The following is a 223,252-nucleotide window of genomic DNA, read 5'->3' on the forward strand; positions in this document are numbered from 1 at the left end:
TTGGTGGCATCTTTAAATCCTCCCATCTTTATTAAGTTTTCTCTGAAAAACTCCACTCCAGAAACATCCCATGTCCCCCTGTGCCTGCCCTTAACCTGTTCTTTCACCTCCAAACACTGATTTTTTTTTTTTTGCTTATTTGGTTTTTTGGGAACTTCTCTCCTGGATTAAACGGGTTCACAACATTTCAGGAGCCCCCCTGAGTGATTCATCACCATCATTTTGGGGTGTGCATGCAGCAGAAGTCAAATAGCTTTCCTTTTGTCAGCTCGCTTTGAAAAACCCTTTTCTCTCCAGTTTTATGAAGATGGGTTTGATGCAGCTCCAGCTGCTTGGGCCTTGTGATGAGGGGGCGATTAATCCCTTCTTGGTGGCATTTTTAAATCCTGCCATCTTTATTAAGTTTAATCCCATTTCTCTGAAAAACTCCACTCCAGAACTGTCCATGCCCCCTTGTGCCTGCCCTTAACCTGTTCTTTCACCTCCAAACACTGATTTTTTTTTTTGCTTATTTGGTTTTTTGGGATTAAATGGGTTCAAAACATTTCAGGAGCCCCCCTGAGTGATTCATCACCATCATTTTGGGGCGTGCATGCAGCAGAAGTCAAATAGCCTCGATTGCAGCTTCTATTGAACTCATCTTTTCTGCTCTGCAATTTCTTTATTGTGCCATAATAAAGCTGCCCCTGTCACTGCTGAGCTCTGCCTCATCTGTCTCCCTCTGCGAGATGGGAGCTGAGGGAAAAGCTCAGGGCTTGGGCTCTCAGCAGATCCAAATCTCCCTGTTCAGGTGCTCATTCCCCTAGGACTGAGCCTAGCCTTTTTCCCCCTTTTTCTTCCTTTCCTTTCCTTTCCTTTCCTTTCCTTTCCTTTCCTTTCCTTTCCTTTCCTTTCCTTTCCTTTCCTTTCCTTTCCTTTCCTTCCCTTCCCTTCCCTTCCCTTCCCTTCCCTTCCCTTCCCTTCCCTTCCCTTCCCTCTCCTGGTTCCTTCCCTTCCCTTCCCTTTCCATTTTCCCTTTCCATTTTCATTTCCTTTCCCTCCATGGAATTATGAGAGCTGGAATTACAAGAGCTCCTCCAGGGGCTCCATGCTTGAAATTTCCTTACAAAATTTGGGATTTGGGCTCTGAGCAGATGCAAAAATCCCTGTTCAGCTGCTCCTTCCCCTAGGACTGAGTCTTCCCTTTGCTGCCTTCCTTTCCTCACTCTGCTTGGAATTATGAGAGCTGGAATTCTGACAAATTGAACTCTCCATGGAATTTTAAGAGCTGGAACTCCATGGAATTATGAGAGCTGGAATTTTCCATGGAATTAGGAGAACTGGAATTCTGAGAGCTGGAATTCTGAGAGCTGGAAAAAGCCATGCTGATGGCAAAAATTCTGCAGGGATTAAAGGTGCCTCCACCCCTCTGACCTCTGCCTGGAAAACAAAGCTTTTATAAACTGCTGGAGATTATAATTTGGGTGAATTTGCCCCAAAATCCCAGCCAGGCCTGGAATTCCCTGAACCAGTTGCAGAAATGAGAGGTCTCCTCTCGAGTCCCTGTCCTAACCTGCCCATGACTCATTTCAATCTGTTCCTCCCTTCTCTTAATCATTCCTCTCTTGAAAGTCTCTTCATCTTTTGTCTCTCATCTTTTGTTTTCCCCACATTTCAAAGAGAGGTTGGGTTTTGGTTGGATTTTTTTTTCCTGCCTCGCTTAAATGACTGCTTTCCTTTCTCTTTGGGGTGTGAATGGAAGGCACAGAGCAGAAAACATCCTTTGATGCAGTAATTATGAGGAGGAGACTTTTAAAAGAAGAGCGAAGGGAAAGTGTGCTGGCTGGAAATGATCAGTGCAATATTTATGATTGTCTGAGGGGATGTTCTGTGTGACCTCCCTGAGATCCTGTCACTGCTGCCTTCATCTGTTTCTCATCCTTAAAGTGCCAAAAAACCCCAAATTTAATTCAATATTGCACCTTTTTTATTCACTTTCCTCTCCCAGGGTTCTCTCACTGCGTTTGCAGCACCTGAGAGGGGCTGGGATCCATTTTTGGGAAGCTTTGGGCACTAAAATCCCCAATCCCATTCCTGGGATGAGGTGGCAGCTCCCAAATGGGGAATGAGGGTGTGGAGCAGCTGGGAGCAGCAATATCCTCCCAAACCCTGCATCAGGATCGGGAAATGATCAGTGCAATATTTATGATTGGCTGAGGGGATGTTCTGTGTGACCTCCCTGAGATCCTGTCACTGCTCCCACTCTTTGTTTCTCATCCTTAAAGTGCCCAAAAAACCCAAATTTAATTCAATATTGCACCTTTTTAATCACTTTGCTCTCCCAGGTTTCTCTCACTGCGTTTGCAGCACCTGAGAGGGGCTGGGATCCATTTTTGGGAAGCTTTGGGCACTAAAATCCCCAATTCCACGTGGATTCCTGGGATGAGGTGGCAGCTCCCACATGGGGAATGAGGGTGTGGAGCAGCTGGGAGCAGCAATATCCTCCCAAACCCTGCATCAGGATCTGGCAGATGCCACTCCTGGCTCCTTGAAATTCACCCACATTTTCCTTTTTGCATGGAAGACAAGGCAAACAAACTGTTCCACAGAATGTTCCTTATTTATCTAACTCATCCTACCAACTTCTTGGAGCTATCTAAATATATTTTTATAATTAGCTGGGCTTTTTTATATAACTACCACAGGCTACTTGCTCCTCTCACTGCTTCCTTCTGAGCAGCTCTTATCTACAAAATTATCTCATTTGGATGCCTTCTATTACCAATAAAAACTTGTTATGAACCTGGGTGAAAAAAAAATCCCACTCATAATAGATTTATTCTTTGTGTCTCCGTCAAATCTTGACTTTCAGTGCCTTTTATCCCCTGAAATCTCTCAGCTCTGCCTGAATTTGACTTTTTTTTTTTTTTTTTTTTTTTTTTTTTGCAGAGGGGCTGTTATTTACTGTTCTGCTGAAACACAGCCACCTATGAAGATAAATGTAGCAGGTTTTTTAAATGATTCACTGCTCACCTCCACGTCAGTCTGAGATCAGAGCCCCTCTCCGTGCAGCTGACAGGAAAAAGGGAATTTTAATTGCTTGGATAAATAACCTGCTAGGAGGGAAGCAGTGGGCACTGCTGGGGGGCTCTTTGTTCCACATGTCTGGAGCTGGAGGTGTGGGATTATTCCCCAAAAAAAGCTGAAATTTGGGGAATATTGGGGCAGATTCATCCATGAGCAGCACCACAGGATTTCCTACACCCTGCTGGGGAAGGGTTTGGGGCTGGATGGAGGCAACAAAAAGTGTTTGGGGCTGGATTGAGGCCCTGGGGCTGGATTGAGACCGCAAAGAGTGTTTGGGTCTGGATTAAGCTCCCAAATCATGTTTGGATCTGGACTGAGGCCTCAAAAGATGTTTATGACTGGATGGACACCCCATAAAGTGTTTGGGTCTGAATTGTGGGCCTAGGTCTGGATTGAGACCTCAAAAGGTGTTTGTGACTGAATGGAGACTCCAAAATGTGTTTGGGTCTGGATTGAGGCCCCAAAGTGCATTTGGGTCTGGATTGTGACCCCAAAGCAGGTTTGGGTCTGGATGGAGACCCCAAAAAGTGTTTGGGTCTGGATTGAGGCCTCAAACTGTGTTTGGATCTGTATTGTGAGCCTGGGTTTGATTGAGACCCTGAAGTGCATTTGGGTCTGGATTGTGACCCCAAATCATGTTTGACTCTGGATTGTGACCCTAAAACAGGTTTGTGTCTGGCTGGAGACCCCAAAAAGTTTTTGGGTCTGCATGGAGACCCCAAAATGCATCTGGATTGAGATCCCAAAGTGCATTTGGATCTAGATTGAGACCCTGGGTTGGGTTGAGACACTGAAGTGCATTTGGGTCTGGATTGTGACCCTAAAACAGGTCTGTGTCTGGATGGATGGATGGAGACCCCAAAAAGTTTTTGGGTCTGCACAGAGACCCCAAAAAGTGTTTGGGTCTGGATTGAGATCCCAAAGTGCATATGGGTCTGGATTGAGACCCTGGGTTGGATTGAAACCCTGAAGTGCATTTGGGTCTGGATTGTGACCCCAGAACAGGTTTGTGTTTGGATTGTGACCCCAGAACAGGTTTGTGTTTGGATTGAGACCCCAGAACAGGTTTGGGTTTGCCCTGCCCTGGCTCCAGGCCCTTGTGCTGCTCTCTGGTACAATAAACTCAAATTTCCCAGCCCTGCTGCCCTCCCCTGTGCCTGGCTGACCTCAGGGAATTCCTGTCAGGGATTCCCGGTCAGGATCACCCCGAGCCCTGCCCTGAGCACCCCCCGAGGGTTTTTGGGAGCCTCAGCAGCTCCTCCCCATCTCTGGGTGCCCTGGCTGTGAGTGGGATCCTCCCCCTCCGTAACACTTGGGATTTGCGGCCTCGCACCAACAGCAGCTCCTTCCCCAAACAGCATTTTCTGGGTCACCAAAGCCTCCAGCTTTGGCAGGGAACTGTGTCACATCACCTCATTCATAAAATGACCAAACTCTATTTTAAACCTCGCTGGGTGCCTCCCTCCCCCTCCTCTCCCCACGTAACACCTCCCAGCAGAAGGAACTGTGGAAATCTCTCTCCTGTGGTTGAATCCTGGATTTTTTCCCTCCCAAACCAAACCAGGTTTCTTTGCAGGCAGTTTCTGGAGCTGCCTCCTCTGGATTCCTCCTTTCAGCTCTCCCTGTTGGCTGCCAGGGTGCTTTAACTCAGGATTCTGGTCTGGTTTAGGCCATGCCATGGAAATTCTGGAGAAATTCTGGAGAAATTCTGGGTTTACAGGTCCAGTAATTGCAGGAAGGACTCAGGGCATGGCAGAGATGGATCTGAATCACACAAAAAATCTCTAAAATAGAGAATGGGGTGCTGGCACAGACATCTTTTTGTGAAAATCTTTTTCTTGAGATTTTTTCTTCTTGAGAAGTTGAGAAGCCTCAAGAACAAAATGCAAACATTGATTATCTGCTGCTGTGGAATGCAACAGGTGCATCTGTGATTGGTCTCATGTGGTTGTTTCTAATTAATGGCCAATCACAGTCAGCTGGCTCGGACAGAGAGTCTGAGGCAGCTGCTTTTGTTAGCATTCTTTTCTTTTCTATTTTTAGCTTAGCCAGCCTTCTGAGATGAAACTTTTTATTCTTTTAGTATAGTTTAATGTAATATATATCATAAAATAATAAATCAAGGCTTCTGAATATAGAGTCAACATTCTCGTCTCTTCTTTCACTTGAAAACCGCTGTGAGCACGGTCACAGGGTGCTGGCACAAGGCAGAGCCATGAGGAAGGTGCAGAACCCACCTGGATCAAGGTGGATGGGGGAGCCCTGCCTGGCCCAGGGGTGATGGTGTCCACAGGGGTCTGAGGGTGAGGGAAGAGATGAGGATCTGACTCCATTTATTTATGATATTATTAATTTATTTATTATATTTATTTATAACCTGACTTGATTTATTATTTTATTATATATATTACATTAAAACTATACTAAAAGAAGAGAAAAAAGGATTTCACCAGAAGGCTGGCTAAGAATAGAATAGGAAAGAATGATAACAAAGGTTTGTGGCTCGGCTCTCTGTCTGAGCCAGCTGACTGTGATTGGCCATTAATTAGAAACAACCACACGAGACCAATCCCAGATGCACCTGTTGCATTCCACAGCAGCAGATAACCATTGTTTGCATTTTGTTCCTGAGGCCTCCCAGCTTCTCAGGAGGAAGAATCCCAAGGAAAGGATTTTCCATGGAAGATGTCTGTGACACCCAGGTGTGCTCAGAGCTGAGGGGGAGGAGGGACCTGCCCAGCTGCCACTCCTGGATTTGGCACAGAGGCTGCTCTGGGTGTCCCAGCTCTGTCAGCCAAACCTCTGCTCGCCCAGGCAGGGCTGAGCCTGGACCTGCAGGGCCACGGTTGTTAATTAACAGCCCAGAAGAGGGAAATGCTCATCAATTCCAGGAATAATAAATGCTGGGAATGGCCTGCTGGGCAGGGACACGGGGACAAAGGATCTGCCACAAAGCTCCCTCAGGCTGTTGTCCTGAGGGAAATGATGTGTAAAGGGATGAGCTCAAACCCCCCATGCCTGTTACCTGTGTATCTCATGAGTAATTTGTCTCTGAGGCAGAGGCGTTTTATTTTTCTCCTCTGAAGCTGATTCTTTTCCTCCAGCTTATTTCTCCTCAGCAGGAGGGGAAGATGAATTCCTGTCAAATAATAGTTCATTGCTCTTAATGCAAGAGTCCAATTAAATGATGGTCTAGAAGCTTTGCTTTCCTCACCATCACAAACAAACAGAACCAGGACAGGGCTGCAGCACTGCAGGCAAGGCTGGAGCACCCCAGGGATCAGGATCTGCCTGGAGTTCCCAGCCTCACACCAGGGATTCTCTGTCCCCCTCCTGCTGTCCTCCCTTCTCCCAGCCTGGGCTGCTGCTCAGGGCACCAGGAGGAGGCTGAGCTTTACTATGAAGATTTCAGCAGCTGGGAGCAAAGTTATCTCACTTGTGTCCTTCTCAAGGAGGGGAGATGGAGGGAAACTGGGGCTGCTGGCAGGGAGTCCCAAAGCTGCTGAGGATTTGGGATGTGTGGGGAGCAAGCAGAGCTTTCCCAAACCCAGCTGTCCCAGTCAGAGGTGTTTAGTCTGGGCCTAAAGCTGCTCACTGTTGGCAGCAATAGTTCAGTGCCACGCTGGTCCTTGCCCTCCCTCCATCCCAGATTCTTGTGCTCCCTCCATCCTTGCAGTCACCAAACCACAGAACAGGCTGAGCTGGGAGAGACCCCCAGGATCATCCAGTGCAGCCCCTGGCCCTGCCCAGGCACCCCCAAATCCCACCCTGGGCATCCCTGGAGCTCTGTCCAACCCCTCCTGGAGCTCTGGCAGCCTCAGGGCTGTGCCAATTCCCTGGGTAGCCCTCTGGGTTCTGAGATCCACCCCTGTGCCAATTCCCTCTGGGTGCTGAGATCCACCCCTTTCCCTGAGCTCCATCCCAAACCTCCCCTGGCACAGCTCAGTGCCACATCCTCTCTGCATCCTACCTGCTCCTCCTTCATCCCTCCATCCTGCCTGCTCCTCCTTCCATCCTCAGTGTCCTGCTCTTCCTGCCCCTCTCCATCCTGCCCACTCCTCCGTTCATCCCTGGTCTGTTGCTCTCCCTGCATCCCTCCATCCTGCCTGTTCCTCTTTCCATCCTTAGCCCCCTGCTCTCCCTGCATCCCCTGATCTGTCCCACTTGCCTACTCTCCCTGCATCCCTTCATCTCGCCCTGCTCTCCTCTCATCCCTCCATCCATCCTGAATATTGTCCTCTCCCTGCATTCCTCCATCCCTATCCCTCGTTCTCCTCTCATCCCTTTCTCCATCCCGTTGCTCCTCCATCCTGCTCTCCTCTCATCCCTCAATCCCTCCTTGTCCTCCTCTCTCCTCTCATCCCCCTGATCCATCCCACTCCCCTGTCCCCCTCCCATCCCTCCATCCATCCCGGATCCCCTGTTCTTCTCTCATCCCTCCATCCTGTTGCCCTGCTCTCCTCTCATCCCTCCATCTCTCCCTGCTCTCCCTGCATCCCCTGATCCATCCCTGTCCCTGCTCTCTCTGCATCCCCCGCTCCATCCCTGTCCCCGCTCTCTCTCCCTGCCGTGCCGTGCCGTTCCGTGCCGTTCCGTGCGGTGCCGCGCGGTTCCGGGGGCCGGAGCGGTGCCGGTGCCCGGGCAGCGCCCCCCGCCCGCCCCCTGCAGTTCCCGGTGCCGCCGCCGGGGACCCGCGGCCGCCGCTGCCGAGCGGGGCCGGAGCGGCCGCGGGCAGAGCCCAGCCCAGGTACGAGCCGCGGGCAGCGCTGGGGGGATGCGGGGCGCGGGGGGGGCGGCGGCGGGGCCGGGGGGCGGGCTCGGCTCCCCCGGGACCCCCGAGCGATGCTCGGCGCGGCCGCTGCGGAGCCGCGGGGCCGGGAGCGCTCGGAGCCGCAGCCGCCGCCGCTCGCTGGCTGCCGGCGGTGCCCCTGGCTGGCACTCGGTGCCCCCTCCCCGGGCACATCCAGCCCTCCTCAGCCACATCCATCCCTCCCCGGTCACATCCATCCCTCCCCGGGCACATCCATCCCTCCCCGGGCACATCCATCCCCCCCGGGCACAGCCGGTGCCCCCCGGCCGCCTCCCGCACTCGCTGAAGGACTTTGGGAGCAGCCCTTTGCGGTGTTTTAGCGCACCAAGAGTTGAAAAACGCCACGCTCGGGCTCTGAGCAGAGCTGAAGTTCAAAGAGCGCGGGGAGGGGACGCTCGGTGTGGCTCCAACTCGTGCGGATCACCTGGGAGCGGCTCCCGGGTGCGGGAGCGTGCGGCGGGCACGGAGGAGGGGAGGGAGGGAGGGAGGGAGGGATGCTGCCCGGGGCTCGGAGGAGGCGAGGAAAACGCTCTCTAACTCGCATTCGCTCAGGCTCTGCATGGGGGAGGGCAGGGTCGCTCTTCTGGAAGGATTTGTGCGGAGTTGAGCCGGGGAACGATTCGCGCTGGGATCGCGGAGGTGCTCGCTGTGTGCGCAGCCGTGCGGGGCTGATGCTCGCAGGCTCCTCCGCTGGAGCGGCAGCGCCGAGCCCGGGCGGTGTGCGGGGAGAACTCCGCGCAGAAACCTCTCCCTAGGCCCAACTTTATTCCGGCTGATTGATGCCCAAACTCCGGCTCGGCTGCGGCTCGGGCTCTGCGTAGCTGCGGGATGCTGCAAGCGCCGCTCGGCTCTCGCCATCCGCCGGGCTGGATTCTTGCTCTGGCCAGCATTGAGACCGCGGGGTTGTGGCCCCGGGGGAGCTAACCGGACCCTCGTGGGGGTGGCTTTGTGGCCACACGCGTGTCCTTCGTGGGGAGGTGTCAGCCTGCCCGAGCATCCAGCGCCGTGCCCGCCTCCCCGGGGATGCTGAGGGACAGCTCCGCTCGCTCTGCCGCCGCATCCCGGCCGCTCTGACGGGGCTCCAGCAGCGCCCACCCCTCGGCAGATCCCCCCCAGGAGGAGCCAGCCCCCCTTTTGTCTCAGCTTTTCCCCCGGCAGCCACATCCCGGCGGGATGTGAGCGCTGCAGGCAGAGCCCTGCCCGCCTCCCTGGGCAGCGAGTTGGGGATCTACGGCATCGGAGCATCCCCAGGAGTGAGACAGAGCCTCTGCCGCCCGCCCAGCCCTGTGTGCTCGCAGGTAGGAGCGGGATGCGGCCGTGCTGGGGCTTCCCTGCCGCGCTTTACTCGAGTCTCGCATCCCAGAGGGGGAGAAGCGATGCGCAGTGAGGCTCCCACCGCGCCGAGGCGTGTTTGAAGTGTCTCCATGCGAGTCTGCCTCGCTATTGATGTGTCTGAGGCTCGGGGTTTGAAGGGAATCGGTGGGGAGAGGCAGAACCTGCCCCTCTCGGGTTCCATTTCAGGGCTGGGCCCCAGGAGCAGGGACAGAAGTTGGGAAAGTTGTGCTGTGGCTCTCTGTGGTTCGCAGGTGGTGCCTTCCCCTGCACCTGGCAGGGATGAATGCCCTGGGATGAGACAGCTGGAATTTTGGGGAAGAGGGAGCTGCTGGCAGGCTGTGCTGAGCAGAGAGTGGCAGCACAGGGAAGAAAAATGTTCTTTTTTAAAAATTTCCTTTAGACCCTTTGTGTTCTGGCTCCTGTGTGGTGGGCACAGGCTGCCTGGGGAAGGTGAACCCCAAAATGAAGTGTTTTATCCCAAAATCCTGGGATAAAGGCACGAACATCTCCTTGGAAAGACTGGTTCTTAGTGGCTGAGTTGGAGCAGCTGCTTGCAGCTTCTAGAGGCACATAAGGTGAACCCCAAAATGAAGGGTTTTATCCCAAAATCCTGGGATAAAGGCACGAACATCTCCTTGGAAAGACTGGTTCTTAGTGGCTGAGTTGGAGCAGCTGCTTGCAGCTTCTAGAGGCACAGAAGGTGAACCCCAAAATGAAGGGTTTTATCCCCAAAAATCTCGGGATAAAGACATGAACATCTCCTTGAAAAGATTGGTCCTCAATGGAGCAGCTGCTTGCAGCTTCCAGAGGCACAGAAGGTGAACCCCAAAATGAAGGGTTTTATCCCCAAAATCTCGGGATAAAGGCATGAACATCTCCTTGGAAAGATTGGTTCTCAGCGGAGCAGCTGCCTGCAGCTTCCAGAGGCACAGAGATGCTGCTGCAAGTTTCTTGCTGGAGGTTTCCTTTGCAAGCTGTGCAAGGAAAATCAGCCAAGGGCTGGCAGAGGTCTGCTCGGTGCCAAGGAGCACTCAGCAATCTGGGGGTGAGGGGAGCAGGATTTGGGGGACCTGGGCTCCTGAGAGCTCCTCAGCGCCCTGGAAGCTTTGGCATGCCAGGAAATCTCATCTGTGTGTGCTCACAGCGCTTGCAGGAAAAGCTGAGAGTGAATTTCAAACTCAGCCAGGAGCTGGGAGGGTGCTCAGCTCAATCCTGGCTGGCTGCAGGGGAGATTCTGCTGGGAAATCTCCTGGCTGTGGTGTGGGAGCTCTGTGTTCCACGTGGGGTCACATCCCTGCTCCTCCTGCTGGTTTTCCATGTGGAACAGGGCCAGGGGAAAGGCTTGGATGGAGGAGAAGCTGGGTGGGTGCAAGGGAAAGGCTTTGGGGGCAGCAGGGGAAGGAGGAAGAGCAAGGGAGAGGAGGAGGAAGGGCTGACATGAGAGATGAAGGAGCTGACACATCCCTAGGGTCAGACAGTTTCCCTCCTCCAAGAAACTTCATTTTTTTGAAGGCAATTTAAGCTTTATCCAGGTTCTGCTCAGCACTCAGCATGTGCAGACAGTCGATGTCTTGCCCTTTTTAAAGGCTTGCTGATGTTCCTGAGGTGTGGATATTGATTTTCACTGACTTTGGGGGGAGATCTTTGTGGGCAGCACTTGTTGGGGTCAGATTTTATTTACTTTTCATGCTTCTGGGCAGAAAGAAGGCGAGACAGAAGTTCTGCAAGGCTCCTCAGAAATGCTTTTTGTTCTGGGGCATGAGGTTTGTAAGGCAGCACATAAAAGGTGAGGAAGCTGTTAAAACAAGGCACCTCTTGCTGTGTGTGAACAGGAGGAGCAGCGAAATTGTGCTGAGCAGGATGAGAACAGCTTGGAGGGAGCAATCACTGAGGTATCAGCAGCTCCATGAGGAAAATTTTGTCCAGGAAGGAGATTTTGGGATTCTGGAGCTGTGCACAGGAGGATGCAAACTCCACTTTGTCACCTCAGGGCAGCCACTAATGCTGACAGGAAAAATGGGGGGCTTGGGGAGATAAAAGGAGATGTAAAACCTGTGAGGAGCAATTTTAAGGATTCCTGTTATAACTTCATTTGTGGCATGGAGCCCTCAGGGGAAGATTGTGGGATTTTTCTCTTTGTCCTGGCGCCTCTGGAAGATTTGGTTTGCTAATGGATGTGGGACTTGGTTGTGGTGAAGGAGGAGGAAAATGCAGCGAGGAGCAGACTGGGGAAGCCCAGGATGGTTTGGGTTGGAAGGGAACCTAAATCCCATCTCATTCCATGTTCAGGGACACCTTGCAGAGGATAAACCAGGGTTATTTCCATGCTGGTCACAGGGAGTGGCTGCTGGGCAGGACAGAGCTGGCAGTGCCCAGCTGAGGGCAATTAACACTGATTGGATTGCTCAGAGAGGGAGAAATGGGCCCAAGGTGTTCCAAATCAGTAGAATTGGAATAAATCAGGCATAAAATAGCAGCAGGTGTGAACATAAAGGGGAGGACACCTCTTTTTTCTTCTCCTCCTCCTCCCTGGCCATTTCCAGGGCAGAGGGAGCTGATGGATGCAGCAGGAATTTGTGCCTGTACAGAAACCAAACCTGAGGAGGAGCTGGGATATCAGGTAACTGACTTTTTTACTTCTGTGCCTGCTGGGAGGGCCTAATTATCCCTCAAAAACTTGGCTGGTCTATCCCTGGGGGTCAAATCACCACCGTTTGCATGCCCAGCAGGGAAGCCTTCCTTCCTAAAGGCTGAGGAAATAAGAGTTCAACATCTTCCAAAGGGCCTAATTTATTTGGATATTTCATTAAATCCACCCCAAAGAGACTATTTTTAGGAAATAAATAGCAGAATGTGGGCAATAAATAGCTGTGGGATAAGGGGCAGAGTTCAGTGCTGGCTGTCTTAGTTAAGCAGCAGAAAATAGAAGTGTAATGGCCGAGTGCTGATGGGAGCGTGGATATGTGATTATGTGAGGGTTCCTCACACTGAGGCTGGGCTTGTTTGTTATCTTTAATGATTTGGAGGTGGAAATGGATCAGAGCTGGGTTAGGGAGAGTGAACATGAAGGGGAAGGGGCTGCTTTTGCAAGAATTCAGAGGGAAAGCCGCTGGGTTGGAGCGTGCAGCGGTTCGGCTGCTGCAGCAGCACTTGGTGTAACTCAGATTTGAGCAGAAAAAGGGAAAACCTGAGTGATTCCTTCCCTGATAACAAATCCTGGGTGACTCTGTGGGGTTCCAGCAGGGACACGAGGAGTTGGTGTGGTCTGTGTGCAGCTGAGCAGGTCCTGAGGCTGTGTTGGGAGCCCCGGGAGATGCTGTGCTGGGCAAGAGGGGCTCTGCCCATCTCTGTGTGGCTCAGAGAGGGCTGTGCTGGGCAAAAGGGGCTCTGCCCATCTCTGTGTGGCTCAGAGAGGGCTGTGCTGGGCAAAAGGGGCTCTGCCCATCTCTGTGTGGCTCAGAGAGGGCTCTGCAGTGAAATCTGCTCTCCCCAAAGCCCCCCAGCTCGGGGATTTGCTGCTCTGGGTGCCTGGGCTGTGCCAGCATCCTGCTGGGTTTGCTGCTGTGGAATCCATCAGGGGAACTCTGCTGAGCCCTGAGCTCCTGGTGGGGCCGTCCCTGCGTTTCCCAAGGGGGTTGTTGATGGCTCAGGGATGTTCCCTGCATTTCCCAAGGGTTTGATGATGGCTCAGGGATGAAGGAGCTCAGATCAGCTGTCCTCCTCCAGGAGTGATTTCCCCCAGCTCCGTGGTGCCTCCATCCCAGTTCCTTGGGGATGTTCCCTGTTTGAAATTCAGTTTTTGAGAAGTCTGTGGTGTCTAGGTGCTGGGAGGGGGGTTGGAGAGCCCAGAGGGTTCTGCTGCTGCTGGATTGCAGCTCTCACCCCCATACCAACATTTATCCTTATCCCCATTGTACATGAGCATCTCTGTAACCAGAAACCCACCCAGTGCCTCACCTGCCTCATCCAGCACTGGGGTATTTTCATCTCTGGCTTCAAAGTCTGCAGAATTCATTTGCATCCTTCATGAGGGGGACAGCCAGGCACAGCATTTTGTATTATTATTTTTATTTTTTTTTTCTCCTCCTCCCCCTGCTTCCCCACTGGCTTTTCCAGTTTGTTTATTTGGTGAGCTCAGCATCAGCACAATGATGTGGAAATAAAGCAAAGGAGCTTCCTCTTGGCCTCCCTGCATATGCATAAATGGGAGACATAGATCATGCTGGCAATCCCCAGCCAGGCTCCAGTTAATGGAAATTCTCCTGTGACCTTACAAACCCCTCTTTGCCAGGGTTTATAATGAGTCTGCAGAAACCGGTGCAGGGCACAAACAAGTCATCCGAGGTCTCAGCCCCTGTGAGCAGAGAGCCACAATAAAACACTAATTTCCCACCCACTCACGCGTGTGCTCGGCTCCTTGAAGACTTCGCTATTTTTAAAAAGCGGTTTTTTTTCACCTTTTTGGGGGCTGTTAGGATGTGTTTGTTGAACAAGCCGTGTGGAGCAGCTCTCCCTGGGCTGTGTGATACCTGGAGCATCCCTGGCTCCTTGCTGGAGCAGTTTCAGGCCAGGAACTGAGCTGTGTGCTCACACCTCAGCTGCTCCAGCAGAAAATCAGCTTGCCTTGCCTCTGCCCCTCTCCCCAGAGCTGAGCCTGACCACAGACATCATCTGTGCCCCCTCAGGAGGGGATGGATTCCTGAAAAAAACCCCCTTGTTCAGCCTCGACCTTTGTGCAAACGTGCTGCTGAAACCACAGGGTTTCAGGTGACAGGAGCTGCTGGTTTTTGATGGTTTTTGTGGTGCTTTGATGCTGAGGGTTTGTTTGATGCTCTGTGTCCCTGCTCAGAGGCACAGGGACTGCAGGGCTCCTTGTCACTGCTGCTGGGACCCGCACAGGGCAGCTTGTCCTTTCTAAGCTGTGATCAAGCAGCAAATTGCTGCTGTGGCTGAGAGAATTGCTCTGAACCTGGCTTGGTTTGGGTGAAGTGACTGAGCCAGGGGCTGCAAACTCAGTTTATGGCGACCACTGCTGATCTGTGCACTCTTACATGAGCCAAAACTGCTTTATTCCACCCCAAAAAAGGGGTTAAGCAAAGAATCTGACCTTCTACCTGTGGTGTTTGCAGGGTGAGGTGAGAGATGAGTGAATCTGACTCCATGTTCTTGAAGGCTAATTTATTATTATATTATATATTATAGTCTGTTGTTTAGTTATATTTATATAATCAAAGTTATACCTAAAGTTATATTTATACAACTATATATTTAGTTATAATATAAACAACATATATAACATAAACTATATATATAGTTTATATTATATATATAATTTATATTATTATATAGTATTAATGATATACTAAAACTATACTACGGAATAGAGAAAGGATAAATACAGAAGGTTTTACAAGAATGATAATGAAAAACTTGTGACTCCTCAGAGTCTGACACAACTGATGGTGATTGGTCATTAAGTTAAAACAATTCACATGAAACCAATCAAACAATGACCAGCTGGTTAAAAACTGTCCAAATCACATCCCAAAGCAGCCAAACACAGGAGAAGCAAATCAGATAATTATTGTTTTCCTTCTTTTCTGAGGCTTCTCAGGAGAAGAAATCCTGGCTAAGGGATTTTTTCAGAAAATATGACAGTGACATCTGCCCACGCTGGTTGTTTGCCTTTGCTTCTTTCTGGTTTGCTCTCTGCTTATTTCCCGTTCCCTGCTCCACCTCCTGAGTGCTGTCCAGGGCTGTGTGTGCAGCTCTGGCCATCACATCTCATTTTTAGCCCCAGAATCGTTTGGGGCAGAGCCTGTGCTGGTGCTCCCCGAGCATCTGCTCCTCTCCAGGCCCCATTCATCACTGTCTCGCACGTTGCATTATTGTTCACACCGAGGGAAAGTGGGTGTGAAGCTGGAATAATAATGTTTCACACTTGCTTTGCAGTGGGTTTGACACCCAGCAGCGTTTGGACCCATCACAAAGGGAGGCACAGCTGACAAATAACAAGTTAATTACCTTCAGGGAGGAAATGACCACTGGGCTCTGTATTGCACCCACGATAAACTGAAAATCAAGATGGGGATTTTAAATTCTGGCTTAACAGGTTGGAAGGAATCTACAAGTGAGGGCAGAGCTCAGTGCAATGGTTCCCCCAACTTCAACCTTGTTCTTTCAAATGGAATTTCAGCAGGGATATTTTCCTGATTTTTTTCATAACACTGAAAATATCTCTCTAGTCCAACATCCCTTGCTCATTTCCAGAGGATTTTGGGGTTAAATGATGGACACTGATGCTGTTGTTTTAATGACACAAACGTGGAAAGAATGGAATGCTCTGTGGAATATCAAGGGTTTGGTGTTTGGGAATTGGGATCTCTTGGCAGCTGGACCTCCCTCCCAAGGGTCTCTCAGGAGATGTGGCTCTCTCAGAATTTAAAATAGGAATTTTAAATTCTGGCTTAACAGGTTGGAAGGAATCTGCAGGTGAGGGCAGAGCTCAGTGCAATGGTTCCCCCAACTTCAACCTTTCAAATGGGATTCCAGCAGGGATATTTTCCTGAATCTTCATAACACTCAAAATATCTCTTTAGTCCAACATCCCTTGCTCATGTCCAGAGGATTTTGGGGTTAAATGATGGACACTGATGCTTTAATGATATAAACATGGAAAGAATGAAATGCTCTTTGGAATATCAGGGGTTTGGTGTTTGGGAATTGGGGTCTCTTGGCAGCTGGACCTCCCAAGGGTCTCTCAGGAGATGTGGCTCTCAGTGATTTGGTCTGATGTGCCTTTTGTTGTGTTCCTGCTGGGTGTTAAATAAGATTTAAGTCTCAGTCACCATTTAGCTCTTGAAGAACATCGCAGCCACCACAAGTGCAAACAAAACTGTCAGGATGCTTGTTTATGCAACAGATCATCAGAAAGTCTGTAGGAAAAAAACTATTCTTGTCTGTTAGATAATTAATCTGCATTTTAAGAATTGTCTAAAGACATATTTGCAAGCCAGTCCATTGAGCTGCTGCTCATCTAGTCAATAATCCCATATTTAATAGTCCCTGAGAATGTATTTCCATAATGTGCTGTGAACAGTAGAGAAATCTGCATCTTTTTTTGTCTTAAGATGTCAGTGCTCGCACATTTTCTATGACAATTTTTTTTCCCTTCCCCTGACTGTGGGTGAGAAAATCCAGCCATATGAACTCCCAACTGCTGGGGCTGGGGGCAGGGAAGAGGGAGAGCAAACCCCTGGGTGAGGATCCTGGATGAGTTTTTGCAGTTTCCAGCTGGCAACAAAAGGCACCTTGGGGCTGGGGGAGTGGGGCCAGCTCCCAAAATCCCTTTAGGGTCAGGGAAGAGGGAGAATGGCTTGGGAAGGGAGTCTGGCATGAGCTGTGCTGTGTGTGGGAGATGTTCTGGTAGGAATGCTGTGGTCCTGGTGTGGTAGGGTTGGTCCTGGCAGGAGCAGGGATATCCTAGAAGTGCTGGGATGTCCTGGCAAGGCTGGGATTGGGGTGCTGGAGCTTGTTTAGCTCTCAGGATGCAGCAGGATGCTGTTTTGGGTTACAGCATGGCTTGGGAAGGAGGGTCTGTCATGAGCTGTGCTGTATGTAGGAGATGCTCTGGTGGGAGCACCGTGGTCCTGGTGTGGTAGGGTTGGACTTGGCAGGGCTGGGATTGGGTGCTGGAGCTTGTTTGCCTCCCAGGATGCAGTAGGATGCTGTTTTGGGTTACAGCATGGTTTGGGAAGAGGATCTGGCATGAGCTGTGCTGTATCATGAGGGATGCTCTAGCGGGAGCACCGTGGTCCTGGTGTGGTGGGGTTGGTCCTGGCAATGCTGGGATGTCCTGGCAGTGCTGGGATTGGGTGCTGGAGCTTGTTTGGCTCTCAGGATGCAGCAGGATGCTGTTTTGGGTTACAGCATGGCTTGGGAAGGAGGGTCTGGCATGAGCTGGGCTGTGTGTGGGAGATGCTCTGCTGGGAACTCCATGGTCCTGGCAGGAGCAGGGATGTCTGGGCAATGCTAGGATGTCCTGGCAATGCTGGATTGGGATGCTGGATCTTGTTTGGCTCCCAGGATGCAGCAGCACACAGGCACTGGGGTTATGGCTGTGCTTGGCAGTGACTCCCCTCCTCCAGCCTGGAGTTCTGGTAGCCACCATTGGATTTTGGGGTGTCTGCAGCACCTCTGAGCTGAGATTTCCATGTTCCCATAGTGATGGGTGTGGGGTTTAGGCAGTTCCCTGGGTTACAGAGGGCAAGGCTGAGTGCTCAGGTAGCCCCTGTGATAATTTACTAATCCACGCTAACGAGAGAGGGGAGTAAAACCCACACTTGGAGAGAGGAACCCCCGGGAGCTGCCACATCAAGGTGAGAAGCAGGAGCTTAATTTCATTATCTTATCAATAACTGGCTGGTCTTGTGCTGTGCTGTGAATCCTCAGGAGTGCTAATGCTATCTCAGGCTGTCTAAGCAGAGAAATAATGAATACAAGCAGGACGAGCATTGTGTGCAGCCTTGGTATCTATACCTTAAAAATGATGTTGGCAAACTGGAGGGAGATAAGGGGAGAGCCAGGGGGATGATGTGAGGGCTGTAAAACAGGCTGGAGAGAGACTGAAGCCCAATCTTCTCCTCCTCACAAAAAGGAGTGATTTGATTATTGTCCAGCAGTACTTAAGCAGGGGAAGAGAGTTCTGCTAGGCAAAGGTTGGGAGGCAGGCCATGGTTCTGTGGCTGGGTGCTCAAGCTGGATAAATCCAGACAAGAAAAAGCCATGTTTTATTTTTGTACAGCTTTATATTTAAGCACAGGAGCAAATTACCCAGGACTTGGTACATTTGCTGTTCTTTAAATTGAAATGATACATCTTGCCAGCGTTCTTTTAGGTCAACTGCAGGTTTGGAGTGGGAAAAGCTCAGCATGAGTCAATCACAACTCAAACAAGATTTTCAAAATGGTCATTATTGCCCTTCAAATCTTTCAGTTGTGTTATGAATTTTTAGGTGGGTTTTTTCTGGTGTGGGGGAGAGCAGGGATGTAAAATCCAGCAGGGCTGTGGTGTAGAAGGGATTGGGCTGCTGACAGCTGAGCCATGTGTAGGTCTTATCCAGTTAAAAAAAAAAACCAACACATTTTCTCAATGCTTTTAGGGCTGGAACAGGCCTGTTTGGATGTGTTCAGGGTGCATGAAGGGTTCTGCGTTCCTCCTGCTGTCCCATGAGGTTGACCAACATCCTGCACAGACCCGGAGGATGCTGCAGCCACAAATCCCCTGTGCCACCTCCCCGAGGAGCTCAGCAGACCCAGGCAGAGAGATTAAGAGGCATCATTACGTTCAGTGGGTGGCTGGCATGTTAATTAGGGCACGGGGCTCGGGAAGGTTACTGTCACCTCTTACCTCACCAACCTTAAAGCTGCAGAGAGAAAATGAAGCTGGAATCCAACCCAGCTTCAGCAGGATTGGGGATGGGGAGGTTTATCCAGTGCTGCCTCCTTTTTTCCACATGGAAAATAATTCCAGGTGGGAATCCCAGCCTTGCCCTGTATACATCCCCACTCTGACTCCTCTCTTTGCAGAACTGAAGGATATTCCCATTCAGAGGGTGGCTCCTCATTCTTTTTCTCTTCCATGCTCGATGCTGGCGCGCTGAAGAAAATTAAATTAGGGCTGTATCAGTACAAGGGAGAGATTACCATTTGCAAAAACATGTTTTGCTTAAGTTAGTAATATTGTAAGTGTTAATTGAGTGTTCATTGATTGCCTGTCACCACCCTGATGTAATTCTGCTCCTCCCGGGCGGGTGCCCTACCCCTGCTGAAACAGAGCTGCTCCTGCACCAGGAGCTGGCTTGGCTGTTCATTTCTTCCCCCCAGTGATTCCATTTTAGCAGCTGGATAATTAGCGTCATCTCCTCCTCTTTGGAGCCTGCTCAGCCCGCACACCATCCTTGTTCGCTCCCAAGTACCTTTAATGCTTTAATACTTCAGGGTTTTCAAGTGGCCCTAGACAAGAATTTAAGCAGGGGATGTGTTTGAACTCGGTCCAGGAGCTGTTGTCTGCCTGGATTTAGGGTCTGAGCTCCCTCTGAGCTCCCCCAGCAATTGCTCTGTTCATTAGAGGTCCTTTGTTGCTGCAGGTTCAATTATGGGAGTGAATGGTGTTTTATGGCAGTAGAGGTGGGGAAGGAGAAGCCAAAAGCTCTCTGCGCTAATGGTGTCTGTTATGTAAATGGCTCTGCAATCAGGTAATCGCACCGAGTCGTGCTGGTGACAGGACTTGTGTAATCCTTCCACTGGAGACCTTTCGCAGCCTTTTTGTGCTCTGGGGAAGCTGCTCCAGCTCCCTGCAGGGGCTGGGAGTGCTCAGGTGTGGGAGGTTCCTGTGCAGGACACACCAAGGTGAGCAGGAGCACAGGACTGGACACACCACGGCATCCACATGTCCTGGGGTCCTCCCAGTCCTATTTTAACCCAGCCAGATGCCGGCAGGACTCACCAAGGTGAGCTGCACACACCATGGCATCCACATGTCCTTAGGTCCTCCCAGACCTGCTGTAACCCAGCTGGTTGGACACAGCATGGCATCCACACCTCCTTGTGTTCTCCCAGCCCTGCTCCAACCCAGCCAAGAGCTGGAGCACAGAGCTGGACACACACCATGGCATCCACATGTCCTTGGGTCCTCCCAGTCCTCCCCAAACCCAGCCAGGAGGTGGCAGGACACACCAAGGTGAGCTGGATACACCATTGCATCCACACCTCCTTGTGTCCTCCCAGTCCTCCCCAAACTGAACCAGGTGCTGGCAGGACACCCCAAGGTGAGCTGGAGCAGGAGGGATGGACACAGCATGGCATCCACATGTCCTTGGGTCCTCCCAGTCCTCCCCAAACCCAGCCAGGAGGTGGCAGGACACACCAAGGTGAACTGGACACAGCATGGCATCCACACCTTTTTGTGTCCTCCCAGTCCTCCTTAACCCAGCCAGGTTCTGGCTGGACTCACCAAAGGAGCTGGAGCAGGGTGGACTGGACACAACAAGACATCCACACCTCCTTGTGTCCTCCCAGCCCTGTTTTAACCCAGCCAGGAGCTGGAAGGACTCATCAGGGTGACCTGGACACACCATGGCATCCACACCTCCTGGTGTCCTCCCAGTCCTCCGCAAACCCAGCCAGATGCTGGCGGGACACAGCAGGGTGACCTGGACACACCATGGCATCCACATGTCCTTGTGTCCTCCCAGCCAGGAGCTGGCAGCTCACCCCAGTGACCCCCAGCACCAAAGGATCTCCTCTCCCACACCCACCCCGTGATCTGGGATAATTTTTTCTGTTTTCCCTCCAAAGGATGAGGCTGGCTGTGCAGTTCTGCACATTGAATTATTCCTTCCCTTCCTGCCAGGTCATGCAGCAGAGCTCTGAGATTTGTGCTGGGGCTTTCCTGGTGGGAAGGATCTTCCTGGTGTGTGTTTGGTGGGCTGGAGCACCTTTGGAAAGATTAATTAACCCTAGGTGAGAAACTGATTTAACATTCATAACAGGGGGGAGGGAAATTAATATTCCTTCTGCCATGCAGAATCTGTTTAAACTCCTGCCTTCAGCTTGTCTGACTGGGAATCTCCTCTAACTTGTACAAATGAAAGAACAATTTGTTTTAGATGATGAGTTATGAGAATATTGCTCATAGACCCAGAACACGACACTTTCAATCACATCTTTATTGCATTGGTAAGGAAAAAAATGATTTTTAGGATCTTGACATGCTTATCCTTCAGAGACCAAGTCAATTATCATATTATATAAGAATTTACTCCATGGCTCTCTGGTTTCTGGGAATATCATCATGTCAAGAGGAGAATCCTGCAGAGTTGAAAGGATTGCCCAAGTTTCTACCCACAGTTGGCCTCCAGGAACAGGAAAGTGGCTTAAGAAATGTGTGGTGGTAAAAAATAGAAGTTAGAATAATTTTGTCCATTCAGTTTTTGGCAACGTGCAGCTTTTAACCTCGTCATGAGGGCCACAAGAACCAGAAACTCATTTTCCATCAGCCTGGGAAGGTGAGGGACTTTGAGCAACAGATCAGAAATCCTGAGTTGGATGAGCAAAGACTGAATAAATCCTTCTTCATAGCCCTTAGCTGAGGCCATGGGTGGAGTTGGTGTGGTTTTAGTTGTGTCTGCAGGGTCCATCCTGCTGGGGATTCCAGTGGTTGGAGTTGTTCTCCTCACTGGGCTGGGTCTTTTTGGTGAGGGATGTTTTATTTGTAGAGATCCCTGTGGCAGGGAGGAAGGAATGGTGAATCTGACTACATCTTCTCAGAAAGCTCATTTATTATTTTATGATACTTTATTATATTAAGGAATGCTATACTAAAGAATACAGAAAGGATACTTAAAGAAGGCTAGAAAAGACAATAATGAAAACTCGTGACTCTTTCCAGAGTCCTGACACAGCTTGGACCCAATTGGCTAAAGAGTCAGAACAATTCACACCAGAATCTAATGAAACAATCTCCAAACACATTCCAAAGCAGCAAAACACAGGAGAAGCAAATCAGATAATTATTGTTTTCCTTTCTCTCTGAGGCTTTCCAGCTTCCCAGGAGAAAAATCCTGGGCCAAGGGATTTTTCAGAAAATGTGAATGTCACAGAGGGACACTCTCACTCCTCATCCTGTAAAGCATGGACAAGCCTGTGCTGCTGGGATGTGGCAGATGAGCATGGGATGATGCTCCAGGAGCTGGAAATGCTGCTCTGAAGGCAGAACTCAGAGCACTTTTCTCCTTGAGCAGATTTCCAGTCACAAAAATACCCGAGTCCCATTTGCAGGCAGTGGTGTTAATGCAGTGCAGCTGCTCTGCTCCATTTGCTTGCATAAATGCAGCTTTTAGAGCTGTCACATATGCTTGATGGAGCCACTAGCCCTCACCTGCTCCTTCCTGGAGAGGCAATTCCTGGCAGGGATTGCCAAGACGAGGGAGATGATGCTTTAGTGCATATGCCAGGGCTGGGATCCCACCATTTCCAAGCTGCTCTGGATGGCTGCAAAGCCCCAAAAAGCATTTATGCAGATGGAATTTCTGGGCTGGATCACCTTGGCTCGAGCCCTCCCTGGTTCTGTAGCTTTGTTTACGTGGAGGTTTCAAGCTGAGGTTTGATCCTCCTATTATTGAGGTTATCTTTTTATGCTGTTGCGTAACTCATTAGTTCCTTTTACTCCTTTCAACTTTGCCATGACTAATGAAGAGTTTTGCTGCAGCTTCTTGTGGGGTGAACACCTAAAAAGGGATTTTTAGTGTTTGATTTTTCCTTTCCCATAGTTGGATACTGCAGGGTTGGTGTTTTCTGTGGGAAGCTGAGCCTCCTTTATTTCCCCAGCCCAGGGGGGAGGGATTTGGGAGCTTCAGGAGTTAAAGGAATGATTCAGAGTTTAAACCGGGGTTCTGTCTCCAGGATGGATGTGCTTGGGGTAGCCTGGGCTCATGGAATATGACCCAGCCCATGGGATGATCTTTAAATCCCTTCCATCTCAATTTTTTTGTTATTCAGTGATCTTTCTAATTAGTGCATCCCCCTGTTGTCTCCTTGGCTGAGCCAGAGCTGTGTTCTGTGGGACCACCAGGAATGTGCTGCCTTCAAGGAAGGTTTCGGCTCCTTTTATTGCCATTTCTGGGCACTTTGTGCCTCAATAGACAGCTCCAGTGTAGGGAAGAGATGATGGATTCTTCCTCAAAGGAAACTCTGAAGCCTTGAACCTGTCAAGGTCTGGGCTGGTGTCCCTGTCATTGTCCCCGTCTGGGATCATTTCTGTGCTCAGTTCTGCCCTGGGTGATTTCCCAAGGTCATGGGCAGGGCCCACACCTGTGCTGGGCTCCCTGGAGTTGTTTCTGCCTTGGCTTTTCTCTCTCTCTCTCATGCACAGAGCTTTGTGTTCCACACCAAGGAGCTCAGCAGCTGACCCAGGGTCTGTCGTGCCATCTGTTTGAGCTCATCCCTGTGCCCCCAACTCTGCCTGGGCTTATCCTTCCCTGGCACTGAGGGTTTCAGAAATCAGGCGAGCCTGGGAATGCTCCTGGAGTGGGCAACCAAAAAAAAACCAACAAAAAAAAAAAAAAAATAAAACCCAAAACCCGCCCCCCCAAAAAAACCAGGAGAGAAACTAAGAATATTTTAAATAAATAATTCTCCCTGGGTTCTGAAGCACAGCTGGGCAGCTTGCTGAGCTAAATTCAGCTTAAAAAATAATGAAATTCAGGTTTAGGATGGTGGCCCGGCTGGGCTCACTGGGACACCCTTTGGGTTGGGAAGAGCAGGTGGATGTTTGGCTTCACTTTCCTTCCACTCCCTCCTCCAGGAGCACTGGGTCTGTATATTCAGAAAGGATGGGTGAGAATTTGGGTTCCTGTGACCCTGTTTTGCCCCTCTAAACTGTGAATAATTGGAGCTGTGGACACAGGTAGCTTTGGATGAGCAGCTGTGAATTTTTCTATCAAAAATTTCAAATGTCCTTCCTAAAAAGAAGAAGAAAAAAAAGACTGTGTAAAACAGATTGAGATGAATCTTTTTTTAATTAAAGGAAGCTGTTGTCTTGTGTACTTGGGTGTTCCCACGGAGATGACGAGCTGCTGAATTTTAATTCACTGCACATTTTTTTTCTTGTTCACTTTCCTCCAGCTTCTCCCCATGAACTTTGCCCCGTGGGTGGAACCGGTGCTCCCCTTGTTAGAGCATCTAAAGCCTCTAATTATCAGGGAAATGGCTGAGAATTATCAAACCAGCTGCTGTGCATGTGCTGCCTTCTTGGTTCCTTTTTTTTTCTTCCTAGGTGTGGATGAAACTCCTTAATTTAAACAGCAGGGAGATGTGATTGGTGTGGTTCTGGTCTGGCAGAATGAGCTGTGCTGGGGTTTCAGTGTTTTCCTGTCATGTTTTTATTCCTGTCCAGGAGAATTGTTCTGTGTTTGGGGTAATGTTATTTTGCAACTGGAATCAAGTTACACAGATTTTTTATTTTTTTTTTAATGTGGAGCCGCTGGGAGCAGTTAGTCAGTGAATACAAAAAAGCACCAGCCCTTAATGATGACAGGGAAAAGTTCTTTATGGGATCTGGGAGCAAAAGGCAGGCAACAAATGGGTACAGCCTGCAGAGGCTCAGCATGGAATCCATCAGGGGAGCAGCACTTCCAAATAATTGCATCTGCTTTTGTTAATGTCTCAGGTGATGAGCTGGGAGCTGCTGGCCCATCCTTCCTGGGAACGGCGCCTGCAAGGAGGGGAAAAAGTAAAGAGAGATAAAGGAGCACACCAGGGGTGTCACAGCGTGATGGAGAGGTCTGGAGGGATGAAAAAGGACAGGGAGGTTGTGCTGGAGGCAGTCCCTGATCCCAGCTCCCTGCAGCACCTCTGGCACAGAGAGCAGGGAGGAAAATTCACTGTATTGCTCCTTTTCCCACCCTGTGGGAGGGTGATGAGCTCCTGAGGTCCTTGTGCTGCTCAATGTGGGACATGCAGGCTGGGCTGGCTGGTTTAGGAGCACTGGGGGTGTCCCTGTGCCCAGGGCTGGCCTGGGAGGCTGCAGGACAGGCTGGAATGCTGGGCAATGGTCAGAATTGGAGAATGCTGTAAGAGAAGTGCTGAGGGCAGCACCCAGAGCCGATCCAGGCTTGGCTGGGTGTGCTGGGGGTTTGTTCTTGTGCTGGGCTAGTCCTGGTGAGTTTTTTGGGCTCTGCATGAGCTGTGCTGGCTCCAGCCATGGCATGAGCTGTGTGGTGCCAGCTGGGCTGTCCCTGTGCCCCTGGGGTTGCGGGGGTGCTGGGACAGTCTCCAGGGACACCCCAAACATGGCAGGACACACAGCTGGCCCTGCAATTGGTGTTTGGGGCCAGCCAAGGCCAGGGCACAGCTGTGCCCAGTGTTGGAGCTCACAGTGACCTGGACTGGGGGATCAGGGCAAGGACCATCAGCAAAGCTCCATTTCCCCCTGGATGGGGCACAGACAGCTCCTTTCAGCACCTGCTTCATGTTCTGGGAGGCTGGAGAGGGAAATCTGTGTGTGAGGAGGGGCTGGAGCACAGATGTCCCTGCCCAGTTTGTGCCACTCACTGGTTGTGGTTACTGGGAGAGCTTTGCTCTTTTCCCTTTTGATCCCAGCATGTTCCCATTTTTTCCTCCTCTTGAACAACTCATTTATGTGGCCTTGGTGGTTTATAGGTCCCATCAGGGTTGTGACAGGGCACTGCTTCCCTCTCCTCTTCCTTCCCAAGGTCACAAGGCAAAATTTCCAAGGTGAGAACTCTCACCTGCACTTTGGGCATAAAAATCCCCTTTGAGCTGAAGGCAATGAACGTGCCTGAAACAGAAACTGCTGCTTTGGGTGCCTGGATCTGGGTGCTCTGTGTAAAGGAAAATCAGGGCTGTGGACATTTGTTTAATTTGTTTTATTTGTTCCCGTTTAATTTTGGTTGCCGGTTTGGGATTCTGACCCGCAGAGCTCCTGTTTGTGCAGGGCCATATGCAAAGGTCTGGCTGGCAATTCAGCAACAGCAAATTCCTGAGCTGGGCTTGCAGAGGGCAGCTCAGATAAGCTGGGCCATCAGTTCTGTGCTGTAATGTTTGATTTATTAATGCCTGCAAACCTGAACACAAGCCCCCAGGAATCAAAGAGAAACAATCTCCAAAGAAAGAGAGAGAATGAACTCTTCTCAACAGCAGAAATTGCAGCAAGAAAAATTGAGGCTGGACATGGGGAAACATTGTTGAACAGTAAAAATAGTGAAGAGCTAAAATAGATTGCTAAGGGAGTTTGCAGAGGATCTGTCACTGGAGATTTTAAAGAACAGATTAGACAAATGGCTTGGAAGGATTGAGCTTGTTGGATGGACGGGAGGACTAACAGAGCTCTTCATTTACTGCCTGCTTCCCAGGGCTCCTCCATCAGTGTCACAGCCTGCACTGCCCTGTGCCAGCCTCTGTCCCCACACAGGGAGCCCCAAACTCGGCCTCTGTCCCCACACAGAGAGAGCCCCAAACTCGGCCTCTGTCCCCACACAGGGAGCCCCAAACTCGGCCTCTGTCCCCTCACAGAGAGAGCCCCAAACTCGGCCTCTGTCCCCTCACAGAGAGAGAGAGCCCCAAACTCGGCCTCTGTCCCCACACAGAGAGAGCCCCAAACTCGGCCTCTGTCCCCTCACAGAGAGAGAGAGCCCCAAACTCGGCCTCTGTCCCCACACAGAGAGAGCCCCAAACTCGGCCTCTGTCCCCACAGAGAGAGAGAGCCCCAAACTCGGCCTCTGTCCCCACAGAGAGAGAGAGCCCCAAACTCGGCCTCTGTCCCCACAGAGAGAGAGAGCCCCAAACTCGGCCTCTGTCCCCACACAGAGAGAGCCCCAAACTCGGCCTCTGTCCCCACAGAGAGAGAGAGCCCCAAACTCGGCCTCTGTCCCCACACAGAGAGAGCCCCAAACTCGGCCTCTGTCCCCACACAGAGCCCCAAACTCTGCCTCTGTCCCCACACAGAGCCCCAAACGCGGCCTCCGCTGCCCCTGAGGCTGGCACAGCCCTGGGCACAGGAAATTTGGGGTTTTCTGCCTCTCTCGGTGCTTTGCTTTGGCCTTGTGGCCACTGAGCCAGTGTTGGCAATAATGCACAGATTTAGGTTTTATTAATTAATAATAACTCTGGCATCTGACCTCAGGGAAATCATCTGAACCTCTTGAGCACAGGCCAGGCTTCCAGCAACAAGTAGAGGCCTCCTTGTTAGGGACTGAGATGAGTTTTTTGGCCTGTTTCAGTCCATGGTTGATTAGAGATTGTGCTAATTATAGAACAACAATGGGTTGGAAAGACCTCAAAGCTCATCCTCTGCCATGGGCAGAGACACCTTCCACTACCCCAGGGTGCTCCAAACCCCATTCAGCCTGGCCTTGGGCATTGCCAGGGATGGGGCAGCCACAGCTGCTCTGGGAAATCCATCCAGGGCCTCCCCACCCTCACTGGGAAGGATTTTTGAATGTGGTTGTGCTCCCTGTGATGTGCAGTCCATCCTTCCCCAGCTGATTTATGTAAATTGAGATGGGTGTTATGTGAAAACGTCATCATCTCAAGGCTTTCAGGGCCCTGGAAGGCAAAAAAAAAAAAAAAAGGAGAAAAATTTTGGAGAATTAAATATTTCTCACTAGGGTATGCAAAATCTTTTTTCTGTTTAGGAAGGTGAGAAATTAAAATTGCAAAGCAGGCGGCGAGGGAGCGAGTCGCTGTGCGTGGCAGGGTTGGCTGGGTCTCCTCCTGACTTCACAGAGGCTGGGAGAGGGAATCAGCAGACAGACAGAGCTCCTTCATATGCAGAGAAGCCTCCAAACCCCGTGTGTGGCAGGGCTGTGGCTTCCTGTGCATGTGCAGGGTAAATTCAGCTCTCCCCACGCTGTGTGTCTGCAGCTCTGTGTTTTTCCCTGGCCTCTGTGGTGTGTGATAGGGGAGTGCTGAGAAGTCAGGGGGGAGCCCTGTGTTTGTATGTCCTTTCCCCGTCTGTTTTCATCTGCAAAAACAGCTCCAAAATGGACTGGGCAGCGAGCTGAGCAGGTTACAGATAAAAACCCCAATTTATAAATCCATCAGCATGGGGAGAGGGAAAGGAGGGACAGGCAGGGGTCGCCTGGTGGTCTGCAGAGCTCAGAGCTCAGCTGTTCTGGGCAAAGCTCAGCCCTGAAACAGGAAAATCAGGGGGTGTTTGATTTGATGTGCAGAGACTGCATTCTCTGTCTGACAGGGCTGCGTTAGCACTCTGGGTGCACAAAGCACAAATTATTCTCTCTCTCTCTCTGGAAGAAAACCACTTCTGTTCAGCCTCTGCTGGCTGCCCCAGGCCAGGCTTGGCAGGAGATGTGGCTGAGGCTGTGTCACCCCAACCAGAGGGTGACACAGGTTTGGCTGCTGTGGGCAGGACACAGGGCTGGGGCTGTGTCACTGCAACCAGAGGGTGACACAGGCACCTGGCAAACCTTGCTCTGCTCTTGTGTTGCACATCCAGGCCCTCAAAGGTGGGAAAAATCTCTAGTAAAACCTGGGGGGCAAGCTGAGTAGTGACTGCAGAGAGGCACAGGCTCAGAGATGGGTCCAAAGTGAAGAGCTAAAAGAGATTGGAGCAAGGTGGCCAAATGGGAATTGGAATCCCAATTTCACAGTGGCCGGCTCACAGTTGTTTGTGAAGGTGCCAGGAGTGATTTTACCTCTCCCTTTGCTAATGTGGGAGCTGTGCAGGCTGAGCTGGCCCTGTGAAGGACGTGGGGACCCTGTCCCTGTGTCCCCAGGGTGATGGCAGCGGGTGCCAGGAGCAGCCCCTGCCCTCCCCTGAAGCACGGCCCTGGCAGCTCCAGTGCCTCGGTTACTCTGGCAACAAACTGCAGGCAGGCAGCACCAAGCAGCTGAATTCAGTCCCTTGTTCCAGCAAAAAAATGCTCTCATTGAGGGGCAGCCCGAGCCAAACCCCCCTGCTGAAGGACCCAGTGCCCAGAGGGACACTGGGGAGTTGGGGTCTATCAGCAAAGGGGTATCAGGGACAGAAAAAGGTGATACAGACTCCATATCAGAAGGCATGAAAAGGCACTTTTTTATTAGAAATGCACAGTTCTTATAGAAACAATGGTAGACCTAAGACTTGATGGCCTTTAGGGATTTTCTCTCACCTATTGGTCAAGAAGGGACAGCTCCTTCTTGTAAACATCTTTGACAAACAGAGATTGTGATAATAATTGTTTTAATTCTTTCTCTGAGCTTTCTTAGAGATCTTCCTGGGAGAGCTCTGTCTCTCTCTATTCACAGGATGTGGGATTTCCACAGGGTGTGTGGGAGGAGTTGTCCCCCAGAGCTGTGTCCCCATCAGGGCCACCTTGTCCCTGGTGTTGGGAAGTGTCTGATGGGCAAGGATGTGGGGGAGAGAGGGAGATGTGGGGATGAGCAGGGATGTGGGGAAGAGAGGGAGAGTTGGGATGGGACAGGGATGGGCAGGGATGTGGGGAAAAGAAGAAGATTTGGGATGGGCAGGGATGTGGGGAAGAGAGGGAGATTTGGGGAGGGGACAGGGATGTGGGGAAGAGAGGAAGATTTGGGATGGACAGGGATGTGGGGAAGAGAGGGAAATTTGGGATGAGCAGGGATGTGGAGAAGAGAGGGAGATTTGGGATGAGCAGGGATGTGGAAAAGAGAGGGAGATTTGGGATGGGCAGGGATGTGGGGAAGAGAGGGAGATTTGGGAGGGGACAGGGATGGGTAGAGGGGAGCTGCTGGAAGGGGTGGCACAGGGAGAGCCAGCAGCAGTGTCACGGTGACAGAGCCCCGCGTCACCAGGAGCTGGGAATTCTGCCCTCATCCCAGCAGGAGCAGCAATCCTTGCAGGGCTCCCCTCCCTCTCTGCTTGTTTGTCAGCTCACAAGGGGAACAAAAGCATCCGTGGCACCGGGGATGTGCTGCTGCTGCCTCTCTGGGATCCAGCGAGCTGCCCAGAATGATAATTGGGTGCTTTTTCATTTTTTTTTGAGGAGCTAACAGGCTACTGCACAAAGTAATTAACTGGACAGATGGATCCAGCAGAATTTGTAAACGTCGACAGCAACAATAAGGTCTTTTTTTATTTTTTTTATTTTTTTAAAGGCCTTGTGTCAGCAGAAGGGCTCCAGGTTGGGGCTGGCTTTCAGGGAAGCAGCTGAAATAAATGAGACTTTAAAAAATTAATAATCTTCATGGCTGCAGATGATGCAGGTGTCTGGTGGTGGCAGTGAGGACAGCCAAGAGATGGGGGAGCAGAAAGGCCAGGATTTCTGTGTAGCTGCTTGTGTATATATATTCATTTTGTCCATGCAGAACATCTCCTCTCTGTGCATATAAAGGGGAATTTACTCACCAAGAGTGTGAGAGGACTGAAATAAAAATTAGGTTGTTGCAGCAGCAAATCCAATCCAAGTGGTTTTTAGATTGTTACCTGTATTCTGGGACTACCAGATTTATTTCACCTTGTCTGCAATGGGTGATTCAAATGCTCCTTTTGCTGCAGCCTGGCAGCTTTTGGTTCAAGATGTGTGGTTTGTTCCTCGCATTTTCTCACCTTTCAAATGTCAGGTCCTTGCTGTGTAACCCATGAACCTTTTGAGTGGTTCCTTTGCTGGTTTAATTGGGCAGGTTGTTGTTCCCTTTGTGTGCAGAAGTGCTGGTCACTCCAACCTGCTGGGCTTGGCCTTTCCATCAGGTGCCCAAGGCAGATCAAACGCAGAGCAGAGGGCAAGGCAAGCTGCTCACACACAGAATTATGGAATGGTTTGGTTTGGGGGGACCTTCCAATGATCCTGGCAGCGTTTGGTTCAAGATGTGTGGTTTGTTCCTCACATTTTCTCACCTTTCAAATGCCAGATCATTGCTGTGTGACCCAGGAGCCTTTTGAGTGGTTCCTTTACTAGTTTAATTGGGCAGGTTGTTGTTCCCTTTGTGTGAACCAGCAGGACGTGCTGGTCACTCCTGGCTGCAGTGACCTGCTGGGCTTGGCCTCTCCACCAGGTGCCAAAAGCAGATAAAACACAGAGCAGAGGGCAAGGCCAGCTGCTCACACACAGAATTATGGAGTGGTTTGGCTTGGAGGGACCTTAAAATGATCCTGTGCCACAGGGACATCCTCACTATCCCAGGCTTGGGGCACTCCCAGGGATGGGACAGCCATGTCTTCTCCGGGAAATCCATTCCAGGGCCTCCCCACCCTCACAGGGAACAGCTTTTTTAGTATTTCATCTAAACCTCCTGTCTGTCAGCTCCAAGCTGACATTTGTTCCCCTGTCCTGTCAGCAGGTGCCCTTGTGAGCAGTTTCTCTCAGGCAGACGTGCCTGGGCCCCTCTGGGCCGTGCTGTGTGCTGTAATTAGTCTGACTTCAGCAAGAGTGAAGTGCTGCTGTTGATTTATCTGCGTTTATTGGCTCGGGGCTGATATTGGTCTGCTCAGCAAGGCTTGGAGGATGTTGTCCTCCAGCATCAGCCTCCCAGGAGACATCTGTGAGCAGCCTGTTCTGCCTGTCAGCTCCGTGTAAATCACCCAAACACCCATCCCTCACATCCCTCACAGCTCACACGGCCAAGGACACTTGTTGCAAGAGTGTCCCTGGGAGTCCAACAGGTTTTTGGGGCTGCTGGCAGCTCCAGCCCTGTTCCTCTTGTGTTTGCTGTGTTCCTCAGATGAGGAAGGAATGATGTATTTGATTCCATGTTCTTAGAAGGCTAATTATTTATTAATTAATTTATTATTTATTTACTTTATTATAATAAAATGAAAAATAATATTTTTATTTATTTAATAATAAAATAAATAATAATATATTATTTTATGATACTATATTATTTAAAGAATGCTATACTAAACTATACTATAGAATACAGAAAGGATACAGACAGAAAGCTAGAAAGAATAATAATAATTTGTGACTCCTTCCAGAGCCTTGATCAGCTTGGCTGTGATTGGCCATTAAGTCAAAACAATTCACATGAAACCAATGAAACAATCTCCAAACACATTCCAAAGCAGCAAAACACAGGAGAAGTAAATGAGATAAGAATTGTTTTCCTTTTTCTCTGAGGCTTCTCAGCTTCCCAGGAGAAGAATCCTGGGCAAAGGGATTTTTTTTACATAAAATATGAGGGTGACATGTTCCTGCTCAGCTGGGGATGGTGCATCCCTGTGCCAGCCCCAGAGGAAATGGTTTGGTTTTCTGAGTGTTGTTTGCCTGCTTGTTTGTTTCCAGCAGCACAACCGTGGCCTCATTAGGGCTGGGATTTGTGTGGTTTGTGCCCCCAGGGCTCGGGAACATCACAGGGGCTGGGAAGGGTTTGAAGCTTCACCCAAGGAGAGCGTCCCTCTCATCCTCTCCAGGCTCTTCCTTTAATTAGCAGGCAGGAATTGGGATGAGTTGTGCCAAGTGCAGGAGTGGGGGCATGTGGGGAAGGGAACTACACAAGAATTGGTGCTGTGTGAGTGTGGCTGAGTTCATTAGGGAGAGGGGAAAGCAAGAGGAATCTCCAGAATCCCAAATGACCCTGCCTGGCTGGAGCAGCCTCCCCCTTGTCACAGACATCTTTTATGGAAAGTCTTTTCCTTAGGATTTTTCCTCCTGAAAAGCTGGGAAGCCTCAGGAACAAAATGCAAACAATGGTTATCTGCTGCTGTGGAATGCAACAGGTGCATCTGGGATTGGTCTCATGTGGTTGTTTCTAATTAATGGCCAATCACAGTCAGCTGGCTTGGACAGAGAGCCGAGCCACAAACCTTTGTTATCATTCTTTCTTTTTCTATTCTTAGCCAGCCTTGTGATGAAATCCTTTCTTCTATTCTTTTACTATAGTTTTAATGTAATATATATCATAAAATAACAAATCAAGCCTTCTGACACATGGAGTCAGATCCTCGTCTCTTCCCTCGTCCTCAGACCCCTGTGAACCCTGGCACAACCTCTGGCACATCCAGCCCTGTCAGGAAATCAGGGAGCAGCAGTGCCTAAATCATGCTTGGCTTAATCAAGGTAACTGTTTTATGGGATTGTGATTAGGGCTTTCAATACCTCGATGGCAGAGGCGCCTCCGTTGTGCTTTGTGCTCCTGGTTTCCCTCCCCTCCTCCTCGAGGCATTGCATTTCCCTTCCCCAAGAGTGAATTTTTATTTGTTCTTTTGGAGGTGTTGCAATGGAAAAGGTTTGGGGTTCAATATTTTTAATAGGAAGGAAAAAAAATCTTTAAGGGAACAAGAGCCGCCTCTTGATTTCCTTTGGATGCAGCAGTTTGAATTATTGGTGAAGTACTGGTTTTTTTCCTCTGCCTTGCTGTGGAACTGGAGAACCTTATTGTGCTCTGAAATTGTGCTGTCTGCACTGGTTTTGGGGAGGAATTGTGAGTTTTGCTTACTTTGCTCACTTTCCCTCTTCAGCTCGAGGTGCTGCTTGCAACGAGGGGTCCCTGGCTGATGTGGCAGGGATCGCATCCCTGCAGGAGTGCTGGGATTGCCCCTGGCCCTCCACAGGGCTTTGGCTGGGGTCTCCTGGATGGAGAGGGATCTGTGCTGGGATCTCCTGGATGGAGAGGGATCTGTGCTGGGGTCTCCTGGGCGAGGGGAATCTGTGGCGGGATCTCTTGGATGGAGGGATCTTGTACATGAGGTGGATCTGTGCTGGGATCTCCTGAACAAGGGGATCTCATTGATGAGGGGAGTCTCTTCTGGGATCTTCTGGAAGAGGGGAATCACTGCTGGGATCCCCTGGATTAGAGGAATCTCTGCTGAGATCTCCTGGATGGAGGAGAATCTGTGCTGGGATCTCCTGGCTGAGGGGATCCCATGGATGAGGGGAATTTCTACTGGGATCTGCTGAATGAGAGGAATCTCTGCTGGGATCTCCTGGATGAGGGGAATCTCTGCTGGGATCTTCTGGTGGATGAGGGGATCTGCTGGATGGATGGGAATCTCTGCTGGGATCTGGATGAAGGGGATCTCTTCTGGGATCTCCTGGATAGAGGGGATCTCTTGGATGAAGGGATCTCTGCTGGGATCTCCTGCATGAGGGGATTTCTGCTGGGATCTCCTCAGAGGGATCTGCTGTCCCTCTCCCCTGCAGCTGAGCCTCGGCGTGAGCTCTGAATTCATCTTTCCCCTCGTCATGCAGCCTCTGCCTGCTCCGAGATATCCTTGAGTTCAAAGTCATTCAGATTGGGCACTCTCAGGGACAATGGGAGAATCAGAAGCGAGAAGTGGCATTATTATGCAGTCAGGATATTTTACATTATTTTATCCTAGAGGACAGAAATGTTTCTGGTGCTAGAGATGGCAAAGGCATCATTCTCCTCCAAGACAAGTTAATCTGTTTTTTCCTTGCAACTCAGTCCAAATTTTTCAGTTTAGGACACCAGATCTCGGACAGGCGTGCCAGAATTTAATCTTGTGGAGCAATTATGGCCCACAAGATTTCACAGGAGCAGGAAAAGGGAAAAATCTTGAAATCTTTTGGTGGCTGTAAACCCAGCTTTAGGGCAGGCTGTGTGCTGTGGGTGAATTGCCTCTAATCAGACCAGCTGCTTGTTCTCCTTTATGGAAAAAGCCTCCAGGCAATTTTTGGGGTGTTTTGCTGGGAAAAAAGCAAAATGTTGTGAAGAGGTGAGGTGCTATTTATCCCTAGACAGAGGGATAAATAATTCCTAATAAATTTATTAGGAATAATAATAATAATTCCTAATACATTTATTAGGAATTATTTTAATTTTTTGAGTGTTTTTTCCTCCCAGATTTGTTGGATGAAGTACATAGTGAGGTTTTTCCTCCCAGATTTGTGGAATGAGGTATATTTTGAGGTCATTTCCCTCCTAGATTTTGGGAATTAGGTACATTTTGAGACCCTTTCCCCCCTGGATTAGTGGAATGAGGTACATTTTGAGACCCTTTCCCCCCTGGATTTGTGGGAATGAGGTACATTTTGAGGTCCTTTCCTCCCAGGTTTATGGAATGAGGTACATTTTGAGGTTTTTTCCTCCCAGGTTTATGGAATGAGGTACATTTTGAGTTTTTTTCCTCCCAGATTTATGGAATTAGGTACATTTTGATGTCCATTCCTCCTGGATTTGTGTGAATTTGCAGGGCCCTCATGGCTGGAAGGAGCTCGGGCACAAACCCCCAGCCTTGCATCCCCGGGATTTGCGAGCTCCGCGGCGGAATGTTCAGGTCACTGATTCTCGAGATAAAAGACTCCTGACTCGAGCAGAACAAGCTCTGCTACAAATTGCTTTAGTTCATTATGCTTGGGTAATTAATAGGCGCTCCTGGAGCTGCCAGGCAGGGAGCAGGGACAGGTTGGGAGCCTCGTTTGCTGCCCATGGGGACAATGCCAGCGCGGGAGCTGCGGGCACTGCCTTGCCCCTGGCACTGCCAGCCCGAGCTGGAGCTGCTCCTGCAGCTGCAGGAAAGGAACAGCAGCCTGGGCTCTGCTCCAGTGATGCCTTGAGTTTCAGCTCTCATGTTTTTCAGATCTTGTGCTGCTTTAGTGTGTAAATCTGAGCTTCATGTTAAGTGTTAGCGAGTTCTCCTCACAGCGTTGACTGAACAGTCCTTTGCCAGCTTGAGAACAAGGACAACTGATACAAGGTCCAGGCCCAGATAGTGTAAACAGCAGTGAATTGAGGGGAGAAAAACAAGGAGAATGGGACTTTATAACCTAAAGTTGTAATTGGACAATGAACTGCAAGATGCAAATGGAGCAGAACTGATCAAAGTGAGAGACCCCATGAGTGGTCGTGCATCTTGGGACCATTTTGGGTTCATTTTGTGACCATTTTGGGTTCATCCTGGTTCATTTTGTGACCATTTTGTTCCATCTTGGGTTCATTTTGGGAACATTTTGGTTCATCTTGGGTGCAGCCCTGGCTGGGCTTTTGTGCTGCCCAAGGTGGATCTATTGAGAATATCATTTTAATAAATCCGTGCTTTATTCTTTAGCTCTGCCCAGCCTCTGTTCTAGGGCAGCCAGAGCACTGGAGCAGGGAAAGAGTAACTGGAAGAGAATATTTGGGCAGGATAAGGGAAGCAGAGGTCACATCTCCCTTGCTGTAAGGACCAGGTTTTTCCTTGCTGTTCTGCTTGCTACAGATAACACAGGAATAGAAACACCCAAGGATGGCAGAGAAATCAGTGGAACACACCTCTCTCTGAGTGCACTGACTCCTTCTTTTGGGAGTAAACATGTCAGATGTGCAGCCCAGCAGCCAGGAAGGAGACTCAGGGCTGCCCTCATCACTCTCTGCAGCTCCTGAAAGGTGCCTGTGCTCAGCTGGGGCTGGGCTCTTTCTCCAGAGGACACAGCCTTGAGCTGCACCAAGGGAAATACAGGTTGGATATTGGGGAAAAAAAATTTTCAGAAAGGATGATAAAGTTCTGGAATGTTCTGCCCAGGGAGGTGGTGGAGTCACCATCCCTGGGTGTGTTTAACAAAGCCTGGATGTGGCACTGGGTGCCAGGGTTTGGGTGAGGTGCTGGGGCTGGGCTGGACTCAATGATCTTGAAGGTCTCTTCCAACCTGGTGATTCTGTGAATTCCCTGAATCCAGACACTTTTCTTGGAGGCCATGGGAGCCCCATCACTGTGAGAGGAGGCAAAGGCAGGGTGGGTTCCTGCTGTTCCTCCCTCCTCTGGGATCCTCACCCAGCCTGGCTCATCCCCTCTGCCTTGGGCTCTCTGCAGGCTTAAATAAACCTGTGGGAGTTGGAGGAAGCGCCAAAATAGCAAAAATACACACGTGGAAAAATAGTTGCAGTTTCAGAGGTGAAAAAGCAAAACTCTGATTATTCCTTCTCACGGTCTCCTTTCCCTTCTGCTCTTTTTTCACTTTTTTTTTTGCTTTTGGTAGGATCTGTTTTCTCCAATAACCCTTAATAAGGGAGACAAGAAATTGAATGTGTTACTTGAGCGGTTTGTGAGAAAAATTGGAAACTTCTTGGTGAGGGGGCTGAATTGCAAAAATTACCAATTTTTGGAAGAGGGCCATTCGTTTGACAAAAACTATTTGAGAATTTCTCCCCAGCTCTCGCTCTAATGTGTTTTGGCCACCATCCTGTGTAATCACAGTTCATTATTTCTGAAGCACGGATGCTGCCTCATCTGAAATATCCCTCAAGTGAGGGAATGATGATGCCTCAGGCAGCAGCACAGACCCTCCTGACCCTGCTGGCAAGGTGGTGGCTCCCCCCTGCTCTGGGCGTGCAGGGAATCTGGGGACAATCCCATGGATAGCACATGGATTTTCCTCCTGGAGGAGGGTGGTTGGCTTTGCAGGGTTCCAGGGCCTCAGGAATGGTTTCAAACCCCCTTGGCCATGTGTGGATTGTGGGCATGGTGTGGCCAGAGCAGCTGCTGTGCCCCAGTCCCAGCGTGGATTCCTTGACTTCCACCTCTGAGCAGGGCCAGAGCATGAGGAAAATGTAATTTCCTTGAAGTCTGGGTGCTGGGTTGATTCTGCAGCTTAAATCTCCTGTGACCGTGTTCACAGGGGTCTGAGAGTGAGGGAAGAGACAAGGATCTGACTCCATGTTTCAGAAGGCTGATTTATTATTTTATGATATATATTACATTAAAACTATAGTAAAAGAATAGAAGAAAGGATTTCATCACAAGGCTGGCTAAGAATAGAAAAAGAAAGAATAATAACAAAGGCTTGTGGCTCGGCTCTCTGTCCAAGCCAGCTGACTGTGCTTGGCCATTAATTAGAAACAACCACATGAGACCAATCCCAGATGCACTTGTTGCATTCCACAGCAGCAGATAACCATTGTTTGCATTTTGTTCCTGAGGCCTCCCAGCTTCTCAGGAGGAAAAATCCTAAGGAAAGGATTTTCCATAAAAGATGTCTGTGACAATCTCCTGCAGTTCCTTCTCCTTGGAGGGGACAGGAACGTTCTGCAGTGTTCTGAGGTCCCAGTGACAGCAGCAGTTTGGTTCTTTACCTCTCCTTCCTCCCCCCTCCCCTCAGCCTCCGCTCCTCCCTGAGCACCTGCCTTTTATCCAATTTAATTTTCACACCTCCTCCTGCCTCTGCTGTCCTTGCCAGTTATCTGTGCTGCTGCAGTGGGTGTCTTTTTTCCTTTATTGCACTGATTGTCTTGAAGGTTCCCATCCCAAAGTGGCTTCCATAATCCTGCTGGGCCTGGTCATAGCTGAGGGAAAACACCTCAGATTCCCAGCAGGACAGGGCTGAAGCTGTGAATTTGTGTTGGTTTGGATTTAAACCAGTGCCTTGGGTGTCTGTGTGATAGCAGCACCCAGCAGGGTGGGGACAGTGGAGTGTTCCTCCTCTGGGCTTTTCCTCAGGGCTTCACTCCAGGTCCTGTCCTCAGAGATTTCCCAAAGCTGAGTGCTGCCCCTGTTTTTATCCCTGCCTGTGGTAATCACATATCCTGTGCACAGAGAGAGACAGAGCTCTCCCAGGATTTTCCTGGGAAGCTGTGAGAAAGAATTAAACAATTACTATCTCAATCTCTGCACCTGGCAGGCTGTTTGTCAAAGATGTTTACAAGAAGGAGTTGTCCCTTCTTGGCCAATAGGTGAGAGAAGATTCCTAAAGGCCAATCAGGTCTTAGATCCACCATTGTTTCTGTAAGAACTGTGGATTTCCAATTAAAAAAGTGCTTTTTTATGCCTTCTGATGATGGAGTCTGTATGTCAGATACCTTTGCCTGTCCCTGATACCCCTTTGGTGGTAATTGGTGACCCCAATGCGATACCTGCCCACCTCAGGAAGGTTGGCAGTGACCAGGACTGTCCCCACCAGGTGTGGGATCTGTTCCCTTTCATTTTAGATGGGATCCAATAATTTTTACAGGGCTCTGCCTTGACTCCACAGAGGATTTTTCCAGCTCAGCTGGAGCTGGAGGTGTTGGCACTGAAATGCCAAGTGCAGGACCTCACAACCACTGACCTCGAGCTGCAGGTGTAGGACAGAGGAAGGCAAGACCCAAAATATGGGAATTATGGCCAGATATCATCATTTAAAGCCAATAACTGTGTCCCCCAGGTATTTATCTGATATTATTCCTGCTCTGTAGAAAACATTTAGCTTTGCATGGGATAATGAGATCTGGCCATGATCAGTAACACCAGGACAGGTCCCTGCTCATCCCCAGTCTGTGTGTGAGCGTGTCTGCAGCCCTGTGCTGATTTATTCAAATCTGAGATGATTATGAGGGACCTTCATCAAAAAGACAGAGATTATCCTAACTGGGAGGAAGGAACGGCACAGCTGGGCCTGCACTGGGAGCTGGCAATGCCCTTTCCAGCTGAGGAAGCTGGGAAAGGGGAAAATTGCCATCTTCTCCTTTTTTTTTTTTTTTTTGTTCTTTTATTTTTTTTGCTAGGATGAAAAGACAACAAAGTATGAATGGTCATAATTTAGCGGGCTCCTGGGTAAATTTGTATTTCATTCCGATTATTGAGTGCATTCCCTAATTGCAGCAATAAAAAGGAATAGTCCATCTTCTAAATGCAAGTGGTAGCACTGATTGTTATTTAATTACTTGATTCCAGTGGTCGAGGGGTGAGCCTGGAATTACAATTGCAGCTTGTATTATTTCACTGAGATTGCCGAATTAATTAGGAGAACAATGGGATTCTTCATTGTTGACATCTTAAGGACTTGTGACAATAACTTTAAAACCCAGTGAATAATAAAAAGCCACTGTGGGGTTTTCTCCTGAGAAAAAGAGAACTGGGGGAGCTGCAGTCCCCCCCCATCCCCTCTTTCCTCCTTCCCTGTTCTAGAATGTTTTAATTCAGGAAAAAAAAAGGTAATTTCCAGTCAAACTCCAGCTGCTGATACGTGGGTTAATTCCTGAGTATCATGGAAAACCAGCCCGCGGTGTTCATCCTCACCCCGTGTAATTGAAACTCAGAGCTGATATTTATGGGGCTTATCAGACTTTTTAGGGACTTGGGAGTGTAAGAGCATAAATGAACAGGAAGTTACAAGTTCTTGTGCTTTAGGATATGGCCTAAGCTCTGCTTAATGAGACTGAGCAGAGCCTTAACCCCAGGATAAGCTCTTTCTCCTCTGATTTTGTATTTCCCTCTCAAAATTCGGTGCTGGCTGAGCCCAAGGAGACCAATGGAAATCCAAGGGAGGTTTGGGACAGGTTGTGCTCACCCCAATAATCTGCTGGCCCTGCAAAGGAGGTGCTGCCTTTTCAGGCATCTCACTGGGATGGTTTTGTACAAAAAGCAGGATAGTTTTGTACAAAAATCAGGAAATGTCTGTGTTCTTTTCTCATTGCTGTGCTGGCTCAAGGTGGTTTGGATCCATTTGGGAATATTGGTGAAGGAAATGAGGTCTTGCCCTCTCCTGCCAGCATGCAGACACTGGGAATGCAGGATGTTGGAAAAGTCATGATAATGCCCCACAAAAATTGTTCCTGAGGGGGAGCAGTTGTTCCTGAGGTGCTGCCTTTCCAGGCGTCCCATTGGGATGGTTTTCTACAAAAATCAGGGAATTTCTGTGTTCTTTTCTCATTGCTGTGCTGGCTCAAGGTGATTTCATCCATTTGGGAATGCTGGTGAAGGAAATGAGGTCTTGCCCTCTCCTGCCACATTCCAAACCCTGGGAATGCAGGATTTTCTGTAGGGCTGATAAAACCCCCCCCAAAAAATTGTTCCTGAGGGGAACAACAGAAATATTTCAAAACTGAGGGAGTTGTGTGTGGGCAATGCTAAACAGAGGTGGAAAATGGTGTGAGAGGGGAAATATTCAGATATTCAGGGTGGACATTTGTCTTGATCTACTTAAAAACAAGCAGAAATCCATCTCAGCACCCCTGAAAGTGGCAGGCAAGAGGCACTGATTGAGGTTTTGCCCTGAAAATGTTGCCTTTATTGTTTTTTTCTCTCTCTTTTTTTAAAGTTTTATTGAAAATGTGTTTCATATAATGGCCTTTGTTGTGATGTGGCTTTTACTGTGGCTGACTGAGTGTTTGTGGGGTTATTACAGCCTTGGAGTGGAGGAAAACACAAAACAGCTCCTCTCAAAAGCCTTGGGGGGAGGCATGATTATGTTAAAATAATCATCTTCCCTGACCAAACTTGGCTTTCTCTTTCCTGGGTGCTCTGCAGAGAGTTGTTCCTTTTTTTGTCTGCGCCTTTGTATTGTCAGGATTAATTTTTCAGAGGGAGAAATCTCCATAAGCTGAGTGGTGCCCACTCCTTCCTTTTCAGGAGCAGGAGGTTGGATTTCTTTTTTTTTCCCCCCATTTTCTCTGCAGAAATTCTGTGGCTTGAATCCACTCCACTGCTCACTTTCTTCCCTTTCAACCTCTGATTTCCTCTCCATTTTTGTGTGAGTTTTCTGAGCTGATTGGAGGCACTTTGAGGTACCTTTTGAAGTCCTTTCCTCCTGGATTTGTGGGATGAGGAGCATTTTGAGTTTTTTTTTCTCACAGATTTATGGAACGAGGAACATTTTGAGGTCCTTTCACCCCTAGAATTTGGGAACAAGGTACATTTTGAGGTTTTCTCTTCCTGGATTTCTGGGAATGAGGTACGTTTTGAGGTTTACTTCCTCCCAGATTTATGGCATGAGGAACATTTTGAGGTTCTTTCCCCCTGAATTTTGGGGATGAGGTACGTTTTGAGGTCCTTTCCCCCTGGATTTTGGGAACAAGTTGCATTTTGATGGTTTTTCCTCTCAGGAGAAAAAAAAAATCTTAAGGAGAGGATTTTTCTGAAAATGTCATGGCTACAGGGATGGTGTTGGGGGGTAGAAATCCACGTGTGGGGTTTTTGGGAGAGGGCAGGGAAGGGCTAAGGTGAGACTGTAGCAGGGGTTAGATGGAGAGGAAATCACTGCACAGCCAGGGTGGGTTTGGGCAGACCTGGCCCTGTCAGATTTGGAGACTTTTGAGACTTTAGCAGGGTTAGATGGAGAGGAAATCACTGCAGAACCAGGGAGGGTTTGGGTAGGCCTGGCCCTGTCAGGTTTGGAGACTTTGAGGCTTTGGCAGGGTGAGATGGAGAGGAAATCACTGCAGAGCCAGGGTGGGTTTGGGTAGGCCTGGCCCTGTCAGGTTTGGATGTTCAGGCGCTCCCAGCTCTGTTTGCTGCAGCAGAAGGAAGGTGATTTTGGCATTGATTTCTTCTCCTCACCCCAGCTCAGCTGAGGTGCAGGCAGAGGGGTTTGCAGGCTCTGCTCTTTGCTGTCTCCCTCCTCCTCCTCCTCTCGTCCTTCACTTCTCAGCCCACTCCATTCCCTTTGCTTCTACCTGACAAGCAAATATCTGCTCTCCCTCTCTGCAAGAACCCTTTCTTCCTCCCCTGCCTGATTTTTCCCTTCTCCAGAACATCTCTAATCTCTCTCCCTGCACTGATAACTGAAATGAGTTCCACTCCCAGCCAGCAGCAGCCTTGGGCAGGGCTGAAGGGCAGGCTCTGATTGACGGGGGATCTCTGGGATTCTGTGGGCTCTGGTGATTTACTTCCCTCTTTATCCCCTTTCCCTTCCCATTGGGAATCTGCCACCTGCAGGAGAAAGGGCAGCCAAGCTTCATTGGCAGAGTGCAGAGGGTGAGGAAGAGGAGGAGATGGAGATGATGAGGGTGAGGGTGAGATCAGCCTGGCTGGGCTCTGCAGGGCAGGAATCCTTCAGCCAGGAGCTGAAAACCCCAGGGGACAGCCAAGAGGAGCAGAGAGGTGAAGGAAAGAGAGCAGCAAGGAGGAGAAGGAATAAAAAAGAAAAAAAAAAAAAAAATAAAGAATGGCACCCTGGAGATCTGGAAAAGAGCCAGAAAGAACAGGGTACAAAATACCAGGGATCTGACAGTTAATTTACAGTCTCCAGGGAGAGAAAGGGAAGAGAAGAGGGGGAAAATGTCTTTGTTGAGAAGAAGCAAATGGTGGAGAAGAGAGTGGATGGTGGTGTGGAAACCCTGCTGGCTCCTGGGGTTCCTCCTCTTCCTGAGGGTCCTGCTCAAGTAAAATCCCATTTTCCCCAGGATCTGAGGGAAATCCTTGTTCTGGGCTTTCCTGGCACCACGTGGAGGTTCTGAGTGAGACAAAGGAGAAATTCCAGAGCTGAGCGAGGGCTGTCCTCAGGGTGAGGTCTGGGGAATCTGCTTTTGGCACAGGTTGGATCTGGAGGGGTTGAATCCTCCAGGATTTGGATCAAATTTGGATTGTTGAGGTCCAAACATGTCCAGGTGGGGAGTGGTTTCCTGTTTCTGCTTTTGCCTCAGGAAGGACAGCACTTTGTCCTCTGCTGTGCCTTAAATTTTGTCCATTGGAATTCCTGGATTTGTTCCCTAAATTTTGTCCATTGGAATTCCTGGATTTGTTCCAGGATTTTTCTGAATTTTTCCAAATTTTGCCCTCCAGGCCCAGCTCCTCAAGGAAACACAGCTTGGATGTGCTTGATCTCCTCAGAGCTAAGCCTGGCTTTGTACCTGGGCATGGATGGAGGTCAGGTTTGGAGGGATGGAGTGGAGTTTTGTGTCCAGAAATGGAAAACCTCGTGTTCTTCCTGAAGGTGACACACATCCTGAGGAGCAAGAAGCTTAAAGAAGGGGAAGAGGAGAACAAACTATAGAAACTCCTGGGTTTTGCCCTTTGAGCTGAGGGTTCCCTCCAGCTCTCAGCTGGAGTGAGTGAAGTGTGAGGCAGATGGGGCTGAATGTTCCTCATTCCCACAAATCTGTGAGGAAAGGACCTCAAAATGTTCCTGATTCCCACAAATCCAGGAGGGAAAAACCTCAAAATGTTCCTCATTCCCACAAATCCAGGAGGAAAGGACCTCCAAATGTTCCTCATTCCCACAAATCTGTGAGGAAAGGACCATAAAATTCCCACAAATCCAGGAGGAAAAACCTCAATATGTTCCTCATTGCCTCAAATCTGTGAGGAAAGGACCCCAAATAGTTCCTCATTTCCACAAACCCAGGAGGAAAGGACTTCCAAATGTACCTTATTCCCAGAAATTTGTGAGGAAGGAGCTTCAATATGTTCCTCATTCCCACAAATCTGTGAGGAAAGGACCTCAAAATGTTCCTGATTCCCACAAATGCAGGAGGGAAAAACCTCAAAATGTTCCTCATTCTCACAAATCTGGGAGGAAAGGATCTCAAATGTTCCTCATCCCACAAATCTGGATGGAAGGGACCCCAAAATGTTCCTCACTCCCACAATCCAGCCCCCAGCTCTCTGGGAGCCCCCCTGCACCCACAGCCCCCCCAGGCCATTCTGTCCCCTTCCCTGTCATTGCCACCTGCTGAATAATTCAGTGTATTTTGGCTGAGGTGCAGAGTGCTTTCCTGGAAATAATCCTCATTTCCTTAATGGGAGGCTCTAAAGTGGCTGAGATCACAGTGCTGGGGTGCTCAGAGCTGGAATTTGGGGTTTGGGGAGCACAGGATGTGTCCAGAGTCTCCTCTGACAGCAACACAGATGCAAAGGTTCTTTTTCACTCTGTCTGGAGCAGCTTTGTAATAACAGCAGGAGTCACAGAGGCATTTTTATTGATTAAACAATCGAGGCTATTTGTCTTTACCAAAGCAAAAACATTGAGGTGTCTCTCTCTTCCTACATATACATTATAAACATTTATTATGTGCAGCAGGCTCTGTAATCAAGCTGATGTTTATGATGGGCTGGATTGAGATGCTGTAATGGGAGCTGAAGTGCACAGGAAAACCTGGTGTCGATATTCTGAATAACCGGGGCTGAGGGGAGGGAGGCCAGGGGCTGGATTTCTGCAGGAGGAGTGATGTGAACAAAGGGTTTCTTTGCAGTGTCTGCTGCTGTGCTCCCTCCCAGAGATTCCTGAGCATCCCTTTGATCAGGCTCCGTCCCAGCTATTGGGAAATTTGTAATTTGAAAATCTGCAGCTGCACCTGTGTGGCCTGTGCGCCCCTGAGGCTGGGCAGAGCCCTCTGTGGCGCTGACATCTCTGGGGCTTCTGGGGCTCTCTCTGCCCTGCCCTGTTGGGTTTTCTCACTTTCCAGAGCATTGATGGAGATCTCACCTCTTGATTTGTGTGTTTGTACCAGCAGTAACTGAGCGCTCAGGGATAATCTCTGATTTTACTCTTGCAGATTTCCTTTATTTTGTTTTTCTTCCCCCCTTTCTCCGCATGGAATAATTTACCAGCAGGGCCTTGGGGTGGTGTGGGCTTTACCAGCTGATAAATTTGGGAGCTCTCTCTGCCTTTGGGATGGCAAAAGGGGCTCATTTTTTTTTGGTTTTCCATGGGTTTCCCAGCTGCAGACTCCCAAAGCTGCCTTCCCAAGGGGGTTTATCCAGGTAAAAGTTGGGGGAAATGGATTGATAGAAAATCTGAATCCAACAAGAAGTGAAACACTTGAACCCGGCAGGATTATTTAGGGATTATTATGAAATTATTTGAATTGCAGCACTCAGCTCTGCGCTGTTTGTTCTGGTTTTTTTTTTTTTTTTTTCCCTTTCCCCCCTTCTCCACACGGAATAATTCACCAGAAGTGAGGAACATGTGTGTGATGGAGCCTGGGATCCAACAAACACTTCTTGTTGAATTAAGGATTTCTATAAATCCATCCTTCTTCAATATATATATTTTATATATAAATATATATATATTCATAGTATTACCTAAATAATCCTCCTTTCCTGTCCAGCCAGGAAAGGAGGGTTATATATTATATATTATATATTATATATTCACATATATATATATTATATGCTATATATGCTATATATGCTATATGATATATATACATATATATGTATTATATATATATTGAATTTCAGTGCTTAGCTCTGCACTGTTTGTTCTGATATATTTTAGGGGTTTTTTCCCCCTTTCTCCCCTTCTCCACGTGCAATAATTTACCAGCAGAGAGGAACACGTGTGTGATGGAGCCTGGGTGCCTTTGAGGGGTCAGATACTGTCAGGATTATTCAGGGATTATTTAGGGAATTATTATGAAATTATTTGAATTTCACTGCTCAGCTCTGCGCTGTTTGTTCTGGCTCCTGGGGAAGCTGTGCCAGGCTGGAGAGGGCCCAGCTGCGCCTCTGTAGGTGTGTTTGTTGATGCAATTTCTTAGGTGCACAATATGTCTGTGCCTTCTCCTGGAAGGAGGGGAGGGCTTGGCTGGAAGCGCTGCCTGTGGCACAGATGGACACGTTGCTCTGTTCTCCCCGTGTGATGTGTTGAAGGGATTTTGGATGTGAGCCTAGACAGGGACCTTGGGAGCCTCCCAGCCCCTGCAGTCGCAGGTACCTGCCTTGGGAAGGCTCCACCAGCACCCACCTCCACCCTGCTCTGGGGGTTTTTCCCTTTTATGGAATTTTTGGGAAGGCATTTCCAGCTCTAATGGCAGCCAAAATTAATTACAGAGCTTGCTTAGCCCCATTAACTTTTGTTAAATCATCATCATTGTTATTACTATAATATAAAACATTATATTTTGTGATGGTGTTCCCAGGGGTTTTCAGATTGGGGAAGAGACGAGGAACTGACTCCATGTTTCAGAAAGCTGATTTATTATTTTATGATATATATTACATTAAAACTATACTAAAAGAATAGAAGAAAGGATTTCATCATAAAGCTGGCTAAGAATAGAAAAAGAAGGAATGATAACAAAGGTTTGTGGCTGGGACTCTCTGTCCGAGCCAGCTGACTGTGATTGGCCATTAATTAGAAACAACCACATGAGACCAATCCCAGATGCACCTGTTGCATTCCACAGCAGCAGATAACCATTGTTTGCATTTTGTTCCTGAGGCTTCCCAGCTTCTCAGGAGGGAAAATCCTAAGGAAAAGACTTTCCATAAAAGATGCCTGTGACAATATTTATATATTTTTTTCTTGGGTATCAATAATCACAGAGAGGAATTAACCACTGGGTTTATCTCAGACTGGAATTGTGCATCCCAGCTGGATGGATGGTCCTCCATGGGTTGGGGGTTTGCTTAAAAGTCCCCTTCAGCACAAAATTAAAACGTGCCCTTGTCACTGCAGCACTGTAGGGGGTGATTTACATTTCCTCCTTCAGATGAACTTGTCAAACTTGGTGATAATGAAGAAAAAAAATAAAATTACAATGGGTAAGAAAGAGGTGCCTTGTGAAAAACCTTCCTTAATGGAAAATGTCTTTTTTGATGTGAAAATCTCGTGTGCGTGTGAGAAGTAGCACAGCTTTGATTTTCCTGTGATTTAAAACCAATCAGCTTTGTCATGTCCTAGAAGGGAGGAAAGGAAATGAAGCCAGCAGAAATAAAGTGGAATATTTGGATGGAAGTTGTCTGACCTCTCAGAGGGGCTAAAGACAGCCAGGAATGCACTTTTTTCTTTTTTTCCCTGTTTCTTGTCACCTGAGCTGGCCCTGGCACTGTTTTCCCACCTTTTGTGTGGATTGAGTGGAGCACAGGAAAATGAGGGTGGCTTAAGAGGCATCTGTGTTCATCTCAGGGTTCATCGAGTTGTCTCCATTCCTTGACTCCCTGCCTGCCTTAATTGGGTGCTGCAGCAGCTCTATATGTTAAAATAAATGAACTTTTCACTGCAAAAGAGGAAAAGAAGAGAGACAGATGATCCCTCAGCAGCAGCTGTTTGCAGAAAGAATCCCACAGAAGCCTCTTTCTTGGCTAATTAGAAATCTGCTTTCCTTTAGAAAGGATAACGTTTACGTTCCTCACTCCTGTTCCTGCTTCTAATTACTTTTTGGAGAAATGAATTAAGGCACTTTCACATGTTTTACTCAGAGTTGCTGAGGCAGAGAGTGCTGGGTGGGAAATGGCTCCTGGAGAAGAGGCAAGAGGAGGAAATCAAGGTGTCAGATTGAGGAAAGGGTGTTCATTCCAGCAGAGCACAAGGTTGGAGGCAGCAGACAAATTTAAGTGGGATGTGTTGGGGCAGGCTGTTTATCCCTGAAAATCCCAGCTTTTCCTGCTGTTTCTCTGCTTAATTTAATGGAAAAGAGAAGGAGTTGTGTCCAGCAGAAGACATGTCCAGCCAGGAAAGGAGGAAAAGTGAAGCTTATCTCCCCCAAATCCTTCCAGCCCCCAAAAAGCAGAGCACAGCCAACAACCATCCCCTCAGGATGCAAGGCCAGCTCACTCCTTACTGCAGAATTTACATTTTCTCTGGCTGGGGCACTCAGAGCCTGAAGGAAAGCCCAGCACAGGAAGGGACGGAGGAACAGCAACCAAAGCTCCACCCTGCCATGCTGGGAGGTGACTTTGGGTTCCCAGGGGTGACTTTGGGCTCCCAGAGATGGTTTTGGGCTCCCAGAGGTGATTTTGGGCTCCCAGGGATGGTTTTTGGTTCCCAGAAGTGGCATTGGGCTGCCTGAGGTGATTTTGGACTCCCAGAGGTGACTTTGGACTCCCTGGGATGGTTTTTGGTTCTCAGAGGTGGCTTTGGGCTCCCAGAGATGGTTTCGGGCTCCCAGGAGTGGCTATGGGTTCTCAGAGGTGATTTTGGCCTCCTAGAGATGGTTTTGGGTTCCCAGAGATGGCTTTGGGCTCCTAGAGGTGGTTTCTTGCTCTCAGGGGTGGCTTTGGGCTCTCAGGGATGGTTTTGGCCTCCCAGGGGTGGCTTTGGCCTCCTAGAGGTAGCTTTGGGCTCCCAGAGATGGTTTTTGGCACCCAAAGGTGACTTTGGGCGCCCTCGGATGTTTTTTAGTTCCCAGATGTGGTTTTGGGCTCCAAGAGGTGGCTTTGGGTTCCCAGAGATGGTTTTAGGCTCCCAGGGGTGGCTTTGGGTTGCCTGGGATGTTTTGGGGCTCCCAGAGATGGTTTTGGGTTCCCAGAGGTGTCCCTGGGCCCAGGGGCTGCAGGAGGAAGGTGAAGTCCCAAAGGCACCTCAGGCCCTGCTGGGAAGGGTTCCTTGTTCCTCCTCACCTCATCATCCTCCTGTGGAGCACAGGGGCTTTTCCAAGGAAGGGAAACGTGGAGACCAGCCCAGCCACTCCATCCCCCTTGGCAGTGGGAATTAAAACCACTTTGGGGTTCTGGATTAGTGATTACAGGACTGGGGGTATCCCTTGGAGCTGTTTGGTACCTGGAGAATGAAGCAGCTTTAAGTAAATTCATCACAAAAGAAATGCGCAGGAAAATGAAATGTTCAAGCTAAAATTCTGGAAAACGGCACGCGTGCTCGTTTGGCATCTGCTGAGAAACAAGCTTTGATTGTTTGCCATGAAGGGAGAATTTAGTTTTGAAATGTGCTTCATCTTTTTATTAAGGTTATAAATATTGAAACTGGAACAAAGCATTTTGCTCAGCCTGAAACAAAGAATTCTCTTTATTTTTTCCCCCCATTCCAGCAGCCCCCTGGGATTTCAGGTTGTCTCCTCCAGACTGGAAACTGCTCCTGGTTTTTTATTTTTTAGTTGTGCAAGGGGTGGTGATTTAAGCAAAACCTTTCTCTTCCTCTGCTGAACTTTTTTAAAGCCTTGAGCAGGTGTTAGTTTGCAATCCAGCAATTCAATTACTCTGGGCAATAAATTTCAAGGTAAATGTTGGAAGCTCCATCACTTGAAGTACCAATGTTTTTCTTTTTTTCCCTCCCAGTCTTCAGGGTAGTAGCATCAGCAGTGGAAGTAATGAAGCCTGGTTTCCTATGGATTGCTTTCTCATGCTTGGCTTCTTTGATAACTAAATAATTCCAGGCTTTGACTGAGTGCCCCAGCCACAGGAAAAGCTGGATTGGGTGTAAATTCTCTAATAAGGAGCGAGCTCTCCTTGCATCCTGCCTGTCCCTGAGGATGCTGAGAGCCTGGTTGTGGTCTGGCCTCTGTTTCTGTGGAGCTGGGAGGGTTTGGAGGATGGACAATGTGCTGCAGGTGGGATCGCTTGTGGGTGGCTTTGCTGTTTCCATAGGAAAGCAGGTTGGGAGGATAGGTGGGTAAAGGATATTTTTGGCAGGCGGACCTGGTGGAGTCAGTGCCACCATTTCTGGACTCTGAGAGGAGGGAGGAGGATGTTTTTTTCCGGGGAATGTGTGAATAAACACGTCCATTAACACGGTGACAAACAGGACTTGACATGCAGGGTGGTGCTTAAATTAAAACTGCTCGTTCGCCATGACCAGGGGATGGGATTGCAATGCTTGGTACCAAAGATGCATTTTTACCACAGGGTTACTTCCATTGCATGCAATATTTAAAAAAAAAAATTAAAAATCAATCCATTTCTTCACTAGAGATGCAATTTTCCTAAATTCCCTTTACCTTTTTTTTTTGGTTTTTTTTTTTGGTTTTTTTTTTTGTTTTTTTTTTGGTTTTTTGTTTTGGTTTTTGGTGGTTTTTTGGTGGTTTTTGTGGTTTTTTTTTTCCTGTTGTTTTTAGGAGAGTGATTAAACCAAATCAGTGGTGAAAAGTGTGAGTGGCTGGGCAATAAGGAGGGAAAGGAGTGAAATGTGTGTTTCATTTCTTACCTGGGAGCTCCACACACTGAATTCCCCCAGTTCCTGGTGGGATGGTGCTGCTGCTCTCCAGCATCCAATAAAAGAGTAAAAATCAGCAGGGGACAGTGACAAATCTTTCTATACAGATATTAAGTGAGAAGCTGATAAGTGGCAGCCCAGACAGGCAATTAATACAATGGGTTAATGAGAAAACTCCTCTGGGCTGAGTTTTCAGCCCTTTCTGGAGGGATGGACATCTCCAGGAATTAAAACAAATAAAAATAAATAAGCAGTGATTCAGGAGCAGAAAGGTGATTGAATCCTGAGATTGATAATGAGGTGATTAATGAGGTTTTGCAGCTGCTGATGGACAAACCAAACCACTCCTGGGAGTGATGCTCAGCTTTCCTCCCTGCTCAAACTTTTCCAGGAGCAATGAGAGGGAAGGAGAGGGGAGAGAAGGGAAGACCTGGCCCCCTCTCAGCTTGATTTATGATCCAGCCCTTTTGTAACAAGATTTCCAGTGTTGTAAAATATTAAATACATCCTTATATTCAATATCACATTTTGATACATTTCATGCCTCATTTGCTTCTGGAGTCAAGGACAACTTCACATTTTTCATGGCACCGGGCCCAGATTTGTCTATTTATTTATTTTTAATCACTGCATTTTTCTCTTTTTTATACCTGTATCGTTCTGGATTAGATCTTGGGAACCATAGCAACCTATTCCTCTGGGTGGATTCAGGTCTCCAGCACGTGGCAACTTTTTTGGCTTGGCTGATTCCCCCCCGTGCTGCTGCTGTGCAGGTGCCATCCACGGGGGAATTGTGGATTTTAGGAGAAGGGAGAGAGGTGGTTTTGTGCTGGGTTGGAGGCTGAGGCAGCAGCTCTGTCCCCGGTGGTGTCACTTTTAAACAAAAGCTGTTTTGTTGAGCAGCTCACGTGCTGGAGTGAGGGGGATTAAGTGGGATTTGCTGCCGCACTTCAAGGGGGATGCGCACGGCTCCCGTGAGCTGGGGAGGGGCTGGGATTTGTCATTGTGGGAGGTTTTTGTTTATTTTTTTCTCTCATTTTGGGGGAGAGCAGCTGCCTGCTGGTGCCTGGTGAGTGGAGTCAGCACAGAGGGACTCTGCTCCTGCTTTGTGTTGGATATTGTGACCAGAGCAAGGTGAGCTCTGTCCTATCTCAGCTCTGGGTGCATCCTTTAAATCCAACATCCAACCAAGTGCTGCTGTGGGGATGAGTTTTGGGTTTTTTGAGAGCCCAGATCCATCCCCCCTTACCTTCACATCTCTTTGAGTCAACAGAGAGCAATTGGCCTGTGTTCCCTCTGAGGTGACATCTCAGATGTGACTCATCCTCTGGGCTCAGCTTGTCTTCCCCTTTTTACGAAATCCTCTTTTTCCTTCCTACTGCCAAGGTGACTGCATTTTTTATTTTTTATTTTTTTATTTTTTTGGTCGAAGAAAGTGCAGCAAGAGCCACTTGTAAGGAGCAGGAGCTCCAGGAGCTCTGCCTTAGGAGCGAGACAGACGGTCCTGAGAAGTGAGAGTAATTAAAAACTGAAATATCTCCCCTAAGGCTTGCGGTCAATTATCCATGAATGGCAACTTCAGCTGGTGATTGGATGCTTGTCCTGAAGGATAAAGCTGGAGCTGGAATGAGCTCAAGAAGGCCCATGGCTGGTTGTTTTGGAAGGGGGCCTGGACAAGCACAGGAGTCCTGATGATCTGTCAGAGGGAGCTGCTTTAGCAGAAGGACCCAGCTTTATTTCCAGATTTCTTTTCTGACTCTTGAGCTGCTCCAGCTTTGCCACCGAAGCCAAATTCCTGAAATTGGTTTCAAAGCTGAAGTGGCCACAAAGCTTGGGAGAGTTTGGCTGGAGGGAAAAGTTTTCAGTCCATCCCTTGGTTGTGCTGCCCTTCCTGTTCTTAAGACCTTCCAGAAGTGCTCAGCGCCCAGAAATGAAATCATTCCAGTGATAACATCTTTGGATGGGCAGCACTGCACCCAGAAATGAAATATTCCAGTGAAAACATCTCGGGATGGGCAGCACCGGGCTGCTCTTGGGGAAGGGTCAGGTGTCCCGCAGGAGTGACTTTGAACCTTCTGTCCTCTGGCAAAGGAGCCTGTGAGGGATGAGAGCCTCACAATTGAGAAACAAACAGCTTTTCTCTGTAGGACAGCTGGTATCTGAGCAGGAAAACTTCTAAGACCTGAGATCAAAACCAATCTTCAAAGCCCTTTTTTTGTAAATGAAAGTATCAACAGGAGTCAGGGGGGTTTGGTTGAGGGGCTCTCACAAATCCCACGAGGCGCTTATCCGCCTCTTTTGGCGGCTGAGACCCTTTGAAAATCCGTCCCAAAACAATTCTGGAAATTTACACTTGTAAATTACCTGCCTGCCTGCAAGCCCTGCCTTCTCCTAATTGCCACATCAATTAAAATCATGCCCGTGCTGCAGCCAGCAGCCCCTGGTGGATGGTGGGCAGTGCTGGAGCTTCACCCCGGCTGCTCTTTATGGGCCCCACTCTTTGGGAAGGCAGCAGGATTTACTGAGGGAACCTGCCTTTGTTCCCTCCTTCCCATCCAGCAACCTAATTGAAAACAACATGAATGTTAATGATGCATTTCGCGTTTGGAAGTTAGAGGGGTGATTAATACGCTGTACATTGTATGTTAACACCCTCTCAGGGGCGTAATGAAGACAGAATGTATGCTCTGAGACGGGGCTGTTTATTTCTCCTTGTGTTCCCTGTGCTCCACCACCCCTTCCCACGGTGAAATACAAGCTTTCCAATCCAGGGGGTTTTGTTTCGAAGCATAATTTTAAATCAATCAATAAACTTTTACGTCTTAATCATTTTTTTTTTTTAATTTTCCCCCGTTTTAATCAGGTGGTTGGAACAAAAGGCACAAAGGGAATGGGATTTGAGGAGGGAAAGGCCAGAGATGTGCCAGGTTCCTGGAGCTGTCACCTTGTGGTGCTGGTGGAGGAAAGCTGGAAAAAGAATCCAGGGAAAGCTTTTTTCCCTCTCTTCTGCTCTTTGACTGATGGCTCCAGGATCCTTGTAATGCTGCTTTTTTCCCCTTTAATTATGGTGATAAATGGCTCCTGTGGCTGGAGCTTGGCTGGAGGCCGGGGCTCTGATGGATCTGTGAGGCTGCTGGAGGCTCTGAGTGCATCCCTGTGACGGGCACAGGTCCGACTCCTCTGATCTGTGCGTTTAATCCAATGAATCCAATGAATTGTTCATTTCCTCCTGGTTCTGACCACAACTGGCCAAACTGCGCCACCTCTGCCTCTTCCTGCTTGTGGATGCTCCTCAGCCTTCCAGGGATTGTCACCTCCTGGATTTGGGTGCTGCTGTGGTCCCAACCTTGCTGTTGGTTTTGTGGGATGATGATGATGATAATTATTATTGATTATCATTATTACTATTATTATTTCATAATAATAATAATTAATAGTAGTAGTAGTAGTAGTAGTGGGATTATGCCTTTTTCTGACCCAAAGATTGGGCAGCTGAGAGGTGTTTTAAAATATTTTATTCCATTTTCACAAAATTCACAGAATCCACAGAATGACCAGGTTGGAAGAGACCTCAAAGATCATTGAGTCCAACCCAACCCCTCAACTCAACCCTGGCACCCAGTGCCACATCCAGGCTTTGTTAAACACACCCAGGGATGGTGACTGCACCACCTTCCTGGGTAGAACATTCCAGAACTTTATCACCTTTTTGTAAAATAGTTTTTCCTAATATCCAACCTGTATTTCCCTATTTTCAGTCTCATGTGAAGGTGAGACCATGCAGATGTTATAATTTCTGCTATTACAATCAGAAGCCAGCAATTTCCTGATTACAATACATTATAAGTGTTTCTTGAGTTATTTGCCTCACACAGGGGCACCAATTTGTCAGTTTATGCCCTTTTACCCTTTTCCCAGTTTGTTTTCTATGCCATATTCCCAAATTTCTGCTTGCAGGAGGGATTTGAGCAGGGCAGGGATCAATCCAGGCGCAGCTTTGGGAGCAGTGAAATCCTAATCAATACCAAAAGGGTTAATTCTGCATCTTTGTACCCTAAAGAGTTCAGAAGTCACCCAAAAGTTGGTTTTGCTGCAGAAATTTGAACAGGCTCATTGTTTTCCATCAAACTCACAGCTCCTGCTGCCCTGCACCTTCTGCTGCCCCTTTGTTAACCAGGTTCAGTCTCTGGTTTGTTAAACAAACCTTGGGCACAGCAAACGTGGCCAGAACCAGGGGGAAATGAACAATTAATTGGATTAATAATTGAATTAATTCATTGGATAAATTTGATTAATTAATTGAATTGATTCTTTGGGTTAACAATTCCAGTTAATTCCAGCATGCAGTGACAGGAGAAGGTGGAATGATTTCAAACTGAGGGTAGGATTTCTTGGGATATTATTTAATTTTTTTTTTTTTTCCCTGTGAGGGCCTGGCACAGTTTTCCCAGAGGAATTGTGGCTGCCCCATCTCTGGAAGTGTCCAGGCCAGGTTGGAGCGTCCTGGGGTAGTGGGAGGTGTCCCTGCCCATGGAATTAATTATTTTTAAGGTCCATTCCAACCCAGGCCACTCAGTGATTCCCCACCATTGGTATTCACCTGTTCCTCTCTGTGTGTGCTGGAGATTTCTTATTTTTAGTGTGACTTTGTGTGGTGACATTGGAACTGTTCCCTCAGCTTGGGATTTTGGCCGGGCTTGTTTATGAGGGACAGCGTGTGATTTATTTTCCGAGTGTGTGTGTAATGGAGAATGTCTGGTTCAGTGCCTAAATGTGCGCGTGTTGCAAGTGTGGGATCTGCTGGAATCCTCACAAATCCCACAAATCATCAGGGACAGTGGAGCTGTAACCTGGAGAAGCCCTTCAGATGGCAAGGCAGGACTTTGATGCTCCAAACCTTCAGCATCAAGAGGAGGGAGCAGATCCACATGGATAAAACCACAGCACAGAACTGGAAATTTTTATTTTATTTTATTTTTTTCTGTGACAGAAACCTCTGAGCCCTTCTGGCCACCCCAGCCCCTCTCCACTTACAGCAAGGCTGATGAGCATCCTCATTTTTGCCTTTCTGAGTAGAAAACTCAAGGAAAATCGAGTTTTCTGAGTAGAAAACTGGTTGGGAATGTTGCTGTGGTGGGTGGGAGCTGGTTATGTAACTGCAGGAAGGGGAAGGCGGGCACGGGAGCTGTAACACCTCTATAATTAAGCACAACAAACAACCAGAAAACAACAAACACTTCCTAAACCCCCTTCTTGAATTATTATTTCCCTGCGTTGGCAAAGTTGTTAAGAGGGGGAAAGCAACAGCGGGAGAAGCATCTATGTGTTAATTCATTAAGTGCGTTTGAAACCTTTTTTTTTTTTTGGGGTGTGGGGGGGATGGTTTGTTTGTTTTTTTGGCATTTTTCATGAATGAAAATTAAATCTGAGAATGGGTAGAGAGCCCTGGTGAGAGCAGCAGAGCTCGCTGAGGCTGTAGGCAGCTCCTATTAATAGCACCTGGCACTGCTGCTCCCACCAGTTGGGTGAAAAAGGGCCCCAGCCTTGGAGTGTTTTTCCAAACCTGGAGTAATTCCTGCACTGCAAGCCCAGTGTTTATCCACTTTCTGAATGAATGGAAATGTGCTTTATTTATTAAAACGAGTAAAATGCCTTTTTCCCTTCAGGACCTGGCATATTTTTGCTGTCCTTGCTGCCTCCTCTCCGTTTTATCTGCCTTTAAGCCATGTATTTGCATTAAACCAGCACAAAGCTCTGTTTTATCTGGATGATGGTGGGCTCAAATTAAAACTCTTGGGTTTTTTGGCTGCATCCCTGCCCTCAGAGCAGAATCCTGTGGCTGTGGACATGATCCTACCCTGCTGCATCCCAACCTCCTTCCTTGCTTGGCGCTAATTAATCTCCTGTTAATAACCCAGCCCTAATGAGAGCGGACAGAGCCGGAATTTTGAGGGATGTTACCAGGGAATCTTCCAGGTTGGTGTGGCAGGGTTTTATCCTCCAGCTGTGCTGGGGGAGCCAGGATTTACTGCTGCTCTTGCCCTGCCCTCCTGCTCCACCAGGCATTCCAGCCTGGCCGTAAATCCGGGGCTGCTGCCTCTCCCAGCCTCGTGCTCACTGTTCCGTGTCTGTCTGTCTGTCTGCTGCCTCTCCTGGGCTCACATTCCGCTTTTTTGGGGCCGTGTCCTTGCTCATCTGCAGCTTGCCTGGTGCTGGAGGGAGGTGGGTGAGGAGGAGGGCTGTGCTCTCCCAGTTTGAGCAGCTTCTCTGCTGTGACACCTGAGCTAAACTCGCTGGGAATGGGAATTTGGGTGAGGAAGAACAGGCTGGAAAACCTGGAAAGCCACCTTCCAACCTGGAGAATTCCAGCAGCTGTCAAGGCTTGGGTGCCACCCATATTTTGGATTATTTACCATAAAGGAAACCCCAGCACACGCTCCCACCCACCACAACAACACTCCCAACCAGTTTTCTACTCAGAAAACTCAATTTTCCCAGAGTTTTCTACTCAGAAAACTCTATTTTCCCAGATTTCTCTGCTCAGAGAGGCAAAAATGAGGATGCTCATCAGCCTTGCTGCCTGTGGAGAGGGGCTGGGGTGGCCAGAAGGGCTGTAAGGAGATGTTGTAAGGTCCTTTTATTTTTGCTCATGGATAAGGATTTCCCGATCTTGTGTTTGTGGTCTGGAATTGTCAGGGTTGTGCCAAATAAAAGTCTGGAATGCTGCTGGCACCTGGAGGTCTGAAGGGATGATCCATCCCAGGGGTGCATCAGCAATTCCACTGTCCTGGAATGCTCAGGCAGGAGGCAGTGACTGCCCTCAGAACAATTCCCACGTGGAATTTCCTCTTTCCCACCCTGAGGCAGAGTAAATCCAAGCTGTCACCATCCATAAGTGTGGGCCCTGCTGTACAAGCCCTCAGCAGATTGCAGGAGAATAATTCAGGGGATAAGGAGTCCCCAGGCCCAGCTTAGGAATGGTTTGTAATCACTCCCAGGGAGCAATTCCAGCATCCATAATCCTGGAATTCCTGGGAGGAGCCACACCTGTGGTGCTGGGGGGGAGAAAAGAAAATTTGGGGCAGTTTGTGGGGTTTTGCCACGGAGCTGGAATGTGGGAAGCAGCACTGGGACGAGGAGGAGTAAAAGGGCTGGTTAAAAAGATAAGGCACAGACTTGAATGTCATTTTAGAAACCTTGATTAAAAAAAAAAAGAAATCCAAGTCAGAGGCTGTTAAGAGCAGACTGAAGGCTCAGATCAATAGGCTTTGAATGAATTCCTATAAAAAGGAAGAATTTGGGTTTGACTTTGTAGGCACACTGCAGGAGAATAGAATGCATTGTCCCCAAAGGAGCTGTTCCAGCCCTCCTCTCGTCGAGATACTCGGGGATTTTAAAACCTGCCAGCTTTTAGTGGTGTTGGGGAAGGGAAAAAAAGGTAGAGGAGAAGTGGAAATTAAACCACAAATGCTCACAATAAAATAGTGATAGAAATGGAGGTGGACAGGGAAGAAGAAGGAATCTGGACTCAGCGTCAGGGGAGCAGTAACTCACCTGGGTGTTTGGGCTGCTCTCAGGTATTGCTGCAAAGGCTGAAGCCAACCCAGAATTGGGGTTTTGGTGTATTTTGGTGTCAAAAATGTGATTCCCATACAGGAAATCACTTGAGTGCCCCCCACCTTTTGAAATAAGCCCAAAATCTGGGCACAGAAGTGTTTTCCAAGCACACACCTGAATGGGGTGGCTCAGCCCTCCTGCAGTGCCAGCTGTGGTTCTGCTGCAGCAGGGATCCTGCACAAGGGGGGAGTTTTCCTCTGCAGCTCCAGGGCTGCTGGAGATGGGCCTGGGCTCCCTCTGGCCGTGCAGGGCAGCAGAAAGCTGCTCCTCTGGCAATGCAGGGGGCAAAGGCTGCTGGGGTGTCCCAAAGCTCAGATTGGATCCAGGTAGGAATGCTTGAAATTTCAGGTTGTATCCAGGTAGGAATGTTTGAAATCTCAGATTGTATCCAGGTAGGAATGCTTGAAATCTCAGATTGTATCCAGGTAGGAATGCTTGAAATCTCAGGTTGTATCCAGGTAGGAATGTTTGAGATCTCAGATTGTATCCAGGTAGGAATGCTTGGCTCCTCCCCTGGGCGGAGCATCTCCCCATGGGGATGATGGAATTTGGTCAGCCATGCAGGGACACTCCAGAAGATAATTAATAATTAATGGCCCATGAACGGAAGATAATTAATAATTAATGGCCCATGAACAGAAGAGATCTCCTGGAGGGAGGGTTGGCTGTGGGAGAGATAAAGAAAACTGCCCAATGAACAGCAGAGAACTGCCCCAGCTCTGATAGATGGGAACAGAATCCACATTTATCTTACAGCCCAAGACATTCAGTGTCCTGCCAACCATGGGCACTGTGGGATTCTGGAAAACACCATTTGGGACTCTGGAAAACCCCATTTGGGATTCTGGAAAACCCCCACTGGGACTCAGGAAAACACCATTTGGGACTCAGGAAAACACCATTTGGGATTCTGGAAAACCCCTTTGGGATTCTAGAAAAGGGAGAGGAACTTTGGGTCTTGGTTTTTATGGAAAAATGCCGCCAAGGGCTCCTTGCGTGTGTCACCTTCTGGCACCAGCGTGGGGCTGATCTGGATTTTTGGAGAAGGCCACTCCAGCTCCTCTCCAAAGCCCATCAGGAGCGTGTGGGGCCAGCAGGCAGCTCCAGAGCCCCGCTGGCAGCTTTGATTCTCCCCTTGCCCATGACAGCGATGAATTGGCGGCACAGCGGATGACTAAACAGCTTCGTTACCGCGTCGTTAATTACCTTCATCCCCGCGCTGTGCTGGCCCACGCGCTGAGGCAGAGCGCTGACCTGATGCTACCAGAGCTGTGCTGCTTGTCCTGAGCTGTCAGGGGGAGAATTATGAGAGTCTCTTCATCTGGTGAATCACTGCTCTGGTTTGGGTTTGGGGGTGAGAGGAGTGATTTTTTGCGGTGATTTTTGCAGGGGGAATTCACCTCACGTAACCCACCCGGTTTGTGGCTGCAGGCGACTCTTGGAATCACTTTTCCCATGCCCTGTCCCACTGTGGGGATGGGAACGGCTGAGCTGCTGCACCACAGGGCAGAAATCCCTGTGGAAATGTTGTTGAAAGCTGTTATTTCCTAATTTTGCTCAATATTTAGGTTTTTCTGCCAGTGCTATGTGTAGACTCCAGGTGTGAAATGTTAATGGCAGCATCTTCTGGTTGTGTTTTGGGATTTTGAGGCACAGGGTGGAATTGTTGGGGTTGTGCTGTGCAGGGACTTAGATAATCCTTGTGAGTCCTTTCCAGCTGAGGAGATTCCGTGATTTTCTGTCTTTTTGTTTTGTTGTTTTTTCTCTTTTTTTTTGCTGTGCAGAGCAGGGCTTGATTTGACTGACAAGACACAATTTTGGGGACAAGGAGCCATGATGATTTCATTTAGGGCGCTTCTGTGGTGCAAATAAATAGCAAATAAATGGCAATAAAGCCCAGCTAGGCAGAAGGAGCTGGGAGGAGAGAAACACATTCCAAGTGCAGCTGGAAAAATGCTGCTCCAGGTTCCCAGAGCCTGGGTTATTCCTGGCCAGAGCTAATGATGATGTATGAGCCTTGCAGAACACTCTTCATCCTGACACCCCTGCTGGAGAGGTCTGTGACATTATTCTCGCTAGGTACAGGTGGGAAAATTAATGCATGAGCAGAGAAAGTTTGGCCAAGCAGCAGAGCTGGGGAGGAAATCTTGGTGTCCTGAAGCAGTGTCAGGCTTTGCCTTGAAATTCCCAGCAAATTAACAGCTCCTGGAGTTTGCTGCTGCTGTGATTACTAAATCAAGCCCTTTTGGAAGGTCAGCAAACTTTATTCCCCGTGTTCCTGCATATTTCTTTGTCTGGTGGGGTGGCACAGAGGGCTCTGAACTCCATGTCTCCGGTTCTGCCAGCAAGAAAATCAAACACCAGTTTATCATCATCATCATCATCATCATCATCATCATCTCGCTTCTGCAGTGCCATGTGCCAGTGCTTTAACTCCCCCAGACTGCTCTCAGAGGTTGTGGCAAAGTTTTTGAAGTTTTTTGGGGGATGTCAAAGCTGCTACGGGTCCCTAAAAAGCCTTGGGAAGGAGCGAGGCCCATGGCTGGTTTGGGATGTGGCCTGTGGATGGGGTGACACCTGTGTGTGCAGGGCTGCCCAGCCCAGGGACACTGGCACCCCTTTTCTTATCATGGTTTTGGGGCAGAACCCTCATTTTAGCATGGAAAAACTGAATTTAAGCTCTGAATTACACCAGTTTGGGGAGCAGATTCTCTTCATTTGTGTCAAAGCAAACAGGCCTTGAAGTGCCTGATTTGCTGTAGCAAGAGTGATGGGGAAAATCAAGGATTTTTTGGGGTTGTTGTTAGGTTTGGCACAGCCAGAGGTGGTGGCACACCAGGGGGACTCTGTGAATGGTCCCATAGCCCTGGTGACATCCTGAGCTGTGGCACAGACCTGCCCAGCACCCCCCAGCTGTCCCTGGAGCTGATGCTGGCTCTCTTTTGGGGAACTTTTGGTTCATTTAGGGGTTTATCACCTGGAGAAGTCACTGGGGTGGAAAGAGCCATTTCTGCCCGCTGGAAAATCCCTGCTATTTATTCCCTGAGCTAAAGGTCAGGCAGGCAATCTCCCCTAGTTAGATAAAATAAGAAACCCTCCCCAAACTGCTGCCTGGAGTGATTTTTGTTATCCCAGCACTCCTGTGGGAGGGAGCAATGGACTCGGGGAGATTCTGGTGCTGGTTCTTTGCTCGCTCAGAGGATTTCTCACGTCCCCACCCCACGCTCAGACGTTGCTGCTGCCCACCAGGAGCTGATTAAATGTTAAGGGGAGCTCGAGATTTTCCCACTGCAGCTGTGCAGGATGTGGCACAGCCCAAAATTCCAGCCAGGCTAAAATCAAATTAAAGTTTCCCAGTGTGGTGTTTTATGAGGAGGAGTAAGGAAAAAAAAATATATATAATAATAATAAAAAAAGAGATGGGAAAAAGGAAAAACTCCAAACAAAAAAAAGAGCCCCCTGCAGAGTTCATCTGGTGGATGGAGTTACATTAAGTGAATGGAAATTAAAGGCTTTTCATAGAGATCTTCAGTATAATTTGATGGAAGACTTTAATTATTTCAAAGTGCCTAAGAAAAGGAGCTTAGAATGATTTTGGGAAGATAGTGGTGAGCGGGGGGAGCCTTCATAAAAATATCTCTGTTCAGCAGCGTTTTGAGCTGTTGTTGGGCTGAAAGGCTGCTGTCAGCTCCAGGGGAGGGATTTGAAAATCCTGTGCCCCACATCCCTCCCCAGAGAGCAATTCCTGCCTGAGTGGCAGCAAGAGAGGGACAGGATGGGCGGAGGAGGAGCAGGGCTGCTCCTTCATCAGCCCTTCCCAAGGCACGGGGGTGGAGAGGGCTCCTGGCTGGGGGCGTGAGGGATTTGGGAGCTCCAGGCACTGCCAGCATCCTCTCCTGGGCACCCCGGGATGTGCTGCTGTTGTCACTCAGCCAATTCTGGCTTGGACAGCTCAGGAATTAATGGCTCCTTGTCTGCTCTCCAGGTTGACATAAATCCAGGGATCTGCAGGCTGTCCGTTCCTTCCCTGGGGTTTGGATGCTCTGCTCCTGCCTCCAGCCTGGCTCGGGTTTGGGCAGAAATGTGGCCTTGTCCTGCTCTGGATGCTCAGTGTTCTCAACTCCTCCTCTTCCCCAGACACTGAAATTCCACCTCCTGTGCCCCTTTCTGGGATGGGGAGGGCAGGAACTTGAAGCACTGGGGGCAGGACAGGACAGAATCAGGTTTAGAATCAATACTTAGGTTGGAAAAGACCTCCAAGACCATTGAGCCCAAGCTGTCCAAACCTCACCTTGCCCAGAGCACTGAGTGGTTCCTTGGACACCCTCAGGGATCTCCAAACCTCTCTGGGCAGCCCTGCCAATGTTTAACAACCCTTTCAGTGCAGGAAATCTTGCTGACCAGGATTCTGCCACCCATCCCTGGACCTTCTTCTCCTTCTTCTCCTTCTTCTCCTTCTTCTCCTTCTTCTCCTTCTTCTCCTTCTTCTCCTTCTTCTCCTTCTTCTCCTTCTTCTCCTTCTTCTCCTTCTTCTCCTTCTTCTCCTTCTTCTCCTTTCTCCTTCTCCTCTTTCTCCTCTCTTCTCCTGCAGAAGAGGGGAGAGAGATCCAGGGCTGGGAGGCAGAATCCTGCTCAGGAAGAATTCCTGCACTGAAAGGAGCCCAGAGTCCCTTCAATCCAGCAGGAGGGAGGGAGCAGCAGGATCTGAGGGGGCTCTGGGTGTTTGCAGCTCCTTGGAAGTTCTGCTCAGAGAGGTCCTGCAGGATGGAGAATCTGAGCCCGCTCAGGGGCCAGGGTTAATCCAGCACCTCACTAACAGCAAATTAAGCACTGTTTATTGCTGACAGTGTTGTTTTCTGGGTTGTTTTTTTCCCTTGATGTGTCAAAGGCTTTCTGCGCCATCGTTCTTTGCTGCATTCCCTGCCTGGAGCTGCTGCTGGAGGAGGAGGAGGCTTGGCCAGGCTCGGTGCCACTGCAGGGCTTTGGGCTGTGCTTTTCACCATTTTCACTTTTTCCTGTCAGCATCCAGCCCCATCTCTGTGCCATGGGGTGGAACTGGAGCCCCCAGGGATGGTGCCCGGACCAGTGACTGAAATCCAGGTGTGCAATGACCTTCCTGATGTTCCCAGCTGCTGTGGGAGTAGGGATGGGGTGGAATTGGGGTCCCCAAGGATGGTGCCCAGACCAGTAGCTGAAATCCAGGTGTGCAGTGACCTTCCTGATGTGTTCTCACCCCAGATGCCATGGTGGGGGCACAGAGCATCCTCTGAGCTCAGGGCAGGGATGCTCCCCCTCCAGGAACCATGCTGCTGGCTGGTTTTATTGCTGATTTAAGGCTCTGTTTGCCCACAACAGGCTGCCCTTGCTCTGTTAATAGCAGGTCACCATCTCCCCGAGCTTTCTGAGGTTTGTTGGGGTGGCAGAGAGAGGATGGCCCCCTGATGTTTGTGATTTAATTCAGGCTAGGGCAGGAAAAGCTGCTCTGATCAAGATCCTTGCTCCTTCTTCAGTGCTGTTCTCTCCCACCAGCAGTATGGGAGCCACTTTTGGGAAGGAGTAATGTGAATTTTAGCATTAACAGCTTTTTTTCTCGGGGCAGGGTGAGGCTCAGGGGCTGCCATTTGACAGCATCAGCAGCAATCAGCTGGGCCAGTGGCTGCTGGAATGGTTTGGGAGCCTGCTGGGCTCCAGACTGCTTCCAAATGAGCTGTGCTGAATCACAGCCACTCCAAACACTCCCTCTGCCTGGAGAGGGGCTGGGGTGAGGAGAATTCCAGCGGGTGGGGGAATAAAACCCAAGTGGTTCCCACGAGCTGGGGAGCTGAGGCAGCCTGGAGAGTTGTTTGTGCCTCGTGGCTGAGCTCAGCGAGCTCTAATTGACGATTTCCCCACGTTCAGGGCATGCATAACGTCCTTCCCTGGTGGATTCATTGGTGCCTGGTGGGAGCTGAGCCAGACGTGCAGCCCTTCCCTCTGAGAGGAAATCTTCCTCTCCTCCAGCTGAATGTGATTTCATGAGACTCAGAGAACCCAGGGGTTTTTTTATGAGCCTGCATCCCCACGAAATTTGGCTGGGAGCTGGGCATCCCATTCCAGATTGATTAAGGCTGGGCACAGAAGTGGGTGTTGAAAGCTCAGCTGTTTAATCCTCTTTTTCTCTGCTGTTGACACACAGGCAGAAATGGGAAAGAGCAGATTCAGGATGTCACATCCCTGAGTCCTCATCTGGCTGTGGCTGTGGCCTTGAGGTGACAGCTGCACTAGGATGTGGTGCTGGGGTCTGGGTGGATGATAGGTCAAGATATAAACATTAAAATTCGGCTCAGCCTGGTTAATGAGGGCAATTTATGCCAGAGCTGGAGGAGAGTGATGGGATGAGGCTTTCAGAGCGCTCAGCTTGGGCATAACTTTGTCCTTCCCTCATTGAGCTGGAATTGATGTCGAGCCAGTGATGAGAACAACTGCAAAGCCAGCTCTGGGAAGGGCAGCTCCTTGCTCAGTTTGGAAATTGGGCACCACTGATGAGGATGGGAGCTCTGGGAGCAGTTTTGGGAATGCTGCTGGGCCAGGAGCGCGGCCAGCCCGCTTACATCTAACCTGGCCACGCTGCCTTTGCTCAGGGAACAAATCTGGTTTTGATGCTGAGGCCATGTCTGGGCCTTTGTGGGGCTCTGTGTCACTCTGCTAACGAGGCCAAGTGATCTCTGCTCACTGGAGAAAGGCCACAAGTGTGGTGGCACTGCTCCTCCTGTGCCACACTGCAGGCAGAAGAGAGAGGAGCAAAACCTCCTCAAGTGTCAGTGAGATTTTTTATTTTTATTTTTATTTCTATTTTTATTTATTTATTTTTTATCTTTATTTTTATCTTTATTGTTACCTTTATTTTTATTTTTATTTATTTGTATTTTGACTTTATTTCTATTTTTAATTTAATTTTATTTTTTTTTTTATTTTTAATTTTATTTTTATTTATTTTTAATTTTTATTTTTATTTATTTTTTATTTATTATTTTTATTTAATTTGTAAAATTTTTTATTATTTATTATTAATTATTTATCCCATGCTTGGCTCAAGAAATGCTGGCTCTGTTTCAATCCCAGGTCACAAAATTGTTTGGGTTGGATGGGCCTTCAAAGCTCATCTCATTCCAGCCCCCTGCTGTCTCTTTGATTTTTTAAGATTTTTTAATCTTTCTGATGTTTACATTCTTGTAACAAACTTTCTCACACGCTTTATGTAAATAACTGGTTGTTTTGCATTCTTTTATGGAAGAAGAGAAATTTGATAGACTGTTGGTTTGTCCAGTGTCATTGGAGAGGTGGCACTGTCACCCTCCAATCCACTGTCACTTTTAGAAAACTATAAATGTTGGGGTCAGAAAATGAAATTCCCTTTTTTTCTTCACCTTGAGAGCAGCGGTGTGCACTTGTGTTCTTTCTATATAATAACATAATAACATTAATAATAATAATAATAATAAGAATAAGAATAATAATAACAACATTTCTCTATATAGTGTTCTTTCCTATAATAACTCCCTGCCATGGGCAGGGGCAGATTCTGCTGGGCCAGGTTGGCAGAATCGATGCTGGAGATTTTTGTGGCTGTGGGGTTTTCCTCGGGGTGGTTTTTATGGCATTATCCCCATTAACACTTTTGGGGATCTCCACTCACCTGTGGTGTGGAAAAGCTGGGATCTCCTGCAGGAGTGGCTCTGTCTGGGCAAGCTCCCCTTAGCAAAAATGGAGAAATGGTAAATAATTCAGGTAAATAAAGAACCACAGGGGAAAGTGGAGCTGCCCTGGAATTGTGTCTGTAAAATGGCCAGATATTGGAGAAACAAAGGACAAAGCAGGCAGAGAGGAGTTTATCTGCCGGCTTATGAAACTCGAGCGCTGCTTGGTTCCAAAGCATCTTCTTGCATCACCAGGCAAGCTGCTCTGAGCCCAAATCCCCTGTTATGCAAAAGGTTCCCCAAGCCTTAAATAAACCCACGAAAGGCCAGGAGACAGGCAGTGAGAAACTGAGAGGTGCCAGAGACAAGTCCTGTCTGGGAGGGAATTTTCAGTGCTGAGGGGAGAAGCTGAGCAGGCTCCTGCCAAGGACCAGTGTGAGGGTTTGTCTGGTCTCCTGCCCAGCAGTGACAGGCAGGAGAGGAAATTTCCTTTTGTCGGCCAACATTGCCTCTGTGCTGTCCTCTCCCCATCCCTGCTCCTCCTGCCGAGCCAGGGGATCTCTGCTGGATTAAAAGCAAATCCCATTTCCTCAGCCTCACATCTCCACCAGGGAGGAGGGAGGTCAGCAAATAATACCCCAAAAAAACTCTGAGGGCTCCACTTGTCTGGCTGGTATTTCCCCCTAGAGCCAGAATTCCCCTTTTTCATATGGGATTTGATGTGTGGCTACAACAAGCAGAGGAAAAGTGCCAGGGCTGCCCATTCTCCTCCATCCCGCTGGGTTTTGGGTGTTTCATCTCAGCAACACAGGAGCACTGCACCCCTAATTGCTGCATTTTGCTCTTAATTAATCAAACCCATGGTTTTCTGGCCTGAAATCTTGTTGAGTATTTTTTTCCCCTTCTTGTCAGTTTTGCTACAAGCAGGATTAAAAGCTTCTCTCATGCAAAATAATGCCTTTAATTGCAACTTCACATATGAGTTTGGGCTTTGATTCTGCCTTCCTGTGCAAGACTATTTATTGCTGCTTTATTCTTTTGCATCTGCTGGTTGTGTGCAGCTGTGCCATTGCACCAGCATCTCCCAGCTCCTGTGTTCTCCTTGTATCCCATTAATTTTGCAAGGTTTCCCTTGCCCCCAAGCCTATCACCCCTGTGCTTTCTTGTGCCTATTCTCAGCTTGGCATCTGTCCTGGTTCCCACCTCCTTCCCTGTGCATATGCTCCCTGTCATCCAAATGCACCCCCAGCAATCCTCACTCCATTAAAACACACAAATCCCATCTTCAGCCATTCACAAACTGCCTCTTTCTCTCCTCAAACCTCAGCCTTTTAGAGCTTGGATGGATCAAAATGTTCTGTGGGTGATGGATGGGAGATTAATCTATTTGTTTCACTTACAGTTTTGGCAGCAATAAAAAGAAGCAAACCCAGATTTTTGGCCATAAACCACTTCTTGAAGGTTGATTTGGTAGAGGCTGCTTTGTTTTCCTTTCTTCTCCCTCTTGAATCTGCCAGGGCCTCTAAGTTAAATAAATAGATTAATCTCCTTTCTGTGGCCCAGAGATCAGGTTGATGCATTTAAGAGCTTTCTCTCCCTCCAGACTCCTGAGATGTTCACAGATCCGATTCATATTTTAGAACTTCCTTCATGTGTAAAGAGCCTCGTTGGTGTAGCAGCAATTCTTCACTAACAGCAAATAAGGCTCTGTGCTCCTTGGGTTTCTTTTCTTCTGAGGGAGCTGAAAATTTTCCATCAAAGCCTTTTTTTTTTTTTTTTTGTTAAAAGGAGATTTTTTTTTTTTGTGGGAAAAGCAGCTTTTGGAGAGGTGGAGGAACTGCCTCAAACCTGAAGGTTTCCTTCAAAGGGGAAATCTGGTGTTTTGAGTGTTGAAGGCTGGATCACCGTGAGCCAAATGGCTGAGAGCAGGTTCCAAAAAGTGTCTCCACTTAGGAAAACCAAAGTGTGGCACAACTGGAAAAGTCCTGGCTTTAGAGGAGGGGAAAATGGGTTTTTGATCAGCTCTGTTTGCTGTGCTCAGAGGTGAGTGCAAGGAAAGCTCAAAAAGGGGTGTTTGAAGCAGTTCCTTCTGAATGCTGCCCTTGAAATGTAATGAAAGTGGGGCCCTGAGTGGGCTCTTCATCCACTCCCAACGTGGTTTTGTAAGAAACAGGAAAGAAGGTTGGGAGAATTAAAGGTTTGATGCCAGTGGGTGCTTGGGTCTTGCACTGTCCAGGGAAAGATGTTTTGCTAAAATTTCTAAAGCGATGGACATTTTCTACCATCCCAGGTTGCTCCAAGCCCTGTCCAGCCTGGCCTTGGACACTCCCAGGGATCCAGGTGCAACCCTGGAATATCCATTTGAAAAGTCCAGAGTGGTTTGTTCCCTATTGGAACAATACCCAGACTCCCAAACTCAATTTTTATCCATTTCTCGGTGCAAGACCTTTGCTGTTTTAAAGCCTTTTTCCTGGTTAAGCTTTTGATGAATCCAAGGCTCTGGCTGTGCTCATTTATTCAGGTTTCTTTGCAGGCAGACTTGTTGAACAGCTCAGATTCTGCTCACCTCAGTGTGTCCCCAGGCCACCTCAGCTGGAGAGATCAGTTTGCATTTCCCTGCCCAAAAATCCCCTCCTGTACTGCTGTCTGCAGTGCAAACTCCGCTCTGTGCCTCACCAGAGGTGCTTTAATGGAAGTGAAGGCCTGCAGAGTGGGCAGGAGTCTTCTGCTGAATTAATGTGGCATAAAATGTGTCAGGAGAGGCACTTTAAATCAGAAAAACCAGCTGTACACAGAGGGGTGTGTGCCTGCCGGGGTGGGGAGGCAAACAAAGCTTTTCTTCCTTTTTTAGAGACGATTTTTGACCTGCTCAGAATTTTTATCCAAGGTAAACAACGCTCAGCATTGTGTTTTGTGCTCAGGATGGTCAAGGATTGGGGTGCTGGTCAGGGGTGGAGGTGCTGGTCAAGGATGGAGGTGTGGTCAAAGATTTGGGGTGATGGTCAAGGATTTGGGTGATGGTCAAGGATTTGGGATGATGGTCAAAGATTGGGGAGCTGGTCAAGGATTGGGGTGATGGTCAAAGATTGGGGAGCTGGTCAAGGATTCGGGTGCTGGTCAAGGATGGATGTGCTGGTCAAGGACTGAGATTGTGGTCAAGGATTGGGGTGCTGGTTAAAGATAAGGGTGCTGGTCAAAGATAAGAGTGCTGGTCAAAGATTTGGTCTGGTCAAGAATTGGGGTGCTGGTCAAAGATGGAGGTGCTGGTCAAGGATTTGGTCTGGTCAAGGACTGAGGTTCTGGCCAAAGATTGGGGTGATTGTCAAAGATTGGGGTGCTGGCCAAGGATTGAGGTGCTGGTCAAGGGTTCAGGTGCTGGTCAAATGATTTGGTCTGGTCAAGGATGCAGGTGCTGGCCAAGGATTGGTGTTTTGGTCAAGGATCGAGATGGTTGTCAAAGATTGAGGTGCTGGTCAAGAATTGGGGGGGCTGATCAAGGGTTAAGGTTCTGGTCAAGGATCAAAGTGTGGTCAAGGATTGGGGTCTGGTCAAGGACTGAGATGCTGGCCAAGGATCGAGGTGCTGGCCAAGGATTCGGTCTGGTCAAAGACTGAGATTCTGGCCAAGGATCGAGATGCTCGTCAAGGGTCAAGGTATTGGCCAAGGATTGAGGTGCTGGCTGTGGGACCAGAGCTGCTGTGGCCACTTCTGGCCCCATTTAATGAAGCTCCCTGTCCTTCCCAGCTGGGAGAAACCCTTCCCTCCCTCCTCCCACCCGCAGCCTCTCCTCTTCCCCCAGCCTGGTGGAGATTTTGGTGATTTTTCCTCTCACATAACAGCTCCAAGCCAATTAAGAGTGTCTCACACAGTCCTCGCCGTGGGAGACCGCGGTGCTTTTAACTGCTATTGTTTGTTAATAAAAATAAATCGTGGGCACTAGAGGAAGGAGGGAGGGAGGGAATCCCACATGGGCTCAGATTTTCTCTTTTGCTGGTGGTTTCTTGAGTCAGTGGATGGTCACAGTCAGGGAGGCTTTGACAGATGCTGCGGGCAGGGATGTGCTGGGGTGTTTGGTGCCCTGTGCGAGGTGCAGATCATGGCTCAGCAGCTTCTGAGGCTCAGGCACAACTGGGGCTGTGCTGCTGCCAGGAGCAGGAGCTGCTGGCACAGGGATGGGGCAGCTGCAGCATCCTCAGGGGCTGGGCGAGCTCATCCAGCACAGCAGAGGGACCTGGAGAAAAACAGGGAGGAGTTGGGGTGGGAGAAGTTGGAAAGGCTGATGTGAGAAGGAGAGGATCATCTCAGGCATGAAAGCACAGCCCAGGCTGGAGGATGGAGAGCCTCACCCCTCCTGTGCTGTTGGTGGCACAGGTTTTGTACAAATGGCTCTCTCAGGGAGGGTCACCCCAAACAACCCCACAATTTCGTGAAAAACGGAATTCACAACACTTAAAATTACCAACAACATGCATAAGCCAAAACATAAATGCAAAAGCCAAAACATAAATGCAAAAGCCAAAACATGAATGCAAACCCCAACATTATCTGGTCATTCCTCACAATGTCAAGTATCGGGGTGTTTTACTCCCGCTGCTCAGTGCATCCATCGTGCTGGGGGTTGTCTCAGCAGGCACAGGATTTTCTTTGTGGAAGGGTTTGGAGGAGGGCAGGAAGGGCCCAGCTGCTGGATCTGTGCCCTGCCCAAATTCCCCAGCTCAAACCCACTCCCAGGATCAAGTGAGCTGCCCCAGCAAATGAGTTTTAATGCTGTAATGGGACTTTTGTGAGCCTGGCTGGGGGGGTTTCACACTCATAATTCACTCCTCTGAGCCAGCAGAGCTCTTCAAGTATTGACCCAGCCTGGGAGGGCTGATGGGCTGTGTGATAAAGCTGTGGAGGAGAGGAAAATTGAATAAAGATGTCCTGTGAGTGAAGTCTCCTTGTGTTCACAGGTCTGGGGTTGATAATGCTGGAGGAAATCTTGCTCTGAGATAGCCCAGCCTGTGTGAGGAATTAGGATGGGCACACGCTGCTTTTATCTCTAAGCTGTGATGGGAAATTTGATCAGGCTTTGCTAATTCTGGGCAGGATTGAGAAGGGTGAGATGAGAGGACTCGAGGCTGGGGAGAGAGAAAGTTAAAGAAAATAATCCACAGCAACCAGAAATGTCAGCAATGCATTCGTCCTTCTGCTTCACTGCCTCCAGAATTCTTTTCTCCTTGAAGTTTTCTTGCTTCTTTTTCTGGAAGTCACGAAGGGTGGAGGGGGGGAGAAAAAAAAGGAGATGAAAGAACACAGCTAGGGGAATGAAAATTTTTAAAAAATCCATTTTCTGTATTGCTTGAGCAGGTGTTTATCACTAATATCACCTTCCCTGGGCTGTCACCTGCCCTGGTGTCACCTGCAGGGGTGAGATGTGATGGGGAGCCCAGGGTTCCTTTCATCCCCTGGCACCTGGGGAAGGGAGATACCACAGCTCTGTCTCTCAGCCTGGTGAATCCATCCCTGGCCCTGGTGTGAGGACAAAGAGAGGGGCGGCTGCGAGCAAAGCAGGCTCTTTAATGCTGATGGAATCTAAAAAAACGAGACGTGGTTTTTATGGGAACATAGAAATTGCCAGACTGGAACCGAGCTCTGCTTCTTGTTGTTAAGTATCCTTTTTAAGCACTGGCTGCTTCCAGAGGCTGTGAGAGGAGCCTTGCCCCCAGGGCTGATTCTTCCAGCCCTCAAAAATAGAGAATTCACCACCTCCCTGCAGCGTGAAAGGTTTACACCCCATCCAAACATTAATTTGTATTTTTTTTCCCCCTCTTCAAATGTTGCATTGTAATTCCAGCCATTCATTCTCTTGATAGATGTCATCCTTCCCTCAGCCTCACAGAGGTTTTTTTGACTGTGACAATACCTCGTGGTAATGATTTACCCGTGCTAATTATGCATTTTTTGCCGAGCGAAACATATTGGTGGTGGCTTTGAATGGAGCAGTTTTTCAGTTTAATTGAACTTACATCTTTGTGGCCCCGGGGCAGGCTGTCAGAGCAGCTCTCCCCTCCCCTGAGACACTTTTTAGAGCTCAGAACAGCCACTTGTTGAGATGTTTTTCAGGTTCTTCCCTTCTTGCCTGTTCCATTTAAACCCCTGCACAAGAAGCTTGGCACAAGGCAAGAGCTCTCCTTGCCTGTCCAAGGAACGGAAAAGCCCCGTTAAGTTGTTTGTTGACATTCCCTGACAGCTTTTTCCCCCAATTCCTTGCTGCTCTGCAGCTGTTAAATTTGTTGTCTCAGCTGTGAGGATTACTCCAGCTTTGCTCGAGCTGCGTTTTCTCACCATTCATCAAACTTCTGGTGAGGCAGGGAGAGATCCATCAACACCAAAGCCCCCTCCAAGCTCCCTGCTTGGCTGAAAAAAAAAAACCAAAAAAGAAGAAAAAATGTGCTTGGAGAAGGTGGAATTTGCTGCCAGGTTTTTCCAGGGTGTTTGTGGTTTCTCAGCTTGCAGGAGAAGGCGTGCAGGGGGGGTTTGCAGAGTGGGGTTGCACGGGGATAAAAGCAGCACGTTGGGGTTTTGGGAAGCCTGGGCCTGGCGCTGCTGGAGATGCTCCTGCTGGGGACAGATGTGGCAGGAACAGGTTTATTGTAAAAAGATGATTTTTAGTTGGGGAATAACATGATTTTGGAAGGTTGAACAAGTGCTTTATTGAGCTATACTATATTACACTAATATTACACTGAAAAGATACTAAAGTTAAACTTGTGACCCTTCCTGGACAGTCATGACACAGCTTTGACCTAATTGGCCAATCAATCAATCAATCAATCAAAACAACTATTATTGATGCCCAATTACCAAATCCCTTTTTGGTGAACAATCTCCATAACACATTCCACGTGTGCCAAACCACAGGAGCAGTGGATAGACATAAGAATTGTTTTTTCCTCTTTCTCTGAGCTTTCTCACTGCCTTCCTCAGGAGAAATGCTGGCAGAGGCAATTATGTCTCTCTCTGTTTAGAAGATGTGAATGCCACACAGGTTCTGCAGGGAGGTGGGAGCAGAAATCTCCGCCCAGAGGAGTTGATGCCATCCCTGGAAGTGCCCAAAGCCAGGTTGGGCAGGCCTTGGAGAACCCTGGGATGGTGGGAGATGTCCCAGCCCATGGCAGGTGATCTGTAAGATCCCTTCCAACCCAAACCACTCCATAATCCCATGAAATAATGGCAAATTCCTTGTCAGGCTGTGCAGAGGGAACAGGCAGTGAGGTGCTGCTTTTCAGGGATGTCTTTATCTCTGTGGCAGCTCCAGCAGAGGGGTTTTTTGGTGGGGGTTTTCTTTTAACAGTTTAACATTTTGTTCTGCCTTTTGGCTTTTTTTTGCTCTACTGTCTAAGAATTTTTTTTCTGCAGAAATCTCCAAATAGCAGGAGGCTGTGGTGATAGCAGTGAAGAAGAGCACCAGCTCACACAGTCATTAAAAATGTATCAGCAGTTTCAGAAGCAACTTGCTCCCTCTCAGAGGCAAATCGTCCATAATTCTGCTTGGTATTTAGAGACTTTTTATCTCCAGAGAGAACACAAAACTCCCCAGTATAGCCCTGATTTATTTTATTCTCTTGACTTTTCCAGAGCTGGAAGATGAAAAAAAATAATAAAAAAAAAGGGGGCTTAGCAGGAAAATAATTCTGTATTTGTGCTGCACGCAGGGGTCAGCTCGTGATCCAGCAGCAGCTTCTCAGCACCTCCCACCCTGAAGGACCCAGGGAACTCTTTCCCATCCATCCCACTCTTTTATTTTTTTGGGAGCAGATTGGGAATGCTGCACAGACAGCTGTCCATCATCCCAGCCTGCTGTCAGAGCAGCAGAGAGGAGCCACTCGAGCTGTGAATGCACAGCTCCTGACATGTTCTCGCTGGAAACTTCAGCAGGGGGAAGTTGGTTGGATTTATTTTCAGCCAGCTGAGGATGAGTCTGGGATAAGTCATCTTCACACACAGGGGAATTAGTGAGGCAAGCTGCTAAAGAGCTTTGTCTCTCCGGAGTTTTCTTGGCTTTGTGAGGTTTTAATGAGGGGAAGTTGTGCTCCTCCCCTCTCTGAGTGGGATTTGGGGCTGCGCTGGAGTGGATGCCCCAGCTGTGGCCACAATTCACTGGTGGAGTTGTGGAATTCCACCTGGTGGAACTCCTGTTCCACAGCATCTCCTGGGGAAATGAGGGGCAGGCAGATGCACCTTGCAGCTGCAAGGCAGCCTGGCAGGATGACAAGCTCAGCAAGGCAAAATCAATGTACAGTGAGGGTGTTTGGACTGTGCTCACCACCCTTTAATGCCTGGATTTAGGGGGGGGGGGCAGCAGGTGGGGACTGGGGGGTGCAGAGGGACTGAAACACCTCTTTGTTCATTTGAGAGTAACTTTGATGCTGTTTTGTGACCGTGTTCACAAGACAGGGGTCTGAGGATGAGGGAAGAGACAAGGACTCCATGTTTCAGAAGGCTTGATTTATTATTTTATGATTATATATTACATTAAAACTATACTAAAAGAACAGAAGAAAGGATTTCATCAGAAGGCTGGCTAAGAATAGAAAGGAAAGAATGATAACAAAGGTTTGTGGCTCGGCTCTCTGTCTGAGCCAGCTGTCTGTGATTGGCCATTAATTAGAAACAACCACATGAGACCAATCCCAGATGCACCTGTTGCATTCCACAGCAGCAGATAACCATTGTTTGCATTTTGTTCCTGAGGCCTCCCAGCTTCTCAGGAGGAAAAATCCTAAGGAAAGGATTTTTCATGAAAAGATGTCTGCGACACTGGGCTAGGAGGAAAATCCTCTCTCTCCTTCCCTCCTGATCCCAAATCTGGGATCCCAGCATTGTGCATGTGGGGATGCATCCCTGTGCTCCCTCCCAGGTATTTTGCCATCACCTCCAGCCCCCAGCTGGGCACAGCTTGTAGGATCCTGTGTTTTCTGCTGTTTAGCAACCCCCAAGGTGCTTTTCTATTGCTGACAGCTGGCTCCAAACCCCAAGCCCTCCTGAGGGGTGAGGTGGAGCAGCCTCCCCCTGTGCTCCATGTCCCAGGTAATTACAGCCCTGCACTCCCAGAGTAGAGCTCAGCAGGTGCTCTGGATTTACTGCTCAGCCTGGCTGATAACTCCGAGCTGCTGATGCCTGGGAATCTCCTCCTCAGCCCCTCCAGCAGGCTGCAAACAGGAGGAGCAGCCTTGGGTCTGTCCCTTGGAGCAGGGAGGCACAGGAGCTTTTCCTTTTCCCCACAAGAGTGGTCGCTCCTTTTTATTTTGTCTCTGCAGAGTCTGAAATGAGAACCTATTTTTTTCACAGGAGCTTTTCCCTTTTCCCACAAGAGTGGTTGCTCCTGGTGCATTTTGTCTCTGCAGAGTCTGAAATGAGAACCCCTTTTTCTAACCTGGTGCTTCACAGGGTTATTTGTAGGGGGACACAGTATGGGTGATGTGGAATGTAATCTTATCCTCCAATGAGTTGCAGCTGGGCCCAATTACTAAAGATGAGGAGCAGGCCTGATGTTAACAGGCCACGCCTGTAGCCAATAAAAACTGGTGGTACAAAAGAGAGGAGTCAGAGGAGTCAGATGGCTGCTGCAAGGATCAGGAACAGTCAGTGCTTAGAGGAGCTGGCTGCGAGAAAACTTCGAGGAGGTATGAAACTCTGAGGCTAGGGAATCCTTGCACCATAATGATAATAGAGCTGTTGCAATATATAAGGCAACAGTTATTGGGGTTGGGAAAACCCTCCCAGACCATGGAGTCCAAGCTGTGCCTCATCCCCACCTTGTCCCCATCCCAGAGCTCTGAGTGCCACCTGCAGTGGTTCCTTGGGCACTCCAAACCTTTCTGGGCAGCCCCTGCCAATATTAACAACCCTTCCCATGGGGAAATTCCTGCTGGTGTCCACCCTGGCCCAGCCTGAGGCTGTTCCCTCTCCTCCTGTCCTTGGGATAAAATCCCAAATCTTCCCCTTCTGTCAGGAGTTGTGCAGAGCCACAAGGTCCCCCCTGAGCCTCCTTTTCTCCAGGCCTGAGCCCCTTTCCAGCTCCTTCAGCCCCTCTGGGTGTTCCAGACCCTTCCCAGCTCCTTTTCTTTCCCTGGTCCCTCCATGCCCTTTCTCCAGCCCCTCCATGTCCTTCCCTGAAGTGATTCCACAGAGCTTTGGCAGGGAATGGTGAGGATGCAAACTCCAGCAACCTCCTCAGATTTCAGGCAGGAATTTCCCTCCTGCCTGGCTGGAATTTATGGGGTTTTACCCCCTTTTCCCTGCCCTGCTCCTGGTCTGACATTCCCTACCAGATGTTTTAGTTGAGCTGTGGCTGTTCATCACCAGGGGTTGGTGATTTGGTTTTCTCAAAAATCTCAGATTTGGTTTCCCCAAAATCTTAAATTTGGTGTTCCCAAAATCTCAAATTTGGTTTTCTTGAAATCTCAAACTGGAAAACCAAAACCACCACACAAGGAAAGCACACTGGGTGTAGCAGTACAAGAAGTAGGACCTAAAATAACCTAAAAAATTAGGAAAGCAGGATTGTGAGTGTTGGGGAGAAGCTTTAGAGGCAGAACTGAGCACGAGGGAGCTCTTTGGGTGGCAAACTCAAGCTGTCCTGCTGTCTCCATGGGGGAGGGATGTCTGTTCCACCAGGCTGGGAGTGCATCTGACACGATGCTGCTGTTTTGTCAATAATCTTGGGAAGTTTGGAAATAGCTGCTTCAAAGTGCTCCAGTGATACATTGCTCTGCAATCTGTCCCTGCCGCTGCCAGCACTTCTGAGTAGCCAATTTCCCACGTGTTTAACCTTTTAGGGCTTCTCTTCCCCAGGAATTACTCTGCAACTCCCACTGAAAAGAAGGGGAAAAAATGGAGAAAATTGCTATTTGCCCTTCACAGAGGTGGTTCATTTTCCAGGTGGTTTTTTTGGGGTGTTTCTAGCTTTTAAAAATGAGTTGAAAGCACTGAAATTGGGATGTTCTTCCCATGTCTGACTGACAGCTGAGCATGAGATCCCTCAATTTTCTGGAATTGGGATGCAGGAGGTGTGGAAGCATCATCCAGGAAAGGATCAAATCCCTGGAGATGCCCCTGGATTTTTATTTCTGTGGCTCTGTCCCTGCATTTCCCCTCTGTGAAAAGGGGATGGTCCCTGTGGAGAGTGCTGAGATAAGCTGGAGGAAGCCTTAAATGTAATCTAAAAATAGATTAATTGGAAAATTGCAAGCAAAAGGCAGCGTCTTGCTCAGACAAAACTCCTGGTGACTTCAAAGGCAGATTAAAGACTTTGCCTGTGTCAGGACTTGGTATTTGGCCCAAGAAGGAGACAAATGGAAGAGGGTGAGAATGTTTGCCAGCAGAAGAGAGCGATAAGGTAACAGATGAAACACTCAAAGTCAGCATTTAAGGACATTGCTGCCTGTGGAGATAATTTTATCAACTCCAGAGGCAACAGGTTGTTTTTTTTTTTTTTTGGTTTTTTTTTTTTTTCTATGAGGTAAAATCTGCCCTTTATGAAGCTGTTTAAAATGGCATTTGTTGCAAATTTGATTAGCTGTGCTGCAGGAGCCTGCTGTGGGACAGCCAGTGCCAATATCTGTGCTGGTCATGAGTTTGTGGATTTTCCACCTCCTGCCCTTCATTTTGGTGCTGTTCTGACTTAGAAACTTGAATCTCTGTGTGGTTGGGTGGTGAGACAAAAATAGAGGACAAAAAAATGCGATGCTCTTGGTCTTGTGCTGAACCCTCCTGTTCCTGAAAGGGAGGGAAGGAGGTGACTGGAATTGTGGCAAGGAATTGGTTTCTGGTTTGGTGAGGCCCAAGTGACTTCTGCCTCCTCAACCCTTCCCTCAAATCACGTTTTGCTGTGAAAATGCTTTGTCCCACCCTAAAATCAGGAATCAGTGTTATATAATGAGCTGCTGGCTGCTCTGAGTGGAAAGAGAAAAGCGGGGGGTGGGTGAGACTAGAAGTCAGAGATGTGACTCAATATTGATTTCCACTTGTTTTTGTTGAAATGCTGAGAATGCCAAGATGAAATATTTGGACTTTTCCTCATGCTCCTTTCCTTTTTTTTTTAAATTTATTATTTTTTTCTTTTTTTTTTTCTTGCAAGGAGCTCTCTGCCCAGTTGGATTCCACACCCTGAATAATTCATAGTCTGTAAATATCTCCCTCCTCCTCGGGTAAATAGAGCTTTTGTCGAGCTGAGTGGTGCTGCTGGGGGGGAGCAGAGGTGCTCAGGGTGCTTTTTGTGTCTCCCTGCAGAGTTATGTCATGCCCAGACCACCGCAGGGCTCCATGAGGATTTATGGAAGATGCTCCGTGTCTTGGCGCCTCTGGTGCTCCTTCTGCTGTGGCTGATGAGGATCTGGGCCAGCCCCCATTCCCTGAGGATTGGTGAGTGCTCCCCTGGCTTCGGGTTCGTTATTCTTATTGTTATTGGGAGTTTTGCAAGAGTCAAATCTTTAACTGTCTTCTCAAAATCAGAATATTTGACTGCAGTAAGGTCGGCAAAGCATCAATATTTTTATACTTATACCTACACTTATGTTCACAGAAACAAGAACAAAACTAGATGCACAATTCACTGTATTTGTAATTAGGAGTTTGCAAGAGTCAAATATTAAAAGACTTTCTTAAAAGAAGAATATTTGACTGTAGTAAGGTTGGCAACACATAAATATTTTTATACCTACACCTATGTTCACACAAACAAACTGTATTTGTTATTGGGAGTTTGCAAGGATCAAATATTAAATTACCTTTTTAAAAGAAGAATATTTGATTGTACTAAGGTTGGCAACACAAATATTTTTATACTTATACCTACACCTGTATTCACACAAACAAGAACAAAAATAGATGTACAATTTACTGTGAAATATTGATATTAATAATAAAAAAATCTACAAAGGGTTTGGTAGATTTTAGCAGTCAGAGGCTGGAGGCTGTGGCAGTATCACCAAGTTCACAGAAACAGCACTTGTACCTCTAAAACTTGGTGTATTAGCAGAACTTGACCACTAGAAGATGACTTTGGTGTTCTTTAATTCATATTTACTGTCTCACCACCAACCCTTACAATTGTACTTCCTCTGATGAGAAGATCAGACGGAAAAAGACACAGAGAACTCTGAGATTTTACAGCTTAAAAAATAGTGGGGAAATGACTCAATAGAATGAAAATGTTTTCCCGGTGATGCTCTGGAAGGATTCCTGGAATCCTCCCTGCCTGGTGGGGCTGACACTGAGTGAAAGGTTCTCCTGCATGGTCAGTGGAGACACTGAGCTCCTCCCAGAATTTTGGGAATGTTCTGTCTCCCGTTTGTACATGAAATTAGTTTGTGGTGAGCTGCCACACTTGCTGAAGTTTCTCCATGTATTTTGGGAATGTTGTAAATGAAATGCAATTTATGGTGAGTTTACACATTGAGCTCCTCCTTGTGTTTTGGGAATGTTCTCCTTCCTTTTGTCAATGAAATTGAGATTATGGTGGGTGGAGATGCTGAGCTCCTCCCTGAATTTTGGGATTGTTCTTCAGTTTGTACATGAAATGCAGTTTGTGGTGAATCGATACACTTGCTGAAGCTCCTCCATGAATTTTGGGCATGTTGTTTCTTCCTCCTGTCAATGAAATTAGTTTATGGTGTGTTGACACAGTTGCTGAAGTTCCTCCATGCATTTTGGAAATGTTGTCTCCCTCCTTTTCTAAATGAAATGCAATTTATGGTGAGTTTACACATTGAGCTCCTCCCTGCATTTGGGCATGTTCTCTCCTTCCTCTTGTCAATGAAATTAGTTTATGGTGAGCTGACACAGTTGCTGAAGCTCTTCTTTGCATTTTGGAAATGTTCTCGCTTTCCTTTTGTAAATGAAATTAGTTTATGGTGAGCTGACAGTGTTGTTGAAATCCCTCCATGCATTTTGGGCATGTTGTCTCTCCCTTTTGTAAATGAAATTAGTTTATGGTGAGCTGACACTGTTGCTGAGCTCTTCCCTGTATTTTGGGAATGTTCTCTCCTTCCTTTTATCAATGAAATGGAGTTTATGGTGAGTGGGCACGCTGAGCTCCTCCCTGCATTTTGGGAATGTTCTGTTTCTAGTTTGTAAATGAAATTAGTTTATGGTGAGCTGACACACTTGCTGAAATCCCTCCATGCATTTTGGAAATGTTCTCACTTTCCTTTTGTAAATTAAATTAGTTTATGGTGAGCTGAGAGTGTTGCTGAAATCCCTCCATGCATTTTGGGCATGTTGTCTCTTCCTCTTGTCAATGAAATTAGTTTGTGGTGAGCTGACACACTTGCTGAAGCTCCTCCCTTCATTTTAGAGGTGTTGTCTCTTCCTGTTGTCAATGAAATGCAGTTTATGGCGAATTTCTGTATTTGTGTTGGTTCTCATGATGTTGGTGTTGCCCTTCCTATGTGAATTCCAAGCCACCCCTCGAAGAGCCACTGAGGAGCTAAAATCACCCCTGCCATGTCCTACCCTGCTCCTAAACCCACATAAAATGAAATATTTCTGTCACAAATACATTTGCCCCCATTGATGAGTAAGGGGGGGCAGAGCCCAGCCTGTCCCAGCTCAAGGGTGCCACAAGAGCTGTGCAAACCCCAAAATACCAAATTTACAGGGGAGCCCCATGAGTGCAGGTCCCTAAGGAGCTCTCAGGGAGAGGCACCATCATTTCCCGTGGCTGCCTGTGTGGATAAGGGACCATAAATGCACCCAGAAACCTCCTAATGGAGCTCACTCCCAGAGCTGACACTTGGCTCTGTGTTGTAGAAAGGAACCTGCTTCCCCTGCAGCCAGCAGTGCCTTCATTAACCATGTGTTGCAGATAAGCAGCCAATCCATCCCTGTCCCCATTTGCAACTTTCACAGGTGACACTCCTGAAGTAAAATTACCTCTCCCCTATGCTGGTGGTGGCAGCTCAGGAAATATGGGCAGGGAAGGTGTGAGCTGGCAGGAGCCTGGCAAGGCTGGCTGGGTGTTTTATGTCCCTGGGATCCCTGATTCATGTGGAGCGCTCCCAGCCCTGCATTTCACCTGGATGGGCACATCCTCCCCTCCAGCCAGCAGGCAGGGATGGGCATGGAGAGTGGATTAGCAGCATGCTGAAGGTGAAAATCCTTCTTTTTGCTTTGTGTCCCATCTTTTTGGGGAAGGTGTTTGAGACCTGGGACTGTGAATTTTCATCTTTTAAGGACTGTGAGGTTTTGGGGAGTGTGGAAAAAAGGGGAGTTCCTGTGACAGCACAGAGCTGCACACCTGGGGTCATTTTGTTTCCCATCTCCCCAGAGTAAAAAGTGAAGGTGTTTGAGATCCTGAAGGATTGAATTTCGTGTCCCATCTCTTTTGGGAGCACTGGCCAGGCTGGCTGGGTGTTTTATGTCCCTGGGATCCCTGATTGATGTGGAGCGCTCCCAGCCCTGCATTTCACCTGGATGGGCACATCCTCCACTCCAGCCAGCAGGCAGGGATGGGCATGGAGAGTGAGTTAGCAGCATGCTGAAGGTGAAAATCCTTCTTTTTGCTTTGTGTCCCATCTTTTTGGGGAGAACTATGAGGTTTTTGGGAGAGTGGAAAAAAGGGGAGCTCCTGTGACAGCACGGAGCTGCAAACCTGGGTTCAGTTTCTTTCCATCTCCCCTGAGTGAAAAGTGAAAGTCTTTGAGAGCCTGAATAATTGAATGAAGATCCTTCATTTTGCTTTGTGTTCCATCTTTTTGGGGAGAGCTATGAGGTTTTTGGGAGTGTGGGAAAAAGGGGAGCTCCTCTGACAGCACGGAGCTGCAAACCTGGGGTCAGTTTGTTTCCTGCTTCCCCATAGTTGAAAGGTGAAGGTGTTTGAGATCCTGAGGGTTTGAATGAAAATCCTTCATTTTGCTTTGTTTCCCATCTTTTTGGGATCACTGTGGGGTTTTGGGGAGCCTGGAAAAAACGAGAGCTCCTGTGACAGCACAGAACTACAAATCTGGGGTCACTTTATTTCCTACCTCCCCAGAGTAGGAGGTTAAGGTGTTTGAGATCCTGAAGGATTAAATGAAAATCATTAATTTTATTTGTGTCCCATTTTTTTGGGGAGCACTGTGGGGTTTTTGGGAGCCTGGAAAAAAAGGGGAGTTCCTGTGACAGCACAGAGCTGTAAACTTGGGATCAGTTTATTTCCCAGTTCTCCAGAGTGAAAGGTGAAGGTGTTTGAGATCTGGGACTGTGAATTTTCATCTTTTAAGGACTGGAAACTCGAATTATGCTGCAGCTTTCAGGTGGGAATGGAAGCTGCCTTCCAGCTTGCCATTCCCCAGAGTGAGAGGTGAAGGTGTTTGAGGTCTTGAAGGATTGAAGTAAAATCCTTCCTTTTGCTTTGTGTCCCATCTTTTTTGGGGAGCACTGTTGGGTTTTTGGGAGCCTGGAAAAAAAGAGGAGCTCTTGTGACAGCACAGTTTGTTTCCCGCTTCCCCATAGTGAAAAGTAAAGGCATTTGGGACCTGGGACTGTGAATTTTCATCTTTTAAAGACTGGAAACTCAAATTATGCTGCAGCTTTCAGGTGGGCATGGCAGCTGCCTTCCAGCTTGCTTTGGTTTGGGGGGTTTGATGAGTGTTGTTCCTTCGAGCCACAGTTTCATTTTTACGGCGCCTCCAACAAAAAAGTTAATAAAAATAAAGTGCAGAATAAAAAGAGGGAGAAAAATATGACCAGCAGCCCTGAAATCATTCCCAAATGCATGCTTTTGGCAAGGCAGGGAGATATGGTATCTAGCAACATAAATCAATGCTCTGCATACGGAAGGAAAACCAGGCCAGCAAGAACATTTAAATATTCAAAGAAAATGCGAGCAAAGCTTTAAAACAATGCTGAAAACCATCTGATAAGGGGCTGCTGAAATGCACAGGGAGGTGATCAGCAATGGGAGGTGAGCTGGGCAGTGTCAGGGTGGGTTCTTCAGCAGGAAAATGAGATTATTCCCTGCAGGGGAACACGGTGGTGCTGAGTCAGGGACTCTTGGCTTGGGAACCGAGCCTTGAGCTTCCCTGCTGCTGCTTTTTTGGGGTTTGGGGTGGATCTTGGCCCTGGCAGCCCTCAGAGGAGCGGAGAAGCAGCAGATTGCTCCATCTCTGGGCGAGTTTTTGCTGGCCTGGACAAGACCCACAGCCAGTGTTGCATTGCAGTGAGCTGGAGGAGCATCATCTGTGCAAGGGATTGAGCAGAATGTGGGCTACAGGGTCACCTTGCCCTGCCTTTGGCTGCAGAGCAGCAGCCTGGAGGCTCCTCAATGCTCCATTTCTCTCCTTGATACACAGGGAGGAGAAAAACCATCGGTGCAGGCTTGTTCCTTCAGCCTTGCATTGTTTGCTCCCTCCCGATGCAGCCCTGGAGAAGTTTTCCTTGTTCCTGTTTTTCTGGAGACCTTGGTGGGGAAATCCAGGTGTAAAAAAAGGTTTGTTTGAAATGGTGATGTATTGCTGAGAATGTCTTTTGTCAGTCAGTTCCCTGCTCTGTCTGGGTGAATTATTATCCCTGTGGGCCTCAAAACCTGAGTCTGATCAGGGATGGGAGTGTTCCCGTCAGCTTTAGGAGCTCTGAGAGGGAAGGAATTGCCTCCAGGCAGCCTGGAACCCTTGGAAGAACCAGTGCAAAATACCCTGGGAGCTCTTGCACAGCTTATGTTTCATCCAGCCACCCCAAAAAACAAAAATAATCAGCTCCCCCCTGCCCTCCAGGGTAACATCTCCCTGGCCCTGCTTCCCTGCAGCACACAGAGTGTGTGGGAGCAGCTCTGGGTTTGTTTTCTGCCTGTTCTCTCATGCTGAAGGAAGTGTCAGGAAATTTGCCTGAGTTGTTTACTGGGTTATTTACTCGGCCTCGCTGAGCAGAGCGTGGGGGCCCTAAATTGGCATTTTCTGCCTTGATTCATTGGGTGTGCTAAAGAAGCTCGTTTAAAATTCATAGCCCGGCCAAAATTGTAGTTTATCCATGGAAGTGCCCTCAGCAGGAGCAGGATAGGAGCTGTGACAGAGGATCTGCTGACAAACTCCTTGCAAGGCCTCCTGAGCCTTTCAGGGCTGTCTCTGCCTGTCAAAATCCCTTCCCTGCCTCTGTCTCCCAGCTCTGCAAACTTCACACAACAACTTCAGCATTTAAGGGTGTTTTTTGGGGTGGATCCTGATGTTTTCCTGCCCCATTCCCAGGGACTGTGCTGGGGCTCAGCTCTCATTGCTGTCCCAGTGCATCAATGTGGTTTTGCTTTGTGGTTCCACCTAGAGAAGCAATTTGTGCTCCAGGTCCTCATGAACCCCAGCCCTGATGCTGTGGTGTGACTGGAAGTGTCACCCTGGGCAGTTTGTCCTTGTTTCTAGGCCTGATTCCAAAATTCTGGAGTGCCTGAAGGGCTGTGAATCTCCTGTTTCTGCTTCTGGAACTGGATTCACAGGATCATGGAGGATTAGGATTAGAATCACAGGATTATGGAGTGGTTTAGGTTGGTTTAAAGATCCAATTCCACCTCCCTCCCTCTGTTCCAGGACCCAGCCTGGCCTTGGGCACTTCGATGGATCTAGGAGCAGCCCCAGCTTCTCTGGGCACCTGTGCCCACCCTCCCAGGGAAGGATTTCTCCCCAATATCCAACCTAAACCATCTCTTTTTGAGTTTTAATCCATCCCCCCCTCATCCTGTCACTCCAAGCCCTTGTGAAAAGTCCCTCTCCATCTTTCCTGCAGCTCCTTCAGGCACTGGAAGGCCGCAATGAGGTCACCCCAAAGCCTTTTCTTCTCCAGGCTGAACAATCCCAATTCTCTCAGTTTCAATCCCAAATTCTCTCAGTTTTTCACATCCAGAAAATGTTCTTGGGCACCCCCCAGAGCTGTGGGAGACCCCTGGCACTCAGCTGTGTGTGCTGAAGGGGCTGGGAAGAGGCAGAGTGGAGCTTTTCTGCATCTCTGTGGTTGTGGGGTGCCCCTGTATCCCCAGCCCATCTCTCTGTCAGGGCTGTGGGTAGCAGAGCATCGTTTGTACAACCCCAAATCCCTGTGCAATCACCCTCCTGAGGTGTTTGTGATACACTAAACCACTCTGGCAGTGAGTAAAGGCCCCAGAGCTGCCCTGCTGGTGCAGTTTGTCCAAAGGTGTGTCTGGGAAAAAGGAGCATTAAAGACTTGTGAGGTAAAAAATGAGCAATAACAGCAGTGGAGTTGGGGCTGGTTCAGTTCAGCTCCCTCAGGACACACAGAATTCTCCTGCAGGCACTGCAGGGAAGATCCCACAGGGCAGAATTAGCATTTTAAAGGGTGCTGGTGACTCTGATGATGAAGGTGCTGAGGAAGGAGGATCTGATGTCAGCAGGTACCAATTTCTTCCTCCCAGGTGTCAGGAGGAGCTGGTGGGGGGAGAAGCCCAGCTGTGCTTTTTTTTGTGGCTTTGTGGCAGATTTTGTGCCATCCCCAGCTCCCCACCTCCTGTCTGCAGCTGGCTCACACAGCTTGAAGCTCCCCTTCTCCCTCCTGCTGCAAACATTTAACACACACAAAGCACAAACTCCTTTCCTGGCGTAGCTCTGCCTGAGCCAAGCCCTTTGTGGATGCTCCTGATGGATCTGGGATAAATTGGCTGTGGATTTGCTGTTCCCCAGCAGAGGAATGGCCTTTCCCTGGCTTTGAAGGCAGCCAGGATCAGCTCAGAGCACAGGAGCAATCTGCTGGTGCTGGAAAACCTCCCCACTTGTCATTAGGATCAGTGTTTAAAATCCCAGCCTGGCTTGGGGAGTGGGGTGGGAGGAGGGTGTAGTTATTGGGATACAATTTTAATATTTCCTCCAATATTAAAAAGAGCCAGTTAAGTTCATGAAAGCAAAGTAGGTTTGTAGTTATTTATCATTTGCTGCTGGGGACTGCTGAGAGGTAGAGAAAAATAGGATATTCATCTGCTATCTGGTCTTTTAATTTTCTTCTGATTATTCTTCTTGGAGAAGGATGTCTTATTTATGGGTTTTGAGTTGTGTATATGTGCATAAATATTTCTTTTTAAAATCAGCTGTACAGATGCCAGGCCCTTCAGCAAAGCCTCTTTTAGACTTACAGTGAATCACAAATGGTTTGGGTTGGAAGGATCTTAAAGATTACCCAGTTCCAACACCCTGACATGGACAGGGACATCTTCCACTGGGTCTGGTTGCTCCAAGGCCTGTCCAACCTAGCCTTGGATGCTTCCAGCATCCAGGGGCAGCCACAGCTGCTCTGGGCACATTTTATCCTTGGATTCTCTGCAGTTCTGCCCAGGTATTCTTTTCCTGTGCTCCAGCACTGAGAGGAGTGGCTGCCACTGCCCCATCTCCTTCACCCTCTTTGAGCCATCTCCTTCAGGCCACTCATCCACAGAGACTGCTCAGGGATAAAATGAAATGTTTTTTTCAGGAAAAAGCAGCTGAAACTATTCAAAAAGGGGCTGGTGACTGGTGCAGTCATTTATCCACCCTGCTTTTCTCTGGAATGATCTGGTGAAAGGTGTTTTCTTGAAAGCTTTAATGCAGGACACCAGGGCAGGGTGCTGAGGCTCCGCCGAGGTCGGTGGTGGGCGCTGCATGGTCTCCAGGAGGTTTGCACGCAATTCCCACTAAACCTGTGGATGCAGATTCTCCTGGGGCTGTGCTCAGCACCCTGGCAGCCTGCAGAGGCAGCAGGAGGCTCGTTAGCACCACGGAGGTGTGAGGGAAAACTGCGGGAGGAGCGCGAGCGCTTCCGAGCGGGAACCGCGACCAGGTTCTGGAGGGATGTTCCAACCCCCAGGGATGCACCAACCCAACCCTGCACCCCTGGTTTGGTTTTCAGCTGTGAGAGAAACCTTTCTGACAGGTAGACACGATTGAGTATCAAGGAGAGAGGGATCAGTGGCTTTCTTCACCATACAGTTTTGTGTGCAAATTTTACGTGGTGAAGGTTGGATGGGTTTGGGTTAAAAATCAACTGAGCTTCATCCTGGAGGGAAACTCCGTGGAGAAAAGAGGGATTCGGTGCAGAGTAGGGAAAACTCCATGGGGGAAAAAAAGAGGAGCTTGGTGCAGACAGAAACTCCATGAAAAAAGAGAGATTTGGCGCAGAGCAGGGAAACTCCATGGGAGAAAGAGGGATCTGGTGAAGAGTAGGGAAAACCTTATGGGGAAAAAAGAAGGATTTGGTGCAGAGTAGGGGTAACTCCATGGGGAAAAAGAGATGTAGTGCAGAGTAAGGAAACTCTATGGAAAAAAAGAGGGATTTGGTGCAGAATAGAGAAACTCCGGGAAAAGAGAGGGATTTGATGCAGGGTAGGGAAACTCTATGGGAAAAAGAGGGATTTGGTGCAGAGTAAGGAAACTCCATTGGGGAAAAAAAAGGGATTTGATGAAAAGCAGGGAAATTCCATGGGAAAAAAGAGGAATTTGATGCAAAGAAACCCCATGGAAAAAAAAAAAAAAAGGGGTTTGGTGCAGAGTAAGGAAACCCCATGGGGTAAAGACATTTGGTGCAGAGTAGGGTAACTCCATGAAAAAGAGGCGCTTGGTGGAGACAGAAACTCCATGGGGGAAAAAGAGGGATTTGGTGCAGAGCAGAGCGAGCTGCCCTGCAAGGGGAAGGTGTCCAGGCTCCAGGCAGATCGTGCCCAGCCAAGCTGTGCCCTCTGCCTGGGGTGGGAGGGCTCTGCCTCTCTCCAGGCTGCAGCTTTGCCACATAAAACATAATGAGCTCCTCGTCTCCAGCGGAGGAATCCGGCGCTATAATAATATGAATAATAAATAATAAGCAGATTTATATTTTAGATCAGTGCCACAGGGCACGGAGTGAGGAGGCACGGGGAGGGAGGCAGCCAGACAGATCATCTCTTTCCATCTTTTGCACCTCTGTGGCAGAGTTATTTTTCCTGATCTGTTCCTATTCATTAATGTCCGAGAGGCAGGTTATATTACCCACCCCAGGAGGCCTTTAAGCTTTGTTTTGATTCATTATATATCCACATACATATTATATAGATATAGATCTCTCTGTGCAGAGCAGCTGGATGGGGAGAGAGGCTGGTAGTTATGGAAAAGAGCCACGTTACTTAAGCAGCAAATCAACGTTCTATTTCTTCACTCTCTTGTTTATTGAAAGCCATTTAGCCACCAGCACGGGGAAGCTCTGGTGCCCCTGGGCACAGCAGCAGCTGCTGCCCTGGCCTGTGTGGCTTTGTGGTTTTGGAAGGTGACTGGCTTGGAAGCAGGTGCAAATTCAGTAGGAAAAGGGAAATTTAAGGAGAGGAGCCAGGGGTTGGTCAGTGGAAAGGTGACATTTATCTCTTCAGGCACAGTCCTGAGCTGTGGCAGGGTGACAGAGGACAGGCATGCATAGGTGCATGTGCAGAATTTTGTATCAAAGGTCTGGTTTTTTACATTTGTTCCTGAATATTAAACATTCTCCCGGAGCCAGGGATCAAGATCTGAGAGTCATGTAACTTGTTTTATATCTAAATACTGTTCCTGCCCCTGGGCAGCACTTTGTGTATTTAGCTGCTGAGCCACTTTTAATACAGATCTTTCTGCTTCACACAGAGGAAGCTACTGATAGCAAGATCTACTCTGCAATTTCTTTCATTATTTTTTCATATATATATATGAATAAAAAAGTCAATTACATGAATGAAAGATCCTTGGTTGCCTGCCTAAACAGCTGCCAAAATGAATTCCAACTCGGAGCCAAATTCAGCAAAGCTGGAATTTCTGCAGAGAGCTCCAGCGTGGCGTGAGATGGGATTGTGCAGGAGGCTGCATTACAAATTTCTTCTGCTCAGCCCCTCGCCCCTGGCTATCTGTGTGGGCAGCCAGCAGGGATGGCTTGCACTTCTTTCAGGGATGGATTAAATCTCCTCCTCAGAGCCGTGCTGGGGTGAGAGCCACCACCAGCCTGCCAGGCAGCTGCCTTGGCACCCAGAGCACCTGGAGCTTGGGGCTCCAAATCCCTTCCTCCCCACAGACCAATTAATTTCCCTGTAAAGAATCAGCTGAAAAGTGAGCAGGAGAATTTGGGGGATGTGAGCAGGAGCTGTGTGGAATTCTGGATAAGCACAGAGGGGAGGCAAATCCTCCACAGAGGCAGGAGCAGTTCTGAGAATGACTCCTGAGGATGGGTGGCTGAAGAGCATTTTCCTTGTTTTTAGGGAAATATGCAGGTCTGTAGTGACCACAATGTGATCTCAAGGTCCTTTTTGGGCAGTCAGGAGGAGGACAGCCTTGCAGATTTTAGGTAGATGTCCAATTTCCTCAAGCTGAGTTGAGATAAAGCTGAATTTGTCACCTGGGAGCTGTTGGAATCTTTCTGGGAAGGGCAGGGAGAGGATGGCAGATGGGAGGAGGACGACAAAGAACCACTCCAGCTCCAGCCTGGTGGAGCAGAGCTGAGATCCCACCCTGGGAGTGCCAGGAGGGCTCTTTGTGCTCGGGGTTTGTTCCTCCTGCTCTGTTTCTCTTGGCACATCCCCTCGTCCTTGCTCTGTGCACGGGTGGGCTGCGAGCTCAGGAGCTCTCCAGGCTGAGCTCAGTGAGGTGTTTAAAGCCTCTTGTCGAGCTTTAGGCACTGCAGGGCTGCTGGGCAACCTTCCCAAAGAGCAGCTTTGACCTAGCAGGGCACTTCTCTCGAGTGCCCCTCTGCAGCTAATTGCTGCTGGCTCGGTGTCAGACAAACACAGCCCCCAGAGGCTGAAATCCCAAATTGTGCTGGCTGGCATTCAGCAGCTCCCACTCTCCCTCTCCAGGTGTTAGGGACACACAGCACTTGGAAAAGTCCCAATCCCAGAAGTGGAGAATGAGCTGCTGACAAAGCAGGGGGAATGGTGGGTCCTGCCCTTCCTTTGTGCTCCTCTTCTCCCTCGCTGTGAGAGAGCTCACTGTGAGCAGACCAAAGCTGAAAAAAATAAAACAGTGGGGGAAAGAGGAGGATGGAAATGAAAACCACTGGGGGAAAAGGGAAGGATGGAGAAGAAAATCATTGGGGGGAAAGGGGAAGGATAGAAAAGAAATCAACTGAGGGAAAAGGGAAGGATGGAGAAGAAATCAAATGGGGGAAAAGGGAAGGATGGAAAAGAAAACCACTGGGAGAAAAGGGAAGGATGGAAAAGAAAACCACTGGGGGAAAAGGGAAGGATGCAAAGACCTGAAATTTGTGTTTTTCTGTGGGATGTCAGCTGTGAAAAGCAGGAGAGAGAAGGACAACACCCAGGGCACAATCCATGGCAGAAAGGGCTGGGAGCAGGCAGGGAAAATGGAAAAATAATGGGGGCCTTTTGTTATTGGGGCACCCATCTCAGAGCAGTATGTGACATCAGGGTGGCATCAGAGCCCAGAGCCCTTCCTGGGGGCGAGGAGAAGGAGAAGAGAGTCTGGGAAGCAGCAGGTGAAAATCCAGGCTGGAGGAGAGCTCAGACAATGCAGATGTGACAGCTGGGGGGGATCTGAGAGCAGCAGGAGCAGCTCAGGCTGGCCTTGCCCTGGCTCCAGCCCTGCCAAATGAGGGCTGGGGATGTCAGGAGGCTGCAGGGAGGGATGGCTCCTTTCCTTTTCCATCACTAATGAATTCCTCTTGCACCTCCAGCCACCGGAGGGGCTTGGGGAGACAAAATGGAACTTTATGTGGAAGTGATGGCTGAATGTCAATGCTGCTGTTGAAGCTAATTTGGGAGCTGGGAAGTGCTAAAAGAATTAAGATTGCTAAATGGAAATAAGTCTACTTGGTTGAGATAAAATAGGGTTTAAATGAGTGAAATTATCAGTGGATTACCCTTGTTAGAGCACTGCCTTATTTAATAAACTGGGGTTTAATCTGCTGTGAGCATTCCTGAAGGGAAAGCTCAGCCTATGGAGGTGCAGGGATGTGATGGAGGGGAACCAGCAGCTGTGCCATCATCCTCTAGAATGGAGCCACAGGAGCAAGAATTTACCCAGGAGTGTTTTATACTCTGAGAGAATTTCATTTACTGCTGTACAAGTGTTGAGTTAGTTTGAGTTTCTCTGACTGGCAGAATTGGGGTGGGATCACCCAAAAGAGGGATCACCTTGGTACCCCTGTGTTGTGTCCCTTGGGAGCATTTTCAGGGCAAAGCCATCACTGCTGCATCATTTGGGGTGAATGGGTGCACTCAGAGCACCCCGAGCCCTGCAAGGGGTGATGCAGGGGGAGCAGCCTCTTGCTGCATTTAGGAGGGAGTGAAAATTCTGGAAACTTTTGAGTGCTGCAATTTTACCCAAAGAGAACGTGGTAATTATTGATGAGCACCAATTACCTGCTGCTGCAGGAGCAGAGCTGTCACAGAAGGGCAGCCAGGTGCTTTGGGCCAGCCTCACCTGGCACCTGGCTGGGTGCAGATGTCACCTGTCACCTCTCGTGTGCTCCTGACCCGTCTCTCTGTGGTGGCAGCTCCAGATGCTTCCAGAAGTGCCTGTGGAGGGAGGACCTGATTTGTCTCAGCACTTTTGGGACTTTGCTCTTGGCTCTGTCACCTCTGAGCCTGGAGGTGAAAGTCCCTGGCCTAGGGGGGAGCATCTGGAGCAAGGGACAAAAGCACAAGGAGGGATGAGGATTGATTTTCTCCTTGGTTGTGCAGCCCTGAGGTTTCAGAGCATCTCGTGTTCTTTACTTGGAGGATTGGTGAATTTTCTTTCTTTTTTACAGTCCGTTTTGAGAGAGAAATCAAGCCATGAGTGGGTTGGGAGGCTCAGGTGGGATGCAGGAATCCAGGATCAAATTCCAGCCTTGGGGTATCCAGGTTGTGGGTAACCCACCTGGATTATGCTCTTGTCTGTTCAAAGGAGGCTGCCCTCCATAAATATTCCATTCTTTGGTAGTTGCCAGCTGCCCCTGGAAGTGTCCCAGGCCATGTTGGAGCACTCTGGGCTGGTGGAAGGTGTCCATGCCCATGGCAGGGAGATGATTTTAAGTTCATTTCCAACCCAGCCCATCCTGGGGTTTGATGAATTTTGTGAATCTCCTGCTTGCTGCCCTTTGTGAATGACAAACCGTGGCTGTTTGCTGTCCCGGGGCTGTCAGATTTCATTGTGAGGAAATGAGAAGCATTTTCAGGCATTAGCTGGCAGCACGGAGAGTTTCAGAGTAGCAGTTCATGCCACTGAACATGCTTTTTGGAAGATGTGTCCTCATGCTTGGAGAATCAATTAACCTCGAAACCATTTGGTGCCTTGGTTTGAAGAACACTGGCTCTGAGAATTTCCTCTCCTGCTGCTAAAATCAGCCACATTCAGCGTGAAGCATGGATGGCTTCTAGCACTGAAAGGTGAAGTGAGAACAAAAATTAAAAAAAAAAGAGAATTAAATAACAGCACAATGCCAGAAGAAATGCAAAAATAATAGGAAAAAAAAAGAAAAAAGAGCATCTGTGTGACTAAAACCTTTCTGAAAAGCAGTCATTTGCTGAATATATTTTGTTTTAAATGTCCTGGCTCTGTTCTCTGCTCTTCCCCACCTTCCCCATCTGGAAAGCATCCAGGATTATCCGTGCTTGAAAAGGCAGCACTGGCTGTGAGCTCTGCCCGAGCCAGCACCTGCAGGGAGCTGCAACAGGTCCCTGGTGCCTGCTTGGTGATTTGGGGCATTTTTGGGGGAGGAAAAGCAGAGTGATGTGTGCACAGCAGTGGGGAAGGGCATCCTCACCTGCTCTGCATGCAGGGTCAGGACAAAAGCTCCCCTGCTCCTGGAATATCATCCCTGCCCTGCTGCTTTCATGGATTTCTCTGCCAGAGCTGAATTAAAGCAGCTTTGGGGAAGAAGTGTTGTAACCTCCTTGACCTAAAGTTCTCACCCCAGCAGCTTCATCCTCCCCCATTCCACAGTGGGCTCCAGGAGAGTGGATTTTGCTGTCAGCTACAAAAAGGGAAAAATACAGAGGGATTGAACACAGACATTGCTGCTTGCATCTCTCACCTCTTTCTCCCTTCTGGTTCTGGCAGCAGAGCTCAGCCCTGGATTTTCTGGCTTTTGAGGTGCTCTGGATTTAACATTTCCAGGAGAAGCACCAAATTCTGCCTTTCCCTTCTCAGAAAACCAATCCCTGGGTAATAACTCAGAGCAGATTCAGTTAAAAATCTGAGAATCCAGAAATGTCAAATATTAACACTGGGTTTAGGTGTTTTTTCAGGCAGGTTATCAACACCTGAGCAGGTGGATTTCTTGTTGCAGTGAGAGCTGAGAGCTGTGGTTGTTTTACAGGGTTCTGGACGGGTTTTCTTCTGCTTTTTGTAATCCTGGGCACGCCACACTCATGCTTTGGATTTCACTCTCAGCTTGCTAATCTGCTTTCTGACCTATTGAAGAAAATAACTGGTAATTATTTGTTTACTTTGTGCAATTCAACTGTGCAAGAGCCTCCTTAGAAGAGCCAGGCTGGGTGATTAGGAGGGGAGGTTTATTTTATTTTGGTTTGGTTTATTTTCCCTGGCACGTTGTCCTTTCATTTGGAAGGGATTAATTTCTTGGGGGTTTTTTGCCTTTTTTAGGAGGATTGAGCTCCGCGGTTGCATTACAGAGTGAGAAATGAAGCAGAGAGGGGTTGTTGGGGGGTGAAAAGTCGATTTTTATGTGCTGTGTTGTCAGGGTTTGGGAGATGGGGATGGCAGTGTCACCCTGATGGATTTGGATGCACTCTGAGGCACAGCCTGGGCTGATTTCCCCCCACATTATTCCTCAAATTCGCTCTGACCCCACGCTGCACTGCAGTTCTGTGAAAGCAGGAGGGTGCTGAGCATCTTGCAGACAACAAAACCTCTCTTCTGGGCTGGGATTATTCAACTAATCTGGTGATTATGGTGATAATCCCCTTTGCAGTGACGCCCCTCTCCAAGGAGCTTTTCCCTCGGGCCCTTCCAAGTCCCAAATCCCATTTTCTCCTAATGCTGAAGTGCTCTATATTAAATTAAGGCGCTCTCAGGGATCAGAGGTGTAAAAGTCCTGTGGTATTTAAAGCTTTGGAGTCTTTTGCCTGACTGGGGCTCGTGGTGGGCATGGAGGAGAGGGAGAAGAGTTGGGTTTTTACATTTCCCTGCTGTTGGGGAAGAGCTGGATTTTTACATTCCCTCCCCCTTGTTTCTGGAGCAGAACAAGCTGTGGGCAGTGCCAGTGATGCCCTGAGGGCCAGATGATTCCAGGTAGGATTTTCCAGCAGGGAAAGCAGCTCCTTTCCCTCTCCCTCTGCCAGGTGCTCGGCGGCAAATAAATATTTTGCTCACAACTCATTGGAGGTGGCATCTAACCAGATGTGCTCTCACTTGGTGCGGCAGGAGATTTATTTGGTTGTCCATTTATAGCTTATTATTTCCTGCTGTCTCCCCCCTCCCCAGCCTAATAGCAGTTTGCTATCCACCAGGGTATACATTTTCTTCTGATTAAGTGCCGCTTAGCCGTTGGCTGCTTGCTCATTTTACTTTTATAGACACATTTACGGAGGCACAAGAGCCCAGGAGCAAGGGTAAGGAGAATGGAGACTCACAACAGCTTGATTAGATTGGATTTTAATAAAGTTTCCAGCTAAGCTGCGGCACAACCATTCCTCACTGCGCTGATGATCTCCAGAGGTTCTTTCAACCCTGATTACCCCGTGGTGCTGGACAAGCTCCTCACCTGTGCAGTGGGAGAGGATTCCCATGGAATCCTTGACCAGCAGGGATCTCTGAGCTCTGAACACCTCCGAGCTCAGGAGAGATTTATTTTTTTTTTTTCCCCCATCTTTCCACAGCTGCTAATTAGTCGCAGATGATGAGATAATTTATAAAAATTAGGAGCGATTTTCCCTCATTGTGCTAATATAGCTTGGCAATAAAACTGCTCTTTTAAGGGGGTGACTTTTCCCTAATGCAGGGATCAAGGCTAAAAATACATCCCCGTGCATGTCAGCAGAGAGGGGGAGCGTGCTCCATCGCTGCGCGCAAGGAGCTCTTCCAGAAGTTCATCAGAACCACGAGAACGAGCTCAAATTGAAATGCAGAAATGCAAATCCCAGCTTGGCTGTTTGGGAGGGAGCTGTTTGGTGGTGTCACCTTGGTGGCAGGATGAGGGAACAAGCAGGAGCAGACAGAGTATGTGACGTGGGGCTGTGGCAGGGAGGCAGCACAGGGAAGGTCCTCAAGGAATTTGAGCTGGAGTCTGGACCAGCTGGACTCGTCTCCTTGCATCCCTTAAATCCTTCTGGGATGGCTGCAAGAATGTTATCAGTCATTTATCTACTTGTATGTGTCATATCTATTTATGTAGATATCTTTGCCCCTCCTGTGGCACAGTGCCACGTTCCCTGTTCCCTGCAGAGCTGGTGTTCAAGCTTTTCTGATGGGTTCCCCTGATGGGGAGACCCCTAAAAGTTCTGTGCTAGGGACTCTTGGTTTTTTGGTCTTCAGGTTATTGTTTATTTTCTCTTATTAGAAGTTCTGCACCTCCATACTAAAACCCCAAAACTCTAAGTTGTTCACCCTGTGATAAACTCCACCACTATGTATTTCACACACTCATAGATTCCAATTCATCCCAAAGCGTTGGCAGCTCTTTCCATGGATGAAGGTTAAAAGCAGTGTTCTCCTCGGGGTCAGGACATCTCAGCACAGGCAGAGGAATATTCCCTGGGTTCCAGCAGGCTGGGGCTGAGCAGTGATGCGGGGATTTGTTCCCAGTGCCCTTTCTGTGTTTGGGAGGTGCTCTTTGTCCCTTTAGCTGCTCCAGGATCGAGCCAGGAGTGTGTATGTGTGTGCTTGGTCTGGTGGGAACTGAGGAACAGCACAGGGTGCTGCTGTGGCAGTTGGTTGGAAAAAGCCATTCATTAGGCTGAGGAATGAATTTTCCATGAACTCAGAAGGCCTCCAGCATTCCCTCAGGCTCCTAATGATTTTGTCACGGTGTTAATCCCTCAGGTGAGCGGCGGCATTTTGATACCAGCAAACAAATTACGTTTTCTGCGCCGACAACCCAATCCAGAGTCAGGCGTGAGAGCAGAAAACAATTCCTCAGTGTCCAATTCCTCTGTGTCTAAATCCTCTGTGTCTGCCCCTATGGGTGAGGGCGTATCTGGAGTGCTGTGCCCAGCTCTGGGCTCTCAGTTTGGGAAGGACCTTGAGATCCTTGAATGTGTCCAGAGAGGGCAACAAGGCTGGAGAGGGGTTTGGAACACAAACCCTGTGAGGAACCCTGAGGGAGCTGGGGGTGCTCAGCCTGGAGAAAAGGAGACTCAGAAAAGGAGACTCGGGAGACTCGGCCTGGTTGAGCCTGCAGACACCCCTGGGTGAAGGGGGCTGTCCACAGGGCTGAGATGGATGGATGGGGGGCACCTGAGTGGTTCTCCATGTGTCAGGAGCAATATTTGTGTTTCCTGGGCCCCACTGAGCTCAGGGGTGAGGGCACACCTCAAATACTGTGCCCAGCTCTGGGCCCTCAGCTTGGGAGGGACCTTGGGACACTGAGCACATCCAGAGGGGCTGGGAACACAAACCCTGAGAGGAACCCCTGAGGGAGCTGGGGGTGCTCAGCCTGGAGAAAAGGAGACTCAGGGGTGCCCCCATCACTCTCACAGCTCCTGAAAGGTGCCTGTGCTCAGCTGGGGCTGGGCTCTGTCTGCAGCAGCACTGACACAACCAGAGCACACGGCCTCGAGCTGTGCCAAGGGAAATACAGGTTGGATATCAGGAAAAAGTGTTTTCCAGAAAGGGTGATGAAGTTCTGGAATGTTCTGCCCGGGGAGGTGGTGGAGTCCCCATCCCTGGCTGTGTTTAACAAAGCCTGGATGTGGCACTGGGTGCCAGGGTTTAGTTGGGGTGTTGGGGCTGGGTTGGACTCGATGGTCTTGGAAGTCTCTTCCAACCTGGTCATTCTGTGATGGCCCTGGATGCAGCTCCCTGTACCCCGTGGCATTCCAGGGAATGTGTGTCTGCACAGGACACCTGTACAAGCACACCCAGAGAACCTGGTTTGGGTTTTTTGTGATGCTCAGGATGCCCCTTCCTGCCTGGAATTATGTATTTTGAGTGGTTCAGGAGAGTTTCCTGGAAGGCAACTCCAGTAAAATGGAGGTGGGGAGGATCAGGTGGTTTTTTGCAACAACTGATTGATGTGTTGAGCTCTCAGAGCATGTGGTGGGTACAGAAAGTTTTCACAGATTTAAGGGGAAACTGTCTGAGCACAGGGGAGAGAAAAGCACTGAGGAGTTATTAAATATATAAACAACATCAGTTTCAGAAGTTTCCTAACCTGAGAGTAGCCCAGGGCTGGGAGGCTATTAGCAGGAATTATTGGATGGACTTTTGCTTTGACAGTAACATTTGTTCCTACAATCCAGATATGAGGCAGAGGCACAGAGAAAATGAAAGGAATTGCCTGTAGCAAGCTCTCAAATTAGCACCTCTATCTCCCAGCCCCAGCCTGGTGCAGTGTCCATCAAGGAAGGCCTGAGAAGTGTGGAAATCTGCCTGGGCTGTTAGCAGCAAGCAGAGGGAAATTATGGCAGCAGTGACAAGGAGTGAAACCAGCAGGATCAGGGCTGGAAAAGGGTTGGGAGCTGGAAAATTCAGCTTGGAATCATCCCCTGCTTTAGTGGGAGCAGAATTCATGTAAACCTGTTTGGGTTTTGTCACATGAGAGCAGCCCTCTCCCATTCCCACTGCTGAACGCTCATTTCTGCTTTTTAATGCCATCCTTAAATATCTCCTCCATCTCTAAATGATTCTGTCCTGTGCTTTATGGTGGGATTATCTTGCTCTCCCCATCTCTCCTACCTCAGCTTTAGTTTCTAGGAAGAGCAGCCTGTGTTCATTCAGCCTCTCTGGAGATGTTAATACTCAATTCTCTCCAGCATTTTATTGCTCTCCCTTCTTAATTTAAGCATTTTCACAGTTTTGGGTGCTTTGCGTTTTTTCTGTCAGACACAGAGCCTTGAGCACAATCTTGCTGGGGCTCCACCAGGAGCTTCCATATCCTGGGAGGATTTTATCTGTGACGTGCCTTTGAGTCTCCCCCTCTAGAGTCCTCTCTAGTTCAGCGTCTCAGACATTTTTTCTTCTGTTTTCTTCCTTTTTTCTTCTTGTTTTTCAAACTCAAAGCCTTCTGATGGTGCTGCCAAAAGCTGTGTGGCCTCAGGCTGTGCTCTTGTCCAGCATGAGTGAGGAAACTGGGACAGGGGCATGAAAATTCCCATGAAAATCAGGGAATTCAAGCTGGAATTTGGACCAGCTGGACTTGTCCCCTTGCATCCTTTAAATCCTTTCTTCTGGGATGGCTGCAAGAATCTTATCAGTCATTTATCTACTTGGGTATGTCATATCTATTTATCTAGATAGCACAATAAATAATCCTGATTTACATCCATCCAAGCATTGGCAAAGTTGTGCTAAAATCTGATCCTGTTATGTAGGTAACCCTCTACTTTTACTGTGCTGTCCTTGTGCCTTCATTCCTTATTCTCACATTCCTTATTCTCCTATTCCTTACTCTCATATTCCTTATGTTGCACGCAGAATAATTTGGTGTATTTTCTAGGATCCTTGTAAGCACAAATATTTGGTCATTACTGAGAATCCAATTACAACGTTAATTAAGTTTTTTGCGACTGGAAACAAATGTTAAATTGCAAAGAAAAAAAATTGTTTTCACTGTGTTTGAATTCCTGTGATTATCAGTGGAATTGGGATGGAATAAAATGGAATGGAATGGAGATTAGGACGGGATGGAATGGAGAATAGGATGGGTGGGAGGATGGGATGGAATAAGATGGGATGGAAGGGAGAATAGGATGGGATGGTATAAGATGAAATGGAATAGGATGGGATGAAAAGATGGGATGGAATGGGATGAAATGCAATAGAATGGGATGGAATAGAATGGAATAAAATGGATTTCCAGCTGGTCCAGAGGCTGCAGGAGGGTTATGAAACCTGCTGTGGATCTGGGAGTGTGTGCCTGGTGTTGTGATGGCAGTGTGGGATGGGAGAGTATGAGGAGGGCATCACTCTCCTCTCATTAGCAAGTGATGGTTGCTCTCTCAAAGGGAAAATCCAAAGCTCCTCATCCCCCTGGCCCTGCAGGTCAATAAAATGAGCACTCACTAATGCCTGAATCAGAGACTCAACAACTTCATTACACTTGTAAAATCAATGGCCATTACCCAGCTCAGTTCTGATCTGAGCTGCAGGATGTCAGCACGGCCTGGGAGCTGGCAGGGGTTTGTGAGGATGTCTGGAGCCCATGAAGACACTTTTCCTGATGGGCCAGGCTGTCACATTCACATTCCCTGGAAAAATCCCTTTGCCCAGGATTCTTCCCCTGGGAAGCTGAGAAGCCTCAGAGAAAAGGAAAACAAATCTTACCTGATTTGCTTCTCCTGTGCTGCTTTGGAATGTGTTTGGAGATTGTTTACCCACAGGTGATTGTTTCATTGGATTTCTGGTGTGAGTTATTTTGACTCATTGGCCAATCAGAGCCAAGCTGTGATGGGACTCTGGAGAGAGTCACAAGTTTTCATTATTATCTTTTTAGGATTAAGTATCCTTTTTGCATTCTTTAGTATAGTATAATTTAGTTATATATATTATATAGTATCTTAAAATAATAAATTAGCTGGTGATTGTTTCATTGGTTTCTGGTGTGACTTGTTTTGACTCATTGGCCAATCAGTGCGAAGCTATGTCAGACTCTGGAGAGAGTAACGAGTTTTCATTATTATCTTTTTACCCTTCTGTAAGTATCCTTTCTGTACTCTTTAGTATAGTTTAATATAGCATTCTTTAATATAATATAGTATCATAAAATAACAAATTAGCCTTCTGAGAAGATGGAGTCAGGCTCATCATTCCTTCCTTTGTTTGAGGGCACACAAATACAATCTCAGACCTTCCTGTGACCCTCCAGAGCCAGGGGAGCTGCTGGCAGAGATGCCCTGCAGCAGACAGGGCAGCTCATGATGTGAAAGCCCACGCTCCTGAAGGGTTGCTGAGGCAAATTTGTAGCTTCTGGACTGCTGCTGGGAGGCCTGGATGTAAATGACAACGCAGCTAATAAGGTCTAATTGGCTATTAAAGGAGGAAGCAGCCCTGGAGATGCTGAGGGCCAATTAACCCTGGGAGCCTGACACTGCTGCTGTGCAGTGATGTGTGAGAGGCCTTGATGAGCACACAGAGCACAGGGGCACTGCAGGCCCTCACCCAGAGCCTCTGCAAAGTGCTGGGGTATGTGACGGTGCTCACAGGGGTTCTTGGGATGAGGGAAGAGACGAGAATGTTGACTCCGTGTTTCAGAAGGCTTGATTTATTATTTTATTATATATATTATATTAAAACTATACTAAAAGAATAGAAGAAAAGGTTTCCTCAGAAGGCTGGCTAAGAATAGTAGGAAAGAATGATAACAAAGGTTTCATCTCGGACAGAGTGTCTGAGCCAGCTGACTGTGATTGGCCATTAATTAGAAACAACCACATGAGACCAATCACAGATGCACCTGTTGCATTCCACAGCAGTAGATAACCATTGTTTACATTTTGTTTCTGAGGCCTCCCAGCTTCTCAGGAGGAAAAATCCTAAGGAAAGGATTTTCCATCAAAGATGTCTGCGACAGGGGTATTTCAGTGTTCCCTTGTCTTTCTAGTCAGGGTGGATTTGATGGCTGAGCAGTGCAGGCACCCCATGGGCATCAAAGCAGCCCTGGCTGGTGGAGCTCCTCAGCAGGCTGATTCCTTAAACTCTGCTCAGCTCTGAGGGGGCTAAAATCCCAGTCAGATGAGGTGGATGCATAGGGAAGACAAATTCCTGCATCAGGCTGGGATGGAGACACACAGGGAAACCAGGGCTAGGGACCAGGGGAGGCAGGAACTGCCCTTGGAATGCTGAACAAACCAACCCAGGGGCTGTGGGATGCTCAGTCAATTTTGGCTCATCCTGCCCCAAACACTGTCTGAGATCAGGGCTGTGGGGAGCCCGGGGTTGTGACACAGGCTTGTTGCTAATTTGAATAAACAAATTGTGTCTGAAGGCTTTGTCTCCTAATTGATGCCAGTGCCTTCCTGATAAGGGAAAGCAGAGATATTCAGTGCTGCAAAGAGAGCTACCTGTTTTCATATTTGTTCTTCTGCTAGGAGTGGGCAGGCAGAAAATGGGATTGGGTGGATTTGAGGAGGAATTGGGACTTGGGAGTCCCAGTAGAATATGGACCATGTCTGAGACTTTGGAGAGTATTGCATCCTAATGACATGAGGGTGGCTTTTTATGCTGCTGTTGTGATGATGATCTTTTCTCTTGTTCCTCTTCCTCAAATTGATTTTAATCTAATTTTTGCTTTAAAAAAATTATTTCTAATTTCTGCATTTTGGCAGCTCTGAACTTGGACCTTTCTGGAATCCCAGGATTTCAATCGAGCAGGAGATGAGTTCACAGGTGAGGCTTAGCTCCTGGATTTGGAGCAGCTGCTGAGGATCTGCTGAGCCCTTGCCAGGACCCTTTGGGCTGTGGGGAGCAGCAGAGGGGCCTCAGAGGTTCCTTTTTCCCCTGACTCAGCTCCAAAAGAGACAAAAGCTCCTTCCAGCCACACAGTCGGGAGCGCTCTGCTGAAATAATTTCTGTTACCTTTTATCTGCCTCCAAGGAACACTTAAAAAAAAAAAATCATCCTGCCCATAGCAGGTAACCTGATGAGCCTAATTTGGTGGTATGAAAACACAACCATTTGGAGGTTTCCAATTCATGTTCTGGCTAATTAGATCCACTTCCCCTGCTAGCTGCTGCTTGCTGTGCAGTGTGGCGTGTGCTCAAGCACCCCAGTGCAAGCAGGAGTGTGGTGCACCTTGGTTAATGTGCATTTTGGCTGCTGGGTTTGGCAGGTAGCATTGATTTTCTTTGCTGGCAAACCAAAAAAAAAAGGCTGCAGCAGCTCCAGCTGTAAAGCAACCCCTGGTTCCCCAGGCTTGGGGGAGCCTGCTGCTCCCTTTGGGCTCGTGGGGTTGTTGGTTTTGGTAAGCTGGGCTTGCAGGCAGCTCTGGAGAGGTCTGGGGGAGAAGGACAAGTGTTGGGGGAGATGAAACAGGAAAGCCTTATCAATATGATTGCCTGGCAAAAGATTTTGAGAATATGGAAACTATAAGTGAGATTGAAAGGAAAGCAAGCTTTGAGATACCTCAGTTACTGAACAACTGGAAAACAATGGTGTGGCCAGCTGAAGGTAATCCCCTTTTGATGGAACAATACCCTCTGCTTGCAGACAGGCCCAAGGGTCAGAGCAGACCCTACAGCTTGGCAGAAGGCGCCCAAAGAGGAGTTTTTAGGGTTTAAAATGTAACACAGGATGGTAATGCAGTGATTCTTATAGGCTGCGTGTAAATGCTGTAGGATTTGTATCTTGTACTGGTTTGGTTAGTGAGAATTGGAATATTCAGCACAGAAGAAGATTTATGGTGTTGTAAAGGGAACCTCGCTCTCTCATTTTCTCTTTACCACACTCCTGCCTTCTTTCTCTTTACCCCTCTCTTTACTTCTCTCGGGCCTGCTCTGAGCTGTGGCTGGCAGCTCCCAGCAGGGCCCTGCACTTGGCCCTTTGCAATACCCCACAAGTTCCAAGACCAGAAGAAGATTTATTGTATTGTAATGGGAACCTCGTCCTCTGATCCTCTCTTTTACTCTCTCATCCTCTCTTTACCATGTTCTTGCCTTCTTTCTCTTTAAAACTCTTTTACTTCTCTCTCCCTCTTTGGGGCCTGCTCTGAGCTGTGGCTGGCAGCTCCCAGCAGGGCCCTGCACCCAGGCCCTTTGCAATAAACCCCAAATTCCACGATCTGGCTTCCGAGCTCTCTCATCTCTGTCCATCCTGACCATCCTGCCCCTGTCACTCATACAGACAAGGTTCTCCAAGGGGGCTGTGCTGTCAGGGTGGGAATGGCAGCACTCCCACAGGGAACACTCATCAGTTCCTGCCACTTCCCATCATCACGAGGGTGATGGCATCCCATCCTCTGGCCCTGCAATGGTGTCCAAGGCTGTGCAGCCATTGCTTCTAACTCTTAAATTGCAGCTGCTGGGCTGGACTGCAAGTGCCATCCACAGAGGTGGAACACACTGAACAATTTGTGTGTCTGGGCTGAGCGAGAGCTGGCTGTGGACCAGCTGCAGCTCACAGGTCTGGGCATCTGAGTAACACTTCTGTGCCCAGGGCTGGCACTTTGATGCCTTTTGCATAAAAATTGGCTTTATTTGTAGAGAAAGGTGGGCCAGTTTATCTTAGCAGCTGACAGAAGTGCAGTTTTCCTTCCAGCATGGAAAATACTCCCTGTGCTTCATTGCTAGAGGAGCTCAGAGCACTGGGGGAACTTTCCTGATTGTTTTGTGTCCGCTTAGGGATGCCAGCACTGCGTGTCCTGTCTGCTCACCCCTCCCAACACCAACAGCACCACTGGGGAAACGGCACAGAAATCCAGCAGGGTCTGGCCGAGGTCTCCACCCAGGCAGAAAATAAATTGGCTGCTGCTGTTCTCTTTTTTAAAGTGGCTGTGCCTGGAATGGAGCCAGCTCTTTCCCCTTCTGTGGGAGACACCCGTTGCTTCTCCAGGGAAATCTGTGAGGGGACCTGAGGAGCAGGATTGGATTGTGGGTTTAGCAAACAGCGGGATGCCGCTGAGGTTAATTGCATCCGGCTGACGCGCTGCCCAAACCGTGAATTTTGGGATAAAAAAAACAGCTGCAAACCCAAATCCCTGGTGTAGCAATCTGCCCTGTGCTCACCTCCCCCTGTGCGTGTCGGGGTGAGGCGTCTGGGCAGCAGATAACAGCAGCCTCATCCACATTCATCCCCGGCTCTCTGCAGATGAGCATCCCCGCACTGATATCCCCAGAACATGATCACCCGGGCCTCTAATGGACCAGCACGCGCTGCAAATCCTGCCCTAAACGGGCTCAGAAGCTGCACAAGTCTCTTAAAGAAAATGAGATCTTAGCAGGAAGCCTAACACCAAACAGAAGGCTCTTTATTGACCATGGGCTGCTGCTGTCGGAAGGGGACTGCAGGTGGCTGCTCCTGTGCAGTAAAACATGTCAGGCTGGCCTGGATGTGGGTTTATTTTATTTTATTATTTTTTTTTCCAGACAGTTAAGAAACCAATAAAGTTAAATTGGTAGGGCTGTCTAATGTGATTACAGCAAGATGGGGATAAATGTGGCTCCATTAGAGCTTGTTTTGAGACGGGAGGCTGTCATTTTGTGATGGAAAACGGAGATGACAGCCAGTGTTGGTATTCCAAGGGCCTTTTTCTAAGGAATGGCCTGCTCTGTCTTCTTGACATCAAACATATGTATGCATAAGGAGAGCGCTGGTTTGTGTTCTGGTACAGCTCCACTTCCACTCTGAAGTGTTCCATCAAAAAAATTTATGAGGGAAGGGGAAAAAAAAACCCCTTGGATGAAAGTGCTTGAATGTGGAAATGTGGCTGCTTGGGCTGGGGCAGAGCCTGCAAGCTCCAGCTGGGGGAGGATGGGCTGGGAGGGGCTCCAGGTAAGCCCAGCAGTGAAGGTGGCTGCTGGCCACAGGCTGGTTCCTTCAGGGCATCCCAAATCACATCCTCTTCCTGGAAAACTGGAGTTCTGCTGAGTTATGGTGTGCAGACAAACCTAATCTGTCTTTGAGGCTTCAGGTGTGGGCGCTGCCTTGGGGTACCCCCAGTGCTCAATCCCCTGGAACCAGGATTCTGAATTTTCCTCTCCTTGTTATCAATATTGATAAGAGATCCAGAACTTGCTCCTTGGAAGGGACCCATTCTTTGCCTCCTGGCTCTAATCTCAGTGTTGGTTATTAAATGTTTCACAGGGACTTCCCACTGCCCCTGAGATGTGAATTAAAAGCTTTCCAGCCTAAAAAAAACCCCTAAAAATCCCTCTGCACTGTTGGTATTCTGCAAGGAGCCACAAGGTGGATTGGTGTTTATGCTGGAATCTCCTGGATGGAGCCATGCATGAGTTGGTTTTTCCTGATGGTCAGAAAGAGAAGGAAATGCAGTGTCTGATATCCCCTGTCCAGGAGATGAAATCTGAGAGAGGGAAATGCAATTTCTGCTGTCCTCCTTGACTGGGAGATGAAATCTGGGAGGGAAATGCAGTGTCTGATGTCTCCTTGGTCAGGAGGTAAAATCTGGGAGAGGAAAATGCAATTTCTGATGTCCCCTGTCCAGAGATGAAATGTGGGAGAGGAAATGCAGTGTCTGATGTCCCCTATTCAGGAGATGAAATCTGTGAGAGGAAATGCAGTGTCTGATGTCCAGGAGATGAAATCTGGAAGGGAAATGCAATTTCTGATGTCTTCCTTGGTTCGGAAGATGAAATCTGGGAGGGAAATGCAGTGTCTGATGTTCTTTTGTCCCTTTGGCCAGGAGGTGAAATCTGGAAGAGGAAAATGCGGTGTCTGATGTCCTTTTGCCTTTTGGCCAGGAGTTGAAACCTGGGAGAGGAAAATGCAATTTCTGATGTTCCCTTGGTCAAGAGGTCTAATTTATGAGGGAAATGCAGTGTCTGGTGTCCTCTGTCCAGGAGGTGAAATCTGGAATCCTGTGGGTAGAAAAGTACCAGGAAGGACAGGAGAGGAAAGGCACAGCCCAGATCTCACTGAAGCAAATCTGAAGTGCCATCAAATGAGTAACACTAATGGAAAATGGAACTGACTAATGTTGTAGCCAGAGTAATTGTTTGGAGGACTGGCATTTCTGGTATTTAAGAGATTTAGAGTGAGCTTTCAGTAAATAAAGGAGGAATTGGCCCTGAAGTGCAGGGCTAAGATTTGGTAGCTGAGATTGAAAAAGGAGTGAGTGCGTGTGGTGGGTGAGGGGTTGTTGCCAGTACTTTAAAGAAAGAAAATAATTTTTCAAACTGCATTCCGCTTAATTGAATATCAACAAGAAAGGCTGGACTGAAGAATCTTTATTCCACAGAGCAAAAATCACCTCTGCCCACGGAGCTGAAGGGAAACTTGCACATCCCTGGGGATGCAATCCCATGGGATTATACCATCAATCCCACTTTTTGTGCTCCACAAACAGGAGCTCATTTGCTGCTTGGTGTGAGGCTGCTTTTGCAGGGTTTCCTTGGAGCTCTTTGTCTGTGCGTGGTGGCAGCCACAGCAGCTTTTCCAAGCGGTGGATGCTGCTTCCCTGGGATTATTTCATTTCCTTCATGGATGCTGGGCAGCCAGGGCAAGGAAGAAAAACCCTTTGTGCTGGGCTGGCTTTGTTCTAGTCTGTGGGCTGGGATTTGAGGCTGTCTGGGAGAGCATGTTTGTGTGGACTAATGATCCCATTCCCTGGCTGCTTTTATCCCCCTCACCATCCTCCCGTGCCCTTCTCCAGCAATGCCTTTTCCACGGGGTTAAATCAAAGTGCAGAGCTCTGGTGGTTTGAGCCAGTTAGTGATTCCCAGCGTGCTTAGGGCTGGAGAAATGGGGGAGCCATCAAACACCAGCTCCTGACCTGGCTCTTTACGGGGTTTGCCCATTAAGGAGTGGACGGGGACAGGAGAAAGGGAAATCTTTAATGGGAGCAGAGCAAAGCCCAGCCAGGTCCTAATGAGCTGCCATGCCGAGCTTTTATAAAGGTTCTTGTGCCTTCCAGAGTCACCTTTTCCTCCCTCATTTCTCCTCTGCTCAGGACCAAGAGGGCAGTGTGGTGTTGTGGACAAAGGTCTGGGTGTGCACCCTGAGGTTCAGGTCACAACTATGTCTGAAATTCCACACTGGGAATGGTTCTTTGTCCTTCTATGGTGCTCCAAGCCATGGATGGGGCTGATACCAAGCTGGCAGGACACAAAGGAGGGCAGACAGCATTCCCAGAGCCTGTTCCCTTTCCCCAGGTCAGGAATGTGCCATAGGAACTCTCAGGAGAGGAAACCCTCAGGAGCTGCTGGTGCTCTGATTAATGCTGCAGCAGGGCTGGTTCTGCTGGAGAGGAACCTTTCCTCTAGGGACATTAAATATTAATAGCAGCAATAGAGACACAGATAAACAAGAGCGAGTTACAAACTTCATTTTGAGGGCTCTGCTGTTCTCTCTGGCAAACCCCTGTCATAGCCAGCTACGGGAACATGGGCCAGAGGCTGGGGCTGCAGTTAAATATCTGCATTTCCACCCAGAACTCCGAGTTCCTGACTGTTTGCCCAGCAGAAAAAAAGCCTCCCTAGCTGTTATAAATGAATACTCCAATTTAATCATTAAGGAAATTTATGAAATAATCAAAATATAGATTTGGAAGAAGACACAAGCAATTCGACTCTGAGCCAGGCAATCAGGTTGGGGAAACCCAGGATTTGGCCTCTGTGCACCAAAATCCCTGTGGGTCACCAAATGTCATTTCTAAGGGGGTTGTCAAATGTCATTTCTAAGGGGGTTGTTTTATCTTGTTTTTGTCTTTTGGGCTCTGGAAGGGGCCCTTCTTTAGCATGTTTTAGCACATTATTGTAGTTTTTTCTTTCTTGCTGCCGAGTTTCTCGGAACTGGTGAATAATTGCTGAAATCCTGTCTGGTGAAAATCTTCTGGGATAAACTTCTGGCGTGGAATATTATCTTATTGATGATGCCTAAAAAATGGCCCTGCTGGGGTCTTGTCAGATGAAAAAATCCCTTGAAATTTACATCCCTGGAGACAGTGTCCTCCTGGTGTTTGAATCCCCATCCTTATCACTTTGCCTATTGTGAAAAATGCCAATCACTTGTTGTTTTAAAATTTTAAAAGTTTAATAGTAATAAAATGATTATAAAAATAGTAATACAATTAGAGTTATAATAATTTGGACAATTTGGATTAGGACAATAAGAGACAATAAAAACAAAGATTTATGGACAGTCTGGGTACCTTTTTCTGGGCAACATAAGCCCAAAAATGGACTCACATTAACAGAAGATTAACCCTTAAAAACAATAACCTCTTGCATATTCATACATTTCATACATGATGTATGAATTCCATTCAAACACAGGATTCTGTCTGGTCAGTGTCAGCTTCTTCCTCTGAATCCTGACAGCATCTTCAGGGCTGAGCAAAGCAGGAAGAAGTTCATTTCTCCTGATAATGGAGCAATAAATTCTCTTTCTCTGAAAGATTTAGGTGTCCTGTGGCTGCTATCTCAGTGAGAGCCCTTTCTTTAGGAAAAAAAAAATATCCTACATAGTTAGTTTCTATTTTAACATTTTGTTATAACCTAAAACTACATTTAACACACTACTTAAGAGAATTAATACAGCATTATTTTCTAACACAGCACATATAATATTCATTTGAATATCTGCAAAAAGCCAATCATAAAATACGCATTTTTCACATTGGGAATTTGTTCTACAAGTTCCCGGAGAGCTGAGAACTCACCTTCAAAAGCCACTCAGGTGTTTTAGGCAGGTTGTTATGAGGTACCCAGGGTGGGGACAGGGATGCTGTGCTGGGATGAGATTTCCCCGCTGTGTTTGGAGCTGTGGGTGTTCACATCTCTCTGTGAAGCCTCTCTGCAGCACAAATCACTTTAATTTTTTATTTGAAAATCCTCGCGACGTGGGGTGATAATTTACACATCGCACCTGCTTAAAACCTGCCACGTCCTGCTGCAAATGCCCGAGGTTTTTGGGGTAAGAGCAGTCGGGTATTTTAGGTTGTTATGAATTATCCAGGGTGGGGACAGGGATGCTCTGGGAGGATGAAAATTTCCTCTCTGTGTGGTTGGAGCTGTTGGGTGCTCAGATCTCTCTGGGAAGCTTCTCTGCAGCATAAATCACCTTATTTATTTATTTGGAAATCCTCATAAATCCTCATAATTGTAGCTTACAAATGACACCTGTTTAAAACCTGCCAATTCCTGGTGCAAATACCTGAAATTTTTGGGCTATGTGAGCAGGCATCCCATAATTCCAGGAGCTGAGAAAGGAGGGAAAATCAATCTAAAATCATCCAACCTGGCTTCAGACACTTCCAGGGAAATTTTTAATTTTTTCCTCCTGCAAGGTTGATGGTGATGCCACTGAGCAAGAAATTTGAGCACAGAAATTGCAGGGGATTTTGGTTTTTTTTAAAGGTTTTGGTTTGGTTTTCTTTATTTATTTAAATAATCCCAGTGCAAAGTTAGTTAGGAATCACTAACAAGCCTGGTGTTTACTGCTTAAACAGCTTTCAGATGAGAAATGATTGTAAATTCATATTTTAGTAATGCAAAATATTATTGACTGAATTCAAAGTGAGAGCGTTTATAACATGTCAAGTCAACTTGTGTGCTGTAATTTATATTGGATTCTCCTTCCCAAGGGGTGGGAGTGGGAAACAGCTGAATTTTGGTGTTTTATATGATTTTTAGGTGCTCTTTTGGCTGTATTGCACCTTGTTATTTAGGGATGAGCATTGGGACATGGAAAATATAGGGGGGAAAAAAGATATTTTTGGACCCCCTTGCCAGTCTGGAAAATTCTTCTTTGAACAAGAAGGTCTAGAAAATTATTCTGGTTTGAGAATTTGAGATTGGATGGGGAATTCCAGCCCCTCCTGAAAAATAAGTTAATGAGCTATTAATGCAAACCCACCTGGGCAATGAAAATCCCACCAGGGGTCTTGGGAAGCTCCAGTGCAGCAGAAATGTGGAGCTGTGACCAGCAAATCAAGGAATAATTAATGTGAAAGGAAACAAAACCCAACCAATGGCTGCAGAGGGAAAAGGGCAATAAAGCCAAGCACTGCTTGGGGTTTAAAATCCCCATTTAATGTATGCAGCAGCAAGGGAAAGCAGGCTGGGAATTTGAAGCTTAAATATTAGGGAAAAAATGATAAAAGAAAGAAAATCAGGCAAATAAATCTTGATTTCAAGTTTGCTCTCATTGTCAGTGAATTATATTGAGTTTCTTTTTAACGCCGTTGGGACAAACACAACTTGATCGCCGCACGATGAGAGCAAATTTGAAATAAAGATTTATTTGCCTGGTTTTCTCTTTGGTTGGAGGAGGTTTTGGTTCAAGATCTCATCAGTCCTTCCCTTACCCCTTTCCACTCACTCTCCTGCAGCTCTTGGAGCTCCAATTTAGCTCTGATGAGAAAAGACAAGTGTTTTCCAGAATTGGATGGCACAGTGAGGAAATGGCCCTCATCACTTATATTTATGTTCTTAATTCACTCCTCTCTGCTCATTGGCCATTGTACAAGGCCCCCATCATCTCCTCTGGTTACAACACTTGAGCAGAGTTTGTCTTGAGGTGATTTATGGCATCGGAACTCTCAAGGTAATTATTGAGATTGCTGCAGCAGTTCCTTGAAGGGATTCTGAAGGGTATTTTTGGGTGGTGGTGAGGGGATGAAGGGTCCAACAGGCTGCAGGTTTTACCTGATTTGGGTTTTTTTACTGCTCATTCCTTGTGATGATGGCAGAAAAACCTGTGGTATTTTTAGGGGTTCCCAGGATAAGGTGAGAGATGAGTCAATCATGTTCTTAGAAGGCTAATTTATTATTTTCTAATATTATATTGTATTGTATTATATTATATTATATTATATTATATTATATTATGCTGTACTAAAGCTATACTAAAAATTAGAGAAAGGATACAGACAGAAGGCTTAACAAGAATGATAATGAAAAACTCGTGACTGGCTCCTCAGCAATAGATTTGAGCACAGAAATTGCAGGGCATTTTGACTTTTTAAAGTTTGTTGTTGGGGTTTTTTTTGTTGTGGTTTGGACTTTTTTTGGTTGGTTTTTTATTTGTTTGGGGTTTTTTTTTTTTGTTTTGGTGTTATTTTTTTTGTTTAGTTGGTTGTGGTTTTTGGGTTTTTTTTTGTTTGGTTTTATTTTGTTGTTGTTTTGTTTTGGTTTTTTTTTTTGTTTGTTTGGTTTTTGTTGTTGTTTTTTGGGTGTTTTTTTTTCCTGTGGCCCAAGAGCAAAACTTTGCAAACTGAGGAAATCAACGAAAAAAATGATAATCGAGAGACCACAGCCTCTCTGGGGGGCGTTTTGTGATCAATCCAATAAAACTGAGGAAAAAAGGACAATGCTGAGAAAAGAAAAGAAAACTGCTTGGTTTTCCTGCCTTTCCCTGTCAGGGATAAAAGTCAGGAAAGGTTTTTTAAAAATCCACAGTGTGGCACCCTCCCAGTAAAAGCAGGAGCATTAAGGATGGCCATGCCAGGAGCCTGAATTATTGTAATGCCATTTGTCTTGGTTATTGCAGAACAGAACCTGGTGCAGAGCTTTGCTGAAGGGATCATAAAGTTGGTGTGAAAAGAGCTGGAAACTAAACAGAAAAGGCTTTTACACAAAAGCCATTAAATGAGAAATGAGGTCTGGCTGAGAAGTGGGGCATGAAGGAGGGATGTGGCTGTCGGGTCTGCAGATTTTGCTTTTCCCAATGCTCCTTTTTTGTGCTGCTGAAGAACCTGTGCCCCACAGGTGTGTGCCCAAGGGAATTTCCCCTCCTTTCCAGAGTCCTGTGGTTCCTGCAGGGTGCACAGGCTGCAGGGGAGGCCTGGAGTGCCTGGGAACAGCAGCTCCTGGGCTGTCCTTAAGGCCTATCAATGGCTTTAATTGATATTTTCTATGGAATCCTGTGAGTTCTTATGCCCTCAGTGCTGACTGATGGGTCAAATCCATATTTTCTTTGGGATCCTGTGAGTTCTTATGCCCTCAGTGCTGACTGATGGCTTTAATCCATATTTTCTATGGGATCCTCTGAGTTCTTATGCCCTGAGTGCAGACTGATGTGTTTAATCCATATTTTCTATGGGATCCTGTGAATTCTTATACTCTGAGTGCTGACTGATGGGTTTAATCCATATTTTCTATAGGATCCTGTCAGTTCTTATATCCTCAGTGCTGACTAATGGGTCTAATCCATATTTTCTATGGGATCCTCTGAGTTCTTATGCCCTGAGTGGTGACTGATGGCTTTAATCCATATTTTCTATGGGATCATGTGAGATCTTATGCCCTCAGTGCAGATTGATGTGTTTAATCCATATTTTCTATGGGATCCTGTGAATTCTTACACCCTGAGTGATGACTGATGGGTTTAATCCATATTTTCTTTGGAATCCTGTGAATTCTTACACCCTGAGTGATGACTGATGGGTTTAATCCATATTTTCTTTGGAATCCTGTGGGTTTTTATGCCCTGAGTGCTGACTAATGGGTCTAATCCATATTTTCTATAGGATCCTCTGGATCTGCTATGCTGATCTGCCCGAATTGCTGTCAGTCAGGGAGAACAGGCAGCCTCAGGCACCTTCCTGAGCTCTTCTCAGGGATCTTCCAGACCCTCATCCCACCAAAACCATTATTTTAATTAATATTTTCTCCTTTTAACCCGCTTCCGAGGTGCTGGTTGAACTCCCACTGAACAACCACAGGCAATGGAGATTTTTTTAATGGGAAAAATTTCCTTTTTGGGGTGTTCCCTATGGAAGTGGCACTCAGGAGTCCCAGGATCAGCACTGAGCAGTGTCTGGTTGTGATTGAGAGAGATCTGGCTTAGGTCAAGTGCAGAGCAGTGTCCATAATTACACCTATAAGGCAAAGTATTTTCCTTTCATCACTGTTAGCCTAATTACATTTGTCAATGGGAGTCCTGCTCCAGAAATCAATACAGAAGGAAGCTCTGCTTAGCTGTGGATGAAAGGAGGTGCATTTCCACAGCCTCCCCTTGGCCCTGCAGCAAATAATGGTAATAACAAATCTATATTTGTGCTTTGTGTGTTGGCTGTTATCAGGATCTCTTTGCTGAGATAACACGGGCAGAAGAAAAGCAGAATTCTCTCTCTTTTTTTCCCTTCTGCCTGTGTGTTTTCATATTTTTAAATTAACATTATCAAACCCACTTGTTGCAAGCAGGGCTCTGCTGGCTCCTGGTGGGGCTGAGATTTCTGCACCATTCACAAAATCCATAATGGTTTGGGTTGGAAAAGCCCTTAAAGCTCACCCCATTCCCCTCCTCCTCCATGGGCAGGGACACCTTCCACCTGCTCAGTCATCCTGAGGCATTTTCATGATAATTTGGGAAGATTTTTGCCTTTTTATGACCAAGCTCCAGCACTTTGTACTGTTTTTTTCCCCTCACAAACTTCCCCCTGTCACTGATGGACAGCTGAAGCTTTGTAGGACATGTGATTATTATGGGTTTTTTTGGTCTCTTTAAGTGAGCAATATATATTCAGGACTAAAAGACACTCAGGAAATGAGATTGCTGGCATTGCTGCTGCTCGGGGGGGAAACCATTTCCATCCCTGCTAATGGAGGAGGGTCCTGCCCTCAGCTCTGGGGCCTCACAAACTGCAGCAGACACCAAAACGAGCCAGGAGAAGGGAAAACCAAACAAAGCCAGGGGAAACCTGGTTGGTTGTGTTCAGGAGGGAGCTCTGTGGGGTCTCTGAGAGAGGGGAAATCTCACAGGGACATGAGGGAGCTTTGTGGGGTCTCTGTGAGAGAGGAAATCGATGATCTTAAAGGTCTCTTCCAAACTTGAAATTCTGTGATTTTGTGGAAATCTCACAGGGGCATGAAGGGAGTTCTGTGGGGGTCTCTGAGAGAGGGGAAATCTCACAGGCCATGAGGGAGCTCTGTGGGGTCTCTGTGAGAGGAGAAATCTGACAGGAACATGATGGAGCTTTGTGGAGTCTCTGATCTCTGTGAGAGGGGAAATCTCACAGGCCATGCCAGAGCTCTGTGGGGTCTCTGTGAGAGGAGAAATCTCACAGGAACATTGGGGAGTTCTATGGGGTCTCTGTTAGAGGGGAAATGTCATTTGTGAAGTCTCTGTAAGAGAGGAAATCTCACAGGGACATGAGGGAACTTTGTGGGGTCTTTGTGAGAGGAGAAATCTGGCAGGAACATGATGGAGCTTTGTGGAGTCTCTGATCTCTGTGAGAGGGGAAATCTCACAGGGACTTGCGGGAACATTGTGGGGTCTCTGTGAGAGGGGAAGACTCACAGGAACATGAAGGGAGTTCTGTGGGGTCTCTGTGAGAGGGGAAATCTCACAGGCCATGCCAGAGCTCTGTGGGGTCTCTGTGAGAGGAGAAATCTCACAGGAACATTGGGGAGTTCTATGGGGTCTCTGTTAGAGGGGAAATGTCATTTGTGAAGTCTCTGTAAGAGAGGAAATCTCACAGGGACATGAGGGAACTTTGTGGGGTCTCTGTGAGAGGAGAAATCTGGCAGGAACATGATGGAGCTTTGTGGAGTCTCTTGATCTCTGTGAGAAGGGAAATCTCACAGGGATTTGCGAGAACATTGTGGGGTCTCTGTGAGAGGGGAAGACTCACAGGAACATGAAGGGAGTTCTGTGGGGTCTCTGTGAGAGGGGAAATCTCACAGGCCATGCCAGAGCTCTGTGGGGCCTCTGTGAGAGGGGAAATGTCACAGGGCCATGAGGGAGCTCTGTGGGGTCTCTGCAAGAGGGGAAATCTCACAGGAACATGAAGGGAGCTCTGTGGAGTCTCTGTGAGAGGGAAAACCTCACAGGGCCAGGAGGAAGATCTGTGGGGTCTCTGTGAGAGGGGAAATGTCACAGGGACATGAGGGAGCTTTGTGGGGTTCCTGAGAGAGGGGAAATCCTACAGGAACATGAGGGGTCTTTATGAGAGGGGAAATGTCACAGGGACATGAGGGAGCTTTGTGGGGTCTCTGTTAGAGGGGAAATGTCACAGGGACATGAGGGAACTTTGTGGGGTCTCTGTGAGAAGGGAAATCTGACAGGGACAAGAGAGAGCTCTGTGAGGTCTCTATGAGAGGGGAAATCCCACAGGAACATGAGGGGTTTTTATGAGAGGGGAAATGTCACAGGAACATGAAGGAGCTCTGTGGGGTCTCTGTAAGAGGGGAAATGTCACAGGAACATGAGGGAACTTTGTGGGGTCTCTGTGAGAGGGGAAATCTGCAGCTCTCAGCTCCTGGAGAAACACCCCAGGCAGCTGCTGCTGTGTGAGAAAGGAAAAGCAAGGAATGACTGCAGATGAATGCCAGAATTCCAGAATCATCGAGGTTTAAAAGCCCTCCCAGACCTTTGAGTCCAACCTGTGACCCATCCCCACTTTGTGACATCCAGCCATCCCTTGGGGACCCCAAACCACCTCCCTGGGCAGCCCATTCCAATGTTTAACAACTTTTTCTGTGTAGAAATTCCTCCTGATGTCCAACCTGAGTTCCTGAGCTGCAGTTTCCCCTCCTCCTGCTGGTTTGAGGTTGATCCATCATACCTTGCTCATCTGCCAAAATTTCTCCTCCCTGGGTTCCTGACCCAGCCACAGCACAGGGAAAATCCCTTTTTCCCAAGAGAGAGCCCTGTGTGCCCTCAGGCATCCCCACCAGTGCTGGAAAATTCATTTTATCCCTGCAAAACCCATCAGGGCACAGCATGCAGGAGAGCTTTATGCATTTCCTTGCAAACCACATTAATGCGACAGTTTTCAATAAAATAAAGGCACGGGGCTGGAGGTGAGAAAAAGCACGTATATTTAATTTCTCACTTTCTGCTCCCAGAGCTTTTTCCATGTGCCTGTCTCCCCTGTGATGTGTGAAACCTGATCCAGAGCCCGGCGTTCTCAGCTCCCTGCCTGGTGACCTCGTCAGGAGCTCTGAGTGCAGGAGGAAGAAAAGAACAATAAATTGCTTTATGTACCTGCTGCAGTCAGCAGAGCCCTGCACGCCCCTGGCAGGCACTTCCCCATCTGCTGCCTCAGGGAGGGAACTCAACTGAACTGGGAAGATGTTGTGAAAAAATCTGATTTTACAGCATCACTTCTGTAACTCCTTTCAGTTTTAGCACAACTACACCAGGGCTCTGTATCTTGCAAAGTGGTTTTATTTTTTATTTTTGGGTTTTTCTGTGGGGTTTTTGGTTTTTTTTGGTTTATCTTGGATTTTTTTGAGTTTTTTGGTTTTGCTTTTTTTTGGGGTTTTTTTTTTTGTTTGTTTTCCTTGTGGGATTTTTTTGGGGGGATTTTTTGTGGGTTTTTTTTGGTTTTTTTTTTTTTTTTTTCTTTTTTGTGGCTTTTTTTGGTTTTTGTTTTTGTGGGGTTTTTTTTTTTTCTGGTGGGTTTTTTGTTGGTTTTTTGTGGTGGTTTTTTGGGGGTTTGACTAATGAAACACTGCTAATATGGTTATTTTTGCTTTTGACTTAATTCTTAAATATTTCATCTACATTACAGTGTAAGCTTTATTAGCCAATCATGTTATGACACACAAACCTACAGTACTGAACTCTAAATTCCTTGTTTACCTTTGTAACTACTTTATTTTTTCTATATCTTAACTCAAACCCCTATCTTAACTATCTTAAACTCTAAAACTCTAAACTTTCCTAAGCTTAACTCTGCTTTAAACTGTAAATCTACATTCTTGCTTTTAGTACCTAAGTTTGGGAGCTTTTTCCAAAGTCTTGAATCGAATCCTGTATTTAATTCTAAGCTTACAGCTCAGAATGAAATAAATTAGAATTATATAAATTAGAATTAAATAAATTAGAATTCTAAGCTTTAGTTCTTTAGCTTTCATGCCCAAAGCCCTGAGAGTTCCCTGCATTTCAAATCCCAACACCAGAGTGTCACTGTCATATTTTCTGGAAAAATCCCTTTGCCCAGGATTTCTCTCCTGGGAATCTGAGAAGCCTCAGGGAAAAAGGAAAACAATAATTATCTGATTTCCTTCTCCTGTGTTTTGCTGCTTTGGAATCTGTTTGGACGTTGTTTATCCAACAAGTGATTTTTTCATTGGTTTCATGTGAATTGTTTTGACTTATTGACCAATCATGGTCAAGCTGTGTTGGGACTCTGGAAAGAGTCAGGAGTTTTCATTATTATTATTTTAGCCCTCTGTCTGTATCCTTTCTGTGTTCTTTAGTATAGTTTAGTTTAGTATTCTTTAATATAATATAGTATCTTAAAATAATATAGTATCTTTAGTTTAGTATTCTTTAATATGATACAGCATTCTTTAAGATACTATAGTATCTTAAAGCAATATTTTAATATAATATAGTATCCTCTAAGAACATGGAATCAGATTCATCATTTCTCCCTTCATCTGGGGACCCAGCAAATACAACTCTGGAAGGAGTCTCAGGTTTTCATTATTATTTTTTTTTGGCCTTCTGTCTGTATACTTTCTGTATTGTTTAGTATAGTATTCTTTAATATAATATGGTATCTTAATATATTATCTTAAAATAATATTCTTTAATATAATATAGTATCTTCTAAGAACATGGAGTCAGGTTTATCATTCCTGCCTTCATCTGGGGACCCAGCAAATCCAACCCCAGAGCATCTTCCCTCAGAAATTGCTGTTTGCTCAGCCCAGGCTCAGCTGCCAGCCCTCTCCTGCCCCTCCCAGACTCAACATTTAATAAATGGCAGTGGAGTGGGTGGGGGAGCTGTGTTTACCCCGAGCCTGCCAGGCAGACAATGAGGCTGCCCTCGCCCAGATGGCACAGGCTCCTCTCCAAGCTGACAAACGGGCTTTGGTGCCATCCAAACGAGCCCAAACCCAGCCAGAGAGTGGCAATTCCAGCGCCTCCAGTGACCATCTGGACACACAGGCTCGGTTTCTATTTGGAGGAGAAAGCCTCTCCTACGTCTCCAATATTAGGGATGCTAATTGATTTAATTGGGCCTCTCTGGGCGCTGCCAAGCTTCTCAGTTTGGGGATATTTCATGGTGAGGTTTCATAAATGTTGGAGGGGAGGAAATTTTGGGGTGCTGGGAAAAGAAGCTCTTGGATTATGGGAATCACAAATTCCTGCCCCACAGAGGAAATGGAGAAGCTCCCGTTGAGCTCCCCTAAGCAAAGGGACAGAGTATTGCTGCTCTTTAACTCTTTAATTTATTTAATTTTAAACAAAGGTTGTCTTTTCATGTTTTATTTATACATATACACACAAACATGTATCAGACGTGGTTATGTGAGGAATCAAATCATGGCCAAGTGATTAATATCCTTTATTTTTGGATTTTAGTAGCTTCTCACCACTTGGCTCATGGTGTTCTACAGAAAAAATCCTGTATTGAGAGGCTTCCAGTATAATGAAAACCCTCTCTGTGCCTTGAAAATCTGTTTGCTGCGCTCAAGAAATTTAAATTTTTGGAGAAACACCACTATTGACCTAGAAGATATTGTCAGGGTTTCTCTGCCAAAAAATTATGCCAGCATGTCTGTTTGTTGGTTTTTTTTTCTTTTCCTTTAGATGACCTCTTTTTCCAGCAAACAAACAAAAACAACAACAAAATAGGAAAAACCCACAACCTTGCAGCAAAGTTATTCCTTTAAAGGAGTGGCAAAAAATGACCTCTTGCAGCAGGGACAGGACCAGAACAAATTTGATTTTGAAATTATTCTCACATAACCTCAAGCTTTTATTAATGAATATTTCTGATCATTAAGGAGCTTGATGATATTAAGAATATGTAGAAGTGGTTGGTATTTCCTAGGATAATTTTCCTTTGCCTCTTGAGCTTTTGCCACTCTTTAGGGGAATATTTTGGATTTTTTCCCTGTGCTTTCTCTTGTTTCAAACAGGAGGGATATTGGCCTCGTTTGCTGTTGATTTTCAGGCTCCTCATTAAGTAGTTAATCAGGAAAACACAGCCAAGCACTTTTGGTGAAAGGCACGTGTGGTTTGGAGGGGAGAAAAGCAGCTCAGAGGAGGCACCTGCAAACCACCAAATTGTTGGCCCAAAATCCTTTTATCCAGCAAAATGGTTGGGAAAGGGGAGATAAATTGGGTTTAAGAGCAGAGATGGACATTTCCAAAAAGGGAAAAGTCCAAATGTGTGCTCTGAGCTGCCAGGGCAGGATCAGGAGGGGAGAAATGACAATTTTCTGGGGATTTACCCCATTTCCTCAAGGGTGAGGGCTCCTGTCAGGTGGCTCTGGCAGGAGACTGCAGGAATGGTGTCCCTGATGTCACTGCAATTGTTAATTGGACTTGACAGATGATAATGAGGGAGAGGCTGTGGCTGAGCAAGGGCAGGGGAATGGCAGCACTCGGGGGGAGCAGGACACAGCACAACAGTCCAGATGTCCAGGACTTAGAGGAGGTCACTGCAAGAATTAATCTTTGCTGTTTCTGCTCCCAGAGGTGGCAGGGGAAAATCAGAGACTCTGAAGTGAAGGTTATTCATCTCCAGCTCACAATCCTGGTGTGGCCTTGCTGTTAAACCTCTGAAAAATGAGTTTTTTTCGGGGAAGAACCATTCTCTTTTGAGGATGTGTGGGGTACAGATCCCCTGAGCAGATGATGAGGGTGACATTGTGTCCCCAGAATGCTCCCTGTGCCCACTAATGCATAATTAACCCTAATTAGATAAATAAGCCTGGACGTTGAAATGTCTCAGTTATTGCCCAGTTATTTGGGCAAGAAGACACAGGGAATAGATAAGAAATATCTTTTTCTTATCCCCATACATTTTTCCTTAGAGCAGTTTCAAGGATATTTCCCTTAAAAAAAGTAGAGGTAAATCTCTACAAATATTTGTGCTCTGAAGGACACTTCTTTACAGATGTGTAGGAATACCTTACATTATAAGGTGTATATATTATACAAATAATATAATTAATATGGTTGCCTTTGTTGAAAGGTCAGTGTGTCCTCCCCTGGCTGGGGGACATGGTGACCTTGGCAGTGGGAGCAACACTCAAATTCTGGTGCTGGGTGCTGCTCCATCAAGGATGAAATCCTTGAAAAAGGTGGGATTTTACCCCTTGAGGGGCAGGATTGGTGTCTAAATTCCACTGCAGATTGGACTTTTCTGCCCCTTGTCCCCACCAAAAGGAGGTGACAGCGCCTCTGTGGCTGCTGGGGGATGGAGCTGGTTCAGAGCCCTGAGCAAAGGCATTAAAGGAACCCATTTTCTCCACCATCTCCTGGAAGTAGAGAATGGGGAAAATCCATTTTCTCCATCATCTCCTGCAGGAGCTCTTTGGGAGTGGAGAAAGTGGGGTCCCAGTTTGTAGCTGGAGGTGGTTCAGAGCCCTGAGCAAACAGCCCAGAGCTGCAGTGGTGACGTGCCTGTCACAGGCAAGAGCAGCCTTGTTTGTCCCCAAACCACACCAAAGTGGCGCCTTTTGCAGAGCAGCTGCATTTGTGGGATGCTCAGAGGCCACAGACAATATTTACCCCGTGCTGAGGACATGCCCAAGTCGAGGGTTCTCTCACTGCAAGGTTGGTTTGGAATTGTCCTTCTCAAATGCTCCTCCAGGGTTTCCTTGTCTCCCCTCATTGTGTCTCTCCTGTTTTTCCTTGGAATTAGCAGGAAATTGCCTGATCAAACGGCTTTTCCCTGCCTGGCAGGAGCTCAGATCTGATGAGTCAGGAGAGGAAGAGCTCCTGTTCAACTGGAAAAGGAGATTGGGGTTAGATTGGGGAAGAATTGCTGCCAGAGAGCTCTGGAATGAATGAATGAATGACATTTGTTTAAAGACACATGAGGAGATTAATGGTGGGAGTTAAAGGATGAAAGCAACAGGGCCTAAGTGAGGCATTAATGGAAGCCATTTTCTCCACCAGCTCCTGAAGGAACTCTTTGGAAGTGGAGAAAGGGGAAAATCACTTTACAGTAATAACTGTTATTTATATAAGAGAACAGCTTTGGATATATCAAAATGTGAGGTTTCAAGGTAATAGCTGGCCCCTCACAATCGTTGTTATCCATTTAAAAGAGGCTTTCTGTGGTGGTGAAGAGATAGAGGAAATAGCCCCAGTCCTGCAACTGATCCAAAATGAAGTTTATTTTATTATTGTCACCATTAGTCAGCTCCCAATATGAGAGGATTGTGTTAAGAAGAAGGTGAAAAGGCTGGGGGAGATGGAGGGGGGCTGGAAATGAGCCTTGCAGGATTTGTTGGGACCATTTGTTGGGATCATTAGAGCCCTGGGGCCTCATCTTGGCTCCCTCCAGGGCCTCCCTGCACCCTGGCTCTGCTCTTTGGGCGCAAAACCTGTCCTGCACAAAGGAGGAGCTCAGCTCTTCTGCAGGAACCAGCAGAGACTCATGAATCATTCATGAGCAGGGATTGGGGGCAGCAGGGAAGGATGATAATAATATTCTCCATGTGTCAAAATATAACAATAATTTGACCAGCTCTAATTTTTAATAACCGCTGGGTTTGGGAGCAGGTGTGATGGATGGGCTGGAGCAAGCCGTGGTCTCCCAAGCTGGCTTTTCACTTCTGAGCACCAAGGCCACTCTCTGAAATATTAGAGCTGTATAAAACCTCTCAGGCTCTGGGAGGAAGGAGCAGAAAGCTGAAAAGGAAGGGGACAAAGGGTCTGCTCTGCTTTCATAATTCCAATTAGCATAAGTGTTAGAGATGATCCTTAATTGATCCTGGCTCAGAGCGGCACTGGGGTGGGGATTTTATCATCTCTAAACCTCCAATCTCGTGGAGTGAAGCCTTTCAGAAGGGGTTTCCTCTTTAACTCTGCAGGGTGTTCTTGTGAGCGTGGAGTGAGGTGAGAGGGGTGGCCAGGAGTGGGTGACAGGGCTGGGGATTTGATGGTGGCGTCACAGTTTGCTGTCCCAAACGTGGCCCAGGACGTTTCTCACGTGGGAAGAGGCAGGGCAGGATGATAAAGCAGCCCTGTTCCTGCAGGCAGGCTCGTTCTGGCTGGGATAATGAAAAAGAATTGGATTTGTGAGGGCAGCTGACACGGCTGGCTGTCTCCGAGATGTTTTCATTGCTGTGTTAAGAAGTCTTTTACAGACTCGGAGAAGTACTGGGAACGTGGTGCTGCTGCCTGAGGTTGCCAGCCCTGACTCCTCACATGACAGCAGTGAGAGTGAGCCCCAACAGAGCCCCAAAAACCCCCAAAAGAAATTCCAGTACCATCCACAGGCAGTGGGAAGGAGCCTTGGCGAGGTCCCCTGTCCCCCTGCCCTAAGTGAGTTCTGAGGCTTGCAAGTGTCAAACATCACTGCTGCCTTCAGCTCTTCAGGTATCCTCATTAAGATGGTTGGAAGGAGGAGGATTTAATGATCTGAACCATGACTTCAATTAATCAGTGTAAATGTTGCTTATTTATAACATAAAGCCCAGCCTATGGATAGCTCTGTTGTTTAATTAAGCTTATCACTGGGAGCCTGATCCAGTTCCTTGCTGCATTAATGTCACTAATTCAGTATCCCCTGGAAGAAGCCTCAGAACAGACTGCAGGGGATGTAATTCACTCCACTCTGCTCTGCAAGCCTGGCTGACTCTGGAACATCTCAATCCTCACCCAGGGCTGGTGCGGATTCCTCCCCAGCCCCAGCAGCTCTTCCATCATTGCTGACATCCCAGGAGCCTGGAACAGCTTTTCCTTGGGTTTGTTCAGCCTTGTTCACTAAGAGTTTTTGTGTCTGCTTTAATTTACTCTCTGCAGCTGAGCCTTGCTTTTCCTCTCTCCCTCTCTTGCTCTTCACTTGCCCTCTCCAGTTTCTGTGTGGTGTTTTTAAAACTTTTCCAGATGCAGGAGAATCCGTAATGAGCTCCCAAGCTGAAAGCAAAAGCTGTTTGCCCAAAAGTTCTTCTTTACCCGCACTGGAGAGCCTTGCAGGAGAAACCTCTGAGGTTCTCTGGGAAAACTTGGAGGAACTTTTTAAGGATTTCGTGGTTGTTTTTTGCTGTTGTGGCAGGGATTCTCCAGGCAGTGTTTGACACTCCCCCTGCTCAGGGGTGGTCTCCAGAGGATGCTGAGACAAATTGCTCCAAGCGAGGATGTTGCTGTGCATCACTTCACTCACTCAGGGCTCTGCAGATCCTTCTCTCAAAAAAACATCTAAAAAAACAAAGTGAAGCTGCCTTTTTTTTTTTTTGGGTCCAAACGACCAGAAAAACTACCCTGGGATTAGATGAATTAGCAGTGTGCTGCTAAGATGGATAGAAAGGCAGGGAAAGCCGTGTCAGAGTGCAGGGAAAAGCAAATTGCTGTTTCTCTTTGCCATCCAGAAGTCAGGGAAGAAGCCATCAGGGGAGAAGGATGGCAGTGGGCAGAGCATACTAACGAGGGAAGGCAGGGAGGCATTAAAGCAGCCCGTTGCATCAGCTGGAGGCTGAGTGGCAAAAGAAGAAATAAATCCAGGCTGTGCAGATTGATCAGTGTTGGATCTGAAGGGCTTCCACATCTGCCGTGGCAGCTCCTCAGCATCTCATTCCAGTGTGACTCAGCAGCAAAAGGTGTTTGTTCTGTCAGGGAAGCTCAGGGATGAAAACGATCCTGAGGCACCTCAGGGGAAGGCTCAAGTGTCGTTTTATACCTGGATCAAACTCTTTGATGTGCTTTAAGACATCTGGATCTTCTTCAAGACAGGTGAGGTTTCCAATGTGACCTTTTCCCAGCTTTATTGATATTTCAGCTCTTTTGTTGGAGCAGTCAGGTTTAGAGGGAGGTGTTCTTGCTCATGGAAGGTGTTCTTGCTCATGGAAATTGTTCCTGCTCATGGGATTTCATCTTGCCCATGGAAGGTGTCCCTGACCAGGGAATTTCTCCTTGCCCATGGAACTTCTCCTTGCCCATGGAATTTCTCCTTGCCCATGGAAGGTGTTCCTGCCCATGGAACTTCTTGCCCATGGAATTTCTCCCTGCCCATGGAACTTCTCCTTGCCCATGGAATTTCTCCTTGCCCATGGAACTTCTCCTTGCCCATGGAAGGTGTTCCTGCCCATGGAACTTCTTGCCCATGGAATTTCTCCCTGCCCATGGAACTTCTCCTTGCCCATGGAATTTCTCCCTGACCATGGAAATTCTCCCTGCCCATGGAAGGTGTTCCTGCCCATGGAACTTCTCCTTGCCCATAGGATTTCTCCTTGCCCATGGAAGGTGTTCCTGCCCATGGAACTTCTCCTTGCCCATGGAATTTCTCCCTGCCCATGGCAAGGAGCTGGAATTTGATGATCTCTGTTGCCCTTTCCAACCCAAAGGCTCCCAAACACACTTTGGCTCTTCCATCCACGCTCAACCACGTGGCATTGACCCACTGATCTTTACACACATTCCTGCTTCCAGAGATTCCCATCTCCCAAAAAGTTCTGTTTGTAGGGCTGAGGATTGAGGCAGAATTGTCAGGGTTTGCTGGCAGAGAGGCTGAGTCTCTAAGCAAGGCTTCCTGAAGCCTCCTGGCACATTAAATCTGTTTATTTGCCACGTGGTCCTGGAAAACCTTGAGGAGTCACTTTATCTCTTCACTCTCCATCCATCATGAGAGAATGAAAATCATTGCACCTATCATTTGTCTGGCTCATATCTTTATAGCAATTGCCATATCTGCATCCTGCATGGTCGGTCCTTGTCCCTGGGCCCATCTTTTAGAGATTTGTCACAGCAGCAGTGGCCAGTGATCTGGAACAGGAACACAAGAGGTGCAAAATATCTCTAAATTCTCCATATTAATGCAAGCAAACCCCAGGATCCCTCCACAATGTTTCCTCTTCCTCACCTTGATTTTGGGGGTACATCCAAGGCTGTTTTGTGTCTCTGTGTGTGGATTAATTCCAGAACCTGGAATTTCCCCTCTGCATCCTTTGGGCTGAGCTGTGCATCCCCTGCCAGCCTGGGAGGGATCAGCCAGAGCTGGGACCCCACTGAAACAGGGAGGGGCTGGAAGAAGAGAAAATGCACTTTAAATGCTGAGATATGCAGAAATATTCAGAGGAAAATGGGCATTAAATCCTCCCTTAATGGAAATTCAGGGTCTGTAGAGGGATCCCCAGTTCCTTAAATCCTGTACCCTGCTGTCTTATCCACACCAGGATCAGAGGAAACGGCCTCAAGTTGTGCCAGGAGAGGTCTGGATTAGAAATCAGGAACAATTTCTCCATGGAAAGGCTGCCAAGCACTGGTCCAGGATGGTGGTGGAGTCACTGTCCCTGAAATTGCTCCAAAAATGTGTGACTGTGGCACTTGAGGACCGGGTTTAGTGACCATGGTGGTGGCTGGATGATCTTTGAGGTCTTTTCCAGCCTGTGGGCAGGAGGAGGATCAGGAAATGGTTTCCCCTGCAAGGCAAAGGTTTGGGAATTCTGCTCCCCTTAAATCCCTTTCAGTCAGAAAATCCCAAAGTGCTGCAGAACTTTGTGTGTGCTGGAATGGCCACTGAAACCCTGGGGATGGAGCTCTGGGGTTTTGTGGGGTTGTGGCTACAAAACACATTTATTGAGGGTATTTTGTGGGGTCTGGGTCCTTTCCTGCCAACTCCCCAGCTCCATTATTCATTTCCATCCCTCAAATCCATCATCAGAGCCATAAATCCTATTGGACTTTCCCCTTTTTTGTTGGCTTTTTTGTGTTTTTTTGTTGTTTTAACTCAGAAATTTACCCATTGTTTCTTCCTTCCTCATTCATTTTGCTTGCCTGGCAGTGGCACTTGGGGTTTGTGTGGTTATTTTTCTTATATTTATACTCTCCGCTGACTTAATTAAGTTGTTGCTCATTTCTTGGTCTTGCCAAGTTTATTGGCCCCACCAGGGCTTCCCAGTGCTCTCTTCCTACAAAACCACAGCTGCTGCCAGACACCTGAGGCCAGAAAAATGGGCAGAAAAACCTCCTTTGGAAACTCAGCTTGACATTATGGAAGCAAAAGACAGGCAGAAAAATGATCTTCCCAACTCGGGTCAGTGGTTTTAGGCTGGATTCCTAAGAAAATAAGATTTAGGCATTTAGGGGATGTGGGTGGCCGTGAAGGAGCTTGGATTTTTTGGCAAACTCTGGCCCAGTTTGACAGATGGGGCTTTGCAGAGGTGCTGAAAATGTGGATTAGAGGGCAGCGCTGTGGGGAGCTGATGCTGCAAAGTTTCAGGGAAAACAGAAAATGCCATCCCACCCCACCACACTGACCTGGGCAGAAATGAGATCCTGGTGCCTGGAATTCCCTGGTTTTGGGGGTTTGGGGACATTCAGGAGAGCCCCTGGTGTTCCAACCTGTGCCTTTCAGAGCCAAATCCCATTCCCTGACCCTACACCTCAGGATATTTCAATTCCCCATTGCTCCTTCTCCCTGCTTTTCTCTCCTTAGTTTTGGGAATTCTCCTGGCAGGTTTTTCAGGGCCTTAACTGCTCACAACCCCAATATTTAAATCCCCAGCCCAGGATTTTCTCCACAGCTGCAGTGCCTTAACTCCGGCTGTGAAAACCCACAGGAGTTTCCCTTTAAAATCAATTTCCTGCCCTGCTTTGGTACCAGAGGGTGGGTTCAGCCCCCCTGAGCCAGCTCTGCATGGGAATTTCCCATTTTTGACCCCTTTCCTCTCTTTTTGTGCCTTTTTGCTCCTCTCTCCGTGCTTGAGGTGTTGCTGCCTTGGATTTGGATTTATATTCCCAAAATCAGGTGAGATGGGAGGGTTTTTCCCTGCCTGCCCCAGAGGGATTTTTGGGATTTTTGTTTTTTGGGATGCAGGGATGGTCCCTCTGAGGTTGATGGACACATCACCACCTTCCTGCTCAATTTTTTTCTGCAAACTCCAGGTCTCGGGGAGTGTAATTCTGATTTTATGTACACAAAGCAGTTATTAAAGAAGATAAAAGAGAGATTGTGTTTCAAGCAGCAGGAACTAAAGCCCTCAGCTGCTTTTATCACGTCTCCCCTGAATTTGCTCTCTCAGGATAGCAGGAATGAGAGGGAAGCTCCATTTAAATGCAGATTTCCAGTGCTGTCCAAGAGCAATAAATAGCCCTGTGCTCCCCTGACCAGACAAACATTATCAAACCTCTTTGTGGAGGAGATTTTATGTTTTCAGATCTTCTCTTTCTCCTTGATGAGGTGCTCTTTCCTCGCAGAGTAATAGCGTGTTGACGCCTTTTTATTTTATTTTTAAGCAGCACTTCAGAGATTATAATGGAAATACAATCCCACCTGTTTCTCCACTGGAGCTCCACTTGACAGCCCTGTAATGAGGAACTGTGCAAATTTCTTCTCCTTTACTGTACTGACAGCCTGGAGGGTTGATACTTTATTCAGCAGAGCAGAAAAGCATTAAAAAAAGGCAATTTTGGCAACAATTTTTAATCAGCTGACCCTGCATCCTCATGGGTTTGGAGTTCAGGGGGATGGGGAGATGTGAGGGCATCTCCTGGTGTTCCTCAGCAGGACTCTGAGGGTGTTTGGAGAATGAAATATTTTCTGGGAATTCTTTTGGGTTTCCTGGTTTGCAGAGGAAGGAGTGGTCAGCTCCTTGGCAGGTACTGGATCTACTGGGCTGGACTGGGATTGCAGCTGAGTTTGAGCAAGGGGACACAGAGGGTTTGAGGATTGGGGAATGGCGTGGCCAGCAGGAGCCCCCTGGGATTCTGTGTGCAGCTCTCATGGAATGAGGGACCTGGAGGGGCTCAGCCACGAGAAAAGGAGGCTCAGGGGCGACCTTGTGGCTCTGCACAGCTCCCTGACAGGAGGGGAATGTCACAGATATATTTTTTTTGAAAAATCCTTTCCCTAGGATATTTTTCTCCTGAGGAAAAAATTCTGAGAAAATTTTCTGAAAAAAATTTCTCCTAGGATTTTTTTTCCGCTGAGAAACCTCAGAAGATAAATGTAAACAATAATTATCTGATGGCTGTGGAATGTGGTCTGGAGATATTTTACCAACAGGTGCATCTTTGATTGGTCTCATGTGGTTGCTTTTACTTGATGACCAATCACAGGTCAGACTCTCTGGTCGGTCACAAGATTTTATTATTCATTCTTTGCCAGCCTTGTGAAATCCTAAATATATATATTTCTATATATTTATATCTAAATATATATCTCTAAATATATTTATTTATTTATATTTTTATATATATATTTAGATATAAATATATTATCTAAATATATATAAGTATATATAAATATAATTATATAAAAATATATAAAATATATTTCTATATAAATATATATTGTATATATAAACATATATTATATATAAGCATATCGTATTTATATATAGAAATACAATATATATAATATAAATATATTATATTTATAAATATTATGTTTCTATATAAAAATAGGATATATATTATATATAATATATATAATTTTTAGTGTAGTTTATTTATATTTATATAAAAATATAATATATATTATATTTATATATAAGAAAAGGATAGTGTATATAATATATATTATTTTAGTATAGTTTTAATATATAATTTTCTTTTAATATAATATAGATCATAAAATAATAAATCAGCCTTCTGAAACATGGAATCAAGATTTTCAGCTCTTCCCTCGTTGGGGTTCCCTGCAAATTCCAGAGGGGATTTGGGCTCTGCTCCAGGAACAGGGACAGGAGGAGAGGGAATGGCTCAGGGTGGAATCAGCAGGAATTTCCCCATGGAAAGGTTGTGAAATATTGTCAGGAGAAGCCCAGGGAGGTTTGGAGTCCCCAGCCCTGGCGGTGTCCAGGGAGGGACTGGACTGGTGCACTCAGAGCTCTGGGCACAGGTTGGGTTTAATAATCGCAGAGGTTTTTTCCAAGCTCGCTGATCCTGTGGCTGTGTTTACAGCATAAATCATGAGAGGTTGTAGGTGTGATCTTAACCTGTCACTTGGGACATTTAGGAAATATTACAGGTACCTTTATGTGTTTTTCACTTGGAGGGACAGGTTATGAACAGTGAAATATCCTGTTTACCAAGCCAGTGCTGTGTTAAATCTGCATTTTCAAGAGATGCCTTGAGATGGAAATCGCGTTTCTGAGTATGACTTTCCATTTCAAAGGTATAAAAAGCACCTGAGAAAATGTAAATTAAAAAAAAAAATGCCTTGAAGGAAAAGGGGAAGGGGAAAGGTCAGCTGCACGCAGTTTGTTGTGGCTGTGTGTAATCGTGGCAGTGGCATCTGTTCCCTGTTATTGTTATAAAAATGTGATTTCATTAGCTTTGGGATGAATCACGGGCTGGGGAGCTCTGCTGGAGCTGGCTCACAGTGGGCTCAGCCTGTCAGAGTGCATATGCTGAGTCTGGCTGGGGCAGGCAGAGCTCCAGGAGGGCCCTGGGGATGCAGGATGGAGCCTGTCTGCTCCTCAGCCCTGCTTGGGGCCACCTGGGGCTGCTCAGGATGGAGTGCTGAGCTGGCTGGGCACTGCCTCAGAGGGTGGCTGTGCCTCACCAGCTCGGGGGCACACAAGGACTGGTCAACTCCAGTGGCAGGTACTGGATCTTCTGGGCAGCTGAACTGGGCTGGACTGGGACTGCTGTGTCACTGCTTTGGCACAGAGAGGCACATCTGAGCTGGGTGGGGTGAGAAATGGAGGCTGTGGGGGTGAGGAAAGGATTTTTGGGGCTGAGGAATGGGCATGGAGGTTGAGAAATGGATTTGTGGGGGTGAGAAATGGACGGTGTGGGGTTGAGGAATGGAGGTGTGGGAGTGAGACATGGACAGTGTGGTGTTCAGGAATGGACGGTGTGGGGTTGGGAAATGGGCACGGGGGATGAGAAATGGATTTGTAGGGGTGAGAAATGGATGGTGTGGGGTAGAGGAGTGGATGGTGTGGGTGAGAAATGGGCAGTGTGAGGTTGAGAAATGGAGCTGTGGGTTGAGGAATGGAGGGTGTGGGGTGAGAAATGGCTGGTGTGGGGTTGAGAAATGGATTTGTGGGGCTGAGGAATTGGCAGTGTGGGCCTGAGGGATGGGCATGGATGTTGAGAAATGGATTTGTGGGGGTGAGAAATGGACGGTGTGAGGTAGAGGAATGGACGGTGTAGGGTAGAGGAATGGATGGTGTGGGGTTGAGAAATGGGCGGTGTAGGGTTGGGAAATGGGCATGGGGGGTGAGAAATGGATGGTGTGGGGTTGAGAAATGGATTTGTGGGGGTGAGAAATGGATGGTGTGGGGTGGAGACATGGAGGTGTGGGGTGGAGAAATGGAGGTCTGGGGTTGAGAAATGGATGGCCTTCCTCCTCCTGGAAGGAAGAGGCAGAAGGGGTTCAGCATCTGCTGCCACAGGAAGGGCTTTGGCCGCACGGCCCCATCCCGTGTGGACTTGGGGATGTGGGGCTTGAGGAAGCCACAGGGAGCTCCTTGTGCAGCTCCTACCCCAGCAGAGAGCTCCAATTCCTCCTTTCCCAGCTCCTTCTTTACCAGAGAGCTCCAATTCCTCCTCACCCCCATCCCGGAGGGCTGAAAAATCCCTGCAGGGCAGTCACTAAAATCTGCTTTTCTCAGAAGGTGCCGTCCCATCCCTTGCATTTCTCTGGCTCCCAATTATGCCTTTATTTTTCCTTCTTCTCGCTGTTAAATCCTTAACTTTGAGCATTGCCTTTGAAATCTGTGTCTGGTGGAGATTTGCAGTGCAAGTCACCTATTGCTTGAACCTTGATTGATTATTACCCAGCTACTCCAAAGGGATAAGCTCTGGTCTGGTGCTTCTGCAGCGTGGATTTTGTGTTAATTATGTGGGAATCTGTTAATTGCATGGCAAATCTGAGTAAATGGAATAAAAAGCTGATTATTGCAGTACAAGGGATGTTTTTCCTGTCAGAATTGGAGCATCCCATGGGAAGAGAAGTTCTTCCTGAGGAAACCTCAGCCCTGGTGGCTTCACCCAGTGCCTGGGGAATCCTGAGCATCCCTGAGCCAGGCTCTGCAGGTCCAGGTGCTCCTGGCTCCCTCTGCAACATTTTCCTCATCATTCATGGAGCAGCAGTCCAGACTGGTGACATTTATCACGATGGGGAAGACAGAAATGATTTTTGAGGGCAACCAAGTTCAAAGATTTTGCTGTAAGTCTTCAGGATTAAAGATTTACTTGATGCATCTCCCCCTGTTTAATAGACAGGAAGAGATGAAAGGGAATTTCTAGAAAGATTTTCGTTCATACTTAATGATGCCACTATTAGATGAGCTTTGGCACAGTGTCCCGAGCCATGAAGCTTTAAAACCAACCTTTTTTAAACATTAAATGACCTTTTTTCATCCTCCAGCTTTAATAAATAAAGATTAGTTCAGCCTCATTACCTCCCTAGTGCTGGGGGCTGGTTTAATATTTAGTTAAAGTAACCAGGCTCCCAAAATGAGCACATTTTGCTGGTTTCCCAAATCCCACAGGGAGGTTGGAAACTCTTCTGGAATGTGATCTGAGTTCTGGAACTGCTGCTGCCACTTCCGGCCTGGATCCAGCTCTCCATCTGAATTCCTTTCTTTCCAAAACCTGCACTTTTTCCCTTTTCTCTCCCAAAGTTCAAATTCAATCAGAGCTGAGTAGGTTAAAGAGTTTTGCTGTTTTGGGTTCCTTTTCCTCCCTTTTCCTCCCTTTTCCTCCCTTTTCTACACCTTCAGGGAAGTTTTCAAGGTTTTCAAAAATAAGAATAGAAAATCCCACCCTGAACAGAAATTTAAAACATCTCTGTACAAACTTTTTTTTTGCTTAGCTGGCTTGAGGAAACTGTTCCAAATGCTTTGCTTTTGACTATTTTTATACTTCAAAATCACTTAACTGTGCATTAGTGGAAGTGGGTTTTGTTTGAAAGCTGCCAATTAGGAAAATACGTGAAAAACATTCCCCAATTTGGCAATTTTGAAGCTTTAAATTAGAAACTAATGAATCTGAGAATGCTGACATCCACTCCCCCAGTGCTGATCTTTAATTTCACACAGTCAGCACCTGAGCAGGAGCTGCACTTGGTGATGCTCATCATGGATTTACCCTTCCCTAGCAGCAGGGCTGCAAGAAAAGTTCCTGCAAGAACTTTCTCCTCTGCTTCTCTCCTGGAAAAGTGGAGTTTGTGGCAAATTGCTCTCCCAGCTTTGTTCTAATTAAAAGAAGTCATCAGCCATGTTAATATCCTAAAACCCCTGCTCCTGGCCTTGGAGGAAAGCACAAACCTTTTTGTGGCATAATGAGATTAAAAAGAACTCAATTTAACTCCCATAAAACTGGGAAAAGATAGGAAAAGGAGGAATTGTTGAGTTCCCTTTTTCCTTTCCCTTTTTCCTTTCCCTTTTTCCTTTCCCTTTTTCCTTTCCCTTTTTCCTTTCCCTTTTTCCTTTCTCTTTTTCCTCCTTTCTTTTTCTCCCCAGCACCTGAGCAGTGCTGAAGGGCACTTCTCCCTGTGGATGGATATTTTGGGGAGGAAAGATAAGAATTGGTGGTTTTTTAACAGCAGCACTGCTCTCCCCCAAATAAAGTGGAAAATCTGCATTTTGGGGTGCACCTTCTGTTAGCCAGGATAAACCCACTGGGGTGCCAGCTCCTTATCAAATTCTGCCCTGAATGCAGGGCATTTTCTGTTTGGAAAATGTTTGTCCCTCCCCACCCAGGGCTGCTTCCTGAAATATCCCAGCTCCTCAGCACCCCAAAGGAACCATCCCGGGGTTTTTGGGGACATTCTGCCTTCATTAGGATGTGAGGCAGCTCCTGGATCTGGGTTTTTTAGGGTTGGGCATCTGGATGAGCCTGTCTGGGAGCAGCCAGCCCGTGTGGCAGTGGGTGCTGGGAGCCTGGCAGCGTGGGTGGCTGTGCTGTGGCGTTCCAGCAGGTAAAACAGAGATTTCTCTGCAGAGATTTCACCACCCACCTGTCTGGCAGGGCCTGGGGAGTGGGAGAAGCAGCGGGAAAGGCCACGTGTGGGAAGGGGGATGTGGCAGCTCTGGTGGTGACAGGAGCACAAACAGAGCTCCTGCAGGGATCAGGAGCGTGGGTGATGCTGGAGAGGATACCTGGAACAGGGGCTGGGTGGAGTTAAAGGAATAAAGCAGGGATTTATTAAAAGGGTTTTAAAGGCTGTACAAGAGCCTGGACAAGGCTACACCCAAGATGGACTCCAGGTTACGAGTTTTCACACTTTTATAAATTTTGGTGCATTTTCATATTGGGGTTAATTGTCCAATTCCAGCTCCAGGTGATGCAGTCCCACCTTCCCAGGTTGCTCTCTGTTGTTCAGTTTTCTGTTGTTTGTTGCTCAATTCTCTGTTGTTTGCACTTTTTGGGCTGAAGCTGCAGCGGTGTCCTTGGTTCTGGGGCTGGACAAGGATTGTTCTGTGGGACTGAGCTGTGAGGAGAACTTCTAACACTTTATATAAAGTTCAGAGCTGTATTCCAATGCAGTGTAGAATGTGGAAAACATGAAAGCTCAACCTTAAGGCATCATGGGGATGGGGAGGGGAGTGCAGATCCCAAACCTAACCCGTGCCTACACCATTTTCCCCCCACAGCTGCCATCCTGGATGACCCCATGGAGTGCAGCAGAGGGGAGAGGCTCTCCATCACCCTGGCCAAGAACCGCATCAACCGCGCGCCCGAGCGGGCGGGCAAGGCCAGGGTGGAGGTGGACATCTTCGAGCTGCTGAGGGACAGCGAGTACGAGACAGCTGAGACCAGTGAGTACCAGCCCTGGGGTGCCTTGGGGAGGCTGGGGTAGAGCAGAGGCTGGAGGAGTTAAAGAATAAAGCAGGGGTTTATTAATAGGCTCAATGGATGCACCTTGGGCAGCACAAGAGCCCAGCCAGGGATGCACCCGAGATGAACCAAAATAGTCCCAAAATGAACCCAAGATGGTCCCAAAATGAACCCAAGGTGAACGCAAAATGGTCACAAAATGAACTCAAGGTGAACCCAAAATGGTCTCAAAATGAACCCAAAATGGTCACAAAAGGAACCCAAGATGAACCCAAAATGGTCTCAAAATGAACCAAAATGCTCACAAAGTGAACTCAAGGTGAACCCAAAATGGTCCCAAAATGAACCCAAGATGGACCCAAAATGGCCCCAAAATGCACGAGCGCTCCCGGGGTCTCTCCCTTGGATCAGTTCTGCTCCATTTGCACCTTGCAGTTCATTGTCCCATTCCAGCTTTAGCCCCTGCAGTCCCACCCTGCTTGTTTTTCTCTCTCCAGCCCACGGTGTTTGTGCTCCTGGGCTGAGATTGGGATCATTTGTCCTTGGTGCCCAGCTGGAGCAGGAATTGTTTTGTCTCCCTGCTCTGTGCACAGAGCTCAGCATCCCCTGATGTGAACCCAGACCCACACACTAAAGCAGCACAGAACCTGAAATATATATAACCTGTATAAAATATAAAACCTGAGGCATCACCAGAGAGCCCAGCTCTCCTCCCAGGAGCCATCTGGCACTCTGAACTTGTGATTTTGTCGCAGTCAAAGGGGAACAGAGAGAAAAAACCCCATCTCTGCTCCTTGCACTGAGCAGTTTCCATTTGAGATGAATGAAATGTGCTGGTGCGAGCTCAGGCGTGGACTGAGAGAATCCCTGCCCCCAGGAAGCTTTGCCACCACTCAGTGGCTTGGGACAAATAATTTCCTTTAATCTGCCTGTCAATAAACAGGGGTAATGCTGATCCTTTGTCAAGAGCTTAATGGTGAGCAAACAAGAGACTCTCGGGCAAGTTGGGTGCAATTAAGTTGTTTTTAAAACCCTGTGGAATCCTGTGTGTCAGCAAACAGAGCAGCTCTTCCTGGAGCTTCTTGAGGTTGGCAGCAGATTTATTTACACCAAGTGGAGTTCCTCAAGTGATGTTTGAAATCTTGAGGGTGAAGAAGAGCTAATTTCCAAAGAGAGCAGATTTCCCAGTCACTTTCAAATCCTTGGATGAAGCTGTTCTTTATTAGGATTGTTCCTCTGGATGTCCAATATGCCAGCTCTGTGCTGGTGAATAAAAAATAAATTTATGCTCACTGTCCCACAGTTTGAAAGGAACCCTAAAGGTCTCTGATATTTTTTTTCCTGTAAGAGGGAAAACCTTTTGGAATAGGAAATCCTCCTTTTAAAATAATTTTAGAGTTCAAGGGAGTGCTATAATTTTTTATTACCAGTTGGCTCGGGAAAGCTGGAGGAATAATTTTAAATAATCTGGATTTTAGACTCGTTTCCTAATGATTCTGCCTTCCATGACTGTGTGATCTGCAGGGTTATCCCCAAAAGGTGTGGCAGGGTGTTGTCCTTTGGGGCTGGCTGGTTTTTCCTGGACTTTTGGTGGCTTTTCTGCTCAGGGATCTCCAGGTCGAGCAGCTCTGTGGGGCTGTGGGATCAGCACATCACTCCCTCATTTCCTGCACCAGCGTTTGCTCTATTTATAGGAGTGTGCAGTTAATAAAGAGATCTCAGCAAGAACCTGGGTTTATTTATAGAGCCTGTCAGGCAGCCCAGGCTGAGCCCAGCTCAGGCACCTGCACCCAGCCCGAACCATTTTTAAACATTTTCCTGGTTTTCCCCATCTCTGTTGTCCCCTCTTGTCCCCTAACTTGGCACAACATTAAGGCAAGCCCAATTTATCTGGCCAGACCAATTAAGACCCAATTTATCTGGCCAGACCAATTAAGATCCAGTTTATGTGGCCAGACCAATTAAGATCCAGTTTATGTGGCCAGACCAATTAAGCTCCAGTTTACCTGGCCAGATCTTGCAGAAAAGATGGGAATTGCCATGGAATCCCAAACTGGGATGGGTTGGGAGGGACTTGAGGCTCATCCAGCTCCACCCCAAGCTGTCCTTAGACACCTCCACTTTTGGATGCCAGCTTCTCTGGGCATCCAAAAGTGCATTTTTACCCCAATTTTTGTTCTTTCCTCGTAAATATCCTGCTTGCAGCAGCACTCCTGGCCTCTAGTTTGGTTTTTGGGGAGCAGACCTGATTGCAGGGACCCCAGAGCTGCTGTAAGGATCACCAGAGGGATTTCTGATTCATTTTCAGCCTGTGACACTGCTCAGGAGTTCTTCTCCTGGAAGGTTTCTCCACCAGAGGAATATTAATTGGCTGAGAATGAAATATTATTCAAGAATTTGTTGTTTTCAGCAAATGTTGTGCGTGGGGAGAAACTGGGAAAAGGACAAGTAAGGAAAAGGCATCTCCCATTTCCAGTTTTCACCTTGGGGTGATTTTCTTTGTTTCCTTTACTTGGGTTTTTAGAGTAGAAATTGCAGCAAATTGACTTGATTTTAGTGAATTTTGCAGTGTGTTATTTGCCTTTTCTTCAGAGGGGAAAAAATGTCTGGAAGCTTTTCTTAGAAAAGAAATAATCTGGATTCTGTATGGCTCTGCTATTAATGTCACTGATGTTATTCTTGATTTATCCTGGTGGCAGAGGAAAATCAGATCCCCAAACTTGAATTTCAAGGCTTTCATGGCTTTCAAATGCTTCAATACGTTGCTGGTTTTTGTTATGACACACAATATTAATAAAAACTGTTGAGATGTTTTAACCTGTGACTGCAAAGCTGTTTACAGCTGTTTAATACTGTTCTCGCATTTCACACTCCTTGATTCACTCTTAAATATCACAGCTCCCTGCTTAGCTGACAGATCTGGGAGTGCTGGGATTACACCACATACTCCAAATACAGGAAAAGGAAGAATTTTGGGGAGAAAGGGTTTTTATTTGGGGAGTAAGCGTTATTTTATTTTTATTTTTTTAATTTTTAAAAAATTTTTTAAAAATTTTATTTTTATTTTATTTTTATTTTATTTTTATTTTATTTTTATTTTATTTTTATTTTATAGTTTATTTTTTATTTTTATTTTTGTATTTTATATTTTATTTTATATATTTACTTTATATTTTTAAATTTTTTTAATTTTTAATTTTGTATTTCATTTTAATTTTATTTTTATTATTATTTATTTTTTAATTTTCTATTTGATTCTATTTTATATTTTATATTTAATATTTTTATATCTTATTTTATATTTTATATTTTATATTATTTTTATTTTTGTTTTATTTTTATTCTTATTTTATTTTAATTTTATTTTTATTTTATTTTTACTTTAATTTCAATTTTTATCTATTTTTTATATATTATATTTTATTTTTATAATTTTTTTTCCTGGCACCGTTTTTCTCCCATTTTCCCTTCTGACTGACTCAGGTGTTTCAATGTAAGAAAATCTGAGCTGCTCCAGCAGGTAAAATCCCACTCAATCCATCACATTCATGCCTGGTTTGCTATTCCAGCCTTAGATGTGAATGAACACAAACTTTGGCTGTTCCTGTGTCATTTTAAGGAGGTTTCAATGAGAAGCTGTGAGCAGAGCCTTTATTTATTTTGGTTTTTTGCTGTTTCGAGGAAAACCTGTTCTCTCTCTGTGTTTGATGTTCCAGCTCCCTTTGTGCAGCTCCAAAGTGACTTGTTTAATCATGTCTTTATCTAAACCACCTTGTTCCCTTTGATGTCTGGGCAGGACACATTTCCCTGCTTGTCACCCTGTCCCCTCTGGCCTCCTCAGCCTTTTAAGCTCCTCTTTGTTGTGAATCCAGTTAAAGTAACCAGGCTCCCAAAATAAACACATTTTGCTGGTTTCCCAAATCCCACAGGGAGGCTGGAAACTCCTCTGGAATTTAATCTGGGTTCTGCTGCTGCCACTTCCAGCCTGGATCCAGCTCTCCATCTGAATTCCTTTCTTTCCAGAACCTGCACTTTTTCCCTTTTCTCTTGTATTTGCTCCCAAAATTCAAATTCAATCAGATCTGAGTAGGTAAAAGAGTTTTGTTATTGTTATTTTGGGTCCTTTCCCTTTTTCCATTCCCCTTTTCCCCTTTTCCCCTTTTCCCCTTTTCCCCTTTTCCCCTTTTCCCCTTTTCCCCTTTTCCCCTTTTCCCCTTTTCCCCTTTTCCCCTTTTTTTTTTCCTTTTTTTCCCCTTTTTTCCCCTCTTTTTTCCCCCTTTCCTTTTCCCCTCTTCACCTTCAGGCAAGTTTTCAAGATTCTCAAAAATAAGAATAGAAAGTCCAGGGCAGGTCAGGCAGCAGCTGGAGAATTGAAGATTTTGGTTTATCTACACAATGGATATTTCAAAGTGCCCTTCCAAAGGGTCCTTTCAGTGTTGTTGACTCCAACATGTTGTTTTTTGGGTTTTTCTTACCTGTCCCACTATTTGGGAACATAAATTATTTATTTATGCTTCAGTTTTGTGTTCCGTTTCATTTTCAGCCTGTTCTGGTTATCAGGGAAGGAATGGTTGGGGTTGGAAGGGACCTTAAGGATCATTTTTTCCCACCTTTTGCCATGAGCAGGGACATTTTCCATTATCCCAGCTTGCTCCAAGCCCTGTCCAAGCTGGCCTTGGACGCTTCCCCAGCCTCTCCATCCCTCTCTGGTGTCAGGTTCCTGTCAGGAAGCACAAGGGATGCTCCAGGAGCATCTCCAGAACCCCTTTTTCTTTATGCCCTTGGTGTTTTCTCTCTGAGAATCCCATGGCCAGTCCCTGTCTCTGGAGATCTCGGCTCTGTTTTGCAGTCAGGGAGCTCCTGAGGTGTTTCCACACTTTCCCTGCTGGTTTATTTTGAATTATAACCAGGAATCCTCGGTGTGTTCTGTTTGAAACCCTGCTCAGGTATCTCTGTGCTCTCAATGAGATGATTCTGCCCCAGGGGTGGCTCCTCTCTCTGGAGGGACCTTCCAGCCCTGCTTTGAACAGGGCAGGATTCATGGAAATGTTTTCCTGGGATCTCAGGAGGTGAAAGGCACTCTGGCCATGTCTGAGGGGATGTGAATACATTTATCACCAAGAGCTCCTCGTTTGTTGTGCTTTTTCATGTTCAAAAATAAGTTTGCAGCTCTGCCTTCCTTTAGAAAATCTCTTGCTATGTGCCAAGTGCCCAGATGTGGATTTAATTCCCAAATTCACTCATGGAAATGGTTGGGCACTGCCCTGCTGTAAAAAAGGAGGGTCCCTGTGCCCTGAGCACACACCTGATCCAGATCTCAGGAAGAGAAAGGCACTCTGGCCATGTCTGAGGGGTTGTGAATACATTTATCACCAACAGCTCCTCATCTGTTGTGTTTTTCATGTTCAAAATAAGTTTGCAGCTCTGCCTTCCTTTAAAAATATCCTGCTGTATCCTAAGTGCCCAAATGTGGGTTTTATTCCAAAATACCCTCATGGAAATGGTTGGACACTGCCCTGTGCCCTGAGCACACACCTGATCCAGGATGGTAAAGAGGTTTTTAAAGTGGTGCCACTTCAATTCCAGCACTTTTGAGACCCTGAATTCTAAACAACATCAAAACTGGGGCAGAAACTCGGAGCTGCTGGAGCCTGCAGCATCCCAAAGGGCCCTGCACAGCCCTCAGCTTCTGTGGTGTTGGAGTATGAGGGGATTGGAGTGGCAGGGGTCTGGAATTATCCATGGTTACAGTCCCTGGGATTATTGGGTGGATTCTGGATACAGGACCAACATTTCCACGTGCTGCCAGTGCTTGTGTGGATGGCAGCAGCAAGGTCGAGCCTTTTCTCCCTGAGAGCCCTGACAGCACCAGGTAAAACAGGAAATGTGCTTGGATTACAAGAGAATCTTTCCAAACGTGCTCAAAACCTTTGCCTCAGGCACCTCCACTTTGTTTCCACTCATTTTCCTTCATTTTTGTGGATGTTTCCCCCTGGTAGTGATAAGCCAGGTCTTTTTCTTCCTCCAGTTGTTGCAACCCTGTTGCTATGGCTACTTAACCCACTTTTTGCTCCTGCTGGGAGGCACGAGGAGAAAACCACTCCCCAAACTTTCCCCCTTGCATGCCACAACAAAATTTTCCTCAGGAATTTTGTGCTGGTGACCTGTGAGAAATGGAGAGCTTGGAGCAGCTCCTGCCTCATGGATGCTGAATGGCAGAGCTGAGAGGCACTGATGAGTGCTGCTTTCAGCCTGGTGCTCCTCATTTAAAAGGATCTTCTGGAGAGCTTTAAGTGCCTGTAAATTTTTTAAGCACGGAGGAAAAGCAAGCCCTGGATTCCTTTGAAGATGCTGCAGAAAAAAATATCCCTCCATAGGAGATTGAGTTGTTGGAGGGAGAGGGAGCTGAGGAGGAAGGAAAACCCAAGAGGAGATGTTTGCATTTCATGAGCACTTTCTGTAAGAAGTTGGAGCAATCAGCAGGGACTGGGGAGGATAAGGAGTTTTTTCCCTTCAAAAGAGAAGCAAAACCAATTCCCCAGAGTGACAAATTAAATGAGATTTGGGCTTCATTTTCCAGGCTGTGGAGGAGAATAAGGCCAGAGATCACAGAATGGTTTGGATTGACAGATCATCTTGTTCCACCTCCTGCCATGGGCAGGGACAACCTTGGGCACTTCCAGGGATGCAGGGGCAGCCACAGCTTCCCTGGGAAAACTTGAATTCACTCCCCAAACCCCAAACTCAACCCCAAACGTGCTGTTCTAGCTCACCCCAAGCACAGTGAGCTTTTATTCCCCTTTCAACCTTGATTTAAAGACTTGAAATCACTAAAACCTATCCCTGATCTTCTGCTCAGCAGTTTTGATGATGAATTTGCTTTACTACCAAAATAAACCCCGCCATGTCCAGATTTGAATTTTTCCAGCTCAAATAACTCTTCACAACCCTCACAAGAGTTGTTCTGAGGTGCAAGCCAGGGGAAGAGGCAGGTTTGATTGTGGTGACAGCTGAAATCTCAGCTTTGGCATCCAGTGGTTTGGTTTTTGTACACAGAAACCTTGTGAGCTTGCTGTGGCCATAACTCTCAAGATTTTTGGTGCCTCCTTTCTCCCTTTTGGTGCCTCCTTTGTGCTCAGAAAGATTGCAGTTGAGAAAATGTGGTTTTGTCTGGGGAAAAGCTGAGTGAGTGAGGATGATGAGGCAAGTGAGCTCTCAGGAGGCTTTTGGAGCTCAGGGGTTGAGGCATGAGGGGCTCTCCCCTCCTGTTCAGGAGGTTTTTCCTGCTCTGCAGAAAAGGTTCTGAGTGATGCAGGGGATGGGGATGGCAGCAAGGAGGTGGAAATTCAGCTGGATTTGTGCTGTGAATTAAAAGGACCCAAAAACCCCCCTTGCAGTTTAACCCAGGAAGAGATTTAACTTCAGTTTATCAGGTGTTTTTTATGGCTCTGCTAACCTTGGTGGCAGGGAGCCAGAAGATTTCACTACTGCCAGCAAGAAAACAACACCAAACAAATGAAAACCAGCAATGAAATCCTTGTTTTTACCGCTGAACTCTGCAAAGATGAGGGGAGAAATTGCTACAAGCCCGTTTGATGCTTTAAAGCCAGGGCACTGCTGTGTTTAGCATCTTTCCATAAAGTTTAGTTCATGTTCCTGACCTGGGGACAGAAAGGGGTCAGAGATGAAGATTCTGGGGTTTTGGGGAGAGTTGAGGTGGGGTTTTAGAACTGGGGGAAGATGGAGTGTGCTTCAGGGGGAATAAAGGGAATTTGGGGATGGAAATGGCGCAGAGGGTGCTGTGGGAAGGAGATGAGGCTGTGTTCTTACTGAGCATGGCTGTCTTCTGGAATTTGGGATGAATTCTGACCTCTGTTCCCTCTCGTGCTGCCCACAGTGTGCCAGATTCTCCCCAAAGGCGTGGTGGGAGTCCTGGGACCTTCCTCCAGCCCAGCCTCCAGCTCCATCATCAGCAACATCTGTGGGGAGAAAGAGGTGAGTGGGAAATCCCTTTGTGATGTCAGCGTGGTTGATCCCCCTCGTCCTAATGCACAGACCTTTGAAACATCTCCCTTTCCCCTCTGCTGCCTCTTTCTGCCTCCCTTTTCCTCCCTGCACCCCCTTTTGCTCCTCACATTCATCCCCACATCCCCACTGAGGGCTGCACAGCCCAAAGCTCACCCTGCTGGATGCAAACCCAAATCTCCTGCTGTGGCTTTGTGCACATTCTTGGGGAGCTTTATGTTTATTGCTCTTCCATCCAGTTCAGCCCCTTTTTTTTTTTATCTCTGTCCAGGCTATGTGCTGGATTTAATATTTTATAAGCCCTGAACCTTCCTACACGGATCTGGCTCTGCACTCTGGAAAAGAAATTGAGTTTTCTTCTCACAGTTCATCCCTTTAAAGGCTGATAACATCTCTCAGCCATTTAGTGGCTCTCTCTGGAGCTCAGCCTTCCAACAGAGGAGGCTGGCACTGAGCACTGTAAATAATTTGCATTCACAAATGAGTGCTGGTTTGCAATACAACACTGGTTGTTCCTGGGGGTAGGAAGGGATGGATGGGAGGGATCCTCCAGCCCTGAAGCACGGGGCTGCAGCAGGAGGGGTCTCCTGGGGCTGTTTTGTAGTATTTTCTCTCGCTAAATGCCCTGGACTTGTTCTCCATGCCGGGAAAGGCAACTCTGCAAGTGGTTTTCCTCTGAAATTCAGATTCATTCTGAGTCTCTGATCTGAGGCTCCTGATTTTTTTTTTTTTTTTTCTTCAGGAAGGACAGGTGAGTGCTGGTGCCCTCCTGAGGTGTTTGGTTCTCTCTGTGAGATGTAAACCTGCAGGAACTCTGTGAGATTTCCATCCCAGGAGCATCAGCTGGGGCACAGACCCCCTGTGCCTGCAGCCACCCCTCGGGGACAGGGAGCAGTGTCCCCAGGCAAGCACTGGAGGGACTGATGATCTGGGGGATGAACCTGTCCTGTGTTACCCCTCTCCAGAAAGGGGAATTGCCCTGGGATAGTGTTACAGGGCTTGCAAGGGTTTTTCAGGGTGATGAGAGAGGCAAGAATGTTGATTTCATGTTCAGAAGGCTTGATTTATTATTTTATGCTATATATTACATTATTACTATGCTAGTAGGAATAGAGAGAAAAGTTCTCAGAAGCTTGCTACGCTAAGAATAAAAAATGAATGAATAACAAAGTTCTGTGTCCAGGCAGAAAGCAAGAACAGCTCTGCCGTTAGGGGTCAATAAATCTAAACATCTACCCGAGACCAATCACTAATCCACCTGTTACATTCCACAGCAGCAGATAACCATTGTTTACATTTTGTTGCTGCGGCCACAGCTTCTCAGAAAGGGGAAAAATCCTAAAGAAAGGATTTTTATGAAAAGATGTCTGTGACAGGATAGAGTTCTTGGATAGGAGAGGAGGGTTCCTGGAGATGAGAGCAGGGGCTGAAAAGGGCTGTGCTCTGCTCTGATGTGTTTTGTGGATTTCTCCCGCACAAGAATTCCTTTCCCCCATTCCATAAAGGGGAATTGCAGTGGGACAGAGCTCTTGGAAAGGAGAGGAGGGTTCCTAGGATGAAGGCAGGAGCTGAACAGGCTGTGCTCAGCCCTGATGCGTTTTGTGGATTCTTTCCACACAAGATCCCCTTTCCCCTTGTCCCTAAAGGGGAATTTCACTGGGGCAGAGCCCTTGGACAGAAGAGGAGGGTGCCTGGGACGAAGGCAGGGCTGAGCAGGACTGTGCTCAACTCTGATGGGCTGTGTGGATTTCTTCTACACAATATTCCCTTTCCCCTGTCCAGAAAGGGGAATTTCACTGGGGCAGAGCTCTTGCACAGAGGAGAAGGGTTCTTGGGGATGAAGGCAGGGGCTGAACAGGCTGTGCTCAACTCTGATGTGTTTTGTGGATTCCTTCCACACAAGAATCCCTTTCCCCTGTCCAGAAAGGGGAATTGCACTGGGGCAGAGCTCCTGGACAGGAGAGGAGGGTTCCTGGGGATGAAGGCAGGAGCTGAACACTGAACAGTGCTGGATTCCTTCCCCTGTCTCTGCACCTCTGAGCCCCAGGCTGGTGTGGATCCCTCCCAGCAGTGATCAGGAGCTGCCCTGTCTGCTCTGGTTATGGAAATCCACCTTTCCCTCCTGGCTGAGGGCTGCGGGCTGGAATCAAGGCGGATAGCAGCTTATTACTCCTTAACTTCGCCCTGCTAAGCAGCAGCTCCTGCTGTCACTAAAGCAGCCTTGAGGAGCTGCTAATGGGCTCTCCCAGGAGGGGAGAGGAGGGAGCCGGGGGCTGATGGCTTCCGAAGGAGGCACAGAGGACCTGACACGCTGCTAACAAAGCTGTGGCAGATGTTTCCCTTCCTCCGACTTCTGCTTCTTCCAGAATAATTCACCTGGCAGGAGGAAAACAAGATTGCCTCTCTTAATCTGGCTGAGCCTGGAGCGTCTGGGCACGGTCTGTGTGTCTGTCCAGCACTCCATCCATGGTCTGCTTTGTATTTGCAGGGAGGAATGATGAGGAGGACTCCATCTTATCAGAAGGCTAATTAATTACTTTATTATACTATATTATTCAATACTATATTATGTAAGAGTCGAAATGAGGGATGTGGGACTCCAGGGGCTCTCCAAAATGCAGTTTATTGTATCCAAGACATTACAGCAGTCCAGGGTGGTGGGTGACAGAGCTGTGCCTACAACTGCCAGCCCCAGCTGCAGGCAGGCCTGGAGACCCTGAGTTTAGGTTACAATGCATTATATAGTTTTCTTTTGGTCACAATGCATTATATCCTTTTCTTTTGGTTACATTGCATTTTATACTTTTCTTTTGGTTACATTGCATTATATACTTTTCTTTTGGTTACAAATGCATTGTATACTTTAATTTTGGTTACAATTTCATTATATACTTTAATTTTGGTTACATTGCATTATATACTTTTTTTGCTGAGCATTTTAACACAGCAGAACCAATCTATACCTTAACTTTTACCTCTAGCCTATCATAACTACTGTAATTACCATATTCATGTTTGTGTTCTCCAGTCACTAAAAGTCAGTGCATTACAGTTTTAGCTAGAAGTTGTTTTTCAGTTTTCTTGCAGTGGAAAATTCTGAGACCTTTTTTCTACTTGCAGCTTTGCTGCCTTGTTTGCCTGTGCTCTCTTCCTGCTTGGTAAAAACATCTCCTTGTTTGGGGTGGGTTTATCCTTTGCTCTAAGCCATAAAAACCCTTCTAACTAACACACCATTTGCCTCCTTGGTTATCCAGTGAGACTGGCTCAGCAATTCTTTTCTTCTGTATCAAAACTTGCTTCCATCTCTATTCCTTCTTCAGATTCTACATTCAAAAATCTTTCTGCCAAGCACACGTATCTGTGAGACTTTCTTGTCAAACTTTCATCGTTCCCAACAATATTACACTATATTACATTACATCTAAACTGAATCTGCCAAGCACTCAACTCAACTGCCCAGAATCTCATGACTGTCAGCCCACAGTTCTGACAGACACATGGCCCTGATAGGCCAAGGAAACAAAACCCCATCACTGTGGGTAAATTTCCATATTGGATTCTACTTTGGCACAAACACAAGCACAGCAAATGAGATAAGAATTGGGGTTTTTTTTTCTTTCTCTGAGGTTGAGAGAATGTGAAACCCAGGAATATTCTTGGGAAGAATCGTGCCTTGCTTTTCTCTGTGAGGAGAAATGTGGCTGCAGCCTGCAGGATGTGCAGCAGAGCTCCCTCAGATTGAGCCCTGAGCCTTCCCAGCTCCCAAAACTCCCCCTGGAGCACATCCTGCTCCAGCTGCTGCTCTGCTGCATCCATCACAAACCCAGCCCTGTCTGGTCAGAAATGCCCAAAGCTTCAGGCTGCTGTGCTGTTCCTCCCCTGCCCAACCTTGCCAGCACGGGGTCATCTCGTTCTTGCCTTCAGCTGTGACGGTGCTCACAGGGGTTCTTGGATGAGGGAAGAGATGAGGATCTGACTCCATGTTTCAGAAGGCTTGATTCATTATTTTATGCTATTTATTACATTAAAACTATACTAAAAGAATAGAAGAAAGAATTTCATCAGAAGGCTGGCTAAGAATAGGAAGGAATGATAACAAAGGTTTGTGACTTGGGCTCTCTGTCCGAGCCAGCTGGGCTGTGATTGGCCATTAATTATAAACATCCAACATGGGCCAATCAAAGATCCACCTGTTGCATTCCACAGCAGCAGATAATCCTCATTTCCATTTTGTTCCTGAGGCCTCTCAGCTTCTCAGGAGGAAAAATCCTAAGGAAAGGATTTTTCATAAAAGTTGTCTGTGACATTCATCTCTGCTAATGAATTACCTGGTGGCCCCTCTGTGCAGAGGGCAGGGCTGAGTTCAGGGCCCTGGGTGATCCCTGTGTCCCTGCACAGCATCCTCCCCCAGCAAAGGCTGGGCCCAGCCACAATTAGTGCCCCAGCTAATTAGGCTGAGCTCACAGGGAAGGTTTCCTGTGCTGTAATCACAGTCCCTGGTGCCTTTCTCTGAGTGGCTCAGCAAGACTCTTCCTGCTCTGCTCCTTCCCGTGGTTTTTGTTGCTTTGATAATTATTTTCCTCTGCTGCTGCACGAGTCCCACCCTCCCCTCTTGACTCCAGTGCTGCTGCTGCAGCTTTATTGGGATATTCCACTTTCTGCCTGCTGCGTGCTTCACACCACAGGCCCTTCATCACAGATTTACTTGTTTTCATTTCTACTTCCTCTTTAATTATATTTTCTTTCCTCAGGTTCCTCACTTTAAAGTGGCTCCAGAGGAGTTCCTGAAGCTGCAGCTCCAGAGGTTCACCACCCTCAACCTGCACCCCAGCAACACCGACATCAGCGTGGCCGTGGCAGGAATCCTGAATTTCTTCAACTGCACCACTGCCTGCCTCATCTGTGCCAAAGCTGAATGTAAGTCTTGGTTTTCCTGCCCCTCTGCTTCATCTCCTCTTTGTTTGGTCCCAGCTCCTCGTGTCTCTGCTCAGAGCAGCTTTTCCACTCCAGTTTCTCCACCCTGGTGCCCCATGGAGTGTGGGAATCCACAAAATCAGAGGGTTTTGGGGAAGCTGCAAAAGGCAGGCTCCAGAGGCAGTAGAACTGTGATTAGAGCTAAGCAGCAGCCATGAGATCAATTAGCAGAAAAATTATTTAAACTGTAGGAAAGCAAGGACAAATAGAACAATGGTCTGCGTATTAACGCTTGGCTAGAATAACTCTCTAAGCTACAGAAAAGTTTATCTAGCAAGATATTAGGAGGGTTGAAGCTTAATAATGGAGCTCTGTGATTTGTGTTTTAAGGCTTACAAGCAGGTGTTGTATTCAAAATAAGCAAGCATTGTTTAACCAAAGGTACCTGTGCTTATAGTGGTTGGATAGAACTACTGTCAATGTGCTTTTGCTTTGTGTGACTGGTCAAAAAACTTTTAAAGTGAGTTGTAACATTAAATTCTGAGTCTGCTGCCTGGGATGTGAGCTGCTGGCATCTTCCCATTGTCATAACCATGCAATGAGGCTGATGCTGGAAAATAAAACAGCTCAAGGCACATTCCACAGCACCGTCCCGTTTGTGGTCTGTAAACAGCCCCCGCCAGTGTCACTGGAGGAGTTTTTCAGAGGAGAAAAAGGATGGGTAGAGATGATCCTGCCTTCTGTTTGCCCATCTGAAGAGTGTTTTGCTTCCACAGATGGGGCTTTGGGTAAGAAAAAGAAAAAAATTTAAGAAAGGCGTAGGCCTGTTTCTGGAGGTTATTTTTAGGCAAGTAAAGCACTTTGAAATGTGGCTTGCTCAAAGCCACGTGCAGTTTGTGTGGCCTAAAAGTGGGATTTGAGTAACAGCACAGAGCATCCTCCTGGGCTCTGCAGCCTGCATCTGCTGGGCTGGGCTGTGTGGACAATGGGCCTTCGACCTCAGCAGGGCCAGATCCACCTGAGCAGGGCTGTATCCACCCTCAGCAGGGCCATCACAACCTCAGCAGGGCCATATCTATCCCTGCAGAGCCTTTTCTATCCCTGCAGGGCCATCTCCTCCTGAGCAGGGCCATCTCCACCCTCAGCAGGGCCAGATCCATCCCTGCAGGGCCAGATCCACCTCAGCAGAGCCATCTCCTCCTTAGTAGGGCCAGATCCATCTCAGCATGGCCAGATCCACCTTGCCAGGGCCATCTTCACCCTCGGCAGGGACAATCTCCTCCTTGACAGGGCTGGATCCATCTCAGCAGGGCCGGATTCACCTCAGGAGAGCCATCTCCACCCTTGCCAGGGCCATCTCCACTTGGACAGGGCCATCTCCTCCTCAGGAGGGCCCGAGCCATCTCAGTAGAGCCAGGCCTACAGGGCCATCTCCTCTCTTCACCAGGGCCCTCTCCACCTCAGCAAGGCCATCTCCAACTGAGCAGGGCTACATCCACCTCGCCAGGGCCATCTTCACCCTCTGCAGGGCCATCTCCTCTTCACCAGGGCCATCTCCACCTCTCCAGAGCCATCTCCTCCCTCTCCAGGGCCCTCTCCACCTCACCAGGGCCATCTCTATCCCTGCAGAGCTTGTGCTGTGGCAGGAGCAGGCTCAGCATCCCTGATCTCAGCGTGTCCTGTGCTTTCTGAGGTCACCATGCAGCAGATTTGTGGCGGCCACAGCAGCTCTGGGCTTTGCCAGCCACAGCAGCCTGGAAAAGGGGCTTTGGAACCATCCCTGGGTGCAGGGACAGCTTTGGGATTGTGTAGGACACGAAATAAAACAGCACTCAGGCTGGAACCTCCAAGGTAAAAAGAAGAGAAGTTTAATTTCTGACTGCAACATTTATAGATTTCCAAAAGTGACAGTGGATTGGAAGGTGACAGTGCCGCCTCTCCAATGACACTGCACAAACCAACAGCCCATCAAATTACAGAAAAAAATGTAAAACAATAATTATTCATATAAAACTGTGTGAGAAAGTTCATTACAAGGATGTAAACTTAGATAAGCTTGGAAGAACAAGGTGACAGGAATGCTGCTCTGTGACAGGGCCAGCACCATTCCCAGTTAGCAAACTCCCCAGCAGCAGCAGCTGATGGAAGATTCCTGCACAGGGACTCAGGGACCAGAAGTGTTTTTAGCTCCTCTTTGTGTTTTCTGTGCCCCAGGGCACCAGGCTGAGGTGGGTCAGTAAATCATCTTCAGTGAGCAGTGCTCACATCCACCCCAGGAAAGGCCCTGGCTCAAAATGATGCAATTAAAATCATGCAAATGGTCTCCCACATCACTTCCAGAGCTGGAATTTTTCATTGTCTAACCTTAACCTTAAGCAAGAAGGGAAGCAAAGATAATTAGGTTTTCTCAGCTGCCGTGCAGGAGGCTCAGGGCTCTGAACCCCTGCCCTGCTCCTGGGCCAGGAGTCTCCCACTGGAATTAACATGATTAATATGATTTTTATTTAGCTGGATCAAACCCTCTTACCTGAAGCAATCCAATTTATTTCGCTCTGGTGCTGCTGGATAACTCAATATTTAGGATGTGCTGAGTCCTTCCCAAACCCAGGGAAGCAGTGGGACAGGAGCCTTTCATCCTCCCAGCTCTTTGTGCTCAGCAAGGAGCTGATCTGAGCCAGGCTTGAAGCCCAACAAGCCCTGACTGTAACAGAGCACAGACAAGGCTTAATTGAGCTTCATGTAGGAGCACAAACCCTGATTTTCCCTTAGGACGTGCACTGCTCCTAAGCACAGTCCTTAAACAACTAACTGGAGGCATTTCAGGCTTTTGGAAGGTTCCCTTGAGGCAGCTGAGGGGAGCATGAGAGCTGCCTGCTCATCAGTGAGGAAATGCTGCTTTGAGGGATGTTATTATTTAGATCCCAGGAGGGACAAGCTGGAGCTGCTTTGGTTTAAGTGTGAGGCTGTGATGGGACCCCCGGGCCCTGCCCTGCCACACTCACCCTGTCACATCCTTCCTCTGGGGATTGGATGTGATTTCCCCTGGCAGAAGCAGAAAATGACCCTTAAACTTGGGCCAGCCTAAGTGCAATGCCTGGGGGATGCAAAATGTAAATGAGATTTGTGTGACTCGGTTTGGTGGATAGAATAAGAGTATCTGACTCAGTTTCTCTGTGGTGTTCAAGAATTAGCTGGTTTGGGAGCTGCTCTGGAAGGTTTTGTGTGGTTCCACAGAAATCTTAACCCAAAAAGGCAATTAGAGGAGTGCATGGACTTTTTAGGAGCTTCTGTGATTGCCAGAGAGGAGGGAATAGCACCCAGTGCTTAGGAAGTGTGACCAGGGCTTTGAGGTCCAAGGCCTTGTGTACATCCTTGGTCCTTTTTAAAAATTTTTATTTTTAATTCAAACATCCAGAGAGCTGTTTGAAGAACAGTGTTGGGATTAAAAACGAGGCTGGATGATGGGAATATTCTCTTCCCAACCATCCATGTCCAGGAGCGGAACCATCAGCAGCCCTGTAGCTCCTCCATCAGCAGGAGCACTAAACAGGGATGTGTTTGAACTCCAGGAATGCTCCAGCTCCTGCCTTTCCTCCTTCTCAGGAGCAGCGCCTCCATCAGCAGGAGCATTAAAAAGGGATGTGTTTGAACTCCAGGAATGTTCCAGCTCCTGCCTCTCCTCCTTCCCAGGAGCATTGAACAGGGATGTGTTTTAACTCCAGGAATGTTCCAGCTCCTGCCTCTCCTCCTTCCCAGGAGCATTGAACAATGTATTTGTACTCCAGAGATGTATTTGAGCTCCAGGACAGCCCCAGCTCCTGCCTTTCCTCCTTCCCAGCGCAGCTCTGCTGCTGAGAGCTCAGGAGTGAGGCTGCTCCTGCCAGCTCCGGATGTTTGCATAAGAAAAAAATCAAATAATCAAGGTCAGGACTTGCCACAGGCCAGCCTGAACCTCTCTCAGAGCTCCCCATGGGAGTGTTGGAGCAGCAGGTGCCTGGTGCAGCCTCTGTGTGCTCACTTTGGTACTTCAAAGGTGCCAGGAGGAGTCTGCAAGCCTTTGTGGGGTTCACATCCCTCTGAAGTGCCAGTCTGGCAGCAGCAGCGAGAGTCTCACATCCTCTCAGCATCAAACAAAGGGGAATCTCTGCACAATAGAGACTTCCCTGCACACAGCAAGAGCAGCTGCAAGCAGGAGGCTGGATGAGGCCACAGGTAGGATCTAATGTGCTGGAAATGGTAATTTCCTCGAGCTGAAGGTGGAGATCAAATGTTTCTTTCTTTTCTTTTTTTTTTTTTTTTATTCTCATTGTTCCACTTCTTCCTCTCTGTGCCTGATGAGCTTTAGAATTTTTTTCCTGGGTTTCACAGCAGCAGAGTTTGCTGGGATGAACTGCAAGCAAACTTGGTAGTGTCAGGGCTGTGATTTCCAGCAGCCCTGTCTGGCTCCCTGCAGATGTGGAATGAGGTGAAAATAAACCCTTCCACATCCTCAAGGGTCAAATGGAGGGCTTAGGTAAAACTCACTGTTCACCTGGGTTAGAAGACAGAAGAAATGTTCAGGTGAGATCCTGGTGTGCTCTGAGCAGAGTGAGTTCTCTGCCTGGTGAGGAAGAGGAAGGAGCTGATGTGACCCAGAAAAGTCCTGGCACAGCTGGTTTATAACCTCTTGCTGTGCTCCTACCTGTACCCAGAGAACAGGGGAGAGGCAAGGGCATTGCCAGGAGCTCAGAGCAAGCTCAGAGTGCTTTAAACCTCTCCCTGGGAAGGAGGGGCTCCTCATCTTGGACGTGTCCCTTTTCCTGCCCTGCTTTGTTCCCTGGTGAAGTCCTTGAGAGCAGAGCTCCAGCACTGATCCCACCCTGCTGCGACCCTCCCCTGCCTCCCGACCTGCTGGGGAATGAGTGGATTCATGCAGTCAGAAATAAGTCAGGTTAAGAGTAAAACTCTGACTTGAGGGTTAATTTGCCTCTCTGGCAGCTGGGCTGTGATCCTGCTGATGGTTCTGTTTCTCCAGCTCCGTTTCCCCCCTGTTTTGGGGTTGTCTTCCTGAGGGGATGGGATGCGTGGCTATGCTGTCTGTGTCGTGCTGATGAATCCATCTGCTGGTTCCTCTGGTCAATCAAACTTGGCAGGAGGTTATTTCTTGATGAAACTCAGCAGCTGGAGACAAGAGAGGCTCTATCAAAGCTGCTTTCTTGACTAACAAAATCTGCAGCAGGAGTTTTGACATCTTATTAGGCTTCAAGGCAGCTGTGTTGGAAGGAGCCCTTGACGTGCCCATCCTCATTTTTGTCACGATTTTTTAATAGTTGTATTTTTGCAGTGACCTCCAGCTCTCAGCAGAGCTTCTCATCGCGTTGGAAGAGAGCAGCTACTCCATCAGAATGCTCCAAAAAGCTGCACCTTCCTGGGCATTCAGTTTGGGAGCTGGAAATGCAAAGGCTGAGGGGGAGGAATATTGCTGCAGTAAGCAGAACAATCCCAAATGCAGGGAGATAATGGAGACCTTGTCTGGACCTTGTATTGAAGGTCTTATCTCTTCCCAAGAGGGATTTGGGAGCACTTTCTTTTCCTGGAGAAGAGCTGGAGTAGCTGCATCACTTCTCCTTCTCTGCTGAACCAAGCAATGACTCCTAAATCCTTTCCACTTTTTTTTTTTTTTTTCCTGAGGAGCAGATGGAATAGCTCCATCATTTCTCATTCTCTGCTGGACCTATAATTGAGCCCCAAATCCTTTTCTTCCACTCTCTTTTTCTGAGGAACAGCTGGAATAGCTCCATCATTTCTCATTCCCTGCTGGACCCAGAATTGAGCCCCAAAATCCTTTCCTTCCCTCACCCTTTTTCTGGGGAACAGCTGGAATAATTCTATTATTTTTCATTCCTTGCTGGGCCCATAATTGAGCCCCAAATCCTTTTTTTACACTCCCTTTTTCTGGGGAACAGCTGGAATAACTGGGAAAATAATAACTCCCATCATTTTTCATTCCCTGCTGGACCAAGCACTGAATCCTTTCCTTTGCAGTGCCCAGAGCCAGAACTTCAGGAACACATCCTGCCATGGATCACCATGTCCCATGGGAGAACCAAGCCCCAAACTCACAGGGCTCTGTCCTTTTTCTCTCTTTGCTCCCAAGGCCTTTTGAACCTGGAGAAGCTGCTGCGGCAGTTCCTCATCTCCAAGGACACGCTGTCGGTGCGGATGCTGGACGACAGCCGGGACCCCACGCCGCTCCTGAAGGAGATCCGGGATGACAAGACAGCCACCATCATCGTCCACGCCAACGCCTCCATGTCCCACACCATCCTGCAGAAGGTGAGATCCACAGGGCGCATGTATTTCTTCTGGGGAGAAAGCTCAGAGACAGCTCAGAGACAGAGATAAGAATTATTTTCTCTTTACTTGGTGCTTCTGTTGTTTGGCATATGTGGAATGTGTTATGGAGATTGTTTACCAAAACTGATTTGTTAATTGGACGCTGGTGATGGTTGTTGATATTGATTGACCAATTAATACACAGTCAAAGCCACCATCGCCATCCATGCCAATGCCACCATCCTGCAGAAGGTGAGATGCACAGGGAGCAGCTTGCCCAAGGATTTCTCCTGGGGAAGGCAGTGAGAAAACTCAAAGAGAAAACAATTCTTAGGTCTACTTGCTGCTGGTGGTGTTTGGCACATGTGGAATGTGTTATGAAGATTATTTACCCAAAGTGATTTGTTAATTGGACTCTGGTGATGGTTGTTTATATTGATGGACCAATTAATACACAGTCAAAGCTGTGTTGTGACTGTTGGAGACAGTCATGGGTTTTTCTTTAATATCTGTTTAGTATGATATAGTTCTAGTATAGTTCTAATATCGTGTAATATAATATTTTACAAAGCAATTGTTCAGCCTTCTGAATAATTTAGAGTCAGAGCACATTATTCCTGCCTTGGGGTTGCCTTGTATTGATAGTGAGTATCCCTCCCCTGTCCTTTGGGGTGCTGCTGCTCCCCCAGCCAGCTCTTGTGGGATATGGTGATGACTTGTAAGGCTGGACAGAGCTAAAGAATAAAGCAGGGATTTATTAAAAGGCCTCAATGGATGCACCTTTTACTGCACCCAAGATGAACCAAAATGGTCCCAACGTGAACCCAAGATGAACCCAAATGGCCCCAAAATGAACCCAAGATGACCCAAAATGGCCCCAAAATGCACGAGCGCTCCCGGGGTCTCTCCCTTGGATCAGTTCTGCTCCATTTGCACCTTGCAGTTCATTGTCCCATTCCAGCTTTAGCCCAGGCAGTCCCACCCTGCTTGTTTTTCTCTCTCCAGCCCACGGTGTTTGTGCTCCTGGGCTGAGATTGGGATCATTTGTCCTTGGTGCCCAGCTGGAGCAGGAATTGTTTTGTCTCCCTGCTCTGTGCACAGAGCTCACCATGCCCTGATGTGAAACCCAGAACTGCACACCTAGGCAGCACAGAACCTGAAAAATATGAAAGCTAAAATTTAAGGTATCAATTGAAATGTGAAAATTTCCACAGCAGTGCTGGGAATGGGCTCTGCCCAGAGGGGAATTGCCATTGATGGGATTTCCAGGGCTGGATCTGTGCAAGTGGTGGTTGAATTGCTCTGAGGGGATGTGTTTGCTCTCCACAAGTGGTGTTGCCATCCAGGAGCTGTGAAGGACTGCTCAGCTTTGAATTGACTCTTGTGCCTCCTTTTCCCCTCCCATTAGGTGTCTAACTTTTTCCTTCCTTTCCTTTTTATTGTCTTATTAACCGAGATTTTATTTTAATCCTGTTTATTTTTAAATGGTCTCTGGCTGCAGTTTCTAGTGCTTGTTTTGATAGCCTGCTTCAAAACTGAGCAGTGGCTCCAGATGGAGCAGAGTTTCCCACATCCTGGAGGGAAGAAGAAGCACATTCCTGAAGGGAGGCAGGATCCAGGCTCTGGGATCCCCCTGGCTTTCCACCCTGTCCTGGCTCTTTTGTCACAGAATTTGTCATCCAAAGGCCTTGCCTGTGCCAGATTTACCCCTGATGGCATCCAGCAGGGATGCTTTTATCATTCATCTCTCCCCCCAGAATATTTTATTCTACAGCAGTTTTCATTTTTAAATAGACATTTTTGGGGGATTTTTGGGGGTTGTCTACTCAGGGGTTTTTTTGTGTGTTTTTTTCCCCTTTTTCCCCTGTTGCTGCCTGGCTGCTGAGGGCTGTCCCCCTCCCCTGTTGCTATAGTGACTTCCCACAGGCTCCCAGCAGCTCTCTCCAGGCACCCACATCTCCCTGCCCAGCTCCAGCCTCCTCCTGCCACCCCTCAGAAATGTCAGGAATTGCCAGCATTTCCCAGTTAAACCCAGTTCTTCCAGCTAGAGGACTCTAGAAATGGAGGGAATAAATAAAGAGCTCCTATCTGGCAACTTCTTGCACCTTGGGAGGCTGGGAGGTGTTTTATTGGGATGGTGATGCTGAGCATTCAGGTGGAGCCATGTCCTGTCCCACAGCAGGAATTTGGGTTTGCTGGGTCTGTCCCAGGAGAGCAGCCCTGCACAGTGAAAGGAATCTCCAGTTTCTCATCCCTCACCCTCCACAGATGGGCTGGAGACACATGGATGGTTCCCAGATTCCCAGCTGCCAGGTGAATGGATGGGGCAGGCACTGCTTTGCTGCTCACCTTCATTTCCTACCCTTGCAACCAAACCTCTGACCTCAGAGTGGGTCACAGGGAGGGCTGGCATTGTCACTGTCCCCAGGAAGGGATGAGCGGGGGGAATTTGGGCTAAATTTTGCTGTGGAGGGGGTGAAAAATGAGGGGGCAAACGGCTTTGCTGTGCCTGTTGTGTCACCTGGGTGAGGGACAGGGTAACAATGTCCAGCCAAGAGGGTGGGCACAGTGGTGGTGGCCTCAGCTTTGCCCTGGAACAGCTAAAATACAGGAAAAGGGAGAGGTGCAATCCCAGCTGCCTCTTTCTGTCTTCTCTTCCCTCATTTTTTGTTGTCACAGCTTCTGGGAGGGATAAAAGGGGCTCACACCAGGAGTGAGGTGCTTTGGTCCTTCCCTCCTTGCCTCCCATTGCTCTGTGTGGTCTGCACTGCTGGGAAAACCTCTCTGCCAGGGTCTGGGAGCTCGATTTGAGAGCAGCTGTGCTTGGCAGTGGAACAGAGGCTTCCAGGAGCATCTGCAGATTGATGCCCCACTTTCCTGAGCATCTGTTCCCACAACCAGCTCCTTGTGCAGTGAGAATTTTGGGAAAGGCCTTCAGTTATCCGCTCTGTGATCTCTAGAACAGATCATCCCCGTGGAACATTCTGTGTCCTTCTCTCTGCATCCCTGGACAGTTCTGCCCTGTTTTCTTCTGCTTCTGTGGCCAGCACAGCCCTGTCTCAATTCTGGAGAGCAGGCTGAGTTACTGGGTCTCATCCATGCTCATTAATTTGTGGGATTTGAGCCCAAATCTGACTGATAAAACTGGAAAGCCACCAGTGGCTTGATTGTCCTTTCCCTGCGACTCCCAGGAGCTTTTCCTGCCTCTCTGTCTCCATCATGGTGTTTGTGGTGGAAGGGACAAGCCTGGAGCTCTCAGCTGCTCTTTTCCCTTGTTATGCCCCAAAACAGGAGCAAAGCAGCATCCACACACAAAATAAGCAGAAATCCTTGTTTTCCTCTTAAAACATCATGGAATTCCTCATCCCAGGGGGTTCTGGAGCTCTCAGGACTGGGGCTGCAGGACCCACTTCACCTTTCCAAACCATTGAGGGCCACTGGGGTCTGTAAAAAAGCTTTTCTGCTGGGACTTTAGAAGCTTCTGCTTTCCACAGGTGATTTCCTTAGATTTAACCTTGGATGGATGCAGGAATTCCTTAATTCCATCTCAGAATGCCATGGAGAGAGCAGGGATGCTCCCAGGGTCTGGAGCTGGGTCATTTCCCTCTGTCAGGGCTGGTGTGGGCAGGAGACCTCAGCTAAACTCGGTCCTGGTGAAAAATTCCTTCCCCAAACTTTAATTTCCCAGGTCCAACCATGCTGCTGTGTCCCACCCTCCCTTCCTGCAAGGAGAGATAAGCCTGAAAAAGCAAAATCTCTGCCTTGCTGGAGTGGAGATTGGAGATTGTCAGGCTCTGGTTTAATCTCTTTTTTTCCTCTCCTTCACAGGCAGCTGAACTGGGGATGGCATCTGCCTATTACACCTATATCTTCACTAACCTGGTAAGGAGTTTTTCCCAGCTTTTCCTGCCTGAGTGTGGAGTCATTTTAATGGGAGCTGATCCCCCTGACCCATGGGCAGAGCCTCGTGTGCTGGGGAGGGAGGGAGTGAGACAGGGATGTCACCTGCTGCTAGAATCAAAAGGCAAAATCTTTCCAAATAATATAAAAAAAAAAAATTTCCTAAAGCAGTTCTGTAACAAAAGCTTGCTGTGCACACGTGGTATTGGATTTCTGCAGTTTTTATCAGGTTAATTAATTAGTTCATCTAACAGGTACATCCAACAAGAGACCAGTTGCCCCAGCAACCAACCCTTGGGTCTGCCCCTTGGAGTTGTTCTGTGTCTTGTTACATCTCTTAAATTCTGGTTCAAAACAAGATGTCCTCGTTAGAAATTCCTGTTGTTAAAAATCAGGCTAACCAAAAACTCAAGAATGTGTTAGGAAGGGTTGGCTTATTGTTCTAAAATGTGAGAAAGGGCAGGAAAATCACCAGAAACTCTAAAATTACATATTTAAAAGCTACTATGCTACAAATAGATGAAAAATATATAAAAAGCTGAAAAATATATAAAAAGCTAAAAAATCTTCAGGCATCATTCCTGCAAAGGAAGGTCTTGGGGAGGTGGAAAACAATTGGTGCAGCATCCAAAGGCAGGAATTGGGGACATTGTGACAGGAGCTGGGGCAATGGCATGTGCGAGTCTTTGGGAAGCTCCAGCAGGTGGGTGGATCCTGATTGTCCTGATTTTCCTGGTTGTCCTGATTTGTTTTCCTGATTTTCCTGGTTGTCCTGGTTTTCCTGGTTGTCCTGATTGTCCTGATTTTCCTGATTTTTTGGGGTTATGCTGGTGTTGTTACCCCATCACTTATCCCATTCCCTGTGTTGGAAAAGGCCAGGGATGAGCACCTGGAAGGCATCAGAGCCCTGAGACAAAGGAAGGATGATCCCGTAAATGTTGAGAGCCAGGGGATGGTTTGGCTTTACGGCCACAAATAACATTAATGGGATCATGGTGTGGTTGAAGCCCTCAGTGTAAATCCAAAATAAACATCAGAGGAACTTCTCCAGGAGAGGAGGAACCCCGCTGTGAGTGCTGCTGTGGGGCTGATGGAAACCAGGATGGGGGTGAGGTGGAGCTGCCTCCCAGCCCTAATGATTCTCCTATTCTCTAATTTCTATTAATAATTTCTGGCAGGGAAGCTGAGAGAGCTGAATCACACTTTGTGTTTGGGTGGGAGACAGACGGGAAGGGACGGAGCCAAACGTGTGGGCAGGGAGCTGGAGAGGATGGGGGAGCAGGGGAGGGAGGGAAATGGAGGGGCTGGGAGCAATTGGGGCACAGAGGGGAGAAAGGAGAAGGGAAAAGAGGGAAATGGAGGGGTTGGGAGCAATTGGGGCACAGAGTGGAGAAAGGAGAAGGGAAAAGAGGGAAATGGAGGGGTTGGGAGCAATTGGGGCACAGAGTGGAGAAAGGAGAAGGGAAAAGAGGGAAATGGAGGGGTTGGGAGCAATTGGGGCACAGAGTGGAGAAAGGAGAAGGGGAAGGAGGGAAATGGAGGTACAGAGTGACTGAGGCACAGAGTGGAGAAGGGAAAAAGGAAGGAAATGGAGGGGTTGGGAGCAGCTGGGGCACAGAGGGGAAAAGGGAAAGAAATTGAGAGGTTGGGAGCAGTTGAGGCATAGAGTGGAGAAGGGAAAAGGGAAAGAAATTGAGGGGTTGGGAGCAGCTGGGGCACAGAGTGGAGAAGGGATCAGGGGAAGGAGGGAAATTGAGGGATTGGGAGCAACTGGGGCACAGAATGGAGAAGAGAGAAGGAAAAAGAGAGAAATGGAGGGGTTGGGAGCAGTTGGGGCACAGAGTGCAGAAGGGATAAGAGGAAGGAGGGAAATAGAGGGAAATGGAGCAGTTGGGACACAGAGTGGAGAAAGGAGAAGGGGAAGGAGGGAAATGGAGGGCTTGGGAGCAGTTGGGGCACAGAGGGGAGAGAGGAGAAGGTAAAAGTGGGAAATTGAAGGGTTGGGAGCAACTGGGGCACAAAGTGGACAAAGAATCAGGGGAAGGAGTGAAATGGAGCAGTTGGGGCACAGAATGGAGAAAAGGATAAGGGAAGGGAGGGAAATGGAGGGCTTGGGAGCAGTTGGGGCACAGAGGGGAGGAGGAATAAGGGGAAGGAGGTGGCAAAGGGAGAAATGCAAGGAACAGAAAAGGCCATGAGGCTCCTGGCTGCGTTCCTGCTCAGTGGCCAGTCCATGGATCAGTCCAGCCAGGCAAACTTCACTGGTGCTGTTCATCCCCCTGGAATGGGCAGCACAGGCACAGGGAGGGAGTTCCAGGCAGGGAGGGAGCCTGGGGCTGTGCTTTGTGCCCCAAGCCACAATGTCACTGTGCTGGCAGAGGGACAGTGCCATCCCCACCATTCCCGCTCCCAGGAGTATCTCCAGTGCTCCCACAGCTCTTCCTGTCCCAGTTCCCTCCCCAACCATTCCCAGTCCCACAGAGCAGGGCTGGGCACACCGCGAGGGATCTCCACCTCACATCACCACGACATTCTGCAAAAAAAGCTTTTTTTTTTTTTTTTTTTTTTTTTTTTGAGTTGTTTCTGTTGTCTGAGCAGCATCTCATGGATGCTGCTCTAAAAATGAAGCTCCCACCTCCACCCCAGTCCTGAGCACGGGTGTGATTAAGCATTTGCTGGAGGTGAAATTTGCCTTTCAAACCCATTCATCTCGTGGAAGGCAGCAGTGGCAGGTGAGAAAGAAATGAGTTTTGTTGCCATTCGCTCTCTCAGGGTATTAATCTGTTTATCCAGGTTATTTTAGCACTTTGTTCAAAAGCCCAGCTCGTAGCAGAACTAACGGAATTTTTGGCAGGGATCATTATGGGGAAGGTGACATCAGGCAAAACCTGGGCAGATGGAAGAGATGTTTAAGGAAATTAGTAATATTTAAATGGGGATTGGAGATGGGAGTGAGCAATTTAGGCTCATAAATCTGGAGGGATTATCAAGCTCCTAATGAACCCTCTGAGGCTCTGCAATCACTGCCTAATAGAAAAGATAAAATCAGAGGGAACTACTGTCAAGGGGAGCAAGGAAAAAATGGCTCAAATGGAGAGAGAACCCATCAGGAGAGGGAACAGAGAGCCTGTGGAGCACTGAGCTGCTTGGAGATGGAAAAATATCTCAGGCAAAAAAAGAAAAAAAGAGGAGAAAATAGGATAAAATGCTGAATTAAACACCTGCCCTGCAGCTCTAGAGGGGAGCTCTGTTTCTGTCTTTTAGCATTAATTTTATTTAATAAGCGCATCCCAGCTGACAGCTCTGCTCTCTGCGAGTGTGAGAGGAGGGAATTCTGTGTGTGCTGGGGACAGGAGGGGATTTTGGGGTGATTGTCCCCTCCGTCCCAGCCTGGTGGCACCAGGGAGTGGCACTGGGGCAGATGGGGAGGAACCCTCAGCCCCCAACACATTTCCATGGGAGCTGAAGTGAGCAAACCAATACAAAAACACCCACAGGCTCCTTTCCTGCGTGCAAATTCATTATCAGCCTCCTTCAGCCAGCCCCAGGGACCTGCTCTTGTCAGCAGCAGCCTGGCAGATTTTCCAGGAGTCCTCATGGAACTCTCAGGTCTGGTGCATTTTGTCTTCCCCACATCCTGCATTTGGGGCACTCCTGGCAAAAAATCCCATTTTCTCCCCTGGCACATCCATGGGGTGATGGTTCCCTGGATTTGGGACTTTGGGGAGGGATGAAATTCCCTGAAATTCCCTGAAGAGGTGCTGGGATGATCTCAGAGCTGTTCATCATCCCCACCATCCCCATCATCCTCATCATCCCTTCCCTTCTCCCTGGCTGGGTCTCCACAGAGCTCACGGCCATGTGAGGGGGCAATGATGTGCAGAATAATAATAATAAAATATAATTTAAAATATAATAAAATAATAATAATAATAATAATAATAATAATAATAATAATAATATGCTGCACAAATAGACCACTGAAAGCAGACTGCTGTGCATTGAAGAAAAATCTTCCTTCCAGCACTGGAAATCCCTGAAATCAGCAGCACAGAGTAGGAGGGGATGTTGGATGCCTTCAAAACCCCACGCTACAATTAATTCTTTTAGCTTGTTAATTTTGTGCAGCTATTGGGTTTTGTCTTTTTTTTTTCTTCTCTCTCTGTTTGGTTTGTTGCTTTTTTTTTTTTTAATAATATCCGGACCTCAGGCTGGGTTTAAATTTCAAAATATTTGACAATTAGATGGGAATAATTGAAACAATTAAAATTATTACTCCAAGGGGGAAGGTGTAAAGGAGCTTTCCCAGTGCCTCAAGTCAGGCAGGGCAATTCACTGGGTGCAGTTTTGTTCCCTGACAAAATTGTGTGCAGGTGTTGCTGCTGATAAAACAGCTGCCGTGTTCAACTCCCACAGACCAGATAAATCAGCTCAGGTTTGGGGTTTTTTTGTCTCGTTTCCTGCCTTCTCTTCTTTGTTTGGTGATTTATAAAGAGGTCTGGGTACAGGACGAGGTTTTTGAGCTGAATTGTCAGCCTGGAACTGGAGCTGGAGGGGAAATTGGTGTCCAAATCCCCCAGAGAGTGTCACACATTTCTGCTGTGTCTTGTCAGCAGGGTGACATCCCTCGGAAGGAAGGGATGATGTCAAATCAAGCACAGGGACAGGGAACTACAGACAAGGCTTAGGTTTTGCGAAATTGCCTCTTTGTGGTGAAACAATCTTATTTTTCACCGTGAGCTCCAGCACAGGCCGTGGTGTTTGCCCTCCCTGTGCCTTGCCCAGGTGACGAAGGCAGAGGATCTCAATGCCCTGGGACAGATTTGCCCTCCCAGCCCTCCTGGTTGCCAGCAGCTGATGTGAAGTGTTCTGGAGAGCCCTGATCCTTGCTGGGATTTATGGATCATATTTCCAGTGCCATGTGCTGGCAGTGCAAACAAATCAGGCTTTTGCAAGGCTGCCAAGGCAATTTCTCCTCGTTCTAGTTAGCATGAGGGAAGGAGGGTTGAGACAAAGCAGTGCCTGTGCCTCCCTGCCTTTTGCTGCCTCAGTTTTATTACTTTCTGGCCAGATCCCTGTGCTCGATTCCAAATTTTTGGGTAAATTCTCTCAGATACACCCCAGCTCCCTGGAAATTATGGAAAAAAAGTAATGGGAAGGAGGGCAAATTCCTTTTCCTTTTCCTTTTCCTTTCCTTTTCTTTTTCCCTTTTCCCTTTTCCTTTTCCTTTCCCTTTCCCTTTCCCTTTTCCCCTTCCTTTTTCCCTTTCCTTTTCATTTCCTTTTTCCCTTCCCTTTCCCTTTTCCTTTTTCCTTTCCCTTTTCCTTTTTCCCTTCCCTTTTCCCCTTCCCTTTCCCTTTCCTTTCCTTTTTCCCTTCCCTTTTCCTTTCCCTGCTTCCCACCTCCTTTTTCCCCAAGATCTGTCATTTTTCAGGCCCCAACATTTAGCACTTGACCTCTCTGTGCATTTGCCTCTCTCCAAATCTCCCTGCAGACAAGTTGAACTTTGAGCAGTGCATTTTCCTAAAAGTGCTCTTGTTTGAAGAACAGCCTCCAAAATTTAACAGCTGGCCTTGCATGAGGAGGTTCAAGACCTGTAAGGCACATCAGTGCTTTTTTTTGGAAGAAAAATCCAATTACAGTTACAAATTTATTCCCCTAAATTGCCCCCGAGGTCACAACTTCTCTCTCCCCACCTGAATGGCCAACCAGCATTGCCTTGAGTAGATCCTCTCCTACCTACTTAATAAAAATGTTCTGCTCTGGCTCATCCACTTACCTGCTCAAATTGTTGCTGTGATGACTTTTTCCCACTTTTTTTTTCCCCTCCTAGAGGAATTGATTTTTACATGTGGCCCATTAGAAACGTATTCACTCCGTCGATAGTTTATAAATAAATTAAACCTTTCAGGAAAACCATGGAAATCACTTAACATAATATTGTCCACTTGAGTAAACAAATAAATGTGTTCTGAGCAGAGCTTTGGGATGATTTACAGCTCTGAGGGCAGCAGGATCCAGAGAGGACAAGGCAGGAATTTTCTCCACCTCTGCCTGAGGAGATTTGGTGATTTTTGGGGGAAAAATTTGCAAGGTCAATCTGCTTTTGAGTGAAGTTTTTTTACTTCTGCCTTCCATGACCTGGGAGAGGCTCCCTGGAGTTGTGTTTGCCCAAAGAATCTGCTCTTTCATTAACCCTAAAATGGTGAATAATGGGATATTTTTATTAACCCCAAAATAGTGAATAGTGGGATAGTTTATTAACCCTAAAATGGTGAATAATGGTATGGTTTTTTAACCCTAAAATGGTGAATAATGGGATATTTTGTTAACCCTAAAATGGTGAATAATGGGATATCTTATTAACCCTAGATGGTGAATAATGGGATATTTTGTTAACCCTAAAATTGTGAATAATGGGATGGTTTTTTAACCCTAAAATGGTGAATAATGAGATATTTTTTTACCCTAAAATGGTGAATAGTTGGATATTTTTTTAACCCTAAAATAGTGAATAATGGGATATTTTTATTAACCACAAAATGGTGAATAGTGGGATAGTTTATTAACCCTAAAATGGTGAATAATGGGATATTTTGTTAACCCTAAAATGGTGAATAATGGGATATTTTATTAACCCTAAAATGGTGAATAATGAGATTCTTTATTAACTCTAAAATAGTGAATAGTGGGATATTTTATTAACCCTAAAATGGTGAATAATGGGATTCTTTATTAACCCTAAAATGGTGAATAATGGGATGTTTTATTAACCCTAAAATGGTGAATAATGACACACACAGGTGATGTCACCAGAGCTGTGCTGAGCTGGCACTGCAGGTTTGGCTCTTGCACAAAAGCTGCCAAGAAGTCTCAGGATGGACATTGCACTCTGGCTTTGGAGAGCTTTCCTGGGCACCAAACTCTCTGAACAAGGAGGTTTTGCCAGAGCCAGGGTTTAATAGAGAAATGGAAGCCTTGGCCCAGTGTTCTCCTTTCCCATCCCACATGAAAAAAGAGCAGGAACAGCACAAAGTGTCCTGGGCCTGGTGTAAATCGGGTGTAAATCAGGTGTAAATCAGCTTTTGGTGCTGGAGGGGAGCGAGGTGAGTGCTGAGTTTCCAGCAGTGAGTTTCTCCTGTTGGAGGGTGTTTTGGAGGCTGTTAATCAGCAGGTCAAAAATTCCAATAAAGTCCTTGCAGTGATTAGGAGAGGAAGATAAAACTCTGTGTGTGGAAGAGGGATGGAGTTGGCATCTTGCTGTTGGTGCAGCCTGAATTGAGCAAACCCTGCTCCTTCCAGAGCCTTGGGTTTACATTTCAAAATATTTGACAATTAGATGGGAAGAATTGAAACAATTAAAATTATTACTCTAAGGGGGAAAGGTGTAAAGGAGGTTTCCCAGTGCCTCAAGTCAGGCAGGGCAATTCACTGGGTGCAGTTTTGTGCAGACAGGGTCTAGGTGTGCCTGGCAGTGAAAGATCCTCTCTTTAGGCTTGTTTCCAGCTTGTGCTCACTGCCTCCCCACTGCCCAGGCACTCTGGGTTATTAAAAATGAGATAAAGATCGAGGTCCTGCACTCACACACAGCTGCAGAACAGGATCAGCAGCAAAATCAATGCTGGAAGGAGCTCAGGAGCTGCTGCAGTGCTCAGCAGCACAGAGGCTGCTGCAGGGGGAAAAACCACCAGGAGCCTCTCTCAGGAGGGACATCCCAGTGTGGCAGGGCAGGGGAGGTGGCTCCATGCTTTAAAATACATTTTTTTTGCCAGGCAATTGTGACAGGGACAATTTCCTGCTGGGCTGGCCCTTCACATGCTGTCCCAGGGTGATACAGGCAGGGCAGGAGGGACAATTCCCTCCCAAATTCAGTGACAGGAGCAGGGCAGGAGGGACAGTTCCCTCCCAAACCCAGTGACATGGACAGGGAAAGGAGGGACAATTCACTCCCAAAGTCAGTGACACAGGCAGGACAGGAGGGACAATTCCCTCCCAAATTCAGTGACAGGAGAAGGACAGAAGGGACAATTCCCTCCCAAATTCAGTGACATGGACAGGGGAAAGAGGGACAATTCCCTCCCAAATTCAGAGGCAGGGCAGGAGGGACAATTCCCTCCCAAATTCACGGAGCCACCTGAGGTGGGAGAGGATTTGTGGGTGCAGAATCCTGGTTGGGATCATCTGATCCTCCATCCAGACTTGCAGAGAGCATCACTGGTTCCTGCTGGCTTTGTGTCCCTAAAGAACGGGGAGAGTGTCCTGCAGATCTGCTCATAACTGGAAAATCCCATCTCATGGCTTTAGGATCACAGAGCTCACCTCTGTGGCTTTTATTAACCAGCTCCTTCCAGTGCCCTCAGTTCTGGGGTCATTCCAGGAGATTTCTGTGCTGCTGGAAAGCGAAGAGTGCAGGTGGAGAGCGCTGCAGAAAGCCAGGCAGTGACTTCATCCTCTAATAACTCCTCCAGCACCGTCTCCCAGGGAACCCCGTGGAATTCAATTAGCTAATTGTGTGCCTAGCACTCGGGAAAATACAGAATGCCACGGAACTGCTAAGTGTTGTTATTTAACAGCACACATTTCGTGGTTGCAGCCCTGTAGTAGCAGTCAGAAAATCTACACTGTAATTGCCTGCTGGTGCCTGCTGCTGAATTTGCTGTGATCGGAGCAAGGCCTGGGGATCTTTTTCTTTCTGTAAAAAAGTTCATTAATTTTGGCTGCAGATCCTCCGGGTCTAATTTTTTTTTACCGAGTTCTCTTGAAACAGAGTATTGACGTGTGGTGGGTGTTTTCAAAAACAGAGTGGAAAGAGGGGGAGGAATTGATGCAGGCAGGATTTGTGTCCCTGAAATTCACCTTGGCACGATTCCTGGTGGTCTCTGTGCCTCATGTTGGACTGAGATTGAGGGCCAAGTTTTGGGCAATTCCTGCAATTCCTCCAATGCAGGGAGAGGGATAAAAAAACCCAGAATGGGAGGAAACGAGGGAGCTGCTGTTTGCACCCATCATTTTGATGGCAATTTCTGAAAGCCTGTGGTTATAAAGCAGTGTTTGCACAGGTGGAGGAGGCTTGGAGTCCCCTCTTAAACAGGATGGCAGTGTTATTTTCCTAATGGCTCTTTGCTCTTATTGCATTGGCAAGCTTCTATCCTGCAGAAGCTCCAGCCAGCACTGGGGATGAGGGAGAGCAACTCCAGGAGGCGAAAAAGTCAGCTGGGAAAGCATTTTGTGTAGGAATATCTTTCACTGCATCTCAGAGAGAAATCCTTGGGTTTCCCACCTGAAAATCCCCCTGAGATCAGGGGTTTCCCACCTGAAAATATCCCTGAATTCAGGAGTTTCCTACCTGAAAATCCCCCTGAGATCAGGGGTTTCCCACCCTTTCTCCTGCCTGTGTTTGCCTCTTGCAGCATGGGAGGAGGGCAGGACGGGTGGGAAATCAGCTGAGAGGTGCAGGTCTGGAATAGCAAACCAGGTTTTGTTTGCAAAACGTGGGTTTGGAAATGTCAAGCACGGTGAGCGAGTGTAAAAAGGAGGAGGAAAAAAAAAAACCTCAACAAATAGGGCCAGAAGCTGAGCTGGCAGCTCTGGGAGTGTGGGGATGCTCTCGCCCCTTTGCCCTCCGCAGCAAAGCCTGACCTTACCAAATCTCTCTTATCCCACGGCAAATGAAGTGTGTCCCCCTCGGGTGGTTTATCTCCATCTCATTGCATAGGCAGCTCACGGCTCGTTTGCTGCCTGCTCCACTGCTGGAAAGGCATTTAATGGCCAAAAAAGGGAGCTGGAGCACAGGGAGGGGACAGGGAGCAGGGTCCAGGCCGTGCCACACCTGTGTGCCACAGAGGTGATGCTCTATGGATGTGACAGCCACAGAAATGGGGTTTTCTACATCTGGAAATAGGTGGATTTGGAGAGGGTTGGATGGACCTCTCACCCCTGCCTCAGTTTCCCCACATGAACTGAGACCATTACCTCGCCCATGAATTGCTTATTTAAAGATCAGAGCATAACAAACCCTTCAGCTTCAAAAGCTTGGAAGCGTTTCCAGGTGGACAAAAGGCACAATAAATAATTAAACAAACACGCTCATTTCAGCTGCCCTGGCACGAGATGAAACCTCGGATTTTGTGACAAAACATCTCATTTTCCTCCTGGATATCCCCAAGCCAACAGGGCAATGGGGCAGCTGTTTGCCTGGTGCCCTGCACGATTTGCCTGGAGGCTCTGGCTGTGGGGAGAGAGGATTTTACAGAGGATTTTACAGGGTTTAGGATCCATCAGCCATCTGCCCTGCTCGCTGGGGCTGACAGCATGCCCTGCGTGAATGGATCACCTGTCAGCAAGGCAGGGCGAGAATATCATTCAAATGAATCAATAGTTCACAGGCAATTTCACATTACCCAACACCAACGAGTCCAAAATGTGCTCCATCCTGCATTCCCGTGGGACTTGGCTGGGCTGGAGCAGTTTGTAAAGTCCCACCTTTGGGAGATTTACAGGAATTGCTCCTGTGTGCCCAGCAAAGATAAAAAATGGCTCAAGTTGCTGGAATTTCATCCCTCAGGGAGCCCAGGGACAGCTGGATCCGTGATGGGCATCCAGCAGCTGCTGCAAGTGTCTCCCACCTTCTCACTCTACTTCAGCAATTAGCAGAAGAGAAATTAGTGAGGGAAGTGCCATTATTCCCTGCTAATAGGACAAGGAGGGCTGGGCTTTTCCCCAGGCTTTGTTGTGTAGCTGCTTCCGTGGATCTGAGGAGCAAAACTGAACCCCGCACTTTAATTTTTTTTAATATAGTTAAATGTGTTTTTTAATAGATTTTATATTTTTAAATATATTTTTAAATATAATTTTTTAAAGTGTACTTATAAAAAATTTATACTAATTTTTTTTTTAAATGTGGTTGTTTTTATACTTCTTAGCACTTGCAGAAATGCAAGAGGAGGCTCCCAACTCCAAAATTCACAGTCAAGGCACCCTCCAACCCTCCCCAGGGCATTAGGGTGGCATCTCCTCCTGGGACGTGGCAGCAGAAAGGAGCAGCGAAGGGCTGGGGGTTTTTAGGGTCAGGCAGAATTTGTTTCCTCCTCTTGTGGGAAAGAACTGATTTAATTGAACAGTTGAAACTTGATGTCACCAAATCGGATGTGGTGATAGCTTCACTCAGCAGGTGACTGATGCCCTCTTTGGAGGGTTTTGGGGTTTTTTTTTAGTGGAATTTGGCCAATAAAGCACTGGACTTGGGTGATATCTTCATTAAAAGTTCCCCTATGGGTTTGGGCTCCTTTGAACCCAAAATTGTCATTTCTGGAACGAAACAAGCCTAAATCTGGCACGAGAACACTCTGAAATCCAAGCTTTTTGAAATAGTTGGACTTTGTGTCTCCTCAGAGCCAAGGTGACCATGCAGCAGGAGCAGGTTTCTGAGTCTGTTTGGGTGTAAATGAGACAGGAAATTTTATTAAGGTTCTTTATTATCATTAAAAGCCTGAGGTGAGTGGTAACCTGAATTAAATCCTTGTTAAAACCCAGGCTCTCCCTTCCAACATCTGCATGGGTTTCACATCCGGGATCTCACAGCTCCCGTTCCCTTCAAGGACACTGAGTGGGTTTGAGGTTTCAGTGCCTGTTTTCCCCTCTAATCCCATTTTCTGTTCTGTAGGAGTTTTCCCTCCAGCGCCTGGACACCCTGCTGGACGACCGAGTCAACATCCTGGGGTTCTCCATTTTCAACCAGTCCCACGCCTTCTTCCAGGAGTTTGTGCAGAGCCTCAACCAGTCCTGGCAGGAGAATTGTGACCACGCTCCTTTCACTGGGCCAGCAGTAAGTAAAATCCATTCCCATCCCTCAGAACCTGGGAATTCTGGTAATAATGGAAAAACCTTGTGGGAAGAAGTTCAGGATGGTCCTGAGCCACTCAGGAGGAGAAACTCTGGTCTCAAATAATTTTTTTAAAAGTTGTTTGAATTATTAAATAATTTAATTATTTAATCTTATTTAATCTTGTGCTAAAGAGCTCAGGGATATCCCCAGGCTGCTGTTGTACCTCGGATTAGATTTTATGAGGAGATGCTGCTCCAGGAATGGGAAGGAAGAGCCAGAGCAGAACATTTTTATTAAGTAGGTAGGAGAGGAGTTGAGCTGTCAATCTGTGATTTACAGAGGATGTGGAAAGCAGCAAAGTGACCCCAAGAGTCAGAGCTGCCCAAAGAACCTTGGGGTGCAGAGCTCTGTGCTGAACTGGGAGCCCAGCTTTAAACTCCAGCCTAATCTTGATTTAGATTGCATTTCTGTGTGGGTGCAGGGGGTGATGCAGCTCTGATTTGGTTTTTCCCTGGTGAAGTTTATCCCTGAGTGTTTAAACTCCAGGAAAGCGGCTCGTGCAGGGGGGACAGTGGCTGCAGATGGCCCAGGAGGGGCTGAGCTGTGCTCCAGCAGCTCCCTGAGGAGGGTGAGGAGGGTGCACATCAGCACTGGAGCATTCCCCAGGGATTCTCCACCACTGGGAGAGTTTGCAAAGCAGATTTGCCACATCGCAGCTGCAGCTGTGAGAGGAGAGAGAGAGAGAGGAAAATATCATCAGCTGAACCCTTTGCATGGGTTTTAATGAACTCAGAGCCCCTTGACGAGCTGAGCTGCTGAAAACCTCCTTATTGTCAGCACAAAGGGAGCCCTGAGAGGAAAAATAAGGAGATTTTTTTTGCCCTTTGTGTCCACATCCTTTGGCTTGGCTTGAGCTCCTGTGCTGGGACCATCCTGCTCTCCCTCCCACCCAGAGGCAGCTGCAATCAGCTTGCCCTGCTCAGTCCCCATGGGATTTCCAGCAGGAAAATTCCTTTTTGGATTGCAGGGCTGTGGAGAGGCATTAAAAACAAATTCCCTCCTCCCAGTGCAAACAGGAGGCATCAGGAATCAGCAGCAGGTGCGACGGGGAAATGAAAATTCTCATTTTAGGTTCTTACCCTGGGTTGTATTGAGCATCCAGCAAATCCTGCAGGTGGGAGGATGCCTGGAGGGACTGGAATTCTTCAAGATGGGCAAAGGATTTGAGGGTAGGGAAATTACAGAGTACAGGTGAAATATTCCCAAGCAGAGTTTGTTTTGTCTGTGAGGTGAATCCAGGACCTTTCTGCCTCTGCTGTTGGAAATCTGGCAGGGAGTATCTCTGTTTGCAGCCTTGGGATGGAGTTATTTTGTGGGATAACTCATCCTAAAGAGAGAAAAGGAGTCTCAACAGCTGGAAGTGACAGGAGGGAGGTTTCCTGTGAGCTGCAGAAATCCCAGGGCGTTCTTGCTGGAGCTGAGGAAGCATCTGACAAAGGAGGAGGGAGCTGCCTGCTCCGATGGCATCCTCATTAATCACATTGCAAAGAAAGGAAATCAGAGAAAATCATTCAAATTACAGATGGCTAGATTTGGTAATTAGAATTTAGGCTCAAACAGATGTTTGTAATTAAGTGTTTATGTCATTGAATAAAATCCAGATTGCAAAGTCTATTTTCACAGGGTTTTAATGGCTTTAATTCCCCGTGTTGGGTTTGGGGGCAAAGATACAGCTGATAATGTTTTAGGGAGGGAAGGAAAAACCCCACATGGCAAAACTCAAACCTGTTCATGTTTCAGTGGCAAGAATTGTCAGGAATTTGGGGACTGAGGGAAGTCCCCCCAATCCCCATGGATTTTCCATGGACATCTGATTTTGCAGAAGAGCACAAAACCAACAGGGGCTCTGCACAAATCAGAGTGCAGGCGAGGGAGAGAGTCAATTTGTTAGCAGGAAAATTGGCTTTTTGTGACACAGGGACAAAGCTGTGGTTTAAAGTGAGAATATAAAAGCAGTGAGAGGTTTTTATGGGCAAAGTTGAGCAATGCACAGGAGGGCAGGGACAGATCCCTCTGGCTGGATCTGCCTGCAGGACACTCCAAAAATCTCTTTTCACTCCTCTGCTGAAAATTATGACCTCAAAATTTAGTGGTTTACCTCTTTTCTGTGCAAAATCAGGGTGCAGGGAAGGGATTCCTATTCCATGCCACAAGAACTTGATCCTGTGTCTCTCCACACCCTCCCCAGTACTTAAATTGCACGAAATCATAAAGGGTGATGGCAGAAATCCTGATGAATTTTCCAGAATTCAGAAGTAAAACATTCCAATCAATGATGTCAAATGCTTCACTGAGATCTACAAGTCTCTTGCTCACCATCTAATAAGGGATTAACTGCTCAGGGAAAATGGAAATGGAAACCTAGCAGGAGGAAATTAAAAAATGCTGGGCCAATATTCAGATTTGGTAGGAAATGGGGGAAATTCTGGGGTTGTGAGGATGTGTTTGGTCTCATAACAGTTTCATTTGTCCAGCTGATGTTAATATGGTTCCTGATTCAGGAGAGGAATTGCAAATTGCGTGTGAGATCCCGTAACCTGAACAGGATTAAATTCATAATTAAAATTAAGTGCATGGAAAGAGCTTCATGGAGCAGGGGCTGAGGGCAGGGCAGGCTGGAGAAGCTTTGTTAGGAAAAGAATTTGTATTAAAAGGATAAAAGAAGGAGAGAAGAATTTATCAGCTTCTTTAAGAACCTCTGGAAAAGGTTTTCCAGGAGGGGAATGTTTGGGTCAGCCTCAGCAGGTTGGAGGAGTGAAAGTTCACTGGTGTTGTCAGAGCTGGTGTTTGGGGTTTTGATGGAATCCTGCCTCTTCATTTTTTTAGGTTTTGAGGGGTTTGTGCTGCTTTTTAAGTGTCTAATCTCACACCAGAGTGGTCAGTGAGGTCTAAGACCAAGCAGGGTTGAGTCAAAATTAGCAAGAGAATGGAAGGCCAAGGATTGTTGGGATCATTGAGCTGGGTGAGATTGACCCTGCAGCAGTGAATAAACCTGGTCAGGCTCTGGGAGGAGCAGAGGATGCAGGGCTGGAAATCACAGCCAGGCTGGAGACTGAGCCCTGTGCCAGGAGCTGGGATGGGAAGAGGATGCTCTTGGAAGCATCCATGGGGAAAATGCAGCCTTGATCGTAATGAGCTGCAACGGCTTAATTCCAGCAGTCAGGAGGTGACAGTAATTAAAAGTGAAATCTCAGCTGCAACAGTGAGCACGAGGGAGGAAAATAGCTGATTGTTAACGAGCCCAAAGCCATGGAAACTGCTGTGCATGAGTGGGAAATGGAGGTTGTGAGGTTGGTGGGCAAAGAAACCTGGACAAAGCAGCCAAAGCCAAGGAGAGCAGGAGAGGGGATGAGCTCTGACACTCTGGACATTCCCTCAGCACTGCTGCTGCAGGTTGTGGAGAGGGATGGATGATGTCTGTGGGGTCTGAAAGGCAGGATTTGGCTGCTGGACAAGCACATCTAGCAATAATTTCTTGTGGGTCTTCCTGTCATAGAAGTGGTCAGAGAAGGCTGCCCATGATGGCTGAAGCAGCACAGTCGAGTTCCCTTCTGTGGGAGCAGCCATCAGATCTCAGGAGCAATTCCCCATGACAATTCCTGCTTCTCTCAGGAGCAATTCCCCCTGGAAATTCCTGCTCTCTCAGGAGCATTCCCCCTGGCCAGCAGACTGATCAGAGCCACCAAAACGCTGAAAAACCTCCCTTGGTTAGGAAAGGAAAGCTGCAGAAACTGAGATAGAAAGGACTGGGAAGCAACAAGGACAAGCAGAGACAGAGAGACGACAGTGATGGATGAAATGAACCCACACAAAGGGCACCCCAGGTGACCCCAAGTCACTATAAGACATGAAATAAATAAATAAACACGCTATATTCATTCCCTCACCCAGTGATTGCCTATTTAAAGATCAAAGCATAACAAAACCTTCAACTTCAAAAGCTTGGAAGTGTTTTCAGGGGACAAAAAGCACAAAAAATAAATAAACACACTAATTTATAGTACGATAATATAGTACAAAATATAGTTATTTACAATAAGTTATTTACAGTGAGTTATTTACATAACGTGCGCGAGAAAGTTCGTTACAAGAATTTAAACAGCAGAAGGCTTGGAAAAACTTAATAGAACCAGAGTGACAACCCCAGGCTGTGCACAGAGCACTCTCCAGCTCCGAGGAGCAGCAGGATGGGGGATTTTGTGCTCCAAGCTGATTTTTCCCTGTGTTTCCCCCCGCAGCTGTCCTCGGCGCTGCTGTTCGACGCCGTGTACGCGGTGGTGACGGCGGTGCAGGAGCTGAACCGCAGCCAGGAGATCGGCGTCAAGCCCCTGTCCTGCGGCTCTGCACAGATCTGGCAGCACGGCACCAGCCTCATGAACTACCTGAGAATGGTGAGAGGGGGCTAAGGGCTGCTCCTGGCTGCCACAGGGCTCTTTGGAGGCACTGGAATGTGAGATGTGAGCGTTTGGGTTGTCACCTGTGACCGTGTTCACAGGGGTCCCAGGATGAGGGAAGAGACGAGGATCTGACTCCATGTTTCAGAAGGCTGATTTATTATTTTATGGTATATATTATATTAAAGCTATGCTAAAAGAATAGAAGAAAGGATTTCATCCGAAGGCTGGCTAAGAATAGAAAAAGAAAAACTGAATAACAAAGGTTTGTGTCTCAGACAGAGAGTCCAAGCTAGCTGACTGTGATTGGCCATTAATTAGAAACAACCACATGAGACCAATCCCAGATGCACCTGTTGCATTCCACAGCAGCAGATAACCATTGTTTACATTTTGTTCCTGAGGCCTCCCAGCTTCTCAGGAGGAAAAATCCTAAGGAAAGGATTTTCCAGAAAAGATGTCTGCGACAGTCACCGGCCTTGGAATGACATGAAACTCTCCCTTTCTGAGGCTCTGCTGCAGAAAAGCTGGAATTCAATTGTTTGGTTTTGGTTTAAAGTATGAATGTTTCTAAGTGATTCGAGCTCTGACTTGAGCTGATACGAGATCATGCAGTACAATTGCTCAGAACTCAAGGGCAAGATGTAAGTTCCCCTATGGGTTTGGGCTCCTTTGAACCCAAAATTGTCATTTCTGGAACGAAACAAGCCTAAATCTGGCACGAGAACACTCTGAAATCCAAGCTTTTTGAAATAGTTGGAATTTGTAACTCCTCAGAGCTGAGGTGACCATGCAGCAGGAGCAGGTTTCTGAGTCTGGGTGTAAATGAGACAAGGGAATTTCATAAGGATGCCTGCAGTGGGGTGGGGCAGCCTCGCTGGGCGCTGTAACTGAGTCTCTCTTGGACAGGTAGAATTGGAAGGTCTCACCGGCCACATCGAATTCAACAGCAAAGGCCAACGCTCCAACTACGCCCTGAAAATCCTGCAGCACACCCGGGGTGGCTTCAGGCAGGTGAGAGCAGCTGGGGAGGGCTGGGAGGTGTCCTGGGCTTGGGGGGGACCAAAAGGGGCTCTGGACCTCTGTGGGATTTTCTGGGGTCCCCCATTGCAGGAAGGAATGAATCTGACTCCATGTTCTTAGAAGGCTGATTTATATTATATTATATTATATTATATTATATTATATTATATTATATTATACTGTATTGTATCGTGTCACATCACATCACATCACACTACATCACATCACACTACATTACATCATACTACAGTACATTATATTATACTATACAATATTATTCTATATTATATTATACTATATATTTTATTATTATTAATATATATAGTATATATATTATATACTAAATATATTATATTATTCTATATTATATTATACTAAAACTATATTAAAGAATACAGAAAGGATACAGACAGAAGGCTAAAAAGATAATAATGAACCTTGTGACTCTCTCCAGAGTCCAACACAGCTGGACAGTGATTGGTCATTAAGTAAAAACAATTCACATGAAATTAATCAAACAATGACCAGTTGGTAAACAATGTCCAATCACATTCCAAAGCAGCAAAACACAGGAGAAGCAAATCAGATAATTATTGCTTTCATTTTTTTTGAGGCTTCACATCTTCCCAGGAGAAGAAATCATGGTGAAGGGATTTTTCAGAAAATATGATGGTGACAGACCCCCCTTGTTTGCACCATGAGGTCCTTGGGGTGTCACCTTAGCTCTGGCAAACTCAGCGTGTTGGATTTTATCAGGCATGTGCCTCAGGATGGTTTGGATTTGTGTGAATCCATCAGGGAATGGAGGGGGTGATGGCAGAGCAATCTCTGCCCTGTCCAGGTGCTATTTCAGGGCAGGCAGTCTGTGCCAGATGCAAGCTCACACTCCTTTAATTCTTAAGGTTGTAGCTGTGTTTGCTTAAATTTATTTGGATGGGGGAAAAAATGGGAGAATTTTCTGTGAAATAGGAAAAAAAAATGTGAATAGTCTCTGGCCTGTCCTAGGTACTAATTCAGGGCAGGGAGTCTGGGCCAAGTGCAAGCTCACACTCACACTCCTTTACTTCTTAAGCTTGTGGCTTAAAATTATTTGAATGGGGGAAAATTGGAGGATTTTATATGAAATAGGGAAAAAAATGGGTACTGTGAATATTTTCAAACTGTTTCTGTGAGGGAAAGCAAATGGGGCAAACCCATGTGAGGAGCTCCCCATCATCTCCCCCCTGTGAGGGGAAGTTCAAGCTCGTTTCACTCCTGGTTTCTGGCTCCTCTCTAACAGGTTTGCTCAGCTCACACTCATTTACTTTTTGTCTCGGTGCTCGTAGGTTCTTCACAGCTTTCCTCTGCCCACAGAACACCGAGCAGATTTCATTAGAATCATTAATTTGAGTGGTATTTCCTCACCTCACACTTCTTGCCCGAGCCATATTTTCTGGTTTGAGCTGAAGCTGAGGGTATCAGACTGATGAGATTGCGTGACACAAATCCAAGGAATTTGCTGGTAAATCCAAACCTTATTCAGGAAAAGAAAAAGATTTAAAAAAGAGGTTTCATCTGTCTTGTTTCCCTGCTGACAGCTCCACTGCTGCCCTTTTCTCAGAGATTGCCACTTCTAGATGCTGGCAGAGAACAAAAGCTATTGTACCCTACCCTCACCAGCAGAGCATTTTGGCACCAGGAACCCTCTCCTGGCCTGGCAGCAGTGAATTTCAGCCTTGGCAAGGATGTTACCTGCCAGTTCTTACCTGTCAAGTGGCAGCTTGGCTTTGATGCTGCCTTTCTCTGAGCGAGCAGGGGGGATCACGATGGCATTTTCCCCACAGAGATCTCTCGCAGCATCAATGCCCTTTTAATCCTCTCCCAAAGCCATCACCCTCTGAACAGAAGTGACAGATCCAAGCCCATCTGCATTAACAAGAGCACAAATTCAGGTGGATTCAGGAGGGAAAGGCTGCAAAGCTCCCTGTGACAGCTTTGGTTTGGATGTGTTGGAGTGTGGCACGTTAAACTCACAGGTCCTTTTGGAGCAGAGCTTCTCCCAGAGCTCCGTGGGGAGCTGTGACTGCAGCCTGATCTGCCCTGAGAATAAAATCTCATTTCTTCCCCACAAACCTGCTGTGACAGGAGAAAACCTTTGCTGACCTGTTGTAACAGCTCGGTGAAAAAGGAGCTTTGTGTGTGTGACATGGCCAGGGAAGCTGCTGTGGGATGAAGGTTTCCAAATTCCCCATCAGGCTGCAGGGATGTAACACTTCCAGCCTCAGGGAGAAAGTGCTGGAAGGACAGGGCAGACCCTGTAATAATGTATATTATACTATACTATAATATATTAGTATATTATATTATATTATATTATATTATATTATATTATATTATTCTAGAATGCTAAACTAAAAATATACTAAAGAATAGAGAAAGGTTTCCTGGGCTCAGGGAGATGCTCTGGGGACAAAAAGGGCCTCTGGACCCCTGTGGTATTTTCTGGGGTCCCCTCCTCCTTGGGGGAGGCTGCAAGCCCTGCCCTGTCACAAACCCACCAGGAAAGAGCTGATTTTCATAAAACTCAGCTTTTCTGCCTTTTCGCCCTTTCTCAGCGAGCTTTTCTGATCCACAGCAGTGCCCAGAGGGGTGTCAGGGTCCCTGCCAGCCTAAAGGAGTTTGTTGAGATGTGTTTAACTGTGAAGAGCCTCCCAACCTGCCTCCCATCCACGTTCCTGCAAAGAGAACCCACAGGCAGCTCTGCTGTGCCATAAATGGTTGTTTTCTTGTTGCCAGCCTGGCTTCTTTTAATGAAAGTGACTAAATAAATCATTAGAAATATTTTAATTAAAGGAACAGGGTAAAGAACAGGCATTCACATCCTGGAGACAATCTTGCTCCCCAGGGTTGTATTAACTGATTTGTTTGAAACACTTCTGTTCCCTGCTTAGTTTTAACCAAGCTCATTTTAGCTCTGCCCATTCCTCTCTTCCTCTCCTTCCCTCTTTCCCTCTCCTCCTCTCTCTCCTTCCACCCAGTGAAGCCACAGGGACTTCCAGCTCATCAGCTTTGATGGAGAATTCACCAAATTTTGAGGCTGATCCAGCCAGGAAGCAAATTAAGAGACACTCAGATTCTCCAACTCGCTGCTGCTTTTGGGCAAGGAGAGGCAGGGCTTTTTGACATCCAATTTTTAATTTGTTTATGTAACGCACCAAACGCTTCTTTTCCTGATTTAGCTTAACCAGAGGAATTTTTTCCACAGCCATATGAGAGCTGCTCTGTCTGCTCACAGGATGCTCGATAAAGCACAGGCTCATTAATGTGCTGGTGATCTATAGATCTGACAAGGGCTGCCTTTGGTAAATGTCATCTTTTTATTTTTTATATATATATTTTTCCCCCCTTTCTTTGCCCCTCTAAAAAACACTGCAGAGTTGCAGCAGAGTGATTTGCTGTAAATCATGAGCTGAGGCTTGAGAACTTCGTGGAGGGAAGGGAGTGAGGAGTGGCTGTGATTTAGGGATGGGGAAGGGGAATCTGCAGACCCTGACCCCATCCTAAGTGGGGCTGCTCAGTCTCCATTTAACCACAGGCCCTGCTGGTGCCCTGAGACAGAGCAGTGCAAGGGCTGGGGCTGTTAATTGGGATGTTGATGAGATACAGATGAGTTCCCCACCAATAGCTCTGGGACCCTTCTCAGTCCCTGCCACATCAAACCTTTTCAATTTGGCAGCAGCTCATCAGCCTCGGTGGGGCCGGCTCCTCTTTAGCTGCTGCCCCCAGGAACAGCCCAGGGACAGGTTCTGGATGGTTTCTGCCCCCAGGGACAGGTTCTGGATGGTTTCTGCCCCCAGGGACAGGTTCTGGATGGTTTCTGCACCCAGGAACAGCCCAGGAACAGGTTCTGGATGGTTTCTGCCCCCAGGGACAGGTTCTGGATGGTTTCTGCCCCCAGGAACAGCCCAGGGACAGGTTCTGGATGGTTTCTGCACCCAGGGACAGGTTCTGGATGGTTTCTGCCCCCAGGAACAGCCCAGGGACAGGTTCTGGATGGTTTCTGCACCCAGGAACAGCCCAGGAACAGGTTCTGGAACAGCTCAGGGACAGGTTCTGGATGGTTTCTGCCCCCAGAAACAGGTTCTGGATGGTTTCTGCCCTCAGGAGAAGCCCAGGGACAGGTTCTGGATGGTTTCTGGATGGTTTCTGCCCCCAGGACCTGACAAACCCAGTGTGTGCCACTGCAGCACTGCCTGGGCTGTGCCAGGTGCCAATCATGGGGTCCAGAGGGGACATTTGGGGAGGAGGGACATCCAGGGGATGCTGGTGGGGTAAGGTGTGTGTGTGTCTCGTGGTTCTTTGGTTTAACAGTTGATGCTTTCAGTGCTAATTTCAGTGCAGGAGCTTTTGCCTGGCATCAGCGGTGTCACTCATGAATCCAACCCCCTGGCAGTGTCCTCAGAGGGATTTCCTTCATTTGTTTGTTTTATTCCCTTTTTCCCCTCCCCACTCACTCCCAGATTCTCTCTCCTTGGGGCACCTTGGTTGCACTGCTCCCTGTTCCTGGGGACACTGAGGGAGGATTTGGTGGCTGCAAGCTGTAGGACACCACTCGTAATCAGAGCCCACAAGGTCCCTGGTGCTGCTCCAAGATCTGCATTCAGGGCTGGCTCTGCCTTAATTTGAAGCTGGGAGTGGGGATGGTAAATACCTCTGAAGCTCGTGGAGAAGTCTTGCTTTGTGCCTATAGAAAAATAAGCAGATTTCATTAAAATCACTGCTTTGAGAGGTGTTTCATCACCTCACACCACGAGGAGCCTCAAAGCCTCTGCTCACAGGGTGGAAGGAGAGAGCCAGGGATGCTCCACCTGGAGATTTTCTACAGAAATGAGAAGTCTTCCTGTGCCACCAACCCAAATAACACCTCTGGAGCAGCTAAACTGGGGCACTCAGCTGCCTTTGGGGATGGAGCAGTGGCACTTCCCTGCTCCTCCCAGGCTGAGGCTTTCTGGGCTGTTTCACACCCTGAATTTCACAGTTTGTGTTTGCCTCGAGGTGCCTGTGGGTGTTTGGGGCAGGGCTGGATCTCCTTGGGGTGCTGGGAGGTGCAGAGGTGATGCCCTGGGGGTCTCACATCCCTGAGGACATGGAGGGGACTTTCTCCACCTAATCCCTCTCTCAAAGGTGTTGATCTCCACTTGGTTGTGCTGCCCTCATTGCTCTGCTAGGACAGGGATCCCTCCAATTCCTGTGATCATTAGGAAGCCCTCCCCTGCTCTGTCAGCCTGTTTATTTCTGGCTGCTTTGTATGTATTTATTTTTGTGCCAACACCATCATTTCAGCTTCAAAAAGCTGTTCTACCTCTTTGCTACAGACCTCCTCCACCTGCAGTATTTATAAATCACCAATCACATCCTCTTCTTTAAAACCCAGAGTCCTAAAACCCCTGAGTCCTAAAGCCCCTCAAGTCCTTGTCCGGAGCCAGAACAACAGGATGTTGTTGTCCATCAGGAGGATTTGATTGTTTTCTAAAAATCTTAGCAGATGGATATGTTTTCTATTTTCCAGAGGCTCTTTATATGTAGATAGAGATGATTAAAATCACCTTGACATCCATCTTGCAGGAGAGGGACGTGAGGGGCCCTGGCACTGCAGGAACAGCAGCAGGAGGAGCTTTGTGAGCCCCTGAAGGGCACTGGGGTGAGCTGGGGCCAGCCAGGATGGGGAAAAGTGCCCCAAAATGTGAGATTTGTGGCCTTGGTGCCTTTAAAAGCAAGGTCAAAGCCACAGCTCTGTCAGGAGAAGAGGCAATTAGTCTCAGCACATGCCAGCAGGGGAGGGACAAATTGGAGAACAGCGAGGGCTGTTAAAATTAAAGTTAATCTGTCACTAATCTGTGGTTGAGAAATCAGGAGGGAAGAAGGATGAGGCAATGTTTGTGAGGGATGGCTCTCTGCAGAGGGGCTGCTGCTCAGCAATCAGAGCAGAGGTGAATTGAGCAGGGATTCATCCTGCCTGGACTCAGAGCCTGTGCAGGACACTTGAAGCTGTGCTCCAAGGGAAATGGGTGGGAGATCTTCAAATTTGGGGCTGTTGTTCCTGCACTAGGAATGGTCACAGACAGAGCTGCCAGAGCTCCAGGAAGTTTGGACAATGCTCTCAGGCACAGGAGGGATTGCTGGGGTAAGGCTTGATTTATTATTTTATGATATATATTATATTAAACTATACTAAAAGAATAGAAGAAAGGATTTCATCAGAAGGCCGGCTAAGAATAGAATAGGAAAGAATGATAACAAAGGTTTGTGGCTCGGCTCTCTGTCCGAGCCAGCTGGCTGTGATTGGCCATTAATTAGAAACAACCACACGAGACCAATCCCAGATGCACCTGTTGCATTCCACAGCAGCAGATAACCATTGTTTACATTTTGTTTCTGAGGCCTCGCAACTTCTCAGGAGGAAAAATCCAAAGGAAAGGATTTTCCATGAAAGAAGTCTGCGACAGGGGTTCAGAGGGAGCTGCCCTCCTCATCCCTGCCCTGTATCCACAAGGAAAAGCAGAGGAGGAAAAGCAGAAGCTCCTTTAAGGACGATGAGAGAGCAGGAGTTTAATTTGCACGTTCTGAACGAGCTGCTGGAGGTGCTGATGTCCCTGCCCAGGGCTCTGAGGGAAGGAGATTAGGCTCTTGAAGTTAAAATTAGGTTTTGTGGAATATTCCTCCCCTCCCCTGGATGAAGCAGCTGTGTCACAGCTGAGTCACGATGTCCTCCTGAGCCTGGGGACCTGGTTCTGCCATCCACGCTGGGAATTTGGGTTTGCTGCAGCCACACCGATGCTTGGATGGGTAAATTTGGGTGTGATGAGCCCGAATGAAAGGATTTTGAAGTGCTTGATTGTGGTACAGGAGTCGTGGAGCAGCACCACTGAGAAGGTGGCTTTGTCCCACCCAGGAGGGCTCCCAGCTTGGGGGGGACAAGCTCACAAATTGGGGATTTCTGGCTAAAATGGACCCATTTGGTGGCATCTGGGGACAATACACAAGGCTGCCCAGCTCTGCAGGGCGGACAGGAGGGAAAGCAGCACAGGGCCAGGGTGGTGGCCCTGTGTGCACAGAGGGTTAATCTGTCTGCTGACCCATTCTGGGGTTGTGAAGCTAATGGAGCATCCCTAACCAGGCCAGCTGCAGGGCTGTTGTCAGTCAGCAGAGCCATATGGGCAGTGCCTCGCCCTATAAATCCCCTTATTGTGCTGTTTGTCTCTGCAGATTGGCCACTGGCATGTCTCTGAAGGGCTCACCATGGACAACAGGATCTTCTCCTCCAACATTTCCGACAGCCTCTTCAACACCACCCTGATTGTCACCACCATCCTGGTAAGGGAGGGGGGCACCTGCAGTCCCCCCATGGGCCCAGCCCTCAGGTGTGACCATGTCCACAGGGGTCTGAGGATGAGGGGAGAGACGAGGATCTGACTCCATGTTTCAGAAAGCTGATTTATTATTTTATGATATATATTACATTAAAACTATACTAAAAGAATAGAAGAAAGGATTTCCTCAGAAGCCTAGCTAAGAATAGAAAGGAAGGAATGATAACAAAGGTTTGTGGCTCGGGCTCTCTGTCTGAGCCAGCTCACTGTGATTGGCCATTAATTAGAAACAACCACATGAGACCAATCACAGATGCACCTGTTGCATTCCACAGCAGCAGATAACCATTGGTTACATTTTGTTCCTGAGGCCTTTCAGCTTCTCAGGAGGAAAAATCCTAAAGAAATTATTTTTCTTAAAAAATGTCTGTGACACTCAGGGCTGGGCTCAGCTGAATCCTGCTCCCTGCTCCTCAGCCCTGCCCTGGGCTGATTTCACACTGCAAGTCTCCTGTTACAACCTGGGGTACAATTCCTGCCTGTGGAATTCAGCTCAGGTCGATGCTGCATATGGAAATGGCATTGGGTGGGTTCAGAGGGTTCATATTTGATGGGTTCAGAGGGGGCTGGGATGGGGACAGGCTGCCAGTTTGCACCCAGCTCAGAATGGGGACCTTGTCTGGTGCACAGCTGCTGAGTTGGAAGGGACAGTGGCCCCTTCTACCCACAAAATATAAAAATATTGCCCATATTTTATAAAAATTATAAAAAGTGGCCACGATGGGCAAGATTTTTATGAAAACCTGGCATGTACAGGCACCACTGCCTATCCAATGATTTTTTTGCTCCTTTTTTGAAGACACCCAAACTCCTGCCTGTCCCTTCACAAGGTTTGTTGGAAAGGGGACAGGCTGGAGAAATGGCTCTGTGCCAGGACAGATTGAAGTCTGGATGCCCTGCCATGACTCACTGGGCTGCTCTTGCTCTTCCCAGCTGAAAACAGCCCCAAAATCAACATCCCTCAGCCCTGCTTCATGTCCTGAACCAGCATAAATCTGCACCTCCACATGGGAGGGACCAGGGAGCACCAGTGTGGAGACAGATCTGAGAGCTCAGCAGCACCTGAGCTCCCAAGCTTTCCTCATCCAGTTTGAGAGGGATCCATTGTGCTGGGATGTGCTTCTTGGGGTTAGAACTGGATGTTTTCTAAGGTTTGGGGTTAGAACTAGACGTTTCCTAAACTTTGGGGTTAGAACTAGACATTTTCTAATGTTTGGGGTTAGAACTGGATGTTTTCTAATGTTTAGGGTTAGAACTGGATGTTTTCTAATATTTGGGGTTAGAACTAGATGTTTTCTAATGTTTGGGGTTGGAACTAAACCTTTTCTAATATTTAGGGTTAGAACCAGACATTTTCTAATATTTGGGGTTAGAACTAAACATTTCCTAAGGTTTGAGGTTAGAACTAGACAGTTTCTAAGCTTTGGGGTTAGAACTAAATGTTTTCTAAAAGTTTAGGGTTAGAACTGGATGTTTTCTAATGTTTGGAGTTAGAACCAGACATTTTCTAATATTTGGGGTTAGAGCTAAATGTTTTCTAATATTTGGGGTTAGAACCAGACGTTTTCTAATGTTTGGGGTTAGAACTAGACACTATCTATGGTTTGGGGTTCGAACTAGACATTTTCTAATATTTGGGGGTTCGAACTAGACATTTTCTAATATTTGGGGGTTAGAACTAGACATTTTATAATATTTAGGGTTAGAACTAGACATTTTCTCATCTTTGGGGTCAGAACCAGCCATTTTCTAAGGTTTCTCCCAACCCCACCCCGTGAGCTCTGCCCTCCCTGCTCGGTGCTGGCGGGACGCCTCGGCTAAGATGGGAATGACAGCTGCCCAGTTTCACTGCAGGAAAACCCTTACTTAATGCTGAAGTGGAACCACCAGGAGCTGGAAGGCAATGACCGCTACGAGGGTTTCTGTGTGGACATGCTGAAGGAGCTGGCCGAGATCCTGCGCTTCAACTACAAAATCCACCTGGTGGGCGACGGCGTCTACGGCGTCCCCGAGGCCAACGGCACCTGGACAGGGATGGTTGGGGAGCTCATAGCCAGGGTGAGTGGATTTGCTGCTCTGTTAAACTGTGCTCTGATGAGCTTTGGTGTTGTAAAGCCTTCGTGCTTCTTGGGGATGAAGATGGGTTGGGTTTTTCCTGTGCTTCAACCACAAAATCCACCTGGTGGGGGACAGCATCTATGGCGTCCCCAAGGCCAATGGAATCTGGACAGGGATGGTTGGGGAGCTCATAGCCAGGGTGAGTGGATTTGCTGCTCTGTTAAACTCTGCTCTGATGGGCTTTGGCGCTGCAAAGCCTTCGTGTTTCGTGGTGATGAGGATGGGTTGGGTTTTAGTCCATTTTGGGGGGTTGGAGCAGAGCATTTGTGTCATTTGTGTGGCATTCACAACATGGATCCCTGGATTTCCATATCCTTGGATTTTTCTCCTGGGAAGCTGAGAAACCTAAAAAAAAAAAAAAAAAAATCCATCCCTGGCTTTTTCTCCTGGGAAAAATGAAAGCAATAATTGTGGCAGTGTTTGTGGGTCCCCAGGAAAAGGGAAAAGATGAGAATCTTGACTCAGTGTTTCAGAAGGCTGATTTGTTATTTTATGATCTATATTATATTTAAAATGCTACATGAAAACTTATACTAAAAGAAAGACACCCGGATTTCCACATCCCTGGATTTTTCTCCTGGGAAGCTGAGAAGCCTCAGAGGAAAAAAAAAATCCATCCCCTGGGATGTTTTTTCTTCCCCTGGGAAGCTGAAAAGCCTCAGGGAAAAATGAAAGCAATAATTGTGGTGGTGTTTGAGGGTCCACAGGATGAGGAGAAAAGATGAGAATCTTGACTCCATCTGATTTATTATTTTATGATATATATTATATTAAAAATGCTACACTAAAACTATATTAAAGAAAGAGAAAGGAGACATCAGAAGGCTGGTAAAGAATGAGTAATAAAAACCTGTGACTGCTTAGAGCCTCGACACAGCTGGACCATTATTTTCCAGATCTTCCAAGTGATGCTCATTTTGCAGATCTTTCCTCCCTGGAAAATGAGCATCACTTCACTCTGTGGTTTACTGGGCACAGTGGAATTTGGTTGGAAGCTGGGGATTGAAGTTGAGGATGGAAGGATTGAAGATTGGGATGGAAGTTTGAGGGTTTTGGAGGTCTTTTCCATGGTTCTGTGATCTTTAAGGGTCCAGGATCCCTAGAAATGCCCACTGGCACCTCCTGCTTCTTCTCCACACGATGCAGGATGATGCTTATCCCACTTCAGGAGTTTTAGCTGAGCGTTTGCAGTCAGCTGGGACAGCTCTTTGTCTGCAAGAGGGAGGGATTTTGTGTGTTCTGAGGGTCACAGACAGGGCACTGAACAGCCTGGAGACTCCCCTGAGCCCCCCCAGTCTCTGGGGTCACCCATCCCTGAGCAGTCACTCTCGGTGCCAGCTGAGATCCCACCTCCATCTGCTCCTCTCCAAGAGCTTCTGTGAGGCTGTTTGCAAATGCTCCAGGCTATTGGCACCGTTTTTATCCATTTTTGTGTCTGTGTGTGTGTGTACACACACAATTACACTCCTGCAACATTCCTTTGGGGAAAGGGAGGGAGCTGAGAGCTCAAAAGAAAGGAACGGCCATCAAACTTTTGGCCTCCTAACCCTGGCAGTGCCTCTTCATTAAGTGGGACCTTCTGGAAGATTGTTTTTCTCCAGTGATGAGTATTTTAGCTTTATCTTCACACAGAAACCGTTCGTTTCTTCTGCAGCTTGAGCAGGGTTTATTTAAGAAAGTTTTTTACTTCTGCAGGGCAGAGCTGTCAGAACCTGTGAGGCTGGATCACAAATTGGGGAAGAGAAACAGCTTTGTCTCTTGTTCTCCCTATATCCCTGAGAGTTTTTATGATGGTTTCAGCAAGTTTTTAATCAATTTATTCAGGGCTGCCTGGGATGTTGTTTTTTGAGGACATTTCACTGCCCAAGGGGCTTCTGTCCATCCTTGACAGTCAGTTCCCAAGGAAGTTCATCCTTGTTCACCCCTGTCCCATGGCATCCAGCAGATCCTGTGTTGGGTGCCCATTATTCCTCTTTCAGTGGATTTATATATTATATAAATTATAAATTTATATTTATATATTTATATTTTTATTATATGGTTTTATATTTAATTATTATATATCATATATTGCATAGAATATTATATAAATATTTATATATTTATATTCTATTTAATTTTATATATATATATATTTATAATTTTATTCTGCTCCTTTAGGACAAAAAGGGGATCAGCTGGGGCACAAACCTCTCACAAAAGTCCTCAGTCCTTCCCAAAAATGAAAGCTCTGCCTCTGTCCAGCACAGTGTCATTGTAGGAAAATAATTTCGCCTTGATCCTGATCAGGCATCAGAAAATAAGGTTTGACTCACACTCACTTAATGTGCAGGACCAAAAGGTCACAGAATTATCCAGCCTCCCCTGTAATCCCTCTGTGGCACGGAATCTCCTCAGAGCAGCTCTGGGCTATTGAGGGGAAAATGTTTCATTTTATTGCTTCTGAATTAAGCAGCTATTGATTTATTCTTAAGCCCTGGGAATTCCATCACAGCTAATTGTGCACCCTGATATGACTGAGCAGGATGCTGGACAAACATGAATCTGTTGTTGACTCAAATTCACCAGAACAAATCTTGTGAGCAGGTCAATAAAACAGGTTGGGAGGTGAGGAAGAGAGGATGGGATGGCTTGGGAATCCTGCACAATTTGTGATCTGTGACCATGTTCACAGGGGTTTGAGGATGAGGGGAGAGACGAGGATCTGGCTCCATGTTTCAGAAGGCTGATTTATTATTTTATGATATATATTACATTAAAACTATACTAAAAGAATAGAAGAAAGGATTTCATCAGAAGGCTAGCTAAGAATAGAAAAAGAAAGAATGATCACAAAGGTTTGTGGCTTGGCTCTCTGTCTGAGCCAGCTGACTGTGATTGGCCATTAATTAGAAACAACCACATGAGACCAATCACAGATGCACCTGTTGCATTCCACAGCAGCAGATAACCATTGGTTACATTTTGTTCCTGAGGCTCTCAGCTTCTCAGGAGGAAAAATTCTAAGGAAAGGATTTTCCATAAAAGATAATCTGTGACAGTGATCAGCTCACAAAACAGGTTGGGGGGTGAGGAAGAGGGGACAGGGATGGCTTGGGAATCCTGCACAGCTTGTGATCAGCTCATGGTTTGGGAGAAATCACCTGGAAGGGCTCAGAATCACAGAATGGTGGTTTAGTTTCAACCCCCTTTACTCCTTCTACTACCCCAGGTTGCTCCAAGCCTTATCCAGCCTTGGACATCTCTAGGGATGTCACAGCCTCAGCTCCTCTGGGAATTCCATCCCAGCCCCTCATCAAGAATTCCTTCCCAAAATCTCTTTCGGTTCAAAGCCCTCTTGTCCTGTCACTCCAGCTCCTGATGAGAAGTTCCCCAAGCCCATCCTGCAGTGAGAGATGTCACAAATACAGAAAATCCTGGGCTAATTTGTCCCTCTGAGCAGGCAGGGCAGGGAGATTGAGCACCCAGCTCATTCCTGGAGTGAGCAGGGCACTGAAGCCACTCTGCCTGTCAGCCTTGCTGCCTCTGGCACAGACAAACAAACAAGGGAAAGCAGCAAATCTTCTCATCTCCTCCTCTTTGGCATCAGAGACTTAAAGGGCATTTGGGCTGCAAGAATTACATCCTGCTCCTGGCTGCTGCAGTGCAGCTCTGGCTCAGAGTCCCTGGTGCTGTCTGTTCTTCCCCTTCTCTCTCTCTCTCCCCGGCACATCCTCGAGCTGAAATGAATTCCCTGGCTGACACAAAGCAAGGGATGCATTTTCACAGCCTCAGCCCTGTCCCACCATGCCTGGCTTGAATCTGGCCAGGATCAGTGGGGATCAAAGATCTTTTTAAAGTGAGGGACAAGAAGTTGTGCATCCTGCCCAGCCTCACGAGCAGCAATACCAAGAACAGGGAAGCCCTTAAAGCTTTGGGGTGCTGGTTTTCCTTGCTGGTAGCCAGGCACTGCTTTCCCTTCAGTCCCAGGATGAGGGAAGAGACGAGAATGTTGACTCCATGTTTGAGAAGGCTGATTTATTATTTTATGATATATATTATATTAAAACTATACTAAAAGAATAGAAGAAAGGATTTCCTCAGAAGGCTAGCTAAGAATAGAAAAAGAAAGAATGATAACAAAGGCTTGTGGCTCAGAGAGTCTGAGCCAGCTGACTGTGATTGGCCATTAATTAGAAACAACCACATGAGACCAATCCCAGATGCACCTGTTGCATTCCACAGCAACAGATAACCATTGTTTGCATTTTGTTCCTGAGGCTTCCCAGCTTCTCAGAAGGAAAAATCCTAAAGAAAGGATTTTTCAGAAAATATCGTGGCTACATCAGCCCTGAGCTCCCAGAGCTGTCCTGGGGTTTGACACATCCCCATGCCCGAGCCTCACTCTCTGCAGTGTCCCCACAGCCTGGCACAGGGTTGGGGTCTCTGTGGGGCCTCATCTGGGCTCTTTTCCCAGCTGCTTCCTGCCATCCCATGCCGTGGGAGGCCTCTCTGGGCTCTCTTGGGGCTGGGGCTGACGTCAGGGCCCGCTCATCCCCGCCAGCTCCGAGCTGAGCCCTGGCAGAGCCGCGGCGAGGGGGCGGCTGGACTGGCAGTCCCTGCAATTCGCTCCTGGAGGATGCTTCATTGTTGTTCCTCCTCAGGAGCCCGGCTCAGCCCCCGTGTTTGGTGTCCTCTGCAGAGCCCTGATGCAGGCAGAGCCCACGGGGATGCCAGGTAGGGCGGTGCTGGGGCAGCTTTTGTCTGGCGCGCCAGCCCACCTGGGTTTGCTCTCGCCCAGCGAGGCTCTGGCCTTGCTTGGGCGTGTGTTGTTGAGAGAAGTGCTGTTGCTTTTTGTCTCCACTCCCAAAAAGCTCTGGGTCTTTTTCTAAGCCTATTTCATGCCAACATTTATAGCTGTAAGCGTGCTGGCAGGATGAAAACCAGCCCCTCTTCCCCCCCATCCATCCTTTCCCTCCTGTTTTTTCCTCTCCCTGTTGGGATCTCTCGCTGCTCACAGTGACTCTGAGAAAAGATCCAAAGTCTCTTTTCCCAGCCCAGGACTTGAAGAAGGAGTCAGGGCTCTTAATTTCTCAGTCTCAAGGTTGTTTATTGTATCTTATCTTTAAAAAATTTTCTCCTGCCCTGACAAGGTCAGCTCAGCAAGACAGTCCAAGGCACTCTGCCTGCCCCAGGGTGGTGTTATGTCTTTATACTAAAAACTACGTGTACAATATTTACAATTACTTCCCAACACCTATCACCTATGTTAGACAGTGAGCTTCTACTCTAAACCATTCCCAAAGTGCCACCATCACAGCAGAAGATGGAGGCCAAAAAGGAGAAGAAGGAGAAAGGCTGGACACACCCAGTTCCCTCCATCTTGCCATACCAGAAACCCCAAAATCTACTTTTCCACCCCATGATAACTTCACTAATATTCTACCTAAACTGTTGTGGCTAGTAGATCTTCATCTAAGGTTGGTAATTTGCTCCACGGGTCATAACCAAACCCACAGGGGCATTTTGGGCTCTGTGCCAGGGTCTCTGAGCCCCCTGGCAGGGTCTGGGCTGCTCAGGACAGCCAGAGGGATGTCCTGGGTCCTGACATCTCCCCAGAGCCCAGACCTGGATAGAGAGCAGGGGCACAAAGCAAAATCCATTTCCCATAAAACCCCAACACCTGCCTGTGCTCAGCTGGGGAGGCCGGAGGGAACTCAGCTTTGCAGAGCTCCTCTGTAGCTCCACCGAGCTCGGTGAATCACAAGAAGTTTTGTCAGGGAGCAGAGCTGAGAGCATGAAATGGATGAAATTCAGGCAGAGAATTCTTTGCATGCCATTCCCAGATCAAAGTTTGCTGCTATCAGAGATCAGCTCTTAACTTGCATGACTGAGCCTGCAGAGAGAAGAGAGAGGGGGAATGATGAGGAGCTGGAGCTCTGCTGCAGAAAGTTCTGCCCCTCTGAAAAGTGAGCAGGGAATGAGCAGAGGGAATAACTGTGAGGGAATGGCAGAACCCCCTGGAGATGAGAGAGGGGAGTCTGAGTGCTGGGAAAGGCTGTGCTGTGTCTCTGCTCTGAGGACAGAGGGCAGGGATGGATTTGCACTGATTTTGTGTAGGGAAGAGCAGTTCAGGTTGCTGATGAGGATCCAGCAACACCAAGGTGTTGTTTCTCCCCAGAGAATGGTCAGGACCCCAAACCTGGGGATGCTGCTGCTCCTTCAACAGCACCTTTATATTTACCCCTGGATAGGAATGAAAATTTCCTGCAAGCTTTGGCATGAACCCCTTTTGCCATGGCAGGTTTACCTTCTGCTTCAGTCAGTGGCTTTGCTGGTGGGACTGGGTTTAATTTGGAGAACTGGGAGGAGAATTCTATGTCAGACTGAGCTGTGCCTTCAGCAGGGGCTTTGCTGGGAGGGCAATGGCACCTACAACCCTTTAAGTAGAGACAGGAGGGGTTTAGGAAATGGGACAATGGCACCTACAACCCTTTAAGTAGAGACAGGAGGGGTTTAGGAAATGGGACAATGGCACCTACAACCCTTTAAGTAGAGACAGGAGGGGTTTAGGAAATGGGACAATGGCCCCTACAAGCCTTTTAATTGGAGACAGGAGAGGTTTAGGAAATGGGATAATGACACCTACAAACCCTTTAGGTGGTTTAGGAAATGGACAATGGCAGCTACAAGCCTTTAAGTAGAGAAGAGGGGTTTAGGAAATGGGACAATGACCCCTACAAACCTTTTGAGTGGTTTAGGAAATGTGACAATGACACTTAGAAACCTTTAAATTGGTTTAGGAAATAGGACAATGGCACCCACAAACCCTTTAAGTGGAGACAAGAGGGGTTTAGGAGGCTTTAGGCTTTCCTCATAGATAAAATCCTCCACATGCCACGTTCCAGAGATGAACTGATCCCGTTTCAGTGATCTGCTGGTGTTTACACAGGGCTCAACTGCTCACACACCACGCTGGGATTATTGGTGCCTTTTAAACAGCCTGTGGGTAAATGTCTGCCTGTGCAGAAATTCTGCTCAGCTCCTAATTCAGTGCAGCCTGAACCTCTCAGGAATCTGTATGAGCTGCTTGGAAACAATTCCAAAATGTCCACTGAGCATGTCCAGGCAGCTCTGCATGGCCTGGGAGGTGCCACCTTCTCTGTGACCCCTTTCTGGGCTTGTGGGTCACATTCCCTTTCTTTTCCCTCTCCTGGTTCCTTTCCTTTCCTGGTTCCTTTCCTTTCCTTTCCTTTCCTTTCCTTTCCTTTCCTTTCCTTTCCTTTCCTTTCCTTTCCTTTCCTTTCCTTTCCTTTCCTTTCCTTTCCTTTCCTTTCCTTTCCTTTTTCCTTTCCTTTTTCCTTTCCTTGTTCCTTTCCCTTGTTCCTTTCCCTTTCCCTTCTTTTCCCTCTCCTGCCCTTCCCTTTCGCAGCCTTTCCCAGCACCTCCATCAGGCCCATGGTGCCTTGGCATCTGCACAGACCTTTTGAAATTTAGGGACAAAAAGTGCAAAGAGCTTTTTCTTTCTCCCCCATCATCTCTTTTTTCCACATGCATAATCATCTTCCTGCAAAGCAGAGAAACAAATGGATAAGGGAGTGGAGGTTTCATTTTTACGGAAAGCAATTACAGACATTAAAAGAGCTAAAGTAATAAAAATAATATTTAAAATTCAAATCCCTTATCTATATTACAAGGGTATTAACATGAGAAGAAGTTATTTTTATTTTTTTTCTCCCCACTAATCTCATTTGCTTTGCAGGTCAATCTGCAAACTTTCATGCCAGTCCTCTGAATTTTTTTTTATTTCTTTTTAATTTGGAGACTGATCTGCAGTTCTGGAGGTCAGGGTTTGGCAGGTTTGTGAACTCCATGGCACAGGGGTGAGGATCCTGCTTTGTCCCCTTCCTGCTTGTACCAGAAGAGGCAGCTGTGTTCAGCAGGGAAGGGGGAGATTGTATTTTCTATGGATTAATATCATATTTATTGGTTTTCTATGGATTAATATAATATTTATTGGTTTTCTATGGATTAATATCATATTTATTGGTTTATGGCTCCAGGTTTTAATGCGTTGAATGAATAAAAATGGCAATTGGACTGTGAGCACTTGGGGGAAGGAGCTGCTCCAGACTGGAAGGGAAGGAAAAATAGGGAAAGGGAAGGCGAAATGGGGAAAGGGAATGAGAAATAGAGAAAAGGAAGGAAAATGGAGAAAGGAAAGGTAAAGTGGGGAAAGGAAGGGAAAAATGGGGAAAGGAAAGGAAAAATTAAGAAAGGGAAGGAAAATAGAGAAAGGGAAGGAAAAAGGGGAAAGGGAAGGCAAAATGGGGAAAGAGAGGGAAAAATGGGGAAAAGGAAGGAGAAATGGAGAAAAGGAGAGAAAAATGGGACAAGGGAGGCGAAAATGGGGAAAGGAAGGGAAAAATGGAGGAAAGGGAAGGCAAAATGGAGAAAGGAAAGATAAAGTGGGGAAAGGGAGGGGAAAATGAAGAAAAGGAAGGCAAAATGGGGCGACTGCTCCAGACCACAGGGCGGGCTAAACTTTGGGGTGAGTTTGAGCGGGGCTGTGTGGAACCCAGCCAGGCAGGTGTGGGGAGCTCCTGCTGTCCCATAAAGGTGGGACACCTCCCCTGCAGGCCTGGGGGTGCTGTGTTGGCCGCAGGTTTGCTCTTTCCCAGCATTCTGACCCTCTCCCTGTGTCCCTCCTGCCCAGAAAGCCGACCTGGCCGTGGCGGGGCTGACGATCACGGCGGAGCGCGAGAAGGTGATCGATTTCTCCAAGCCCTTCATGACTCTGGGCATCAGCATTCTCTACAGGGTTCACATGGTAAGAGCCTGATTTCAGTGCCATTTATGTCCCTCCATTATTTGCCTGCTTAGGGGAGGATAATGAACGACTCATAAAAAATATTTGGGTTTCTTATTTAAGCGCAAATGTGCTCGACCTTTATTTCCTGCTTTTCTCTGTCTCTCTGCTGCATGTCAGGATTGGGGAATTCCATTCCTATTCAACCCCCAGCCCTTTGGCTTCTCTCCCCACTCCTCCCAGGGCACATGATGGGGTTTTTTGGCATGGTGGGGGGTTCAGGATGGTTTTAGAGTGGTTTTAGGTGGATTTAAGTGGCTTTAAGGCCACTGGGTGAGGTGTGCTGAGGGCAGGTTTGGCTGGAGAGATGAAGAAGTGGGGCTGGAATTGCAGAAACTTGGCTTGGAGTCACCTTCCAGTTGGATTTAGTGATAAAACTGGCTGGGAGGCTGAGCTGGGATATCTGTGGGTGCTCCTTGATGGTGTCGGGGCCATTCCTGGTCCCATCTTTGCTCTCTTGGTGCCTTCTCCCACCTGAGAAAAGAAGGGGGAAAATGGGGAAAGGGAGGGGAAAATGGGGAAAGGAAAGGAGAAATGGGGAAAGGGAGGGGAAAATGGGGAAAGGGAAGGAGAAATGGGTGAAGGGAAGGAAAAATGGGGAAAACACTTCTGGTTTTCCTTTAAGGATGTGGTTTGCAGAGCAGCCCCTCAGCCTTCCCCTCCCCACCGCAAAATCCACCTCTGCAATGTCAAAAATTGCAGCTGACGTTTGCTAATCACTGCTGGGATGAGATGGAGCCTAATAAATAACCACAAATGAGCCTCTTCCTCGCTGAGGAGCTCTCTGCACACCCCGGGCTCCTTCAAATGTGATGACATTTTGTTTTCATTTCCATGTAGCTCCAGTGGCAAGTGATTTCTCAGCCCTTTCTCCTCCCCACGCCGCCAACCCAGCCACCACAGAGCCTGTGCCTCTTATCACACATAACCAAATATGGCAGCTTTAACCAGGGCTGTCATTTTTCTCAATTTCACTGCTTGTGATACAATCAAGGCTGGATTTCTGACACAGCAGCTCTAACAGGCTTCCTCAGAGAGCAAAAAGGCTTGGTTGGTTTTATTTGCTGCCCATTCTGCCCAGTCTGGGGGATGTGGGGATGGCAGGAGGTGGATGGGGAGCTCTGAGCAGTCCCTGGGTTTGGCAGGGGCTGGAATCACTGCCCAGGGTCGTTTCTGCCGGGAGGGATAAATCAGAATTTATCCATCTTTCCTCACATCCTGCCTCTGTGGCAGGGAATGAGGGACTGGAGGTGATTCTGGCTGCTCAGCCCTGAAAGTTCTTTGCCTTCAAAATGAGGAAATGGAGGCTGGGAGAGTGCACAGCCAAGTGAGCTGGGGCTTGAAGTGTTTCGACCTGATTGCTGCAGAGGACACAAGATGGGAAGGATGGATGGAAAAACTCCATCATTCCAGCCAGAGGAGCCTTGAGAGAGGCTGAGTCCCCTCCTGAGAGCTCTGCCAGCAAGGATCCTGCTGCCCCCAGGAATGCATTTGGTCATTGTGAGCCATGTGGGGGCTCCAAATGAGAGTCGGGATTCAGAGCAGCCTGTGCAGGGATTTTACTGAGCCCAGAGGGAAAGGAAGGATCTGGATGTGCCCTTGGAGCAGGAAAAGGGAAAGCAAAAAGCTCACTCTGGGGAGGCAGAAATGTTGATGTGTGCTTGGTCCAGCCGCAGGGCACCAAACCTGGGCACATCCCAGGATATCCTGGTTCAGTGCCCCTGGAGATGGTGTGGATATCCTGGGATGTGCCCTGGAGCAGGTGTGGATATCCTGCGATGGATCAGGTGTGGATATCTGGGATGTGCCCAGGTGTGGATATCTGGGATGTTCCCATCATTCAGTGCTCTGCAGTTGGACCAAGCCCACATCAGCATTTCTGCCTCCCCAGGCTGAGTTTTTTTGCTTCCCTCTGACTTCCAGATGCAGGACAGAGTTCTCTGCCCTCCTTTTTTAGGGAAAACACAGGTGAAAAATGGCATTAATGGGGCTGATTGTGGTTTCTCCAGATTCTGCGTGTTCAGGGCAGGGAGTGCTGAAAACAACAAATCCAGGGCTGTCCTCTCCTTCCCAAATGTCCCCCTTGTCCAAGATCTCCTGTCACCAACATCTTCCCAGCAAACTGCTGCTCACTGGCTGAAAAAACGAAGATTTCTAAGAACAACTTAGGAGGAGGGTAAATTAATCTCTCCCACATCCATCTGAGACCTTCATCAATTATTGGACATTTTGAACATATCTATTCCAGGAAAAATAGCTCTTCCAATTAACAAAGCTCTATTGGGACTGCCTAAAAATATCTGACAGACTCCAGATATTGTCATTCCCATCTTCAAAACAGATAAGAGAGAGTTTGTGCCCTCCGTGGGAACAGAATATCTTTATTCTTACCCACAACTGTGAATGAAAAGAATATGTCCCAGCAGCCTGGAAATGACTGGAGCTGAAAAGAACCAGAACTACTACAACTGTAAAGTCACAGGAGAGATTCACTGCCAAAAAGCTGGAGATTTAAAGCTTCCAACGCAATTTCCTTAATGAGAGTAATTTATTGACAAACTGCCCCAGAAATATAAAGAAGATATCAAGGCTTTAATTGAAGAAAGGGATTTTTTCATGAGAGATTCTCATGTGAGCTCCCTGCCAGCTCTGGGGTGCCAGGGAGGGTCAATCCCTGCCCTGCCTGGAATGATGAGCTCAGGAGCTGCAGCCTGTGCCCTGCACACCTTGCTGGCTCCCCAGGGCCTCATTTCATCCTTGAGGAGGAATAAGGAGTTCCTGAGCTGGTTGTGCTGCTGAGGAAAAGGGGGAACCAAAGTTTGAGGGGCGATGCACAGGAGAGATTCATTGCCAAGCTGGAGATTTAAAGCTTCCAACGTAATTTCCTTAATGAGAGTAATTTATAGACAAACTGCCCCAGAAATATAAAGAAGATATCAAGGCTTTAATTGCAGAAAGGGATTTTGTCATGGCAGGATCTCACAGAGAGGCTGTGCCAGCTCTGGGTGCCAGGAAGGGTCAGTCCCTGGAATGATGAGCTCAGGAGCTGCAGCCTGTGCCCTGCACATCTTGCTGGCTCCCCAGGGCCTCATTTCATCCTTGAGGAGGAATAAGGAGTTCCTGAGCTGGTTGTGCTGCTGAGGAAAAGGGGAAACAAAGTTTGAGGGGCACCCAGGAGAGCCAGAGGGAGCAGCTGGAATTTGGGGGAGATCTGGCCTCTCCTGAGCTTCAGGGAGAAGGTGAAACAATGGAGGATGCAAATAAAAGAGGATTTATGGGAGTTTAGGACAAGTTGGGCTAAGCAAAGGGGAGAGCTCTGGCAGTGCCACCCTTGGGCAGGTGGGCAGGTTCTCAGATTGACTTGAAGTCAACTCCCAAGGAAAAGTTCAGGTTCTCAGATTAAGTCAATTTGGAGGGAAAAATTCAGGTCCTCAGATTAACTTCCAGTCAATTCAGGCCATCAGATGAATTTTCAGTCAATTCCCAAGGAAAATTCCAGGTTCTCCTGGGTTTAATCCCAGAGTTTCTCTTCAAGGCAAAGTCTTCTGTTCCAGGTTATCTCCTGTCCACAGGTGAGGCACAAACAGAGGAAGACACCACATTCTCTGTGTCCTTTCCCAGTCTTTTGGTCAGTTGCTGCCATGTTCTGGTTTTCAGAGCCTCACCTGCGGATAGGAGATAACCTGGAACAGAAGAGAGGCATTGCCTTGAAGACAGACTCTGGAATTAAACCCAGGAGAACCTGGAATTTTCCTTGGGAATTGACTGGAAATTAAAATGAGGACCTGAATAGACTGAAAGTTAATCTGAGGACCTGAATTTTTCCTTGGGAATTGACTGGAAATTAATCTGAGAACCTGAATTTTTCCTTGGGAATTCACTGAAATTTAATCTGAGAACCTGAACTTTTCCTTGGGAATTGATTTAAAATTACCCTGAGAACCTGAACTTTTCCTTGGGAATTGACTGAAAATTAATCTAAGAACCTGAATTGACTGAAAATTAATCTGAGAACCTGAATTTTTCCTTGGGAATTGACTTAAAATAATCTGAGGACCTGAACATTTCCTTGGAAATTGACTTAAAATAATCTGAGGACCTGAACATTTCCTTGGGAATTGACTAAAAGTTAATCTGAGAACTGTAATTTTTCCTTGGGAATTCACTGAAATTTAATCTGAGAACCTGAACTTTTCCTTGGGAATTGATTTAAAATTACCCTGAGCATGGATGCTGAACCACTGCTCCTCAACCCATCCATTTGCCCAAATCCTCACCAAGCCAGACTCTCTAAAATTGCTCATCCCAGAACGGTTTGGCTTGGAAGGGACCTCAAAAACCCTTCGGTTCCAACCCCGCTGGGACAGTGCAGATCCCAAAACCTCGCCCTGGAGGACGCAGGCACGGGTTGTTGTGTGGTGCTGGGTTTTTCCTGCAGGCAGGGTTTGCTGGGGAAGGTTCCTGACACCTCGCAGGTTCCCAGATGGTGCCTGGAGCTGAGGATTTCACAGGTTCCTGGGTATTTTTGGCAGGGGGAGATTTTTTTTGTGCAACAACTGTTGCCTTTTCTAGCAACAGCTCGAGTCTCCAGCAGAACTGCCGGGACCTTGTGAAAATCAGGTTTTGCATAACGTTTAGTAGTAAAACAGCAAGATTTGGATGTGGAATTTAAAATGCTGGTCTAAGTCTGGGGAAGGAAAAACAAAATTAAAAAAAACCTTTGCAAAGCTCTGCCTCGTGGGAAGCTTCCCAGTTACAGGTGCCTGGGGAAGCTGTGGAGCTGTTTCAGGGATGCCAGGAGTGAATTTGTGGTTTGGGACAGAAAATTCAAGTTTCTGCGAGCTGTGGCTTCATCTCCCTCGGGTGTGCTTGAGCTTTTCTTTCCTTTCAGAGGATCTGCATCCACAGAGCTGGTGCTGACAGGAGAAATCCACCTCAGATGGGAGGTGTTTGGCTTTTTGAGAAACTTCCCCAGAAAAATTATTCTCCCTCTTTTGCACAAATTTGGTGGCGTTTGACAATTTTCTGGTGGTGGCAGTATCCTTGTGAAAGTTTCAAATGAAGATCAACCTGCTTTTTCTAGCAGTGAAGCCTTATATTTTTTTTTTAAGGAAAAGTGGTTTGCTGAGGAAAAAAACAGGAAATTCTGACGCATCCTGGAGATAAAAATATCCTGTTCGCTGAGATAAAAGTAATAATTTTATTGGGGTTTTTGTAAAAGAGGAAACTTTGCAAGGCCAGAGAGAGAAGTTTTGAAATTTATTTTTTTTTTCCTTTTGCTTCACAAATATATTTCCCCGTGAGCTCAGGTGAATTCCTTTCTGCCCAGTTAAGTGTGGTGTGGACAAGGATGGGGGGTACAGCAAACCCTGCCAAAGAGGGACAAAATGCTCTGACTGCCTCATTTTTCTCTCAATTCACCTCTTTCTTTGCCTGGAAGAACAAAAAAGGGGAGCAAAACAGATTTAGGAGATGAATGCAGTGGGGAAATGCTGCAGGACTCATTTGTGGGGTTGCTGTCACTTGTTTGCCCTGCAAGGCCATTCCAAAGCCTGGTTTATCCCTCTTCTCCTGTTTATTTCCTTTCTTCTGTTTATCCCACTTTCTCCCATTTATTCCCCTTCTCCTTTTTTTTTTCCTTTATTTCCTTTCTCCTTTTTTCCCCCTCTTTCTCCCATTTATTTCCCTTCTCCCTTTTATCCTCTTTGCCCCATTTATCCCCTTTCTTCCATTCATCCCTTTCTCCCATTTATTTCCTTTCTTCCACTTGTCCCCCTTCTCCTTTTTATCTCCCTTCCCCTTTTTATTCCCTTTTCTCCCATTTATCCCCTTCTTTCCCATTTATCCCCCTTCTACTGTTTATCCCATTTCTCCCATTTATACCCTTTGCCCCATTTTTTTCTATTTCTCCCCTTCTCCCATTTATTTCCCTTTCTCCCATTTATGTCCCTTCTCCTGCTTATCCCCTTTGCCCCATTTCCCCCCTTTCTCCCATTTATCCCCCTTCTCCCATTTATTTCCCTTTCTCCCATTTATCCCCATTCCCCTTTTTATTCCCATTTATCCCCCTTCTCCCATTTCTCCCCCTTGTCCCATTTATTCCCTTTGCCTCATTTCTTCCATTTCTCCCCCTTTCTTCCATTTATCCCCCTTCTCCTTTTTATTCCTCTTTCTCCCATGTATTTCCTCTCTCCCATTTATCCTCTTTGCCCTCTTTCTCCCATTTATTTCCCTTCTGCTATTTACCCCCTTCCCCTTTTTATCCCCCTTTCTCCCATTTATCCCCTCTATACTGTTTATCCCCTTTGCCCCATTTCTCCGCTTTCTCCCATTTATCCCCTTCTCTTTTTTATTCCTCTTTCTCCCATTTATCCCCATTCCACTTTTATTCCCATTTCTCCCATTTATCCCCCTTTTTCCCATTTCTCCCCCTTCTCTCATTTATCCCCTTTGCCCCACTTCTCCCATTTCTTCTCCTTCTCCTGTTTATTTCCTTTCTCCTGTTTACCCCCTCCTCCCATTTATCCCACTTCTCCCATTTTTCCCATTCCCCTTTTTATTCCCATTTCTCCCATTTTTCCCCACTAATCCCCTTTCCCCCATTTATCCACGTCCCTCCTGCAGCACCACCAGCACCGGTAATTTCCCTCTTGCCCTTCCAGAACCATTCCCACCTTTCCCAACCCACCCAGCTCCAACTCCTCCTTTGCTTTTTCCCTCTCCAGGGCCGCAGACCCGGCTATTTCTCCTTCCTGGACCCTTTTTCTCCGGGCGTCTGGCTCTTCATGCTGCTCGCCTACCTGGCCGTCAGCTGCGTCCTCTTCCTGGTGGCTCGGTAATGTCGCGGCGCCTTTCCCTTCCTCGCGGTGCCACCTAGTGTCCCTGCAGGCCCAGAGGGACACGGGGACATCCTGTGCCCCCAGCTCCCCAGGATGGGCTGGCATGAAGCGTCCCTGCCCCCTGTGCCAGCTGGGCACTGAAGTTTGTCACCATGTCCCAGCTGGGCGCTGAGGTTTGTCACCGTGTCCCCACACTGGGATGGCCACCGTGCCTTGGGGCAGGATGTGTTTGGTCACAGTGGTGCCCTGGGGTGGTGGGAAAAGGTTTTGGTGCTATTTAAATGCTCCCTCAGATGTTTTTTACCCCTTGTCCTGAGTAGGGAGGGTGGAGGATGTTAGGAACCTGCAAATCCATTCTGAGGTGTGAACACGAATTCCACCATGAATTCCACCACGAATTCCAGTGATGCCTGGCTCCCCAGTTTGTGGAGGACAGGGAAGTTTATGACTATCTTTGACCAGCTTTGAGTGCAGAGCCTCATTTGGCAGCTCTCATTCCCCTGTGACCAATTTCAATCCGTCTCAAAACACCTCCCTGAGTGCTCACCCCAACACAGCCCCAGGGTCTCCAGTGCTGCTCTCCCTGCCCTGCCCACCATGTGCCAGGGACTGCTCAGGGCTCCCTGGCTCTTTGGGGACCCCTCAGTGCCCAATTCTTATTGCACAGGGACCCCTCAGTGTCACAGAGGGACCCCTCAGTGCCCAATTCTCATCACACAGAGACCCCTCAGTGCCCAATTCTCATTGCACAGAGACCCCTCAGAGCCCAATTCTCATCACACAGGGAGCCCTCAGTGCCCAATTCTCATCGCACAGAGACCCCTCAGAGCCCAATTCTCCTTACACAGAGACCCCTCAGTGCCCAATTCTCATTGCGCAGGGACCCCTCAGTGCCCAATTCTCCTTACAAATTGGGACAGTGCTGTCACTGGCTCCCTCAGCGTGGCTGAAGCTGCCATCCTGACAGGGCTTTAATGGTTTCTTCGAGTGCTGTTACAGCCTCAGAAATGCAGGTCTGGAGAAACCATTGAATTATGCACAGCTGGTGCCTCTTCAGCCCCTTCCTCATGTTTTAAATATGATGCTCCAGAAAGGTGCCTTTGCCCAGCTCCCCTCTGGAGAGGGAGCTTTGGCTGCTGCTCCCTGCCTTGCTCAGCAGGAAGGAGCTCTTGACCCTGTGAGCTGCAGACTCTCCAGAGCTCTGGGGTTTGCTGCCAGTGCTTGATCCACCATGGAGGGTCTGCAGGAAATAACCTCCTCCTCGTGCTGCCTGGCACACAGTGAGAGAGGAGATGCAGGGATGAAAAGAGCTCCCTGATATTGGCTAAATGTGATGTGAGCTGGCACAGCCCTGCAGCTGTTTTGGCAGCAGCCCCAAAATGACCCTCCCAGGCCCCAGATTTCTTAGCTAGAGCAGTACAGAGTGCAGCACATTAATTAGCTGACTTTCTTAGCAACCAGGGAACTGGAAACAGCAAAAGAGAAAGAGAGATGCAGTCACAGCAGTGACAGGCTCAGACATTTCCCATTCCCACCTCTGTCCTGTCCCTGAAGGATGGGATGCTTTCAAACAGCAGCACTCAGCTTCCAGCTCCAGCTCAGACCTTCTCAGAGCAACCCTTTGCACCAATAGAGTTTTCCTTGATGGTTTAATGCAGTCAGGGCTCAAACACTTTGCTTTTGAACTTCCCATCAGTGCTCGTGCTCCGACAGGGAGCACAGCCAGAGATGTTTGATTTCTGCTTCCCATCAAGTCCGTGCACATCTGGAGCTCCTGCTGTGGTGTGGATCTGCAGGACGCACGCAGAGCTGCCCACAGCAGAGCCTCTCAAAGTTTTGTGCAAATCTTTACAAGAAAGCCTCTGGCTCCTGAGCCTTCGAGCAAACGTTTCACACAGCTCTGAGCCCTGGGCCTCAACTGACAGCAAAGCATTTCCTCCTCAGAAAGCTCTGCCTCCAGGAGAGCTGGAGCTTCACAGCTTTCCTCTCTTTTGTGTTTTTTTTTAAAGTGTCCCATTTCCCAGCACGTTCCCTGAGCTCTCCTTTTTTTTCTCCTTTCAGGCTGACACCGTACGAGTGGTACAGCCCCCACCCCTGCTCCCAAGGTCGCTGCAACCTCCTGGTGAACCAGTACTCGCTGGGGAACTCGCTGTGGTTCCCCGTGGGGGGGTTCATGCAGCAGGGCTCCACCATCGCCCCCCAGGCTCTGTCCACGCGCTGCGTCAGCGGCGTCTGGTAAGGAGGGCAGCGCTTCTTCCTCCCAGGGGGGTTTCTCTGGGCAGAGGGATGTGCAGGAGGGAATTCTTCATGGGAAGGGCTGTGGGATATTGGGAGGAAGTGTTCGAGGAGGACTGGATGTGGCACTCACTTGTCTGGGTGACCCATGGGGACTGATGGTTTTGGAGGGATGTGACCGTGTTCACAAGGGGCTTAGGGTGAGGGAAGAGACGAGGATCTGACTCCATGTTTCAGAAGGCTTGATTTATTATTTTGTGATATATATTATATTAAAACTACACTAAAACAATAGAAGAAAGGATTTCCTCAGATGGGTAGCTAACGATAGAATAGAAAAGGAATGATAACAAAGGCTTGTGGCTTGGACTCTCTGTCCAAGCCAGCTCACTGTGATTGGCCATTATGTCACAGACATCTTTTTATGAAAATCCTTTTCTTAGGATTTTTCTTCTTGAGAAGCTGAGAGGCCTCAGGAACAAAATGTAAACAACAGTTATCTGCTGCTGTAGAATGCAGGTTATTGGCCCATCTTAGATGTTTGCAATTAATGGCCAACCACAGCCCAGTTAGCTTGGACTCTCTGTCCGAGACACAAACCTTTATTATTCATTCCTTTCTATTCTTAGCTTAGCTAGCCTTCTGAGATGAAACTTTTCCTTCTATTCTTTTTACTATAGTTCTAATGTAATATATATATCATAAAATAATAAACCTTCTGAAATATGGAGTCAGATCTACATCTCTTCCTTCATCCTGAAAAGCCCTGTGAACACGGTCACAGCCATTAATTAGAAACAACCACATGAGACCAATCCCAGATGCACCTGTTGCATTCCACAGCAGCAGATAACCATTGTTTACATTTTGTTCCTGAGACTTCCCAGCTTCTCAGGAGGAAAAATCCTAAGGAAAGGATTTTCCATAAAAGATGTCTGTGACAGAGGGATTTTGCAACCTCAGTGATTCTGGCATTCTGCAAGGCAAAGGGTGTGGATGGAGAGCAGATTTCCTGAGGGAAACCACACCTTCCCTTCCCTCCCCTTAGGTGGGCATTCACCTTGATCATCATCTCCTCCTACACGGCCAACCTGGCGGCGTTCCTGACCGTGCAGAGGATGGACGTGCCCATCGAGTCCGTGGATGACCTCGCTGACCAGACCACCATCGAGTACGGCACCATCCACGGCGGCTCCAGCATGACCTTCTTCCAAGTAAACCCCATTCTCTGGCTGCCTGGGGGGGCAGGGGGTGCACAAGGCTCCCCTCAATCACATTGGGGTGTCCCTTCAGCCTGCTGTGCCCCTGTGTCACTCCAACTCTGGAGAGATCCCTGCACAGGATGAATGGTGGGAGAGGCAGGGTGGAGGACACAGGGAGGGAATTCAACAAGGAATTCAAATTTTCACGGGTCTCCACATGGTTTTAGCTTTTATTTGAGAGTCTTTCAGGTGGGATAAGCAAAGAAACGTTTGCACAACCCAGGCAAAGTGCTGGAGCCTGTGTGAGGTCAGTGGCACTGAAATAAGTCAAGTGTATGCAAAGTTATGCGGGCCATTTAGCCCAATTTAATTTTTATCTTCCCCGCTCTGCTCAGAAGGGAAATAAATGAGTGAATCTTTTCTGCAGCGCTCTGAACGCACAAAGAACCGCTTGAGGATTATTTATTTATTTATTGCTTGTTGAAATTCCAAAAGGAGAGAAAGCTTGTTCTCACTCTTTCCCCCCACTCTGAGTCTGAACTGAATTTGGAAGGCTGGGAAATCTCTGGAGTCAGCCTGAGCTTTTCAGGCCAACTTTATGCTCTTCAGGGGTATGGAAAAGAGCTACTTTTAAGCCAGACTTTACATCTAAAATGAGCTGAGCAGGGCCTAAGTGAGGGGGGTGGTTGTATACGAGGAGCTCACTTGAGGAAAGCTTTCAAGTTCAAACCCCTGGCTGTGTCTGTGCACTGCCTGGCAGTGAGGAAATGAGAGAGGAAATTTGGAAAAGAGGATTTTGTCCTATTTGTGGTGATTTAAATTGTTTTGGGATCCATTTTCCTCTGGTGTAAGGACGGGGAGGTTAAATAGTGATGCAAACTGCCTCCATCCCTCCTCCCTTCCTGGGTGCACGAAGGAATGTTTGTCCCCTCCTGAGGCACCTTGTCCTGGCAGTGCTTCCCCTGACACTGACACACGGTTTAAGGTCTAAAAATGCAGTGAAACAGAACCAAACCCCCCCTGCTCATCTGTCTCCTGCCCAAGTGGCTGCACCCAGAGGACAGAGCTGGACAGATGAGGACAGGAACTGGGTCAGCAGCAGAATCCCTGAGGCTCTCCAGCATCGCTCACCAGCCACAGAAAACGAGCCCTTGACAGTATGAAAATGCTCATGTAGAGCAGGGTGTGTTTATATTCAGTCTTTGTGCAAGCAGCTTTCAGTCTCTGCTCTGCACAGGCATAAGAGATTCATCATTCTCAGCTCTCTTTTCATCAGACCAAGGTGGTTCAGCCACCAGCCAGCTCTGAGGATTTGGGGCTGGCTGAGCTTTGGTTTATTGCAATCAATGACAAAAAACCCCAGTCCTTTTCAGCAAGCTCTTGAACTTGCCTCACAGGGGGGTGAACCAAATCTGGATTATTTTTTGAATTAAATTTGTGAGCAACAATCTCCAGAGAGCTTTTGTGCTGCCCCCAGCCCTCAGTGCCCTCCTCAGGGTGCTGGAGTCTGGCTCTGACACTGAAGAACTGTTGGGACGGTGTTTGAGGGATGGTCAGTATGGTGTGAGCACCCAGAGGTTTCAATCAACCAAGCAGGAGCTGATTTTTGTGTGTTTTTGATATGTGGTCACTAAAATTATGATTTTTTTTTTTTTTTCTAAAATTGAATTTAGTTTGTTTTGCCAGACTTTGTTGGAATTTGGGTGTTTCATGCCCAGCTTTTCCAACAAACTCTCAACACATTTGGGCCTCTTTGAGATAAACAAAGATGAGGCACCAAAATCCTTCCTGAGTCTGAAACCAGATTTGATTCCTCTCTCCATTGTGGCTTTTCTGCAGCAGTGCCTGTTATGGAGGTTTAATTTTATGGGTCTGTTCTGGTTTGAAAGCAAAACCAGTGAGAGACTTCAAGTCAGAAATAAAATTTATTAGGAAAAAGGGAAAAGAAAACCAAAATACATGCAATACTACAAAAGAAAAAACCACTGATGGGATCCGAATGCAACCTGACCCCCTGTTGGTCAGGGTGTTGGTAGCAGTCCAGTTGGATTGGTGGCTGCAGCCCTCCTGGAGTGGCAGATGTGGGTCTGGTGGAGCAGTGATCCTGTAGAAAGGGTGTTGTAAAGACCCAGTGGAAAAGACAGTCATTCATCTGGGAATCCAGTGGAAAGACTGCCTGTTCTGTCACAAACTCCAGATTATATCCAGGTGGAGATGCTTAGCTCCTCCTCCTGCGCAGAGCATCTCACAATGGGCTGATATCATTTTGTGAGCCATGTAGTGGTCCATTAAACAGAAATGGCTCCTGGAGGGAGTTCTGTCACAAACCCCAGATTATATCCATGTGGGGATGCTCCTCCCCCCTGGAGCATCTCACAATGGGCTGTTATCCTTCTGAGTCATGTGGTGGGTTCATTAAACAGAAATGGCTCCTGGAGGGAATTATCTCTGAGTCATGCAGCAAGGCATTGATGGCCCCATTAACAGGAGATAAGGAAAAAATGCCCCTCCTGCTTTCAGCAGCTCTTGACTGGTGTCCTAATTTGAAAAGGAAGTGAGTTGTTTGGGAGTTTGTGGTCAATAGAACATATCTTAATATTGTAACCTAGGACCAGCCCCTCCTGGTTTCAGCAGCTCTTGGCGATGGTGTCCTGGTTTGAAAAGGAAGTGAGTTTTTTAGGAATTTGTGGTCAATATCTTAATATTGTAACCTAGGACAGGATCTAATTTACCCCAAAATCTCCTCCCTGAGCCATGGCTGCCTCTTTCCCCCCTGCAGAACTCCCGCTACCAGACGTACCAGCGGATGTGGAATTACATGTACTCCAAGCAGCCCAGCGTCTTCGTGAAGAGCACGGAGGAAGGGATCGCGCGCGTGCTGAACTCCAACTACGCCTTCCTGCTGGAGTCCACCATGAACGAGTATTATCGGCAGCGCAATTGCAACCTCACGCAGGTCGGGGGCCTTCTGGACACCAAGGGCTACGGGATTGGCATGCCCGTCGGTAGGCAGTGAAGAACAATTCTAGTCCTTCTCGGCTGTCGGCAGAGGACCGGAGCGTTCCAAAGGCTGCGCCGGCTCTAAAAGCCAACGTTGCATCTCACAGGGTCCTTTTAATTTCTTACCTGTTGCCCATGCTCAGAGCCAGATGTGCAAGATGTTGCTCTGGTTCAGAGCCAGATGTGTGAGACCCTGCTCTGGTCCAGAGCCAGATGTGTGAGACCCTGCTCTGGTCCAGAGCCATGTGAGACGCGACCACGGCTCTTTTGATGATTCATGTGAAAGATGTCTCAAAATTGCTGCTTGTTTTCTGCATACCTGCTCTTTGCTGTTTCCTTTCCCCAACCAGTGTTTGTGCATCGTTTCGTGCTCCTTGTTTTAATCCCAGAAGTGATGTCGAAGTAATGCTGTGGCAATTCTGGTAGTTTTTAGCAGGGATGTCTTAACAGCTGGTGGTTCTTGAAACTGCAGGCCAGAGACTTGGCTTTCACCAGGTTTAACAAATGCAGGGGCTTTGTCTTTCAAATGCATGAGCTCACAAGAGAACACCACCACTAAATAAGGGTTTAGTTGTTATTCAAAACGATGATCCGCTGGTCTTTTGGACAGCCTGGAAGCCTTGTCCTGACCTTTAAGCCCTGGCATTTAGCAACACAAAGTTGAGGTGGATTACATAAGGCCCCGTCACACAAACAGCCACTCTAGTTTAGGGAACATGGGTAAGCTTGTAAAGTCACAGCAACCTGATCAAAGTGAGTACAAATCCCTACCTTCAGGGCTAAATTTGTTCTGACATTGTCTTGTTAAACAGTGAAACCGTAGCAGATAAGAGGAGCAGAAAGCTGCTGGCTGGGACAATAGTGCAGAGTTACTGGGAGAAGCAGAGTCTTTCCCATGGCCCTTCCTCAGGATCTCTGGTGGCAGACAAGGATCTCTGGTAGCAGACACTGGGACTGCAGCAGAGCTCCCTGCCCAGCACAGGACTGAGCTCCTCCAGCATGGACATTTTGGCTTCCATGATCCTTGGGCTCCTTCCAGCTCAGGATTTCTGTGACCAGTTTGAGGGAAGGAGCTTTAGAACAAGGTGAAATTGGGGGTGGAATGACAAGAGAGGTGGAATTGGAGGTGGAATGACGAGAGAGAGACCTCTGTGGTCTGCAGGAGCAGGGTATTGAACTGCTCATTCAAAAGCCAAAGCTCCCCTTGCCATGGAGCTCCTTCAGTGGCCTGTGTGGCTCCTGGTGGCCAGGTAAAGTCACCTTCTGCAGGTGACATTAACCAGGTGACATTCCCAGAGGGATGGCTGCAGCTCTCCATGGCTGGCATGGACTGACAGCCCCCTCCAAGCCACCCAGAGAGGAGCTGTGCTAGCTGGGCACGCTGGGGTGGGGTGAGGGGCGAGGATGATGATGGGGAGGAAGGTGGGGCCCTACCACGTCCCTCTCGGCGTTGCAGGCTCCGTGTTCCGTGATGAATTTGACCTGGCCATCCTCCAGCTGCAGGAGAACAACCGCCTGGAGATCCTGAAGCGCAAGTGGTGGGAAGGAGGGAAGTGCCCCAAAGAGGAGGACCACAGAGCCAAAGGTAAGCCCTGCACTCCCAAAGGACCAGGCACAGAAAAATCGTGGCCAGAGGTGCAAGGATGGATGCCCAGCTGTGTGTCTGACAGGTTTTCTGCCTGAGAATTGCTTTTTCCCCTTCTCCTGACCTGAGATTCCTTCCTTCACAACTCAAGGAGAAAGCCGAGCAGCTCCGCCGCGCCTCACGCTGTGTGTTTTTGCCTGGGGCAGAGATAGCGGGAACAACCAAATGACAAATATTGGAGGCATATGGAGGGTAAATTAGCTTCTAATGAATGTCTGGGAAAATGGATGGCTGAGGGGATCAGACCAAAATCCTGGGTTCCTTGAAGGGAGATGGATCTCCACCACAGGCCCGCTGGTTAATGGCTTCATGTGAAAGCGTCTTTTAAACAGCCAGGGGAAGGGACACAAGGACTTTATTAGCACATTTGTAAACTGAGGAGCAAATTCTTTTGGGTAATGCTATGCAAATTGCCATAAAAGCCACCACATTAGGCTGATGTCCCAGCATGAGAGCAGTTGCCAGCTTAACACAGTTGCTGCATTTTTTAGTTTTGGCAGCGGCCCTTTCCTCAGCAAGTGTTTTCTGCGAGGCCAGCAGGCCCCCCAGTTAAAAGCACAGCCTTGTGACCTTTGTGGGAGCTGAGAAAAGAGCCAAGCCAGGGCTGGGGAAGCTCTTTTGGAGTTTTGACCTTGCAGCAGGTGTAGGTGTGTGTGTCTGCGCAGTTCCTGCTGGGAGGTGATGCTCACTTTTGGGCAGTGCTGCTCTACAGACAGCCCCAGTTATTCATCTCCAGGCTGAAGGTGTAAGACATCAGGTTATTGCTATTAAATGAGTTACTTTTGAAGGTGGAAGGGTTTATTTTCTCCCTGGACTGTGCCAAAGGCAGCTCTAAGGTGGAATCTAGGCTGAGGGCTGTTTTGAGATGGCTTTGGAAGGGGAAGCTGGGCTGTGTCTGGCACTGCCCAGCACAATCTGTGACCCTGGGCAAGTTTTTACTGTTAGATTGTTTCCCTATGCCATGGAGATGAGGAAAGCTGTAGCTGCATGGAAAAAGGAAATATCTCTCAGTGAGCTTGGGTGTCTGAGGTGGTACCCAGACAGAATGATAGGAGGATGTGTAGAGCCTAAATTAACACTTGTGAGCTGCAGAGGGGAGAGGATGGCCTTTAGCTTTGGGTCTGAATTGTGATTCTGGGCTGTTTTATCTGCCTTGCCATTGCTGTAGAAACACCTCTGCAAAAGTGTCTGATTTACAGACTCCCTGCATTGCTCTGGGGGTGGTGCCAAAAGAATGACGGAGGAGGAGGCAGAAATGTGACCTGCTAAGTTTTAGAACAAAACAGGTCAGCGATTTACAAGGATTTTGGTGAGGTTTTATGTCTAAAAGCCACGCCGAGATCAAGTCAATAAATCATCTATTCTTACACTTTGATTTAATGCTACAGGAGGGAGAGGAAGAGTTTTATAGATGTTCTTGTTGAGTAATGGCCTCACACAGCCAAGCCAGGGCAGAGCACATGTTTTTTAGTAATCAATCCAATCAGAGACCCAAACCAAACACAGGAGACAGGAACCATATCCCAAATGTTGAGGTCAGCTCATCTCACAGACAGATGGAGGCACAGTTTTGGGGACCAGGGCTGTGGTGGCAAGTGAAGAGATGACCTCAGCACATGGAAAGCTCAGATTTTTAAGGGATGGATTTTCTTTCAGCTGGTGGAACTTTCTGGAATGCAGGCTGGGTAGGTTTGGTGGTCATCCATAGGAAGGAAGTTGAGCAGGGGAGGTGGGATGAGCTGTCCATGGAAGGGGCTGTTCCCTCCTCATGGGCCAGGGGTGTTGGGCAGAGACCCCCAACCCACAGCCAGGTGCCCCAGGGTGGCAGGGACCCCATTTTGTCACCCTGTAGTGACACAGCATCCTGCTCTTGTTTGGAGCCTCTCCATCCCCACTGCAGTCCAGAATCATTTTCCTGCAGCACTTTGTGATGCAATCAAAGGAGCTTTTCCTGCTGCCAGCTTCCTTTAAAGCCCTCCCTGTCTCCTTTATCTCTCTCCTTTAACAACCTTGCTCCTCTTCCTTCTCAAGTTCAAAGCCACTGGAGCTGGGTGAATAATTTGCAGGGATTAATGTGCCCCTTTGATCCTGCCTTTTTCCCCCTCCTGTTTTCAGTTTGTCCACAAATTGCTTTGTGCTTCCCCTCCAACGTTCTGGCTGTTTATCTGCAAAATCATCATTTCTGAGCAGGCATCTTCGATCCTGCAGTTATTGCAAGTCACTCACTTGGGCCATCTGAGTCATGCAGGCAGCTATTAATAGGACACTGCTGGCTCTGTGCTTTTGGTCCCTGGCTGGGCATCCACAATGCCAACAAAACAGCAAAGCCTGGGGCTTCTGTGCAGCGATACTTGCGATTTATGATGTGTCTGCCTCTCCAGAGTGCCTCTCCTGCTTTATTTCAGGCTTGGGGATGGAGAACATTGGTGGAATCTTCGTGGTGCTCATCTGTGGCCTAATCGTAGCAATTTTTATGGCAATGCTGGAATTTTTGTGGAGCCTTCGACACTCTGAGCAGTCAGAGGTAGGAGCTGGAAGTGTTCTGAAGGGACAGGATGTGTTTATTGCTGTCTGTGGGGTGTGATGCACCCAGGCTGAGGAGCAATCCCAGCCAGGACAGCTCAAACCCAGGAACAGGCTTGGTCCTTTGGGCAGAGTATAAAATCCATGATTTTCTCATGGACTCCTACCCAGAGTGAGGCTGTAGAGATGCTCCAAGGGCTGTAGAGATGCTCTGAGGGCTTTCAAAGGGATCAAAGATGTGTACAAAGATGTGTTCCTTTCCTGGGGATGGGATTTCTACCTGCAGCAGGTTTGGATCCTGTGCTGATCTAGGAATGAAGAACACAGGGGTGTCTCTGATGAGAGGCGGAGTTGGGTTAAACCAAGTGTAGATTCTGAGCATTGGAGCTGAAAACCAGCAGCGCTGACTCCATAAAAATTTGGGGTCAGAATCACATAATGGAATGTTAAAACAGATTGGATTGGAAGGGACCTTAAAGCTCATCCAGTTCCACCGCTTGCCATGGTCAGGGACACCTCCCACTATTCCAGGTCACTCCAAGCCCTCATGACTCCAGGACCCAGAGCCCCTGAGGGACTCAGAGCTCACTCAGGTGAGCTTGGGTCCAAGCTCTCATCCTTCCAGGACCCAGAGCCCCTGAGGGACTCAGAGCTCGCTCAGGTGAACTTGGGTAGGTCAGGACTCCAAGTCCTCGTCACTCCAGGCCCCAGAGGCACTCAGAGCTTGCTCAGGTGAGCAGCCCAGCTCCGTTCTCCCCGCAGGTGTCGGTGTGCCAAGAGATGGTGACGGAGCTGCGCAACATCATCCTGTGCAAGGACAGTTTCCACCCCCGTCGGAGGCGAGGGGCGGTGGTTCGGACTCGCCCCGCGGCGCCCGAGGAGCGCCGAGCCCGCAGCACCACCACGCTCAGCAACGGCAAGCTGTGCAGCGGGGGCGAGCCAGACCCCCTGGCACAAAGACTGGCACAGGAGGCTGCCCTGGTGGCCCGGGGCTGCACCCACATCCGCGTGTGCCCCGAGTGCCGCCGCTTCCAGGGGCTGCGGGCGCGGCCGGCCGCGGGGTCGCCGGCGCGCAGCGAGGAGAGCCTGGAGTGGGACAAGGCCACCAACAGCAGCGGGCCCGAGTAGCGCCAGGCCGAGGGGGCGTCGGGGTGGGGACGAGAGGGTCCTGTTCCATTTTACAGAACATGGACTTGTACAATGTCAACTCGTTTTTAAATCAATAGCAGTTACCCGGCTTCTCCAGAGCGAGGTGGATCGTGGCATGGACACCGAGGCCCAGCTGTGGTTTTGGTGTCCACCACGGCCTGGCAGGGCAGGAGGGAGGTCCTCAGGCTGGTGGGTGTCCAGAGGTTGTCTCTGGGATGGAGGGATGTGGTGGGTGGCTGGTGTAGCAGGAATTGCCCACCCAGGGTTCAAGGAGGGGTTCCTGGAACTCTCCCCTCCAAGGTCAGAGAAAGGACGGTGGCACTGCCTCTCCATCACTTACTGGGGGATGTTCTCCAAGGGAAGGGGGGGACTTTTTATTTGCTGTGGCTGTGGGAAGGGAGGAGTCATTATTTTGGGGTTTTTTTTGTTTAATTTGGGTATGTCAGGACCCAGTCTCCAAGGCACCAGGTGCTGAATTCTTCTTCCTTTTCCGAGGGTGGCAGGTGGGTTGAAGGGGAAAGGGGAGGATGGGATGGGACACGCTCCCTGTGAGAAGCAGCCTTTGCTGGAAGTCCATCTGAGGAGTTGTTGAAATTACATATATAGAGAAATATATCTATACATAGATATATATAAATATATATATTAAAATGCCAAAAAACAGCCAACGAACACAATGAACTCAAAGAGGCCTTGAAACGCCTGGAATTTCAGGGGTTCTGTGTCTTTTGTTTCATTCTGGGGTTATTTTTTACTTTCTTTTCCTTTTCCTTTCTATTCTTGGGATGGGGTGGGGAGGAGCCTTTTGAGGGAGGTGAGTGGGGAGCACTGGGGGGGCTGCCCATCCCCACCAGCCAAGGGAGGAGGTGTTGGGACCCCCAAAGTGTCCCTGGCTGTGCTCTGCACACTCCTGAAGTGACTCTGAGCTTTCCCCAGGCCCAGGAGTTCCCAAATCCATGACCCCATGGAGCACCCTCAGCTTCCAGGGTGAATTTCCAGCCACACAGCATTTGAGAAAATCATTAGCCCGGGATCTTGTGTAAGGAAAATAGTGACTTCCCTAGAAACAGCAGCAGCTCACCCTCTGCTTGGTACAGATGTGGGGTTTACACTGGCAAATTTAATTTTCTGATTGAAAAAACAAATTCTATGCAATTTCTGGTCGTAAAAGGAAAGAGATGACAATGGAGAGGGGCAGGGGAGATAAAGCCTTGAGTGAAGGTACATCCTGTTCTTGAATTGTTTTCTTTTCTTTTTGTCTTGAATGTACTTAAATAAAAGATGTCCTTGTATAATTATGCTCTTTTTTTTTTTTTCTCTTTCCTTCCCTGTTCAGAGTCAGGAAAGTTGTGAGACAGTTTGGCTGCTCAGGGAGAAACCCAGCAACCTGACAGGCAAGAGGTGCTTTGGCTGTTGAAGGTCTCTGCTCCCTGAGAGTGTCCACACCCCTGCTGTAGCTGAATGGAAAACAGGAGTTAAAATTAAAAGTCAATTCAAAAAAAAAGCCCAAATACCTGGTGATGAGGGAGGAGAGAACTCAGAACTGACAGCAGGGTGAGCAGGGATGCAGCTCCATCTTTCCCATAGCTGGGGGCTGGAGCTGCCCAAGGGTGAATCCAGGGTGATGCCAGCAGATGTTTCTGAGGAGGATGGGCAGAGAATGGGGTGTGGACCATGGTGATGGGACAGCAGGGTTGTTCTGAGGATTCCAGCAGATGTTTCTGAGTAGGATGAGCAGGGAATGGTGTGTGGACCATAGTGATGGGCACAGCAAGTTTGCTGTGATGATTCCATGATGTTTCTAAGGAGGATGCACAGGGAATGGGGTGTGGACCATGGTGATGAGTACAGCAGGGTTGTTCTCATGATTCCAGCAGATGTTTCTGAGGAGGATGCACAAGGAATGCGGTGTGATCCATGGTGATTGTACAGCAGGGCTGTTCTGATAATTCCGTGGTGTTTCTGAGGAGGGTGGGCAGGGAATAGGGTTTGATCCATGGTCATGGGTACACCAGGGTGGTTCTGATGATTCCATGACATTTCTGAGGAGGATGCACAAGGAATGAATAGGGTGTGATCTGTGGTGATGGGTGCAGTAGATGTTTCTAAGGAGGATGCACAGGGAATGGGGTGTGGAGTGTGGTGATGGGTACAGCAGGGCTGTTCTGATGATTCCATGATGTTTCTGAGGAGGATGCACAGAGAATGGGGTTTGATCCATGGTGATGGGTACAGCATGATTATTCTGATGATTCCATGGTGTTTCTGAGGAGGATGGGCCGGGAATCCATGATGATTCCATGTTGTTTCTGAGAATGCACAGGGAATGGGGTATGATCTGTGGTGATGGCTACAGTAGGGTACAGTAGATGTTTCTGAGGAGGATGCACAGGGAATGGGGTTTGATCCATGGTGATGGGCCCAGCAGGGTTGTTCTGATGATTCCAGCAGATGTTTCTGAGGAGGATGGGCAGGGAATGGGGTGTGATCTGTGGTGATGCGTACAGTAGATGTTTCTAAGGAGGATGCACAAGGAATGGGGTGTGGGCTGTGATGATGGGCACAGCAGGGCTGTTCTGATGATTCCATGATGTTTCTGAGGAGGATGCACAGGCAATGAATGGGGTGTGGGCCGTCATGGCACAGCAGGGCCATTCTGTTGTTCCCAGCAGGGTGTGAAGGGAAGCTCTGCTCCCAGTGACAGTAAAACAGGCAGCAAGGAGAGGATTTAGAGCTTGTGTTTTTAGGATGTTGTACGAGATGCTCACAGAGATCCTTCCTGTCTTTCACATCTGTAAATCCACAGCTGTCCCCTCTCCCTGACATAAACTGAGCAGTGAGATGAGGCAAGGCTCCCCCCATTCCATGGGGTTGGAGAGGCAGATCCTCAGCTGGGGTAAGTCACTAAAACTCCATCCAGCCCTGCAAGGAGCCAGGCTGGGCTTTCAGAGTCCTGACAGCAGCACTAGAGACATCTGAGAGCGCCTGTGTTGTGCTTAAAGGCCAACATGTTTCTACGAGCTGCAGAATATATTCATCAAAAGGAAGCTGCTTTTTAAAATTTATTTACAGATTAGCAGAAGAAAAGGCTCCATGAATCATTTATCAGACCTGATTTTTTTTCACTGCTTCCCCGCATTGAATAAAGAGAAATCTTGACAGAGCTAGACATTATTCTGCATCTCCAAAGATCTTGCAGTCATCTGCTCAGACAGAGGATGTCAAGGCAAAAAAAATGATGAGAAACCACCTGGTTTTTATCTCTTCTGTTAGCTTGCTCCACCCACATGGTATTTTATATCTGGGTCTGTATTTTAAAGAGATTTGTTTCATGTCCCTCTTGCCCTCCTCTCTTTTGAATCTTTTTTTTTTAATATTCAGAGGTTTTGCACTCGGAGCAGGGACAGACCTCAGACAAGGAGGATAAAAGCTGCTGTCATTGAGATGCCTTTTCTAATGTGCCTCTGTCCTGTATTTTCTGCTCCCTGCTAAATCCTCCCAGTCCCACCCTGGAGGGAGCAGGCAGCATTATGCATGTGCTGGGTTTGTGCTCACACACATTTCTGTGCCCAGATGGGTTTACATCTCACATATTCCCTCTCTCCTCAGGATTTTTTTTCCTTCCTTCTCATCTTTGAAGCCATTGTGGGGCTCTTGTGCTCAGCCAGCCCCAATGCTAATGCAGTTCAAGATCTGGAGTAGTTTGCCTTGCAAAAGGCACTTTCCCAGTATTGCTGTCTCCTGATAAACCCCGGGTAATTCTAGTAAGATATCTCTGCAAATTCCACCGGGAGCCAAAGATTAGATCAATTAAAATGGAATACTTTGCTTTATCCCCCTCGAACCAGCGTGTCTGAGCCTCCTGCTCCCCTCTGTTTTAGGCTCACGTCTCTCCCTGCCCTGACAGCCAATTCTCCAGCCCTGGCTCACTCCACAGCAGCCTGGCAGCTTCCTAACTCAAAGGCCTGGGATCTCTGCTCGTGGGCTAAACCCCGTGTCTGTGTTGTTTTTTCCAGGCAGTTCCATTTTCACCTAACGATAAAAAGCTGTTTTCTCCCCTGAGGTTGCATGGGTGAAGGTATTAACAAGGCCTGGGCTAACCTGGGGGCATTTCCTGAGCTGAGCCATGTACATGAAATAGAAAAGGGTCGTTCTGTGAGCGCAAAACCTTGGGAAGAGAGATGCTGAGCTATAAATTATAGAGCAGACACTGAGCCCTCAGTGGTCCTGAGGCAGGGATCTTTTTAACCATTCCACAGCTGCAGAAATCTTCCCTGCCTCTGTCCAAGTGCCTCACCAGGTAAGTGACACAAAAGGTGGAGGGAGAGCACAGGGAACAGCTTTTTTTGCAGAGATTTGGAGTTCTAGAAGGGGTAGGAATGCCTGGGAACTGGCAGGGAACTGGGAAACTGGGATAGACACAGGAATGTGGGCAACTGGTTTGGATGGTTCTTGGTGATGGCTCTGGTGGTAAAAAAGGAGAGACCTGTGGGTGAGAACTGTTCAGTGGAGGCTGGCTGGGTCCTAAGGAGGTTTCTAATTTTTTATAAAGGCAAATAAGCAAAAATGGGTTGGTTTGGGGTGAAGCTGTCACAACTGGGTTGTGAAAATCCCAGTATGAGTGATCAAAGCCCCTCCAACATTTTAGATTCATTTAGCTCTGCAGTTAATTACCTGCAGGATGGGTGTTCCTTTTGCTTCACTTGTTCATCCAGGGAAGGTGATGGAATTTCTTGCAGTGGCTTTGGTTAGAGGGGGAAACAGCAGTGGCCATCAGGAGGAGAGGGAGGCACCACTGCAGGGCAAATGAAGGCAGAATGAGGCAGAGAGAACTGGGCCAAATGAGGGCAGAATGAGGCAGAGAGAACTGGGGAAAATGAGGGCAGAATCAGGCAAACTGCCCCCAGAAATGGTAAAAAGCAAGTCTGGGCCACTAAAGGCTTAGTGTCTGCTCTATAAATTAACTCTGGGCTCACATGTGGCACTTGCAAGCCTGCTGAGGATTTAAGAGTGAGGGAACATCACATTGGCCTGGGGTAAGGGGCTGAGCACAGCTCAGTGAGCCCAAACCCCTGCAGAACAGAGCATAAAGCACCCACAGTTCCAGAAACACCATTAGTGTCTGATGGCCACTAACTGATTGAAAGGACAGAGCTGAACTCTCCTGGGCACAAAGTGGCTCTCATGAATTCAGTATAAATAGGCTCCCCTGGAACCTGGCACCACACTGGGAAAATCAGGACAATGGGCAGGTTTATGCATCCTTCAGGACAGTTTTTTTGGTTTTTTCTTCCCCTCTAAGGGGGGAATCTGCTGTTTTCCAGGTGATTTATGGGTCTGGTTGGTAGCATTTCATCGCAGGGATGATTCCAGCTGCAGGGTGAGGATCTGGCTGTGGGGGGGGGGACGTGTGGCACTGCATCCCCAGCACAAAGGTTCACAGCACAAAGGTTCACAGCACAAAGGTTCAGCAGCAGCTCCCTGAGAGCCCTGCCAGGGCCAGAGCAGCATGAAAATGAAGGGAGCTTAATTAACAAAGGCTTTCTCCTCTGCTGTGTCGAGGTCTGCAGTTATCAGCAGAGCTGGCAGCTCTCAAAGACTGAAATGACAGTAGTTGGCTGTAAAAGAGATAACTGTCAGATTAGCTGGGACATATCTCTGCTGAGGTTTTCTATATCATACCTATCTTGAAGCATCTCCATGTATCAAAGGCACTAGTTGGCCATTTGCCTCTCCAAAGTACCCTTTCCACTGTGATAAATAAGGCTCTGTTACAGGGGAAAGGCCTAACATTTCTTGTGGTTTGGAGCAGTTTTTTGGGCTTTGATCAATGTGTGGAGACAAATCCTGGCTGTTGTTTGCGGTGTTTGATGCACTGAGTTTAGGGTGCAAGGGACACAAAATGTCTGTTGGGGTGTAAAGGCAGGGAGAGGGGACATTCCTGGCAGGTTCTTTGTGGGGTAAATGAGATTTTCACTGATATTGGTGAGGAAAAGGCAGTTTAGATAAATGTTTTTCAAACCTTTTCCACATTTCCCTGTATCACCGATTCCCAGCTGGTTTTGGCTGGGAGAGACCTTAAAGGACCTTGTTCCATCTCCTTTCCATGGGCAGGGACACTCTGCCTTCCAAGCACCTCTCCCTTTGCTCTTCATCCCCAAACACTTCTCCTCATGTTGCTCAGTCTCAGAAATAAAGATTTCAGCCTGGCTTTTGCCTGAACTGCCAGGGAACATTCCTCTGGCTTTGCAGCTCTTGCTGAGCTGAGATTTAAAGCAATTTCCTTTCAAAGCCAGAAATGAACACAAATGAGGGGAAAGAACCAGGGGAGGAAAAGAAGAAAGACCTTTTTATTCCCAGACAGGCACTGAGATGTCTGAACTGCAAGCCTCAGACTGATTGTTCTTACAGAGCCAATGCTCCTGAGTGTTCCTGAGCCCAGCCAGGGAGGATGCTCTGATTGCTGCTGGCTGAGCTAAACTGGAGCAAGGAGGTGAGCACACAGCTTCTGGTTTTATTGAACAACTGCTCTGCATCCTGAGCCCTCAGCTGAAATGAAGGTCATGACATGGGAGGCAGCCAGACATGAGCAGAAAGCCACCAAATGTCCTTGCTCTGGGGTCCTGGGAGCCACACTGTTCTCCTCTGTCGGGAAGGTTTCTCTGCTGGCCATTTCCAATGGCCCTGGCACACTGTGACTGGGGAAAATGGATGGATATTTCTGTTTGGAGCTGGAGCTTGAGTGGAAAACTTTTAATATAATATATCTCATAAAATAATAAATAAGCCTTCTATATATATTATATATCAGGGAATGGCTTTGAGGGAGAAGTCTGCTGTTCTAGAAGATGTAATTTTTTACTCTGACCAACCTATTTCATTCTAATTCCTCCATTAAGCACTGTATTTCAAGGGAACATCACTATTTTGCAGTGAAACCTGCTAAAAACATTAAGTTTGTTTTGGACAAGTTCACATCCACAAGGAGCTGTCAGAAAACAGCAGCAAGGATGGCAAAGCTGGGTGGCAAAAATGCCACCGAGGCATGGCAGGGATAGGAGAAGCTGCTGTCACAGCACTCAGTGCTTTGCTCAGGGCTATTTCTGGGTTATTTTCTGCTGTGTCCCAGCAGCGAGGACAGAAGCAGAACTATCTCCCCACCAGTTTGCTGATCCATGTCAGACTGGGCTGAGTCTGCATCCCTTTCCTGCTTGGGCTTTCTTGCCAGTGAGATAAGGATGAAGCCTTGGCAGGCAGAGGAAGGATGGGGCAGGGCTGGAGGCCACAAATTTTCGCTCTTGATGCACTAGCAATGCTTGTTGGAGCTTTGGAATTCACTCTGTAAAATGGGGGTGACCTGAGTATTTCCCAGTCTCTCCCTGTTTGCTAAATACCCTGTCAGAGAATAGAAGTGGAGGGAAATCTCTGGATTAATGAGTAGGACTGGCAAGGTTTAATCTGTGCCTGTTTGCAGAGGGCTCTAAGAGCGGGTGGAGATTTGCCAAGTGTTTGCCAACACTAATGGTTAATTATTATCAATTCTGGCAGCCCACAGACGCAGCCAGCATCGTTCCCCAAGTGGGATCCAGACCTGCAATGGAGTTGTTGCACAGAAGATGGGAAGAGACAGCTTCTAGCTCTGTTCTGTGCTGTTCTCCCAGCCAAAGCCCCATTCCAAAATCAGACAGCAGTGGCACCTCTCTGTCTCATCAGAGCTGCAAATCCAGGACATTTGGCAGAGGGAGGCTCAGCCTTTTCCATGTCTGGGCTCATTTGTGTCTGCTGGAGCCCTTTGTGTCTGAGTGAACAGGATGGAAATTGTGGCCTGAGATGAGCTGTGTCTGCAGCAGGTGGGTGCCACAGCGGGGACAGATCCAGAGCTGGCTGGGGAAGGGCTCTGAGCATGATCTGTGCCCAGGCTGGGTCAGTGAGGGCCTGGCACTGCCAAATGTGAGGATGCCACACTGAGGGATCACAGAGCTGGCAGATCAGGGCACACCTGAGTTTATGTTGGGATCTCCCACTGCTAACACTGACCCTGAGAAAAGTTCCAAAGTCTCTTTTCCCAGCCCAGCACTTGAAGAAGGAGTCAGAGCTCTTCATTTCTCAGTCTCAAGGTTGTTTATTGTATCTTATCTATAAAATTCTTTCTCCTGTCCTGCCGAGGTCCATTCAGCAAGACAGACAGAGGCACTCTGCCTGCCCTTGGGGTGGTGTTACCTTTTATACTAAAAACTATATATGCAATATTTACAATTCCCAATATCTATCACCTGTGTTAGACAGTGAGCTTCTACTCTAAACCAATCTAAAAGTGCCACCATCACAGCAGAAGATGGAGGCCAAGAAGAAGGAGAACGGCTGGACATGCCCAAATTCCTCCATCTTGCCCCCTGAACCCCCATTCTAAAAACCCCAAAATCTTCTTTTCCACCCCATGATAACTTCACTATTATTCTACTTAAACTGTTGTGGCCTGCTGATCTTCATCTAAGGTTGGTAATTTTTTCCATGGGTCATAACCAAACCCACAGGGGCATTTTGGGCTCTGTGCCAGGGTCTCTGAGCCCCCTGGCAGTGTCTCAGAGGGATGTCCTGGGCCCTGACAAGTCTGGGGGTCTTCCAAGCACATCAGGGCAGCTGCATCCTGCACTGAGCACCCACAAGGTCCCCACAGTGCTGGAGAGGGTGACAGCAGCCTGCTGAGCCAGTGTGGCCCCGAGAGGGGGAGATTTGATTTGCCAGACTTCATTTGCAGCAGTACCTGAGAAAGCTGCCTTTATCTAATTGTAGCCATCCAGAAAATGAAATCAACTGCATAAAAAGCTCAAGGTCCATTTGGTCCTCTGAGCATGCCTAGCAATTGCCAAATTATGAAAATGCAATAGATCCTGGGGCTTGGCCGCCGCTGATTTATTTCTGATTTATTTCTGATTTCTCCATTTGAACGCACAGCCTCAATTTCTGAAAGTGAAAGCTGCATTGTCCCCATCTTTGGGCCACTGATAATATTTGAGAGTTATGGCCACGGAGAAATGTTTGCTCTAAAAGGTAACTTCAAGGTGCATTAGTCTGGGATAATTGACAGAGACTGAGGAAGTGATTTGGGGAGCATCTGTGCAGAACCAAAGATCCCAGTGAACAGTTACCTTAAATTAATGCTGGGGCCACCAGCAGCCTGGACCTGATCAGCTGCCACTGCTGCTAAATGAAGCCAGGCTCTAAAGTTATTAGCAAAATATCTCTGGAACAGCTCTGCTGTGGATTTATGGGCTTGCTTCAGTCTTCAGGGGCCAAATCTGCAGTGTGCTCAGCATTCCCTTGGCACAGACATATTTTCTGAAAAAGGATTTTTTTTTTTCTCTTGAGAAGCTGAGAAGCCTCAGAGGAAAAGAAAAACAATAATTATCTGCTGCTGCGGAATGCAACAGGTGCATCTGTGATTGATCCATGTCAGTTGTTTCTATCTGATGACCAATCACAAGTCCAGCTGTGTTGCGACTCTGGTCAGTCATGAGATTTTATTATCATTCCTTTCTTTTCCTTGCTAGCTTTTTGATGAAATATTTTCTTCTTTTAGTATAATTCTAATATATCATTTTCTTTTAATATAATATATATAATAAAATAATAAACCAGCTTTTTGAAACATGAAGTCAAGATTCTCATCTCTTCCTTCATCCTGGGACCCCTGCAAACCCTGAGTGAGGAACATTTCCACATTCCCTGGTCTGGGTGGGAGCAGGGAATGCTCAGAATCCCTCAGGATTGGGCTCTCCTGGAGCTCGGGTCAGGCTGGCAGGGCTCACACCTTTAACTCCCTTCTTAATCCCCAGCTGGAATGAAAGGTCTTCTCTCCACACTTAGTAAATCTCCAATTTTATTTCTCATTATTAAATCATGGAATTGGCCATAAATGTTTAAATTAAGTGAAAGGAAGAGAGATTTGTGAGAAAATTGAAGCCTCTTTGAGGAATTGAAGAATAATCTCCAAGGATGAAGAAAGTTGCATTTGCTAGACCCAAAAGTGAAAGGATCAAAAAGCTACAGAAAAAGAAATAGAAAATTGCACGGTTTAAATCCTCTCCCCCGCCCTCCCCTAAAACCTCTGCTGTTTTTAATATAGGGAGAAATATTCTGATAAGCAGCACAGTGTAAAAGATGCTGCTTGCTCTGCTGTGCCATTATCTGTGTGTGCGACCCAGGGCAGTTCTGTGACCTCGGTGTCCCTGAGTGTGGCAGTGACACTCCTGCTCTGTGTGCAGTGAGACCTTCAGAGCATTATTAGTGTGAGCTGGGAATTAATTGGTTTAGATGCCTCACTCTAACTAGAATAAAGCCTGTTTTTTGTTGTTTTTTTTTTTTAGTTTTCATTGGCACAGTGTGTAATTAACTCTTTGATTTTTCACAGCCTGGGTTTGATTCTCCATCTCAGGTAATTTTTCAGGAATACAAGAATGGAAAGGTTTTTTTTTTTTTTTTTTTTGCCTTTCAGACCAAATGGCAGTGAAATTAGGGGAGTTTGTGGCTTTTATTCTGGATGTGATTCCCTTCTGGCCTCTGTTTGTGCAACTCAGACCCTGGTAAGTGCCCCCAGTGACATTTGTGACATTAATTTCTGGTGCATTAGAGGGAAGGCTTGGAATGGAATTATTTTCAGATATTGAGGACCTTTTGCTTGAATTTAATCAGATCCAGCCCTAAAAATATGAAAATAACTGGGATTTGATGGCTCTGTCACCTCACACAGGTTAGTGGGGTGTCAGGGATCACTGTTGGCATCCCCTGCACAGCCAGGCAGGAGGAAGGATGAGCTGATCCCAGTTCTCCCAGTTCCCATGGCCTGTTTAACCCTGGGCAAGCAGCTGTGGGGAAAACATTTCCATCAGCTGGAAATGTTCAGTGTTCTCCTTTCACCTATCAGCTGGACATGTTTTCCATGCTGGTTTCAGTGTTTTCACCCATACCTTGGAAATGTTTTCCATGCTGGTTTCAGTGACATTTGTGGGTGACATTAATTTGTGGTGCATTACAGGGAAGGCTTGGAATGGAATTATTTTCAGATATTGAGGATCTTTTGCTTGAGTTTAATCAGGTCCAGCTCTAAAAATATTGAAATTAATGGGATTTGGTGGCTCTGTCACCTCACAGATGGCAGTGGGGTGAGTGTGGCTGTGAGGGATCACTCTGGCATCTCCTGCACAGCCAGGCAGGAGGAAGGATGAGCTGATCCCAGTTCTCCCAGTTCCCATGGCCTGTTTAACCCTGGGCAAGCAGCTGTGGGAAAGAGGGCAGCCTGCCAGGGAGGGGCCAGGGCTGCTGAAAGCTCGGGCAAGAGGATACCTGTGTGCCAGGGAGGAGGAGATGGGCGCCCATCAAACCTGAACAATGGGACAGCAGCGTGATAAGCGCTCAGGATCTGGGTTAGCTTGGGCTGAATTCAAATTTCTCCCCGGAGGGGGGAGATTTTATTGTGTTAGCAATTCCCTGGCCTGCCCAGGCTCCGTGGAAATGGGCTCAGAAGCCAGCCAGGGGTACAGGTTTCTCACACTTGCAGCTCTGACCCAGTGGAGGTTAACACAGGCATCTCTGCTCTATCCAGCCCATCTGTAATTATAGAAAGCAGCCCCTGAAATGTGTTTCCAATCAGACTGTGGTGCCAGTTACCAGCTCAAGTCTGCTCTGTCTGCCTTCTAGCAACTGAATAGCCCAGGTGAGCTGTGCAAAAAGAAACCACGAGGATTGTGAGGGAAAGAGTGTGGCCTCTGCATGCAATGGAATTCTTTATCTCCCTGAAACAGATCCGAGGAGCTGAGGGGGAAGGAAACCAAGTGCAGACAAAGCTCTGCCTGGAATGTATTGAAAGGACCAAATGAACCCTTCAGAGCAGGGGAGAGAAGGGGTTTTTTTTAGGGAGTGTTAGCAAGGAAATGTTCAGCTCTGCTGGCCTGCCCAGGAGCAGAATAAACCCAGTGCTGTGTCAACAGGGTAAAAGGGAAGAACACCCAGGTGGGTTTCTGTCTGTTAAAGGGCAAACAGGCCCTGGAAATGGATGTCAGCTTGGGGCTGCTGCTGAAAGAAACCCAAAAAAGAGAGGAGGGAGGGGAATGTGTCAGAGCATCGGGGGTAGAATGGTGGGGATGGATGGAGACGAGAGATCTCTGCAGCCTGCTCTGGTATCTGGGGTTTATTGCAAAGGGCCAAGTGCAGGGCCCTGCTGGGAGCTGCTGCTCTCTCCCAGAGCAGGCCCCAAAGAGGGAGAGAGAGAGATAAAGAGCGTGGCAAAGAGAGAATGAGAGAGTAAAAGAGAGGATCAGAGGGTGAGGTTCCCATTACAATGCAATAAATCTTCTTCTGGTCTTGGAACTTGGGGTTTATTGCAAAGGGCCAAGTGCAGGGCCCTGCTGGGAGCTGCCAGCCACAGCTCAGAGCAGGCCCGAGAGAAGAGAGGGGGAGAGAGGATGAGAGGGTAAGAGAGTGAGATTCCCATTACAATACAATAAATCTTCTTCTATGCTGAATATTCTGTTTCTCACTAACCAATCTAGTCCAAGATACAAATCCTATAGCATTTACATACAGTCTACAAGAATCATTACATTACCATCCTGTGTTACATTTCAAACAAGCTCTTTCCTTACCAAGCCTTGGAAAGCAAGACCAGGCCTGCAGCCTGCTCAGAGCCCCAGAGCCTGTGTCCCCTTCATCCACTTGCTTGCCATGATCTCTAATTTGTTTGTGTACAGACTTCATATTTAACCTTGTAAGGAGAGTTAAACCACGTTATATTACCATCCTGTGTTCCATTTTAAACCCCAAAAACTCCTCTTTGGGCCCTTCTGCCAAGCTGTAGGGTCTGCTCTGACCCTTGGGCCTGTCTGCAAGCAGAGGGTGTTGTTCCATCAAAAGGGGATCACCTTCAGTGGCCACACCATTGTTTTCCAGTTGTTCAGTAACTGAGCTATCTCAAAGCTTGCTTTCATTTCAATCTCGCTTATAGTTTCCAAATTCTCAAAATCTTTTGCCAGACAATCATATTGATAAGGCTTTCCTGTTTCATC

At 47.6% G+C, this 223,252-nt stretch overlaps 1 protein-coding gene across 1 annotated transcript; it reads left to right on the top strand.

The window, feature by feature from the left end:
- Nucleotides 1-8,738: 8,738 nt before the first annotated feature.
- Nucleotides 8,739-210,247, top strand: GRIK4 (glutamate ionotropic receptor kainate type subunit 4). The gene is made up of 20 exons (XM_054291409.1): nt 8,739-9,174; nt 77,741-77,872; nt 132,585-132,749; nt 140,666-140,763; nt 145,545-145,710; nt 151,844-152,022; nt 155,851-155,904; nt 167,585-167,746; nt 172,045-172,197; nt 173,110-173,214; nt 180,469-180,576; nt 182,487-182,690; nt 191,446-191,559; nt 198,324-198,433; nt 200,499-200,672; nt 201,721-201,886; nt 204,654-204,879; nt 206,331-206,459; nt 208,925-209,043; nt 209,805-210,247. Exons 2-20 carry the CDS (start codon nt 77,791-77,793, stop codon nt 210,168-210,170), a joined length of 2,880 nt encoding a protein of 959 aa, XP_054147384.1. The 5' UTR covers nt 8,739-9,174; nt 77,741-77,790; the 3' UTR covers nt 210,171-210,247.
- Nucleotides 210,248-223,252: the final 13,005 nt, after the last annotated feature.

Source organism: Melozone crissalis, unplaced genomic scaffold, assembly GCF_028551555.1.
Source record: "Melozone crissalis strain CALT ecotype California unplaced genomic scaffold, PUWL_Pcris_2 ptg000092l_1, whole genome shotgun sequence".
NCBI lineage: Eukaryota > Metazoa > Chordata > Aves > Passeriformes > Passerellidae > Melozone > Melozone crissalis.

Bases quoted from the DNA above. Each gene is read 5' to 3' on its own strand.
- GRIK4 (XM_054291409.1), top strand. From the start codon at position 77,791: ATGCTCCGTGTCTTGGCGCCTCTGGTGCTCCTTCTGCTGTGGCTGATG. The intron at 77,873-132,584 runs GTGAGTGCTCCC...TTCCCCCCACAG, and splicing joins CCCCCATTCCCTGAGGATTG to CTGCCATCCTGGATGACCCC. The intron at 191,560-198,323 runs GTAAGAGCCTGA...TTCCCTCTCCAG, and splicing joins TTCTCTACAGGGTTCACATG to GGCCGCAGACCCGGCTATTT.